Consider the following 255,011-nt stretch of genomic DNA (forward strand, 5'->3'; position numbering starts at 1 on the left):
GAGAAATAGACAAGGAATATACTTTCTTTGATTCTGGACAATCACAAGCAAAGTGACATTTTTTCATACAATTGTAGCATTTTAGTTTGAACAAGTTTTTTTTTCCACGTGTCCCCTTCTTAGCCTTCTTGCTCTTGCCATTTTGGGCCTGATGCCCTCGATCCTATCCTTGCCTTTCACATTTAGGCTTGAAGGCAAAATGTCATTTGCTTTTACCATAAAAGCTTTCACTTGATTTGCTTTAATGCGCTCCGGCTTAAGCTCCAAGTGACGAGAAATATCATCAAATGTTTTGATACTCAATGTATGTCATCATGAGCTTCATTTGGGACCATTCAAGGTCAGACAAGGATCTAATCACCCTTAGGAGTTGCTGCTCATCATTAAACGTTATTTCTGCGTTTTGAAAATTTCTAATAAGTGAACCCATTACTCTTAGATGTTCCTTGAGTTCTTGACATATCGTTGAAATTTCAATTATAAAATACAGAGTTTTGTAGCAGATATTTGACCAAAAGTGATATTTAGTTTTTGCTATATTCCCAAAATAGTCTGGCAAGGCTCAAACTAGCCCGTGAGGTCACTCCGCATGTTAACAAATATTGTAAGGCTCCGCATGTTAACAAATATCGTAAGGCGAACATGACAATCTTTCTCAAGCCATTTCTTATAGGTCCTCTATATCACCAAAGAAACATTTTTTCTTTGTGGCTTGGGATGAGAAGTCTTTAAAGTATCCCATACCTCTCATGTGAAGTAGTTCTACTCATTCAATTTGTCTGTTCTGATTTTAGCAATTGAACTGGTAGCCATGATTACTAAATTAAAGATAATAAAAAGACATTCAATATACATGTTTAAATTAAAACATTTAGCTATACTTCAAAGATCAGCAAATCGTTGAACTTCAAAGTTATCACCCATGATATATAACTAAAACACTTTTAACTCAATTGTTTATGTGAAATCAATCCAAACAATATCTAAGAATCAACACGATCGATACTAAATCGAAACTTGGTACAAACTAATTATGAATAAAAAAATAAAACTATATATTTGCATAAAACAAATACTTAATAAGGTAATTCTTTATTATTCAAAATATGTCATATCATATTTATCTTATATATGTTTTGAATTTCAATATAATTATTTGTAACTAAAGCAATTATTAGATAAAATTAAAATACATAATAAATGTTATAGATATAACATCACTAATTTTCAAAATTAGCATTTCAAAATAATGGATATATTAAAAAATAATTTTGAATTTTTTCTAACATCCTTTATTGGGTCACAGATCTGGATTGAATTAATGGTCCAAATCTACACACACAATGGGTTGGGTTGTAGATCTGCTGATAATAGGTTGGATTGACCCTGATCCAGATCCAGCTCATGGATCGAGTCAACCCATTTCTTTCCCTTTCATCACTTATGGTTTTAACCTCCAGTCCACCTTCTTCTTCCCCAACATTCGCCGCCGGCCGCCTCCCTCTTTCACACCCTTCACCACCAGCGGCTTTGGCCGCCGGCTTGCCGTCTTAAATGCTGATCACAAGTCACTATGAGATTTCCATGCTCATGTACAGAGAAAAATACCCAAGCTTATTTGCACTTGTATTTTGTAATTCGTGAATGCATTGAAAGCTCCACGAAATCAAGCCTTCCTATGGCACGCCATTTACATGATCCCAGCATAGGGATATTCATATCAATCTCCAGATAATTTTAAATTAGAAAGGCAAACACTACCTAACCAAACCCCCCCCCCCCCCCCCCCCCAAAAAAAAAAAAAAAAAAAAAAAAAAACAGAAGAACGAAGGAAACACTCAATGAAAGGATTTATACAGAGATAACAGAAGCTAAGTATTAGGACTATCAGTTATGGGGAAGGACTATTCTCTTTGACTCAATTTCTCTCACACTTCGAACTATGTCATCAATGTTCCTTGATAGGAGATTGGAGTGATCCTCCATTTCTTTCAAAACCGTATCAAGCTGTTCTTGGAGAGCTGCAGATTTCTTGCGCTCCCGGTGCAACTCTGCTGTCAATTCCCGAATTTTTACATCTTTCTCATCCTGCAAAGCACCAAAACAAATGAAAGAAAATGAAGAGAACGCAGAAAGAAAGGAAGGTAAGAGTAAGATAACAGCGATGTGAATTTCTAGTCATGTCACGTCTCGTCTCAATAATTTTCAGATCAAACAGAACACGCTCATATTTGCAACCACCATTGACTCTGAAAATCTGGGCAGAATAGATGTCCCAAGAACCACCCTACAGAAAATACATGTCAAATATGAGCGTGTTACTGTTTGATCTGAAAATTGTTAAGACGAGACGTGACATGACTAGAATTTTTACATCTTTCTCATCCTGCAAAGCACCAAAACAAATGAAAGAAAATGAAGAGAACGCAGAAAGAAAGGAAGGTAAGAGTAAGATAACAGCGATGTGAATTTCTAGTCATGTCACATCTCGTCTCAACAATTTTCAGATCAAACAGTAACACGCTCATATTTGACATGTATTTTCCGTAGGGTGGTTCTTGGGACATCTATTCTGCCCAGATTTTCAGAGTCAATGGTGGTTGCAAATATGAGCGTGTTACTGTTTGATCTGAAAATTGTTAAGACGAGACTTGACATGACTAGAATTTTTACATCTTTCTCATCCTGCAAAGCACCAAAACAAATGAAAGAAAATGAAGAGAACACAGAAAGAAAGGAAGGTAAGAGTAAGATAACAGCGATGTGAATTTCTAGTCATGTCACGTCTCGTCTCAACAATTTTCAGATCAAACAGTAACACGCTCATATTTGCAACCACCATTGAGTCTGAAAATCTGGGCAGAATAGATGTCCCAAGAACCACCCTACAGAAAATACATGTCTAATATCCGAAAATGAAACTAATACGAATTAATGACAACCTAAATAAATGACGTGTATAGAGGTTTCACATAATTATGAGATGGCAGTGAAGAGGAGCCATGGATTGTGCTTTCTTTACAGAATTCATCTGAAAAAGAAAAGAAAAGAAAAAAAAAAAAAGCGCATGAAAGATGAGGTAGAATGAAGAAGATGAAGCATGAATCAGAAGTTAAAAGGACTGTTAATTGTACAAGGACATTACTGCCATGGAAAGTAGTGATTCAGCATCTAAGTTCTCTCAATTTTTTAACCATAGAACCTCCTAAACCTATTCCTTTGATGAACTAACTGCTCATAACTATTTGTGAACGAAAGCAATCACATTATGGAGTTCAAATCAAAGAAGACACCTTAATCCTCTAAATTATATTGACCCACATTGGCGACAAATATAGCAACACCAGTTAAGAGCAGATATAAGCACACAACTTTGACATAAATAACTCTTACGAGGGGGGATAAAGCTATGCTAGATAAGACTCCTGAATTTTTTAAACTCATTAATGGCAATAGTAGAAAGCTTGGCTCTTCAACTCCAGCCTATAGAGCCTTTGGATGAAGAGACCTGATAACAAAAAAAAATCTTCAAACTTTTTGAGTTTTCACATCCAAGGTATATAAACCTCTTTACGTGAAATAACATGAAAATTACCACACCCCACTCCCCCACCCACCCACCCAAAACAAAAAAACAATGTTTATACCTTCCCGGGTAAAGGCAACATATGCAAATTGACCAGCAGAACATACATACAAATTAGTCTATCACGGAATAATTAATAGCATGCAGATTAAATAATTTTCAATCACATAATAATTCTTACCGGTGTCTGCGATAGGAGCACGCTACGGCGGCTGTTCGCTGGTGCCACAACCAGTGGATGACTATGCTCCTTGACGAATCTTGTAACAACCCATTTTCCTGTCTTCTCTTTCTTTACTACAATCATTGCCTTACAACCCTCCCTGGTGACTGCTCTGGGTTTCCTGCCTTCACTTCTACGGGGTCTACATTTACGAAAACCTTCTTTATTACACACCAATCGACGCCACACAACCTTCCCATCACGCATTGATCGTCGGAAGGCATCAACTCGCATAATGAAGCCTAAGCGTGTAGCATATGCATCGTAGAATACTTTTGCGGCCTCTTCAGATTCAAATTGCATACCCAGATAGGGTTCCATATCCGAATTTCCTTCACTAATAAGTAATTGTTCTTCATTAGAATTCTGTACCATTTCCCCTCCACTACCCGCAGATGGGTTTTCTTCCACTGCCATATAGAATTATGCACCTTCAATAAAATCCACGTTGAAAACAAAAGAAAGAAACCCTTCCTAACTAACCAAAATGTCATCCACAAATTATGTACTACTAATCTTAATAAGTTGCAGATGAGTTTAAACCCCCCGGATAATTTCCCTCATTTCCAGTTGAATGTAGTCCAGACAAGCAAAATAATATATCTACTTGGAATGGAAATAATTGAAAACTAAGGCAATGCGCTGTCTTAAACTTAAGACGACAGGCTGAGGCCTAGGCTAGGAAGCACCTACACGCCAGCAAGGACCCGAATGCAGTGTCGGACAGGGACACGGCGGCCGACACGCTCCGGCCGTGTCCCACACGGCATTTTAATTAAAAATATTCAAGAAATAAAACATAAAAATAGACACGCGTGTCACGTACATGTATGGAATCGCGAAAAAAGCTGGCCGTCCTGTCGCCGGTCGCCGGCCACCGTCCATGGCAGGTTTCGACGATCGGAACCGACCATCGGAATCGCCTTGGTCTTGTGACCCACATACTCAAAAATCAACACGATCCGACGGCTGAATCTTACCGGATCTGGAAGTTCATTTTTAGGAAAATATTTGGCCGTTTCTGTCGCCGGTCTCCGGCCGCCATCCATGGCAGATTCCGGCGGTCGGAACCGACCATCGGAATCTCCTTGGTCTTGTGACCCACATGCCCAAAAACCAAAACGTTCCGACTGTTGGATCTCACTAGATCTGAAAATTAATTTTTTTCTAAAAAAACTTCTAAGTGCTTACTTTAAATGGGAGAACTCCGGTCGCCGGCGTCTGGGACGGCAGTCAGTTGGCCGGAGAAGAGAGAAGGAACTTCCAGACGAGAAGAAGAGAGGGCGAGACGATGGACGGCTGCTGCTGGCCGGAGAAGAAGAGGAGACGGAGACGCAGGCGAGAGGAAGAGAGGAGCAGGCGAAGGCGGCTGCTAGGGTTTGCTTCATTCTCCGCCCGACCCCACCTGCATTTTATAGCCCGACCCGGTAATGTCGGTCCCGGGTCGGTTTGACCCGGCATCCTGGACATATATTTATATATATATATATATATATAAAGAGATTTTCTGTTGCCGGCAACATAAAATTTGTCTAACTTTGGCAAATTGAGAGGGGGCATGGCCTCATTGCGGGGGCACACACTCACCCCCCATCAGTCACATAACATCTCTCTCTATATATAATACTAGCTAGCATAATGTTGTGTGTGTATATATATATATATATATATATTGTCATGTGTTCTAATTTTTCATATTCTTTTGTGTTTTGTATTCATATATATTAAATCGACGTGTCCATTTTAGGTGATCTTTCAAGGCTTATATTTATTTTATAAATTGATACTGATTAATTTTATTTTAATTTTAAGGTTCAATTATTCATTTCGTTTCCTTTGGATAATAATAAATTAAATAAAATGTGATAAACTTAATTTACGCTCAAATTATAAGAATTACCTTTGGGATAATTATACAAAGAAAATATAGATAAAAAATATGATATTTATTACCTTCAGGAGATAGGTTGAGTGGTTGGATAAGTAATATATTGATGTCAATTTAATAGCTTTTGAGTTCGATTCTCATGCTACACAAAAATCAAAGGCCTAACTTGCAATTTACTCTACCTGACGTAATTAAGGACACGAATATCGGAGATCGCACAAAAACAATCATCATAAGAATATGATATTTATTGGATTGAAAAATGATCTTTTGCCAAGTTTTTTTTTTAAAATTTTGTGTTTTTTTTTTGTTAACGCATTATCACACCTAATTGTTTGGTCCTATGATATCAGAAAAAAATGTAAATTAGATAACTCAGCGGCCAGTTCAATTCCTAATCTCGTTGCAAACATGAGGGCAACAAGCGATTTTGAACTTTCAAGATCATTCTGACTACTAAATTTTCTTTTTCGATTAAAATTCAAACACTGAATCTAAGAATTCAAATAACATCACCCCAGAGTATAGTGTATTTTCTTGTGCTTTTTATTGAGGAGGAGACACTAGTGACAGGCAAACCTTAAAAAAATAAATCTTGTAATTTTATGACAGTTTGAATTAATTACAGTTGGCCCCGATCAGTTCTTAAAATTACGGTAACCACCTTCACATGACATCTCCCTGACTATCAAATTTCTCCACCAAAAACCCACAAAAAATGGCCGGCAATAATCTGTTCCATTCTCGTCTGCGGTGTTTCTCACTGGCCTAGCTTTAACCCGGGAGTTAAATTTATGATTCGGATGAACCGTTGGATCTGAGAAACGAACCGGAGCCTTTGGAATTTCTAGGGATGATGCAGAGCCCCAAATCAGGTTCGGTGTGTCGGCCCTCGCGTACCTGATCGGCTCCCTCTCGCCTCAGTTAGACGACTTGCCGGCGGCGAACTTCTTCTCGTCCTACGTCTTCCTGGCCATAATCAGTTAGTTCTTTATCTTTCTCTCACTCCCATATCTTTCTGTCTTAGTTCAGGTGAAGAGCTAGAAGTGTGGAAGTGTATGGTGTTTATTTGAGTTTCGAATTGGAAGTTGAGCTGGTAGGGTTTAATGCCTGATGCCTCTTCTTCACTGCGATGCGATTTTGGTTATGAATTTTGATCTTCTGAGACTTTTTGCGGAGTTATCGATGGGATTTATGGTAAACTGATTTTATTTTCAAAAGGTGCTAACAACTCTGCTGACTCATGCTCGACTACTGTGTTCAACTGTCCTTTCGCCGTGTGAGCTATTACTCAACGAATCTAGCAAAATCCTATACAGAAATCACAGGCAATGTTTGGTCACTAACCCGCTTTGTTTTTGTCATTCTCTCTCTCTCTCTCTCTCTCTCTCTCTCTCTCTCTCTCTAATAACCTAGCATAACTGATTCTATTATTTTCCATGACATTGACACACACATAAATGCCATTTGTGTTTGTTGGGCATGCAGCTTCACTAGTGTATACAGAGATAATTAAAGAGAAATATAGAAAGGGGAGATTGCTGTTAGCATGCCAGTGTATTTGTGTAAAATTACTGTGCATATGTTGAAGATGTTAGCGATATGCATGTGTCGGTGTTTGTGTATTATTATTAAGTGCATGCGCTTATGGGAGATGTATGTGTGTATCGTTGTGGTGAAGATAGTGACTCTAGCAAGTCTATTTCAATAAATATGGTGAAGATTCTATGTATTGGAAATACATAAAGATAAACATTATTCCAAAATGATATGGGACTTATGTATACATGTGTATGTAAATGTGCGTGTTTTCTTCATTCTATACTTTTGGTTTTCTCAATAAGAAAGTAATGCGAATGACAAAGCAAGGATAATTCATACCATCTAAAGTTCCTATTTTTTAGAATAAATTTGAAAAACTTAATTTTGTTTGATTCTGTCAAAAAACAAAAATATATTCAAAAACCCCGGAGGGGGGGGGGGGGGGGGGGGGGGGAATGCTAGAACAAGAAAGAGGGGGAGGGAGGGAGAATAGTATCTAATGACCATGTTCTGGGACATGGTTCTTTGGTTTTGTAGTTGAGTCCCAGAGAGTAGTTTGAGTTTAAAATCATTTTACATCAATGAAATTTTACAACTTTTTTACCATTTGTGAAGTGAGTATCTGTTTCCTAGACTAAAGAAACTGAGATTTTTTTCCTACAGCAGTTTTCCCCTACAACTACAGCAGGCCAGATTTGAAATTCGTAAAACATTAGTCAATTCTGACTGAAATAGTTTTCCCTTTTTCCCATTAGGAATGGTAGTTTCTATAATGAATCTAAACATAAGATTGATGCTACTATTAGTTGCTATAAAATATAACTCGTTCTTTCAACATTGATTAAAAAAAAACACTTATCATTTCAACAAAGAATGTGTCAGTAAAACCCACCGAAACTGAGACATGGTTCATTGGAAGCTTTACCTAATGCCCTGCCAGTCTTATTATCCTTATTTAAATAGTAACCCAATAAATTCAGCCTTCTGATTGCTTTTGAAAGGACAAGAATTCAGCATTAAGTTTTGGTACTTTGCGAACAAGGGGTTAATAAAATTTTGTGAATTATCATTAGCTTTTTTAAAATCTGACTCTGATTAATGTGAAGCAAAAAGTATTTATGGTTTTTAATAGGTACTGCCCTTGATGTCATGTATAGTGGATTTGGACAGGGGAGAAGGAGCGGCAGACAGCTCTGCTAAAGGAAATGTCAGTTCGTCTGAAGCGGGTGAAATTTTAGAACCATATATGGGGATGGAATTTGAATCTGAAGATGCTGCCAGGAAATTTTATGCTGACTATGCTAGAAGGGTAGGATTTTCTGTGCGTATTATGGGACGTCGTCGCTCAGGAATTGATGGGAGAACACTTGCACGTAGGCTTGGATGTAACAAGCAGGGCTTTTCTCGGAATCACGGCTCTATTGGACCAGATAAGAAACCACGACCTAGTGCACGAGAGGGTTGCAATGCAACATTCCTGGTGAAGTTTGAGGAGCCAGGAAAGTGGGTTGTGACAAGATTTACAAAGGAGCACAACCATCCTTTGGTTGTAACTGGGCTGGGGTTAAGAACTACGGTGAGTTTTTCCCATTCACATATTCTAATATTGCGTGGTATATTTTTGTTTATGAACTGCGATGATAGTTGTATAATGCATCTAGATGTATATACTGTAGCTTTTTGTATAGGATTGTGCTTGCTCATCAACACCTTCTCTTTATTATATAATTTTACTTGTCTGAAATATATTATCCACAGAAATTGTCTGTGTGGATGAGGTTCTTTCATATAACGTAAGTCAATGAAATTAATTATACACAATCAAATCTATGAATATCTGCGGGATTTTATACATCCAAATAATTGCATGCCCTTTAATTCTTTATTTTGTGATTGCAATTATCCAATAGAAATGAAGCTTAGGCATGTACACTACCAACAACAATCACAGGCCTTTATCTCACTAGGTGGGCTCGGCAGAGCTTAGGCATGTGAGAAAGGTCATACTGAGCATCCTGGAAAATATTTTTGCATATTGGCTTTACCGGGATGATAATGTCAGAAAATCTCCGCCGGACATGTCTAGATGGGGCCCTATTATTTTGAATGTGGTTTTCTTCGTAAGGCATAGTTAATGATGATCTTGAAGTGCATTTAAATTTGACCTTTGAAAGATTTTGTATTGAATAGTTTTTGTCTGACTGGCTCAGTTTTGTTCTCCTAACATGCTGATATGCGCTTCATCCATATCTTAGGGTGACAAGGATAAGAAAATTGAAGAACTTACTCTGGAGTTGCAACATCAGGACCGACTATGTGCAGAATATAGAGAAAAATTACTAAGATTTCTGGCAAGCGTCGAGGAGCAAGCTGAACAATTGTCTTCAAAAATTCAAGTTATTGTCGACAATGTGAAGAATGGTGAAGCTGAAGTGCAAAAACTCTCCCATCATAGATAGACATCTATTTTTGGTCTTGTATTCCCCCCCCCCCCTGAATTTAGTAGATAGTCTTTTGAATTTACTTGCTTGTATTTCAGCATTTCATGAGTTCTTCTGTTATGTACATAAGTTACTTGAATTGCTTCTTCTCAGTATGGTTAATAATAGCGAAACATGTATAATAATGTAGATGTTATTGGGTTAGAATTAAAATCCCACCTCTTTCTCCCTTCATCCATAAACGTTCCATTACATGAACTGTAAAGACAGAACGAGTAGATGATGTTGAAATGTTGTGCTTTTTTGTTGCCCTTTTTTGCTTATATGTTGAAGCTGCAAATTTTGCTCAGGTTCAGAACTTGAGATGATTTCTTAGTAATGGGCATGATTGAGGGGAACGGCATCTCTTAGCTTTTAAAATCTGTTTCTTTGGAACTTCTTGACTGTAAACTGCATTGACACACACACGTCATTGCTATTAAAATTGTTCATTTGTGATTGGTAAGGCATAGATTTTTGTAGAAATAGTGTCTTTACAAAGTATTAAGGGTAAAATTGAGTATAGATATAGCTCTTATAAAGTGAAATTTTCAATACGCTAGAAACACTTTTTATATACTATATTGTGGATGAATAAATGATTCGGTAAAGTGAAACTGAGCGATCAAAGTGGACTAAAAAGACTTTGTAACATCCATTGATGACTTCTTGAAAGGTTCTTGTGGGATGAGAAGGATTTGAAAACCATTTCTAGTGGACATATTCCCTAGTCATGAGAATTCAATCCGTTGACAAATTAATGTGAACTTGAAGATGGTGACGGTATAAATGTTATGTTAAACGACATCACTAACAATTAACACACCCAGAAAATGACTCACAGTTTACATCCTTCCAGTAGGAGGCATAAATCTGCACTAAAATTCTGTAAAATAACTGTCCTAGATAATATCAAGAAACTGAAGTTTTTTTCAATCATCCAGTGCAACCCATTATCGAATCTTCTTAACAAAATATATATGGTCGTTCACAATAAACAATAATTATTTAAACTGAGAAGAAATCATCCATTTGACATCATATACAAGACAATTATGTGAAGATGAGAAACCATAACCTCTGCAAAAGAAACAATATTTATCAGCATCAAGAAGGGAAAACACATACAAGAGGGCGAGAGAGATGACCAAGTTACAAAAACTAGGACTTAATTTTCTATACCAAAACACATAAAATGAAGTTTGACAAACATGAAATCTAATTAGCAATTAATGTGGGTGGGTGGGGTTATAGTCTTCCAAAACATGCATAATACAAGAGGTCTTCGTTCCTTTCAGACCAGAGCCCCTAGTCACTATCTTTTTTAAGTTTATGCAATCCCCTTCTATTTGTATATTTCAAAAGCTTTACAACATTATTCTTCCTTTTTACATCTCTCTTTCCTTCTTTTCCTTGTCATCATCATCATCATCTTCTTCTTCTTCTTCTATCAGCTTGAACTCAAGGCTGCAAAGCCTCCACCCTTCATCATCTGCTTGAACTCCTTGTAATTAACCATGCCATCTCCATCTACATCCACCTTCATTATCATCCTCTTGCAGTCTTCTAGGGTTCTTCCCTGCTTCAACCCTAGCGACTGCAACACCGACTTCAACTCCTCCACCGTGATGAACCCATCTCCATTCTGATCGAACACGTTGAACGCTTCCCTCATGTCCTCCTCCTCGTCTTTCTCCCCCATGATCGTCCCGTACAATTCTCCAAACTCCTCTATATCCACGAACCCATCCCCGTTCACGTCGATCTTCTCGATCATTTGGATGAGCTCGTTGTCGGGAATGTATATCCCCAGGTTGCCTAACGAGTCGCTCAGCTCCTTCTTCGTGATCTTGCCGTCCCCGTTTCGATCAAACATTTGGAAAACTCGACGAAGCTCAGCTGGGTCCATATGCTATATGTCGTATTGATTGCAAGCTAGCTAGCTAGGCTGTGAATTGGGATTAATTTGCAGATGGAATTAGAAAGAAGGAACAAGTTAAAATTAAGAGATATGATCAAACGGTGATATATGTAAATGCTAGCTAGCTAGCTAGCTAGCTAGTTAGTTCTGCACGGGATGGCCCAATTATATGTTAAAAGTCAAGAACAAAGGAGATGGATATACAATGAATATGAACTAGTGAATGAATGGAGAAAGAAGCCTAACTGGATGATCCATCGATCGATCGCCAAAGAGAAACTCGAGGTTGAGAGGGAATTAATGGCAGGCTGTGAGAGGGGAGGGGGGTGTTAATATATTTGTTAGAGCAAAAAGCGGAGAAAACGATGGGCCATTAGGGGACACCCACTAATTCCGTTGCTTCCTTCCTATATATATATATATATATATATATATTGTGCTGCTGCTTTCTTTTGCCGTCCTAAGCAGCAGCTTAATGATCCCAATTAATATAAATCGATATGCCAATTTGTAAAATATTATTTATTATGACCCATTCCTCTTCAAATATTGAGTTCAATCAATATTCACGGCCGGCTAATGTCTTCCCACATCCGTATATTATTACAAATGAACAAAAGACAGTTCGTTAGGATTCAGGAAAGTTGGAGAGAGAGACAGGGGGCGTGTTTACACGTGGCGTGCTTGAGATGGTTTAGAATTTGAAGAGCCGTTACATACAATACATTGTTATATGTATGCGTCACAATATGACGATTTAGAGTTGGCTAACGTTCAAAAGCTGGGACCTATCTATGAGTTGAAACAATCAAAGCCCAACATTTGATTAATCAAACGAGTCCAAAAGCATCGGTAACTTGAAACTGCAATATTGTTCTTCTTGGCCTGGCCATTGTCCACCCCACAGCTCGAGGAGAAGAAGCGAGACAGCAGCAATATTTGCTGGGGCCTTATATCTGGGCTCGTCAGTCCAAAACCAAACCCGATCCACGGCACAGCCCCACAAATTGGCCCCAACTTAGCTAGACCCCAGACCATTCACAGAAAGGTTAACGTTTTAATTGTCTCTCCAATTCAGCTATTATTTTTCTAATTAAATTCTCAACTTTAATTAATAGCCCCATCTAAAAAAAGAAAATAAAATCCCAACTTTGATAATGAATACAGGGAGAATTGTCTTATCAAGTAATATGTTTTTTTAACTAAACTAAGAAGTTATGGTGTTTGATAAAATGAATTTCATATTCATTATTTGATTACTTAATCCAACTCGATCTCTTTACTTTTATCACATCAAAGATTGAGACCGACTGTATCGGGTAGAAAAAAACAAATTTATCAAAATAAATGGCAATCGTTTTCGTTCTTTATCTTTATAAAAAGGAACAGAACAGATGACCTCTGTTTTGTTTTAATTTTAGCTCAACAAACCACTTGGAGAGACTTGGCAGTTACCTCCTCCATTATTTCCTCCTTTTCCTTTTCTTCCTTGGCTGTTATCTGTCTCTGGCAAAGAGACTGTTCCAATGCATAGATGTAAATAAAAGTTGGAAACCCTGCATCAAAAGTAATGAATAAGTTCCAATGCTCGCCAAAGAAAGAGTAGAGACCAAAGCTAAGCAAGCACCAATCTTTTCTTTCCGTGCATCCATAGTCCTTGCTTTTCCAATTAACCTTGCATCGAGTTTATGATTTTCTTCAAACACAAGCAATTTCATTTCCTGTAAATTGTCACTCAGACAGGCATCAATACAGAAGATAAGTAAAACCCACAAAATTAAAGAAAGGATCAGAAGAAGACAATTGATTATGGAACAAAGCCCAGGCCTTGAAAATCCTCTGAATGCTACCCACGACAAGGGCTGCGTTCATCCTAGTAATTCCACCAAAAAATGCATCATAAAGGGAGAAATAATTATAGAACAAAGCCCTGGAGAATCAGCTCCTGGGTCGGCAGCATCAATCCAGCTATATAGTTGCTCAAAAATAGATTCAAGTAAGTTTCACTGTTAGTAAATGACGCCAGTAAGCTATGCTACAGTCACCATTCCGAGTTTTCATTGTCATAGGTGATATAAGGATTCTAATTGCTGTCATTTCTTCCCTAATTGAACCAACAGACACTGGTAAAGGGCAGTTAAGCGGGATAGGAAAACTCAGAGATGGCAAGAGTAACAAGCGTTATGGGGTGAAAATCACAACATACAAGATAAAGTTCCATGTAGAGCCAACTTTCGGAGTCCCAGGAGCTTTTGTAATAAAAAACCAACACAAGCACAAGTTTTACCTTCAATCTGCAACCCTCAGAATTCCTGGAAATCATGTTGTTCATTTCGACTGCAACTCCTGGATCTATCCAATTCACCAAACAAAGACTGGCCGGGTTTTCTTCTCGAACACTGTAAGTCACATACTCAAATTGCTTCATATTTTCGAAATGCACTCGAACAAATCTTAAAGCATGCTGATGCACTCTAGAGCTATCTCCCAAACCAAACACCAAAAGCTTTGGTGGAACTGAGGAATGAGGAACTAAATAGCCTGAGAGGAGAAGGAACAAGGGAGAGGAAGGAATGGGAACGAAGTTATGGCTATGATTTTTATAACGATCTTGGAAATCCTGCTAAAGGACCAGAAGGCATAAGACCTGTCTTGGGTGGTTCTGCAAAGTACCCATATCCCCGCAGGGGAAGAACTGGTTGTCCTGGAAACAACCAAGGTATTCAAACTTCTTCAATGACATTTATATTTTGAATTTATACTTGGTATTTGAAAATTTACTGCAAACATATGATTGCCTAGATCATGCAACTGAGAGGAAGGAAGAAACCGTCAGGTTGGATGTGTATGTTCCCCCAGATGAGCGGCTCAGCCCCAAGAAACTATCAGCGTTGATATCAAAAGCAGTCAGGGCTGCTGTGCAATTCCTTCTACCTGAAATTAAATTGTTATCTGCAAAAGATATCAGCAGTTTTGAGTCGCTGACAAAATTGTTATTTGAAAAATATAACAATAACTTCAAATCCTTCCTTGAGTTCCATGACTTGTTCACCAGTAACAGAAAGCTAGTAGAGGGATGGTTTGCAGAGATGTTAAAGACAATAGAACCAAATGAGCAGTTCCGAAAGATTATACAAGCAAGCAACGGAGAAATGGAGTTTCCATTACCCCAAATTATAGCAGGTGGCATGCACTTGACCATATAGAATTTAGAGGGCATAAAATTTACAGAATAGAAGTTTGCCCATCTTCTTTTACATTTCTTTTCCTTCTAATTTTGTCCTTTTGTGAAATTTCCAGAAAATGAATTGGCATGGATGGATGATAAGGAATTTGCACGCCAGATGCTTGCAGGAACTAATCCAGCAGTAATTCAGATCTTGAAGGTATAATCACATACTTTGGCTGTGTCAAGAAGCCAATACAGCATAGACAGCTAGCTAAGTACTGAGCACTTCTGAAACATCACGAGTACTAGAACCCCATCAGTTAGTAAAAGAGAGGAAAAGAATCCCTCAAAAACCAAACTACAAACCCAAAAGAAGGCCAGAAAAGATAGCAGAACACAAGATTACAATAACGTTAAATCTTTTCTAAATTGGGTACCTGAGCCTTCTTATGTTCATCACATTCTCCACACTTCCAATCCCTAAATATATAGTTTCAAACTGACCTTAACCTCGCTGGCATTTTAATAGGTTTCAGAACACTACAATAGAATATATTTTTCAAACTGAAAAAACTATATTCATTATTGAATATTGTGGGTATATGAAGTCGCCACTTTGCCAGTATACAAATTGTGTAACCATGTTCAAACACAAGAACTAGAGGTATGGGGGACGAGAGATTAAATACAAAATAACAAGGTTATAAAGGTAGAGGGGCAGAGTAAAAATGTATCACTGCAACAAATGTTGGATTACAGTGACAATAATGTCCCTGATAGGGTTAGAGCACCCAATATAAGGCAATAATAGCTCATCTCAGATTTGGTTTCTACCACTTATAAGGATAATTTTCATTGCTTTGTACACCTTATTGCTTAGAATCCACTCTTAGTAACACTAAAACGAGAACTCCCTTTTCAGGTCAAGTTGGTCTTTTGGTACATAAATGACCAAGTAACTTGTCAAGGAAAAATAACTCCCTCAATCCACCAAGTCATATAAGCCCAAAGTTGACATATTCAGACCTTCTGGAAGATCACATGTTTACCACATAACACATAACCATGTCCCTACAAACACACAACTATTTTAGTTGATCAATAGGGAGTTTAATTAGTGTTAACTACTCACTTTATTTCACTTTGACTACACTATATCATTCGGTTATAGCAAACCGTCAGTTGGATGTTGGCATATATAATTTGCAGACTTGAAATGCATCATCTTGATCTAATGGTTTCCACAGAGAAATATCTTCATTTAAAACCAAATTCACCTTCCATCTACTCTTGTACATACATCATCTATTTCAAATAATTTGTTCTTTATTGAGATGATCAGTGGGTTGTTCCTAAATCTTGAGGGGAAATAACATTTATTAACTGGTAGGCTGCTCATGACCTATCACACCAGGTCATACACTCAAAGAGGCACAATCTATTCTTATGTTAGTTCCTAATGCACGAAGCTCCCCGCTTTGCAATAGTCAGGGAGGCTCATAGTCATATGCAGTCTTCCCCTTGCCCTTTTTTTTTTGTAAAAAGAAACACTTCTAAATGTTTTCTGCCACACTTCTACATGTTTTAATTTTTATTTAAGTTTAAAAAAAATAATTTGAATACTGAATTTTATAATGATCCAAATAATAAGTTTGACCAGGATGCCCAACAAAGCTCCACAACAGACTGCATGCAAATCGTAAATGTGATAAAGACAATTCTAGAAAGCAAAAGTGTAAGCAACAACTTCATGTTCAAATTCTGGATGTTGTACAGGTATTTCCCCCAAAGAGCAAAAATGGAACTTGGAGTTCTATCATGCAATCACACATAGAGCACAACCTTGACGGGGTGACTATTAGAAATGTAAACAAATATATATATATATGTGTGTGTGTGTGTGTGTCTATATACAAGTTCCAACCACATAAGCTAGCTACAACAGCAAGTTTCAATTCATGAAAACGCTGATGCTTCATCTTAATTCACATGAAGGCTATGTACCAACAGAGAATCTTTATCTTGGATCACCATGACTACCTGATGCCATTCTTAAGAAGAATAAACATGAAGGAAGGTGTATGTACTTATGCATCCAGAACACTTCTATTCTTAAGGGAAGATGGCACTTTAAAGCCAGTGGCAATAGAGCTGAGCCTGCCTGGGTCTCGAGTCTCTAGGTACAAGGAGATGCAGAGGGTGTTTCTTCCATCTAGATCTAATCAGGGCAGTGAAGTAGCCCTGTGGCAGTTTGCTAAAGCTCATGTTCTAGTCAATGACTCCTGTCACCACCACCTAATCAGCCATTGGCAAGTTCTTTCAGATTACCATAATCTACAGTGGCCAAATTTCTGAGATTGCCCCAATTGAATTGATTTTCTCAATTCCGCAGCTAATATCTTCTTATGATTCTTTGAAGAATATTGTAGGTTGAAAACTCATGCAGTGATTGAGCCATTCATCATAGCCACCAGAAGGCAGTTAAGTGCAATGCACCCGATTCACCGGCTTCTAAATCCTCATTTTAAAGACACCATGCACATAAATGCGCTGGCTAGGAGTGTTCTCATAGACTCTGGTGGAATTCTTGAGAAGATATTAGCTACTGGAGAAATCTCAATGGAGCTATCTTCAGCATTCTATAAGGACTGGAGATTTGATGAACAAGGCCTCCCTGCAGATCTACTCAAAAGGTATTTAAAATATTCTTCCTCAATGCAAGTACAGACAATTCCCTCTTTTCCCAATTTTTTATGGACATTTAGCTAGCTTAGGTTTACACCAGATCTACGTAGATTATGACACCTGACAACAGAAATGAGACATTAAAGCAGCAACTTCTAACAAGAAAAATTTATGCCATACTAATGGAAATGTAATGTAGAAAACATTATAGGTACATCATAGTTCTATTAAACTTAATAGCCATTGCCTTTTGGAGAAACAATTTCAGAAATATGGCCATACCTGACTCAAGTAAGCCTGCTGGGGTTCAGCTGCTCTTTGAAGACTATCCCTACGGTGCAGATGGACTTGATATATGGGTTGCCATCAAGAAATGGGTAACCAACTTTTGTCTCCTCTTCTATGCAAATAACTATTCAGTAAGGTCTGACAAAGAAATCCAAGCATGGTGGTCAGAAATTCGAAATGTGGGTCATGGGGATTTGCACCACAAAGAATGGTGGAAACCGATGGAAACTGTTGCTGACCTGACAGAGGCTCTCACAACTCTGATATGGACATCATCAGCTCTTCATGCTGCTGTCAACTTTGGGCAATATGGATATTCTGGTTACCCTCCAAATCGTCCTACACTCTGTAGAAAATTCATTCCTGAGGAAGGAATGCTAGACTTTGTAGAGTTCCTTAGGGATCCTGACAAATATTATCTTCAGATGTTGCCTGAAAGATGTGTGATGAGACTTAGTGTAGCATTGGTAGAGGTTCTCTCCCAGCACATCTCTGATGAAGTGTACTTGGGCCAACGGTCATCAGGAGGATGGACAGACAACAAACAGATTCACGAGATGTTTAAGCAGTTCGGTGAGGACCTTCAAGAGGTGGAGAAAAGAATCTTGAAAAGAAATAGAAATCCAAAGCTTAAGAACAGACAGGGTCCTGCCAAAATAGCATACCAACTTCTGTACCCTGACACATCAACTTTTGGATCTGGGGTGGGAATCACTGGAAAAGGAATACCTAATAGCATATCAATCTAGCGTGTATTTGATCATCCTGAACATACACCCAACAACAATGTAGTAAACATTGAAGAAAGCATTTCCTCACATGAATCATCTCTTTAATCTCATACAACTCATTATGTGATGCAAAATCTTCTATTCAACTGAAAAAATCAGCAATTAGCAGCATCTAAGGGCTCCAGTTAAACAATCTAAACTCATCTTTAGCAAGCATGCTCAAAATCAGAATGGGAGCAGGTAAAGTCCATTTGTCACTTTTGCCGTCATATATATTCCTTGCAACTGAGAATTATACAATGTTACTTATAGTGTTTAGTCATACAGGATAATCAAATTGGTATTGGCCTATCCATCCTTCACATTCGGTTATATTTATATTGTCTCTTATTATTATAAATAAGATCTGAACCTCGCTGATGCTACAACAATGTTGCTTTATTATAAAATGGAAAGAAAGTACTCTTTGGTAGATAGGGAAAGGTCAATGGAACGATAATAAGCTCAATTTAGTCCAATAGTACATAGGAATTGCAATAGTGAAGTAATTACCTTCAGGTATTAATTATATTCTATAGCTTTTCACTGTACTCAAATAGCTATCTGGGAAAAGAAAGAAATACAAAATTAGGACTACCATGACTCTTTCTCTAAGAAGAGCCATAAAATTCTTTCATATTGTTTTTCCCATTAACCAACGGCTATAGAAGTCCAATGCTTCACGTGGTTTGTACTCTGGGACAGTATGTCCAGAACCCTGCAACAAATTAAATGAAAAACTTACAACCGAGACCAAAAAGAGAGAAGACGACAAAGAAAGAAAGAAAAATATAGGGTTTGGTGAATGGTGTATTTGAGACAAACAGAGAATGCTCTGTACAAACCTTTATGGTGAGGAAGGTGAGATTGTTCTCATATCCCTGCAAGTACCTGTAAAAGATAATCAAAAGAACCGTCAAGTGACCTTTTTGCAGCCTGATTTAGAATGTGTACTTTGTACCATATTGTTTCGGACCATTAAAAATAGGAAGATACATTTTCCTTCATTAATTCAGTAAAGATAGCAATGAACTCAAAAAAGGATCTCCTGATTAACAATTATTTTCATTTAGTACTGACATACCCAGCAACTTGTCCATTGGAATTCCAAGGCCTCCATTCATCTACAATCTTATATCCAACTGACCTTGTCCATGCTTCACTCCCGGTATATGGAACACACATGTCATGGTCCCCACTGCCAGAATGCAAAATTTCCATGAAAAATGGCCAGATTATCTTAGATCAAGAATGAATAACAGACTTAGACTTGCTTGTTTTCCATCCACCACATGTAAACTGCAGTAGGAGCAAATGATGCATGATGAACTATAATTATCCAATGAAGAATATGGAACACTCTTGCACATAAACAAGCATTTTGGTGATCATTGACCAATTGTGGGCATTGTGGGAATTGTTTCCATGATCATGTTTATCTTTTTTGCAAGAATTAATTTCTTCTGGTGATATATGTCCAGGTGGTGCTCAAGAGGATAGAGAGACATATGCATTTTGACTTCAGAGTACACAGATACTATTAGTTTTATTTGCTATGTCCTCATATATCCATAAGAGATTGCTTTAAAAGTTTTAAGCCAATATTGTTGGTTGTAGAAGCAACTAATGAAACTACAGTAACACGTCTTGGAACTATAACTCCAGGAAAAGTGATATCGGCATGTTCCATTTTGCATGGATGCATTACCACAACAAACAAAAGGATAAGCCCGCCCCCTTTTTTTGCCATGTAAATAATCATGCCCCTGGGTTAAAATCAACAAGTAATACATTCAACAACAGGAAATTTGTTAAACCTTTTTATGATTTAGGCCCACATTTGCCACCTATTTGACTCCAGATAAAGGGGTTAATCATTAAATGCTATTCCTGTTAAGACATGAAATAGTATTTTCAAAACAGAAACATGTGCATTTGTTGCATACAAGTCAACCTTTTATAGGATTCTTGCTGTGTAGATTTGGCAGATTAAAACATTGCAGGTCCTTTCCAGTTTTTGTAGTCAGAAAAAACTCAACTTTGAGAAATCAATAACAACCTCCGACTTTTAGCAGGCAAAAAACTTTCCCCACCATGTGTACCAAGCAGTATTTGAAAACTCAAGATGGGGGTAACTGTATATTGCCCTTTCTGATGTATAATTAGGTGATAATAGTTTGCATCATTTGCAAGCAGATTACCAACATATATGAATCCTAGTTTGAATCTAATAGTTACAACAACAACAATAGAAAAAAAAACTCAAATATATAAATGAAATAACTCAGATTACAAACAAAATAAAAAATGAAAAAATTTGAAAATATTAAAAATATGTTTGAGTTAACAAAGTAACATGGATCATATTTGATAAGAACAAAAAATTGTTATAAAATCATATAAATTTGGTATTTGCTTGATGCTCTTAAAGTGATAACATATATAGGAGAGGTTATTAGCTGAACTTCAGAAGTTGATGTTGCAGATTAGAAAATATAAACAGGAAAGTACAGAAAATTAATTTAAGACCTCCTTAAAGATTTTTAGTTGAGGGATTTAGATCAACTTTATTGTAGCAAAGTATAAAAAGAAACAACATCAAGAACACATTACATTTATAGACAGCCAATTTGCTACCATTTAAAGGAAAATTGAAAAGAGATAAATTTTCTGATATTTAGAACCAATTTACTTAATTGGTTGCAGCTTTAGAAAATTGTTCCACTCGCCATCCTATGGATGGTTAACATTGACATTAAAGTGAAAATGATATAGGGCAGGACAGCAGTAATGAATTAGAAACAGTTGTTACCTACCTATATATAAGTGCCGGATATCCTCGAGAAGTGAGGTTCTTGTGATACTTTATCATGCTTCCAGCATCATGGTTAAATATGATTCTGTCTGTACACAACTCCCAAGTGCCCGCCGCACTTGCCTAATGTATAACCATAGGAGATAAAATAAATGCCTTGAAAGCTTGTTGAAATTAAAATGACTAGATCTTACTTGTTCAGCATGAATTGCTTGTCGAACTGCTTTGTTGTTGAGCCATGTACTTGCAACTTTATCATTCTGCAAGGTGAATTTCAATCATGATAGGATAGATATAATTAAGCCAAGAAGACATCAAGCATGATGGGGCAGAGAACTAAAAGAAGCCAACAGCTGTATAGCGGAATACCAAGGAAGAGATGTGTACTAACCCCCAACAGAATGGCCAGAGATATTTAGAAACAGGTTGATTACTTGCAATAGCATGACATGAGAAGAGTAACAGCATAATTTGTAAAGAACACTCGAAGCTATTAAAAAGCATCCACTAGTGGCCATTTTCTTGCCCTTGTAGAGCACCAAACCAAATGATTGCTCTATTAGATGCTACCAGTGAGTTCCAGTAGATGCCTTATTTTATTGAATCTTACGTCTATCGTTATCTAGTTTGTAACCATTTAAAACTTTCCAGCTACATCAATTGCATGCACTTGCTCACTGAATCAATCATATCTTAAAACTTCCAAGGCCCGATATGCTCACATTTTAAAGTTGATTCTCAGTTTGACCCCTGTGCAGCAAACCAATATGACACCCAAGAAGAACTGAAACTTGCAGGTCCTTAGAAACTAATATGACACAAAGATTGAGGGCAAATGGTCTGCAAAGATCTATGAAGGTAGATTAAACTTTTAAGCAATTCTGATGAAACAAATATTCTAATCAGGAAAAGCCTGCAGACATGTTACTTTTACTAAAAAGTGCTGATAACTTGAATGCCCATTTTCAAGAAAACCAAGCTACTGTAGATTAGCTAAATAAAAGGTCAGAAAGACAGGAACTTGAGTGACATACCATACATGGAACACTGTTACTGTCAAGAAGTTGTGGCCAAGTGGGAACAATTCCATCTTTTACTGGAGCTCTAAGAGGCCATGCGCGGCCAAACATTCTTTTCCTTACAGGAAGGGGCCTTTCAGTCTCACCTAGTTTCCTGAAGCTTGATGGCAACTTCACATTAGCAGTTGTTGTCTCTAAAGTTCCTTTGTCATGATAACATGGTTCTAAAATGTTGTATATGTTTAGATCTTCAATGTTCTGCATTTAGAGAAAATACAAAGTTAAAAGGAAAAACAACAAAATTATATAAAGTACTTCAAGAATCCATGTAAAAATAGTAGAAAGCAGCACATTACTCTATCAACTTGTGCAAGCTTGTTTTCACAATTGTCACTTGCTGGATTATAGTAGTTTCCTTGACACTCACTGGTAACTTCCTGCATATGCAGCATGGGTAATAAGAATCACGGTAATATATAAGGGATTGAAAGCATGCTTTAATTTTGATTTCACATGACCTAATATGGTGGCAAGTCTCACCGGACACAGTACTGACATGCAGGTTCAAGCAATGGTAACCATAGACACACAACCTCAATAGACAAACCGATAACCTGGTTATATCCTCTCTCAACTTACTGAAATGTGGTCACTCAACAACTATATTGAGAAGGCCTATTTATAGACAACTTATTCAATGGTATTGAGCTCCTATCCATATCCTTATCCCCATTCAAAATAAGACATTTACTGTCCCATCCAAAAGAATGCCCTGCCAAAATCTTTAAAATTCCTACCAATTTCCAAATCCCTTTGGTAGATGAAATTTGGAAGCATGTAGATCAAAGTAAAAAAGCTCCTTCACCTCATACAGTTTATCTGAAATGAGTCCCATTCCATGAGCAAATGGCACTAGAGCATTACCATCAATTTCATCATCAGTAACTCCATTTCCCACCATATATCCCTGTATGCGATGCATATAATTTGTGAGGAAGAACCTAACATTGACCAGTAGTTCAGCAAAGTTTTGGAAAAGGCTTACCTTGAAGTTGATTTTGGGGTTTACGCCGGCATCAATACCTGTGCAAGATCCAAAAATTGCACCTGAGACTCTGATTCCAAATTCACAACAGATGCACTTCAGAGATCGGAAGAAATACCTTTGACTACTTCATGGGACAAAGTGGGCACATATACTCCAGCATATGACTCTCCAGAAATAAAAAATGGATTGGAGAGGAATTCAGGGTACAGCTCGAACCACTAGTCAGCATTGATAATTTCCAGAAACATAAACATATTAAAATTTCAGTCTTAGCCACATATCTAGAGTAAATGTTAGAGAAATTTCTTCCCATTTTTAGTTTTGTTGTTGATATATTTCAAATGATACCTTGAGGAGAAAGGTATGTGAGTCAGAAGCAGTTTTCAGGTCTCCAGTGATGTAATCTGATTGATTTCCTGAGTAAGAAAATCCTACACCAGCAGGAGAGTCCAAATATATTGTGTTGGAAACCTGGCAGGAAAACATCATCTATTCAGGATCAGAATTAAGAAATATGAATAGCATAACAGCTGATCAACGAGAGCCAACGCTTAATGAATTCATGACCTTGGACCAGCTATATGGATTGAGATGCAGCATGGGCAGGCTTCCATTACTTCCCATTTCAAAATTGAAAGGTCCTGCATGATATTGTTGAAATTTTCAATTATAAATTCTGTGAATTGGAGAGGAGCTATCAATTTTTTGAGAGAGATCAAACTAGGAAGGATTTGATAGAACAGAACTGTTTCTCCTAAATTCCACATCTCAATAACAGAGGGGACATCCCAGTAAGGTAGCAGGAAATAAAAAGCTAAACCGGAATGGAGCTGTTCTCTTAATTCAGATTGCCAAGAATCTGAATCTGCCTTTCTTCTGAACCCAAAAGAACCGCAAGAATCATTGCAAAATATTCCAAGAGTCGGGCATCCAACAGTGAATTGACCATGGAAGCAAAATAAAATCACTCATACGTTCTCAAAGAAGTATAAAAGAGTTCCATATCCCTTGATCCCCAAAAAATGTGCTTTGACTGATATCCGTTGACCATTCGTACAATGAAAACTTTATTCAATCCAAAGAAGCCAACTAAGTTAAGCGATCACAATATCAAAACAGATTAATGGAAGCTTCAACCAAGTTTTTCCTAACCATCCCAAAAAAGGTACAGACAATTCGGACACCAGATAGCAACAAATTCATTTCCACAAATCTGAAATTGCATATAAAAAGTTACGGTTGAACTAATACCGTGTTCGTAGACAAATCCATCGAAGCTTGAGCAACCAGGGCCGCCATTGAGCCAGAGAACCACTGGATCTTTGGAGGGATTACTTTCAGAAAGCACAAAGTAATAGAACAGTTTCTTGCCGTGACTTTCATCTAAGGTCACGTACCTGCAAAAGTTGAGAATCCAGTTAGGAAATTCAGGGAGAAGTGTAAAAGCAGCACTAGAAAGAGCGAAAGGACTCACCCGGCATAGTGCTTGGAAAGAAAAGTGCCATCAAAACCGGGAAGCTGAGTGATCAGAGCTTCTTCAGGAGCTGATTCTGTTGACACAAAGCTTAAGATAATGTAAATTAAGAGTGTATAGAATAAACGAGGAATCTTAGGCTTGGCGGCCATGGATTTGGCAGAGGGAGGAGAGGAGGGAGGGAGGGAGGAGACAGTGGCTGAGAGACAAATAAGTAGGATTGGCAATGGGCTATATATAGAAGAAGATGCGAATTGTGGAGTGATGGCGATCAAGTTGTCTGGTTGGTTGGTTATGCTCCCACAGGCGAGTCAACGAGAGGTCGAAGAAGGTAACTTTTAATTAAAATTTGTTTATACATAATAATAACAATAATAATAGTAATTCCATCTCACAAATAAAGTATTAATAATTTAATTTTATCAAAAATAACCCTCCTAGCAGCATGACAGACAGGGAGAGACTAATAATTTTCACAAATAATTTCATTTCTCAGACAAATTATATTACGTTAAATTTATAAATACATTAAAATTAATTAAATAATAAAATTAACGAAACGACTAAAAAATAAAGAGTATCTATCATTTTTTACTTCAAATCTAAACTCTCAAATTTATTCCCAAATTATTTCAAATCTTAGAAAAAATCATATCCTATTTTCATAAGATTCGAATATCATTACGAAAAATTCAGTCTTTAACTATTCAAACTATATTGAATTCCAAGTATTATTCAAATATGTGATTGAACTCAAAACAATATTAAAATATAAACACCTTAAAATATCTATAATTAACATTAAAATATTCAAAAAGTAATATTATAAAATTATTAAAATTTAAAATCAAAATAATATTTTTTTAGATTTAATCATTCACAATCTTAACAAGTTGTTTCTTAGTCAAAATATAAATAATTTCCTAAAATATTAATCTATAAATAATATTATATATATACATATATATATATATCACTTTGGGTTTGGTTTTGATAAAACTTAAATTTAAATCAACCAAAAAAGTCCACTTTAATCGCAATAGATTTGAATAAAAATTCATGACCCAAATATAAATTGTCATCCTTATAATAAATTAATGACATGTAACACATGTATAATAATAAATACATTACTTTTCATTTACAACCTTATTTTATAAAATTTCTCGTATCATGGTCCACTAAATTTACTAATTTTTTTGCAATCTTTTCTAAGAACTTATTTGATTTTCTCAACTCTCAATTGGAAAAAAAAAAAAAAAACTTATATTACCATTCTTCTTGCATTTATAAATTATCTTAATTATGCGTCGCATATTTTATTTTATAATGCACTTATCTTGTTATTATTTTAAATAATTTTATCTTCTGTTATATACTACACATTAATTCATGGTAAAATCCTCATTCCTTTATACTTATATTTTGCATATATTAATACTTTTGCCTAATAACTCTATAACACATAGCAAAGTTGGTTTAATATTATCTTATCCATTTTCTTTTTAGTTGTAATAAATCTTCACTATCACATAAAATCAGTGTTCAAAAATCTAAACCTGGATTTGTGAATTAGGATGTTATTCTTCTTGTCAAATAAATAAAATTAAATTTGTCATAATTTAACATAATTAAGCCATTTTGATGTAATTCCTTGTTGAATAATGGACTATTCTATGACCAGGTTCAGTGTTTGTTCTTGCCCAACATAGTGCATAAAATGGCAGAAGCAATTTTTTTTATTTTAATTTAATTTAATATCTTCATTAATCTTCTTATTATTGCTCAATATATCTAAATTAAGATTACAATACATTACATTTTTATTCATACAATATTAAGACCATTATTTTGTTGCGTTTAATAATTCAAACAGTACACATAAAATTTATTTAGTACATAATGTTAAAAAATAATATTTGCGTGTCGTAAGAGAATGCAAATTAGTTGAATTGCGTAGGCATGTTCAAAGAATGATGTGACATGAACTAACAGTTAGAGAACGAGAACTTGTTAAAGTAATGATGACCTAACTTACTAGACTTCTTTAAAATAATAATAATATATAATTTGAGAACTGAAAATTGCTAAAACGACAAAACACAAGACCCAAGATGATGAAGAGATTGAAGGCAACAATGAAGATTGAAGCCGACAAAGCAACGAATGACAAGATATAAGATGATAAAAAGACGAAAGACAACGAAAAACGTGATCAAAAACAAAAAGCAAACCAAGACTCAGTCCGCATCAGCCTGTCAAATAAGTAGTCACAAAAAAAGGGCAGGGTCATAAGTTAAAAGTGTTGTTTTACAACTTTAAGAATTATGACACATTATATAGTATTTGATGGACTTGTCAAATAAGTAGTCGCAAAAAAGAGGTAGGGCCATAAGTTAAAGGTGTTGTTTTACAGTTTTAGGAATTAGGGCATATTACATAGTATTTGAAAGGCCCATCAAATAAGTAGTCAGAAAAAATGGGTAGAGTCATAGATTAAAGGTGTTGTTTTACATTTTAGAAATTAGAACATATTACACAATATTTGAAAAGCTCATCATATAAGTAGTTGCAAAAAAGGGGATAGGATCATAGATTAAAGGTGTTGTTTTACATGTTTATAAATTATGGCACATTACATAATATTTGAAAGGCTTGTGCAGAGACAAATGTGAAAATCAAGTTTTGACATTTTGAGAATGTTGTTTTTAGTGTTTAAAACAATTGTGTAGAATTGAGTAAAGTAGGCAATTTATCTAGTTTAAGTGAATAGGCTATTTTTCTTGTGTAGAATTGATATTTTGAAATAAAATTGATATTATAGAATTAGAATACCATTAAATAATATTAAGATGATATTTATTATAGTGGCTAATAAATTTAAAAGTACAATGAATTATATGGTTATGTTAAATTACGGTGGGCAATTTTGTTTTAATTTTAAAAATATAATAACTTATTTAACCTTTTTCAAAACAAAATAATTAAATTAATCTCGAAACTAAAATATAATAATTTATTTAATATAACTTATTTGTATATAAATTACTTATACACAGATTTTACGTGAAGGAATAATCTTGGCCAAGCGTCAGGGCGTTATTGGCTACTAAGGACAAAATTGGTCTCAGGCTCGTCACTCTCGCTCGGAACAAACTTTTAAGACGGAAAGAAGGCATCGGCGTGCCCTCCTCGTGGCTTATTACGGTCATGGAGTGATGGTCCCATTAACGCTCTTTTCTGCCTTTTGTGTCCTTTAAGTAAGGTTTGGGTGGACGAAAGTGGACAAAATAGTAATGTGTGCGTATACATATTAAAAATATAATTTTATTTTAATAATTATTAAAAAGTTAGACTTAATTTAATCTCACTTTAATAATTTATTAAGAAATTTTGAGTCATCGTGACATGGTCAATCCAAAAATCTCTCATGTCACTAAGCGATAACTTTGGTTAATTTTAATATAGTCTTATAATATTAAGACTTTTCACATAAAAATGCTAATTAAAAATAAATATTAAGTTAATTTATATACTCCATTATGACTTATATATGACCCAAAAAAATCTGAATTTCATTTCTTATTTTATTGTGAACTAAATTAAAAGAGAAAAATGTGGCTCTTAATTCATACATGCCATTGCTCATTAAAGTATGTATAAGTGCCGCTTCCACTACCACCCAGTTCACATAATGAGTAGTGATCACTACATTGATACTTGAGTGTGTAAAAATACATTGAGATGTTTGAGAAAATTTTAATTTAAATTTGACTCTTGGGTATAATTTTGATGTATTATTTGAATTTTGTACTACAAGAAAAAAAAGAGGGTTTTTTTGGGCAAAATTTTTAAGGTAATTTTCATAAATTACCGCTAAAAGAAACAACCTTTCAACTAGGTTAAAAATGGTTTAATTTTTACCTCTTGTCTATAAAAGTAAATCGTCAAGAAAAGATTTAACTAGTAGGTAAAGTGTCTATGAATAAAATTATTTACATTTTAATAAAAAAAAATTTACTTAGTTTAGCTTAGCTAGTGAGGTGCATAAATTTTTGTAAGAGGTAATGGGTTTGAATTAATTAAAATTCAAACTTATTCCCTCTTTAAAATAATGAGCAAGTAGCATGGCGTGCCACTAAAAAGGCCAACTAATAGATGGAAAGATATCTTCTAAAACACTTCTTTTTCATTTAAGCAATAATGAAAGGAAAATGATGCTTTAACTTTTTTATCACGTTTTACTCTTGTCATCTTTCGTTACTTTTTGTCTCTTTACACTAATAATGTATACTTTTTTTATACAAATAAGTATTTTTTTTTGTAATTTATATTTTTGAGTTAAAGGAATATTTTCTTTTTTAAATAAAATAAATTGATAATCAAAGACTTTTGAACTTTTTTTTTTTATGAAAGTTTATAGAATTAAAAAAAAAAGCCAAACGGGCCCAAATCATCTTGTTTTTGGGCCAAGAGCATGGAAACCGGCCCGATGTGATCTTATTTGGACCAAAAATTGGGCCCTTCATGGGAAATGTACAAATTAGATTGCCTAGAACCCGTCTTGAACTAAAAATTAAAAGAACTTGAACTAAAATAAAATGATAGAATTTAGAATGAAAATTCTTCAAATGAGATCATATGAAATCCATTTATTCAAATGCAACCCTATTTATATAAAAACTTTAAATTAAGAGTTATAAATGCATTATTTATTTCTGTTATTGCCAAAATACAATAATAAATTTATAATATAAAAAATATAATATTTGATAGTCTTGTCCACGGATGATCAGGTATCCTTGAGGCAAATAATCAAGAGACAAAAAATAATCAAGAGGTCTCTTGGCAAATAATTAGGAGTCCACAAATAATTATGTGGTCTCAAGAGATGATGACTTATTGGTGAACGAAAGATTTATAATAATCGAAAAATCTTAAAGAATTGAGAGGTATTTGAGGACCAAGTGGTCTTCTAGAACTGAATGATCTTCAAAAGCCAAATGATCTTCAAGAACCGAGTGCTCTTGAAGAACCGAGAGAGCTACCAAAACAAACAAACAGGGAGAGGTGTGGGAAGCTATTCCCACATAAATTCTCCGATATTAGTTTCAATACAGTTTTTATTATTTTCAGTATTTAACTTAAATATTAAAGAATTTGCATGGGGATCTCTCCACACCCTCTAATTGTTTTCTTATTTTTACATACTTAAGCAGGTTAACGACGACTTTTCATTTAAACAAATTTATTATTGTATCTTGACAACAATAATTTGTATTTTTGTTGAAAGCATTACCAAAAAATTCAAAGAAGATTCATCCAAGTAATTAATTTTCTATAAAAATAATAGTAAATTTAATGTTAAAATATAATGTTTTAAAGGAAATCTATACATTTAAGTTAGATTTTAGTTACAGCTTTTTTAAAAACTCTTTCTACTACTAAAATCAAATAAATAAAAGCCAACCGGCAACCGTTTCCAAGACTGTGTTTTAAATAATTAATATTCTTATTATTTTCTCATGAGTAATACCTAAAACATAAATAAAAATATTATTATTCCATTTAGGGGTGAGCAAAAGTTCAGTTAAACCGAACTAACCGAACCGAACCGAAAAGTTCGGTCGGTTCGGTTCAATTTTTCAAAAATAGCGATTCAGTTCGGTTATATTTTTTTTAAAAATCGGTTATTCGGTTCGGTTCAATTATTTTGATAAAAATATTCAAAAAATCGAACCGAACCAAACTTGTAGCAAATAGCCTCACTCACTTGAAACGAACCAACCACAACCCCCCCTCGTGCGAACCGAACTGCCTTCCTTCATGAGTCACGCACACGGGTGCAACATTTCATCTTCTCTGTTCTTCGTTCTTCTCTCTCTATCTCTCTCTCATGTCTCGATATTTCATCTTATCTTCAATTCGATTTCGAGTTCACAGATCTGGCAATGGTGAATACGAAGACGAAGGCAAAGGCGAAGGCGAAGGCGAATATGAAGGCTCTTCGATGGTGATGGCGAAGACGAAGGCTCTTCAATGCTTCGTAGATTAGGCACTGGCCGAAGGCTCTTCGACTTTATTGCTTCATCTGTTCTCTCTCCCTCCACCATCTGTCGCCATCACCGAGGCCGAAAAAGAAGACGAAAGTTGGAGACGAAGACAAAGTCGATGGTTTTTCGATAAGTTTGTACTCTATTTCTTTTTTATATTAAAATTTTGAAACCTAGATCTACTAAAATCCCACCATTAGATGCTTTTAATTTTTTGGTATGTGGGTCATTGTGGTGGGGGGAATCCGATGATCGGTTTCGATCATCGGAATCGCTGACTTGCTAGGTGGTCGACAACAACAGCAAAGCCGGTCTCTTGGTTAGTTTGTTTCCAATTCGATTTTCGGTTGCGATTTGGTTAGCACGGTTTAGGTTTTGGTTAGATCGGTTTCGGTTAGTTCGATTTATTGGAGTTGGTTCAATTCGGTTATTGCATTTGATTTGGTTCGGTTCATAATTTTTGGACAGTTCAGTTCGGTTATAACCGATTATACACCCCTAATTCCATTACCCAATTTATTCCCCCCCCCCCCCCCCCTCGCACGTGACATGTCCTCGTGTGATAAAAGTGCTTTGATCCATCATAAAAAAAAAAAAAAAATGGCCTAAAGTTTGTTCAAATCACACGCGATAGATGATTTATTAAGTGCCCAGAAAATGCCATTTATTAAACCCTATTTTGGTTTTTAGAGTGCAAACTCTTTTAAAATTTTAAATTAAATCATAATTTATTTAACCCCATTTGAAGCTACCACCACTAAAATAAATTGGAATTATAAAAGTGATATTACTAATTAATGGTGAGTTTAATTATTGTCATGCATTTTGTCTTTCAAAAATGTGCATTTATTATAGTTTATTTTTTAATATTTAAATAATTTTATTAGTTGGTGATAAAAAAAATTATAGTTTGAATTATTTAATAAATAAATAAAATTATTTAAATATATTTTATCAAAAAATAAAATACATTTATTAATTAATAAAAAATAAAATGCCATTATCCTCAATGACCATTTACTATATTGAATCGGGTCATAGATTAATCCGGTTTGCTAGGATCCGGCAGTCGCTATCATCCACCAATAATAGATTATTCTCCTGATCGATGCCCTTCTGTCGTCTTGCTGGCAACACTGTCGTCTTCTTCTACTACTCCACCTTCTTCGCTCAATCCAGACCCATTAAACCCGGCTCCCGTCTCTTTCTTTCAAAATCATAATACCAATCGCATGCTTTAGAACCAATCCGATCGCGGAAGACACCAAAAATGGCTGCCCAATTCATGGTACTGTTCGTGCTCTGTTTCTATGTGGTGGCCGCCGATGAGTTGTCCATATACGAAGCGCTCCGATCGAACGGCCTGCCGATGGGATTACTGCCCAAGGGCGCGAAGGACTTCCGGCTGGACGCCGGCGGCCGCTTCGAAGTCCATCTCGACCGCGAATGCAACGCCAAGTTCGAGAGCGAGCTCCACTACGACCGCAACGTCTCCGGCACCCTCTCCTACGGCCAGATCGCCGGCCTTTCCGGCATCTCCGCCCAGGATTTGTTCCTCTGGTTCCCGGTCAAGGAGATTCGGGTCGATATCCCCACCTCGGGGTTAATCTACTTCGACGTCGGCGTTGTTCACAAGGAATTCTCGCTCTCTTCGTTCGAAACCCCGAGGGATTGTGTGGCTGCGCAGAAGGCTGATTTCGCCGGAAAAACTGTTTTGTCTAGGGTTGCCGGAGATTCTCCACTTCTATTTCCTACGCGATCGATCGAATTCTCTGTTTTCAGATTGTAATTAATCGTGTATTTAGATGATTTAATTCATTTTGGCATCTGAATCGCTTAGTGGGGATTTCCATTCCCTGATTGTACATTTCTTCGGGTTCCCGTAAAATTCCTCCAAAATTTCATTGAAGTATTCATCCTCTCCGTTTGTTGTTGTATAGTTCACTCTGGAAATTAGTCATTTCAGGTGCGTTTGGAATGAGTGGAGGGTTTGGCAGAAGAAAATAAGAGAAGACGGCGGCGGGGTGCAAAGGTGGGATGAGACGGGAATAAAAAAATAGAACGGCGGGTTAGTCAGCCAAAAAGAGAAGAATAACGGATCCCTATCTGACTCTCTCTCTCTCTCTCTCTCTCTCGCCCAGAACCAAGAAAGAATTTTAGTTCGGGATCTATAATAATCTATATAAAAAATAAAAATAAATAAAAAAATCAGCTGGGGCTCCAGTTGGCCGAAACGTGGCTCCGCCACTGCCCTCGCCTCCCTGTCCAGAACATAGCTCATTTATGAACCTCTTCTTCATAGCTTTGTAGTTTGTTCATAAAGGCAGGCTCAAATCGCTTGTACTTTTCATTAATTTGTTATTTTGGCAATGACTTTCATCTGCAACTCCAAAGCTGGTGCACATATTCCACTTTTGGAAACATAAAATAAAATAAAATGATTTTATTGCTGATTAAATTTTATGGTTACGGGGGATTTGTATTGTGGGCCGTTAGCAGCATGTGAGTGGAACAGCCAACACCGCCCCCCCCCACCCCCCCTCCTCTTGTGTCTCGTCTCCGAAGGCGTTCATTGGCTTACAGTCAGCGATGAGAGAAGAGAGATCTCTGGGGGAATTAAAAAGAAAAAGAAACAGAACTAACTCTTTAGGTTTAGCACAGAATAATATCAAATCAAAGTCAGTGTCTACAAATCGACTAAAGATATAAAAATTACCAATCAAGTGATTGGATAAGTAATATATTAATGTCAATTTATGAATTTAAATTTTGTTTTATGTAAAACCCAATTTATAATTTATCTCTCCTAACATAATTAAGAACACGAACATCGAAGACTGTGTAAAGACGATCTTATCAAAATATAAAAATTACAAGCCTAAAACATAGTAAAAGATGAAATTTTTCTTAATTAGCCCCTAGAAGTAAAATATACCATACTTTTTTGCTCTTGAGAAATAAATTATTCATTCTTCAATTACACTTTTTCCTCAATTTCTTTTCTATTTTATTTTTTTCCATTAGTTTAAATTTTCAAATCTCAAAACAACCCTCATATAATACACATACACGCATTCTAAGAAAGACAAAAAAAAATTATACCATTTTTTTTTATTGTGGGCATAAGTATATATTACGAATAGACAAAAAGTTATGACATTTATTTTTTAAATTGATCTACGTGGTGTTATTTTATTTATTTAGAGAAGGATAATTTTAATTATATTTTATTAAACTTTAATGATAATTTTTTCTTTCTTACTCATTTCCATTACTATAATTGAGAAATAGACCGTATAAGCCCAATCACGACCCTCGGCCTTGACCCAATCTCAACTTGAATCTTGGCCCTACACTAGTCTGCAATAGCATTGTTATTGTCGCCCGCTTAAGATTTCATTCTTATTTATGGTAGATTCTATCATCATTAATGGTAGATTCCATCCACATTAATGGTAGTATTATCGGTACCATGCCACCCTCAAAGAGTTCTCTCGGCATTGAATATCTAATTCCACCACCTTACAAACGCAAGACACATGCATATAAGAGAACCTGTCTTCTTTTTATATAAACTAGTTCTCCTCAAAGTCAAAGTATGTTTTTTTTTAACTTATTGATACTTTATCATTTTTATCCTCTTATTTACTTAAACGTCAAAATACTTGCAAATATGAATCATTTGTTAGAGTCTATTTTCTATGGTTGCAAACCCACGTTTGACGAGCTCCTTTTGGGTTGAAAAAAACAAGAAGCATGCAAGCCTTGAAAGGAAACTTTTCAGAATTAAAAGAGTTAAAATTTCAGATTTTTGACTTCATAAGGTTTTCCAACTTACCAATAAACTACGACCTCCATCATTGATCACATGTTTTACGTACAGAGAAACCACTTTTGAAAATATCTTTCCAACTCATCTCTTTTTAACTGTATTTCTTTCTTCTTCTTTTTTGTAAAATTAAAAAAAAAAATTCAAATTGGCAAGTGAAGGGTGGGAAATGTTCTTCTTCACCCCAAATCTAAACTCTCAAACTCATCTCCAAGTTAGAATAAACTCATCTCCAAGTTAGAATGATGAGGAAAAATAAACTCCTGCCCCATCTTTCAAATTATCTATTTAAACATATTGAATTGACTCAAAATTTATTTTAAAACTGTCTCATAACTTATCCAAATATGTTATTAAAATTAAAATATGTTATTATTTTAATAGAGTTTTATTTTATTTATTTTAATAAATATTATCTAAATTAAAAAAATAAGATACAGTTAATGCATTTCTTACTAAGTGTGTTGACAAAGCTACACGGAGACTTCTTGGGAGAAGCAAAAATTTGCATCTTTCTAGAGTGGTCCTTGGTAAGTGGTAGTGAACGCAGATTCAAAAAAAAAAAAAAAAAAAATTGATCACTCAGGCACATCCCTGATTTACTTCCATCGTGATGGCTCTGGGGTGGATTCGACAGAAACGCGAATGATAGCGCGTAATCTTTAAAAAAAAAAAAAAAAAAAAAAGCTACACGAAGAGTTATCATGTAAAATAAAATATTTTGTGTATCACTTTTCTATTATTTTCCATAAATGGGCTTATGCTCGACTCAAATTTATATTTACACCAAATTACACCACTCAAATTCAATTACTATTCATCTATCTATTGTGACTAATTTGACAGCAATTAGAGGATTAAGGAGTGGTTTTGTATTCACTGGAAAGCACAGCGGGGGGGAAGCGTAATTAACAGTTTCTAAAAAATGTTAAATTAAGGGACCAAATTGCAGAATTCGAGCTAGTAGAAGGGCTCAGATGCAATTCTATGAAAGAAGGTAGAAATAATAATCGGCTACAACAGGGCCATGATGTTCCAACACTCCGAACCGTTAACTTCAATCTAATCATATCCAACTTGGTTTTCAAATTCGCTTCTGATTGGGAAAAAATAAGCTTCTTTTATCGCTTCATTTTTCTTTTCGTCTACGCCCCTGGTCCTCTTCTTCTCTCCGTCACACAGACCGCGCCGGCGAAACCAATCCTCCGGCGCAAGAAACCTGTATTCTTCGGAACCCTAGCTTCTCCGGGGAATCTCTCTCCAAAGTCCACAGCGGCAATCGAGTCGCCGTCTCGAGATGGCCTCGATACCATTCGTTTCCTTCACGGGGCCAATCACGTTGCCTCCAAACGCCTCCCTAGGGAAGCCGAATTCTCTTCATATGATCGTCCGGCGAAAGTGTCCTCTCGAGGCCAAGATCTTGAGGAGCTCCAATGGCCGCTCGCTGTCGGCATTCGCGTGCTCGACGTCGATGCCTTTCATCGGCAAAGTCGGATTGCAGAGAAGAGAAGGTAACTTCTCGGTGCTGTACTTCGGTGCAAACCCTAGCCACATGTCCTCTGTAACAGTGAAGACCGATACTTCGGAAATTCTATCCGCTATGCTTCCCTTTGTCGTCGCGCTTACAGCAGTTGCCGCGCTCGCTCAGCCTTCAACATTCACTTGGTGAGATAGTATCTTCAGTTGATTCAGCAATTTTATAGTTACTATTTTTATAAGATGTAATCAATATGGGTTCCAATTGTTTATACTCATACATAGTGTAAACTACTAAATTACTCGACTTTCTTTAATCTAGTTTTTTCCCTTTTTGTATTTTTTTTTTTATTCTCTACTTCCCTATCATCTTAGAATTAAGACTAATGTTCCAATAAAATATTTTTACACGGTTTTCTCTTTTAACTGTTTCTTAGTTAAATGCTCACTCATTTTTCTTGCCAAGGTTTTTCATCGTGTTTTAGAGATTAGGTCTATAATTTTTCTCCTTCTATGAAAACAGATTAAAATTTTTCTGGATTTTCTCGTGTTCAAAGCCTTCGTAGCGTTGCTATTGGTTTCACTTATTCAAGTTTTATAAGAGATTCTTTGTTCCTATATTTTAGCTTGAAAGGGTGTCTTTTTTTTTTCAGTTCCATAAGTGGTTTCTTGAGGATTTCACAATCCGTGGGTGTCTTCAATTTTGTTATCATCCAGCCGGAGGGCTCTTATTTTTTTGCCTTTCCTTTTCTAATCTTCAACAAAGCGATTCAGTCCATAGAATTTTTTTGGGTTATTTTTAATGATAAGAGGAACGCGCAGGGTGTCAAAGGAACTGTACGCCCCTGCCCTTGGAGGGATTATGTTGTCGATTGGAATAAGACTATCCGTTGACGATTTTGCTCTTGCATTTAGGAGGTCACATCTCTTCCTACCTCTGGAAATTTTATCTTCTTGTTGTTACTAATTCAATAACTGGTCATATTGACTTTTGACTTCGGTATTAAATTTCTTTAAATTTGATATATGCAGACCTCTACCTCTGTCTGTTGGGTTTATAGCTCAGTATATGCTGAAACCAGCCCTTGGGGTGCTGGTGGGAAGGGCATTCCGCATGCCTCCTATGTTTTATGCTGGTTTTGTCCTCATGTCTTGTGTTGCAGGGGCTCAGCTTTCCAGTTATGCCAGCTTCTTGAGCAAAGGAGATGTAGCCTTGAGCATTCTTTTGACAAGCTCATCCACTATCGCATCAGTTGTTGTTACCCCACTTTTAACAGGCCTTCTCATAGGGTCTGTTGTTCCTGTTGATCCGGTTGCTATGTCCAAATCAATTTTACAGGTTTGACCTCAAGAAACGAGCAAGTTAAATTAGATATGACGTTTTTGGATCGGTTTTGATATAAACATCTTCCCTTCCAGGTTGTTCTTCTTCCTGTCACTCTTGGTCTTGTTCTCAATTCATACGCAAAACCTGTGGTCAGCGTACTGCAACCTGTGATGCCATTTGTTGCTATGATATGCACTTCAGTCTGCATTGGCAGCCCTCTTGCAATTAACCGAAGCCAGATTCTTTCTGCTGAGGGTATGCGATTGGTTGCTCCAGTGTTGACATTTCATGTTGTGGCATTCATGTTGGGATACGTGATCTCCAAAATCCCACTTTTGAGGTAATTTTCTTCTTGTACATCCTGTTACACAGTTCCAGTGTAGGACTGATGTTGCGGTATGAAGCAGCTGTTCTTGTATGGATGTCTCAACATATTGACGACTTCTCAAGTATTTCCTTTAGTTGTTACATAATCTTAGACCAGTAATCTTGGAGAAGTGTGCTGGCGTAGAAGGGCGCTTACAAAAAGAATCTAACATATGATGCAGAAGCCAAAGCCCGTTCTATGCCCCAGGTTTAGATCTACCCTGGAAAATGGCTGGTTATTCATTGAGGCAGATACTTGAATGAGAGATTAGTCTAGAGGTTTCTATAAATTTTGGCTGAATATAATTGCATAAAAAATTAAATCATAGAGATTTATCTGACAACCAACTCATCTTCTAGGCAGAGCCTATATCCATGTGAGTTGACTCCAAACGATGTCCTGGCAAAGGTTTTCCCCAAGTTAACTGTTAGTCTTTTGAACTAGCTCAAGATGGATGGTGGGACACTTTGGTCTCAATTTGGAATGAATTGGTTGCATTTCTTTTGCCTTCTTTCTAACAGTTCACAAATTTGATTCTTATTCTTATTATTGTTATTATTATTTTTTTTCCAGTTTAGATCCTGTTTCCTGCAATATGTTCGGTTTATGGTTCTCCTTTAGCTATAAAATTGGCAATTTTGGCACAGGCAAGAAGGAGAAGAAGTTTGCAGAACAATTTCATTGTGCACGGGAATGCAGAGTTCCACATTAGCAGGGCTTCTCGCCACCCAGTTCCTTGGAAGCAGCAGCCAAGCCGTTCCTCCGGCATGCTCAGTGGTCTTCATGGCTATCATGGGCCTCTGTCTCGCGTCTTTCTGGGGCACTGGTGCTCGGATCCGGGACCTCGCTTCCTCTTTCATCCGGCCAGCCGGTTCGACGGCTGACGCTTCTTAGCGGCTTAATTCAGCACGCAGAGGCAGAGAGTAAACACTGGTAATTAGTTCGGACAAATTTAGTTTTAACTTTTCAGTGAAACGAACAAGTTTAATGCCAAATGCAGAGCTTGGAAGAGAAGAAGATATAAAGGGGGCAAAGGGCAAAGGGCAAAGGGATTGATTGTGCTGGGAAGCAGCATATGGTTGGTTGTACAGATTACCGAATCAATAGAGAAAAAAAAAGTTCAGCTGTTCCAGCGGCTGCATCAATACTTATTCATGTATAGTACCTCTTAGTTGCATGCGTTAGATATAAACAAGGTACTTATATAGTTTTGGAATGAAAGGCTTTAACTCATTCAGTCATGTTATTTTAGACGGATTCTATATGAATTTTTTGTTTAATCCAGAGCTGTAGATAACTTGTCAAATTCAAATTCAAAATTTGTTAAGAGACGAAATCTCTCAAAAAATTCAATCCTATTTCATAGAGGTAGGAGATTAAATCTTTTTAGATTTATTAATTGTTTATAAATAGTCCTTTTTCATTAGAGATTAAATGAGAGTGAACCACTTAATAATTACAAGTGATCAATTAAATTATTGAACAAGTAGTGATAATTATGAGGGTTTATAATATTTATTGTAAAGTAATTTTGTCGTAAGGGAGGGATTTTAATTTGTTCAAACAAAAACTAAATCCTCAATGAATGCATTTATTCTGTTGTTGTGGTAAGATGGACTCTGATCCATTGAAATAGAATTATATTAAAACTCTGTCTCCTTTTCTCTTTAAAGGTAGGGCATGACAACAAAGGTTGGCCCATAAAGGTGGTCCTATTTGGACTTCAACTACTAAAAGCCCAAAAACATGGCCATTAGAGAACTCCTTTCTTGTGCTTGGGGACTTGGGAGATTATAGAGGGATAACAAAAATGTTCTTCTATTTGTATTGAATTTGTGAGCATACAGGAGAAGGGGGGCACTTTGGGCCCATGTCCCATCTCTGATTTTGTCTATATCAGATAAACATTATATTACGCAGCATAAATAACATAATAATTTTGAGGGGATAAAAGTGAATAGATATTGCTCATTGGTATAATTGGTACTGACATAAATTTTTATGTAAAAGATATCTCCATAATAATGGAAATCCTAATTGACAAGTTTAGCTTTTAGTTACTAGCTATTTTCGTGACTGTTTTTCATCTTGACATGTAAAAATGTTTTTATTTCCACATCATTTCTTTTTTTAAAAATATTTAACTTCAAATATTTGCATTTTGATCAAATTGAGCTCTCCAAAGGATGAGCAAAATTTTGGTTTAATCAAAATAATCGAACCGAAAATATCAACATTGTTGGTTTGGTTCAAGCTAAGGGTCGATTCGATTATGTTAGGTTTTTAAGTTTGACAATTTTAATTATTTTAGTTCGATTTGATTTTCGTATAAAAAAAAAATTGGAATTACTGAACTGATCAAAATTGTCAAACGACATTATTTTTTACTAGAACTTCTACAGAATAGAAGAATTGAAGAAAAAAAAAATCGAACCAACCCTTTCACCTTCCTCTTCGGCCTTTCCTTTGCAATTTGATCTAAGTCTCTCGTCTTTGACTAATTTTGACCCTTTTTGGCATCCCCTTCCTATTTACTATGATAGATGACCAGCAATTGAACCATTATTCCCCTTCCTTTTCGCTCCGACTAACGATTCGCAATCGACCCACTCTTTTCTTTCTTTTTTACTTCGACGAGCAACTCGCACTACAACAAAATTGCACTTTTGCAATGGTTTTTTTTGGTCATTTTGCGGTGGTTTTAACCGTCACAAAGTGATTTTGCAATGGTTTTCAAAACTACAACAGATATAGCTGTTTGTAATGGTTTTCAAAACTACAGCAGATACAGCTGTCGTGAAGCATTTTTTGTGGTGGTTAGTAACATTTAGCAATGATTTTCAAACCGTTGCTAAATTTGAATGTTTGTTTGATTTTTTAATTAAGTATTTTATTTTTAGTAGCCGTATAACAAAATCGTAGCTAAATTTCAATCTAAATTAGTAGTGATTTTAGCCGGAAAAAAAAAAAATCATCACAAAATACTCCTTTTTTGTAGTGTAGCCACCAACTCTGACCCTTCCTCTTTTTCCTTGTTTCAATTGAGCTAGCTTGATGCTTTCCCTTCATCTTTTGCTCCGACCATTGTCTACGATTGCCATCGCCATCGTCGATCGTCATCTTCTTCATCTTCTTTTGTTTTTCATCCCTCTCCTTTGTCTTCATCCCTCTCATTTTGCAACTCAACACTGATGAACTCTCATCTGTAAATTGTCTTTTTCGTCTACGTTTGGCTTCAGGTTTCAAACAGAGGTGGGTTTGTATAATTCTTGTAGTTTCAATTTTTAATTATTTAAGTTAGAAATTTCAATTGTTTTAATATTGATTTCTGATGATATATATAGATTATGATTAAATCAATATATGAGCGCATTCTAACAGACTATCCCTCATATATATTTCAGCATTCAATCTCTTCATCCATGATTTGCTTCTTAGTTTGTATTGCTGATACCACCATAATTGCCATTATTTCTTACTTGGATGGGTAACAGCTTTCCTGCGAGAATGGGATATCTCCTCATATATAGTTTGGGTTCTTTTTTTTTTGCTTGGTTTTGCTGTTTTTTTGGTCAGTTTGTTTTTTTTTTATTATTATTTTGTTGGATTTCTTCAATATTTGATTTGTTCGGTTTGAATGTTTATTTGGCCGATTCGATTCGATTTGATTCGATTTTTTACACAATTTCAATTTATTCGGTTTCATGAGACCAAATACTCACCCCTTTTGCAACTTTTTTTTTTCCAGCTTTTCAGTTATCACACAAATATATGTTTCTCCCTAAAATTATAATAATAATGTTTTACACTTTTACTACAAAAGGTTAATTAGAGCATGCAAGGAGACACAAATATAAAATAATATACTACATATTTTTACGCCTTAACACGAAGCATATATTTTTTTGGTTTTCATAGATAAAGAAACTTGTTAAAATTTGATCATGATAAATAGTTAACACGGGATACAGTGTGTCAGTGAATTAATATGTTGTTAATTATATAATAATTTTAGTCATATCAAATAAGTTATTTTTTATATATAAGTTATCAACCTCACAAAGTAACTAAAGTAAGGCTGCTCTAAACGATTCATGCGGGTACGATTATATACCAACCCTACGTCTGTCTCAGCAAAACCCTAATGCATTTGTTACTATTTTTAACGGAAACAGAAACAGAAACCAATCTTCACTGAAGTTGTAGGTATAGAGTTGAAGGGCTGAATGTTGGGTTTTCAGCTGAAAGGAATGCTTTTCTCTCTCACTAACTTCATCTAACTTAAACGCATTGGACAGCATTTCGTTAAGTAATCCAACTCAAATTTAGGGAATCTCCTATTAAACTAATATGTTACTATTTCTAAATTGCATGCTTGATTATATATGCATCAAAGGTGTTTGATGAATACTATTTTTGCACAATTAATTTTAACTACCTAAAATTTTTACTAAACACTAATTATATATATGCATGAAAATAAGACCCGCAAAAAAGCAAATGTATTTTTAAAGTTTCATATGTGTTGGATTCTAATTAAAGCAGCAAAAAAGAAAACACAAAACAGATGGAATAATTTTTGTGTTTTAATATTCCACTGGACAGGAGGCAGGAAGTTGGAAACCCAACAAGGACTTTCACAACATTATTAATTCAAAACCTATATATACTCCATTCTTCATTATCCCAAATGTCCACCATTGTTATAGCTGTCAAATATCAGTTGCTAATATTTACTCATTTAAAATACGTAAATCACCTAACACTTCAATCTGTTCTCTGTTTCAAGCAAACAAAATCCCAGTACCTTCATTTTTGCATACCCTTACCTTTTTTGTCGTTATTCATATATACCCACAATTAAAAAATAATTAATTATATAAAAAACTTTGTATAAAATTTTTAACGAGAGTGTGATCATATGTTGTCGTGGATTATATTGAAATAAAAAAAAAATCATCAAATTAACTTGTATAGCTAAAAATACCAGTAGCCAGAAGAGTATATATATAGCATCTTCCTTCAAAGAAACTCAGCTTCACAATTGAGGATTTTTTTTTTTTCCTGCCAATATGCAGTAATTAACATCCCAAACTAATGCTTGCTTGCAAGTTTCCAAGTAGAATGAGCAACCATTGGTTGAAAAAGTTTTCCATGCTTGAAATGGAGAAGATGGGATCCAAATCCTGAAAGGAATCTAACTCTTGGTGGAATAATAGCATATATATGGCACTATCATTCTCTCCCAGCTAAAAATACGAAGCCCTTCTACACAACTTTTTGCACTTAATATGAGTTCTAGATTTCATTCAACTATTGACAATCTAACCATCGAGGATTTACTGTGAATACACTGAGTTGAATCTTGAGGTCATTAGTTTCTATGGTGGATTATGACAGTAAAACAAGAAGAATCAGTTCTCACATATTATACATGTTCTTTATATAGAATATGCACTGTATTTCTATTTTCATTACCAACCTACTGTTAACAATTTTTGTGTTTTCTTTTAGAATTTAAAGAAAGAAACAAAATTCTATACAAGTTTTTACCTCCAAAAAACCCCCAAAATCTGAGCATGTCAACAGGAGACAAATAGTTATAAGCATTAAATTTTGTATCTTATAAGAATTGTATAAAAGCGCCCATCTGATTTGCTGCATAAGTTTAGCATGTTGGTCTGGAGAAAAAAGAATAAAATTTTGACGTCAAACATGGAAATGTAGAATTGCAGACCAGTTCAAGTTTTGTTTTTTTTTTTTTAGAAAAGCTGAAATATTAAGTCAATCTTTCCAAAACTCACAGAAATTCTCATTAAAAAGAAAGTCACAGGAATTGTGGTACAGGAGAAAGTTGACAATGTTGTTTGATGGGAAAGTAAAGAATTGAATAATTTGGTAATGAGTGATTCCAGACAGTTGGATGCATGACAAAACCTCACAAAAGATGAATACAGTAGAAGCATGGTTTTGTCAGCACATTCCCACAAAACAGGAAGATATTAGTCTAATCCTTGGACCCATGCATTCACCGATCTATGACAACATTTTTTTCTTTCTTCTTCTTCTTCTTCTTCTTCTTCCTCTTTTGGTTCTTTTTCTTTTACATATTTGGTGATTGTACTTGAAGGAATAAATCATATTCTGATCTTCCAATTATTTATAGAACATAGATTATCTATAATTGCATATAGGTGTGTGTGTATATATATATATGTATCATTTCTGATATGCCTCCTATATATATATATATATATCTGCACCTGCAACACTTATATATATCAAAGTCAGCACAAGTCTTCTTTAATATTGGAAGATGAGGTCTCTTCATATTTGTGAAACAAATTAAAGGGGGAAAAAGGATCAAGAGAACTCTGATATAACTAACAGTACACATATGTATATATATATACACACACATAAATATTAATCTAGAACAAGATGTGTTAATTCACAGGGAATGTAACCCATCATCAGTTTCTTGCAACACACACCCACACATAAAGTCCAATATTCTGTCTACATGCTACTTCAAGACCCACCTTCTTCAACCTCTCCCTTTTTGCCAGAACTCCAACTTTTCAACCGCAGCTTTATCATCATCGAAAATCATAATTCCTCTCTCTCTCTCTGGACTGGATTTATTTGCATTGTTTCTATTTATGTAACATAGATTCAGGAGCAGAAATAGACAATACTTCTCATGACCTGTACCTGGGTGGTGAGACATTTTATGTAATGTGCAGTTTCATCCAACAAGCTGCAGAAATCCATGGTTTCACCGCCGGGGACCAGATTGCGAAGCTCATCAGTTTGGCCAAAACCCAACTCTTTTGATCCAACTTTATTTACCACTACTTCTCTTCTTCTCCTCATCACGAAGCGTCTTCTCCTCCCGCATCGAAGTTTTCTGAGCATTGCCCGGCTCCATGCTCTCCTCGACCCCACTGCAGAAGCCATTGATGCATCGGCTGCCATCTTCACGATACGGTAGCCATGAAAAATCCTTTTTGGGGACGATGATGAAATGGGCCTTCTTCGCTTGCTAAGTCTCTTTAGTGCTCTCAGAAACCCATAAGCAAACCTGGATCTGATGGAACCAGGCTTCATTGACAAGCCCTGAGGAGCCATGGAGACCAAAAGAAGAGTGTGCGTGTGTGTGTGTGTGTTAAGAACGAGAGAGAGAAGCAAAATTTAGGGTTTTGGAGAGAGTTGGAAGCAAACTGAAACTACCTGTGTATATATAGATACGGCTATATATATAAGCTAGGGCTTGGCTTCTTGGATTGAATGAAAGAAGAAAAAAACTGGTCGAGACCAAGAGTTTTTTTTTCTGACACAAAGGGTCCTCCTTGCTCAGAGGGACAAAAGGAAACTTGAGTTTTTCTGACTTCTCTCTGACACCAAATCTATTCTATTTTGTGCCAAACCAGAGAGAGAGAGAGAGAGAGAGAGAGAGAGAGGAATGGAAAGGAAAGGAAGAAGAATAAGGGATTGAAAATGGGAGGTGAGGAGAGAGTGAGAGAGGGGATGTTGGGGGAATCAATCCTTTTAATGTGTATTATTTGCATAATTGAATGAATAATGAGTTTGATGTTTCATTTTCAGCATTTTGGGATTTGGAGGTGAAAAAAGTGAGTTTTCTTTTTCTTTTCTTTTTTAAATTTATTTGTTTTTTTTTGGATTGTGGGGGCTTGAGAGGCCCAACCACCATATGATGGCACATGGTTCCCTTGCCCACTTGAGAGATTAGTGGGGCCCTCTTCTCTTCATAATTTTGGTTCCATTTTTTGTTCTTTCCTGTTTGGTAATTCCTGCTGCTGTTGTTATTATTATTATTATTTATGATTACAATTATCTCCTAATAGTATTCTCTCTTTCTCTATTTTTTTTTTTTTTTGTTCTTTTAGAAAGCGACACCTTAATACTAGTGGTTGTGGTGGTGACGGAAATAGTCTAAATTAAGTTGCTAGAAAGATTAAAGACTGGTTGGTTTATTATTACTTATATTAATTATCTTGTCTCAGATGATTGTGATAATAAAGTATTAATAGCATGGTGTTATATATGTATAATGATTTATAAATAAACATTTTATATGAAATTATATAGTCTATTAATAATAATTATATATGTATACTAATTATCAACTCTAAATTAATAGTTGATATGTATGATCATGATTATATGAAATCATATATAGTTTGCTTATAAAAAAATAGTGATTGTGGTGGGTTTATTGTCATCTCATCAATAATTAATTTAAAAATAAAAAAAGGAGAAATATATATCTAGCGGTACGTATCAATGGCACACAAACATATAGAAAACTGGATATATATGCTGTTCTTTGATCATTTTCTTTTTTTTTTTTTTTTACAAAAATACTGTAAATGGAGAACAAAATTGGTAATAGAAAGTAATGTTTACATAGAGAATAGCTGGCTCTTTGGTTATTTGCTGGTGCTGCAGCTGATGAAGAAGTTCAAATGTTTGGCCCATGGCCATGGCGTTTGCGTTTGGTATTTAGATTTCTTGTTTTTTCTGCTCAGTTCTTTGTTGGTTTTTTAGTTTCAGCGTTTAATTTATTTGTGCTTTTGTAGTCTTTTTGTTAGAACAACACCCCCCCCAACCACCCCCGCCGGGTCTTATGCCCATATGTGGTCTCTTGCTGTTGTATTGGGAGGTCTACATCTGGCTCGCTTGCTGCTTGCCTTTGCTTCGGTCTCCATTCTTTTAAGTTAGTTAGTCCCTTTGCCACGCGGAAGGCAGATTACAGTTGTTCGTCTGGGGCTTTTACGCTTTATTTTTTACTAGAAACAAAAATTAAGGCCGAAGCCTAGCTAGCTAGCTGAGAAAGAAACAATAAAGACTGACGAAACAAATTAAGACAAACCAGAAAACCTACTAAGCAAACCCCCGGGAGGCCAAGACAAACTAAAACTATAGCAATGACGCAAGCCAAAACTGGGGGGCTCTAATTAAGAATGACAGACAGACGATCGAGGGCATCGAGTCATCGTATGTATGGCTAGCTAGGCGACTAAACAAGTTAGCTTTTGCCATAAGCTTTGGCATTTGGTTGGCTAGAGACTTGGGTTTTTCATTGTGTATGTCTTAGCTAGGTTTCATCATTATTCCCCTTGCATTGCATGAATATATATAGGGTCTCTGCACATATATTCTTGTTTGTGCTTGCTTGGCTTAATTAGGCCTTCCTTGATGAATTATTTTCTAGACAAAAAAATGTTGATAAGAGTATAGAATTTTTAAGATTCTAATTCATTAATTAAGAATCAAATACCAGCTGGTTGAATTATATATTATTATAAACTGAAGATTGAATATTGAAAAAGAGTGGAAGAAAAATTAAATAATTAATTCTTACTTTGTTACGGGTGTTGGTCTTTGAATGATGACTTGCACATTAAGATTGAATCTAATTCTTGCTAATATATATGTATAGTAAAGAAAAATTGTGCATATATGTAGTGTTGGTTGAGTGGGTTATTTATGAACTAATTGTCAACAAAGCCTAATAAAGGCATAAAGAGATGTCAAGAATCTCTCCCTAGCTATCCCTATCCCTACACTTAAGCAAGCCACTTTACTTGCCACCTACTATTAATGATGCTGCAACTGTGTCATTAAAGAAAAAGAAGATGCTTAAACTTTGAACCAACACCAACAACCTAACGTATATATGTAATTAATCCATTTATATATAATAATCTTAATATTTATACAAAGAATAAGTTAATTTTCTATACAAAAATATTACTAAAATTAGTGATAATGTGAGTTTTTCCTTGTCCACCCAATATATTAGAAGTAAAAAAAAAAAATATTAAAATAGTTTATAATGCAATATATATATTGCATATTAATTACCTTTTTATATAGATAGTGTTGGATTTATTTTCATCGATCAAGAAAGATCATCTTCCACTAGCTAGAGGTCGTATGGTAAGCTCATAATTATGCTTAGGCATAGGAGTGCATGCCACTAAATAATAACCACATCCTTGAGGATATTGTCTGGCTCAGTGAGCTCTGTTGTATCTTGTTGGAGTTTGGATTATCTTAATTATGAAAAAAATTGGCCTCTTATAAAGCAAGCCTTTCATGAGAAGAAACAAAAAAAAAAAAAAGAAGAAGAAGACCTTTCTGGGCTATATAAAATAAATTTTATACTTTTAAGTCATTTTAATTTATGGTAATCTTTTAGGTTCCATTTTATAAAATGCAATTGTTGGGACGTGATATTCTTATATATATATTTTGAAAATTAACTAGGATGCATTCCTCTTTTACTCTCACCTAATCTTTATCACCTGAAATGCATAGAACTTACATTATCGCATTCATATAGACACGGCCACATATTCTTTCATTTGAATCATGCTACATGTACATCATTTTTGTACATTTTGGACTACACAAGGGGTATTATGACCAAAATACCTTGCGCCTCTCCATGCGCCTCACGTGCCTCTATGCGTCTCATAAGAGATATTTTTGTCATTGGTACAGCTTTGTGTAGCCCAATGTGTATACAAAGGTATACCAATAGCATTATTCCTTTTCTAAATATTTATTAGAAAGGTCTTTGAGAGGGTGTTTAATTAGGTTTAGTTTAAATTATAGGAGTTTTGATAGAAAAAATCAAATTTTTATTTAGTCAACAAGAGCTTTTTATAAATAATTTAATTATAAGCTCTTTAATAATGTTAGGCGAATACCACCTTTTGAAAAAGTTATTTACCAAATAATTAAAAAAATATATTAATTTGTTAAAAGAACTTATAAGTTCTCTTTGATAAAAAAAATAAGCTTAGTCAAACACCTTATGAGTATAGTATTTAATTGTATAAATTTATAAATCATTTTGAATTATTACTTTTTGAGTTTTGAGTGAACATATATGTGACATTTTTCAAATGAAAACAATGTTAGGTTATAACCCATTGAGAAGGTGGTCACAGAACTTAAATATGAATCTTTAATTAATCTCACAAGAATTTGCAGAATTAAAGAAGAAAAGTTTATCATAACCCAATTTTATGTTTGTAATTTATTACAAATGTGTACATAAATTATTTAGGCCAATGAAAGAGAAAAGGAAGAAAAGGAGAATCATCATCAAGCATATGTTGGTGGTGTATAGTATAGGACTCTTCTATGAGAATAATATGGAAACTATTTAGTCATGGGTGAAATTGAATAATATAATTAGCAAAAAAAAATAAAAATAATGTTATTCCATAATAAAATATTGGACTGTAATTTTAATATCGGCTAAATGGTTCTTTAATTTTAATTTCTCTTATAACAACTATTAAACTTTCAGTCTTGTTACGATTTAATCACTTTTTAAAAATTTCATCAGATTATCAAAAAATTATCATATTTTTGATATATAAAATATAAAAAATAAAAACTAAAAACAACTGTTCTTGATGCCTTTCATTTAACACTTCGAACATTTTGTACAAATATATATATAAAAAATTTCACATCTATTAAGTGAATAGGATAATCTTTTTAATTTTGACAAAAAAAATTTAAAAATTTAAAGGAAAGAGTTAAACCAAACGATTTTTGATGAGGAAGAAGAACAAACCCAACAATGGGTTCTTTTGTCACTAGGTCTGTAATCGACAATGACCATTGACAATTGTTACTTTTTTTTTTTTATTTTAAGTATCAATAATATCATAATTTTTTGACAAAAAATTTATCAGATTAAATTATAAGGAGGTTAAAAATTTAATAATTGTTATGAGATAATTTGTTATAAAATATAAAATTTAAAGACCAATAATATTATTTATTATTTGAATATCTATTGTGGATATATAAGTAATTGAGTAATTATTACTATTTCATTTTTACATTTAATTTATTGGGAAGGAAAAATCGTCTAGATGTGAAGAAAATGTTCCCTGTGGAAATAATTAAAGAGAAATCTTTCTGGGAAAGGATGAAACTGATGAGTCAGCGTTTTCCATCCACCATCCAGTAGTATCATCATCAACCTCTGGAGTGGAAAAATTAGATAAGAAGAAGCCCTGGGATTCAATTTCAAATCAAAATTGACACATGCATGCCTGATAGGAGCTAGTACTACTGTGGAAAGGGGTGTCTCTCAAATAGCAAAAGAGGAACATGGTAGGACCAGCCTGCCCATGGGTTGTTGATAAACACCAATGCCTTTAGAACTAAGACTCCTTAACTAATCTCATAACTTGGGTTTATCAAGATCTTTCACATGCTTGTATTTTCTGGCTAGGAGGACCACTAAACTGACTTTTTGTTGACTCCCCACTATTTTCCTATTTTACTATGCCTTGTATATATAAAGGAAGGAAGAAATTAACATTTTGCCTTAAATAAGGCAATAGTACCCTAATTGAGTATGTTAAAATTAAGATGACAAATAATTTATGACAAAATAGTTTAGAAAAATTCTGTGATATTAAAAGGCAATAGTATCTTTCACACCATAAAGAGTATTTTATATAATGTAAAAGATATGTTATATAATATAAATACTTAAATTCACATTATCTAATTCATCATTTATGTTATATAATACTCACCTTACGTGTAAGGTAGAAAAACACTCTTTATATTGTACATAATATTAGTGTCTCGAAAATTATAAAACAATATTTACATTAAGCCAATCAAGTTTGCATTAGTATCATCAAATTTTCATGTATAATTACGTGCTTTCAAACTTAGGGAAGAGAGAGAAGAAAAGCCAAAAATTAAACTAGTGAAACATTGACATAAAGAAACAAAAGCAGTCGGTTTACAAATAAATTGTAAGAACTATCACAAGATACATTGGCATAGGGAACCTAAAATTGAGTGGATGATCAGTTTCTATCTATTCAAATTGTCATCTGTCGATGACTCAGAAGCGGTGTCGTCTGTTGTTGTGCTTGAGGTTGTCTCTGATTGGCTTCCACTCTCGCTGTCTGAAGCTCCGCATGGCCTCTCTTCAACAGGTTGTTTCAAGAACCAAAACATGATACTTGCTGTCAACGTGAGAATCATCTTTTGATTTACCTGACAAAGATGTGCCATTATTTATCAAAAATCCCAAGTCTGAAGGTGCGCTAGACGATGAGATTGTTCATCTCACGTAGGTTTTTTATAGGTCCTTAGTCAAAATGGAAAGGGGTCATCTAGATTTAGAGGTTACTTGGTTCAATAGAAGATCTTTGACTTTCATCCAAAGCTCTTGGGGTCACTTGCAGTCACAGGGGAGTGACGAAAAATCCTAAATCCATACATTTTAATAAAGTCTACCGGGCAGCAAATTAATAGACTTTAATTTGTTCCTAATCAGTCTTTTTGAATATCTTGGAGGTTTCCCTTCTTTATTAAATTGATAAATAGACCAACCCAAATTCAGCTGCCTTAGATGGGCCCAGCTGATTCAGAGTCATGTCCCATTTCCCTCACATGGCACCAATATCTTTAGATAAGCAGAATCATGATCAAGACAATAACAACAAAAACCATGGGTTAAAATTTCAGGATTTCGGAAGTACCTCAGTTATGTCTTCAGGCAGCAAAAATATTGAACATCCAAGTTTCCTTGCTATACTGATTATGTAGATTGCATTCATCTTTTTCTCCTCCTCTATACAGCCAAAATTTGAAAAAATAAAACAATCATTTTCAAACATAGTAGCAGCAGTATGAACCTAAAAGCCGAATAAATAGATCAAAAGGAATATATTAATATTGCACAAAATTCCATCTTGAATAATCCCAATGCAGCCATAACTAACATATATCAAAGCTACCCACTTTCTGAGGGTTCGAAGAGGGTCGTATTTGTACCCATCCTTCCCCTTGTATTTTCTTCAAAGAGGCTATTTGCCCCTAACCTATTGCATTTCAGTCAGGGAAAAAAAAAAACCTTACTGTTGCTAAGATACCTTGCCCCTCCCATAACTAACACATATATACCATTCAAAATTTTGTGGTAGCCAACCTAGAGGGTGAATCAGCACACCATTGAATGAGGTAATTACATTAAATTCTTTGCCATATACAAAGATCATATTTCTCCATCCTGGACTAACATTACAGCAACACATTCAAATAAAAGTATTTAAGTGCCAAACCACTAAACTCAGAAACAGAAAATTCAGAATACGCCTACAGCCAATAACTGATTTAAGGTAAACCCAAACAAACATTTTGATTTAAAAAAAAAATGTTAAGAAGAAGACATACCATTTTCTCCTTTTGTTACGAGACTCCAGTTAACTGCTCGAGGCTCTACAGCGCTTAGTAACTCGAGGAAAAATTTTCCATCTGACAAACTCTTATCCTGTAAAATTGAGATAGTAATTTTTCTATTAACTAGAATTGCAGTTGTTGCAAACCTTAGAAGCAAATGTCACCATTCTCCATTGTGTTCAATTTCTGAAGAAATAGACTACAGAATTGATAATGTGACTTGGTATTTCTTACATAATCTAGAAGTCATGAACAAGGCAGCAAAAACTTTGATGTGCAGAAAACATATTGCTTCAGAATCAGGTTAAAATGATCTGAATGTTGTCCAGAAAACTACAATCCTGTTACTGCGTTCAGCTGCAATGGATCAGATTTATGACCCATGTTCAAATACAAATCCTGACTTGTCAAATACAAATACATCCAAATTTATCCACCAAGTTTAATCTGGTCAAATTTCATAACATTAGTTATTCACGTGAAGCACAACTGTGTTGGCTTGATAGTGCAAGACCCCCTTAAAAATATTTGCTTCGAAATATTATTTAGTACATGGGAATCATGATTTTAAAAAATAGTGGAAGGTTTTTGTCTAACAAAATAACCTATGTTTATTGTTTACCAACAATTATCTCTAGAAGATAGAGAAGGAGAGCAAGATACGTTACCTCCTCTCTAGAAGCAATCTTATTATCTAGGTAAGTCAAGGTCTCTTCTGTTAATTACAGTGCATAATCATGTTCTTAGATTAGAGATGAGGAAGTCTAGTGTTAGGAACTAAAGCTTTATGAATAGAACACATCTTCAGGACATTATTTGTAATTGTTTGAAGATTACATTGATATCAGGAATTATGGAGTAAGATTTAGTGATATTAGATTAAGAGATTAAGAAATCTAAACTTGAGAGGTTCTGTCTTCTTGGTTGAAAAATTCTATATCTTGTACTGCAACTATGTGAACTTAAGTATATCTTAACATATATAACTTTCAGAACCTAACTCTTTGGGCTTGGGAAATATTGTCGATCTAATTGAGTAAGGTCAGAATACATTAAAGTTTGACTTTCTTACAGTTAGTGTTTATTGAGTATAGAATTGAATTCCAAATTTTTAATATGTGTACACGGACTTATATCTCCGATACATTTTAACCACCTAAAAAGCAGTTTTCTACGGTTGTTAAGAATTTTGAAATATGATGTATGTTATCAGTGATATCAGGTTGCAATGACAAATTCATGAACTTTTATCTAATTATTTGCATACACAATTTTGACAAACCACTTAAAGTCTATAATGTTTATTGAGTATACCAAACAAATATCAATTTTATCTCCTCATCCTATAAAAATATTCTACACCATGGGACTCCTGAGGAAGAGCCAAATCAACTCCCTAAACAGGGCTAGTTGGTGCCTTGCAGTTTGGTGGTCAGCTAAGGCTTGTCACCATTGTTGCCCTTCCCACCTAGAGGCTTTGGCTCATTATAGTCTGACTAAAAGATTTTGGGGGTACTAAAGTGACTACCCTCACAATCATAGCATGCCAGTTGGCATTCGAGAATGTACACCTGTTGAGATAACTCCTCAAATTCTAATTTGATTAGGATTAAATCTCTCAGATAATCCTTTATCAGATGGTGATTTTGATTAAGGATTAATATAGGTTTAGGAGACCTAACCTCCTTATAACTGTGATTTGAAGCCTATAAACAGGCAGACTTGGTCCAGTGAATGATGGACCACTCCCAATTATTTGTGGAGTGATATACCTAGATTATTGTGTTGTGTGTCTTGTGTTCCATAGCTTGATGACCAAAGTCCTAGTGTGTAGTGTGACCAGTTATCTAAAGACATGAGGTATGCTTGTTTGGTTTTGGTTAGTGGATTATTTCTTTGTGGTGGGATTGTGGACATAGGTTGTTGAGTTAAATCACATTAATTTTCTGCATTGTTATCACTCTGTGTACTCTACATCCTCCAGATTGCTTTAGTATCTATCTGAACCTCTTGCCTTTGGCATCCTCACTCCAACGACTAGTAGCATACAGAGTGCCTTTTTCACTCCACAACAGGAACTTAACAAACAATTACTAGTTGAATTTAGTTCTAGAAGTTAAAATTTACAGCCTAACAACATTTGTGATCACATAACATGACTAGAGATAGACGTCAACACAATACCTTGAAACTAGCCATATAACTCTGGTGCCCTGAACTCCTTACTTTGGAGTTAGCCCACTTTAAAATGTCAACATCAGTAATTTCCTTCCCATGGGAATGGAATCTCAAATTCTTTAGAAGTTGAAGTATGTTGTATCGCATCAGTTGCCATAGATAAGCTGAAAGTTAAAAGTTCAACATTCTTTATTCAGAAATTCTTATCTTATAGCAGAAATATAAAATATTTCAATTTAATTTATACATGCTGAGCATTCATTAAATATGTCAATGGATTGCAAGAGATCATAGCAATACCAATGATAAATACAATTGAGCACATACCTAATATCAATTTCTTGTTTCCCTGAACTATGTCATTCCCAGCAATGTTTACAAGGGAAAATTTCAGTTGTTGCCCAATCTTCACTACTTGGTTGCAATTTTCTACTTTTCTGAATGGCATTTTAATTGGAGGCTTGTTAGCAATCTTCCAATTAACAATCCCTGGTGACACTTTGTCAAGGGTCTCTAAGAGCAACCACCTGTATAAGGACTAATTTCTTTAAGAGTGAAGATAACATGAAGCAAGACGCAACTAAGCAACATTCAGGGGCAAGGACATTCTTCAATTAGTATAAATAACATTTAGCCATCAACATGCTTCAATTTTTATGAGAACATATTCAGTTTCCAAGTTTTTGAAAATTCAGAACAGAGTCCAACTTTTTGACACCATAATTAGGTTTTTATCCTCAATTGAGATAACAGATGAGCACCCCAGTTCTCCCTTCTTTTACTTTCTTCAGGAAGTATGTTCAAAGTTCTAAATTTTAAGTTCATGATTAATAGGAGTAAAGTCTGCTCTGTCTTACAGTCAGTAAGATACTTACCCATTTCTAAGATCTTCAAAGACATTGTCAATGTATGTTGAATTTCCAAGACTGTTTATCCAAAACCCAAATGCTTTCTCCTCTCTAGAGATTAATGCATCATCAGGTAGGCTTTCAAGAAAAGATATCTGCTTCGATTGGGTTGAAAGCCCATTCCTACAGATCAAGAAATATAGTCAGCATATCCACGAACCACTACTTAATAGCTAAAATATGAGCAAAAAGAAATTTTCACCATGCCAGCAAAATTAGCTCCTATCCATAAATAAGCAAATCTAGAATGGTTGATTTAGACTATGACAGCCCAATCAATCCCCCCAAGAAATGCTGCTAATGACTTTGTTATCATTAACATCATTGCCAAGTCCAATCAATACTTTGCATTAGAGGCGCTTTGATCTAAGAAATACTTTTAAACTACATTGACATATTTATGCAATTATACGGGAACAATGATAGAAAATTAAACAAACACACCTAGAGTCAATATTTCCTAAGGTAGATAAAGGCAAATCTTTCCATGAAAGTCAAAAGGAGTTAAAGCCAATCATATTCATATGATTGATTTAGTAGCAAAAAGGTGAAGAGACAGGAATCCAGAACACTAACCTTTAGCACGAATTCAAAATTCTATTCAGTTTGCAAATGTTTTTTTTTTTTTTTTCCTGTAAATGGCAAATTTTCACGCCTCAAAAAATGCATATACTGTAAGCAGACATGTTGAAACATTTTGACAAACTGACATGAATGCTTAAGTTCGCAGCTTTATGAGAGAGACTAAGATACTTTAATAAAGGATCATATCCTTCACAAGATTCCTTCCATGAAAGAATCAACAGGTAAACATTTTAGATGAATTTCATTGCATGTGTGAAATAGGCTCATTCTTACCTGTGCTGGAAGACATGCGCCACAAAAGCAAGATTCAGATTTGGAGAACCTTCCACAATATCACTTGCAGTTAAGTATCTCTTACACCCCATCTTATCAGCATGTTCAAGAACTAACTTCGCTCTTTCTAGAGGACCTTTAACAGAAAATATAGATGGATTACAGTGCTCAGGTGCAAGAATATTTAACAGATGAGCATAAGCCTCGGCATCCTGCAGGGAAAGGATATTGGTTATTCAAAAACTACATCAGATAAAATTACCAGTATTTATATCTGAGGCATGTCTTGTTAAAATAATTGAAGAAATATATATATAGCCATGACTACAAGTTGACTTGCTTTACAATGTCTAGCCAGAAACAAAAACAATCACTCAACCCAGCAAGACTTTGCCCCACTTACATGGGGTCAGCTGCATGGATGTATTTTCTCCATTTGGCTTTCTTAAAAGATTAGTTAAGGATATTGTCTCCTCTATTATCACTCAAATGAAAAGTGATAATCAAATTAAATGGAAGACTTCTTCAAGCACGTCTTGGATAGTACCAATGATATACAGTTGGTTCATACTATGACATGGCAAATAAAAAGTACAATATTGAAAGAATAAATAAGAACAGGAAAACAAGATTGTCACGAACACGTGTGAACATAGAATAAAATTGGATCAATGAACTAATGAGAAGTGCAAGTGCAACCATGAGACCTTCAAGGAGATAGACCATGTTGGTAGAACCTGCTAATTATCATAGAGAAAGTTACACTAGGTGCTTGATGTTAAATGATTGAATCTTAAACAAAAGTATTGCTAGGGGTTTCAACAAGGAAATTACTTTCCCCAGGATACCAGACCCAAGATTTCAACTCCTGTTAAGACTTGAGTTGGGAATGAATAACCTGGCAGTTTATTAAATTGTTATTTTCATACCTTGTACAAGTGATATTTGACTTCCTAGCACTATTTCAGTATAAAATAGAACTTATATTATCAGGTTTTTCAGGTTTATTTGCTTTATTTTATTTATTTATTAAGATTTGAGAATTCTTTCAGTTATTTATAGCTAATTCTAATTTATCACAATGAAGTACAGAAAGCTAAGTAGAATCATCACAGGATGTTTCAATATTTTAGCTTCAAATTACAGCTCAAGTGATTCATATTTGTATATCCACATCCTTGATCTATTTAAATTAAAGAGATTCAACAGTCAAAAAGTAGTGAGTTGGAATAAAGATTTTAACCACTACATGAAGGAAAAAGGGGCAGAAACCAGCACATGTTTATGCTAACAAATCTTTTTATAAGAGAAGATAAACTACAAAACATAGTTGCTCAAAAGTAAAAAAATGTCAAGTGATGGAAATGGGCAGCCACAAAAAAACTATCGTGATTTATTCTCAACTCACTCTCAGTTACCTTTATATCAGAAGAGAAATTTGTGACCATTTTGTTGTATCCTGCTTTTTTCAGCTGAAAATTCATCCACCTTAGTAAAATCTTTTCCGGTGGTAAACTCATCAACTCCTCTACATCCTAATATAGGAACAAGCCTTCATATTAGATAAATTGCAATTGTAAAACCATGAACTAGTAATTGCAAAAAGCAAAAAAGTTCAGATGAAATAAGTTTTCTTCCACCTTACTATCATCAACCAACTGCACCAGCTGAGGTGTTTTCTTTAAATTGAGGTCTGCTAGTAGTTGTATCTGAAATAGCCCAAGTTTAATAAATAAATTTGTACCCACAGTAAGGTAAAAGCTAAAGAACCAAACACTTAAATTGGGTTAATGGATTTCAAGTCCACAAAGTTTCTTAGCTAACCATAGAAGAAGTTGCACTAATAAAAGCTTACAATCATGGTATTGAAATATCTGTGAAAGGTTTGGATACATAGCTGAAAGAATCTTACCTTAATGATTTGCGAGATCAATCCCAGCACTAGATGCCTCTGCCAAGAACAAAGTATGACATAATTCTCAAAGCTTGAACTACTAGAATGAAAAAAACATGATAAGACTTATAAACAAAGGTCCCGAAGAAGATTCCTAAAATATAGTGCTACATAAAATAGAAACTCTTGCTAGTAAGCATTGAGTTGATGTGTGTTGGTTTGGGCAAGACTACGAATTTTGGACACATTGAGTTAAACCTACTCCTTCTCCTATTAATTGGAAATTCTATAACAATCATTACCTAATTTAACCCCCAGTAGATGGGGATGATTCTTTACGTACATTATGCTCTGGTTTTGTTCAGTTTGGATGGTAGCACAAAGCATTGAGCCACTCAATCTAACCCACATAAAGCTCTAAAAATAAAACAAAAAATGCACCAACCTGGTGCAAATTGTTAGTTGAAAATGATTTATCATTTAACCAAAAGCATAAACATGAAGGTTACTAAAATGCAGTTCAAACCAGAAGACAATGTCAGGAACTTGGAAAAGCTGGGCAAATAATAAAAATCACAACATTAAAAAATAGCCATAAGTATGTGAGACAACAACATAAAACTAAAGAAACTCCAAGAAATAATCTATCTTGACATAAGAAGAAAATACTTTCTTTGCAGGCCTGTAATTTTGGAGGCAAGATTCTATCAAAGTGGAGTCTCTGATGCAACATTACTTTGCTTTGCAGCAAATAACATCATATATATTTGCTTGGGAAAAGGCTCTTAAGTGAAATTAAAATCAAGTTGCTGGAAAAGAGTATTCCAATGAACGCAGCATATAAGAAATTTTTATATATGTAAGGAAGCATCGATATAATTTGCATTGGAAGCATACCCTCCTCCAACAAAATCCTCTGTCCCTATATTGACTACAGTATATCCAATTGCCTTGGAAGAGTAAGGCAGAGAGTATGATTTCCAATACAATATTACTTGGCTTTGCAGAAAATCACATAATATATATTTGCTTGAGAAGAGGCTCTTAAGTGGAACCAAAATCAAGTTGCTGGAAATGGGTATCCCAATGAATGCAGCAGAAAATAAAATTTTACATATGTAAGGAAGCATCGTTATAATTTGCATTGGATGCATACCCTTCCTTCAACAAAGTCCTCTGTCCCTATATTGACTACAGTACATCCAATTGCCTTGGCAGAGTTAAGGCAGAGAGTATGATTTTCATTCCTTTCCCATGGATTGAGCATTCTCTTAGTATTGATTGCCCGCTCATCAATTGTTCCAGGAACTGCCACATTAATAAGCTTACTGCATCAGAAACAAAAAAGAAAGAAAGAAAAGTTCTAATTATTGAATTCAAGAAGACAAAACACAAACTAAGTTACATGTGTTTATATATAGGTATTCAACTTATTTAGTTAATACTAGATCATTATCTAAGATGATCACCAGAGAAGAACCCCATCTTTTGCAATTTCAAAGAGATCGTTGGTTGAAGGATCTATTGGAAGGTATTTCTTCAAGAACACATCGTCTGCGAGGTAGTTATTGATATGCGCAACATATGATGCCTTTTCGGATTCACTAATTGTATGAAGCAGTGTGGATGTTGGAGACTTAAGGAATGCAGATGAATTCTTCGCACCACTGCCCATCTTTGCTGTTGCATGGGCTTGGAATTTCAAATAAACCTGCCGACACCCAAAAAATTCACACTCTTTAATTGCATAATTCTAGAATGCCTGCAGTATACATATTGATTTCACAACTGGTAGGTCAGCAGGAAAATAAAAGGCCAGCACAAATTGCAAAAATCAACCTCAAATTTATGCCAAGAAAACTGCAAGAGTTGAATTGCAAATATCTGAAAACCTTTGCCCACATGGTCCCAACTCCCACTAAACTTAGGAAAGAAAGAGAACAAAATCTTGAAATCTCACCTTTCATGTTGCTTAATGCTATGCTTGCAATTGCTAACCAGGATTTGTCAAGACAAAGGAAAATTAAATTACATGCATATCTTCTTCAAATAATCAAACGAAATTAAAAAAAAAATGTTTTTGACGAATATCTGCATTGAGTTTCTTCCGTTTTCCTAAAACAACAATAACACACCACATGTGGGGTCAGCTAAATGGATTCTAGCTCTTTAATCATCTCCATAGTTTCATTTTCCTAATCCAACTTCAAAACAAAATTTGCTTTTTTTCTTTAGTTACTTTATATCCTTTTTCACTTCTAGAATCCTAGTTCCAAAAGTTGAGTAAAAAATCCACATCGACTCAGCCAAGTAATTATTATAAGGTTACTTATTAGACGAACTTCTCTTCATTAGATGTCCAGAAAATGGATATAAGATCCATAGTACTCAATTTATTTTCTTGGCAACCAAATGGATAACTGAATTAATTATCAGAATATGTACTTCTGATGAAAAGAATACAAGACAATTTGGATTTGTACTCCGTGAGATAATCATCTCCAAGCTCACCAGGAGAAAGAGTTCGAAATCAACATCGTTGTCCAAGCTTTGATATGAATCTCGAAGGAAAGAAGCCCTCTCTTGTTCCGTGAGATTCTCCCCGACGTGTTTCAGTCTGGACATCTTTGCCGGCAAGTCGGCGAGCGTGAGACGGCCACTCTCTCGCCTCATCGTCATGAACTGCGACAAACACAACCGCACTCAATCGTCATCCACAGTTTTTACTCCGAAATAGAAAAAAAAAAAAAAAAAAAGAGAGATCAAGAAATCGAAGATTGGCACAGAGTAGAATACGAGCAAGAAGTTTCCAGAGACTCACGTGAGATTTCAAGCTCCGAAGCTCCACCTGCGTGAACTGGTTCTGCAGCCATGGATCTGACATCAATATCCCAACGTAACCACCAGCCATGCCTAAGCTAAGCAATTGACTCAATCTTCCTCTCCTCCGTCTCGAATATCAGAAACACGAACAGACTCTCTCTGTCTCTCTCTCCCTCTCCCTCTCACACACACACACACACCGTGCGAACTGAACAGAGAGAAGCCTGGCAATGTGGACGAAGGGCGAAGCTGTCAGTTCAAAGTGGTTTACGATAATTCAAATTATGACCAAATTGTCCCCGTGACTGTAATCTATCTGTATATAACCGTTATCTAGCAAGTGGCAATGCGGCCTGCTCTCTTTTTATTTATTTATTTTATCAGGTAAGCCCACAACTTTCCTTTTATTGCATAACTTAACATAAGCTTTCAAATTAACATATATGAGATATTACACGTGGGTTCACATTAAAGTGTGTGTATCTAAACCAAATGATTAATTACGATACAAACCAAATGCCAGAGCCTTTTTTGCTTAAACATCTAAATAAATATTATATTTTTTTTAAAAAAAAAAAAAGAAGTTTACATTTTGTGTTACCTTTGTTAATTTTAAAAAATGATAAAACAATTCTCGTTGGAATAGTCTCACACTGCGAGGTGGTGAGTGAGGGTGCTATATATAGCATTGATTTGGTTAGGAAATATTTCAATCTAAGTCCCCTGATGAGTACTTTCATTTGATTTTTGATGATTCTAGCCATTGATTGATTCAATGGGTTGAAGAAAAAAGAAAAAAACATAATTAATGATGTTGTGACTGACGTATGAGTTAATAGGCGCAGCTGCAGCTAATAAATGAAAGAGCACAAAATATTGGGTTTGGTTGAGTCTGCTCTTTTAAAAGTTAAAAGAAAATTCTTTTTATCTTTGCCAATTTCTTTTTTTTTTATTTTTTTTTAAATAAAAGAAAATAAAAGGAGGGCAGGCAGGAGAGGGAATGGCCCATTCTTACCCTAATTATGAACTTCCAAAGGTCTAATCATTATGCACCAACTTGATTAGCGAGTAAAAGTAGGGGTATTTTTTGTAATCCTCAATTCAGCTTCTAGGGGGAATAATTTATTAATCTTAAAAATGAAATTTAGATTGTGGAGTGGAATGGCCTGCATTTGCAAAAATGCAATAAACTAGGAAGAGAAAAAGAAAAAGGCCCAAGTCACGTGCCATGGAGGCCTGAGTTTGTAATTTCAAAATTTGTGGGCCCCCACGCAGAGAAAAGGCCGGCCTGAGTCCGGACGATTGAATTGAAACGGCCCCTCCCTTTGACGTGTGCTACTACTCGTAGTGATTTGAAATTTCATGATTTCTTTTATTTATTAATTTTGTGTAGACCGTTTAGTTTCCAACAAACATTTTTGTTGTGAATTGAAAGCGAGACTTTTTTTTAGATATTATTATATATTATATTATACTACAAAGATTATTTATCAAATTGTTCATACAAGGCAATGTCTGTGTTGAATGATTAGGCTTTTATTGGGATTATTCGTGTTTTCGATTTTAACAAAAATAAATAAATAATAGATAGAAACTTTATTTTATTACGTAAGGTAAGGAATCGAATCCATAATCTATTAGTATAAATTTTATCTTATAATGACTTAATCACTTAATTTGTGCTCTAAAGACATTGTTAAACTTTTTTTTTTAGCTTTTATGTTTGACGGATTTGGATTGTTGATTATTATTTTATATGGTAATTGCACGTAGAAACAATTTATTTATGTATTTTTCTTATAAACATGGCATCCAAATTCCACAATGATCTCAGATTGGTAATTATTTTTTATTGGATGCTAAAGTAGTTTTATTTTTATTTTTATGCTCATCATCATTGATGCTGATTGGGCATGTGCTAAAAGATACTACAATTCCAAGTGTATAATATTTGAATTATATTTAATTGGCTCTACGCTTTGTGGTTGAGTAATTATAATAGTAACGTTAAGATTTAATTGGTTTAAGATGAATGATACGAACCTTACTTTATCTATCATCTATATTTATTATTAATTATATATTCTATTATTATGTTGGAAATCTGAAACGGAGGATCATGCCAATTTGGGCTGGATCTCCTATGGGTCATGCTCGTGGGCCATACCACACAGCCCAACCCACTTCGCCACTCTTTTTAAATAAAAACAATACAAAATTGAAAGTTAAAAATAAATTTACATATTTTAAAGATGTGAGGATCCAATCGAAAACGACAACTCAGCAGGGCAAAATAGTTCACGCCGTCTGTGGGAATCGAACCCACGACCACATGGTTAAAAGCCATGCGCTCTACCGGCTGAGCTAAGACGGCACGCGCGGCTGCTGTAAGATGGATTTAATTATTAATTCGAAAATGTCGTTGAGGCCTCACGCAGATTGTGACTCTCAGCTCAACCCGACATTTAGGCTGGCCAAGCCCGGTTGCCTGCTTGCCTGTTTGCCTCGCTTGGCCCATTTCAAATTTAAAAATAAAAAAATTATAAATCTAAAGCATAATTAATTGGTTATTTTCTTGCTTAAGAATTCAATATGTTGCAATGCAGCTGAAAACAGGGGCAGTCCAGTCGCCAAGATCTTTATTATTTATTTATTTATTTCTTTTAAAACAAGATTGATTGATTATTTTATTCAAAACAAATCAGATCTTTCCCCAATACCCATTTTTCAATTCAAATTTCTAACTCAAAAATTAAATTCAAAGCTTTTTTAGTCTTGATGTTATGCAACTCAATTTTATGAATACACTTAAATTTATATTTTAAAAAAAGAAAAACAAAAACTTCAGCCACTAGATGGACTTGTCATTTTAGAGTCTAGACGCGTATGGAAGCGCGCACCTCCAGTTGTTTAATAAGAGAATTTATTAAACTTTTACTCTCTTCTGGACTGATCCCTGCAATTCACAGTACCCTCTAAACCCGGCGATAACTGCGCCGGTGTTGACCTCTCGGTGCGACCATCACTTATCTCTTCACCAATAGAATTAAATTTTACTTTTTCTGATTGAGCTCTGGCCATGGCAGGGCAGGGGAGCTATTGTTATGGGGTTTAAAAAGGTATCGTCTCAGGCTTAATTTGCACAGAAGGAAGCTACCTTTTATCTGTGTAATTGAATGGAATATACACTGATCCGATCAGCCAGAGGCATTTCAGCCTCCTCATAAAGAAGAAAAGGGGGGTTGAAGCACAAACCCCATTGTAAATAAAGTCTGAAAGAAAAAGCTAATCTCTCTTTCTCTCTCTCGCCTTACCTCTCTGTCCCTCTGTCTGCTTCGTACTGTGAAGCTTGGATATCTGGGTTCCTCTTTTGCCTTTTCCTTTTCAGTAGAATTCTCTCTCTCTCTCTCTCTCTCTCCTCTTTAAAAACCCACCAATAAACAATGGGAAGCTCATAAAGAAGAAGACCCATTTAAACACGCCCTAATCTTTCTCCCTTAGCCTTTATATCCACCCACGGCCGATTGTAGAAAAGCCAGAACAAAAAAATAAAACGATTTTGAAGTCTCTGAGGCTGAGAGGTCAATTCTCTAATACCCTATCGACTCTTCTTCTTCGTTTGGCAGCCATGGATGTGAGTTTTTCTCTTCTTTTTTTTTTTTGTTTTATTCACAGCTCTTGTACAAATTAATCTGCTGGTGCATTTAAAAGAGTGTGGGAATTGTTGATGAATTCTGTGGATATTTTGGTGCATTATGATAGCAGATGAGGAGAAGCCATGTGCCAGCTTTCGGGAGCTGGGATTGCGTGGAGGCGCTTCCCTACACGCAGTGCTTCGAGTCAGCGAGGCAAGCCGGGCTGCTCCGGTGCAGTTACCCAGGAGATCGGGACTTGTACGTCGCCGGCGATTTCTATGAGACTGATGTTCTCTCTCCAGCCATGATTGTCGTCCCTCGCCGAAGAGTAAGGACTTGTAAATCATTTAAACTTAAAATCTCGAAACAGTTGCGCTTAAACAGACTCTGCTTCTCTTTTTTTTTTTTTTTTTGGTTTTATGGAGAGATTGCCTTTTGAATTATTAGCAATGACTTATTTATTCAAGCCATGAGCTGTGGTTAAAATATTTTAATTAAACTTGAGAACATAATTAATTTATAATTAGAGTCCGGCCTGCACTTGCTGCAAAGTAAAAGGATAAATATAGTTGAAGATTAGTATATTTTAGATAAAATTTAAATATAGTGATAATTTTTTTTTTTTTTTTGGCTTTTAAAACGGGTGTTTACTTAAATTATAAAATAAATGTTTGTAGTACTTTTTTAAACGGATAAACGTACTTTATTATTTAATTAAACATAAAAATATTTTGAATTAATTATGAGAAATGAGAATTCAATTTCCTAAACTAGATCCTTAATATTTTAAAATAAAATAAACGAAACCTAAAATCTTTTTGTATTTTTGCAGGGAAAGGTTCGTTACCAGAATGCGAAAGACGGAGGAGGAGGAGGAGGGCAGCAGGGTTGGGCGGTGAAGGAACCTCCGAGCCCACTTCCATCGCCGCCGGGAAAAGCTCCTAAGGCTGTTGACGAAGATCTCTACAAGATCTCGCCGGCGCTCCTCCACCCACACGTCGGAAAAGTCAGTTTCGCCGTCTCCTTACCCACTCCTCTCTTGCACCATTCATTTGACTGTAATTTGAAATTTGAAATACAACAAACAAACAAACAAAGGAAAAAAAAGAAAAGAAAAGAAAAGAAACACAAAACACAATAATAATAATAATAATAATAATAATAATAATAATATAGAAAATATATCTACAGTTATAACCTCTACTCTCTCTACGCATGACTTGTGTGTTAAAAACCTCAATGAAGTTAGTTCATTTATGCATATGTTTAATTTTTAATTAATAAGTTTCTTCTTTCTTTTTTTTTTTATCAGAAAAGAGGATGGAGCTTCTTTTCCAGTTGCCTGCTGCCTGGCTGCGCTTCATGAATCCTGATATATATGCACACGTATACACACATATATACACGTGTGTTTGTGTGTGGTGGTGTTAATGTGCTTTGTGTTGTAGTAGTGAAAGGCCAGAGAGCTGGCCGGGCGGAGAAGATAATCTGTCGTTGTCAATTTGTTATTATATTACTATTATTATTATTATATGATGATAATGGGAGAATTAATGGTCTGATCTTCAACTGTGCACTCAGATATCTGTTTGATAATTTCTAATTTTAATCCGTGCGTATTAGTCCATAATTAAGGATCTTTTAAGTTTTATTTTAACTTACCACCATTTTTTAAAAACATTTTTAATCATAATGTGGCTAAGTAAGAGAATCGTTGATCTAGTATTACTGTTCTCTATGAAGAATTATATATGCATCAGGGTGGGGAAGCATATATGTTGCTATTTTGATCAGATGATTAATATATCACAAGACTTTTTAACTATTAAATGTAACTTTTAATCCCTTAATTAAAATTTTGATATCTTATTTTAGTTGTTTTTCATCAATTTATATTTTTGACGTTACTCTTCATTAAAATATAAATTACACCGCGATTACAAGCATGTTTAAGGGACAAAAGATAGATAAATAAGCAAATTTTATAAACTTAATACATAAAAAGGTTCTTAAACTATTAAGAAAAATAACCTTTCACCACTTGGCCCGTTCAAGACCAATCTCGGCCCTTCCCTTAGGCCCAATCTCGGCCTTTCCCTCTAACCCAATCTCAGCCCCTCCTCAGGCCTGACCTTGGCCCAATCTGATCTCCTTTCTGGACCCAATTTTGGTCCAACATCGGCTTATCACGGCTTCATTGCAAATTCACTGGATATTCGCGCAGCCGTCTTAGATCCTATCTTCATTAATGACGGATCTCATCCACATTAATGAGCGTCCCATCATCACTATGCTACCACCTGGGAATCTTTATCGGCGCCGGATAGCCAGTCCCATCACCTACAAACGCACATCTTATGCATGTAGGAGGATATCTTCTCCTCCTATATCAACCAGCTCTGTTAAGAGGCAAGATATGATCTGACATTTGATCTACTGATACACTATCGTATCTTACTCTTTTACTCAATCGTCAGAGTACTTGTAGGTGCTAGCCGTCCTTCGGACGGATCCATCGTCGGAGTCCGCGCCCCGCCTTCGATCGTCCCCCTATTTGGTCAAGAAAGAACACCACTCAATTCAAATTTTGACATATTCTCTAGTTCAATTATTTTTTCATCACTTGAAGTCTTTCAATTAATTGAAAATTAATAATTCAATTAACAATGATAAATAAGACTACACATTAAACTAAATCTTTACACATAATTTCTTATATTAACCACAAAAACAAAATAAAATAAAAAAACTCAAATCTCTCAAATCCTTAACCCATTTTATTTCCACCCTTTCTTCTTTATTTTTTATTCTCTCTTATGTTCATCACTACCATCATCTTCATTTTTTTGTTTTTTGTGTGGCCAATACCACCATCACAACCACTCCTCTTTTCTCGTTGTCCGTCCACCACAATACTAGTCTCTTTTTTTTTTTTTTTGTTGTCTTTTGTTTCATCTTTCATTTTTGTCTCACTCTCAACCTTTCACCACCGTCACTATCTTCCTCTTCTTTTCATGTTGCAATTCACCATCACAACTACTCCTCTTCCTTTCCAAAAAAAAATAAAATGAAAAAAAAAAAAAAAAAACTTCTCTTACAACACAAATCCACTATATGTTTTTGTTTTGCCAGCCACCGCCATCACTAAAGTAAAATAATCCAGCTGATCACCACTGCCACAAATCGCTTCTGTGCAACCAAAAACATCTATCAAAAACTCCACCTACCACTCCATCACACTAAAACTCACTTAAGAGAACATCCAAGATTAAATAAATTCTGGATAAAACACAATTAAAAATTATAAAAATTCAAAATTGCATATTTTGCCTAAACTTCATTCATCAACGAAAACAATCTCGATAAGCACAAGAATTGTGATCTTAAAAAAATAAAGTAGACCTCAAAAAAAAAAAAAAAAAAGAGAAATCACATGCATAAAATAAAAATTGAATCAAGATCTTGACTTGTCCAAGACCTTAACTGATCCACTACACCTAATCACATAACTATTGCTCAAATAGATAGGTAGAGAGAAGGGGAGAGAGAGAGAGAGAAAGAAAGGGAGCTAGTTGTGGTGGTGGTTGTGGAGGTTTTGATTGTTTGAGATGAAACAACTAGTTATAGTGGTCATGGGTAGTGAGTATAGTGATTTTGGTGTTTGGGAGAGGGAGAGAGAGAGAGAGAGAGAGAATGGGGGGTGATAAAAAAAAAATTTATCTTCTTGATAAAATTTAGAGTTTTAGTTGTAGTGATGACAACAGGTAAGGATAGTCAATACTAATGAACAGTTCATAAAAGCAAGTAGGGCAAAATTTGATGGCAGGCTGGTAATAAGGTAGTAGTAGTGGTTGTAGCAAGTGGAAAGGCAATAGTGGATAGAGTCACAAGTTTGAAGTTTAGATTTTTTTTTTTTAATTTTTAATTCACGTTGACTCCAATTGACTTAATACATAATAGTATCTCTAAACTATTAAGAAATGTGGCAGCTATTCAACTAAAATTTTAACATATTTTATCCATCAATTTTTTTTTTTCATCAACTTAATTCTTTGGCATTAGTCCCCGTTACACAGACACGTGCCCGATATAAACATGTAAAGACAACTTAAAGTGACAAAAAAATAACTAACAAAGAAAATATGTTAAAATTTTTGTTTAAGATTAAAGGTTACATTTTCAGTAACCCTGTTAGTATTAAATCTTTTTCAAAAGCTTCTTTCTTTTCTTTTTTTTTTTTTTTTTCCTATTAACTTTGGTGGTTGTGTGATATAGAAATTAATTGATCCAACCAGGAGCCAACCAACTCGTATCAAAGAAGAGATCACTGTTGCTGATCTTATTCTCCATCTTCTCCCCACCTTCTTTTTTACTTGGGGTGACATCTTATACAGGAGTGGGGCTATGACACTCACTTCTTGTCTGGAGGGTATTGGATTATAATGGTGAAATTAGAAGGCATTGGCCAACGTAAGTGAGTTGCATACCCCACTTTTATACGAGACGAGACTTCATCCCAATTTCCATTCGGCAACTGAGGTGCTACTAAGACGGACCTCCAATTGGAGGTTTCGGAAAACTGTTTCAAATTGCAGTGCCGATAATCGGGAAAGTTGTTGGCTTGCATGTGCGCTCTCTCTCTCTCTCTCTCTCTCTCTCTCTCTGGGACACCAAGTAGGAGTGAGTGAGTTCATTTATTACTTCTATGAAATTTCTGTGTTTCTTTATTGTTGGCAAAAGGTTTTGTTAATGGGCTACTAATTAATGACAAATTATTAAATATCTTCTCGACTTATCCATTAAAATCATTTAATAAGCAACATGACTAGACGCAAAAGAACCTAAGCCCATTATTAGACTTATTATTACATACACATTCCCGATTTGTTAATGGGCCACTAATTAATCTTTGAGGTAATGCAATCAGTTAAAAGATTTCTTCTTCTATTACCTTGAAACTGATCATAACAATGAACATCTTACCCTCTGTGTGTGTGTGTGTTTTAGAAATTACAGTTACAAATTTAATTCTTGAATTTGAATTGAATTCTTATTGTTGTCGATAATTACTATTATAACTTAATTTACAATACTAAGTAATTCGATTATGATTCTAATTAATATAAATTAAAGTGAATATCTAAGAAGATGTGTGATATAAAAAAATCGCTGAGCCATCTATTTATCCAACTATTTGAGCTCGGGAGTTGTGACTGATGACAGGATATTAGTTACTGTATATTTAAATCTAAAATAATAATTTGTGCAACAATCCGTTGTCGTCCAGCGGTTAGGATATCTGGCTTTCACCCAGGAGACCCGGGTTCGATTCCCGGCAACGGAAGGGTTTGCTTTTTTTTGGACCTTTAAACATTTCGTACATCGGTGGATGAAGGTCCCATTTCCATCGAAAGTTCGAACAGAGCAATAGTCTGCTTTTCCTCAATGGTCGAAGCGTTTTTTTAGCTGCGTAATAGTTGACGCTGTTATGTATGTTTACACATTCAGTTATAACATCTTACCATAGCGATTGCGAGTTTCACGTTCTCTCAAGTACATTTGCTCTGCTTTGACAGAATCTGACGCCGCTCCGATCTCGGCAATCTTGACATTTATAGGGTCCAAATGTTCTGCAAATTGATGATTAAATTCAAAAACCATCCGGAAGAGAGGAGGAGTATATGCTTAGTTAATTAATTAAGAAGTATACTTCAACAAAAATGAGCCAAGAGTACAAATGACAATTCATTTTAAATGATCTGGAACATACCATTTCTGGCAAGATCTTGGTGGTTTGGGATATGTTCGGTGTGCATGTAGAAGGATACAGTGTCCGGAATGGAACACAGGTTGAGGAAACAGAATTTGAATATTCCAACTCTATATCTGCGGAGCCTTGAACTCGAATTTCTCTCCGGATGATCCCTTCGCCGAATGTACTTCAATGCCAGCAGGAGACCTCACCTTACCTGCTTGTAGTATTGTACTCGTAGAGTTTCCAAATCATTTCACGAGACACATTTTCTTGAATCTATTGGATTTAAGAAGTAGAAGACCGTTTTTAAAACCGAAATCATGGCCTAGCATTCAACGTCGAAAGAATCCAGAAAAGGAAGATCAAGATTTCAAAACTAATGACTAATAATGGACTGCAACGAGGAGCGGTGAAGAAGAATGTTACAGTGAAGTCGATGCCTGGCTGATGAGGCGAGTTCCAGAAGGCGTGGCGATCCACGAGAACGAAGTTTCCGGTTACGGTATCGCCTTCATACAATACGTTGTCAAAGATACTGTTAAGAATGTGTGTAGCTCAAGCATTTTTGGGTCTTTTATAAATAAAATGGGCCATGGGCCATTGGTGTCTACAGCCCAAGCCCAAGTCCAAGTCCGTTTAATGGAGCATTTCTATTCATTTCAGTTTTGTCCCTTGGCCCGCATATATATTCTGAAACTTCATTTTTTTGCAAAGAGATTGAAATTGCAAAAGAAGCATCGTGAAAACCTTAACTCGCTTTCCCTTTCTTGTTGTGTGATTCACTATAAATTTGAGAGTGAGATCAGTAGGAATTGAGAGATTGGGGTGATGCAAATATTATAGCCTATGCCTTAAATATAAGTGATTCAATTGAGTTGAGTGAACATGTAAGCTATAATGATACTTGCAATAGTAAGGACATGGTCATTTGGCTTAAGGCAATGCAAGAAGAGATGAATTCTCTTCATAAGAATAAAACATGGTCCCTGCTAAGGAGACCAAAAGATAAAATGGTAATAAGATATAAATGGATTTTCAACAGAAAATCATACATTCCGGGGGCTAAATCGACTAGATATAATGCAAGGTTAATTGCCAAAGACTATTCCCAAGTTGAGGGAATTGACTACCATGAGGTGTTCTCTCCAATAATTAAACACATCTCTATAAGACTAGTATTAGCTATAGTCGCTCTTTGGGATATAGAATTAGTGTAATTAGATGTCAAGACAACATTTTTACATGGAACCCTTGAAAAAAAAATTTATATAGATCAACCAGAGGGCTTTGTGAAAAAAAGAGAAGAATAGATGATTAGCTTATTGCAAAAGTTCTTATACGACCTTAAATAATCCTCAAGACAATGGTATAAGAAGTTTGATGAATTCATACTTAGAGAAAATTACAATAAGTGTAATTTTGACCATTGTGTATATTATAAGGAATTAAGAGAAAAGCACTATGACCTTGACAAAAGGAGATCCCTATCTAGTTATGTTTTAAAGTAAGTGGAAACTTAATAAGTTGAAAATTTAATCTACAGCATATAGTTGTTCTTTTCACAATCGAGACAAAATATGTGGCCCTAATTGAGGCCATAAAAGAAGCCATTTGGCTGCAAATGATTACCCAAGAGCTTGGGATGGCTGAGCAAATACCTATAGTTTATTGTGACTCACGAAATGCTATACACCTCTCTAAAAACAGTGCATTTTATGATAGGACTAAGCACATAGATGTAAGGCTTTATTTTGTAAGAGATATGATTGGCAAGGAGTAGGTGATGGGTGTCGAATTCAACAAATAATAAATTCTTGCTCTTAAAAATGTAAATTGTGATAGTGATGAGCAATGTTGTATCTATAGGGATTGGTTAGATCTATTTCTTTGAAAACTTAAAATAAATAGAAGAAACAATAGGGAGGTTTTGAATTTTGAAATTTAAACAATTAAAAATAAAATATTATTCTAAATTAATAAGACAAATCAGAATATAAAAAGATTAAAGTAATCAATAGAAACGCTTCCGGTAGAAGGGATTTTATCCACCAATGATTATGACATTGATCATTGATCCCAAAGTCACTAATTTTCTTTGAATACTTGGCCTTAGAAAGAACAACAACCTCTGTTCATTCAATGTTTCCCTTACTTTTTAGTTAATTAAAACAAACTTTTCAATTAACCCTTACCTTCAAACAATCCTAGAACAAGCTCTCCAGAATTTAATTCAAAAGCAACATTAAACTTTGTGGAAACAAGACCAAATCTGACTAATAAACACACAAGCTTGGTTTATTTAATTCATCACATGTACTCCCAAGGAATTGAACTAAAACTTGTCCATAATCATCAACCCTAGTTGCTACTTATGCAAGAAAGACCAAACAATTACGGATTTTGTATTCAAGCTAGCAATTGATCATGCGTCAAGAATTAAATAGCAGCCGTCTATGCAATCAAAACATACAATCATAAACATTAAAATCAGAAGATACATGAATATTCAAGAGAAAATTAGATTGCTGATTAGTGGTTAATTTTGTAAAAAATTTATTATAATTATACCCTTCTTTCGATCTTAAATATGGTTTAAATTAGATATTAATATATATTTTATGGTTATATGTAAATTTAAATTGAAAGATGAATGAAATGAAGTTCTAAAATAAATAATAATAATATATAAAATTATATATAATACATATATATCATTATATGCATGCATGTAATATATATATAATATAATCTAATATATATATGTGCCATGTGTAATACATAAATATAATATATAATTTATTAATAACATTAAATTATTTTTATTTTTTTTAGGCATGAAGAATTCAAGTCCATGAAGAAATCAAACCCATGAAAAATTAAAGCCCAATTTGAGTAACCCATGGAAAATATTATTTGGAGAAGGCCCAAGGATTATTTTTAATCCTAATGAAGATTAAAAACCAATTTATAGAAATCTATTTTTATTTTTTATGTGAGAGCTTTATTAGGTGTGTTTTTTAGCTAAAATCCATTTAACTATTAGGTGGATATTATAGCTAAAATCCATTTAACTTTATGAGTGCTTTATTAGGTATGTATTTTAGCTAAAATCCATTTAATATTAGGTGTGTATTATAGCTAAAATCCATTTAACTTTAAGTGTGTGAGTGCCCATTAGATATAATTATGTCTAATTGAATAATTGAAATTGTGTGGTTTGTATTGCATCTTGTGGCCTATAAATAGCTCACTTGATTGCATTTGTAAGTGTGATTATTATTCTTGAATAAAAGTTTAGTTGTTTCCTTATAATTCTCTCTTTGAGAATTGTTCTTGTTCTTTCTCATTTTCTTTAGTACTTTCTCTTATAATCTTACTTTTTTTTCTTTCTTCTTTTAAATTCTTATGTCATTTATTATTACTTTATTATTCACCGCCTAAATGGCCGGTTAATTTGTGCCTTTAAATTTCTGTAATTTTAATTCTTGTCATTTAATTATTCACCGCCTAAATGGCCGGTTAGTTTATGCCTTTAAATTTCTGCAATTTTAATTCTTGTCATTTAATTATCCACCGCCTAAATGGCCGGTTAGTTTATGCTTTTAAATTTCTTGTCATTTAAATTCTGTTATTTAAATTACGTCATTTAAATTTCTGTCAATTAACTTTCAAATAAAAATGAGTAGTTAAATCTAATCTTGGGTTAAGGCAAGGACAGTGTCCAATGCCAATGATTCCCAAAGAAAGCTGCGCTTTAAATAAGTAACATTAATTTAAATTTCAGTATGAGTGTGTATTAATTATTAAAAAATCACTAGGTTTGGATTGGAGCGTAAGCCTAACTTAGAGCTTTCATGCCATGTATGAGAGTTACTAGAACTGGAAACGCTATCATACCCAAACCCGGATGATTAATTTAGTTGTTTTGTATATTAATTGTAATTGGATTTATGGTAGTTGCTTAAATTAGAATCCCGCATATCATGTATGGGGATTGCTTAACCTAGAACTATCATCATCTCTAATTGCATTTAATAACAAACCCTCATATCTGAAATTAAATTAATGTTGCTAATCTTATATGCTAAAATTTGGGAATCAACGGGTTGGTACTGAAATTGTCTTAACTCAAGCACTATCCAAATTCATATTTTTACGTTTAATGTTTATTTCAATTTTTGCCTTACTTTATTTTCTAGTATCTGTTGTCTAAAAAACAAAACCATAAAAAATCTTGTTGTCAATTTGTCCAAATGCGTGTGCGTGTGTGTGACATTCTTTTTCTTTTGCCATAAATAAATCTCTCAGTGGACGATCTGGATTCATCCAGAAAATATAAATTTAAATTTGGACTACAACTGCACTCGTACACTGGCGAGTATAAACCTCTCACTAAAATAAAAAAAATATAAAAGTTTTATTATGATTTGTTTTTATTGTGTTTTAATTGCAGGGTGAGAGTGCAGTCAATTGCAAATAAACTCAAAAAAATCTCACAATGTTCTTCATCATGGCTTCAAAATATCTTTCTATTGAAAAATCAAAGTTTAGCCACACATAATGAGAGAAAGAATACAAAAAGAAGAGAAAATATGAAATATATACTTCTTTTTTCTCTTAGATGTGCTTCTTTGCCTTTTTTTCTTCCTGGACGTTCCCCCTTCTCGAGCTTGGATTAAGACCTTAAATAGCCCCCAACAAAGAATCCAAATCAGTCAAAGAATTAGGTTTCCTAGACTCCCGTAGCTTATGAGCCCGTTTTGGGTCAAATAAAAAGCTTTTTGGGCTTCGGCCTCTTCTTAAGAATTGTAGTTCAGAATGTGTAGATGAATTTATCCTTTCCTTTTGAATCACTTGATTTGGACATCATAAGCTCAAGTTATGCTCTTTTAAAGATTTAGTGTTCTTGTAGAATTCTAATCCAATTAGGATTTGACCCAGTTTTTCGGCTCTAATGTTGAAGCAATATTTGGAGGCCCAAACTAATTCGGATTTGGACAAATAATATCATTCTAGAAAGCCCAAGAAGTCATTTACAAAAGCTCTGAAGACCTCATTCATGTTCTTGAACTTCAACATGATCAAAAATCTATAAAAAGCCTAAAAGGTCAAAATATTAAAAAGCTGAAATTTTCTAAATAAAAGTCCAATTTATTCTAACTTATCCAAAATTGCCTTAACCATAAAAATAAGTATAAATTAGCACAATAAGGCATAAATCTCACCCAAAAGACTATATTTAAGAGAAATAAATATATGAAATTATGCACTCATCAATAGGTTAGAGTTGAGAAAATTTCAAATAAATCTAACTCTGCTAATATGCTTACTAAGCCTATTCCAACTAGTAAGTTTGAATAAGCATTAGAGTTGCTCAATGTCTTGCCAACTTAGCCAATGGGTAATACAGGTGTCTTAGTTTTTCCATTATTAAATGTTGAGTCAAGGTGGAATTTAGTAAGAATACGTGACTCAAGCATTTTTTATTCTTTTATAAATAAAATGGGCCATGGGCCGTTGGTGTCTGCAACCCCAAAATCCAAGCTCAAGTCCGTTTAATTGATCATTTCTATTAATTCTAGTTGTCCCTTGGCCCGCATATATATTCTGAAGAATTGGAAACATTATTTTTTCATTTTTTTTTGTAGAGAGATTGAAATCGCAAGAGAAGCATCGTGAAAACCTTAACTTGCTTTCCCTTTCTTCTTGTGTGATTCATTGTAAATTTGGGTGTAAGATTCGTGAGAATTGAGAGATTGAGGTGATGCTCTTGGATTGAAGAACTTGTATTTCATTGGTAAATTCTTAAAATTGTTGTATCTATATTTACGCAATATAATGGATCGATTAGGAGCTCTAACCCTTGCCATGAATAAGATTCAATTAGAATCCAAACGCGTAAGTTTTTGTGTTCTTTTAATTTTTATTGACTTTCGCACTTCCTTTTTGTTGAGTGTTATTTTGCTGAATTTGATTTGTGCTCTTGTTCACTATTATTATTTGTTCCTTATATTTTTTCTTCTTGTTGGTTTTGTTTACATATGTTGAGGCTAAGAACAACCATCAACAGATACATTCCAGATTTTCTATGGTGATTGATAGGGGCGATACCTCTTTAACAAAGCTCATCAGATCTAGACTACCTAATAATAATACAACTATCCACATCTTTTAAGCTTAATTTCTTGTGTAGCTTCCTCGTCTCTATTTAGATTACGCGCTATCACTTATGTTCTCGTCGAACTTGTTTCAAGGTCATTACGAGAGAAATAAATCAAGAATGTATCTGGGTGATCAGGATTTTTTTTTTTTTAAACTGTGTTTACTGGCACTTGTCAAAGACTACTCCTAGAAGAATACAAATTTTTTACATCCCTTAGAAATTGATCCCACATTAATAACCTTTAGCATGACTTTACAACCCCGTTCAAGTGAATTATATATCCATTTCCATTTATAAACCTTCCCCGTGTCACGGAACATACTATTCTTTCGTGTTATATTATATATATTTTACATTAAGAAATTATTCATTAAGGTGACCTATATTCAATACAAATTTTATAACCATAGTATTTTAATAACATTTTATATAAGACTTTGCCTTTTTTAATGATAGATTAGTTTGTTAAAATATTTTTCTAATCTTAATTTAAAGATTAGAAAAATATTTATCCACACATTAATTCCAATATCTTAAAATAAAACCTTGTCAAACTACGTTGGCGTGTAAGTATATATTAAATAAATAAAAATATATATATACTTCTCTGATCAGGGCACAGTCCATTATTGGAAGATCTAGTAAGCACTAGAACTATGTAGAATGTTCACTCATTGGGGGGAAAAAAACAAAAAGAAGAAGATAAGAGAATAGATTAATTTAATAAGTTGTTGGTTCTTTCTTTCATATTGCACTATAACATCTAGTAAATACAAGAACATTGTAGACTTTATTTTTCTATTATTTTCGTTATTTAATATTATTGTTTTCACGAGGGGATGTGGCACTTGTTATGGGAGTGTATCAAGGCTAGCTCTTGCCAATATTTTTTTATAAGGAAAAAGATATATATATGTTTTTTAATGTTAATTATTAAATAATGAAACGTACCCATAATTTCTTGTTTAAAATAAGTGCAACTAGCTAGCCAGGGAGTGTGTGGATAAGGTAGGGTGGGGGCTCAGTTCCAGAGACTCCACGACCACGCGTCCCATTGCATCTTTAAATTAATTTTTTTTTTAAAGATTCTTATCTGTTAACTTATTATATTATTTTTTTAGCTATTGATGAAAATTTACTGGAATTTATATATATATATATATATTGGATTAAGCTATTTGATAAGTGTACTGACAGCTGGTAAAGTATTTGAAGATTTTATTTTGACACACAAATTTGTTATTTAATTAATCTGTGTAAAAATTATTTACTTGTGAGTGAATTTTTCACTATTGATATATAATATTATATCAACTTTAATATAAATAAATATACTCTCGCACGGTTGTAAGATAGAATGTCAAATTTATGTATAAAAATAACATCTTCGTTACCTTTTTATAGCACCGTGATTATTATTTAATGGACGATTCAATTATTATTATTATAAAATAATAATAATAATAATAATAAAGTTAACCGACACAGACAGAGGGATTGTTTGCTTTTTTGCTCATAGATTTTTAACGTCACGTGTATGGGTTTTTCGCAAGTAGCGGATACTAGTGTTGGAAAAGTTTGGAGGAGAAATTAGCTGGTAGAAATTGATGATTGTCGAGGTTTGAAAGATGATTATCTATTTATCCTCTTATCCTTGGAATTTGTTTGCATTCAAAGAAGATGGGCACTGTCTGTTAGTGTTGGTTCATACCCGGAAGCATCCCAACGTACGTACAGATTTATTATGGGTAGGTAGTTCTCTGTTTCTGATTTTGTAATCCGAAACAAAATTAGACTCATCGTCTCCCCCACAATTTGATTTTGATCTGGTTGGTTTCTGGGATTGGGGAGCCGGTAATTGAACACTTAATTTGAATCAGGGCGTCATCCGGCTCAACCAATCGGAGTCCAAAAATCCACAAAACCGCTCTGCAAACCGAAAACCACTCTTTTATTGGCAATGGACAAATTAATGGTGGATCAAACTCCACGTCTCCACCATACCAACCTACCCTCCAAGTTCCAGAATGTTCCATTGAGCCGGCCCCCGCTCACCCCTCCTTGCCGAATGAAAAAAGGACACGCGCGCGCACACACATATAATGACAAGAAAAGAAAAGAAGATAAGTGGTTTTCCGAGAAAATATCTAGAACTTTCCTTGGTTATAATTTAAGAGGAACTGTACTATGTAAATTAGATACATTTATTTATATTATAGGCCCAATGAAGCACGCATGCCCCAGTGATTATTCTATGTCCGTGTGCCAGCAAGCCAAGCTCCGGCCGGCCAGTTGCATCAATATTCAACTAATTCCTTCCCCGAAAGGAAACCGTTTATATCGATTGGGCAGGTTCAAACCCCTTATGCTGCTCTGATGATTTCTTTTGAATTTTAGCGAAGCCCAGAAAGATTATTATTAATTCAAGCAGCAGAAGCAGAGTCTTGAAAATCGATCGTTGGAATCCACTCATATCGAGGAGATCAGAGTTCGCCGGAATCAGCGGCCGCGACCGATGACCCCGCCAGAGCAAGTGATCGAAGAGCCGGCGCCGTTTTGAAATGGCATCTCCTCCGCCAGAGCAAGAGTGATGGCAGAGCCGGCGCCGTTTGAGAATGGATTAGGCTGATGAGCAAGGTGATCTTTTTATTTAATTAATTAAAGCTGAATTAATGTAGTTCATCTTCATGGGTACTGTAATCCCATTTGATTTATTTGTAACATGAAATCGCGATTCTTCAATCCGAACACGCTGAGAGTTAAAAGAATATTTTATCTGTCAAAATGAATATTTTATTTTTGACAAAACGAAGCAAAATTATTGCATTGTTGGAAGATCTTGTAAGCGCTGGAACTATGTAGAACTTTCTTTTTTTTTTTTTTTTAATCATAGAACTTTCATTTATGGAAAAGAACAAAGAGAAGAGATTATTAAGATCTAGTAAATACTAGAACCTTGTAGAACATTATTATTATTTTATTATTATTATTATTTTATGGTGTCCAAATCCAAAGAAGGTGGCGGTCCTACGATCGTGGCAGTGGGACTGTCAAGTGTCTTCTCAATATTTCAAGGGAGGAAATATATTTTTTTAATGTTAATAATAATTAAATAATCAAGCTTGCGCATAATTAATTCTTCATTAACATAATTGCAACCGGAAGGTGGGGGCGGGGGATTTTTTTCCCGTGACGCATCTGCTTACATCACAAATTTAAATTTAACTTAGTGTCAACTACACTCCATATTTTAAAGAATACATTTTATATTCTCAAAATTTCACCGATAACAGCATATATCTTAATCTTCTAGATAGATAGTTCAGCGGCAGATAGTTGTTTTGATGGAGAAAATTCGTAAAGACGGCTGGATAGTTTTACTTCACGAGATTTGAAAGATGATTACTTACAGGGTGGGTACAAAAGCCAACTTAATCCTTGGAAGAATTCCACAGAACAGAAAAAGATGAATTGAGTGCTGCGGACCATTATGTTATGACCGTGTCAGTATTCAACTTGTGTAGATAAAGGATGTGTTACTTACAGATGTGGTTATTTATGTGTGTGAAAACTAAAGAAAAACTTATAAAGTAGTAATATTTACTAGTTATATAGTTTATTTTTCTTTCTTGCCAATTGCCATCGTGTGGCAAAGAGATAAAAGTTTGTTTAATTCATGGTTAGGTTTCTGTTACTCATCATCTCTCCCACAATTTGACTTTGGGTTCCTTCCTTCCTTCTTCTGGGATTGATGAGGAGGGAGGGAGGGGCATTTGAATCGTTATTAATAATAATAATAATCTTAATTTAGAGCGTCATCCGGCTCAGCCAATCAGATTCCAGAAAACCGCTGCACAAACCCAAAACCACTCTTTTTAGACAATGGTGGATCCACTCCACGCCTCCACCATACCCACCTCCAACTTCCAGAATGTTCTCAAGAACAGGAACCCCCCTCCTTCCCAAACGAAGAAAGGACATATATATATATATATATTATATTATGACAAAGAAAAGAAAAGAAAAGGTTTCCCCAGAAAATATCTACAAATTTTTTAGATTAAAATTTCCTGGAATTGTGTATATTTATTTGCAGGCCCCGTCATGCTTGCCCCAATGCTTCTGCGTCCATGTGTCAAGCACCACGCCAAGGCTCCGGCCACTGCCATCAACTTCCTTCCTCGAAGGGAAAGCGTTTTCGCTTGTCTTATTTCTACCAATTCATTAATCAGCAGCGGTCGAATCCATGCAGCTCTGATTTCTTGTGAATTCTTGGCGAAACCCGCAAAGACGCAGGCGGCACAAGCAGAGTGTTGAGAATGGACAGTTTGTACCCAGTGAAGGAGGAGTATCCCGGAGCGAGTTCGTCGGAATTGGGGGAGCAGCCATTAATGCCGCCGCCGCAACCGATGGAGGGGCTTCACGACGTGGGTCCGCCGCCTTTTCTGAGCAAGACGTTTGAGATGGTGGATGATCCAGCGTGCGATCGGATAGTTTCTTGGAGCAGAGGCGGCTACAGCTTTGTTGTGGGGGATCCTCACGCTTTCTCCACCAATCTCCTCCCCAGATACTTCAAACACAATAACTTTTCCAGCTTTGTCAGGCAGCTCAACACTTACGTAAGTAATATCGAAAAGAATTCCCTATATTGTAGGCTTTTAATCTGGTTTTACTTCAATATGAAAATAAAAACCCCAAAAAAAAAAAAAAAAAAAAAATCTTCCTAATGGGTGAGTATTCAAGTGAAGAATTAGCGATTGTTGTGTGAATTCTTGGTACGTTGGGTGTTAAGAGGAACTGTGAGAATTTTCTCAGTTCCCTGAGAATGAAAATTTTGATTGACTGTTTGTTGATTTATTTTCAGCATCGATGATCTTCATCTGGGTTCTTGGTGTCTAACTTCTCAGTTTCAAGACGCACTTCGAAATGGTCACCTTCTAGCTACTACCCTTTAATATGGATGGATGAATTATCTGGAGCTTCTTAATATTGGTCTCACTTTCAGAGACCTTTAAATCTCTTCCCCCATCGATTTTGTTTCGTCTTTAAAAGAACAAGAAGAAGAAACGCAAGAATTCTTTCTGAACATGGCTCTTTGCTCAATTTTTATCGGATGTAAAAGCGAGAATTATAATCCTTTCTCAACTTAGTCTAGCAAGTTAGTGTGTTCCAGAGCTTATTAACTCATGGAGTTTGACTCGAAATGAGGAACTGGGTAATGCAGGGCTTCAGGAAGATCGATCCAGACAGATGGGAATTTGCCAATGAAGCATTCTTGAGGGGTCAGAAGCATCTCCTGAGAAACATCAGAAGAAGAAAGACACCTTCCCAGCAGCAGCAGCAGCAGCAGCAGCTTCCTTCCCAACAAGCCATAGGCCCATGTGTCGAAGTAGGAAGATTCGGCTTAGACGGCGAAGTACATCGCCTGAGGCGTGACAAGCACGTGCTAATGATGGAGCTGGTGAAACTGAGGCAGCAGCAGCAGAACACCAGGGCTCACCTCCAAGCCATGGAGGTGAGGCTCCAAGGAACAGAGAGGAAGCAGCAACAGATGACGAGTTTTCTGGCCCGAGCCATGCAAAACCCGGCATTTATCCAGCAAGTAGCCCAGCAGAAAGAGAAAAGAAAGGAGCTGGAAGAAGCCATTAGCAAGAAGAGACGGCGGCGGATCGATCATGGCCCCGGCGGCTGCTGGGGAGAGTCGAGCTGGGCCCGGGGAGGGGACGAGTTGAGTCCCATTAAAGCTGAGCCTCTGGAATTCGAAGATCTTTATGGGTTCCAGGTGACGGAGCTGGAGGCGCTGGCCATGGAAATACAGGGATTTGGGAGGGCAGGAAGGGAGCTTGAAGAAGAAGAAGAAGAAGTGGAGGAATTGGAGAGTGCAGATAGGGAAATTGACGAGGGATTCTGGGAAGAACTATTGAATGAGAAATTCGAGGAAGAGGAGGAGGAGGAAGAAGAAGACTTGAATGTGTTGGCAAATCAGTTTGGTCACTTGGATTCAAGTTCCAAATAAAATTAATTAATGTGGGCATCAATCGGGGGATTCGATCAAATGCATGCCATTTGATTTTCTGCTCGGTAGTAGTGTTATCTGTTGATTAATGTCTGGTTTTGTGTAGTTTAGGTGCTCAGGCGAAGGGGAAGAAGACAATCAGACTTGGCTAATCCTAATCCCAATCCACTCGGTTACTGGCAATCACGCCCACGTATGCTAGTTTTCAAGTACCTTATCTGTCCCGAATGTTTCTTTTACCGTTGTCTAGTAGTAACTTTCTTCTGATTTTTCTGGGTGTTTATTTCACAGGAATAACCAACAAAAAGCCTCTGTAACCATGGAAAATATGTCTTGGGGGGGGGGGGCTTTGTTCTTTCTAACTCTGTAATCCTTTTCCATTTTTGCTGTTACTGCTTCTGCACATCATTGTCTTTGCCTCTCATCTCTCTCTCTCTCTCTCTCTCTCTCTCTCTCTCTCAGACTCGAAGACAATTGCATTGCTTCGCCAGATATACGATTTGATTGCTCCCAAAGGTTACTTGCGATGATTCATACCCACTCATTCACGCTTAATTTTCCTTGTTTCTGGAAATTAAATTCACTTTTGGCCTCCATTAATGTAGATTGCCCAGCAGCTGTCGAAAAGGAGATTGTCTGGCTTGACTTGATCATCGCCTTCCTAAAACTTCAGTTAAGTGACCCTCTTCCAATGGTTGGATTTTTCATCATGAACTGCCCTGTTCTTTTATTGTTTGATTAATTGAGACACAGACGCAGGCAAATAGTGGGCAATGAATTTGGTGGTGCAACATCTATACCGTGTAAGATATTCTCAGATGCAGCAGCAAGGTCGAATTGAAACTAAAACAACACAGATGCACAGATAGAACATCCCTCCTTGTAATTCTCTTTGCTCCTGTATAATCAACTCTTGATTGTTGTTTGGTGATAGGCACATGTGAATGGTGAATGGACTCAATTAATTTTGTCCTAATAATTTTTTGGTTAAAATTTACTATCCTTTAATTTGAAGCTTACAATTTAAGACTCTTATTCTTATAATCTTATTTTTTATTGAGAATATCTTTTGACATTATTTTTTGACTAAAATTATATTTATATATCTGAAAAATAAAATAACCACAATGACCCAATTAATCTTAAATAATTATACACAGTTCTATTTTTATAAATCAATTAAAAATTAAAATATCAAGTTTACCTTTAAGCAAATGAAAGTAGCTTTCATTGATGATTTGGGGGGGGGGGGGGGGAAATAAAGAAAAAAGTGAGAAAATGTGATCATTGATCTTAATTAATTAGTTTTTAAACTTAAACAAAACTTTAATTTACTTTCAAAGAAATGAAAAAAAAAATCAATCAATTCATACAAAATTTAAATCATTTTTGAAACACAAAAATAAAATAATTTTTAATTTATCTTTGATCACAGAAACAAAAACTTTTAAAATTAGAAGTACAAAATCAACCAATAAAAAATATTTAGACGTAAACACAAAGTATAGTAAATATGTAATAACAACTGCCCATTTTTAAATAAAATGCATTTAATTCATCTTAACAATTGCCTAGCATTACCCAATTTTTTTTAAAAAAAAAATCTTATAATCATATCCTCTATTTTTATACTTATTTTAACATTAACTAAAATTAATTGAAATCCATTTACATGCCCATTTGCCCGATTTCGTTTGTTTAGGTGTCGTTTATGAGTCTCTTGTTTTTGAGTTAAAACAATAATAGTAAATCGGATAAAAAAGCTGTCCGACTCTCGATTGGGTTCGATTCCAATAATTAATTAGGGTCGAAGTTGACAAACTTTTTGGACCCATCATGGTTTAGCTCGACGCATATGTTATGATCTATCGTAAAGTATGAGACTTATCTCATATTAGAAGTTTTTATCTTTGATCACAAAAACAAAAACTTTTAAAATTAAAAGTACAAAATCAACCAATAAAAAATATTTAGACATAAACACAAAGTATAGTAAATATGTAGTAACAACTGCCCATTTTTAAATAAAATGCATTTAATTCATCTTAACAATTGCCTAGCATTACCCAATTTTTTTTTTAAAAAAAATCTTATAATCATATCCTCTATTTTTAAACTTTTTTTAACATTAACTAAAATTAATTGAAATCCATTTACATGCCCATTTGACCGATTTCATTTGTTTAGGTATCATTTATGGGTCTCCTGTTTTTGAGTTAAAACAATAACAATGAATTAGATAAAAAAGTCGTCCGGCTCTTGATTGAGTTCGATTCCAATAATTAATTAGGGTCAGAGTTGACAAACTTTTTGAACCCGTCATGGTTTAGTTCAACCTATATGTTATGGTCTACTGTAAGGTATGAGACTTGTCCCATATTAGAATCTCAAGATTCTAGTGTGGGGTTTATAATTTCTTGGGCATCCTTCCCTTAATAAGCTAACTTTTGAGGGTGAGTTCTATTTGAGGGTTGTAACAGTGGTATTAGAACCAGTCTCATGGCTCCCAGTGCAAGCGAGCGACGACAGAGGTGACATCAGCATTACAGTGTTTGCCCGAGACTAGCAGTGGCTAGTGCACAGCTTACTGTCATAGGCACCGGACTGCAGAGCGTGGTGATATATTATGGTCTACTGTAAGGTATGAGACTTGTCCCATATTGGAAGTTCAGCCTTGGTGTGGGGTTTATAATCTCTTAAGTACCTTCCCCTTAACAGCTAGGTTTTGATGGTGAGTTTTACTCGAAGATTGTAACACTATATACTTTCTCGTTTTCTTGATAAATAAAGATTAGAATAAGTAATTAAGCGGTTCGTTCTCTAAAAATCAAACATTAAGAAATGAAAATTGTTCTGGGAGCTGGACCTATATATAATATGATACTTATTATGTGGGTTAATTATACCAATAATCACTCAATTTTGCATTCTGTTACTGTTTGATCACTGAACTTTAAAATGTTATATGTTAGTTACTGATATTTTAAAACTATTACTGTTTAGTCATTAAATTTTAAAATATTATTTATTAGTCATTAATATTTTAAAATTATTTTTCACTCATCACTCGTTAGTAATTGAACTTTAAGTTCAAGAGTGACAGATGAGAAATAATTTTGAAATATTAGTAACTAACACGTAACATTTTAAACTTCAGTGACTAAATAATAACAATTTTAAAATATCAGTAACTAATAAATAACACGTCAAAGTTCAGTTATCAAACAGTAACAAAATGTAAAGTTGAGTGATTATTGATGTAATTAACTCCTCATTATGTATATAGAGAGATTACTTTAATTATTTAATTTTTTTTAACTTGATAAAAGACAATTTTGGCTTACCAATGATATAACATATTGTCTTTTAACCTAACAGCTAGGATCAACATATATTAATTACACAATTTTAATCCCAACGTTCAGAAAATTTATTGGTAAACGCTTTATATTATTTTCTGTGAAGCTAAATTCTTAGTGAGTAGTGCCAACCAAATGAGTAAATTTGCACCTAAACCCCATTGATTTATTTAATTCGCATAAGATCATTTAAAGTGCTTAGAAAACATTTTTGAAGGCTTTTTGTATTTCTTTTTCTTGCTCAGATATTCCTTTATTAGTTTAATTTCTTTTTAAATAGGGTGACATCCGAGTGTTAAGAAGTAAATTATATAGACATTTCAAAAATATTTAATTATAAAAAATATGGGTGCAATTAGTTAAATTAAAATGTGAATACAAGTGGTACAGTGATAAAATCTGTAGTTCTCCTGGTTGTACCTAGATCTATGTATCCTGAGTTTTATAACTCAGGCCTGTTTGATTGGCCACATTTTCATAAAAAATGACTATTTTTTACTTAAATTCTAACTTTTGTGGTGTTTGATTGTCTAATTTTTTAGATAAATTAAATTCTCACTTAAAAGTCATGTGACCCTCTTTTCTTGGAAAATGAATTCTTAGGGGAGGGAAGAAAAATTGTTTTCTAGGCTAGAACCATCGATTTGCAACACGATGTTAGCCCTCATTGCTCGGTAGCTGATGTATTTCTACCTCTCCTCCATGAACCGTCGTGCCGCCACCGAGTCCAACATCAACTCCTCCTTGTCATCAATGCAGTCGCCGACTTGCCCGTTGCACACCGAGACGTCGCAAGCACGCAGAGAGTCCACGTCGAAACACGCCATGGTGATGAAGGCTGCAATGCCATAGTCGGAGTCATCAGCGCAAAACACAGTCACCATTCCAAAGTAAACGAGAAGGAGGATGAGCAAGAATCTAGCTCAGAAAACCATTTTGGGAGATCCAGATAAGTGGGTTTGGGAGGGAGGGAAGAGAGAGAAGAAGTGGGTTTGGGAGAAGAAATAGGTTAGGGAGAAGAACTGGGTTTGGGAGAGAAGGGGGAGAAAGAGAGAGATGGGTAGCGAAGATGGCAACGTCAGGCCACCCCCCTGCCCTTCGCTCTTGACCTTGTTTTCGCTGATCTCACTCTCTCTCACCGTCTTGGCCTCGCCTTTGATCTAGCTCTCGCTACTGCTTCTCTGACTGTGTATGTACATGTATTCTGTGTATATGGATAAAACAAGAAGTCAGTGGGATGTTGATGAAACTTGATGACATGACAGGCTTTGAGCACTGTAATGAGGTCAGGTGTGCTCCAATATGAAGTAGGAGCTCCCTCAATGGCTTCGGTGGTGGCTCCCATGATTTTGGATAAGTGGTGATGGCTTCTTTTGTTGCTATATGTTGACGATTATTTGTGTTTGTTTTTGATTTATAAAAGTTGCTTCGATGATTAGTAGTGGGGATGAATTCCAAAATTCTTTGTGATGCTCTATTCCTCTAAAATAGAGCAATGGCTACTGCAACCAACAATGGCGGCGGTGATGAGTGCTGCAATCGACAATGGCGCGACAATGGGCGTTGCAACCGGCGATGGGTGCTGCAACTTGCTAGGTGTGTGTATGTATGGTAGTGATGGGATCAGCAACCTATTTGCTGGGATCTGCAACCGGTTAGGGAGAAGAAGTGGTTTTTTGAATATTTTGTATAGTATATTTGATTTATTTGTAGGTAATTTTTAAGTAAAAAATTAAACTAATCAAAGCATTCAATTGATATTTTTCTTAGAATTTAATTCTAAGTAATTTAATACCTTAAATTTTTTTTTTTTTTCATTCAAATTTTACCTTGCAATCAAACCAACCCTTATTTCTTTTCAAAAAAAACTCTAAATTAATGCATTTGTCACACCTGTCTTTCTCTCCTTATTCTGTCATTGTAATCATCACATCCCCGTACACCCATCTCTAGCCACTGATAATGTATCTTTGCTCATAATATAAAGCTTCATGGATAGCTACACGAGGGGGGGAATTATTGGGCAGTGGATCCAGAGCCTTGAAGAGAGACCATCAGCTTATTGTCTCTTCTCCCATCCGCTCTGACTTGCGCATGGTGGGCTTGAGAGAGAGAGAGAGAGAGAGGGAGATGCTGCAAATTTGGAGAGATTTCTGTAATATTTTGTTGCAGAGTTCCCTCAGAGACAGATAGAGACTGCAAATTAAGAAAATTTTCTGAAATTTTCTTTCAGGCTAATTTGTTCTCTTCTGCACTACTTGTTGTTTTCTCTTTAAAAGGGCTCAAGTGGTTTGTTGCAAGAGATAAAAAATTGTTCTCTTTCTCTCTGTGTTGTCTTGTTCTAGATTATTAGCTAATTAGCTAGCGATTCACATGCATGTGCAGGAAAAATAATTAATGTTTGTTTGTTTGTTGTAGTAGTAGTGAGATGTCTAAAGCAATTACTATCTGTGAGGAATTAGCTAGTACTCGTTCTTCTTCTGGTACTAGATTCCAGGATTTTGGCGCCTTAAATCCAATGGTTTCTTCCAGCTCCACCATCTCTCCTAATAAGCTGCAGCCACAGAAGATCAAGAAGAAGAGAAACCTACCTGGACACCCAGGTGATCAGTTTCATCCTTAATTTGTTTTTACTCAAAATCCGAAAATATTGGTAACTTTATATATATATATATGTAATTCTCATTCCACAAAACAACAATTAAAGCACTTATTTGTAAAGTCAGGAAAATGAATTCTAAGTATTGGGTCATTATCTCTGTCGTTTAATTAGCTAGAGATAATAATTCATGATCACCTTAATTAGCTAGTGCTGAGCTACAAATATATGTATGTATATGTATGATGATGACGCAGACCCAGATGCAGAAGTGATTGCATTATCCCCAAAGAGCCTTCTGGCGACCACCAGATACGTGTGTGAGATCTGCAACAAGGGCTTCCAGAGAGAACAGAACCTTGAGCTTCACAAGAGAGGCCACAACCTTCCATGGAAGCTCAAGCAAAGAAGAGGCAGCGGCAGCAAAGAGACTAATGGTAAGAATAATAGTAGCGGGAAGAGAGCGTACGTTTGTCCAGAGCCCACTTGCGTTCACCACCACCCTTCGAGGGCCCTCGGTGACCTCACCGGAATCAAGAAACACTTCTCCAGAAAACACGGCGAGAAGAAATGGAAGTGTGACAAATGCTCCAAGATCTATGCCGTCCTCTCCGATTGGAAGGCTCACTCCAAAGCCTGTGGTTCCAGGAAGTACACATGCCGCTGTGGAACCCTCTTCTTTAGGTTACGAAACCGTGAACCCGTTTGAAGTTTGATTTTTGGTTGTTTAATTAATGCATCGATTAGTATATATTGATGACGCCAGGTATAAGGGGGCTATGACTTATGAGCGCCTCCTTTGCAATAATCACGTTTCAAAATATCTAATTGTATAGTTTAGCCAAATACGTGAGTTTATTCAAATGTTTTATATATATGAAGTCTCATCCTATGGGCCTATTATGTATACATCTAATTGTAACTGCAGGAAGGATAGCTTCATCACTCACAAAGCATTCTGTGAAGCCTTAGCTGAAGAAAGCGCCAGGCTCTCATCAGCAGCAAACCAACAGCAACCCATCAGCTTCCATCTCCACCCCTCTCCTCCTCCTCCCCTCTTCCAACCACTTGCACTTCAAGTTCAAAACCCTAACCCTACCACCGACCACCGCCACAACCCATTCCTCATCATGAAGCCTGAAACCTTATTAACGCCGCCAAGCACCATCCACGGCAACCCTGTCGCCGAGCACGGCGGGGCATGCAGCGCCACCTTGTCATCAGCTCACCTCTCGGCCACGGCGGCTACAGTCGGAGCACAGCCGGTTGGCCACGTGGGTTCCACCATGCCTACTGTCATGGGGATGGGCGCCGGCGCCGGAGTGTTGCCGGAGTACCGGCTGGGTCTAACCAGGGACCTCTTGGGATTGACAAGAGAAGAGTGTGGGAATAACAAGGTGAGGGGGAGGAATGCCCTATCATTCACGGGGCGGTAGGACTAGATTCCCCATATATGACGACGACCCGACGCTGTTGAAGCTGAAACGCACCCCAGGGCTTGGGGTTTGGTGGTCAGACATCGCCAAGGTACTACTACTGTTAGAGAAATATTTCATTTGAATGTAAATAACTGTGTTTTATGCTTAGTTTGGCCATGCCAGTTTTTTTCAGAGCTTTCAAGGTGAGTAGTGTTTAAGTTATTAATAGCATTTAAATTAAGTAATCTTTAAGTTGATAAGATATTTAGTAAAATATACTTTTAAACTATTAATTAATAGTTAGAATTAATTACATCAATAATCACTCAATTTTATATTCTATTACTATTTAGTTACTGAATTTTTAAATGTTATCTATTATTTATTAATATTTCAAAATTGTTACTACTTAGTCACTGAATTTTAAAATATTACCTATTAGTCACTAATATTTTAAAATTATTTTTTATCCGTCACTCGTGAAGGGTGAGAAACGATTTTGAAATATTAATGATTAACAGGTAACATTTTAAAATTCAGTAACTAAGCAATAACAGTTATGAAATATTAATAACTAACAAGTAATATTTTAAAGTTTAGTAACCAAATAGTAACAGAATATAAAATTGAATGATTATTAGTGTAATTAACCCTTAATAGTTATATATTTAGTTTGAAATACTTGATAAGTTATCAGAATATAATAAAAAGACGAAAATAAACATGTTATTGAACAAAAATATATATGAAATATTTATTTTTAATAAAATTAATTATAAATTACTATTATATAAATATATATGTTAAAATTATTGTATATATATATATATAGAAATAGTGATGAGAAGATGAATGAACGGCGGACGGCGAGGGCGCAGTGATGACCAAAAAAGTTGGTGGTGAAAGGGTGGCAAAGGGTTGAAAAAGAAGGAAATAAAATGGCTAGAAATTGTTTAAAAGATTGAGAGTAAAATGATCATTTACTTGATCAACTCAGCTTTTTTAATAGCAACTTTTCTTAAAAACTGGTGGGTGATAACTTTTGTAAAAACCTGATGCATGAGTGTTTAAGTTACATAGCTTAAACGCTTTTTGTTAAAACGAAACATTTATAATAAATAAGTTGAATAACTTAAAATTACTATACCGACTTATAAGCGGTCAAACCCTTCAGCCTAACGAGTGGATAGTTTATCTCAAATTAAAGTTACTTTTAAGTTGTAACATTTTCAATTTTTCATCACTTTTATTATACTCAACTCATATTATTATTAGCCATGCATATATACTAATTAAGTTACTTCATAGTTTATACATATATATACATATTTATATATTATGCTTAATTAAAATTTTAGTTTAATTTTAAGCATCTATGATCAGTGTATAAATAATTTCTTACTTACGTGCATGGCATGGTGATGGCATTGTGAATAATGAAATAGCCACGTTATTTTATTTTTTTCCTAAAATAAGAAGAGGATAGTTAAAAAAAAAAAAAAAAAGAATGTCGTGGAAACCCAAAATCAGGTCATTGACTTGAGAGAATTATTCGCCCTTCATTAGCACTGCAAGAGAGAGAACAACATTTTTCGGACAGAGACGGGAGAAGAGATGAGACAAAGATAATGCTATTTGTATAGAAATAGTTTCACGTTTGAGTTTACAGAATGATATTTTCACGATAAATTGAGGATTTATTATGAGAAATTCGCGACTTCTCTTCTAATCTCTCATCTCATCTCTATCTCTTTCTCCCCTTTCCCCTTCAGCGGCTGCCTCTGCCTCACCGCCCACCATCCGTCGTTGCCTTGCACTCATCGCTCGACACCCACCGCTACCTCGCCTGGTCGATTGTCGACGGTCGTCACTCGCCTCTCACCTGGCTGAGAGTCGAGGCGATAGTCGGCCAGGCGAGAGGCGAGCGAAGGTCGTCGACAGTCGGTCAAGCGAGGCAACGGTGGGCGGTGCTGAAAAGGGAAGAGAGGAGAAAGGAGGATGGAGAGAGATGATAGAAATTGATAAAATGGTCATTGAGATAAGAAAGAGGAAGACAAAATAGGCTTTTCATCTTACCTATAAATCCACCTATAAATGAGCTTGTGTATAAATAGCATGATCCATGAAACAAATTAAAGGGATGCAGTTTATACTCTCTCTCTCTCTCTTGTGATTTTATAACTCTTACTATATTTTTATCTCTCATAAAAATGACTGTTATTTTTTAAATATTAAATATACTTCTACATTTTTGCTAAATTTTAAGAATATATATATATATATAGTATATGATTTACACCATAAAACTACTCATATATAGATGAACCATCACTTCTTGGTTCTTTCAAAAAATGGCAAGTTAAAGAGAGACTCAAATCAATAAATATATTTAATTTTTATATAAAAATACATTTGTTGCACCGCGTCTACGGTAATTAAATAATTTTATTAGTTAATTAAATATTTTAAAATATGATACATTAATTATCAATATTTGAAAAATGAGAATAAAGTGTGCTTAATTATTGCAATCGTTAGTGTTATCTCTTAAAAATAATTTCAAATTAGAGTATTTTAATAATTTTTAAATGGTATTATATATATGAAGAAATCCTCATCCTTCCTCAATGCTAATAACTAATATATGAGTACTTTTTTTTTTCTTTTCTTTTGGGCTTTTCTTGGCAGTCTTAGAGGTGGAATGAAAAATAAAATAAAATGAAAATAAGTAACATAAACTGCGCAATATTTTTTTCCTTATTTGAAAGGGTAGATGATTAAAAGTAGTAATTGGGAGTAAAATGGAAAATAAATGGAATGGAAATTATATTAATTAAATGGCCATTATACCCTCTTAATAAAAAGATGGTGTCATAAAATAATGATAAACAAGAACTTTTAAAAAATATTTTTTTTTATTGTAGGTTACAAATAAAATTATCCTTTCTTATTATATTATTTTCTCATAACTGTAAAAAAATGTACAATTTGTTAATTGTTATTTTTGTAAAAGTGATCACTATCACATTATTTTTATTATAATTTTTTTTTTGCTAAAATACGTACACAAGTACCATCATTTTACTCATTACAAATGCATTGGGAGACTTGATGCAATCAATTCCAATATGGCTCCTGCTTGAAATGGATTAAAAATGATAAGATTTTTCGAATTATCGCTCTTGCGCGGTCTCTTGTTGTTTGTATTTTCAATTTCAACAGAGAAGATAAATCGTAAATGAAGGTTTTGTTTCAATGTATAGAATAAGAAATCGAACCCATAACTTACTAATATAAATCTCAATTTATTGTAATCTAATTACTTGTTATGTGTCCTAAAAATAACTAAAAAAAGAAAAGAAAAGAATACAAGATTGTTTGTCATCTCTCTTGTGTATCAACATAGAAATAATTCACAAGTTGACGTTATGGTTATTGGTTCCCTCTATCTACTTTTATTAACTAAAACTGCTATTATTCATATTGTTTGAAAAAAATATTTCATAAAATTGCTATGTTTATATGATTACATATGATTTGTAAATTATTTTACTTGTTTAGTAAATTTACTTTAGCACACGTTTAAGAAGTGACAACTATAAATTCACATTGCAAAAAATGAGAAATTAAAAGGGAAACATACCATACATATCAAGGCATAAACCAAAGTTCAGGAGATTGGCGTATTAAATCAAGATGTAGTAAGACATAGTATACAAGAATACAAGAGGAAGGGATATGGATAGCGAACCTAAAACCTAATAAATTCAAGATTTCTTACAACTACAACTGTAATACCAAGAAGTTACGTACCTGTTGCTACTTCAAAAGTTTCAACTATCAAATAAAATTTGATGCCGCGTTAGCAAATTTTAATAATTTTTCTTTTCTTTTCTTTTTCTCAACCCAAAAAAAAGAATGGTAAAAGTTGGGAAAATAAATATAAGCCTTTCGCAAAGAGGGAGTAAGGAGGCTGTGGAAAATTAATTTGTTGTAGGCGTGAGCCATAAAGGCATCTAAGTTGCAAGCATTGGTGGTGGTCCCGCATTTAGTGGTAAAATTCCCAAAGAAAAGAGAAGGAAAGGAAGAAAGGAAAAGAAAAGAAAAGAAGGGAAAGGAAAGTTAGTTGGATGAGAAAACAAAAGGGGGGAAATGTCAACGGTTAAGAAAAAAGATACTCATGCAAACTTTTGAAGGTTTTAATTTCCACTTGGTTTTTGGTAAATTGAAACTATCACCTTTCTCAAACTCCGAGCATCACAGCCTTGGCCCTTGGCGTGGCAGCCATCCGCTCACAAATTTGACTTCTCAGTGCGTAGTCTCCTACCTGTCTACCCACTGCTCAATATCCAAATCGTCCAATTGTGCATAAGCCTCTATACATCTAAGATATTGTACATTGTGGTAATCTAACACTGGTAACCTACTAAAAATATTTTGAATATATTACTTAACCCATGAACTTAATAATAATCACATTTAACTAACACTTTTGAGCAAAAGACTCTTGATATTATACGAGGCATAGGGGAGTTTGGGTGCCATGGTAGATCCGAGCTTTTAGCAACAGGTTTGCAGGGCAGAGGTACAAGCTACAACCCATTTGTCTAGTGAAAAAAGACTGCAGCTTTTTATCCTTCTCTGCTCCACAACCAGACAAACCAAAAGGTACTCTTCCATTCCTTCTTTACTCATCTTCCTCTCTAACAGACTTTTTTTCTGCATATATCATCTTTCATCAGGGAATCTCATATCAGCACACAACTGCCTTCTCTTTCTTTTTCTTTTTTCTTTCATCCTTCTTCCAATGCTAATAATTGCCTAGCCCTTCTTTTGTGCATTTTCTCTCACTTTTCCCCTTCGCATATTCCCATGCAACACCCTCTTTTCCACAATCATCTTCAGAATCGCAGCATTTAATAGAATAAACTGCAAGACACCTTCTGCCCCTTTTCCTTTTGGTATCTGCGACTCACCTTCGATGTCCTCCTAGTTTAATGCATATAACAGTTTTGCTTTCAGCCTGCCACTAACTGCCAATGCTCTTGTTAGCTTGTACAACAATATATCAGATCTTAACTCCCTATTTTGCAAGGATCAAGGAAAGGAAAGGTCATACTTGCATAAGCGAACAAATAAAAAACAATAGGTTACTATCTCTGACCAGTGACCCGGACAAAGTTAACTTGCAAAAATATGTAATCTTCATGCCATAAAGGATTCTGCATGATAGGTGGTTTAAACTTATCCTTCCTCCTCTCTTCCATCAATAGCAAAAATTTGAGCTCCCTGGAAAAATTCCCATCTCAAGCTAATCTAGTCCTCATACCATTTTACTCTTTAACACTCCAAAGAAAATGAAATTACATGTGCATATGCATTTTTTTATTTACATGACAACATTTTATATTTCTCTCTGCCTTTCCTAACATAAACCCTACTCCAAAACATGGGGTCAAAGACTATATGGAACTTCTGTTATAAAATAAAGCAACAAACTCGCCATAAATAGGTATCATTACAAGAAACAGAGCCTTTGCACTTAATACGCGTATCAATATGCACCTTCAACATTGTTAGCTGGACAAATTGTCTTTACAAAGTCCATGTCAGTAGACGACTCGTCAAACTGATGGTTTTGGACCATCAAACCTAATCCCCAAGTATTGATGCAACACGTTCTTGAATGCCTGCCACATTAAACATTGGACGCGGAAATCTAGGATTCAGCTCTTCATATAAAACATACAAAGAAGAGAAAGAGCACCAAGTTAATCGAAACTTTTATCAACCAAAGGGACCATTATGATGTTCCGTAGGAACCCGCTATATGGTTTCCAATCTCTTAGACAAAAAAACACACACATATATATGTCTTTAGGCATGACAAGAAATATAATGGCTTTACAAAAGATATAATCATGGATAGAGATAATTGGAGAACAAGAGTTCATATAACTAAGCCCATCTAGTAGGATTAAGGCTTCTAACAATGATGATGACGATGATATGTCACCCCAAACTGAATTTATCAGTAAAAGTTATCAAAGTTGTTCATAAATTTAGTCCTTTGAAATGAAAGACCAATCATGGTCAGAGAAATCTACGCAATCAGATTAGCAATCAAGGAGACCAAATCTTTATGGTTTTTGAAACTTTGATAGCCCAACAGTTCAAATTTAAATGGTTACAAACTTGCACACTAGCCATTATATCTTAGAAACTTCAAGAAAACCAACTTGCATTAAACCCCACAGAAAGTTTAAAACATGAGGACAGGCATTACCTGACATGCAAAGGACTCTTTCCCCCTTAAAATTGCATCCATTGCAGCAAATTGGTCATCAAATGCACCATAAAAAACTTGGTAGAATTTATTACTGAAGATTTGGAAAATACACAAAAAGGTAAAGCAGAGTCCACTTCTTTAAAAAAACAAAAACAATGATTGATGTTAACATGTACCGATCTTCTTCAGCAGTCAGTTGATCCATCTGATCAAATTTCCCCGTGAGGACTTCTGCTCCCACTGGTGACAACAAGTGCAGAATCAAAGCCTCAAGAGTTCTTGGGAATTTTTGCTGAAAAAGAGCAAAAATGATGAAAAAACTATTAGTTCTCTTCAGATATTAGTTTGCTCTATATCATGTACTGGTTCACATGAAAAAAGAATTCACCGGGGCAACATTTACTAATGCGATAAGTGGAAATGCCCAATATGATAGAATTGGCACTTGAAGAAAGTGAAGTGGCCTTTCAGAATATAAGAAAAAAAAAGAAAGAAAAAATAAGAAGAAGAAGAAACACAGTGGTCTCAGGCCGAAAGGAAGGGAAGGATAAAACAAAACAAGAATAAAGCAAAGAACATCTCAGCATATAACTTCATTCAGATTCAAAACAAAGGAATTCAATTGAGCAGATGAGAATTGAAAGGGGCTTGTTCTTCATAAAGATGGGGAACCATCAACAAATAAGAGCCTAAACCAGCAACAACAACAATCACAAGCCTTAATCCCACTACATGGGGTTGGCTACATGAATTGCACACCTTCAACCATCTCTATCCATGGCCATACATAAGGCCATTATATCCCATATCATGCTAATGCAACCCTGAACTAGAAAAAGAACAAAACTGTAGGAATATTATCCATGCACAGAAGTGGCACCTGAATATCAAAAATAGGTATGACCAGAAGGGTTATGAATTATGAATCAAACACTTCCTAGAAAGAGCTGCCACCCATTAGGTGGCTGACACTGTACTAGCACGCCAATCCAATAAATTTATTGAAATAAACCCTAAAGTCGGAAACAAGCAAACAACACAATTTTCAAGATTTGAAAACATGTCAAGTATGCAGTGAGAATATATATAATTGAAATAAGGCAGTGGAGCTAGTAGTTATCCATACAATTCTTCTTCAGCTTTGTTCACTGAGCTAACAAATTGTTGTCAACATATGGACGGATGAACTTTGGCTTTGTTCTGGCAAACTGTTTTCTTTCTTGAGAGCAGATAACAAAATCAGTATGTTTCTGGAAAGTTTTCTGATAACACCCCATTTCTTTGAATTATTTCAAATTGTTTTATAATTCTTCCATTTTTATAAGTAAAATTTGGTATAAGATCCACAGAAGTCAGACAGGCTTGATAGGATGGGTTTGGTAACAAGAAAGTGCAAAAGCTGTTCCTGTCCCCGTTGAGCAGGAAAGCAACCATTTCTCTTCTCATGAATATGTTTTATGACAAATCAAAAAATGAAAATAAAAAAGTAAAACAGGGTGCTAGACTTCTCACTATTTTTGCATCTGGGAACACAAAAGCAAATATTGACAATCCCTACTTTCTAATTTTCCATCCCTTGGGGTTCACGTACATACATCTATATTTAACATATATTAGCCATATGGCCCAGATTCATGTACCGCTACTTTATGATTTCCACACTAATAGGTTTGTGCCATGTTCAGCCAAAATTTGTGTCCATAGTCACAGGACAGAAAGTTTTCAACTACAAATGCAAAGAAATGAAGTCCTTTGAAAAATAGAAACCCCTTTTAAGCCTGGGAATCCATTTCCCATACTTGAATTGCAATAATACACCAATAAGAACAGTAACCACACATCTCCAAGTAGCATACTACTGCTATTTTATTGCAAGCGTAAATGAGTCGACAAAAGAGAGCACTCCATTAAACATAAATCTAACATGGTCCAAACAAAATCAGAGGCAAGCTTTGAAGAACATCATAAACTCACCGCCATGGCAAGAAAGACATTTTGAAGGGCGAGTGGATGGAGTGTCCAAATAATAGAAGCAACTGGATCATCTTCAAGGCGAAGGAAATTCACTTTCACAGAGGTCATATGTTCATCTTTCTCTCTATTTGAGCCACCAGATGAGGTAGAATCCACTGGCTCACTTAGGTCAGCAGTATTAATACGGTCATGGACTATAGAAACAAGTTCATGAAGAGCCTTTAGTGTAAGAGGTTTCAGTTCATGCAACATAAGTTTCTCTTTTGGCCTTTTCCCTTTTGAATCCTTGCCTCCACAGTTCTGATCGCAATTACTATAACTCGCATCTGGCAATTAAGTAATCAAAAATATCATTGGCATAACATAATAAAAGGCAACTAGAATTTTTTGTTCCCACCAGGTCCAAACCGATAGGAGGTAATAATAAATCAGTTTGTCTTATACACATAATCTCATCTCAGGAACCCTGGCCCAGAACCAAATATTCCAACAAAATAAATGATAAACTTAATCTGACCTGGTTGTCCATCATTCAGTCTCTCAATCGTATTACTTAATGGTGCTGGTGCAGCAAGATCCTTATGCAGCAGTTCGTTCTGTCCTGGTTTTAAGAAAGTAGTCAAAATACCATGCTTATCATGCTTAAATTTAAACTGCAACCTGGAAAAGAAAGATGTAACTTGTAGCCTACTGCAAGTGGACGAAGAATTAAAGCTGATTCCTAATTTCCATAACTAATTCATGACGAGATCAAAGTTATCCCATAGTAAGTTCAGCTTTTGGTCATACTAAAAGAAAAAAAGAAAAGGGGAAGGTTAAAATATGATAGATGGGACTAAAAAAATACCATTTCATATTCTTTCTTTCTTATGCAACACTTATGTTTTTTGAAGAGCACTTAATCCACTCTCTCCAAACAATAAATTTGGAGGAAAAATGCTTGAGATTATATAACCACCCAAAAAATCAAGTTGACAGATTATTGGGGGCAACAATATATATAATGCCTTTTGATAATCAAAAAGCAGCAAGCCTAGAAAGGGAGGGAGAGAAGAGCATGCTAGTGGTATAGTTCATTATTGTGCCCCTCCATTGTGGCTAATGCCCTTCATATAAAGGTCAATAATCCAATTTTTTGGTCAATCAAAGAACAAGCCAAATATATTTGAACCATATCTAAAATGAGCTAAAACTCAAATGGGGTTAAACTATGCAACAAATAAGCCTTATCCCTTGGAGCTTATTCACATTGGACTACAAAGGGTTCCCACTCCAAGTCAAGTTCACCTCCCCCAAGTTATAACTGTCTTAATCCCCAATTTAAACCACAAAGATAATGATAATCCAATGAACTTAGGTTTGGTATCAAAGATAAGCCTATATATATTTGAGCCTTATCAAAATGAGCCATAACCTAAATCAGGTTAAACTACCATACAAGGAGCCTTATCCCTCAGATTTTATTGCTGGTCTTTGCATGTGTCCCACTTTTAGGTTGGCAGTTGACACAAACAACCATATCTGGAGGCGCCATGTTAAACACATCATAATCTGTACATGTTCCTATACACACCACTAATTTTCACATTACAAAATAACTAAAACACAATGTTCAAATTTCTTATTAATCACCAAAACTTCAAATAAATAGCACGTGAGGAGAAGAAAAAAAAAAACACGACACAGCACTGGCATAAAACTACTTTATAGGAAAGCCTTAGTATTCAAAACAGCTGTCACCTATCAGTGAGAGAGAAAGCAATATTGTTTTCTATGAAAGTGGGGCAGATGGATACAATAAACTATTTCTTGCGACAAATGATTGAGAAAGAAACATACCATGTGTTTGTCAATTAGCCTGCTTCAGGAAATTTGATGGGTCGATGAAAAACAGAAAGGAAGACGGAAATAATCAGTTTGAATTATCATAATAAATACCTAAACAGAAGGATGAGGGAAAAAAAATCAAATTATAAGATGTGACAATTACCTTCTCAGTATAATTCGCAAATAATATGCATCCATGTGTTCTAACATGCCAGAAATCACATTGGACCGCCACCAAAAGTTAACAGCAATGGTCAAGTCATCACTATCCACTTGATGAAACCTACAGTAATCAGGGATGGTAATGATACTTAGAAAACTTAAACGTGAGCAAAATGAAGTCCATGTCGAAGCATTTTTCATGTAGAATGAATTTTATTTAATTTGAGCAATGTATAGAATAAAACAATTCACTATATTAACAAATTTCCAAACCCATGCTTTATTTCTCCTGATTCGTTTCTCTCCTTTTTTTTTTTTTGGGGGGGGGGGGGGGGGGGGGGGGGAGTAGGTAAGAATCCAATCAATTCAACTAATACAAACATTAAACCCGTAGGTGTTGCATAGAGAGGAAGTGATATAAAGATGAAGAAGTAAGAATTTCATAGTCCCAGTTATTTTAATTTTCATTTAGAAATTGATGATTGGGAATGTTTTAACAGTTTCCTACCAGCCTTCAGGAATGAAGAGAGCATCGCCTGCATGAAGAACAACCCTCTGTGAATACTGCATTGACTGTTTTGCTCTTGGATGAACTGAAAGATCAGGGTTTTCTAAAGCAACAGCACTGAAACAAAAAACCGAGAACTCGAGATTACTATATAAAGAAAACCATCTATGAAACTGAGCTTAAATTATGAACATTGATTTTCTGCTCTCAAAAGAATGCACAGAAATAGGAAATAACATACCTATGGTTTGAGGCCTCCCCATATAAAGGCATTGGATACAAGGAGGAACTTGCAGAAGGGGGCCATAAAACAACTGGAAAGCACAGAAGTTGATCAATATATATATATATAAAAGAAAACTAGGTTACTATACTAACATCTTGAGAAGATTCCGAAGAGTAATTGGAGTGAAAGATTTAGCAGGCATTCAGCATCTGACAAAGTTTTTGCACTTCCATTTTCCCACAAAGTAAAAGATGAAGGATCTGTTTCACATCTTTAACTTTTTTACCCGCAAAGAAAATTGCACTCTTTATCAGAAAGACAAGGGATATTTTTTCCGCACTATAAAAAATGAAGTTGTCCTAATACCAAGGTTATAAAATCTGTTCCATTCTAGTCTGTACCGTACCTGAGATTCCACTCAAAAAGTAGAAAATTCAATTTCAGTCAGGGTAAAGTTGGTACCTGCTGATAATTGCATTTGGTTGGTAACTTAAAATTTTCCCATTTTTTTCTTCATTTTCAGGTCTCAATATCTGACAGCTTCACAACTCAAATTCTCAAACCCATGGATCTAATTTTGAATCTCAAAATCTCATATTACAACTCCGTATAGTTGCCTCCTTGTGTTTACATGTGTATGATTTGTGTACATTCATGGCACCAAGTGAAGTAAACTACACCCTCTAACTCTAAATGCTTTTTTTATAGGATATTTTGTTACCCAAAAGGCTACAGGTCTTATCATCTTCCAACATATAAGTATAATATGCCTGTAATGTCCCACTTTTTAAAACTCAATCTTATTTCCTCCCAAAAACTCCTAATTAAGAGGAGATTTAGACAATAGGAAACTCCTTCAGACATGTTAAAGGTCTTTTCTACGTTTAAGTTTACATAAGATACCTACAATTTTGAAGAACCCACACATTGATTACCATTGTGACTTTGTCTAATATTTGATAGCAGTCTACAACTCAAGAGATAACTCTACCTATCACACCTTATTTTTCTCTAGACCAATTTAAGTTTGCATCATTTCATCTTTATAATTATAAGAGAAAGAAAGGGAGGAAAAGGTAAGACACTAAACATGAGCAATATAATGCTCTTTTTTTCAATAAGTCCATCTTCCAAGGCTTTACCAAATTTCTAAAACCAAGAGAAAGCATATGTATCATAAAGCATATCACATGAAACAATCAAAAGGCTATAAGGACCAATTGTTTATCCACTTTATCACATCTATTAACAGAATGCTAACATCAGAAGTTCATTGAAAGAGAGAAATCGTCAAAAAGAAGATGTCTTTAATGAGAACTTGGGTGGAGCAAAAGAAGACTCAAACATCCAAGGGACAGTCTGATTAGATTATGAGATAGCAAACCTTGTTTGCAGCCAGCAACAACACACAGAAGGTTATGATGTGGATCATAATGAGTACTGGATCTGGATTGAGCACTATTCATCCACAAATTAATAGAAGCCAGTTCTTTTCTGGCCAAAAATGCAGGCTGTTGAAATTTATAAAAGTTAATAAGAAACACTCCAAAATGTCAAATTATAAACTCGAGTAGAGCGGTGAAAAACAAAATGATGAGAAGGGAACTACAGACCATTTGAATGTCTTCTCTCAATATTTCCAGTTGAACCCTTTCTTCCTTTTCAGTATTCATAATTGGCACCTGAATTACAAATAACCAATTATGAGTCTAAAATTAGTAGGCATAATTACTCCTAGCAAAACATGATAAGAATTTCCCATTTTCCCTAGGAAAGAAGATCTCCCACAAGGAGACCCTTTGGGCTCTGTCCCAAATTGAGTGAGAATTAAATTAGGGCGCATCATCCTTTTTCTAGTTGGAAATAGCATAGATAGTTTAGTTTAATGGGGGAATGGAGGAGGGCAACTACGTAACCAGTCTTCTTAGTCCCTCTCACTAGAAATTTCCCTTTTATCTTTACCAAATAAGATATCCAATGAACAGACCACATTGACCAAATAAAAGTGCAGGGTGGTTCATAGAACCTCCATTGATATGTGGTTGCATGCCTCTACAAACTCAATGCGTCTATCTTAAATCCCTCCATTGATATGGCAAAAAAGCTCAAATAGACATCCTTTATCTTAAATCCCTCTAAGTTGGGACCTGTGCTAGATACATTTGTTGAGGACCATCTCCAAAGAGAGCACAAACTTCCGTTGTAGCAGACCCTGCCAGCTCATGCCTTTCTGGTTTGGAAGTGACACTACCATCCTTGCCCAAGTTCTGAACATGTTCTTTACAATAAGAAATGAACATAGAGAACAGCAATGGAACCTACAGATTAGATTAGAAATACATAGATCAGGCAGGATCATCCACCAGAGCAATGAAAGGCTCCATATGCAGAACAAGCTTTAGAATAAACAAAATTACCCTCTCATGGCTTCTAATATCACCATAAAAGACTGGTGCAGATCTGGATCGCATGGCTTCCACAATTGAAGAACCTACTCGTTCCTAAATTCCAATGCATGAATAAGTAAGCATGAACAAAATTGACCCAGAAAATAAAAGCCAAGTTGATCGGTTATATAATTAGTTGGCCTATTGTATCTTCATCCGAGAGAATAATATGCAAATGAACATTTGTAAAGGCCCAGAAGCTAACTGGACAAGACAAGTGCACAACAAATGTCAGCCTCAAAGATGAATTCAATCAGGTCAAATGCAAACTACACATACTAAACAGTACTGTAAATCATACTGCAGTGGAAATTGTTTGTTTGGTTACACTTTGAAGTTTTAACACTACCATCTGAACACCAATCAATTATTTGCTTTCAATATGTACAGCCCAGAGGAGAGAAAATGCAGAATCTTGTCTTGTGTAAATCACAAAAAGAAGCCTCCAATAAACCATTATAACAAATAAGTACTTGTGTAAAAATTCACGTACAAACTTCAACAAAGGAATAATAAACATTGAGATACCACGTATCATATTAAATTAACCCATTACACTGTTATTTATAGTTAAAGAAATTGATAAGGCTTAAGCATGGCTCCACATGTGTAAATCTTAATTGATTCACCGTTTCCAACTTATAAGAGTTACACAAAGCCAAATTCTTCAAAGAAAAATGCACGTAAGTCAAGCTTGGAATTAGAACGAAGGCCAAGGAACATTCTCCATTCCTATTTACCAACAGCATAAAATCGCAATAAATCGGAGGTGAGAATTCAAGAAGAGAGAAAAGGATATTCCTGATTTCTCAAATCAATTATATTATACACTTAGAAAGTAATACGCTTACGCACTGATGTATGTATATACCTGCAAATAGTCAAGACCGCCATTGGAGGGGTTCCACGACGAGAAAGCTTTCCAAGTCTTTATGCAGCCAGTGAACACCTTTGGGGAAAAGATAAGTAAGAAATAGGTTATGGCTTGTTGCGAGCACTGCAAATATCAATAGAAAGAGAATAGGCGGTGAGTTGAATTTTAACTTACAGCGGGAACGTTTTTGGGCTCGATGTGTGAGGAAAACTCTTCGGCGTATGGGATTTCTTCAAATCTGCGAATTCGGAGAGACTCTTCCGCCATTCTTCTATTCTCCTTGGGAAGACGAAGAAAGGGCCGTACATTACTTCCTCAAAAACTTTTAAGAGAAATTTTCCACGTCAACTTTTGATATTTACTCTAGGCAGCAACACTTAATTATTTTCGATAGTTATTATTTTTCTAAAATATCCTCTCATTGCCGCACAGCTTGGTCAATTTTTTTCTCAAACCCTAATAACCCAATCGAATCCCCTGCTGTCCCATCATTGTCATTGAACTCGTCAATTGCCTTTTATCGGAGTCGAGATTGCAACTCTTTTATTTCATCTTGCCATTCGAATTGTCGATGACTACTATCGAGCTACTTATCTTGCTCTTCCATCGATGCTTTGTGAGAACGATGAAGACCCATTTCAAAATTGCAAACAAAATGTAAGCTTAGAGCTACGTTGCTTCAAAAAGGTAGGCATTCATCATTTTCAATTATGCATAAAACACTCAACATATTTGAATTTTTCACAACAATCGAATCCCAAGATTCGGAGACGGTCATAGCATCTGAATCCTAGGATCAAAGGCAAAACCACATAAGGCCAAGTGCCCTCATGGGGCTAGAATTTTTTTTTTTTAATTTTTTAGTATGCAATTTCAAATGAATTATTCAAGTCATTATAAAGGAAATATCAAGATATTGTAAATGCCATTACTTTACTGAAAATATACAAACAAAAACTCCAAATGATGAGACGTGTGAGATTTGTTTTTAAAAGAAGTTGTTCCTTTTAGTAAAAAAGCAAAATATTAATGTTCTCAATTTGGATAATGTTTTTTATACACTAAGGTCACTCATGGCGTAACATTGAAAAAATGACAAATTTGCATCACTTTCGCGTGGACTTGTTCTATACTATCATTGATATGCAACTTTAAGAATTGAATGATCGTTCTTATGAGATTAGCACTGAGTTACTTCTTTGTATGGTATGTTTATGCCCAAATGATTCATTCTCTATTTTTGACTCAAAAAAAAAAAACATTAATTTGTCTTGTTGAAAATTATCCTAAAGATTTTTCAAGAGTAGAGCTCATGGCACTTGATGATCAGTTTCAAACTTACATTTTTCATATTGGTTCCAACAAAGAGTTTGAAGAATTATGAAAACTCAATAAATTTGCACAGAAATTGGTTGTGACGAAAAAAATATAGTGTACCCATTAGTTTATAAATTTATGACCTTGACATTAACTCTTCCGATTACTACTGCTTCAGTTAAAAGAATATTTTATGCAATGAATACTGTGAAGAATCGATTGTATAATAGGATTGGAGACCAATTGATGAATGATAGCTTAGTTATGTATGTTAAAAATGATGTATTTAATAAAATTAATAACGAGATCATTATACACGTTATCAAAGTATGAAAAGTCATAAATAATAATTATAAAATATTTTTTATATTTTAATATTATTATTATTTTATTTTTGAAATTATATTTTTTGTATTTAAATTCGCCTCAATTGAATCAAAATCCTGGCTCCACCCCTGCCTAGGATTCGGAGACGTTGGACGCGTCCTAACCCTAGGATTCAGACTCCAATGAACGCATCTGAACCTTGGGATTCAAACGCATTCATAACATCGAAAAGTGGAACGCGTTCAAAGCTTTTGGATGTGCTCATTGCAGAGTCGGTCCTAGGTTTTCTAAGGCTTATGACAAATTTTTTCAAGTGTGCCCCTTTATACAAATTAAATAAAAAAAATAAAAATTATCATCTAATTAATTTTATTAAAATTATAAAAATTTACAAAAAATAAGGAATAATACTTTGGGGCCTCGTTAAAACCTTGTTTGGAAAAAACCCAATGGGACAAAATCCCAAACGAAAGAAAAAGAGTACTCTGAATTGTAAACATTACATTAAAAAACGAAAACTACATATTTGAGTCTACATGCTTCCTCCTGAATTTCCGTAAGCATTTCTTGATTTGATCAATTTTCCTTTCATCCTCCACAATTAATCGAAGCAAAAATAATCATCACATGTACCTAGAAAATAAAAATAGCAATGAAATCTCAACCACAAAACATAATTTAAAATGTTTTCTTGATGCACTTTTATATGCAAAATCATCAATTATACTATCATATTTAATGTTTTCTAACATATCATTTTCAGTGCATAATATCGCTAATCCATTTAGCCTATCTTGAGTCATGGTGGTCCGCAAATAAGATTTTAATAATTTTAATTTAGAAAAACTTCTTTCAGCAGATGCTACAGTCACAGGTATAGTCAATAATACCCTATAAGCAACCATTATATTAGGAAACATATCCATACTCTTTACAAACTCAAGAATTTTAATGGATGTCCATGGTTTATCTGTTTTATATGCTTCTTTTGGTAACATCACTTGGAACACCTGCAATTCTAAAAATAAGTCTCTTGCATCAACATCAGAAAACATCACCATGTTTTAAAGTACTTTCAAGATTCACACAAAAACTTTTCAATTCATCATCATGAAACGAAGTCAACTTTCCAGCATCAAATAAGAACCCAAAAATATATTCAAAACAATGCAATTGTTCAAACTTACTCTTCAATTCACCAAGAGAAATATCCATTATAACAAAAAAATAATCAGTTTTGATTATTGTTCCCTATCACTATTGGAAACATCATCAAAATTCCTTTTTTTACAAACTTGACATTTTTTTGGAAATACAGGCTCAATACCCATATCAAGGAAAATTTCTTTAACATCAATCATCGCAGAAATAAACTCATTTATTCTATAGTTTTCAAAAAATAAAACACGTCCTTCTAATTGTCTTCCAGCAGCATCAAGACGCATGTCTTCAGATTGTAACATTTTACTAAGTAAGTTAATCTTATGCAAAATGTCATGCCAAATAACCAAACTTAATATAAATTCAAAACTTGAAAGCTCTTATGATGCTAAACTTTGAGCATCCCTACTCAATTTGGCATCTTCACTATTTTTTGTTAATTTAAATAAAGCTTATCTGATTTGGGAAGCTTAAGATTTTATTGTTTTGACACTTTCAATGTGACTTTCCCAACGTGTAGTTGACAATGATTTCAAAGTCAAACAATCTATGTAATCAATTAACACATTCCATCGCTTTATTGAATTAGAGAATACCGTATATATGCATTTACATGCTCCAAAAAAAAGATTTTATTACTTTAACATGTGAGTTGGCCATATTACAAACTATTAACTTGAGACAATGAGAACCACATGGCATGTAAAATGCTCTAGGATTTATATCAAGTAATATTTTTTGTACACCTAGATTTTTTTTCTTTTATATTAGAGCCATTATCATAACTTTGTCCCCTCACATCATCAATATTAAATGTAAGAGACTCAATTACATTTTGCAATTCATTAAAAATTTCTAATCCAGATGTATCTTCCACATTTAAAAACTCTAAAAAGTACTCTTCTATATTTATTGGAGTACTTGAAACATCGATACACCTCAATATTAAAGTCATTTGTTCTTTGTGACTTGTATCAAGAGTACAATCAAGAATGACTGAAAAATATTTAGTTGTTTTTATTTTTTCAATGATTGCATGTTTAACATTTGATGCTAAAATAGCTATCAACTCATTTTGAATTTTATGACTAAGATAATGATAATGAATCTTCTTATATTGAATGAGTCGAAAATGGTGTTGCATTACTGGATCAAACTATGCAATCATTTCAAGTCGGCCTAAAAAGTTACCATTACCATCTTCATAATTTTTTTCATTTGTTCCACGAAAAGCCAAATTATGTATAGCAAGACATTTCACAACAGCGATGATTCTGACAATAACATTTTTTCAGTGTAATGTATCTTTCTTGATTAACTCTTGTAATTCTATATCAATTGTTTGATTTGTTTTCAATCTAATTTGCAATTCAATATAAGACCTCAAGTTAGTGAGGTGTTCAATACTATGTTGTTTAAGCTTCTCACCAAGATGTTTCCAATCTCTAGTTCCTTCACTAGTTAACTGACTTATAGAATTCATTGTTTTAAACAATTTACAACATAAACAAAACATTTTATCCAACTCTTTTGAGTACACTAGCCATTTTCAATCCTTAGTTTCCCCATTTGGTAACATACGAAGATAATAATTTGAAGAAAAATGTCTATTGTGTTCATCCATGGGGAATTTGAGATTAGTTTCTCTTATGGGACTTTTTTCTACAAGTAAATCTCTCATTTTTGCATCAAGATTATCCCAAACTCGTGGATCATAAATGTTCAAATCAAATCTTGTTTCGGGACATTCATTTTCATGGCAAGGTTCATCAATATTTTCATTTTTCTCAAGAAAAGGTTCATCAATATTTTCATTTTCATCTAGATCACCAATTTCTTCATTCACTTCATTCTCATTTTCTACTAATTCTTCCAATTGAATTGGTTGTTCACATTCATTTGGTAAATCTTCATCTAAATTTTCAAGTGAAGCATTGATTTGTTTAACAAAATATTTATTCAAAGATCCTCTTAAACTTTGAGCAATTTCTTCTTCTTTTTTCTTTCTTTGTCTCTTGAGATTTCTGGAAAGTTGTTTCTTAGGAAATATTTTTTAATTTTTATAATAAACACAACACAATAAAAAAAATAAAAAACTAATTAACAAAGAACAATAAAACCTAGATTTTGAGCATATTTTCTTCCACTTAAAACTTCCAATTATAAAGAACAAGAATCCCAATCAAGTTTTCTATTGAATCAAATAATAAAGAAGAAAAAGCAAATAATAAAGAAGAAAATGTTTATACAAAATAATTCAAATATAATACAAAAAAAATATAAACAATAAACATAAGTTCAATAGTGCATTCAAACAAATATAAACATAAATTTCACTATGCATTCAAATAAACCTATGAATTAAATTAATAAATCTATAAGTAAATAAAAGAATAACTAGTGTTCATAATTTATAATTTTCAAGTCAAAGCCAAAATTCCAAATTAGTTATTAACTTTAAGATGTTCACAGGCTTTAATGCAATATGCTATATTATTGATATGAATAATTTTGCAAGCACCAGTTTTGATATTGGTAGACTAAATAAAAGAAAATTTCAAAGACTATTTCCTTATATGCTTGAGGTTAATAACACTTAAAGAAACCAAATTCAAACAAAAACCCAACAAATCGAGCGTTGGGCAGTAGAGGAGAAATAACAGAATAAGGACAATTTTCTAATATAAAACACTATGTAATAGTAATGAACACACACATACAGTAATGAATAAATATATATAGAGAGAGAGAGAACAGAACATACACATAGAACACACACACACAGTCACATACAATAATGAATATATATATATATAGAAAGAGAGAGAGAGAGAGAACAGAACACGCACACAAAACACACACACACACACATACAGTAATGAATATATATAGAGAGAGAGAGAGAGAAAGAGCGGCAGCAATCTGAAAATGAGTGAGCGACGGCAACAATCATTGAAGAAACGACGGTGAGGCTAGCACCAAGAGCAGCAACTTAACCGAGCGTTGGGCAGTGGAGCAAAAACAACTAGAAAAACGAAGAAGAATAAGAAGAGAGAAAAGAGGGAAAATGGGCATTGGGCAGAGGTCCTTTCGGGATGCGTGCGACGACAGCCATTGGAAGCAATTTCTTTTGTTAATTTTTTTTTTTAAGTTTTTATACACATATATACATAGGCTTAAAAAAAATTTTGCCCCCCCCCTCAGTTGTGGGCCCCGTGTAGCCCTGGCCCAAGGCCGGCTCTGGCTCATTGTTTTCTGCTTCTTGTATCAACTCTTGTTTCTCTGTATTTCAGAATGAGTCCTTCATACCTATGGGAAGTTCTCCTGGTTAGTCATTTTAGTTTGGAATGATTTAATAATTTGTCTTCATGGTTTTATTTTATCTATGATTGTTGATTATCCTATTCTCTTTGTAGAACCTAAATTTGTAATTAATTATCTTCAAAGCTTGAAATCTACTAAGGATTCATTGAGATAGTAGGTTCGTTCTATTTTAAATCTTTTCTTAGGCTGGATAAGAAATTAGATAAATCAAATAAAACTTCATACTCTATTTCCTCGCTTTCTATCAAGTAGAAAAAGCAAAAAAGAAGGAAGCTGGATTCATTGTAACTTTTGCAAAGCAGGAGCATGAGATAGTTGAATTGAATGTGAGCGACTTGTTTTGCCCTTCAAATTTTATTATTGTTTTTTCTTTGCATGAATGTAACTTAATGTTCTATATTGTAGTAATGTAATTAGTTTTTTGATTGGCATGTGTTCTGTTGAACATGCATCGAGTATGGTTTGACCATCGACAATGGTTCGACTACCTCCAGCACCAGTTACAGATCCACCACATGTCAGTTTAGATCCACATCCTCAGGTTCTAGCTACCCAATGAGAGACAAGGAAAATGAAGAATGCGTAGTAATTTTTTGTTGTAAGATGGAAGACTTATATATATTTGGAATACTTACACATTTGGTTTTAATCATCAAATTTGAGTTTCATAAAGAATCCATGTTAGTAGCAACATTGTCAAAATGCATTATTTTATTTGTCCACGTTATAACAATTTTTTTCTTATAATTATTCAACCATATCTTTCTCACATAATCAAATGCATTCTCATATGCATGGACTTACGTTTTAATTCTCCTATTGCTTCTTCTCTCTTTTTTGATAGTCTATATTTCCCACTCTATTCACAAGCAAGACGAACTCTAGGTTTCCTTCTGGAACACTCACATTTAGAGCTCTTTATCACAATAACAATTATATTTTCTTTTCTAACTTTCTTAACCCATCCAATAAGTGATTTTCTACGGCTAAAAAGCTAAGAAAGAAAAACTAAATTAATATATGAATTGATACATTTGTCTCAAGTCAAAATAATAATTAAATCAAAGTTTAACACTGATGGTTCATACCTCATTAGTAGTAAAAGGTTGAATAACATCAAATGACTTCTCAGATGCCAAAGCGATTTCATTCTCTAAATTTTCTTGATCATTCTCATATTATAAAAAAAAAGAAACAAGAGAGGAAAACAAAAAATAGAAAGAACTAGAGTTCAGGAGAAAGCAAAACTCCGAAACTCTAGAGTGTGGGAGATATACTTTCTCCCTAACTCATTTCTCCCGAATTCTAAGGTTCGGGAGGAAGCATATCTCCTGAACCTAGGGTTCGGGAGGGAGAAGCAAACCTCTCAAACCCTCTAGTTTGGGAGAAAAAAAATCTCCCGAACTCTCCAACTCGGTAAGATAATAAAAGAATGCTTGCGAAATGGCGTACCTCAACCAACGACAAGAGTGCATTTTCAACCGATTTCCACTGTTGTTCTTCCAAATCGTTCTCTTCCTCATCCGACTCCTCCCATGTCATCACCATTTGAGTGTAATCATCTATGGCACAAGTCACTCTAGCATGAAAGAAAAAATGAATAGAGGAAAAATAATGGAGAAAGTGACTGTGATTGTAGGTGAGTTGTAGTTGCATATTTAGAAGAATAGAGGGTAAAACGGGTTTTCATTTGAAATCATTTTAGTCATATTAAATTTTACTAAAAAGTGGGTGTGAAAAACAAAAGAAATGTTTGCAAATACAATTTTTCAAAACTTAATTCACTACCTCGACGAGTAGAGTAGGGTAAATTACACATTCACCCTTTACTTTCTCAATTTTACTTGCCAATTCGTGCCATGTTAACAAAATTTACAGCAAGAAACAAAGAACGAAGTCTTCGTGTTTTTCACGATATTTATTATTATTAATTAAAAATTTATTAATGATTATTAATAATTTTTTAATTATTAATATTAAAAGTCACACAAAACGTAAAATCTTAGGTGGTGTTCTCTTTGTGTTTTAGTTTTGTGTTTTGAGTTTTGAATTTATTTTGAGTTTTGTATTTTGAGTGTGTTTTGAAATTTTTGAAAATGCATTCTTTTTATCATTCTGAAAAATTATTTCTCAAAACAGAAAACTAGAAAACGCGTTTGCTTTGAAATTTCAAAAACGGTTTTTTTTTGTTATCATGATATTTTATTTAATAAATTATTAATTTGATTCAAAAATTTTAAACTATAAAATAAAATTCAAATAAAATAAAAAAAATCAACAACCTTAGAAATATCATTTAAAAAAATTAATACAAACAAAATATATCACATATTCAGTTTAATAAATAAATAAAATTAAATAACACAAAAAAAAAATCAAATCAGCCGCAACCCATCTTCTTCGTCTAGTGTTTTCTGTGGGGGGAGGGATGCTGGTCGCGGTGGCAATGGCAATGAGGGGCGTTGGTCGTGGTACTGTCACGATGGCGATAGGGGGCGTTGGTCGCGGTGGCAGTGGCTGTGGGGTTGAAAGTGGCAGAAGGAGGTGCTGGTAGCGGTGGCTGTGGGGTTGAAGGTCGATAACGGTGGTTGCGGTACTGGTCGCGGTGGCGTTGAGGGGTGCTGGTCGCGATGGCGTTGAGGTGTGCTGGTCGCGGTGGTGGTGGAGTTAATGGTCAACGACAGTGGCGGTGGTGATGGCTGTCGATGGCCAGAAGAGGAGAGGAGAACAGAGAGAATATAAGGGGAGAGAGAGAGGGGGGAAGTGGGTCTACGTGTGCCTGCGGGGGTGGGGGGCCTGTTTTCCACGTTTTCATTTGTTTTGTATTTTCAGTGTATTTTCACTGAAAACGCCCAAAACAACAAAATGTTGTTTTGAGTTTCCTTAACAAAATTTTTAGTTGTTTTTGAAAACGCATTTTGAAAAATAACAAAGAGAACGCGTTTTCAATGTTTTCAAAAACAGAAAACGGCCTGAAAACGGGAAAGAGAACAGGCCCTTAATGACTAAATAACATCTCAGATATGTGATATCCCAAATTTGGCAATCTAAGAATTGGAAGAATGGAAGGTCGATACTCAAGTTATAGAAAGACAATTTGTAAGGATAATCGCAAGCCCTAATAGGCTTTTTGGTTCTAAGGCCATCTCCAACGGACAACTATTTTGCTTGCCAAAGTGTGGAATAGGGAGCCAAACTCCAAAATTGAGCTCCAATAGAGCTCGTCAAAGCTATTTTGCCTTACCAAAAAATTGGCAAGTTGGAAATCCCTTGTAACATCTCGTTAATGGCTTTAATGTAGGTTAATGGTAGCATTTCTTTTGTTGTGTGGATATGTCTAAGGAGGAAAAGAGTGTAAATGGCAAGGAAGTAAGAAGAGAATGAATGAAATAGGCCAAAAGCAACATTTGTCGACTAGCCAGGGGCAACTGTCAATCATTTTGGCTCAAAGGCCACTCTCAATGGACATCCCTCCCTACATGTGGTGATGAAAATCTCCTCGCCATCTCTCCCTCACCCCCCAAAAGCCATCAACGCTAGAAGAAAAAGAGCCATTGCGGGCGAAGGTGAAATCGGTTGGCAAAGAGACATTAAAGTGGTAGCGAAAGTATATCCGGCGAAGATAGTAAGAGAAAATGAGTTGCAGGCACAAAACAGGGACCAGCGGAGGCGAAGGCGAATGCGGTGGAATGGTTGTGATGTGAGGAGTAAATTAAGCAACAAATAGGTTTGTTAGATTTTGGGGAATTTTTTTATTTATTTTTGTGTTGAATGATTGATATTGTATATTTGGTTATTGATTTTTATATTTAATTATTAATTTTGTATATGTATGTATTTGATTATTTTTGTATATTTAATTATCAATTTTGTTTATGTGTATATTTAATTATTTTGTGTATTTGATTATTGATTTTGTATATGTGTGAAAATTATAGAAAAGATAAAATAAATAGAATTAAAGTTCATTAAAATAAATAAATAAAATATAAAGTGAAATAGAGAAGAGAATAAGGAGTGTGGTTGAAGCACGCATAGTTTTCGAGCCAAAATAAAAATAAGGAGTGAATTATTTATAATATAATAGGGAGTGAAATAAGGAGAAGAGTTAGAGATGGCCTAAGAAATTAAACTATTATCCTATTTTTAGGTAGTGTCGGCTCAAGGCATAGGATACTAAGGTCTATGCTTAGGGCCCAAAAAAAAGAGAAGAATAAGAGACCCAAGATGGGAAGAGACACTAGAGAAAGAGAGAGGAAAGCCAAAGGAGACCAGCAGATTTTAGAGGAGGCACCGAAGACTAAGATTGTTAAACTTGAGATTTTACAGTAGAATCGAAAGAGAGTCCATAAAATCGAATTGTAAATTCATATCGTAAAATTTTATAGACAAATAAAAATATCATTTATTGTATGTAAATATATATTCATAATAACATAATTTTATAAAAAAATATATTAATATTACTTAATAACATAATTATTACAATTTACAACATAATGTGGATTCAAGTAATATGCTACATCATGTAATGGCCTATGCAATTAAAGTTCTCATCTTTCGTAACAATTTTCAAAATTAACTCAAAACTACATCAAACAATCATAAAACTCAATAAATAGGTGTATGTAAAAAAAAAAAAATACTGTAAAATGGTAAAATAAAACCATATATTTAGTAACTTACTTTTTATTTGCGTTGTCAAAATTAGCTTTAATTTTCTCTCTAGCATGATCCATCTCCTCATAAAGTGTTGAGTTTGCCTAGAGTTTATGCAGTAGAAGATACGTCAAGTGTTGAAGATTATTGGTTGAAAGATTAGAACAATTAGGACTAAAATACCAAGTGTAATTACTTAATAAATTATAATATTTAGTTACATTAGGATGTTCGCCCTTTCTATAAATAAGAGGGTATGGGAGGTAGTCGATTTTCATTCTGAGAGAGCTTTTAATATTGTCTATGATTGAGTGTTGGGTTTCCATTCTTGAGAAGAGACAGACGGGTTTTAGTCCTATGTATTCTTGGGAGAATGTGTGCATGTACTTGAGGATATAGATGAGAGTTTAAAGACTTGATGTACTGATCGGTTTCATCCTAATAAAAGACTGCTCTATGTGAGTGTTGACTACTAGATGTACGTTTGTCAAAGACATTTCGAATCAGAATAATTCTTGACTCTTGTTGGTTTGTTTTATCTTCCTGTATTTCTATTTTATTTCTATTTTGTCTATTTTCTTAATCAATTTCTAAGTTATGTGAGTGTGTAAGAATTTTAGGCCCTATTTGGTAGCCTTTTTTTTCTTGGGAAAACACATTTTTTCCACCCAATTTTTCATTTGTGTAGTGTTTAACAGCCAAGTTTTTTCAGGGAATTCATTTTCCAATTTCTTGTCATGTGATGGCATTTTCCTTCAAATCATGGAAACCAAATTCCTTGGGGAGAGGAGCTCCAATTTTCCAGGCAATTGAAGGAGCAACCCATTGTGCTGCTCCCGTCTTCATCTTCTTCAACTTCAAATTTGCAACGAGAGATGGACAGAAAGCCAACGAGAGGGAGAGCGAGAGAGAAAATATATATGTATATTTGTATCAAGCGAACGAGAAGGACAGAAAGCAAATTTGCAGCAACTCACTGTGCTTTTCGTTTTCATTATATGTATGTATATGTGCGTATATATATGTATCTGTGTGTGTATATATATATATATATTTATGTATATATATGTTGTGTGCGGGGATGCTGTGTGCGAGTATATATGTGTATGTGTGATTGTGTATGAATATATATGTACGTATATATGTGTATTGTGTGTGTGTATATATATATATTTATGTATATATATGTTGTGTGCGGGTATATATGTGTATGTGTGATTGTGTGTATGAATATATATGTGTGTGTATATATATATGTGTCTTTGTATATGTCTCATTCAGTATTTTTCAATACATTTTCACTATTGAATTCCATGAAAAATGTGTCATTTTTTATAAAAAAATAATGCCTTTCAAACACAAAATGTCAGGAAAATGATCAAATTCTATAAAAAATATTACTAATCAAACATCAAAAGATGGAAAATAACATCATTTTCCAGGTAGAAAATTATACCAATCAAACAGTTTAAACTTCTAATTTTTAGAAATTCATTTTCTTTCCACCAAAATTCCATCATTGCAATCAAACGCACCCTAGTTGAAAGATTAGAACAATTAGGGCTAAAATATCAAGTGTAATTACTTAGTAAATTAGAGGGCTTAATTGTAATATCTCAATAATATTTAGTTACATTGGGATGTCCACCCTTTCTATAAATAAGAAAGCAAGGGGAGGCAGTCAATTTTTATTCTGAGAGTGCTTCTAATATTGCCTATGATTGAGTGATGGGTTTCCATTCTTGAGAAGAGAAAGACGGGTTTTAGTCCTGTGTATTTTTTGGAGAATGTATGCGTGTACTCGAGGATATAGATGAGGGTTTAAAGACTTGATGTACTGATCGATTTCATCCTAATAAAAGACTGCTCTATCTGAGTGTTGACTACTAGATGTAGGTTTGTCAAAGACATTCCGAATCAAGATAATTCTTGGCTCTTGTTGGTTTGTTTTATCTTCCCGTATTTCTATTTCTATTTCATTTCTATTTTGTCTGTTTTCTTAATCAATTTCTAAGTTATGTGAGTGTGCAAGAATTTTAGTGGAATTCTCTTTGGATTTGATTTTCGATTGACAGTTTTAAATAACAACATAAAGAAAGTTTATAGCTGATTTATCATCTGAATCGAAGAAGTTTTATCAAAGAAATGCTGCTTAACTGCTTCATGCCAAGAGCTTGCTTGCAATCAAATCGTGAAACTCAGAAGAAGTACAAATTATGGTGAGATTGACATTTGACTGGAAAGGAGAAGAAGAAAAGAGGAGATTGGCAGGAATTTGCAAAGCTTCTTTCTCGCCCGCCGTTGCTAGAATGCAGATCTAATATCAATCCATAAATTTTGAATAGAATAATAATAATAATCCAATTCAAATAATGGAAGAGATTAGAGATGGCATTTTTACACTTAATCCAAATTTTAGTAGGTTAGGTCCTGGATTTGTCTTAATGTTATTCTATTTACAAATAGCTCATCTCTAATTATATAATTTTTATGATTTATCATTTATGTGATTGGATTATTACCATTAAAATAATATTATTTTGAGATAAATTAATATAATCAATTTTTTTTTTTAAAAATAGATCAAATTCATAATATTTTATAATAATTTATTCTCTTAAAATTAAATCAACATGCACAATAACATATTTCACATTATCTAAATCCTCTGCGTAATTAGAGCATATAGTTACCACAAATTTGGTTACTCTCTTCTGTACTCTTTTGGCAAAACTTCATAGGGATGTACGCTTTTTTTCGTTTTTTATCTAGGACAAGCATAAAACAGTATTTGGTTGATTTTTTCGTTTTCAAAAAAAATAATAAATAAATTTAGACATTGGTTACCATCCAATAATAGGCTGTCATGCTTCCACATCTTAAATATCATTTGTGAAAAATAAACTTTATTTTAAAATTTAAAATCACCAACTGCAATGGATATTTAAAATAGGGATACATAGCAACGTATTATTGGATAGTGATAGTGACAGTGATAGAAGGTGATATCACCCTTTATCCCTAACAAATCAGAGCCAACACATTCATATGAAAAATGTGTATATATTATATACTGTATCTAAGGTCAAATACACACTTTTACTGTAGCAATATCATCTATGCCTATGTTCACTCTAGCTAAGTTAGGGGCACCAAAACAAAAACAAAAACAAAAACAAAAACGAATACGAGGTTCAATATCTTATGCCAAAGGATTTACACTAGACTACACAAGTTCCTCTTTATGTCAAAATTCCAGCTGATATAATTTCTTAGCGGTAAGTTCACGAGAAGATGGTAATTGCGGTAGAACCAAAGCATACCACCCCAAAGTTCTGGAATCTGGATTAAAAGCAATACTTCAAATTCTCCAGCAGCTGCTCCGATGTGTAACCCATATTGCAGCAGTCCCCCCTTGGACGGTTCCCTCATGCTCATCCCAGGAAAAATCTGCTTTAGAACCTCAAACATCACGGCAAAAATAATTTTATGATTGAATAAATGGTCGTATTAAAGTAGGACAGTCTCCTATATTAGTTAGTACAGAAAATAAACACCTTTGCCACATACAAGTGAGAATGCCTGACAAGTGGCATAAAACTGCAGCATTCCACCATCTCATCCTTGGGGCTGGAAATACGGATGTTGTAAAGCCTCGTCAACACTTAACCGATCATCCTAGAAATTTTGAAGCAATTAGACCACCATTATATACAAATATAAGTGTATGCAGCACAACTGGCATTCATTTGGCTAGAAGGGCCAAATTGAAGCCAGCAAATATAAAATTTATTTGAGTTACTGCCAGGTATTGAAACACCACGAGGAGGTAACAGAAGACATAGCAAATATTGAATAATGACAACTAATGGCATCCAACATCTAATCATTGTTACCACAACTTACAGGATCCCAAACTAATAATTGGCGCACTAGTCGCAGAGCCCAAACATTAGGAAACCTGCATAAATTGAAACAAGCGTGTGATAAAGCAAAATTAGCACCATCTAAAAGGTGTATTTATCATAAATTAAAAAAAAAAAAAAGTGTGTTGGAGGCCAACCCTATTTTGAGAGGATCTCGATTCTTTATTTGTTGAGAGAAATACTCTTCAGAGCATTTCCAAGAAGCGGGTGAAACTGCATCCTGATTTTAATCAATAAACTTGTGTTAGTACGTGTGAAAAACAATATCTCCATAAGAATACCTCATCCTTTCTTAGCAACAGGAACAAACTGCCAGAAAATATTTTAAAATCACGTGATCATAATTATTATATTTCTGCTCTGTTTTGAATGCTGCTTTATAAAATTTTTGCGTTGTTAGAAATTTTTTCATTCATTCAAATGCTCCTATTAAGATACTTGTCATTCTATGATACCATCAGCAAACCCCAGAATAAATGAATAATCATCTTTCTTGAAGATACTGAATCCTGTAATATTCTCCTGAAGTTCTCAAACTGATTAGATGTAATATATAAAGAGTCTAATTTTGACCTTAGTATAAACAAAGTTTATGCTAGCAGGCCACCAGAATGTGACCACGTGTAGCCATTTTACAGGAGAAAGAGAGAGATGATTGAAAAGAAAATGGCATTTCCAAGTTTCCTTGTTTCCTAAGGTTACCAAAGAATATGTATATAGTATAAATAACAATAGATTATAAAAAGTACAGAATCCCCTTGTATAAATTTGATTTAATCTTTTTTAAGTTTTACTTGAATATCTCAAGATGAAAATCTTATTTGATAATGGTGCATATTCAGGTTTCATACTAGAATAAAAAAAAAAAAAGAAAGGAACAGACTGGTAATAAAAGTGACATTCCTGTCTTGCAGTTCTTCCAACGAACAAAAAAATGCTTGTACTAATAAGAAGAAGGGACCACGAAGGGTTCTAATAGATAATCAGGCTTTATGAAGTAAATAAATATGATTTGTAGGATATGAGTCCCCTTTTCTTGTCTTGGAGAAATTTTGACGGCTTAAATTCATAGATTACTTAAGTTATAGCTACATTTTCATTTTTGACCTTTTTTTGTTACTATAATCATTGGTAATTTGTTCCTGTTTTTCATCACTGTTACAGTCACTCTTTTGGTACTTTTTGATACTATCATTGTTTAATAATACTATCATTACATATAAATTACAGTTAAATTTTCATTCTTTACCCCTTTTTTTGTTATTATAGTCATGGTTGTTGCTTTTTTTTTTTTTTCCATCACTGTTATAGTTACTTTTTTGGTACCAAATAATTTTTGATGCTATGGTCGTTTAATAATACTCTAATTATATACTCATTTTATCAACTTATCATCAAGATTTAAGATAGATGAATTAAACATAGCAAACTCATCTAGAGGTATGTGTTATGAATGTTCTATCAATTTGACTTGCCCTGGCTTGCCCCTAAGAACCATCTTTTGGCTGTCCCTGATTTGCTCTCCATTTGATACATGTTGACTTTGTGAAACACATTCTAAAGCAGAAATGAAATTCTAGGGAAGCAGATTCTAAAATAGAAATAAAATTCTATAGAAGATGGTTAACTCACCCCACCCTTCATACGCAAACTGCGATGGTTTTTTGAGGAACTTCCAGGAATCAGGATGCACAATTCCATAAGCGATCGAAGTCTGGCACCAAAAGACAGCATCAAAAGTCAACCAAAAGAAGGATGGCATTTGATATTAGGTGTAGTTGAGCCACGAGGTCATATATCCTTATGAGACTCCATCTCTAATCAATGTGGGACGTGGCATAAATTATTTCCCAAACCTTTACTGAGGAGAAGAAAAAGCATACTAAACCATAATTAGAGATGTTCCAAAATTTTTGTCAGTACTCACTTATGGGCAAGCTCCTTCAATCCTTCATTCCAACCTTCAAGATGCTGGTCCAAAAGAGCACGTGCCAAAGTGCTTATCTGAAACACATCTGGGGATCCTAAAATCAATTCTAGGAAAACAACACCTGTGCTCCACATATCATACCTATCAAACAAAGCAAGTAGTGCCCGCAGAAAATCAGACAGCCAAATATAAAAGAGAAGTACACTACTTCGAAAGTAGAGAAGCATCCATTCTTTCCTTAATTTGAAATTCTCCCTTAAAATTTCAGGGTTTGTAGCTAAAGTGCTGAATAAGAACCAATATAGCTAAATCTTTAGGTTAAGAACTTGACTGACTTCATGGTTCTTTCCATTGGTCCCTGGTACCAACTAACATTCAGAAGAGCTTCTGGAGGAGTATATTCGTAAGTCTGTTCAGCTCTGAAAAAAATAAAAAAAGTAGACGGAAATCAATTAATTAAACAAAGCAAGCAAAGAACCCTTGTTTCATGACTTCTAGATATGATGGTAGACAAAGTTGTTGATTGCAAATTCTCATTTGATGGGTTCAATGGAAACTTTGGAGACAAAGTAGGGAAATCAAGCATGACCTAGCCCCATTCTTCCTCACAGCATGTGAAAAAAATGATTAAGCTTTCCCTTAAGATAAGGGTCTCATTACTCAAGTTGGTGGAGCTACAAAAGGCTAAGGATCTAAAACAAGTAAAAGCAGGCATTTTCTTATAGAAGATATTGCACTGCACTCCTAATAATTCTTCAGATGGCAACAGCTTACACACATGCAAATTCTCAACAAATGGTGAAATGCAGAAAGACAACCTAACGCAACTTGCAATTGAAAAGGGAAATCTACAGAGCAGTAAGTTCTATCGTAAATTGAGATTATGGAGACAAATCAAATTGTAAAATAGGATTTCATACTTGGATATGATAGGGGTCTTTAATTTGGAGAACACAATTGGGTGAAAGCTTAGCTGCATTCAAGTTCTAATGGAATAAACTACAGCAAATTAAGCAAATTTATCATCAGTTAATAAATGAAACTCATCAGTTCAGTCATCGCCGAGCTGTCCATACTCGGGGGCAGCTTTAACTTTTTGAGGTAACACATTATAAATGCAAAACTTGTGCCAAGATAAACATAGAACAGAAGTAGGAAATTTTCCTCATGAGAAAATAAAGTACCTAGAAGGTCCAAATAAACCATACAAATGCTTCACCGTGAAGACATCCATCGCGCTACCAAAGTCAATAATGCGCCTGCAGAAGTTACGAGGGAAAGACATAAATAATCATATTCTAGAAAAGGAATAACAAAAACACCTAACTTTGCAATGAAAATTCAATGCATCAGACAAATGTGAAGGTAAATAAATTGCTAAGGGTTGAAGCTCTATGATTCCTAAGGGGTTGAGGTTGCTATTACAAAATCAAGAACAACTTTTCTTTTATACAGTTACTTCTTGGCTGGAGTAGATCTACTACAAATCAAATTTGAATTTCATCAATTTTTTGAGTAACTAGATGATAGGAATAGGTTATTGATATACAATTCTGACGTACATGGTGACAACCCCCATAACACCTTTTAATTTCAGATGTATCTTGATTTATCAAAACCAAAAAAGGGAAAAAAAATAAATTTCTAATGGTTGAGATGATATCTAGCAACTAATAAGTGACAGAACATAAAAAAGATGCACAATAACTACACTGTGGTCGCTACAAATCAGACCTAGGATCTCCAATGTTGAAGTAAAATAAGGAATAGAATTTAATACAGCTACAAATTGTATTGCATTGCTGAAAAAGTTCATTCCATAATATTTTATGCATCAGCAAGATATGATTTATGAGCTTCAGCATGCACCAAAAAACAAGTATATTATTGAAGGCAACCAAGCTTCAAAATAGAAATTTGCATTGAGTGTGTATTTGCTATGCCAAGGTGAAAATAATACAAAAGGGTTAGTTCATGAATGACTTGGAGGAAGCAAGCAATACGAGTAGATAAACAGACACATTCTGTCCCAACACTTTAGGATCAGCCATGAATCATGTAGTATCATTCTGCTCAAACACACTAGATTGAATTAACAAAGCTGACACCAATACTCAGAAATTTAACTAGACTAAATGCCAGACTTCTAATTAGAGATATGGATCTTTCATCTCCATGTTGATTAGTAGATTAGCCCTCTCAAACTTGATTGTTAATCAAAAAGAATACAATGGTGAGGCGCGGTTTTACTAGCTACAATAACACCAATAGATTAGCCCTCTCAAACTTGATTGTTAATCAAAAAGAATACAATGGTGAGGCGCGGTTTTACTAGCTACAATAACACCAATAAATAAATCACTCAGCAGTTGACCAGTAAGTGTCTGCAACCTTTAGCAACAGTGCCCTACAAAAAAAAAATAATGGAAGTCAAATATAATAAAAACAGAAAGAACAGAATGTGAAGTACATTTGTGTTGCAAATTTCTTGTCTCCACTTGGAACTCCTCTCAAGCATCTCCCAGTGTCCTGATCCTTAAAGCAAATGACCATGTTCTCTTCCAAGAAGAAACCCAAACCATTATCAGTTAGCAAATTACAAATGGATTAAAAAAAGTAACAATTTCCATCTGGTAATCTAAAAAGAAAAATCTATGGAATGGCTTCAAGTACACAGATCATAGTGGAGGAACAGGCCTGTAAATAAGGCAAAGATATGGGGGAAAAACGCCAACAGGTCTAGAGCTTATCAATATAATTGATCAAAGATTGCATCTAACAAACATGAAAAGTTACAAATGGCAATGAGGAGATAAACCAAAAGACTTATATGTCTCTAAAGGTTTAGCATGTAAATATTTAAAATGATGTGAACAGAATCAGGAATCTTTACCGACATAACCACACCAGCATATAAAATTCCACAAGCCTTTATTGGCATAACCAGACCAGCATATAAAATTTCATAATAGCTTCTCTAGACTATTATAGGCACTAGGGATAACCTACGTTTGGAACAATGGGTGCTTAATCAATATCTTACAAAGAAAATATTGTCACGACCCAGGGGGTAAGACCGTAATTGCATTTTATTTGTATTTTTGCTGCAGCATTTGATTGTACCTTTCAGTTACAATACAACTGAAAGATTAGAAAGCCTATAAATAGGCTAACAGTTAAAGGATGGGGATTCATTGTGCAATAATACAAGAATCTTTTCCCTCTCAATTCTCTCTATCTCCTCTGTTCTCTCCCTCTTTCTGTTCTAATTCTCCCTCCAATTCTCTTTGTTCTCGGTTTTTACCTAAAAAACCCTAGCTCAGATCTAAGGATCTGACAAATATCAACTTCTTTTTTCTTTTTTATCTAATTTTACATAATGATAATACAACATTTAAAAGTCACATGTCCTCACCTGGTTTAATATCCCTGTGGGTGATATTGCGATCATGGCAGGATTTGAGAGCCATCAACTGAGCAAAGGGAGTGAAAGTATATCACTAGTAATATTGAAGGGTGAGTTATGAAAATAAGTCAAGGAATAGACAACTTGCTAGCTTATCCATGCATGAAGCACAAAGAACTTTGTCGTATTTAAAATGAAGAAATGTCCATAGGACAAACTAAAGGATTCTGACCAGTTAAATTTAACACTTCATTCAAAGTCATATTTTCACCATGTTAAAGCCTTATGCGTGATCTTCTGAAGTTTAACCACTTAAAAACAGGGTGATCAACAATCTTTGGAAGACTATTGCACACAGATGACATGGCATCAATAAGGAAGCAAATGATAGAACTCGTTGATATGAACCATAGAAAGTGTAAAGGCTCATTACAGGACTTATTAAAACCATTGAGTTCGGATAATAGGATGCCAAGCTACATATAACTATAACAGAAATATGAAACACATAATGAATACATACCATTGAGTTCGGATAATAGGATGTCAAGCTACATATAACTATAACAGAAATACGAAACACGTAATGAATACATACCAATTGCCATATAAGATTGCGCATTTCCTCTTGTCCTGTCTCCGTTGTCTTCAACCAGTGCCACCATTTTGATGGACGCAACATCTGGACATGTTTAGCATGTTTATTCTGGTCGTCATCAGCATTGTTTTCAACTTCTTCTGCTGTATATAAAAGCTTTGACAAGGACAAGCCTTCATGGCGAAATACAAGCCAAATTTCATTAGATCGAGACTCAAAAGACTCCACATATCTTGCTATATGATTTAAACCTTCTTCATCAGCAACTCGGTGCAGTCTTTTTCCACTTTTGGATGTACTACCCAAATTCGATGTGCCTCCAATCTCATGAGCAGCAGATTCATTTGTTTGCAAATACTCATACAGATCTGACTGTGATTCTTTGAGGACTGTTTCTGGCATTCCTGATGACAAAAAACCTCCGAGACCAGAAGAGGCATTTAAGAAAACTTCACCAAAATATTTCTCCCGTAGGCCACTTAAGTAGACACCGGTCCCTCTCTCAACCTATTTTAAGAAAAAATAATCTATAAAGACTACTGAATAACAAGAGGCTAATGGGAACTTCTCTAGCTTATTCAGATGTCCTCAACTAAGATAATACAGAGGATTAATATGTGCTAGATTCTCAAAGGTGCAGGAAAGTACTCGTGCATCTCATTGTGAAAATATACAAGATTAGCAGGCAAAATCCATGAATAACAATTAGCGCATTGTATCTCTTTGATCTGGCTAAGTTCTTATTACGTTGAGAAACAAGTACATCAGTTCAAGGCTGGTCAATTTTGGGTTTTCAAAACAGGGTAAGCTGCAATATACACCGACTAACAAGACTGAAGGACAGTGTAATCACCAGCCAGCAGCATGTATTTCATGCACAACCTTTAAAGGAAGCAAACATATTGCTTTTCCAGTGCCACACTTTCTTTGAGAAGGCATACACAATTAACCTTGACGCTTTCGCCTTAACTGATCTTCAATTGAGAGTTTTTTTTCTTTTGGGCAAAGGAACAAGATGATTGCCCATCCAGTAATGACCAGGGTAAAGTTTCTGAAGGCTCAATTTCACTTTTCTTATGCGTGAACAATAATCTAATAACTTATTAGGATAACACATGATTCAAAAAGGCAATACAACCAGACTAATTCAGAAAGATAATAGAACCAAACCAATTCAGAAAGACAATAAACGAGATCCCAGTATCAACTTAGGCAACCATAGAATAGTGAACAAATGCCAAAAAATGAAAGAGGGTATTCCACATTGATACTGACATCTAATGTTTCTGATAGACTGAAGAGAGAGAGAGTACGGGTGTCTAAAAATATCCGAAAACCAGTGAACCGAACCAAACTAAACCGAACCGAACCAAACCGTGCCTTTTGGATTGGTTCTATGGTTCGACGGTTAGGTTCTGGTTCTAAAAATTAAGAACCGATATATTTGGTTTGGTTACTGGTTTTTCTTTTTAAACTGTGGTTCGAACCGAATCGGAACCGATATTATACTTGTATATATATTATAATTTTTTGGGTATATATATACATACGCATAAATATATTATTACTTGCAATTTTAATCTGCTAGTTTTTTTTTTTTTTTTTTTTTTGTTGTTGGTTATTGTTATTCATGAACTCTTTTATTTCTAGATTTTTATGCACTATTGCTATACTAAATGGTCGATGTAATCTAATTTGATGAGGTAATCTATGAATGATTTTGTTCTACTTTTACTTTAAGATTTGAAGCATTAATGAAGTTATGGGTTTATTTTAATTAAAAAATTTGTTTGTAATTTCATATTTTGCGAAAATATTTAGAAGCTAAATGTTAATTGAATAGAACTAAAACCAAACCAAAACTAGTCCGATGCGACGGATTGGTCATGATTTGGTTTTATATATATAATGATTCGGTTACGATTCTTATTTTTTCGGAACCATTAAAAATGGTTCAGTTATTGGATTCTTATAGAACCGGACCAATCTAAACCGTTGACAACCCTAAGGGAGAGTATTGCAGAGTGAAAAGATTAACACCCACAAGCACAAAATACCTTTCGCACAACCAGATAGCCATTCGCCATATCATTAGTCAATAGAAACTAAGATGAGAAGATGTAACATGAGTATCTGAAAGCTTAGGGTCTGGTCACACAGTCTTAATACGTTATGGAAAGAATAAATAAAATAAATCAATGAGAAGTCCAATACACTGCTCAGAGGTGGTTGCATCAAAATTTGAAGTCAAGGGGGAAATTTTCAAGTTAAAATAAGAAAAGTAGCAAATAATGTATGTAGACATTGTATAATTCCAAGTATAAAGGTAGTGTCAACTATGAGATTTCATTCCTCTGGCACAGCCAGATGAAAAATATAAATAAAGAACCATAACATAGCAATTGTGCAAGCATAAAACCTAGAGATCAGTGGATCAAGTGTGCACTATCAGCAGTATCTAAACTATCAAAGGATGGAATATTTTTCTCTTTTTTCCATGTACCATATTATATTTACCTTGATTCTCATTCCATGCACAAAAGTTGTATTAGTTAACAAACATAATTTTATAAATAAATAATAAATGAGTATTTAAAATTTTAAAATTTAGCCATACAGCCCATACCCTTGTGCCCTTAGACGTGATAATTAAATTGGCTCAACATTTGACATATAAACACACCTAAATCCCATACCCAAGCCCATGCAGTTTAGCGTTTATTAAGCTCCATTAGTGTTGCTTTTACCAATTGTCAAGTATCCTGTGAGTTTGGAATAATCTAGCCTTAAATTCATCATTCAACCATAAAATGTTAAGAGATATTATATAAACAAGAGAAATTAACGCAAATTTTTACTGATAATTAATGCTTCATTCAGAACCTGTGCTTTCAAGTACAGCATTGTGTCAGCTCCTCAGGTGCTGACAATGATTCTCGACCAAATAGAAAGATCGAGAGAGAAGGAGGGGAGATATTGTGAGAATTGGAAGAAGAAAAATGCAGAATTAAGGGGGAGAGAATAGAGAGAGTAACAGCAGAATATTCTTAGATTTTTCATATATCCGTGGAAGGGAAATTCAACACTATATATAGCTGATTTCCTAACCTCCCATGTGCGGTAACCACATATATGTGCATGGGAATGTACCAATGGCTGATGCAACAACTAATTAGGTACAACCCATTACAGCTAGCTTACAAATTATACTGTTTTCACCCCCTTACTATCTATAATTACAGTAAACTCCCCCTTACAAGTTAATACATGAAAAATACCCCCCCCCCCCCAAAATCAAATTTTCTTGTCCTGAAGAAATGTTGAGAAGGCTTGCCACGCGAGGGAATTGGTTGAGTAAATCTAGGAGGTATACCCAGGTATTATTGTCTGGATGAAGGCCCGACCATTGTACTAGTACTTGAGTGATGAGAGCCCCATGCTTGTATATCACCCTTTTTATCGAGAATAGTCGTAGGTTCCTTAGGCTTGTCTCCACCTTGTAGAGAAGTAGGCAGCATTGGACTTACTTGTTGTGTTCCTACTGATTTCTTAAGAAGAGAAACATGGAACACCAGATGGATGCTTGAGCTCTTCGGGAGTTGCAACTTGAAAGCCACACTTCCCACCTTGGCAGTTATGAGAAATGGACCATAGAACTTTGGTTTTTGAGTTAAGGCTCTTAAGTGTCTCAGCTACAGCTTCAGATATACCATTTCCCCCTCCTGAAACTCCCTTTCACTCCTCTTTTTATCTGCGAATTGCTTCATTTTGTTCTTTGAGTTGGCCAACTCAGTTTTGATTACCTGCAGAGCTTGTTGCCTTTGTAGGAGGTAGGTGTCTAGACCTGCTACTGATGAAGAATCTCCAAATGCCAGAAGTAAGGGTGGCTTGTAGCCATAAAGGGCTTCAAAAGGAGACCTTTTAATGGCACTATGGTGGCTGGAATTGTACCACCATTGTGCTGTAATCAACCATTTGTGCTAGGACTTGGGTTGTAAGAAACACAAACACCTCAAGAACATCTCTAGACTTTGATTAACCCTTTATGTCTAGACTTTGATTAACCCTTTATGTCTGCCCGTCAGATTCATGATGGTAGGCAATAGACATATTGAGCTTGACTCTAAATAACTGCATTAATTCCTTCCATAGTAGGCTAGTAAAGATGTTATCTCTATCCGATACTATAGCCTTAGGTACCCCATGTAATTTTACTATATGATCTACGAAGACCTTGGCAATTTCCTAAATAGTGTAAGGATGAGAAAGCCCAACGAAGTGGCTATATTTGGTGAATCTATCCACAATCACCATAATACAATCATTTCCTTCCGACTTTGGGAGTCCTTCAATAAAATCCATGGATATGCTCTTCCAAGGTCCCCCTGGAATGTCTAATGGCTGTAGTAGCCCCGGATAGGCCACATTTTCTATTTTACACCTCTTGCAAGTGTCACACTCCATTACAAATTCCATGACATCCTTCTTTAATCCTAACCATTGGAAAAGTTGTCTTACTTTATGATAGGTATTGATAATACTAGAATGTCCTCCAATGGGTGAATTGTGCAAAGCTTCAATCACCTTCTATCTAAGCCTTCCATCATTCCCAAAACCAACCTTCCTTTGGTACCTTATGATGCCATTAGCCAATGTACACCCCAGTTTAGCAATTGGATTGACCACTAACTGTTGAAGGAGCTCCTTAGTTGTTCCATCTATTTCATAACTTGAACAAATTTCTTGGCACCAATTCGGAATCACCATAAGAACCCGTCCTTCTTTAACAATTCAATTAATGGTCGGCTGATAATTCCATAGTTTTTGACAAACCTATGGTAGTAGCCACTTAACCCCAAAAATCCCCCAAGTCCCTTCACATTAGTAGGCCAAGGCCATTCTAACATTGTCACCACTTTGCTAGGGTCTGTACTTACCCCTGCTTTAGATATGACGTGGCCCAAGTACTCACTTTCTCTATAGCAAAGGCACACTTTGACTCTTTAACATACAAATGATTGAACCTAAAGACCTCAAAAGTGGTTTTTAGATGGTCAATGTGTTGAACAAAGGAAGGGTTGTAGATTAAAAGATCGTCAAAATACCAAAATAAATTGTTGTAGGTATGGTTCAAAAATCCGGTTCATCAAGGACTGGAAAGTAGCTAGGGCGTTGGTAAGGCCGAAGGGTATTACAAGAAACTTATAGTGTCCTTGATGGGTTTTGAATGTTGTTTTATGGACATGTTAAAATACATTTGTACTAGATTAGGGCTTGTCATGTAAGAAAGGTGTCATGTTTTATTTTCTGTTTTAGTTCTTCTAGAAGGGTATGTTTCTAGTAGGCTGACTGGGTTAGTTTTAAACTACCATCTTGGGGTAGTCGGTCAAGCTGTAACTTCTGCCCCTATAGCTTATAAATAGGGGCCGGGAGGTAGGCTTTTAGAGAGAGCTTTCAATTGTCTTTTACAAATCTATCTTGTGCGAGTATGTGTTGTGCGAAAGAGGGGATATCTTTCGAGTTTACAACTCTATATAACTTTCAAGTTTATGGGCTGGGAGAGAGTTGGGTTTTGTGGCACATGTAATCGTGTATTGATATTCAAAGATAGTGGAGAAAGCTAAGGGCAAAGCCAATCTGGATGTAGGTCTCATTCGAGACTGAACCAGGATAAATTTTCTTGTGTTGTTTTCTGTTCTTGATTATTTCTTGTTTGTTTTCTGCTCTATTGTTGTGTTGCAGATAAGAGAGATTGTCAAGGAGTGTTTGGGTGATTGAGAGATCATAGTGAGAGGTGAGATCTAGGTTAAGAACTTGGTATCAGAGCCGGTCACCTCTGGAATTGATCAAGAATTCAAGAACCTCAAGACAAGGAAGACGATCTCAGGGAAACAAGAATGGCGCCAATTACTTCTCGATCAGACATTGACAAGTTTGATGGGAGCAACGATTTCAGACTATGGAGGATCAAGATGGAAGCACTCCTCTGTAGGCTCGGTTTGGAGGAGGCGCTAGAACAAGAAGATATGACCAAAGGGAAATCAACCAGGAAAGAACTTCAAGTTCTAACCGCATAACAGAATGAGGCACGGGTGCAAATCAAGAAGGCGGCCTACAACCTTCTTATTCTAAGCCTTGGAGACAAAGTGCTCAAGGAAGTGTCAAGATTGAAGTCTGCGGCAGAAATTTGGAAGATTTGTATCTCAAGAAGAGTCTCTCCAGCAAGTTATTCCTCAAGGCTAGATTTTTTAATTTTAAGATGCACGATAATCAGAAACTCTAGGACCATTTAGATGATTTTAACAAACTATGTTTAGACCTATAAAACATAAACGTTAAATATGAGGAAGAAGACAAAGCCCTAGTTCTCCTATATTCATTACCTAAAACCTATGAGAACTTTGTAGATATTCTCCAGCATGGTAGGGATAAACTCTCTTTAGAAAATGTAATAAGGGCATTAAACTCTAAAGATTTGAGAATCAAAAGGGATAGTAAATCCTCACCAGTTGATGCTTTAACAGCAAGGTCAAGAAGTTCTAAGAAAGATTCTAAGAACAGAGGCAAATCAAGGTCTAAATCTAGAAATGGAAAAGGGCCAATAAAATGTTTTTATTGTCAACAAAAGGGTCACATTAAACGGCACTGTCCTAAGAGGAAAAAGGACTATGCCGATAAAGAGAAATCTGATAGGAGGGTAAATATATGTGACACCAGGTATGATAGTGTAGATGCACCAACAGTAAGTGACAATATAGACAGCCAAGAATGGGTCACAAACTCAGGCTGTTCTTTTCACATGACTCCTAGGAAGCAATGGATCCAAAACTTTAAGGAAATTAATGGGGGAAAGGTCTTATTAGGAAACGATTATGAATGTAAGGTTCAAGGGGTGGGAGATGTTAGATTAAAGATGCATGATGGAACCTTTAGAACCCTCACAACCGTGAGATATGTCCCTGAACTCAAGAGAAACTTGATTTCACTTGGGGAATCGGATAGGAGCGGATATAAATTCAAGGGTGAGGGTGGAGTGCTAAAAATAAATAAAGGCTCCCTAGTATGCATGAAAGTTGTGTTAAGGAATGGAATTTATTTCCTACAAGCAACCACCTTATGTGGTGAAGCTGCAAGTGTAAGTTCAAACTCCCATGATAAGGCAAGATTGTGGTATCTAAGAATGTCACACATTAGTGAGCAAGGGCTCAAGGAACTTGCTAAACAAAGGGATGTTGGAGTTTGGTTTGTCCCTAGATCTAAGCAAGTGTGAATCTTGCATTTATGGGAAGGCAGCTAAGATTAAATTTAACAAAACTACTATCCATTCATCAAAAGCACCCCTAGACTACATCCATTCAGATCTGTGGAGCCCAGCCCAAACCATGGCTGATGGGGGCTCTCAGTACTTTCTATCCATAATAGATGATTTCTCAAGAATGCTATGGGTATACGTTCTAAAGACTAAGGATAACACCTTTGAAACTTTTAGGACTTGGAAGAAAATGGTAGAAAATCAAATAGGCAGATCAGTGAAGGTTATTAGGACTGATAATGGGTTAAAGTTTTGCAATAGAGATTTTAATCAAATGTGTAAGGAGAGCAGCATAGTTAAACACTTAACAGCCCCCATAAACGCTAAGCAAAACAGGTTGGCTAAGAGGATGAACCAGACTCTTTTGGAGAGGGTAAGATGCATGCTTTTTCATGCAAACTTGTCCAAATCCTTTTGGGGGGAGGCTGTTTCCATATAATTAACAGGTCACCCTTTGCAGCAATTCATTTTCAGACTCTATATGAAAAGTGGACAGGGCACAAACCGAGCTTAACACACCTTAGAATATTTGGATGTCTAACCTATGCTCATGTGAAGCAAGAAAAATTAGAGCCTAGAGCCAAGAAATACCTATTTATAGGTTACCCTTCAGGTGTTAAAGGTTATAAGTTTTGGAACCTGGAATCAGATGGACCTAGGACTATAGTCACAAGAGATGTGACATTTGATGAGTCCTCTACCATAAAATTAGACAGCCTTCAAACCCAGCATAGCTTAGGAAAGGAAAAAGAATCTATCCAAGTAGAAATCTCAAAATTTAACCCATCTAATACCTCAGAACTGCCTGAACCTGCATATGAGTTTCAGGGTAGTGATCATGAAAGTGATCAGGCCCAAGAAGTTTCTCATCATGAAGAAGATGAAGTAGATAGCGATGTAGACTCCAACCTAGGTGATCATCCAAATCTGGACAGATATAGTGTTGCAAGGGATAGACAACCTAGGGTCCGCAAACCACCTAAGAGATTCGGTTATTCTGATTTGGTAGCCTATGCCTTCTCTAGTGCAACCAAAATAAGAGGGGAAGAACCACTTACCTATGAAGAGGCAATGTCTTTGAAGGATGTTGGAAAATGGCAAGAAGCCATGAAGTTTGAAATAGAGTCCTTAAAGAAAAATCAAACTTGGGAATTGGTTAAAAGGCCAAAGGGGCAGCACATAGTAGGCTGCAAGTGGTTGTTTAAGATCAAGAAAGGGGTAGGAATTAACCCTAAGCCTAGGTATAAGGCTAGGCTGGTTGCTAGGGGGTTCACCCAAGTTCAAGGCATTGATTTCAATGAAGTATTCTCCCCAGTAGTGAGACATACATCTATAAGGGTTCTATTGGCCATAACAACCCACTTAGATCTAAAACTAGAGTAGATGGATGTTACAACTACTTTCCTCCATGGGGACTTAGAGGAGAAAATTCTAATGGATCAACCAAGGGATTTTGAAGCTAAGGGAGAGGTGGGGAAGGTATGCCTGCCTAAGAAGTCTTTATATGGACTTAAGCAGTCCCTAAGGCAATGGTACCTTAAATTTGATACGGTAATGGTAAGCCAAGGGTATTCTAGAAGTTCCTATGACAGTTGTGTGTATTACAAGCATGTTACACCTAGCATTTCGGTGTATTTACTATTATATGTAGATGACATGTTTATTGCAAATCAATCCTATCAAGAAATTCAGCTTCTCAAACAAATGTTGAAAGCTAAATTTGAAATGAAAGAGTTAGGTGAAGCTAGGAAAATTCTAGGAATAGAAATTTCTAGAGATACACAACATAGGAGGATATACCTATCTCAAAAGTCCTATTTAGCCAAGGTTTTATCCAAGTTTAGAATGTCAAATGCAAAGGCAGTTAGTGTACCTTTTGCACCACACTTTAAGCTGTCCTCTGTCCAATCCCCTAAGAATGAGGAAGAAAGAAAGGAAATGAGTCATATCCCATACTCAAGTGCGGTAGGAAGTATAATGTATAGTATGGTATGCACTCAACCAGATCTAGCTCATCCTATGAGTGTTGTGAGCCGTTTTATGGCCAATCTAGGGAAAGATCACTGAACAACAGTTAAATGGATGTTTAAATATTTAACTGGAATCCTGAGTCATGTCTTAACATATGGTGGTGCTAAGATAGGAGTCCAACCTAGTATTCTAGGGTCTTCGGATGCAGACTATGCTACTGATATAAACAAAAGGAGGTCCACAACCGGATGGATATTTAGGTAATGGAACTCCACAATTAGTTGGAAATCAAGTCTCCAACATGTAGTAGCTCTATCTACAACCGAGGCAGAATACATAGCTCTTTCGGAAGCTTTTAAAGAGGCTATGTGTAACACCCCAATTCTCGGGAGCGTTAACGTAACGTAAGATTCCGGGGATAAATTTTTTTTTTCAAACAAAAATCCAACACAAAAACCATTCCCCGAAGATCCCGTTACACCTTCTCAGTATATCAACTATGAACCATTAATAAACCAAGACAGGTTCACCAACACAAATGCGGAAGCTAGATCGAAACCTCAACAGGTCATAACCAAAACCACTTTATTTATATATAAAGTTGCACCAACGTTTACATGACGTTTTCATAAGTAAATAACATAACTGAAAAGACATAATGTAAACTATCCGCTAATCGCCGTCACTCCTCGACGATTCCTTTCCCTTTTGCACCGCTGCCTTCACCTGGAACGTTTGAATATTCCAGGGACAAAGTCCAAATTAGATGATGAATCATCTAAGTGAGAGTTCAAAACACATTTTTCATGAATAATGCAAGACATGAAATAAACCAATATACCCGGTAAGCCCTAGCTCAAGAGAATTCCCACGCGCTTAACCCTACCATGGGGAAAGAGCAATCTCTCTAAAAGCTATGCCACCACACCAACTCGACGACACGACGACGCGACGCGATTCTAGCTTAAATGGGGCTGCCAACGCATCTCACCAGAATACGTTCCCACCTTAAGCATCCAGGAACCACCATACAATCCCAACTCCAAAATTTCACATGGACCACCTAGTCGTCCTAGTGCAACTTCCCTGGCCAAACGGCCTGGCACGGAAATCAAGGCGGCTATCCTGACATGCACACCCAGCATCAGATACCCCTATTATTCCGTCACGCCCTTGGAGAATTACGGCTACACTATCCAGACAACATCCTAGGCTGACATCCCACATGAACAACACAGTATGGATCACCTAGTCGTCCTAGTGCAACTTCCCTGACCAAACGGTCTGGCACGGAAACCAAGGCGGCTATCCTGACATGCACACTAGCATCAGATACCCCTATTATTCCGTCACGCCCTTGGAGAATTATGGCTACACTATCTAGACAACATCCGAGGCTAACATTCCATACGTACACATAAAACTCAAGACAATGCCACAATTCACAATTCAATGCATCGTATAAACAACATTTATAAAATGCAATGCACAGTTCAAAACGTTTAGGGACAAACCTCCCTCATAAATCCAACCGTCACCGGTTACCATTTTAATGCACAAAACCATTTTGCATGAAATCACCATATGTTCAGATAGAACAAGCACAATAAATCAAGTTTTGGAGGAGAACCACTCATAAGAAAGCCAAATTTTGGTAGCGAACAACTCACCTTGAACGAAACTCAGAACACCTCGAATCTTGTGCCCAACCTCAATTTTCGTGCAACTCCTCAAGTCTTTTAACCAAACCACCTCCTTACAGGTCCTCACGCGCTGCCTAAGTGCTCTACGCGTGTGATGCCTCGCGTATGCTTTAAAAACCCTCTATCCACTAAACCCGAAGCACTCTCGTCTAGCACAAATGTATCACAACTTCGAATGAGAGAATCCTTAGCCTTGAGCCCCTATTTATATGTTTAGGAAACTTAGCCACCAAGAAATATATATTCTGCAATCATTTCAAATCTTTCAAAATCTTTTCCAATCATTCCAAATCTTCTAATATTTTCTATAATCATTCCAAATCTTTTGATATCTTTTGCAAATCATTCCAAAATCTTCTAAGATTCTCTGCAATCATTGTAAATATTCTATAATCATTCAAAATCTTCTAATATCTTTTGTAATCATTCCAAAATCTTCTAAGATTCTCTGCAATCATTGTAAATCTTCTATAATCATTGCTATCCAAATCAAATCTTTTCTTATCCAATCAAATCTTATACAAATCTTATCCTTAAAGTCATCATGAGCCTTCATCTTATCTCTAACGTCATCATGAGACTTCATCCTTATCTCTAAAGTCATTTATGAAGCTTTTTTCCTGAATCTCCCAAATGCCCCTAGTAAAAAGATTTCAAGAATTACACTTTGGCCCGAACTTTTGGATAGTTGCACTTAGACCCTTTTCAACATGGTCCCCGGGCTAATTTTTAATTGCATTTTAGTCCCTGAAAAATGGACTAATTGTGCTAATGCCCCTAATTTTTCGGTAAATTACACTTTTACCCCCAACCTCAAAATTACGATTTTGCCCCCGGCTCAAAAACTGAACTTCTCTTTAAAGACCTTTATAACCCTTTGAAATATCCCAAAACACTCTCTTTAAAATTCCGAAAAAATATCGTTTCGATCTCCCTCCGTCAATTTCGAAAAAACTGCACTTAGGCCCGAATCTTCGTTTTAGCTACAAACCCTTTTGTTTCTTCCAAAAACTACTGAAGGGTTACTCTATATGCCAAATATGAACTTCCTTGGGGTTCCATTGACTTCCCGGATGCCCCGTACGATAATTCGGTATTTCAGCCTAAATCACAATTGCCTTTTTTTAGCTGTACCGGGAACCGTTCCCGATCCAACTTCTTTTGATGCCTAAAATCATAACTCGTATTACTTGTCGATACTATACCATTTTCCTTGGCTATCTAGGGTCCAGGGTACTCCCTCTGACTAATTCGATCGTCCAAAGTTGCGTTAGTGTACCCTATAGTCTTATTTTCCACAAAGTCCATTTATGCCCTTCATCAAATATTATTTATGACCTCAAATCATTCTCGGGTATTACACTATGTGGCTTAAGGGATTAGTGAGTGAACTCCTAGGTTTAGAAGTTAAGGCTACCTTGTTATGTGACAATCAAAGTGCCACACATCTATCTAAGAATCAGGCACACCATAAAAGGACAAAACATATAGATGTAATGATTGAAAATAAATCTGTTTTCTTGTCAAAAATGGAAGGTGAAAATAATGCAGCAAACATTTTTACAAAAGCAATTCCATCAACCAAGCTTCAGCATTGTTTGAAGATCCTACAGTTGGGACAAGCAGTTAACTAAAGATTGCAGGAACTGGGAGAAGCCTAATCAAGTCAAATGGGTGGAGAATTTGTTAAAATACATTCGTACTAGATTAGGGCTTGTAATGTAAGAAAGGTGTCATGTTTTATTTGTTGTTCTAGTTCTTCTAGAAGGGTATGTTTCTAGAAGGCTGACCGGGTTAGTTTTAAACTACCATCTTAGGGTAGTCGGTTAGGCTGTAACTTCCGCCCCTATAGCTTATAAATAGGGGCTAGGAGGTAGGCTTTTAGAGAGAGCTTTCAATTGTCTTTTACAAATCTATCTTGTGCGAGTATGTGCTGTGTGAAAGAGGGGATATCTTTCGGGTTTACAACTCTGTATAGCTTTCAAGTTTATGGGCTGGGAGAGAGTTGGGTTTTGTGGCACATGTAATCATGTATTGATATTCAAAGATAGTGGAGAAAGCTAAGGGCAAAGTCAATCTGGATGTAGATCTCATTCGAGACTGAACCAGGATAAATTTTCTTGTGTTGTTTGTTGTTCTTAATTATTTCTTGTTTGTTTTTTGCTCTATTGTTGTGTTGCAGATCAAAGAGATTGTCAGGGAGTGTTTGGGTGATTGAGAGATCATAGTGAGAGGTGAGATCTAGGTTAACAGGACATCTTCAAGTTTCATCCAAATTTGATGATAACCTAATCTAAGATCTAATTTGGTAAAAACAGTGGCATACTTAAGCTCATCAAGTAGGTCTTCTACAATAGGTATTGGGAACTTGTCTTTGATGGTTATGGAGTTTAGGTGACAATAGTCAACACAAAATCTCCATGAACCATCTTTCTTTTTAACAAATAAAACGGCTAAAGCAAAATGACTGTTGCTGGGATGGATAAAAACGGGTGAAGCAAAAGGACTGTTGTTGGGATGGATAAGTGATTTGTTTAACATGTCCTTGATGAATCTTTCAATTTCAGTTTTCTGTTTGGAGGGATATCGGTATGATCTTAGATTAACAAGGTCAGCATGGGGTTTCAAGTCAATAGAGTGATCAAAGGGTCTTTTGTGGAAAGGAATGGGATTCTGCAAAGAGGTCCTTATATTCAATCAAAAGTAGATTAAGAGAGTCAATTTCTTGTACCTTTCTTTGGATGTGTGGTTGGTTGCCAACGACCACCTGTAATTCCCCTTCTTGTCCTATTCTCTCCCCGGTATGTTCCACTGCTTGGATAGAGAAAAGTTAAGCCACTTTGGGAAATCTACTTTTGAACATTTGTTACAGCCTCTTACTCGAAATTATCTTGCATACTCCCACCTCTTGATTGCCTGTTAGGGTCTTCTTACTACAATCTTTCTCAAAAGTCACCTCCATTTTATTGAAATTAAAACTGATTGGGCTGACTCCCTTCATCCAATCCACTCTTGATGCCAAGCATCTCCCATATCATTTAGATAAGCAGAAGCCATGGTGATCTTCTGCTATTCCAGAATTTGATATAGGGAGAAAGAATACTCTTTCACATTTCCTCGTCCACCACCTTTGATTCTCACCTTAAAACAATGGAATCTCGAGTTTTGGCATAGAATAGCTCGATTGGTTGTGGTTAACCAGAGCTCCTAGCCTCCTTTCTCTTATATTTTCCCCCACCGTTTCCATATCGAACTCAAACTTTGATGTCCCCATCGGCCGATGTTCTACTCCCACTCCGGGAAAAATGGGCTCCGTTTTTCTCGAAGAGGAAAATCGAGTGACAGTCTTACCGGATGTTGATTGGCGAACATTCACGCAATCAGTTGCATCTACTCCATTTGTTCCCGAAGCAAAGTGCTCCACTAGCGACTCTCCACCCTCCAACGTTCCATTGCTTGATCAATCCGGGAATCGACTTCAGCTCCAATAAAAAGTTCCAAGTGTCCCCATCCAATTTTGCATCTCCGCCATTGTTCTAGTCACTTGCTATAGTTGGGATTCCATTTGTTTCATCCTTGTTCCGTTGGCCATGGTTATGATTCTTTGGCTAACGATCGAAGCCCAAGAGCATTGCTCTGATACCAGAATTGTCAGCTCCTCAGGTGCTGACAATGGTTCTTGACCAAATAGGAAGATCACAAGAGAAGGAGAGGAGATATTGACAGAATTGGAAGAAGAAGAATGCAGAATTAAGGGAGAGAGAATAGAGAGAGTAAGAACAAAATATTCTTAGATTTTTCATATATCTGTAGAAGGGAAATTCAGCACTATATAGAGCTGATTTCCTAACCTCCCATGTGCGGTAACTGCATACACGTGCATGGGAATGTACCGGCGGCTGATGTAGCAACTAACTAGGTACAACCCATTACAGCTAGCTTACAAATTATATTGTTTTCACCCTCTTACTATCTATAATTACAGTAAACTCCCCCTTACAAGTTAATACATGACACATTGTCCTCTTTTTTCATCCCCTTCATATACTATTTCATCTTCCTCCTATTCATTCAATGTGTTTTCAGTAACAAATTTGATTTTTGGTTAACCACTTTTCAACTTAAAGAATCACTCAATTACACACAAAAAAAAGCAGATTACAATAGTGGTAATGGCAAAAATATAAAACCCCCAGCTCTAACCACCCCCCCCCCCCCCCCAACCCAACAAAAAATAAAAAACCATCTTTTATCAAATACAGCATTCCCGAATCCCAACAAACTCTGTAATGATCACAAGACCTAACTCTTCATTACAATACTGCATTTAAATGAGACCACCAAAAACTATTGAGATGATTGTCTGGCTTTAGACACCAGCTCACTTGCTGGATTGTACAAACAAGGTTCCTATTTTCTTCCTTCTTTATCAATACACCTCCTTAAACTAAGAGCCAACCTAGTGCAGGAACAGATATGGGGTGGCAGCCTGTAGCTCAAAGGATTAGAGCATGCGGCTATGAACTAGTGCCAGGGGTTCAAATCCCTCCTTGCCCACAACTAGCCCAAAAGGGAAGGACCTTTCCCTCTAGAGGTAGGAAAATCATGATCAGGATAGTGGACCAAGATCATTTGAGTCATTTTTTTTTTTTTTTTTTTTGTTATTGGGATAGGTGAATTATTATAGATCCATCCCCCAAAGGAACTGGACATGATAATTTTTCATCATCCGGATTGAACAAGAATCAAAAGAACCAAATGAAAAACATGTACGAGCCCGTTCTAATGGAAAAATAAAACTCAATGAAAATATGGTTCGTCCGTAAACATCATGGACATCCTGCTTTTCTATGTTCTAAAAATTTGTATGTAACTATTGAGAGTGAAGATATTATATATAATATGAATATTAAAGTACCACCGAAAGTTAAATCCTTAAAATGATGAGAAAATGCTAGAAGGAGATGCTGCAAGAACAAGTAATAAGGATTCAGTATGAGCTAACTAAATGGCTTACCATTATACGCTTTAGTATGAACATACCATCCCCTAGGGAAGATGAGCTTGTTTCTGAATTACTACCATCGTAGGGATCACGGTCAATAGAATAAAAAGAAAACTTTCCATCTTCCAGATCCCAATTTGAAGAGTTGTTGGCTTTGGTACAATTCCAATAAAATGCCAGCCAAACTTCTCCGAATGCTCCACGATCAAACCGCCTCTTTAAAACATACCTAATAAGAAATCATTTTGAGTTGCATTAAAGCCCTCCAAATAAGATGGAGGGGGGGGGGGGGGGGGGGGGGGGGGGGGGGGGCACTAAATTCTTCATGCGAGCAAAACAACCAAGATCAAATGTTCATAATACAAGAAAGAAAAAACACAACAATTTATTCTATGTTTGGGATTAGGGACACTCTCAAACTCTTTGCATTGTCGTGTACCTAGGAGTATAGGAGGGTCAATGCTGTAATAGGAATATAATAAAGGGGGTAATCTTGTAATAGGTTTATAATAACTGTTAGGATATATTGTTAGCAAGTGGTTAGGCTGTTAGAAGGCAATGACGCCTATATAAGGCTGCTGTTAGTTAGGAGTTTGTTGGTATGCTTAAATTGAAGAATGAATTTCAAACTCTATTCTCTCTCTCAGTTCTTCTTCTCTTTCCTCCCCATTTCTCTTTGTTTCAGTTCTAAATCTCCCTCCCTTTCTGCTTTCTCTTTCCTAAATCCCTCCAAATTCCTATCACAACCCTAGCCAAACCCTAGGGCTGTGACATGCATTCCTTTATTTGACCCATACCCATTAATAAACCTACTGGAGGAATCCTAGAAGTATTGCCTGCATATGCCACATTTTACTGGTAATGTCTTGTAAAAAGAAAACAGCTGTCAATGAAGAGCATAAAATTGAATAGAAGGACCAAAAGTACAAGCTAGCACTCAGTCTAGTATATTGATTGTTGTACCAAAGGTCTGCAATTGAATCTCGTCTTTATGTTACGTGGAGGAGTGCTAGTCAAGAAGGGAGATCCACAGCCCAATTCTGTAGCATATCACCAATGTAATTCCCCCACTAACTCCCTAGAAAAATAACTACCTGCTAATGGATGAGGATCCAAACCCCACAGTGTGCCAAAATTCAAATGAATAAGCTGGTAAAGAAGTGAATATCTTTTCAAATGATTCAAAGTAGCACCAGAACCAGAAGGGACACATAAGCTAGGAGTCTATCCAAAAATAGATGAAATTTACCTCGAGTCAGGCATAGCATGCTCAGCTGATTCATCTTCTGAACCAAAATTGGGAATGGGAATTGATTCAAGAAAACCAAGAAAACCAGCAAAGCCTTCAGGATTTATACATTTACCACTATCCCCATTGACAGTCATTCCAAAGTGCATGCACACGTTCTGGTCGTTGTACAAATTTAAAGGGCCATCTACAAGAAGGCAAAGAAAAAGTGCCCATATGTAGAAGCTGAAAATAAGCATATAATTGGAAGTTATTAAGGGCACAATATTAAATATTAATCTTTACTGCATTTTTCTATCATTTTTGGATAAATTACATTTACCATCAGGCATCCCAATGGTATGACCAAAATATATAAGGCACCCTCCAATTTTGGAAAAATATACAAGCCTCCCTTACATATGAACTTCAGTTACACCTTTACTACTACGCCCATTTAGACAAACTTTAGTAAGACATCACAAGCTCTTGTAAAGCACAGTAAGCTAATTATCGGTGATTAACTTGGTCAAAGTAGAATTATTTTAAATCTAATAATTTACTGTTCATGACATAATTTAAAACATAACATTTAGTTAATAACAAGCCCTGGATACTGAATAACTGTCTTCCCATCTAGCCCCACCCCACCATATCAACCTAATAGGTCAGCGTTCAGTCTCAAAACCCACCCTGCCAATGATAACCACCTTCCATCAACATGCCTACCACTCCCAATCAATGTTACCAAAACAGCATCACCAGCTCACATACAGGGCTATGTACTTTCTTTATTCTTTCCAACCTTCAGCAACCAATACTCCACCATAACTACACAAACCAGCAGCCAAGCACCTACTCCAGTCCTCCACAACCACAAAATCCATCCACCTACTCAAAATGTAAGACTATGAATACATTGAAGCCAATAGCCAGTTCCATCATCCATGATGCTGGCAATTGGGCCGGCAAACAGGAGCAACCTCCAGCCACCACAAGGTGATGTACAACCAAATAAAGACGATAAAGAAAGAGAAAGATAAGAGAAGAAAAGAAGAATTGTAGAGAGATTGTGGAAAAAGAATAAGATAGTGAAGAAAGCAGAGAAGAAAGTAAGGGTGAGAGAAAACAGTAGCCAAGAAAGAACAATCCAAAATTCCAAATTTACATCCCGTAATCAATAATCCAAATCTGAATAGTCCATAGACTTATAAGGTATTTATAAGAGGAGGTTAATTTTACACCAAGAGAGTAGCCAAATTAGTCCAACTTGCAAGAGCGGAGCAAATTTGGGTGAGCGGAGCGAATTCGGGTGGGAGCATGTTTCGAGAATCCCATGTCAAATGAGAGAGAAGAGATCTTAGGCTATATGAGAGAGAGTACGCAATAACAGCAAAATGCTTGGTCTTTAAGGTTATATAACAAGGACCTGTCATGTTCTTAGGGTTTAGCCTATGATTGGAATGACAATCGGAAGGAGCTGATGGAATAGAATCGAGAACAAAACATTGGAAAGGAAGAAATGGACAGAAATGGGGGAAAGAATGTAGAGAGAAATGAGGGAGAGAAGTAGAGAGAAAATGAGAGGGAGATTGTAGAGAATTGTAGAGAGAGAATTAGAATTCATTCAATCAATTTAAGCATGAAAATCCCATCCGTTTACATAGCCTTATATAGACATATTTGCTCTTTACTAACTGCATAATAGCACCCATGTGCTTCTAACCAAATGCTAAAATATCTAAAATATCTTTTAACAACTATTATCAACCTATTACTATATTGCCCTTCTATGGATCCTTGGGTCATGACAATTCTCCCCTGCTTGAGAGAGTTCTTGTCCCTAAGAACTTGCAACAAGTAGCCATGATTCTTCATCTAATTCAAGCCTTCTCTATCGGGTTCATCCTTCTTTCCTTCCTCTTCCTTCTTAAGTGTCCAAAATCAATCTCTAGAACAACCTGATAGAGTTCAAGTTCAGTACCAGCAGCAGTTGTTCCTGCACCTGCATGGTGCGCCACAACTGCATACTGAAAGAATAACCAGTGATGAGGGCAATTATCCACCAAATATATAAAGTCTTTTAGTTTTCCAAGTTCCCCAGGCTTCCCTGGCCTTTGCTAACAATGCCCCTTTGATCAGTTATTTCGGGAGCTTGGGCAATTGTTTGGGTCATTTCGTCAAGTTCCAAAATAGGAAGGCTGCCAAAGCCAATATAGATAGGCTTTCTACCACCTTTAATCCATTTCACAAGTGAGTCTGCCAGCACATAATTTGAGGCAAGATCTAGAAAACAAAACCCAACCACATCAGTATTGTGTTCCCAATCTTCTACAATAGCTAACAAATCAAGATTGGTCTCCACTTTAAAAGCACAATCAGCCATTGGTTCATCCCACCCGGCAATAGACAGCAATTTGGATTTTCCAGTAGGAGCAAAAACCAACACAGAAGCGATAGTTTTGTTTTCTTCACCAAACCCTTCAACTCCTTCAGCTATATCCCTTAGTTTTCCCCCAGTTAGTGCTGTCCTCACATTCTCGTTGCCTATTTTAACCCAAGTTAAAGCCATATTTTGTTCCAAATTTGATTGTTCCTCATATTTCGATAAGTCCAAAATTTGAGGAAAGGCTTCAGCACCATCATCCACACTAATGGTTGGTCCTTTAGTCGAATTTGCCTAGAATAAAATCTAGGGCTCGCGGCTTGCCCATGGCCGCAAGCTGGCCCTCGCGACCATTTATTGGTCGCGCATTGCCTCGCGGCAAGCTGCCGCGAGGCTAGCGCTTGCGGCTTGCCCATGGCCGCGAGCTGGCCCTCACAACAATCTATTGGTCGCGCACTGCCTCGTGGCAAGATTGCCGTAAGGCTGGGGCTCGCAGCATTCCCCCAGCTGCAAGCCTTGCGGCCAACCTTCCTTTTTTTCCAAAAGATTTTTATTTTTTATTTTCCCTCCATTTTTTATGGCACCACAATTGCCCCCCACTCTTCTGTTTTGTCTTCGACAAAATTGAAGAAAAAAAATATTAGCCAAGAAGTCGGGTCTAGCACCTTGACTCAATCAAGTGTTCTAGAATGCCCAAAAGATCATACTCCAGCCAAGGGCTTAGGTACCAAATTATCCTCTGGGCAACCAGGCCCTTGAGAGATAGGTTCCTTTGCGGAATTCTTGCCGAGAGTCCGAGCTTGCCAGGAGGCCTAGGCGTTGGATCAGCCAAAGAGTCAGGTCTAGCTTGGAGCATAGTACCAGACTCAGTCAAGGGGTCCAAGCGAGCCTACGGGCACAGCCTTCAAAGCATCCGGTGATCCCAGGATGGATCATAGCGCATTGGTTATTGTGTTCTCCATGTCTGTCTTTTAAGGTTAGTTTACCTTAGGGAATCTGGGTTTGGCCAGTGGTCAAGTGTGGGATTCCTACCAGACATCCGAGTTTGCCGGGAGACCTAGGCGCCAGATCAACCAAGGAGTTGGATCTAGCCAAAAATGCATAGCACCCAACCCGAATGAGAGATCCGGGTGAGTTTGCGGGCATAAGCATTAGATGTTCTGGTGATCCCAGGCCAACCCATGGTCATCAGCACCAGATTGCAACTGGGAGACTCAACTCTGATAAGCAGGATCATGACAAAACTTGTCATAGGGTTATTGTCTTTCCATGCCTTCCTTGGGCCAGTCTACCTCAAGGAAACTGGGTTTGGCCAGTGGTCCGACGCAAGATTCCTACTAGGCATCCGAGTTTGCCGGGAGACCTAGGCACCAAATCAACCAAGGAGTTGGGTCTAGCCAAAAAGGCATAGCACCCAACTCGAACAAGGGATCTGGGTGAGTCTGCGGGCATAGGCATCAAATCATCTGGTGATCCCGGGCCAGCTCGTGGTCATCGGTACCAAATTGCCACTAGGCGACTTGACCTTCGGGAGCAGTCTTACGCTAGAGCTATCAGATGATCACTTCACTTCTTCCTAGGACCAGTCTACCTCAGGGAATCTGGGCTTGGCTCATGGTCTGGTACGAGATTCCTACCAGACATCCGAGTTTGCCGAGAGACCTAAGCGCCAGATCAACCAAGGAGTTGGGTCTAGCCAAAGAGGCACAGCACCGAACTCAAGCGAGAGATCTGGGTGAGTCTGCGGGCATAAGCATCGAATGTTCTAGTAATCCCGGACCGACCCGTGGTCATCAGCACCAGATTGTCGCTAGGCGACTTGACCATTGGAAGTAAGATGTGCTTGAGCCGCCATACCTGCATGACACATACAAATAATCTGGGCTCATGGAGATTTTACGTGGTTCGACTTATAATTTTGCCTACTCCATGAGAATACAGGGGATATATTCTTTTATTTATCAAGGGATGTTATTACAATGGAAAATTAAAGACAATTCCGGCCTCCAGCCGGGTCAAGTAACGCTTCTGATGATAGGCTGGACTCTACGTCTCGCGTTTCGTCCCTTCCCCTGGGGTTAAAACTGGGAAGTACCTCTCAAGGTGCACGGTGCTCCAAGCTTTTCCCGTCACCACGCCTTGTGGTGTTGGCAGTGTGCACATGTTGGGGCTTAACACCTTCTGAATTTTGTAAGGTCTTTCGCACTTCGAGTTGGGTTTCCCTTCCTCTTCTATTACCTTCCCCCATGTCCAAAATTTCCATTTGAATGATAAACTGTTCTGCTCGATCGAACAATTCAGTCACAAAATTTGGCTCGGAAAATGCTAAAAATCTTCTAAGCGGGGCGTAGGTAGTTTCGTTTAGCAGGGCTAATGCTGCCAATCTAACTGGGAGATCCCTTACTTCCTGCGTTACAGCTCTAAACCGCTCGATGTATTGCTTTAGGGATTCATTCGACTTCTGCTGTAAACTCATTAGATATATTACACTTTTCTTCTTTGGGAGATGGACGGAAAATGTATCTAGAAATTCTTTCTCCAACTGTTCAAATGATTGTATATGTCCTGCTGGTAATTCAATGAACCACTGCTGAGCTTGTCCTGCCAGGGAGAATGGGAAAGCTCTACACCTAGTGACCTCATTCCATCCATGTAACACAGCCACTGCGACAAAATGTTGTAAGTGTTTCTCGGGATCCTCCCTTCCTAAGTATACCGAAAGTTGTGGTAGTTCAAACCCTGGTTGCACTGGTTGCCTCTGGACTTCCTCCGATAGAGGGAACCCTTTTGGGAGAGTTATCTTTGGCACCATCATTACCTGCTTTTGTTCTAACACCTCTTCTATGAGACGTTTGATGTTAGACACGCTGAGTGATTCTTGTTTCGCTTCATTTCGGCAAAGAGACAGGTCATAAGGGACTCTTGAGTGAGGGCTTTCTGTTGCCTCTTTGTACATGGGAGGTTTTCTTGCCCTTCTGCCGTATTTCCTTCTCGAGTTTGTGACTTCCAGGACTTGACTATTCAGCCCTGGAGTTCTGATTTTTATTCCTTGCCGAGGGGCCCTTGGAGGGTTGCCTTGGGATCTCCGATGTTCTGTTATCGTATCGATTTGTCCCATGTAGGGAATGTGAATATCCGGCATTAGTTCACATAACAAAGTAGTGACTCCCTATAGTCTTCTCATATTCTCCTCATTGTTCATCATAAGTTCATCATTCTATTTCTTCAGCTCTTCAAAATTCTTCCGCAATAGTTCATAATCTGAGAGTAAGATCGTGGGTAAAGCTATTCTTGAAGTCCCCACAAGGTTTTGATGTGGAATTGAAGACTGTCCAGATGAGTGTTGTTCCTGACTAGCGGGCGCTGCATGGGGGACTTGTTCCCCTCGCCCTGTCGCATATCCCCTCAATCCAGCTATGTGTGCTTCTCCTTGCTCTGAATGCTCCATGCCCCCCAGTCCGGTGGTACGGTTGCATTTGAGCACGGGAAAGTTCTCAGAACGCACTTCGTTGCTAGGGTGATCTACCGAAAATTCTGCTACTATAGAGTGCACCGGGTGGGGGCCTTTCGTGGCTCCTGCCCTGGTACGAGCGCTCCTTCGAGTGGGGTCAAGCGGGCTCGCCCAACCGGTTGATATTGTCCCTCTCGGCATCTTGTGCTAAAATTGACTTTTTGTTGCGTTTCCCACAGACGGCGCCAAATTGTTGTTGCCAAAATACAACAATTAAAATTTGTGATGTGGGGGTCCACTCGAGCTCGGTGTCAGGTGTAGTTAGGTTGTCGTAAGAGAAGTTGCCTCAAGAGAGTTAGCCGCTTAGATGCTCGCCATAAGGATTCGCCACAAGCTTTTACCACAAGACTTCGCCACAAGGTTTTGCCACAAGCTTCGCCACTAGATTCGCCACAAGCCTCGCCACAAGGTTTTACCACAAGGCTTCGCCACTAGCTTTGCCACAAGGTTTCGCCACAAGCTTTTACCACAAGGCTTCGCCACAAGGTTTTGCCACAAGCTTCGCCACTAGATTCGCCACAAGCCTCGCCACAAGGTTTTGCCACTAGTTTCGCCGCTAGGTTCGCCGCAAGACTTTACCTTCGCCGCTAGGTTCGCCGCAAGACTTTACCTTCGCCGCTAGGTTCGCCGCAAGACTTTACCTTCGCCGCTAGATTCGCCACAAGACTTTACCTTCGCCGCTAAGCTCGCTGCAAGACTTTACCTTCGCCACTAGGCTCGCCGCAAGGATTCGACCCTGTTAATACTAAGAAAATGGGTTAAAAGGCTTGCGGGAATCTTCCTCGCGAAGACCCTCCAATGCCAAAGCTAGTCCTGAATCCCAATGACTATTCACGAAAATAGCAAAAGTGCATTCAAAGTGCCTAGAGTTTACCGAAGTTGGAAGTCCCTATAAATGTCCTGTGGCTGGGTATTTATGGGGCACGATTCTCAAGGGTGGCCGATGTCGACACGTGGCGGTTGCCGAATGGAGCTTAGGTGTCATCGAGACGAGGCGCTTATCTTGACGATGCCTCCAAATTGCTCGCGGCAAAGTTGTTGCGTGGCTGGCACTTGCTGCCAGCCACTAGCAGCGAGTTGCCTTGCAGCCCTTGGCCGCAAGGCTGGAGCTCGCGGCAAGCTGCCGCAAGCTCGCCCTCGCGTCTAGAACTTGGCCACGAGGCTGGGGCTCGCGGCAAGTTGCTGAGAGGCTAGCGCTCACGGCTTGCCCATGGCCGCGAGCTGGCCCTCGCGGCCATTTATTGGTCGTGCATTGCCTCGCGGCAAGTTGCTGCGAGCTGCTTGCCGCGAGGCTAGCGCTTGCGGCTTGCCCATGGCCGCGAGCTAGCCCTCGCGGCCATCTATTGGTCGCGCACTGCCTCGCAGCAAGACTGCCGCGAGGCTGGGGCTGGCAGCAATCCCCCAGCTGCGAGCCTTGCGGCCAACCTTCCTTTTTTCCAAAAGATTTTTATTTTTTATTTTCCCTCCATTTTTCATGGCACCACAAGTAGGTGCATCTTGGGGTATTATTTCTTCTTCTAACTTCTCAATCATTACAGCTGAATCCCTCTTCAATTCCAGAAATTCCTTGGTGTCTCTTGTCATTCCTGTCAACTGATTGAACACCTCAAGCATCTCTTGTTTTGGACTTCCGAGATTATCCTCTGGATCATCCTCATCAACAACCTCATTTCCAAAGGAATCAGAGTGTTCCTCTAACTCCCTTTTTGCCTTTGTTGCCATATCAATCTGTTCATTATAGATTCCCTTTGAATAATGTCATTCACCTTTAATATCATTTCTGATGTTGCACTTCTCCCCCGGTTTCTCCATTTTTTAAGAATTCTTCTTTATTAAAACTCTTGCGATAATCATCGAGGTATTCAACGGGGAAGTTGTAATGATACTTCTTGATCAATATCATCACAAACTCCTGTAGCTTCTTGCGGAACATACGGCCAAATTCCTCACACTCTTCATAAATCCCACTGTTTGCTTCCTTGCACCTTAGATTGAACTGATTATCCATTTTATTTTCCCATGTTTGATTCTTCAGGTTACACTACTCCTTATCCCCGTTGCTGCCACCTGAAAATGCAGCCTTTCTTAGCTGCCATTGAGGCTCCATTCCAATTGAAAATGAAGCATTCTTCTGCTACAATTGAGGCTCCAATGGTCTCCTACGTGCACTGCTCCCCTTAGCCGATTTTTCACAATCAGCATACTTTGAAGACCAAGGAGGTATATACATACTGCTCTTCTTCGCCTCTCCAATTCAAACAAAGTTAACCAGAATTCAAAGTCGAAATTACCTTTTGTTTACCTTACTAGCAGCCACCTCCTGTTACACCTACAAAAATTCAAACACTGACTACCAGCTTCACCACTGGAATTGATTGGCTCGAATCTGCTTTTCCTTCCACGTTCGGCCTCAGCTATCAGCCCAAGCTCAATCTCCATAACCTTAGGAAAGTGATCAGTGGGTAGTTATCGAAACTTCCAATTCGGTTGACTCACTGGACTCTAGAATTCGCTACTTAATCAATTCACTGGAGTTGCTGAAAACACCATCAGAATCGCCAGGCCAAGTCGCCTTCAAGCCTTCTGTAATACCCGGTATTACATGGTATTGGAAAATAAATAAATTTTGATTATTTTGTTAGGACCTCGGGTGGTCCAGGAAGGCCAAAAATAAATTTCGAGCAATTAATTAATAAAATTGCCAAATTGACGGCTGGGAGTGCCTCGGGACTTGGATGTCCAGGGAAGAGGGCAAGAGAGTAGTGAGTGTCTCGAGATGAGATTAATGACGCTAGAAGCGGTCCGACCGAGAATAATTTTCGGAATAAATTTTGTATAAACCCGAGTGGGTGCCAATACCGAATAGTCGGAGGGGACCTCCTGGAAGCTGAGGGGACCCTAGGGGTGGTTCGGTTTTCTAAGTAAAGCAACCCTTAAGTGTTTTCGGGTCGAATAAGGGTCCCGTACAGGCACAGGGACGAGGTCGGTATTCCCAAGTAGCGGTCGGCTATTAATTTTTGATAAATCGAGATGTGGTGTGGCTTGATGATAATTTAATTAAGCCTTGGAGGGTCAAAGTGTTATTATTAAAAGTCTCAAGCATAATTAAAATTCCTTAAGTGGGATTAATGATAAAATTGGGGGATTAAAAGTGTAATTAAATTATATATATATGTATATATATGTATTTAGGCGTGAGTTGCTTGCTGCCTCCATTTTGAAATTCAAATCTTGAATTTAAGATCAGAGAGAGGGAGAAGAGAGTTGCGAGAGTGAGAGATCGCGAGAATGTGAGAGTGAGCTCGTGAGAGAGAAAGCGAGACCGAGAGAGGGAGACGGCAGAGCTTGGCCATGGAGTAGGAGCCTCGAGCTGTTATTGTAATGGCCGAAAGAAGCGAGGCAGTTGAAGGCGACGGTGGCAGCGAGCAGAGGCTGCCATGGCGGATGTGGCTTCGGGCAATGCTTCGATTAGCAAGGAAGGTGACCGGTGGCAGCAGCAACGCCGAGTAGCGGCCATGGCCGCACGGCAAAGGAGGTCAAGCGGCTGTGGAGCAGCAGGGTGGAGCGTCCAGCGATCGCGAGGAGGCTAGTAGCGGCCATGGCTGTGGTCGGCGAGCTCGGTAGAGGCCGACGTGGCTGCTGGCTAGCTCGAGGGCGACCCGGGATAACCGAACTACAAGCTCCCAGGGTCGGCAATGGCAGCCGATAGTTACAGCGAGGCAGAGGGAGCGTCGGAGGACTGTGCGCGCGGCTGCGGTGGCTGATGCCTGAAGCGGCGGTGGCGGGCGGTCGTGTGACAGCAAGGAGTGGCCGACGGAGGCGAGCGGACCGGCGGCAGCAAGCGCAGCCAGCAGCCATGCACGGTGAATAGGAGAGGAAGGAGCCGCACGGGAAGAAGGTGGAGAAGAAGAACAGAGGAAATGAAGAAAAAAAAGAAAAAGAAAAAAAAAATAATAAGGAAATTCTGAAAAATAAAGGAAAAAGAGAGAAAAATGCCATACAATTCCAGAAAAATGGGGGAAGAGTCTGGAAATTATTTTGGGGCTTGAGGAGCTTGTCAGAAGCTCGAAAATGAGATTTTGGGCGCAAATGGCAGCTCGGGAGGCAACGTCAATGTGGGCATTCTCGAAATTCTCTCCAAATGAGTCGAGGTAATTAAATAAATTCTCTTCAGAATATTTCCTTTATGTGAGATATTAAATGGTGTAGTATTGGTTGGATTAAACCCTATGTTGGGGTTGTTAGAAAAGCTGTTGGTGGCTGGTTTTTGCCGTGGTTATTGTTGATGGATGTTTTGATGGTGTTGTGGCGAAGTTGAGGGCATTGGTTTAATGCCGGATGTTGACAGAGTTGGGTTTGTGTGTATTTGCATCTAGGTTTGACCGAGGAGGCGGTGATCCTAGAGGAACTAGAGGTTCGGGCTGGAGTTCGTGCCGAGGCGGAGTTGAGGCTTCGAGCCAGGTAAGGGACGGCCCCATGTGGAGGTGGCCTTGCAAGTTGGTAAATGTGTCTGATAATGTTTTTATGTTGCATTGGCATGTAGTGGTTATGTCTTGTGTGATGCAAGCTCTAGTGGACCTGTGGCCATACGGAGGACTAGTGGTGGGGGCTGATAGGTTGATGCCTCAAACCTTGGAGGGTTGTGAGGATGTGTGAGCCTAGCCTCATTTGCATGCATTTGGCATACATAAACATGATTATATTCATATTTACATGCATTGCACCCTTACTGAGTCTTTATGACTCATGAGGTTTACCTCATGTGTAGATGATGCAAGTCCAGATGCAAGCAGGGATGGTGCCGGGAGACTGTTGTGGCGATTAGCTTGTTGCCTGAGATGTGTTGTAGTGTACTCTCCGTTATTTTCATTCATGTAATTATGTGATTGATTGTAAGCGCTTTTGAGCACTAGATGTGTTTAATTATTGTAATCATTATTCTCTGATAAATGATTGTGAGATTATTCATTGAATATGGCTTAGTTGGAGAAGCCGAGTTTCCGAACGAGTAAAGTTCAGCGAGGTACGTTCTTATAAACCCCCAATACTCAGCGAAGCGTTTGTATGCTAGCTTTGTGCCTGGGTCACCTCTGGCTTGCTATGGGGCGAGCTGAAGAGAGGTGAAGCTCGCTCGGGTTTCGGGTCTCAGTCCGCTGTGTCTTCTTGATTGAGTTAGGACCGATTCCTGAGTGGAGCGAAGGGAAGGACGAAGCCTAGTTCCCACCTAGGGCGTTTCTCTTGAAACATAGTCCAACCCTTCAGTTGTGATTTGATAGGTGAGTAATCTGGTCGATTATTTACCAGTGGCACCCGTAAGTGGGAGCGGGTCGTTACACCTTCTCAACCTGGACCTTAACTATGGAAACTGATTTCCCTGCCTTCAACTCAAATCAAAATCGCAACCAAAGAACAACTACTGCCCAATCACCGTCCAAGACTTCCAGCACAATTTGCAATCGCTTCTGATTCCAAAATCACTAGAATTCACTGCCAGTTCAATCGCTACACCCACTCTCGAGTCCAAATTGCAACACCCACTATATCGAGACACTCCAGAGTCCAACCCACTGCATTGCGATTAGCGTCGACACCTACCATGGATTAGTGTCTGTCGCGATGCTCCAAAAATCGAACAAGCTTCCAGATCGTTGGAATTTTGCCTGATCCCTGGAATTCTCCACTGGAATCGTCTGGGCAACTCGCCTTTCTTAAGCGATTCTAATGCAACCAATGAAATTCTCCAAAATTGAGAATCGATGGCTGCAGCTTCTTCAAAATTCTCTCGCAAACAACTCCAAGAATGGGAAGGCTTTGCTCGTCTGGGAGTTTCGATCAACTGGAACTCCCCTAGGAGTCGCTTGAATTTGCTTTCAATGACTGATTTTCTCTACTTCGAATCTAGCTTGCTTACTTCAAATCTGATCGAACACAATTGATTTTCCGAACTCACAGTCGAAGAATGACTGCTCTGATACCATTTGTCATGTTCCTAGGGTTTAGCCTAGGATTGGAATGACAATCGAAAGGAGCTGATGGAATAGAATCAAGAACAGAACATTGGAGAGGAAGAAATGGACAGAAACGGGGGAAAGAATGTAGAGAGAAATGAGAGAGAGAAGTAGAGAGAAAATGAGAGGGAGATTGTAGAGAATTATAGAGAGAGAATTAGAATTCATTCAATCAATTCAAGCATGAAAATCCCATCCGTTTACATAGCCTTATATAGGCATATTTGCTCCTAACTAACTGCATAATAGCACCCATGTGTTTCTAACCAAATGCTAAAATATCTAAAGTATCTTCTAACAACTATTATCAACCTGCCCTTCTATGGATCCTTGGGTCATGACAGCACCCAACTAAGAATCAAGACATTATGCTAGAGAGAGAGAGAGAGAGACCATGATGAAAAGTAGAGGGATTTCATTTGTAGGTTCTTTCATCTATTAATCACAGATAGAATTTTATAACTGAAAGATATTAAGAAAAGGATAAAACAATTCATAAACAAGTTCACGATATCCTATTAGAGATAAATTCTGCTAGGATAAATGGTATAATTCTCAAAATCAGAAGGCAACCTAAGCATTTTAACTATATCTTAAGTGTGGTTAGTGTAATTTACCCTTTTTGTTCTCGCGCACACACAGAGTAGAGCAGGGAAGCATAACCATTGCCATCAAATTTTCTCAAGAAGTGTTAGCACGCATGCAAGGGTTACCTAAACCAATTTTTGATAAGCAATCATAGCACCAACTTTACTCACCACAATGCTTATTAAGTGCCTCAGGTATAGACTGTGGTTGGTCAAACATATCTTGCTGGTCAACCTTTTTAACTGAGAAGGTATAATCCACATCCTCATTAAGGTTCTCGGACAGATAAAAACAGCCAGCCATACCGTGCTTTCCTTCAATCTACATATGAGTGAAATTCAACATCATCCAACAATTTCACCCAAAGCAAAAATAATGAAGAAGAGACTATTCATCAAAGGGCCATGGCTAGAATAAGTAATGAAAATAAATGAATTCAACCACTTAGTTATTTCTTAAAGGAATAAAGTAAATGACACATAGCTAAAATAATGCCTTCACGAAGAAATGGAATATATTCCCCTCAGAAAATGCAGGCAATTGGATCGTAGAAAATACTTAAATGAGCCACTATGCAATAAGGATCTGTTTGGATGGATAAGGGAGCCCAAAAAAAAATGTGAACACATAATTCCAGAATGATTGGCACCAATATCATGAGGAAATTCATATTATCTTGGAAAAAAATCAAAAGTAGAAAGCCACTCTAACATTAAACATGAGAACAAAAACCTATTACTTATATTATTGATTATAAGTTTCTCTCTATGATATTCAATGAGAAAAAGAACTGAAAATAAACATTTCCACTAATACAATTTTCTTGTTTATTTTTTGGCTTGGCTACAGTGATACAATTTTCATTGTAATAGAAGGATAGACAATATGCACACCTATCTGTGAGGGCAATAGACTACATTTGCAAATATTATGTATCAGACCTAGTTTTCTCTGTCATTAATAAATTTATATAACAGTTCTTACATAAGATCTAATAATTAATATCATTAGAGAATTTTTCAAAAATAAATATCAGAAAACAGAGAGAATTTTTCAACAATTTATCAGTTAAGCCACAGAGCCTCTGCTTCAGGTTCACACAATTTTAAAATCTTAGTCAGGATAGTTAAGGCTCCACCCCCACCCCACATATATATTGGGGAGGGGAAGAAAAGGCCCTGGTCCAGATGTGAAAAAGAAGAGTCAATGGCACTTCCCAAAAAAAAACATTTAACAAAAAGGAAAAAGTAAAATTGCAAATCATGCTTTACAATATAAGGAATCTTGTAGTCTAAACTAAAACTTTCTCATAGAAAACACCAATTTGACAAAAAGAAAATGATGTGATGTCAAATCATACTTTGTCGATATAAAGAATCTCAAAGTCTAAATTACAATCTCTCTTTCTATGCATGCATGTGTGTGCATGATATAGCAGGGAACCCAACTATAAGATGGACAATTGAATAACTACCAGGTGCACACAAGGAGCTAGATCATACAAAAGGCCCTTAGACATTGTCAGTTTGGGGAATCAGACCCAAGGTTTGAGCAAAGAAAACAAGCATGATTAAAACTTCCGTTAACATCAAATTTTATAATTAACTCAAAAGGGATGTGAGAGCCAGAAGGCAATAAAAGAAAAGCAGCTGTTTTCCTATAACCCTTACCAATAACCTGTCAAACTTGGCAGCAACAGGATGAGCATGCTTCGCTTCTGCTACAATGACATAGGCTTGTCAGAAAGAGAAGAGCAGAAAAGTGCAGATAAAATTAAGAAACAGAAACTCTTCAAAACAAAAGTACTTTTTAAGTATGCACGTGGAATAGCTAAAAGGAATATCAAACAGTGCAACAGTACAAGTAGAGTAGTATATTTCATAATTGATTTATTTTCTAGAATCACCAACACGCCATAAAAAAGAATAGCAAGTACATTGCAAAGACAAGCTTGGTCACATAAACAAGAAAAAATAGTTGAAGCATAGAGACATAAGAACAAAATGTACTCATTTCCAACACACCCACACAAACAAGAACTGAACATGCCTCATATTTCTGAGATAATACGTTGAGATTGAAACAATTAAAAAGTCGATTTCTGGTCATAAACCAAGGGGATAACCAGAGAGTGGCACAATTTATAGGAAAACATCAACCGATATCATGATAGATGTTGGTGAAATTAAATTTGAAAGGCTTAATCCTTAGACATGGCATAAACCTCTTATTCACTAGAATCTCCCTTTTTGACACATATTTTTTCAAAGTAGAAAAGGTTAGGACAAAAGGCTAAGTATTGCCATTGCCCAGAAATATTTAGGTATTTGGTATCTAGTAAAGTAATCTCTAAATAAATCTGATTCCTTGTTTCTGTACATCAAAATTGAACCTTAGTAATTGAAAATTGTTATTGATCCAAAGCATCCATTCATCTTTTATTTGAGGGGAACAGAAAGTTGTTCAAATTAGGCAATAATGATGTACAAGGACTGAATTTTTGTCTGTTTAACATTTATGAAATTTGTCAATTTGGCTCCTCATCTCCATATCCATGAAACATGTGGCTATTTATGGAATCTAAGAGTAGAGAAAGTTACCTGACTCTTCCTTGATGAATTTTTGCACTCCAAAAGCTGACTGATCAATATTCCCGACTCTATCTGGGCTTTCTTCCAGCAACATTGGCGAAGAACCAGTTGATCTAAGTGGAACTATAACAGCTGCCATGTTATCTACAGTACCTTTTTCTAGTGCAATATCCACTATGCAATCAGCTAAAGAGTAAGAGCAAGGTGTAGGAAGTTCTGATCTCACAATTGCGTCAGATTGTGATTCCCATAATAGATCACAAACATCCTGTGGGCTCAGCTGTTCAAAAATTCCATCAGATGCAGCTACCAGGTAGCTATCATTGGAACTCAAAGGTTGCCAATCAGTCACCTCAGGTGCAGATATAACACCATAACTAACATCATCCAAAGAGAGACTGAATGAGAAGTTCAATCTCTAGTTCCACTTTCAATAGATATATGAAATATTATGAATCAGTATAAAATGCAAATAAGGCTCTAAATTCATGAATGTTGAAGAAGCAAAATAACTGCTTAATATGCCTCCATTGCTATCTCTTTTGCAACTCAACAAGGAATCATTTAGGATGAGAAATAACCAAGCTTCAAATTAGCCCTCTTATTATGAACCTCACCTTTTAAAGGAGATGTCACCAATAGCTCGTGAAACTGCCAACTGACCATTAACTCTTGATACCCCAGCCCACTCAAGAACATAACCCCCAGCTGATTCTACTCGGGATTTCTCTTCATCTCTGTCTGGGTGATGATCTCTTGTTAGTTCCTTTACAGAAAAGTGAACTACACCATTGGAATCTCCCAATTTGACTAGATCATTATATTTAATGGGTGGAATAGCATGATTATCTCTTCTCCGCTTGTACAGCCTTAAAAAAGTGGCTGTCATTCAATGAAAATATAAAATAGTCAATATTTATCCATATAAATATAAATGAAGTGAAATGAAAACATGTTGTCATAATCACACTACACATTGGAGCACGAAATGACATGATAGGGTAAACAAACAAAAATATATTTGTTAGGCAATGCATTAATACTATGCTATAAAGAATTTAATAATTCAATTTGTGGTGAAATCTTCAGACCTTTAGCCTCTGATAAAGACTGAAATTCTTCCGAGCACAAAAGAGCCTTCGAGTCTCCAACATTAGCAACTAAGAATTGATCGTCCGCTATAAGTATAATTGTTGCTGTAGAACCTGAATCCAAATTATATCTAGATGCTTCCTTCAATAGCGATTTAAGTTGATGTCAAGATAGAAATAAAAAACAAAGTTAATGATGAAGTATGCAAACAATCAAAATGCAAAATAAAATAATGGGTAAGAGCTATAACTCACCTTAGTGAATGTTGAGTCAATATCATGAATTGCCCTTAGCAGTGATTCCTTCAAAATTTCCAAGTAAAAAGATCCACTAGATACTGTTGATGATGTAAGCCTAAACCTGTCAATTATAAACTTCGTTTACATTCCAACGATGAGCTCAAAAGATATTCATAAGTTTAGGCACTGTCAAGTAACAACATGTTCTAGAAGCCAACCAAGCTGAGATTCTATGACAGATCAGCAATCCCAAGATAGTAAATCATTATCATAATACTGATGGGAGGTTTGTGGAAAACAAATGAAACAACTAAGCATAAATCATGATAGTATAACCAAAAACTCAACAAAACGGATCTTCGGTACAAGTATGCACACTAGGTGTGACACACACACCAAAAGACAATGGATAGAAAAGAAGGAGCACCTTATTCGATCCAACACGTGCCCATCGAGTGCATCATCCCAATTGGGCGCTTGAAAAGTAAAATCCTGGTCTCTGATATCTGGCAACTTCCCCAAGTGTTTATTAGCAGATGGAAAAAATGTCATGTCCAGAAGGAAATATGTATGCAACATAAAATACTCCAGCAACAGCTTTGATGCCATCTCACTAGCTTCAGCACCATTATGACCATCAAAAACAGCCATTATACCCACTTTAACCTCTCTAATCCCAGTAGGCCCTGCTCCAGTATAAAATTCCACGTATTAAAGCTAACATTCTGATTACAACCCATAAAAGACAAATTATATTCTCTTTTGAAATTCTAGGAACTTCATGAAAGCATCAAGGGTTATGATTACATCAGATTTTTTCACTGAGCTGGTGGAAATCAATAACAAATGTAATCCAACTTGTTCTTTATCAACCAATAGACTATAAATTAACAATAGAGAAACAACTAGTAGTCCAAAGGCACATGGTGAAAAAAGTTTGTTAATCGATTTTTTAGCTGACCAGTGGCCACCCTCGTCCCCATTAGGTTCAAGATTTTTGAGTTACAATTCAAAAATATTTTTGGCTCATTGTGTAGTCAAGTTAACAGAGGCACCAGCATGAGCACGAAGTCAAGCTAATACTTCCTCCTTTTGTCCCCCCCCTAAAAGATCCTGTAGGAACTCTGTCAAGGAAATCTTTGTAATATCTAGTTCGTGCTTGTATATTATGGAATCCTAAAATTTATAGTTAAGATGAAGCAATGTGGTAAAGTAGCAGTAGAAGAAGACCCTCTGAAAGCCCATGGCTTGTCCTTGCGACAGCGTACCTTTTCCTTAAGAGCGAAAATTATAGTTTTACGAACGCCATTGTTGTCCATCTTGAACTACAATTTTGAATTACCCTTTAACTGGTGATGAAGAACACTAATTTGTTTGTAATTTATTTAGCAAATAATTCAGAAAGAAAGCCCGCCCAAACCGACGTTACCGGGAAAGGGAATGGGAATATCGAGAATGCAGAAAGTACGATCCTCCTGATAGTTCCGTTGCCCCTGATGCATCGCCGATTCGCACCTCGACGCCCACGGCCGTCGCTTGGCGAAACTCGATAGCTTCCATCGGGGGCACTTTGGGGACCGAAACACCGCCGGAGCACCGCCTTCTCTGTACACCATCAAGCACGTTGACGACTCTCCATGTGCGTGAATTGTTAAACCGACAATCAACCCTAACACCGCCAGATGAAATTTGCTTAGCTTCTTCATCTTTTTGGAATCGAAGCGTCGAACTCCCAAAGATGAAGGCAGAAGGATTATAGTGAATCCGTGAGATTGACATAAGAAATGAGATTGGCGGGATTGCTTGAGATCGAAGGTTTTCGGGTCGGTTTTCTGGGAACGAGCAACTCTTTCCGCGCGAGTAAAACCCAAACCCGACGCCCCACTCCCCGCATTAAACAGCAAACACCAAGTTCGCCCTCCCATTCACACCGATTGCAAATTTCCTGTTACTGAAATGTAAATCGATATTAAATTAAATTATTAATCCACATTTTTTTATATAGAATATCATTGTTAAATTAATAACGTGGTGATAGTTTAGTAATTATTAATTTTGACATTTTACTGACAATGTTAAAGTTATTGATTATTTTTTTAACTTCAAATTTGTCACCCATCTTGTCTTTTATTCATCGTACAAACTAATAATTTTACCTTTCTTAAAAAATTATTTTATTTCTTAAACCCATCACCAATCATCTTTTTCTGTCTCTAGTGGGCTTTGGGCAACAAATTTCTCTCAATCTGTGTCCCTTATTTTTTTCTACATTTCTCTCTTTTAATAGAACTTAGAAAATTTATTAGCCAAAACCTACTTTCCAATTTTTTATTTTTTAAATATAGAGTATAGAAAGAAAATAGGGTATTTTGGGAAAAAAAATTAAAATTGTCAACAAATATGTTACGGAACGTTGACACACATTTTTATAACACCCCGCATCAAGCGATAGGAAGATCCGAGGCAACTTACTCTGATGAGCCTAGGCGACCTTCTCAGGGGGTCACACATATTTGGATTACCCCAAGTCAAGTATGCTTAACTTATGATTTATTTGTCTACATTCAACCCAAAATGTATCTAGTTGGTGTTATTTCTTTCCTTACTTATTCTCGATATATACTACCATTTTCTAGGATCTTGGGGTATTACACACATCGTGTCATCATTATGGGACCCACAGTTGCAGGTCAGCTCTCAACTATCGCTTTTCAACGACCAAGAGCCCCACTACACTTATGAGCCTCTCAGTGGTTGCCTTCTAGATAATTTGATGTGGGATCGAGAACCGATACTTACAGCATCACCTCCAACCCTCCTTCCCAAAGTGTGGGCACTCGTGAGCGCGGGCCATCTCAGGGGTGATAGAGGGTGGTTAGGGTTAGGGCCCAGTGTTTCCCACAAACGGTGCCAAATGTTGACACATATTTTTGTAACATCCCGCATCGAGCGATAGGAAAGTTCGGGACAACTTACCCCGATAGGTCTACGCGAACTTTCTAGGGAGATCACCCTTCCTTGGTTACCCCAGATCAAGCACACTTGGGAGTTCTTTGCCTATATTCAGCCCAAAATGTATCTAGTTGGTATTATTTTATTCCTTACTTATTCTCGATATATACTACCATTCTCTGGGCTATTTGCGTATTACACACATAGTGTCATCATCATGAGGCCCATAGCTGCGGGTCAACTCTCAACCATCACTTTTCAACGACCAAGAGCCCCACCATATTATGAGCCCCTCAGTGATTGTCCTTTGTGCAACTTGATGTGGGATCGAGAACCGATGCTTACAGCACCACCTCCAACCCTCCCCCTATGGCAACCCCCCTGGGAAGTTCGCGTAAACCCATCAAGGTAAGTTATCCCGAACCTTCCTATCGCTCGATGCGGGGTGTTACAAAAATGTGTGTTAACATTTGACGTTGTTTGTGGGAAAACCCTGGACCTTGCGGGCCTTGGCCCTAAAAACCACCATCTATCACTCCTGAGATGGTTCGCGCCCACGAGCACCACCACACTTAAGGGGAGGGTTGGAGATGGTGCTATAAGCATTGGTTCTCAATCTCACATCAAGTTACCCATAAAACAACCCACTGAGAGGCTCATAAGTGCGGTGAGGCTTCTGGTATTTGAAGAGCGATAGCTGAGAGCTGACCCACAGTTGTGGGTTCCGTGATGATGACACGATATGTGTAATACCCCAAAAGTCCAGAAAAATAGTAGTATATAACGAAAATAAGTAAGAAATAAAACAATACCAACTGAATATCTTTTGGTCTAAATGTAGGTAAAGAACTCCCAAGTTAAGCGTATTTGACCTAGGGTAACCTAAGGATGGGTGATCCTCCTTCCCGAATCTTCTTATCACTCGATGCGGAGTGTTACAAAAATATTTGTCAACACGGAGTAATTAACTTTGATAAAAATTAGTGATATTTTTAAAAATACATAAATAGTTTATTATGTATTTTATCAAAACATTTAGTGAAATTTATCGTTTTTTGTATTTATTATAAAAGTTACAAATTTATTAAGAGTATATTGTTAAAAACACCCGTGAGGTTTAGTAAAATTTCAAGAAACTCCTCAATGTTTCAGAAATAACAACCATCTCCACCATTCAAAAAAATAAAAGACTCAAATGATCATTTTATCTTCTTTTTTTTTGTTCTCTTATCTCTTTTAATTTAAAAAAAAAATAAAAATAAAAACAAATAACAATTGATGAGACTACTTGAAATGAGAAAAAGAGAAAAATTATAAACCCATATTTATTGTACAAAGAGAAAAATATAAGAAAAAATAAAAATATAAGAAAAAATATGAATTTATCACAATAAACCCAAACGACGCTCGGGTTTATTTGCGATAAACATAGATTAATTGTGCCAAAAAAAAAGAAATAGGTGATAATGATGAATCCAACCACCTGGGTGGTCTGTGCATACAGAGATAGATGAAGAAGAAATCAAATAAAAAATAAATGAACCTTAATGTTAAACCGGGTTCAAATATGAAAAATAAAATGAATAAGAAGAAAAAATCAATAGGAAGATACAAATTGTTTATATGTGTAAAACACTTTATTCCAAGTTTATATTTTGGTTTAAATAAAAAATAGAGACGAATAAGAGGATATCAAAAAAGAAAAATGATGCAAAAATTGTCATTGTCTCTTATGTCATTATCTCCGTGGGTAACTTTTGATATTGTCACGTGTGACTAGACAATCCGTTATTGCGCTACCACTGTGATCAGCCATGAATAAATGCCCTTTCAACTATTGTCACTATTCATCATTGATGACATCCTCCCTCATTCGTCGTTATCATTAGTTAAGTATAAGAATATTTTGTTGAGTTAAACATCGAACCATTAATAAATGACTCGACTTATTTGTGACTCAATTGATTAGGGATGAGCAAAAGTTCGGTTAAACCGAATTAATCGAATCGAATAGACAAATTTGATCGATTTGGTTCGATTTTTCAAAAGAAACGATTCGATTCAGTTATTTTTATCCTTAAAAATCGATTATTCGATTCGGTGTGATTATTTTCGTAAAAATAATCGAAAAATCGAACCGAACTGAATAGCAATAACCCCCATCTATCGAACCGAACCGCCCCCTCCCTCACGTAGGTGTGACACCCCTTCCCTGCCAAACAGAACCGCCCCCCTCCCTCACGCGGGCGCAACACCTCTCCCTTGCCGAATCGAATCAAATTGCCCCTCCCCCTCACACGGGCGCAATACCCCATGTCTGCTATTGTTTTCTCTTCTCTTCGGCATTCTCTCTTTAAGATTCTATCCCTCTCTCACCATTTCGTCTCTCTTCTCTATGAGATTTGGCCGGCCGCAGCACTACCTCATCTCATCTCTTCATAGATCTCAGATCTGATCGCGCGACAACACTGCCTCATGGTCATATTTTCGTCCATTCTCTCTTCCTCCACCATCCCTTGCTGTCGTCGATGGCGAAGATGAAGGCTCTTCAAGGCTTCATAGATCAAGCCGTCTCATCTATTTATCTCATCTCTCTTCCTCCACCATCCCTCGTCGTCGCCGATGGCGAAGATGAAGGCGAAGGCGAAGGTTAGAGAAGAATATGACGCCGATACGAGCTGCTGCCGATGGCCAGAGACGAAGATGACGCCGATGCGAGCTGCTTCTGATGGCCAGAGACGAAGATGACGCCGATAGTTTTTAAGTAAGTTTTATGGGTACAACTTCTCTTTTACATTGAAAGTTTGAAATCTAAATCTACTAAAATCTAACCATTAGATGCTTTTAATTTTTGGGTATGTGGGTCATCGTGGTTGGGGGAATTCGATGATCGGAATCACCAGCCGACTATGTGGCCGGCGACAACAGCAAGACAGTCAGTTGGTTAGTTTTGTGTTCCAGTTCGTTTACGGTTCATTTTCGGTTCAATTCGGTTAGTATGGTTTAGGTTTCGGTTTGTTCGGTTTCGGTTAGTTGGGGTGGGTTGGTCAGTTTGGTTCGGTTATTACATATAGTTCGGTTTGGTTCAATTCATAATTTTTGATCAATTCAGTTCGGTTATAACCGATTGCACATCCCTACCATTGATAAAGGGATAAAATAACAAAATAGATAGTAATTAGAGATAAATAATAATAAAAAATATAAAAATTAATTTAAATATACAAATATTTTAATCATCATATAAATTTTAACAATTATTATCTAATAATATAAAAAAATACAATATAACATGAAATTTTGGTAATACTATTCGAATACATTTTACAGTTACCCTTCAAATTAAGGTATGCATGAAATTTCCTTTTATTCATTCACCCGATCATCTTTGAAAATTGTGATGCTAACATTCAATCATTTTGAAGACAAAATTTGATGATATGTTTGATTCGTTAAGATGGGATTAGAAATATATAGGTATAATAATAAAATTGAATGACAGTTTAACTATTCTCATATGCCTTTAAGCATATTTTTTTTTAAACACTCATGAAAGAGAGAATAATAAAATGAGAGTAATGTTAGGCCTGTTTGATAGCCTAATTTTTTCATTTTCCCACCAAATTTCCATCTATGCAGTGTTTGACAGCTAAAATTTTCTTGAAAATTCATTTTCTCGTTTCTTGTCACGTGATAGCTTTTTCCTTCAAATCAAGGAAATCAAATTCTCTAGGGGGAGGAGCTCCGATTTTTCAGGCAATTGAGAGAGCAACCCACTGTGCTCCCATCTTCATATTTTTCAACTTCCATAGAGATCTGCAGTGAGAGAGACAGAGAGCGAATGAGAGGGAGAGCGGGCGAGCGAGAGAAAAAGGCAGTGAGAGAGAGGGCTAGCAAGCGAGTGGGTCAGCAACGGTGAACGGCAATGAGTGGGTGAGACAACAGATATGTATGTATGTGTGTGTAAATATATATATGTGTGTGATGGAGAGGGAGGGCAAGCGAATGAGAGAGTAAGGCAGCGATGAAGATGAAGAATTTTCTGTGTGTGTATATATATATATATTTATGTATATATATGTTTGTGTATGCAAGGATGAAGATGAAGAATTTTCTGTGTTGATATATATGTATGTATTAGTGTGCGTATATGTATATATATGTGTATATATATATGTCTGTATAGGAATTCAGTATTTTTTAATACATTTTCACCAATGAATTATATGGAAAATGTGTTATTTTTTATAGAAAATAATGCATATCAAACGCAAAATGTTAGGAAAAGGACCAAATTATATGAAAAATATTATCAATCAAATATCAAAAGATGGAAATTAACATAATTTTCCAGATACAAAATTATATCAATCAAACAGTTTAAATTTTCAATTTACAGGAATTCAATTCCCTGGAATTTATTTTCTTTCCAATCAAATTCTACCCTTGCAATCAAACGCACCCTTAGTTATTATCTATTATAAGTGTATTTTATTTTTAGATACTATGTAATAAATAAATATTATTTTTAAATTTTAAATAATTATATTAGTTAATTAAATATATTGAAATAAAATACATTTATTATCATTTAATATATATTTATTAAAATAAAAATATATTTTATCTAAAAATAATATATTCTTATGATAATTAAGATAATAATTAATATTATATAAAAGAAATGTTACTAGTTTTTCTCTAATATTATTTTGTGTGAATCTTTACAAAATTGCCGTCCACGGGTGGAATAATCGCGAAGTTTCTAAATCCAACAACCCTTAGCCAATTACGCCCACGCCGCTCTGCTTCCCTCACCGTAACCTCTTCGCGGGAGACGATCAAAACCCGAGCGCTCTCTCTTCGTCTTCCAAAACGACTCTGCATTTCTCTCAGTCCCGGTAAAGAATCAACAATTATTAGCCTACGTTTCTGCAACTTGTTTCGTGAACTTTGTTGGTTTTTTGTGAATTTTTTCGCGGCCGAGTTTGATATTGGGGAAGATGTGGCAAGCACAGTACCGGAAACATGACGCGGAGTCGGGGTCGACGCCATTATACCCGATGATGCTGGAGAGCCCGGAGCTCCGGTGGGCCTTTATCCGCAAGATTTACTCCATTCTGACCTTGCAGTTGCTTTGCACCATCGCCGTCGCGGCGGTGGTCGTCGCCGTCCGCCCAATCTCCGTCTTCTTTACCACCACCGGGGCCGGTTTGGCCCTTTATATCCTGCTCATCATAACGCCTTTCATTGGTACCCTTTCTATTCCATCAATCAATCATTTCTTAATTTTCCCCCTTTTATCGGTACTTATAATTGACTTTTTTGATGTTTCAGTGCTGTGCCCACTGTATTACTATCATCAGAAGCACCCTGTCAACTTCGTTCTGCTTGGGATTTTCACTGTTAGTATTTCTTTTGCGGTGGGACTGACTTGTGCTTTCACCAGCGGTAAAGTCTTTCTATGCCAATTTTTGCTCTCTTTTGAAGTTGGAAATTTTACTTCTTTGATGAAACACCTTGAATTCAGATGAAACCCTAATTTGGTCTTGCAGTATTTGTACTCCCCCGGATCACAGAGGGGTAAATTATGGACTAATAATTTGGCGTTCAATCACAGAGGATAACCTGATGTATGGACATGTATATGAGGTCTGTGTGGCTTATAGCGCAGCATTCTGTACGGTGGGCTCGGGCCTGAATTGATCAACTATAACTTTTTTGGGAATTGAGGAAAGGAAAACTGCAATTCCTTTTGTTTTGGCTTGTCATATTCAATTCCCAAATAGAGACCAAGTGTCATGAACTGCACAAATTGACACCAATCTTGGCTACTCTGATGGAGATCACTCTGTCACTGTAGGAAATTCTCGAAGTGGGTTAAATTCTTTAGAGATGCCTAGAGAATAGATGATCCCCGAGTATTTATATCATTTTATAACTTTTGAGAGTTTTCTTGATCATTCTAGAATATTGTAGAATTCTTGAAATTACTTGGGAGTGTTGAAGGTTCTAGAGAAATATAGAGGTACTGGTACATATTTCTAGATTTCTGTGACTGTGTAAATATTTTAGATACTTGTACTACCGATTCATTTACATATGACATAATCCTAGCCACATATGATTTTCTTGGGCACTTCTAAGTAAAGGAGGACCTCATTTGTAAAGGGTAAGCGGGGGGTTCTGGAGTGTAGCGGGAAAAGCCCTTTCCAAAATGTTATTTTATTGTTCTCTTTGCTATTCAATTCATTGTTTTCTTAGCCTACCATTAGGTTTTGAGTTAGTAAGCCAGAACTTGGGTTTTTCAAGTAAGACGGGAAGCTTAAGTACTGCAAAGTTGCTTGGAAAATAATCCCCATGCACCAAGAATATGAAGTATGTATCAGATAATTATCATCTTGGCTCATTCCTGGCTGAGGCCTTCAGATACAAAAGGCTGGTACCATGACTTAGTACATAAACATGCTGTACAATTTGATATTGCCTTCCATTGAAGTCTTGTTAGTTCCCATCCGCAAATTTTCAAAAAGAGGCGATGTGAACTTTTACCATTGATACATTCAACAATTTTCATTTTTGAACGTTGAAGTCTTATTAGTTCCTATCAACAAACCCTTGAAAAGGGATGTGAACATAGTTACCGGGTTCACTTTTTCCCCCTAGAACTGCAATTCAGATCATAGTTCTTTTGTCCCCGAATTGCAAGAAACACAATCTGAATCCCTGAGAATGAGGATCCTAAATGGTGCATGAATGAATTCAGTTAAAACAACTGAACGCCAGGGAAGGAACTTAAAAGTCAAAATAATTTCAAAGAAAATGAAAGAAAAGAAAGCTTGCCTACCTCAATCTCTTGTATATTTTACTGCATTTTGAACTATATTTAAACTTGACTTTGTTTGCTTAGGACTTGACTTTGTTTGCTTAGGATTCTCCATTGCGTAAGTTGTACAAGTACATAGAACTTAGAAAAGGATTCAAAACAAAATCAAATAAACCAACTTCTATAACAGCATGGTGTCAACTCAACTAATTTTGAATCGAGTACAACTATAAAATGTATAACAACCTGAAATAATGAATCAATTAAGCCTACTCCTTCCATACCACAAAATTAGCATGCTAACTGTCACGAAACAAGAGGAAGACTGAAAGTTGGATAAATTTTGCTACAGAAATTAAGTAGATTTGGCTATTTTCTTCCCATTATTAATTATAGTCTTTACAATTTCCACATGAATCCCAGAAATTAAGTAAATTTTGCTGCAGAAATTAAGTAGATTTGGCTATTTTCATTCCTGGCTGAGGCCTATGGTGAAGATGATCAGGCCAAGAACGGTTGAGCAGGCAGCCGAGAGTGCCAAGTTGCAAGAGATGGTGGTGGAGGCGCTGCTAAAGAAGCAGAAGGTGCAGCAGCAAAGGGCGATACACACGGGAAATTGGCAACAAGGAGGGAACAACAAGGGGGTCAACAAGGAGCTGGTGAGAGGTAATGTCGGGGGAAGGAATTTTGATGCTACCAACTTTGGTGGGAGACCTAATGATCCTAGAAGGCAACCTGGTGCCTGTTATAGATGTGGGGACAAGTACTTCTCGGGGCACCAATGCAAACGTCAATTGTTGCTATTAGAAGGCCGAGGAGAAAAAGAAGTAGAAGACGAAGAAGGAGAGGAAGTGGAAGGAACCGATGAAGGAGGAGTAGAGGATAATGGAGAGATATCCCTCCATGCACTCAAGGGAATCACCAATAACAAGATAATTAAGGTTGAGGGCAAGGTGAAGGGGGGCAGTTTGTCAATCCTAATTGACAGTGGAGCACACACAGCTTCCTCGATGATAGCACTGCCAAGAAACTAAAGTGTCAGCTCACTAGTACATTGCCTTTGAGTGTCACTGTGGCTAACGGAAACTAAGTAGTGAGTAACTCGGCCTGTCTGGGATTCATGTGGGAAATGCAAGAGGAGAAATTCGAGGCATACCTCATGCTGCTGCAACTAGGAGGGTGTGATGTCGTTTTAGGGGTGGACTGGATGAAGGGGGTGAGCCCCATATGCTTTGATTTCAACCGTATGGAGGTGTCCTTTGAAAAAGAAGGAAGAAGAATGACACTCACCAGTGGGAGGGAGACTGCTACCTGCAAGATGATTATAGGTAGGAGGTTGCAAAGGGTCCTCAAGAGCAAGTGGAGTCAACTCACACAGCTATTTTCCATTGTGGAAGTGGAAGGGAGTTCTAAGGGAGAGGAGTTGGGGGAGCTACAGCTAACTGTCAGTCACCAACGAGGGGGAACTGACCAGGTATGCACGTTACCACTTATTGATGAATTGTTGGAAGAATTCAAGGACCTCTTTTTGGAACCAAACACCCTTCCTCCTAACCGAACTTTTGACCATGCCATTAACCTAAAACCGAATGTTAAGCCTGTTAATATCAGATCCTACCGTTATACCCCTGTCCAGAAAAACGAAATTGAGAGAATGTTGAAAGAAATGAGCCAAACCTTCATTAGACCGAGCCACAGTCTCTTTGCCTCCCCAATTCTGTTAGTTAAGAAAAAAGATGGTTCTTGGCCTTTTTGTGTAGATTATCGCCAACTTAACACCCTAACCATCAAAGTTAAGTTTCCCATACCCCTTATTGAAGACCTAATGGACGAGCTTCACCAGGCCAAATTCTTTTCCAAACTTGACTTGCGCTCGGGCTACCACCAAATCAGGATGAAGCCCGAGGATATCCACAAGACTGCATTCCGAACTCACCATGGCCATTTTGAGTTCTTGGTGATGCCCTTTGGGCTCACCAATGCCCCGACCACTTTCCAATCCCTAATGAACCAAGTATTTGCACCCTATCTAAGGAAATTCATACTTGTGTTTTTTGATGACATCATTGTCTATAGCCTAAGCTTGGACCAACATCTTAACCACCTAAGAACCATTTTTGAGGTCCTTAGAAACAACCAATTATTCATCAAAAAGTCCAAGTGTGCATTCGGTCAGGACCAAGTGGAATACTTGGGGCTCTTAATCTCGGGCATGGGGTCAGTACCGATCCAAGGAAGGTGGAGGCTATGCTCGATTGGCTAGGCCTACTACCATAAGGGCTCTTAGGGGTTTCCTAGGACTCACCGGGTACTACCGAAGATTTGTGAAGGGATATGGAGTGATTAGCAAGCCCCTTACAAACTTATTGAAGAAAGGAAACTTCCAGTGGGGGCAGGAAGCAGAAGACGCTTTTGAAAAATTGAAGGTGGTAATGAGCAAGGTTCCCACATTAGGGTTGCTAGATTTCAGCAAGCCTTTTGTGCTTGAGACGGATGCATGTGGAGTGGGGATTGGGGTTGTTTTGATGCAGGATGGCAGACCATTGGCTTTTTTAAGTCAAGCCGTCAGTCCAAGACACTTAGGCTTGAGTATATATGAAAAGGAGTTTTTGGCTGCTCTTATGGTTGTTGAGAAATGGCGGCACTACTTGGAGGTAGGGAGGTTTGTGATCAAAATTGATCACGAGTCTTTGAAGTTTTTGCTACAACAAAAGCTCCAAACTCAATTGCAAAAGAAGGAAATGGCAAAGTTAATGGGGCTAAATTACTCCATACAATATAAGAAGTGGAAGGAAAACTTGGTTGCTGATGCCCTGTCGAAATGTCAAGAAGAAGGTAGTGCAGCTACCATAACTGTTGTAATCCCTGAGTGGTACAAGGAAGTGGTGGACAACCATGAGGGAGATGAACACATAAAGGGTCTGCTGGAGAAATTAGCTTTGGGAAACGAGGAGGCAGAAGGTTACACCATGGTGGATGGGCTGCTGAGGTATAAAGGAAGAATTGTAGTGGGCCACGATGAGGAACTCAAGAGGAAAATCCTACAATCCCTGCACGACTCCCCTTTAGGGGGGCATTCAGGTATCCAAAACACTTGTCTGAGGGTGAAGCAGTTGTTCAATTGGCCGCAACTCCGTAGGGCAGTAGGATTTCGTGATGGAATGTGATACATGTAAGAGGTGCAAACAGGAAAACGTGGCATATCTAGGGTTGCTACAACCCCTGCCAATACCGGAATAGTCATGGACAAGTGTGTCCATGGACTTCATCGAAGGTCTGTCGAAATCCGAGGGGAAGGATTGTATAATGGTGGTGGTAGACCGACTTACTAAATATGCACACTTTATAGGATTGGCTCATACATACACCACCCAAGAAGTAGCCAGGACATTCATGGATAGAGTGGTAGCTATGCATGGGGTTCCTAAATCCATTATATATGATCGAGACAAGGTGTTTATAAGCCATTTTTGGAGGGAGTTGATGAAGAACATGGGCATGGAACTCAACCTTTCAACTGCCTATCATCCCAATCCGATGGGCAAACAGAAAGGGTTAATCAAAGCCTAGAAACCTATCTTCGATGCATGTGTTTGTTGCAGCCCAAGAGTTGGCATAGGTGACTGGCTTTAGCACTGGTGGTACAATTCCAGCCACCATGCTTTTATAAGGAGAACACCATTTGAGGTGGTGTTTGGGTATAGCCCACCTACCCTACCAGCCATTGGAGGGCATACCTCTGCACTAGCAGTGGAAGAGTACTTGCAGCAGAGAAGGGAGGTATTGCAGCAACTCAAGTAGGAGTTGGCATCGGCCCAAAACCGGATGAAACAATACGCCGATAGGCGGAGAAGTGATCGTGAGTTTGAGGTTGGGGAAAGTGTCTACCTAAGACTCAGGCATCTACACCTAAAACTCCCAAGGGCCAGTTTCCAAACTCAGCCCTAAGTACTTTGGACCGTTCCCATAACCGCTAAAATTGGCAAGGTGGCTTACCAATTGTAGCTACCGGAAGGATCCAAAATCCATCTGGTCTTTCATGTGTCCTTGTTAAAATGGACCACAGGCAAGGAGAGGGTTAACCTTGAGCTACCAATGCTACCGAAGGAGAAAGAAGGAACAAAGGAGCTCGAGGCTATACTGGAAAGAAGAGTGGTTTATCACCAATGAGCCCCTCTCATCCAAGTGCTGGTTGGGTGGTAAGGAGAGTCGTCAATAAAGGCTACCTGGGAATATCTTCCCCAATTATTACAATAGTTTCCAAGGGCAGCCAGCCTCTTGAACATTTCTTGAGGACAAGAAATTGCTGAAGAAAGGGGTATTGTCGCTAAACAAGAGGAAGACCGAAAGTTGGATAAATTTTGCTGCAGAGATTAAGTAGATTTGGCTATTTTCTTCCCATTATTAGTTATAGTCTTTACAATTTTCAGCTGGTAGTTTGTTAGGCTGTTGTGCCAGGTGTAAAGGTGTGTTGGAATAGGACAAAATAATCTGTTAGAGGAGAGATGATCTGCTGTGGCAGCACCTATGGGTTCCTTAAATAAACTGTGTCAGCCTCCTGCAACAATATCAATCAAATTATCCAAATTCAGATTCCTATTCTCTTTATTCTCTCCCTCTTCCTCCTTACTCTCTACTCTCTCACTCTCCCTTCCCTTCCAATCCCTTCTCTTTTCTTCTTACGGTTCTCTAGCGACTCCTAATTCACACCAAATTAGGAGGATGGAAGTTGTCACAGCACAACTGTGACACTAACATACCTCAAACCTGTTTCCATACCATGACCTGAAACATGTCATGTTCCTGGTACCGATGTGAACTTTCAATATTGATTCGTGCAATAACTTTCACTTTTGAACCTCCATGCCTCTTTATAGTTATGATCATAAAGTTTTTTTAGGCAAGTGTCCTAAGTAGTGACAACTAGGAAGAAATATTTATTATATTGGGCACAACTGTCTTTGTGGAAAAAAGCATTGTTAAGAACATATATGGTAGGGAAAAAGATGGAAATGCTATTTGGACACAATTTTGACACCCTTGTCTTACGCTCAGTTAACCCGCATGAGGGTTCCTGTGAGTGTACTTCTCATCATTGATGTGTTGTCACATCGGCATTAGTGTGTGTAACCTTCACATGGGTTTACCTCAGCATAATACAAAGTGCCAAAGTTGTGTGTCCAAATAACATTTTTGGGAAAAAAACATGGTTAAGAACATCAAATAATTTTTAGAGAGAGATTATTAGTTGAAAGAGAAAAACTGTTTTCCCTTTTGGATGAGAGAGAGAGAGAGAGAGAGAGAGAGAGTTTACTAGTTGCTTTTGATTAGAACTATCTTTTCTTTTCTACTGAAAATGTGTAGTTGCTTTTCACAAATGTTCTCCCTTTGTGTAATTCAACATCAACTATTTCAGATACATTCTCCCTTGTGCCATCAACTTCTTTATGTTGTGACAAAACCATGTAACAGAGTAACCTTTTTTCAGTCTGCTATACTTGGATCTTGCTATGATTGTTTTGATTATATGGATCTTGCCTCTGATGCATTGTGAACATTGATTTGCCATAGATGAACACCTTGAATGAAGTAACAAATATGAGGGTTTTCTCGTGATATTTTGGTTGCCTTATGGTTGAAATTGTTGAAAGTTTCATTTGTTCACAGGGAAGGTAATATTGGAAGCAGTAATCTTAACAGCTGCTGTGGTTGTAAGCCTCACTTTATACACATTCTGGGCTGTGAAAAGAGGCCAGGATTTCAACTTCCTCGGGCCCTTCTTGTTTGGTGCTATTGTTGTGCTTATTCTCTTTTCACTGATTCAGGTATTATATTAATGACCCCATCTTTGATTTGTCAATCTATGGATTCATTAAGTTTCTTCAAGGTTGGAATTTTTCTTGTGCCGATTTGACTATCTCTTGCTTTCCGTTTTTGCAGGTGCTCTTCCCTCTGGGTAAGATCTCTGTCATGATATACGGGTGCCTGGCTTCAATTGTATTCTGTGGGTACATCATATACGACACGGACAACCTGATCAAGCGTTATTCCTACGACGAGTACATTTGGGCATCTGTATCGTTGTATCTGGACGTCATCAATCTCTTCCTTTCGTTGTTGACTGTCTTCAGAGCCGCAGATAGCTAAAGAGACCCCCTTCTGCTCTTTGCACGCCCTTCTTCACCATCTATCCCCATCTTTTATGTTTCTTCCCAGAAACATAAGGACACGATACGTTCAAATTCTGTCTGTAATAATATATAGTAAATGGCTGGTTGAAGTGTATTTCCCAGTCTAGTAATGCTCCCAGTTCCCAGTTGGATTCTTTTTTTTTTTCTCTTCTTTTCCCTTTCGTCAGGTCATTTTTCTGGGTATATTGTGATTTTTTTTTTTTGAATTTGTAAGCACCACTCATGACCCAACTGTAATTTATTTACAATCTAAATGCATGATGGTACATATGATGTGGTATTATTGTTACATTCAATATTATCGGCTTATCCTGAAAACAAAAGCAACAATATAGGGGCAGCCCATCCAACTGTAAGCCAGTTGTGTCTTTCCATTTACAGAAATACAACCGCCCCCCTATTTATTCCCCAAACCGCCATCTAGTTCCATTCGGAAACATAAATAACTGCCAATTCCCTGGCCCGCCCTCGACATTCAATTCTTCCTCATCTTTCAGAACCCATAAGCTAATTCCTGCGAATTTTCATTTGGGTTCTGAATATTTATGGTCCTTGAGGACAAAAACTACATCAAGAACCCATAGATTTTTTTTGCCGGGCGTGATTTGGGATTTAAAGATGTGGCAACCAGGGAAAGGCGACCTGGAAACAGGAAACAGCAACGCATTGTACCCGGGAATGGTAGAGAATGCAGAGCTTCGGTGGGCATTCATCCGCAAGATTTATTCCATCGTCGCAATCCAGTTGCTGCTCACGGCGATGGTTGCCGCCGTCATCGTTTTTGTTCGTCCGATTGCCATTTTCTTTGCCAAAACTCCGGCTGGCTTTCTCCTCTACATTGTCATCCTCATCATACCCTTCATTGGTACCGCTTTTCCATCAAACATCTCGGTGTTCAACTTTCCTGATTCTTTAATCTGTAATCTGTGTTCCCTCAATTGGATTTCTTCTTTGTAAATTGCAGTTCTGTGCCCGTTGTATCACTATCACGATCGGCATCCGCTGAATCTTTTTCTGCTGGGGTTGTTTACCGTTACACTTTCTTTTGGGGTCGGAATGTCGTGTGCGTTTACCAAAGGTGCGCAATTCTCTCATTTTTTATGTCTTCTTTCCGGTGTATTCACAAACAATTTGTTTGCAATATGGAATGGTGAATAAGTAGCAAATCGAACCACATTGAAACACCATTGGATTGGTATTGGAGAATCAATGCAGTAGTCATGGTTTGTTCAAGGATATAACACAAGAAGTTGCCTCCAACGGGTCGTTTCTCAAGGAAACCCTTATTCCACAAGGAATGTGATACGCATATGCTAATGTGAAATTTGCACTTCAGATTTTATATGTGTTTTCAATTTGAAGAAGTTCTTCATATCAAATGCTGGATACATGAAATGTGGTTTTGCACCTTCTGGGATATCATTTTTGTTAATACAGTTTCTTGAGGTCAATGTAATGTCCAAGCAGGCAAGAATCTTCTAATTGTAATTGTTCTTTCACAATGTGGATGCTTGAAAATATGACAAAAGAATAGTCCTCAGTTTACCATAAAACTTCATGAAAAAACACTCAAGAACACCTATATCATTCATACCTCAGCGGAAACTGAGACATTTTCCAAAATTGATGCGCCGAAAATAGTGTGTCAATGGGTTGAAAAACAAATTTAAACCCTTCAAGTGGTGAAATTTGTATGTCACTGGTCAGCACACCATTTCGGCCCCAATTTTGGGGAAAAAAATCATTTCCCCTTCCTTTCGCTTTTTCTAAAGCAATTAGTTAGGAGCGGTAATCTTTGTCAGTTATTTTGTAACCAGCCGAAGTGAAATAATAGATAACTGCTTCATTTGGCCTCCACCTTGCCATAAAATATTTTGTCAGCATCAATTTTGATCCTTTAGACCATCTCCAACCCAACCCCAAATTTGGGGTAAAATCCCAAATTTGGGGTAAAACCCTCTCCAACCCACCCCCAAATCCTACCCCAAATTTGGGGTTATGAATATTATTACCTCAAATTTGGGGTTATGAATATTATTACCCCAAATTTGAGGTTGCACTATTTCTTGACCCCAAATTTGGGGTAGTAAATTTATCCCTATTTTGCCCCCTTCATTTTAACTATAACAAAATTTAATTTCTTTTGTATCCCACCTTTATATATTTTTACAATTTTTTTACTTATTATTAGTATTAATAATATTTAAATAATATTAATAAATTATAATCAATTAATGAATAATAATTAATAAATTTTGTTGTGTTTAATATAATATTTTATTAATTGAAATAGTAAATGTAATGTTTTTCTTTTTTAATATTATTGATAATTAATTTTTTTAGTTAATTATGTAATTTTTAGGTAATAATTTAAATTGATATATAATAAATAAGTAAATAATTTACATTATAAAAAAATGTTTAGAATCAAAAAATAAAGAAAAAAAGAATAAACTATTTCTTTACCCCAAATTTGGGGTTAAGGGTTGGAGAGGAATTAGGTCTTACCCCAAATTTGGGGTAAGTTTTACCCTAAATTTGAGGTAAGTTTGAGGTGATGGGTTAGAGATGCTCTTAGATATCTTATTTTAGAAAATAGCCGTGGCTTATATCCATGAATTTTGCCTATCAAATACGCTGGCCTTTTCTTTTCTGAAAACCATTACTTTGAATTGAGGCTGCAGGTAAGATCATCTTGGAAGCCGCCATTCTAACAGCGGTGGTGGTAGTGAGTCTCACTCAGTACACATTCTGGGCTGCAAAGAGAGGCCATGATTTCAGTTTCCTCGGCCCTTTCTTGTTTGCTGCCACTATACTGCTTATGGTCTTTGGCCTGATTCAGGTACAGAAGCTACCATCTAGCTCTGTTTCGCCTAATCCTCCATTAATCCATCTGCCTTCTCCTTTCAGATGCTCTTCCCGCTGGGTAGGACTGGGGTAATGATCTATGCGTTGCTGGGAGCATTAATATTCTCTGCATATATCGTATACGACACAGACAACATCATCAAGCGCTTCTCCTACGATGAATACATCATCGCATCTGTGTCGCTTTATCTTGACATCATTAACCTTTTCTTGAATCTACTCACTATCCTCAGAGAGCTGGATGGCTAGGGAAAGGAAACATTTGTCAACTGTACAAAATTCTTTGGATTTCTGTTTCAGTTCTCCGGAAAACATGTTTCTGTCGAGGCCAGGAAAGTATTTTAAAACTCACAAATAGAATATGTATATAGAAAAGAAAATGGAGACTCTATTGTGTTATGGTGAATTATAATAGCAAAACTATGCAAAATTATTTAGTATCATGGCAGTGGCTTCTGTGTTCTCTAAAACTATGCAAAATTCTTTGGATCTCTGTTCCAGTTCAGTTTTCCGGCAAACCAGTTTCATCAAAACCAGGAAAGTATTCTAAAACTCCCCTGAGGACACAGATATAATCTGTAGATAGAAAAGAAAATGGAGACTCTTTTGCATACAGTGAATTGTAATAGTAAAACTGTCACTTTAGTAGTAGTATTATTGCAGTGGCTTTTACGACTTCTATGATAATGTCATTTTCTTTGTCCTGTTTTGTAGCAACTAAACAAGGATAAGGATCCATAGAGGAGCATTTGCATTTGGTTAAAATAGGTGGATATGCTAATAATTTTTTTTTTTTTTGGTTGCCCAAGTAAGTGGGTGTTCATTTTATATGGAGTTATTATTGTTCCACTTCTGTGAAACTTAGTATAATATTAATTATGCAAAGTGGGATTCATTTTGTTGGAGCTTTTCAAGTGTTGCCCACTTCCAGGAAACTACACACGTTTATATATTCTTATGATCATTGCATTTGGATTTGGTTTTGTTTGCTCAAACAAGTGGGAGACTTGGCTGAAGACACAGAAAAAGTTGCCAAAGAGGAAATAGATGAAAGCTGAGGAATGAACCAAGGCAGATTTGTACATTTTTTAAAGGACGACGCTATTTGTACAAAAGGGGCTTACATAAATCCTTTTATAGATGCGATAAATCGTGATATATCGCTATTTGTTCACCCCCTTCTCTCTCTCCCCTCTTCTCGCCCTTGCCTACAACCTCACCGCCGTCTCGCCTCCTCTCGCAGCTGCAATCCACCGCCTCTCGTCTCCTCTTGTCGCTTCATCTCTGTGCCTCGCCTTTTCGTCGCCTCTCTTCTGCGCCTTGCTACCTCGTCTCTTCACTTCTGCAATCTCCAGCAACCGACAACCATCAAACAAACCAAGATGCAGCGGGCGGCGGCAGTTGGCAAGCAACGAGAGTGAAGGCGAGGCGAGAGAGAGACAGAAAAGAGGAGAGGAGAGGCGAGGCGAGGCGAGAGAGAGAGGGGCAAAGGAGAGAGAGAGAGTGTTTTGGGTTGAACAAATGAGGGGTAATTTAGTCATTTCATTATTCTATAAAGTTTCTGTACACCCCCTTCTATAGAAATAGCTTTATCCTTTTTTAAAACGTTGTATTTGCATCAGATTTTTTATTTATTATTCTGTTATTGAGGAGAATTGTAATTACTATATGTTATTTTTAGTGTGTATTAGGTAAATTTTGTTCTTTAAACACTATTAACTTATACATCACAGCTCACAGGTATTTTATATGTGAATAAAAATTTATTGGTAAGTTTATTCTTAAAAGAGTTTAAACTCTTACCGTAATAGAGAATGGTATGATCTTTTACCACTCCAGTATATATATATATGTATATGTATATGTAGGTTATGACATGGCATTAGCCCCGTTCATATGTCATCTAATGACACTCTTGTTACGCGGAATGCTATTTTCATTTCTATGCTAATGGTTGTCGTTGTCGACATCTTTTGCTTAGTCATGTTCCATGTGGATAGACATCTACAGTGAAAAGTGCCAGCGTCTAAATTATACACATACATGCCTGAAAGTTGAAACACACTCCAGTTTCCACCATGCCCACCCCTACCTTGCTAAAATATCTATGACCTAAGCTTTCACATTCTTCTTCATGATGACAAGATGGGCAATTGGTCTTCACTTTATGGATTTTTAACTCGTTGCCAGCACTGAATTCAAACACAAATTAAAATCAAATCATATCTACTCAAGTGTTCTGGTAGAATAAGAGCAGTCAATTTTTACTGGGGATTTGCCAGTGGGTGGCCAACTCAAGCTTCAACTTTTGGTACAATTCTCTCTAAAGCCCCATTTTAAAATTAAAATCAGAAATTATGTGTTGTAAATAAATATACAAAAATTATGTATTAAATTTATTTTTATATAGAGGTCTGAACATTCATTGATTTTAATAAAAAAATGACTTGAATTAAAATAATTATTATTTTATAAGAATACCACCCATATTTTTATATATTTAGTATATCCAAACATTATTGCACACATGCTGTATTATTTGCAAGTAGTGAGATTTGAGAGGTACCTTTTTTTTTTTTTAATTATTTATTTGATAGCTACTTGCTAGTGGAGAGAAAGAAAAAAGAGAAGAATTAATTGAATCTACCACTCAATCAAATAACCAAACCAAATGCCAAATTAATCTTCCACATTATAGATCTAAGTATGAATTATGAAGTTGAACCAAATTGAGTCACGTGCATTTTTAAGATTTGGCTTTCCAAGCACGTGAGCTCCACCCCACCCAAGAAATGTTAAAAGTTCACCAAATAGCATTAATGTTTATTGGCACAAAACCAAAAAAGAAAAAAAAAATCTCATGAAAGACCAATAAATATGACCAGCTTGACCTATTAGAATTTGTTCCAAATAATTGAAAGCACAGATCAATGAAGAATGTGAACAAAATCAAATTATGAAATAAGTGGTCAGAGAATGCCTATATATATATAATTAATTAATACTTTCTTTAAGATAGGGATGAACAAATAATATTCCATAAATTTCAGTAGACATCCCTTCATTCATTCATATAATTCCAATCTAACACACACAATTGTCCCAAAAATGACAACCACAACTGATAAACCAAATTTAGCAAATTAATTACCATTTTTAACGTCTGATCATATATACATTTATATATATCAACATTTATATTGCAAGTATTAATTACTTCTCTATTTTTCTAGCTTCAATCCAAAGCTCTAATAACTTTATAATAATTCCGGGAAAATCGTTCTCCAAAGGCCCAAATTGTGGGCAGCTGTTGCAAATTTTTAGTAACATTAATTTAATTATCAAGGAATTACATTAAGAAATAAAAGTAAGTAAAACTTTCATTATAGATTTTCAAATATATATATATATATATATATTAATTTGTGAAATTCTTATATAGCAATATATAGCGCATTGGTCATTTTGACTTGGTGCGTGGTGGGACCTGTCTCTTTCTTCCCCACCATTATATAAACATTTTAAAATGTTATTTTGAAAAGAATCGTACATTTTCTGTGATTCTTATATAACAATTTCATGTATAAGAGATTACTATTTATAATTCATAATCTTAATTAAGGTTATTCCAATCAAAATAATTTTTTTTTACGTGAGTTATTGCAGTGTTGTTGAAAAGCAAGAAGATGAAATTGAATGTAAAGAATTTGAAGAGAACCTATGGCGAAAATATTTTCACTGAATTGTATTTTTCTTTACAATTGATCACCTATATATACTAGGGGTTCTAGACTAATTAGCTTAAATATCATCTTTTATAATAAACCAAGAATATTTATCGAGCTGAAAATTATAAGAAAACTATGTTACAACATAAGGAAAGAAATATATCAAGAAAAAGGAATGAAATATTAATACCCCTCAAGTTAGAGAGTGAACATTGTCAAGTCCCAACGTAATGTGTGAAATTGATCTTTTCCCAACGCCTTGGTGAACACATCTGCCAACTATAAGCAAGTAGGCATGTAAGAGGGGGTGATATTAGGCTTGCTTGCATCTTTTCTCGAATAATGTGACAATCAATCTCAATGTATTTTTTTCGTTTGTAAAATACTGGATTGGCTACGATGTATAATGCTACTTGATTGTCACAAAACACAGGTGTGAGAGAAGATTGAGTCACTTTCAAGTCTTGTAAGATGTATTGTAACCAGGCCAATTCCAAGCACGTGTTTGTCATGGCCTGATACTTTGCCTCTATAGATAATCTTGAGGTATTTGTCTGTTTCTTGGATTTCCATAAAATGAGAGAATCCTCAAGGAAAATGTAATATCTTGTAACTAATCTCCTTGTGGCATTACAACCTATCTAATTTGAATCATAGAAGGCCTTGAGAGCAAGATTGTTTGTGGAAGGAAATAATAAACCTTGACCTAGTGTACCTTTAACATATCTAAGAACCCGCAAAGTAGCATCCCAATGTGGCTTTCTAGGCTCATGCATGAATTGGCTTAATGTATGAATAGAATACACTATGTCTAGTTTTGTGATAGTGAGGTAATATCAATCTTTCTGCCAATCTTTTGTATTTGGTCAAATTATTCGATAATAGACCATCTGTAGGAGTAAGCTTAAAAAATTTTGCTCCATTGGAAAATGATTTGGTCGTGCACTGAGAAGTCTTATATCTTCCAATATATCCAGTGCATATTTATTTTAAGACATGAAAATTCATTTCTAGGACCAGGAGAATTCAATGCTAAGGAAATATTTCAAGTTGCTAAGGTCTTTCATGTGAAAGTGTTTGAGGAGAAATTGTTTGAGAGGCTCCATCTCTTGGAGATTATTTCCTGTGAGGAGTATATCATCAACATAAATAAGGACTGTAGTGAAACAAGTCCCTCAAACTTTGGTAAAAAGTGAGTAGTCAGCCTTTGATTGTAGATATCCAACTTTTTGAATGGCGTTTGAAAAGGTGGAGAACTAGTTCTACTAGTTTCTTGAAGCTTGTTTGAGTCCATATAAAGATTTATTGAGCCGACATACCAAATTCTCCCTCTGTCGAGGAAGACCAGGAGGAGGTTCCATATACACTTCCTTATGTAAATCCCTATGGAAGAAGGCATTTTGGACATCAAGTTGATGAATAAACCAATTTTGAGTAGCTGCAACAGTGAGCAAACAATAGAGAGTAGTAAGCTTAGCAGTGGGCGAGAATGTCTTATGATAGTCAATCCTCTCAATTTGAGTAGTCCTCAGCAACAAGACGAACCTTGTAACGTTCAATTGTACCATCGGAATGGTATTTGATATTGTAGATCCATTTCCAACCAATGGACTAGGTGGTAGAGAAACAGAGTCCATGTCTTGTTGTTTTCCAATGCCTATAATTCAAGTGCCATAGCCTTTTGCCAATTTGGATCAAGGTTAGCTTGAGCATAGGATTGAGGTTCTTTTTGACTAGAAATATGGCTAAGAAAGAATAGAGTGCTGAAGAAAAACGTAAATATGAAATGAAATTAGATAGATGATAGTAGGTACTTGTCACTAAACATGGTGATGAGGTGGACTGATTGGCATGAGTAGACAAAATGTAGTCTTTACACTATGCTGGAGGTTGTCGAATTCGAGTGGAGTGGTGGTGGGTTGTGCATCAGAAGGTTCGTATATGGAGATATCTAAAGTAGATGTAGTGCGTGGAGGTTTTGAGGTTTTGGTGTTAGTGGATTGTGGTGTGGTGTTTGTGTCATCATTTGGAGATGCAACAGTAGTATCATGATAGTTAAGATCAGGTAATGTGTCCAGAAAGTATGGTTGGTTAATTTGCAGGGTAGGCGACCGTGAGTGAGCATTACATTGTGGAGTTGTATTAGAGGAAAAAGGAAATATTGTTTCACGGAATTGGACATCTTAGCTAGTGAAAAAGGTGTGTGCTTCAAGATCATAAAGCTTGTACCTTTTTTTACCAGTTGGACAACCCATAAAAACACACCGTTTGGCACGAAACTCAAATTTGGAACTGGGGTGCACATTTGTGGCATGACACAAGCAACCGAAGACCTTTAAATGACTAAGAGATGGAGGTTAGTGATAAAGTATTTCAAAAAAGAGATTGGTTGGATAATAGTGGTGATAGAAGGCGATTGATGAGATAGATAACGGTAGAGACACTCACCCCAAAAGTGAAGTGGTACTTGAGATTGGAAACAAAGTGCCTGCACAACTATGAATATATATATGGCGATGCTTTCATTCAACAACTCCATTTTGTTGGAGTGTATGAACACAAGTTCGTTGAAGTTCTATGCCATGGGATTGAAAATATTCGAGCATTGAGAATTCTAGGCTATTATCTACTTAGATTGTTTTGACAGAAGCATGGAAATGTGTTTTTGCAAATTTTATGAAAGATTGCAGTATTGTTTGTCTTCAATTTGTATTACATGAGGAAAACCCATATGCATCTACTAAAATTGTCAACAATTGTAAGAAAAAATCACGCTCCAGAATGAATTGGAACTTTATGTGGACCCCAAATATCACAATGCAATAAATCGAAAATAGAGTTTGATGTTATTGAACTTGAAGGAAAAGGTAAACAAGTTTGTTTAGCTATAGGACAAACCATATAATTATTGTCAAAAGATATTGAATTTGAGGGTAATAAAGAGAAGACCAATTTGAGCCGGTGTAGTGATGGATGTCCATGCCACATGTGCCATAGGTTTGGGAATTGAGAAACTTGGTATGAAATAGGTGATTGTTGTGTTGGAGACATATAAAGAGCTTTATTTTTTGTTTACTCGAGCCAATCATTTTTCCCGAAGCAAAATCCTGCAAGACATAGAAGTTAGGAAAGAAAACAACACAACATTTCAATGCATTGGTAAGCTTGCTAATAGACATTAAGTTTAGATGGAAAAAGCTTACACATAAGACATTGTTAAGGGTGACACTACAAAAAAATTGAAATTTAGCGATGGTTTTTTTGGTCATTTGTGATGGTTTTGAAAATCGCCGCAGATACAGCTGTCGCAAAACATTTAACAGCGATTTTCAGCAACTGCTGGAGTAATCGCTGTAAAGTTATATTTTTTTGCAGTGGTTTAAGAATTGCTGCAAAATAATAGATTTTGCGGCAATTTATAACATTTAGCGACGATTTTAGAATTGTCACTAAAATCCGCTAAATCATTGAACTTTAGTGGCTGTTTTGAAATCGCTGTTGTTTCCGACGTGCTCGCGCATGGCTTTCGGTTGCGCCCTTCCGCGCCACGTGGCGGCATGTCTACTTCTCATGTGGCAATGCTGGAATTTTATTAATTCTAGTTGTTGTCTTCCCCAATTTCGATCCTAGGACTTCCCGTACTTGCATGCGCGGATGAAGTTAGTTAATTTGCAAAGCTCCCTTGTTATATATCCACGCATATTAATTATATATTAATTCAACCACTATTTTTTAGAATTACATTTTATATTTTTTAATATAAATTAAAAAAATAATTAATTTATTAAATTTAAAATATATTTTTTAAAAGAATAATGAAATAAATTAAAATAAATCAATTGAATTAAATAAAATAAATTAATTGATTAAAAAATAAAAATAAGAGTTACCATATTTTTTTAAATTATCAAAATTTTATATAGTTTTAATATAAATATTAGATTATTTTCTAAAATTTTGTGGCGATTCTTTAAAACCGCTTCAAATGTTAATTTAATTTAATTTTTTAATTATTAAATTAATAAATTTTGCAGTAGTTCTTTAAAATCACCGCAAAGGTTAATTTAATTTAATTTTTAATTATTAAATTATTTTCTAAATTTTGTGACGATTTTTTAAAAATTGTTGCAAATATTAATTTAATTTTTAATTATTAAATTATTTTCTAAATTTTGTAACAATTTTTTAAAAATCATTGCAAAATTTAATTTTAAAATTTAAAATTATTAAATTTTGTGACTTTTTTTTAAAATCGCAGCAACAAAATATCGATTTTTTTGTAGTGTGATATCAGAATTAAACAGGATGTTTCCAGTGCATGTAACTGGGGCTGAAGAGCTTGTAGGTAAGTTAACAGATGGTGTGGAAAGTGCTTCTAATTGTGAAAAAAGTGTGGAGTCTGAATTGATGTGGTTTGTTGCTTTCGCTATTCAAAATCTAAGGCTTAGAGACTACAAAATTAATTGAGGTAGTAGAAAAGTTGGACAGACCTGTAGCATTTGCAAAAGCATTGTTTTTACCAATTATGTTGTTTGGTGTTATCTTGGATAACGTACGCATGGGCAATCTGTTGAAGTTGCCCTGTAGAAAGTCCATGTGAGGGATAAGTGGAACTAGTAGCTTGTGAGTTGCTTGCTTGTTTGTTTTGTGAGGAGTCTGCTACATTAGCTGCCGAAGGGATGTAAGAGCCCCACGAGATGAGTTATTATGGTTTCCTTGTCCTCCTGATGTATTGGACGTCCATGTACCATTCTTGAATCTGCACCTATCTTTTGTGTATCCTTTCCTATCACAAAATGTGCAATGAAACTTTAGAGGGCGACAATTCTCAATGTTGTGACCATTCCTATTGCAATCTTCACAATGCTTGCCCTTTGATTAATTTGTTGTTGTAGGTGTTATGACGGCTTTGGAATAATGTTGCTACAGTGGAAAAGTTTTCTGATGTCATTTGTCTCTGAGTCTCCTCCTAAATAATGAGAAAGTAGGCTTGAGGAACATTGGGTAACCGTGTCATCATGAGAATGTTGCTGCGAACAGTGCTAAAAGTGTCGTTGAGGCCCATAAGAAACCGTATCATGCGATCTTTTTCTCTTTCTTCTAGGTGTGCCTTGTACTGATCACAAATAGGAATCGTCCTAAGGCATCCAACTCATCCCACAAGCCCTTGAGTTTAGTATAATATTTCGAGATGGTCATGGTTCTTTGAGATAGTGATGCCAAAGACTTTTGAATCTAGTATATTGCAGGGGCATTCTTTTGAGAAAATTGATCTTTAAAATCCTCCCAAACTTGAAAAATTGTTTTGGCATGAATAACACCCTTTGCCAAATCTGGTTCCACAAATGTGTAAGCCACGATAAAATCATACTGTTGCATTGATTCCACAAGGCAAACTCGACGAGTTGCTTTGTATATATATGAAGGGGGTTTGATGGAGCCGTTGATGAACCCTATGTTGTTTTTGGCAGTAAGAGCATGTATCATGGATTTGTTCCATGATTGATAATTGGCTCCGTTTAATTAACTTTGTTGGAACAAGCATGATTTCGGGATGATTAGAGTGATGAAGAAAATATGGACTTGAAGATCCATATTGGTTTTTGAGGATGTTTCTGGAGATTGAGTAGTTTTGGTGATTTGATCTTCATGCTTTAATACCATGTTAAAAAGCAAGAAGATGAACTTGAATGTAAAGTTATGAAAAAAATATTTTCTGTTAATTGTGAAGCTCCAAACGGTGTCGTTACTCTATGCTGACTGGAAGGCCACGTGCAGCAACCGTGTGCTGCCATTTGGCAGCCGCTGGATGGCTGCACGCGGCAACCATCAGCTGACCCTCAGCTGGCGCCTGATTATGCTCCCTCAACCATTGCCCGATCATCTCCTGCTCCTCTGCCGTTTTCTGTTGGGATTATAATCGTGCTTGCACGATTTGATCTGGTCCATTCATCCACACTTTTTGAGGCGCAATCCCAGCCGCTCTTGATCGCTTTTAATTGCTGCCTCGAGATGTGAACGTAGAGAGGCAGAAAAGACGAAAGAAAAATCAGAAAGGGGTTTTCTATCGGGTTTGGTTCTTGCGGGTTGAAGACTCTCGCCTTTGGCTAGGGTTCTCTCTGGTTTGTTCCCTAATTCTTTTCTGTACATGTCTGTATAGCTTTTGTGGTTCGATAGGTTTGCCTTTAATCTGTATTAAGTGATTGATCGGCAGTTTTGTGTTCTCGAACCATTGATTGTTAGAGGGCTTTGTTTGTGAGGGTTTATGAGCGTGTAATCCGATTTTCATCTCATAGTGCAATGAGCTCTTCTCTCTCGAGCTCAACGTGGATGTAGCCTCAGTTTGAGGTGAACCACGGTAAAAACTTTTGTGTCTCTGTTCTTATTTTTGTTTCTCTGCGTTTATATTTTTTGATTCCAGCACTGTGAATGTTTGTTTCCATTCAGACCATCAAATATTTTGTGATTGCTTAAGCAAAACCCTAAGTTTTCTGTCGAGTCTCAACAGTGGTATCAGAGCCACTTTAAGTTCGGCTTCTAGGGTTTTCTGTAAGGCCAATCGTTCTTCAATATCTAGGGTTCTCTGATAGAGTCCGTGTCAGCGGGTGTTTGTTGTATTGATTCATTTCAGTGAATAGAGCCCTTTTAGGTTACCTTCGTGCAATACGAAGATGAACTCTACCCGATTTGAGATCGGTATATTTGATGGAAAAGGAGACTTTGGAAGCTGGAAGAAAAAGATGAGAGTATTACTCTCTCATCATAAAGTGCTTATAGCACTTGAGACAGACGATCGCAAATGGTCAGCAGACTAGCTTGCAAGAACAGAGGAAATCAGGGAGGAAGCCTTTAATCTGATCTTCCTCTATCTAGGTGACAGCGTGATCCGCAAAGTGGATGGTATGACTACTTCCTTAGAGCTATGGAATAAATTAGATGCTTTATTTTTTGTCATTACTGCACCTAACTTAGTATATCTGAAAGGCATGTTATTTAATTATAAAATGAGTACATCTAAGACAATGGATGAGAATATAGATGAATTCACTAAACTTGCATTGCTACTTAGGGGTACTGATCAAGCTTTAGGAGACTCGAGTGAAGCTATGATTTTATTAAATGCATTGCCTGATGATTATGATGTTGTTAAACATGCATTAAGATATACTGGCATAGTACCTACATTAAACCTTGTTATTTCAGGCATTAAGGCTAGAGAACTAGAATTGGGAACATCTAAGAAATCTGGAAATAACCTATTTGTAAAGAGTAAGAATGAGAAAAAACACTTTGCAAATAATAATGATCAAACCATTGGGTCAGGGCAAAAGGGTAAGAAGAAAGATAAAAGAGGTAAGCAAAAATGGAAATGCTATCACTGTGGGAAAGAAGGACACATAAAAAAATACTGCTATGACTTTATTAAGAAACAAAAGCAAGGGGGAATCATAAATGCTACTCCAAATAATTCAAATTGCTTAGCTGAGGTACTTACTGTTTCAAATGTTTCTATTGATAATGAATGGATCATGGATTTCGGTTGTTCTTTTCATATGTGCCCTAACATTGATTGGTTTCAAAAATTTGATAAAAGAGAATCAGGAACAGTGTTTATGGGTAATAACTAATCTTGTAGGATTAGAGGTATAGGAAACATATCTCTCAGATTGCATGACAACAAAATTAGAACATTAACTGAGGTAAGATATGTTCCTGATCTAAAAAGGAATCTAATATCTCTTGGCACATTAGATGAACTAGGGTTCTCCTATAAGGCAGAAAATGGATCCATGCATGTGTTTAAGGGAGATGATCTAATTCTAACTGGAGCTAAGAAAAATGGATTATATGTGTTGGATGGCTGTTATTTCCCTTCTGATATTATTAATTCTGCATGCATAGTAAAATCTGATAAGACAGAATTATGGCACTTGAGACTTGGCCATATGAGCCTAAAAGGTCTTAAGGCACTGTTTAACCAAGGCTACCTTGGTTCAGTGCCAGTGGGGTCCCTCGACTTTTGTGAGCTATGTGTCCTAGGCAAGCAACACAGGCTGGGTTTCCATAAGGGAACCCACCTGGCGAAGGTATGCCTAGAGTATATACATGCTGATTTATGGGGGCCTTCTCAGGTCCCTACTCATGGTGGTAACAGATACTTTCTCTTTATTATTGATGATTTCACCAGGAAGGTTTGGGTTTTTCTTTTAAAATCTAAAGACCAGACCCTAGAGAAGTTTAAGACTTGGAAGAACTTAATTGAAAATCAAATAGATAAAAAGATTAAAACCTTAAAGACAGACAATGGTCTAGAATTCTGTAACAAAGAGTTTGATGAATTCTGTAATACCCAAGGTATTCTTAGGCATAGGACTGTGAGGTATACACCCCAACAAAATGGGGTAGCTGAGAGGATGAACCGAACTCTTCTTGAAAAAGTTAGATGCCTCTTGTTCACCTCTAATATGCCAAAGTTTTTTTGGGGGGAGGCCTTGTCTACAGCAGCCTATTTGGTAAATAGAAGCCCTTCCACTGCCTTAAATCTAAAATGTCTTGAAGAAAAATGGACCTATAGAAAAATAAATCTAGATTACCTAAGGGTGTTTGGCTGTGAAGCATATGCTCACAAATCAGAAGGTAAGTTAGATGCTAGGTCCATTAAGTGTGTGTTTGTTGGTTACCAAGAGGGGACCAAAGGCTTTAGATTATGGGAAAGACAATCTGGTGGGATAAAAATTATTATCAGCAGAGATGTCATATTTAATGAAGCCATTTTCCCTTGTAAAATCATAAATCCTGAAGAAACCAACAATAATAGTAACCCAGATGATTTTATTATTCTAGGAGGGTCTCAAATTGAGGTGGAGCAAGCAGAAGGTTCTCTTCCAGCTGCTCCAACAGAATCCAACCTAGAAGATGTTCAAAACCCTCATGAAAACCAAACCTTTGATCATGTTGATGATCAAGAGGAACAAGAAAGAGAATTTGAGATTGAGGTGGAGCATTTTAGCCCCACCCAAGATCTCAGTGATTATCATCTAGCCCGAGATAGAAGCAAGAGGGTTTCAAGACCCCCTGCCAGGTATGCCTATTCGGATCTAGTGTTTTGTGCCCTTGTGGCAGGTCTAGAATTAAGGAGCAGTGAGCCTTCTACATATGAGGAGGCCGTCAACTCTAAGGAAAGTGTTAAGTGGCAGCAGGCCATGGATGAGGAAATGGCCTCACTTAAAATTAATGGCACCTGGGAGTTAGTGTCTAGACCTCAAAAACAGAAGTTAATCCAGTGTAAATGGTTGTATAAACTAAAGGAAGGCATAACTTTCACTGACCCTATTAGGTATAAAGCAAGATTAGTGGCAAAGGGGTTTACTCAGAGAGAAGGAATAGACTATACTGAAATTTTCTCCCCTGTAGTAAAATTCAAAACCATTCGCATGATGCTGTCTGTGGTTGTTCAATTTGATCTTGAATTAGAACAATTAGATGTTAAAACAACTTTTTTACATGGAGATTTATAGGAGAAAATTTACATGATACAACCTGCTGGATATATTGACTCAAACAAACCTGAGCATGTTTGTTTACTAAAGAAATCCCTTTATGGCTTAAAACAATCCCCAAGACAATGGTATAAAAAGTTTGATAATTTTGTTTTAGGAATTGGGTTTGTAAGGAGTAAATATGATAACTGTTTCTATTTTATTCTCTCAAATGATCCCATTTATCTACTGTTATATGTTGATGACATTCTGTTAATTAGCAAGTCTAAGTCAAAGATAAATAAATTAAAACAGATGCTCAACACAAGTTTTGACATGAAAGACTTAGGTTCAGCTAAGAAAATTCTAGGAATGACAATAGAAAGGGATAGAAAAAATTTCATCTTAAAGGTTCATAAAAATGACTACTTAATGAAATCTGTGAAAAGGTTTGGTATGCAAAATTGCAAGCCAGTGAGTGTCCCATTAGCTGGACATTTTGTTTTAACTAAATCTCAATGCCCTACGTCCAACTCTGAAATCATTAAAATGGAAAGTGTTCCATATGCTAATGCTATTGGAACCATTATGTATGCTATGATTAGCACAAGGCCTGATTTAGCCTATGCTATTTCAACCCTCAGCAGATTCATGTCCAACCCGGGTAAACCTCACTGGGATGCTCTTAAATATTTATTGAGATATATACATGGATCAGTTAATGTTGGATTAAGTTACAAGAAAAGATTTAATTCTCTTGATCTTGTTAGGTATGTAGATTCTGACTTTGCAGGGGATAAAGACTCTCGTAAGTCCACTACTGCTTTATATTTCACCTTAGGTGGAAATTGCATAAGCTGGAAATCACAGCTGCAGCCTCTGGTTGCTCTGTCTTCCACTGAGGCTGAATATGTAGCAGTAACTGATGCTGTTAAAGAGGCAGTGTGGCTTCAAGGTATTCTCCAGGAAATCCAACTGCTCCAAGGTAAGGCTGTGGTATACTCAGATAGTCAAAGTGTGATTCACTTGACCAAAAATCCAGTCTATCATGAACGCACCAAGCACGTGGATGTCAGGTATCATTATATTAGAGATTTGGTTGCTAATGGCACTATATCTATACTTAAAGTGCCTACAGAAAATAACCCTGCTGATATGGGTACAAAGTTACTAAATGTAACAAAGTTCAAGCATTGCTTGGACCTGTTGCATGTGGGTGTTGGTTGATCTCATCAACCAGAGCCATGAAAGAGAGAATTGTAGCATGCTGCATTTGTTATGATGTTTGGATTTCACTTTTCTATTTGGTGCTTCAAGGTGAAGATTGTTAATTGTGAAGCTCCAAACGGTGTCGTTACTCTATGCTGACTGGAAAGCCACGTGCAGCAACCGCGTGCTGCCATTTGGCAGCCGCTGGATGGCTGCACGTGGCAACCATCAGCTGACCCTCAGCTGGCGCCTGATTATGCTCCCTCAACCATTGCCCGATCATCTCCTGCTCTCCTGCTCCTCTGCCGTTTTCTGTTGGGATTATAATCGTGCTTGCACGATTTGATCTGGTCCATTCATCCACACTTTTTGAGGTGCAATCCCAGCCGCTCTTGATCGCTTTTAATTGCTGCCTCGAGATGTGAACGTAGAGAGGCAGAAAAGACGAAAGAAAAATCAGAAAGGGGTTTTCTATCGGGTTGAAGGCTCTCGCCTTTGGCTAGGGTTCTCTTTGGTTTGTTCCATAATTCTTTTCTGTACATGTCTATATAGCTTTTGTGGTTCGATAGGTTTGCCTTTAATCTGTATTAAGTGATTGATCGGCAGTTTTGTGTTCTCGAACCATTGATTGTTAGAGGGCTTTGTTTGTGAGGGTTTATGAGCGTGTAATCCGATTTTCATCTCATAGTGCAGTGAGCTCTTCTCTCTCGAGCTCAACGTGGATGTAGCCTCAGTTTGAGGTGAATCACGGTAAAAACTCTTGTGTCTCTGTTCTTATTTTTGTTTCTCTGCGTTTATATTTTTTGATTCCAACACTGTGAATGTTTGTTTCCATTCAGACCATCAAATATTTTGTGATTGCTTAAGCAAAACCCTAAGTTTTCTGTCGAGTCTCAACATTTTCACTGTATTGTATTTTTCTTTACAATTGATCACGTACCTAAATACCCAAGAGGTTCTAGACTCATCAGCTTAAATCTCGTCTTTTACAATAAATCAAGAATATTTATCGGGCTGAAAATAGAAAAAATATATTGCAACATAAGGAAAGAAATATATTAAGAAAAATGAAAGAAATATTAATAAGTGTCAAATGGAATCTAATAATTTCGCCTCCCAATAACAAAACCACTATATAAACCATGCACCCACAACAATATATGGCATGCCCACCCGATTCCAAAGCTCCACCGGCGAACTTTTCCGCCGCCTCCTTCTCCTCCTCATTAGTCATTGGCCACCACTATACCAACCCAAAAACATTGTACAAGTGCAGATGGGCAACGGGGACTGTGAATATCCATCCATCGATGGTGACTGTGGCCAGCCCCACCGGCGGGTCTCAGTGCCGCCGGCGCAGACATTTCTGAACTCTTTCCAGTCCTCTCTGAAAGAGATCTTCTTTCCCGACGACCCGCTCCGGCAGTTCAGGAACCAGCCACCGTCGGCCAAATTCAGATTGTGTCTTCAAAACTTGCTGCCTGCTCTCCAATGGGCTCCGAGCTACAGTCTCCAGTTCTTCAAAGCCGACCTTGTCGCCGGCATCACCATAGCCAGCCTTGCAATCCCGCAGGGGATTAGCTATGCGAAGCTAGCCAACTTGCCGCCCATTCTCGGCTTATGTAAGTACTGTTCAAAAATGGAATGACGAGAATTAATTAAAAATAGTCATGCAGTACTTATAACGTGTGTCCATCATGGTGTATATTATAATTTTATGAAAATATCTTCATCACGGGATTATATATGTAAATTGTAAATGGATATCATTTTCTCTTATCCCCTATGATTAGCACAAAAATTAACCTGAGATGAAATGAAGATGTGAATATTTAATGGGTTAATTTGTGGGAATACATGCAGATTCGAGCTTCGTTCCACCGCTGGTATATGCAATGATGGGGAGTTCGAGAGATGTGGCAGTGGGGACGGTTGCAATTGCGTCGCTGCTCACAGCTTCAATGCTGGGGAAGGAAGTCAATGCCAATGAGAATCCGACGCTCTATCTTCATCTCTCTTTCACTGCAACCTTCTTCGCTGGACTCTTTCAAGCTTCTTTGGGTCTCTTAAGGTACTTATACGTATATATATAATTGCTATCCATCCATCACATAATATAATACAATTACTATTAATGCAAAATGATCTCTCTCTCTCTCTCTCACACACACACACACACACACACACACACACATTTAAATTCGGTTTATGTGTTAATTAGTCAGTATGTTTTTGGTGGGATTAATGCATGCAGGTTAGGGTTCATAGTGGATTTTCTATCACATGCGACAATAGTGGGGTTCATGGCGGGAGCAGCCACTATTGTTTGCCTGCAACAGCTTAAAGGGATTCTTGGGCTAGACCATTTCACCCATGCCACCGATCTTATCTCTGTCATGCGATCTGTTTTCGCCCAAACCCATAAGGTCTCTCTCTCTCTCTCTCTCTCTCTCTCACTCATAAGACAGAACTCCATTAATTTTTCAATGCTATACATATATAGGGTCGGATTTCATCTGAAAATTATATTTCTGCTTTTGATATATGTGGTGGGTTTGATTGCAGTGGAGATGGGAGAGTGCTGTCTTGGGATGTTGTTTCCTTTTCTACCTTCTCGTCACTAGACACTTGGCAAGGAGCTCTCTTTCTCTCTCTCTCTGCGTGTAAATATATATATATAATTATTATTGACTATTTTATATAATTATGCTATATATATTTACAATGATAAATTAATTAAGAGGGTTCATGTTTGAACGGGAGTTTGCAGAGCAAGAGACGACCAAAGCTCTTCTGGGTATCAGCCATGGCTCCGCTGACGGCAGTCATCCTGGGAAGCCTTCTTGTCTATCTCACCCAAGCTGAGAAGCACGGCGTCCAAGTGGTAATTTTTCGATATATATATATATATGGACCCGAGGCGGAGCCGAGGCCCGGATCTTTTTTTTTATATTATTTTTAATTCCTAAAATTAATTTAAAATTATTATATTAAAACTTAGGGTAAATAGGTGAAATGGTCTAAATCCACTAACAGTTGATCTATTTAATTTCCAAATTTATCCTATTTCTTGCTTTTTTATCTTTTTTCAACACCCATCTAATTTTCTTTCTTTCGATTGTTACTGCAACAATCATTTGAAAGAGTATTTTTTACAATAAATATTATAAAAAATTGATTATATATAAGATTAAAAATTAATAAATAAATGATAGTTTAGTTGTGTATGTTAAAAATAATATATTTAATAAAATTAATAATGAAGTCATTATACCATATTATCAAAGTGTAAAAAGTCATAGAGAATAATTGTAAATTTTTTTTATATTTTAATATTATTATAATTATTATCTTACTTTTAAAATTATAATTTTTGTATTCAAATTCGTAATCAAAATTCTTGCTTTGTTTGTATGAGTGCAATTTTGTTCACCTCCTTTAACGGGGTGACCATCCTCATTGATTTTGTGAAGGTGAAAAATAACGGAATGGTAAAAGGGTAAAATTTAATTATCGTCTCATTATTTTTCACCCTCACAAAATCAGTGAAGGTAATGGTCATCCCGTTAAAAGGGGTAAACAAAATCGCACTCTTTGTATGCACCCCCATAATCTCCCTTTTTTTTCGTGCTCATAGCCTCATACATAAACGTTTATTATAAATTTATATGCATGGATTAATTTCAGATAGGAGAGTTGAAGAGGGGGCTGAATCCTCCCTCAATTACAAATCTGGAATTTGGATCAACCTATGTCTCCGTAGCCATGAAAACCGGCATTGTCACCGGTGTCATCGCTCTCGCTGTAAGTATTTATTATATATATTTATATATATAGCTCTTCTTCTTCTTCATCCCCTAGCTAGCTCCTTGATGATCTACTACTTAATTTCTGCCCGTTAATTCCACCATTATTTATAATCAAATTCTTATCCCCTCATATACGTACGTACCCTCTGGTTTTCTAGTTTCTAAATTTCTTCATTAATTTACACATTCTTTGTCTTGTCAAATTAAAGGTCCCCAATTTTATTACAAAATTCTTAACTAATTAGGGCCTGAATTAATTATTATTATTGTTTCCACCCACTAATCCTACCTAGCTAAGGCAAGTAAGTCTGTTTTAATTTTCTTTTATATTTTTATTAAGAAAGGGTATATATAGATGAATTTTTAAGGGATTTCATTTCATTAATAATTAATAACAAAAGACCACAGATATATACTTGATCTAAAAGAAAACATTTTAAATTTACGAGCTAAAACTTAAGATACCAAATTCAATAAAACTTATATACAACCTGTGCCACTAAGCTACACTAAGCTACGTAGTACCATCAATCTCGATCGGTGGTATAGTAGGGCTACAGTTTCATCGATCGGTATCTATCAGTTACACCTAGCTACACCATTAATTTAATGCAATATCGTCGATGTGCCTTGTTGTTGAGGGTGCAGGAAGGCATTGCAGTGGGGAGAAGCTTCTCCATGTTCAAGAACTACCACATCGACGGCAATAGAGAGATGATAGCCTTCGGGATGATGAACATTGCCGGCTCATGCACTTCCTGTTACCTCACCACTGGTAATTAATATATTAATCATTAATTAATTTACTCATACCTATTAATCCATATATGCATACATCTCTATCTCTCTGTAACATATATAATCATGCACGATGTTTCAGGGATCTTCTCCCGATCAGCCGTGAACTACAACGCGGGGTGCAAAACAGCAGTGTCGAACATTGTGATGGCGGTGGCCGTGATGATAACGCTGCTCTTCCTAATGCCACTGTTCCACTACACTCCGCTGGTCGTATTATCTTCCATCATCGTCTCCGCCATGCTCGGCCTTCTTGACTACGACGCAGCCATCCATCTGTGGCGGGTCGACAAGTTTGACTTCCTCGTCTGCATCGGTGCATACGCCGGCGTCGTCTTCGGCAACATCGAAGTCGGCTTACTTATGGCTGTGGGGTTGTCTTTGCTCAGGGTAGTGATGTTCGTGGCCCGGCCGAGGATGAGGGTCCTGGGAAACATCCCGGGTTCTATGATCTACCGAAGCCTTGATCAATACCCAAATGCAAACAGTGTTCCGGGGCTTCTCATGCTTCGGATTGATGCTCCCATTTACTTTGCCAATTCAAGCTACCTCAGGGAAAGGTTAATTAATTAATTAGCAGAAATTAAGAAATATATATACATATATGTATTATGTTATAAATTGTAAGCTGACCTTTAATTATATTAAATATTTTTTTGACTTGCTTGTAATTTTGCAGGATATCGAGATGGATAGATGAGGAAGAAGACAAGGTGAAATCCTCAGCTGGAGGAACCAGTTTGCAGTTTGTCATATTTGATATGGGTGGTGAGTCTATATATATATATATATATATATACTCAGACGCTTCTATATATATCCCAAATGGAATGAATTAATTTAAAATTAAATGCTTAATTATTTCAATTACAAAACGTAATAAAAATATATCTGTGGTTAATAATTATTTGCAGGTGTGGGTAACATGGATACAAGTGGAATTAGCATGTTGGAGGAGGTCAACAAGCGTATGGAGAGAAGGGACCTAAAGGTGGTCCAAATTAAACTGTACAATTTTTTGTTTTTTCTATTTGTTATTAAAATAAAATAAAATAAAAAGTAGTAGTACGTAATTAATTAATAATCATAAAATATATATATATATATATATATATACAATTGCAGCTGGTGCTGGCGAATCCAGGAGGGGAGGTGATGAAGAAGCTGAACAAATCGAAATTGATGCAAGTATTAGGGCAAGAATGGATCCATCTTAGTGTGGAAGAAGCTGTTGCAGCATGCATCCTCCTGCTCCACACTTGCAAGCCTAAACCTACTCCTCATTCGTCTCTTGCATTTGCGGCTGCAGCTGAGGCTGAGGCTGATGATAATATTGTCTAATTGGTCAGTCCAGGAGTATATATAGAATTATTATATAGTCAAACCAATATCAAAAAATATATTGGTATGCAAAAGGAGTTGATAGAGTTGGCTTTGATCATGAGTGTTGTGTTTGAAGATTGAACGACTAATTAGTAGCACAGTTACTTCAATATTGGAACAAGATCCAGGATATATCTTCTTTGGCTTTTAACTTTTCTTTTAATTTGATTAATTAATGTTATTATTATTTGAAGTAGATCGAGTAGTGCACAATTAATTGGGTTTGGTATAAATATTTATACTTCCATACCAAACCATCTTTAGTAATCAAATCAAATCATATAATTATGATTTGTTTTCGTTTAAACCATAATGCACATATTTTACTTTTTTTTTTTGCTAAGTTAAAAATTTTACTTTTCACTGCAGGTTTTTTAAGCCATACAAAATATGGTTAGTATATTCCATACAAAATATTTAAACAAAAAAATATGAGCAACTTACCATTGAAGTATTTTAGATAAATTATGCTTGGCACCGGCCCCTGTGATTTGGTATAAATACATGAAATACCCAACAAAAAAGAAAACAAATGTTATATGAGGTTAGGTTATCCAAGTTGGGTTTACTTCACATAGCTAGGGTACCCTGAAGTTTACAGAATAACACAAATTTCTTAAGAAATATTTGATCAATGGGAGATTAATATAATTTTTAAAATGTGGGGAGACACTCTGTAATTTAGTAAAGTTTCATATGTGTCAGTGTAATTTTCTCGAAACACTTTTTGGTAAATGATATATTTTTCAAGCAACACCTATGCAATATCACAATTTACGAATTGATTTTAATTTTCATAAGATAGACTGAAAACCCAAATCATTGATCACGAACCATATTTTTGAAAATTTACAAGCCACATCATATTAAAAAAATTAAACTGAACTAAACCAAATTAAATAATTATTAATTTAACTTAAAAAAATATTATTAGTATATCATTGTGTATATCTTGAGCTACACAATGATGTTAAAGTGTCTAAAATATCTCTAACTAAAGATGATGAGATGCAGTGAGATACGATGAATATTTTTATTATTTATATATATTATATAATTTAAAATATACATAAATAATATACTCAGTCCCAAAGTTAATCATACTAAGACAACAACAACTTTTATTATTTTTCTTTTTGTGGGCAGCCCAAACGGATACTTAGAACTGGAGTTGGACTTGATAGCCCACAGGCCCAGCCCAGTCCCTCCTTCAGTTTCTTTGCATTTTCTCTCCATTTTTCTCAGAACCTCTCTACGGTGTCAAAAACATTTTCCTTCCTTTGTCCTTCGTATAATTGGTCCACCGAACAGACAGCTGACGATCGTGGGATTGCCCACACTATGCCTCCTCTCATCAAGAAAAAAAAGAAATCGATGCGCGAATCGAAGAAGTTAAAGAAGAGGACAAAGCTAACTGTAGTTCGGCCGGATTGTAAAGCCACCGACTCCGATTGGTGGGACAGTTTCCGGCACAACAACTCTCCGACCTCAGGTCTTCCTTTTCTCTCAATCTTTCCGTATTTTTACTAATTTTTTTCACGGTATAAGAAGGTTGAGAATCAGTTGGAATTTAACTGAATATATGCCGGTATTTTCAGTTCTAGTGTGTGATTCTTAGTGGTTCTCTTTCTGGTGAGTTTGATTTGCGCAAATACTGGTAATGCAAGTGCTAATTTTAGTTTTAGCATAGATTCGTAACTAATAATCGTAATTTCTATTACGGCAGTGAATTTGATTTAGAAGCTTCACAGTAGAAGTTGAGATCAAGAAACACTCTGATTTTACTGCTGAGAAACCCTAATGCAGATTCCTTATTATGATTACAAGATACCCTTATTTCTGAAGAACTGACGGTTTGCATTTTATTTTTCCTGCAAGGTTATCCTCCTGAAATTTGACTAAATTGGAACGACAACCCTTATTTTTTGAAAATTACAATGACCTCCCCTCCGTTAGACGGAGATTAAGAAATAAGGCTGATTTAACTATGTTACCTCTAGTATTTAAATTCAAAATAAGAAAAATTCTTGCCCAAAATACCTCTTTTCTTTCTTTAATTTGAACAGTAGTTGTCTAACGGCCCCGCTGCGGGACCTCAGGGGTGTTGGCTGTACTTTCTAAAAAATGAGAGATAATCCCTATATTAATATCGAACCGCAGGGGGAGTATGGTGTATGTAGATGCCAGGCCAAAATCATGATTGTCTTTTTTCCATGTCTTCATCTCGTAGTAAGTACTACTTTGATTTCTCCCTGAATCTCCATTTCAGTTTGTGTGGTATGCCTTTCCTCCTGAGTGCTTCATTAATTTGTGCACAGAATCAGAATGTATAATTTTTTTTTTTTTTTTTTACTAGAGTTAACTCATACTTGCAGGGTCGACAATACCTTCTGACGAGGAAGAAGGATTCAAATATTTCTTTCGGGTATCAATGAAAACATTTGATTACATATGCTCGCTTGTCAGAGAGGATCTTGTTTCAAGACCGCCTTCTGGTCTCATAAACATCGAGGGAAGGCTTCTTAGTGTTGAGAAACAGGTTGCAATTGCCTTGAGAAGGTTGGCATCTGGAGAATCCCAAGTTTCAGTGGGAGCTTCTTTTGGAGTTGGGCAGTCCACAGTGTCTCAGGTAACTTGGCGATTCATTGAAGCACTGGAAGAACGTGCCAAGCACCACCTCAGGTGGCCCGATTCAAATAGGATGGAGGAAATCAAGGCAAAATTTGAGGCATCTTTTGGATTGCCCAATTGTTGTGGAGCCATAGATGCAACCCACGTTGTCATGACCCTTCCAGCAGTTGAAACTTCAGATGATTGGTGTGACCAGGAGAATAACTACAGCATGTTTTTACAGGGGATTGTCGATGATGAATTAAGATTTCTTGATATTGTCACAGGTTGGCCTGGGGGTATGCCAATTTATAGGTTATTGAAGTGTTCGGGATTCTACAAACTCTGTGATGGTGGTCATCGCTTGAATGGAGATGCAAGAACAAATGCTGAAGGAGCAAGGATCAGAGAATTTATTGTGGGTGGAGCTGGTTACTCTCTTCTTCCATGGCTGATAACACCTTATGAAAGTGATGAAATCTCAGCTGCAGCATCTGATTTCAACATGGCACATGAAGCTGCTAGGGCTCTTGCAGTGAAAGCATTTTCTCAGTTGAAGGGCAGTTGGAGAATCCTTAATAAGGTTATGTGGAGGCCAGATAAACAGAAATTGCCGAGTATTATCTTGGTCTGCTGTTTACTTCACAACATAATTGTTGATAATGGAGATAATTTGCGGCCAGATGTTGCTTTGTCTGGCTATCATGACTTGGGCTATCTTCAGCAGTGCTGTAAGCATACTGATCCACTGGGAAGAACCATGAGGGACAACTTGGCTAAACACTTGCAGCTTACTAAACAGAAAGTTCTGCCCAATTACTTGATGTCTGCCCAACTCCAAAGCTAATTTTTGTTGTAATGATGCAGCTCCGTTTTAACTTGAAGCATCCTTCATCAGGTGTGATATTTGTCACATTTTATGAATCCAAGTATATCAATTTTGGTTTCCAGTAAGTTTTTTTTTGGTTTGCTCTCTGTTCAACAAGATCTTGCCAATAAATTCTGGTGACTCTTTTGGGGGATTCATGCATGAAATGAAAGCAGAATGGCCTGAGAGATCTCTCCATTCAAAAGTATGGTTTTGTGAGAGTAGTTAAATATCATAAAAACTGAAATCTCCCGTCAACTTTCTTTAAGAACACAGGTACTAGAGGCTTAACACCCGATTTGATCTTTTGTGGAATTCTCTACAATGAGATCTTATTTTATCTTCAATGCCAAGACCTCAATCTCACATTCAAAATAAGTGAGAAAAATCTTGCATGTATTAACACTTTCGACTGAAGCTCATGGTATTACAAGTGGTTAATGCATGTTTGGTGACATACATACATACATACATACATACATATGTATATATATATATATATATATCCTTGTAGATTTGTTTACGAACTGCCACAGCATAGATTTTAACACCCAGCAAGCTTTGTATCGTGAAAAAGAACAAGCAGGGAAGTTGCCAAAGAATAGCTCATAACATGGAAAACAGTTTCCTTAAACCAAAGAAAGACGGAAAATACTCTAATCGAACCAAGGGAACACAAAGAGATCTGTAGAGGGAAAATTATATAGACAGAGAAGAAGAAAGATGTATCAGGGGCACGAACTCTACACTGATATTGGCATCTACAACTACAACTCAGTCTCCCTTTGTTGGAGGCTGCACACAAGCACAAAAGGCTGATTTCTTTTTCCGATAGGTAGCTCTTACACCGCCATAGAGATAGTCACGCAGCAGCACTCTCCTTTTTGTGTCTGTGACTGTACCTTTTCCTTTGCTTTCTTTTTGATTTTCTTCGTCGAGTTTTAGCAACACAAACTGTAACTTCTGAACTTCCAACTGCAACCGCCCAATTCTTTCAGAAGCTCTTCGTGCTTGTTCCGAAATTCTCCTCTTTGTGCTGCTGTTCTCTTCCGAGTCTGTTGCAGGTTTGCTGTCAGCAGAATAGTAGCCATTGCCAACACTTTTTGTTAATCTACTGTTGAGATCAAACAGCTTCAGGATGGCTTCCTCAGCTTCTTGGAGCTGCACCTTCACAGTATCACTTTCAAAAATAGCTTTACTCCTATTGCTCTTCTCACTGGTCTCCACTTTTCTCTTCAAATCCTGCACTGTAATTTGAAGGTTTGTCAATTTTTGGACTTCAGAATTGAGCCTTTCCAAGATTTTGCTTTTGTTCACTTCTCGAGAGGACTCAGAAAATGTCCGGGAAATCTCTAGCTTGTCCACCCCCAACTCTTTTTCAACCATTATTTCTGAGTTATGATATTTATTCTCCTGTTTCTTCACTGCCTCAAATTTAGGATTCTCGGTACCATTTTCAGCAGGTGCAGTGACAATTTGCTTTCCCTTATCTACCGTAAGATCCACGCTTCGGTCCCCATCAGCAGTATCCCATGATTCAAGCATATCAGCATCTATGCAGTCTCTCCTGGCTATCCCATAGGATGAACATTCAGATATCTGGTCAAGCATAATGTCTTTTGTCAGTCCATTCTCCAATTCGTGGATCTCAGATGTTGGCTTAGCATTCTCTTCTTTTGAGGCACCTCTGAGTTTTAACTCTTCAATCTGTCTCATTGCAGCCTCTAGCTTGGTATTAGCATCGAGGTTTTCCTTTGACAAAAGCTTTTCCATTTCAATCACTGCATCCTCAACACCTTTAACCCTTGTTTGCAAATCATGTAAATCTGAAAACTCATCTGGCAACTTTAGATCTGGACTCATTTCTTCTTGGTTTTCAACATGATGACGATGACTCACCAATTCAGCATCCTGGAAACAAGAAACAGCAAAAAACTAATTATAAAACTTGTTTGTACCACTGCTGATATATTAGAGAACTTCTGCACTACCTTAGTCAACATGCATGTTTAAAAGAAATATCTACCCAACTAATCAGGGAATACCAAGCAGCTTCCTCATCTAAAAGTTCATGCAACAGGGAAGAAAGATCATGGTATTTGTCGAAGGTAGTGTCAACCATGCAAGGAACTGAGATTAATCAGTTATTGACTGACAGCTTTTGATGTGCGTAGCCCCTAGACACTATTTATCTCACAACCTACCTAGTCAAATATGAACTTAGTAACTTCCAGAACAAACCGCCAAATTTCTTCCTTTTTTTTCAACTTTCAGTTAGTGTTGGTGGAAAAAGATAATTGGAGAGATAGAATCCATGCAACCAAAGATTAGCATTTGTTATCATAATGATGATTTGTGTTATTCAGAAAATGTGAGGGTAACTTGAAGGAGATTCAAGGCCAAAGACCGAGGCTAAGAAAAGAAGGTGGATATACTTTGATTTGATTAAAGAAGCAAAAGACAGTAGATTATATAGTGGGGAATGATTCGGATAATTGAAAGCAGCTAGCAGTTAGTATTCATTTTCAACAATTGTGAGAAAACTTGGTATCTTATTTCTCTTCCACATGATTACAATATATATAGGAGAAAGAAATCAATCAAATCCCTACAGCTAACGAAAAAAGAAGGAATCCTAATTAAATCAATTAATCAATCCCAACAATTAAGTTGATTATAATTAATTCATAAATTGTGGGATAATTGATATTCAATCCAAGATTGCGGGATTGATTTTGCAACAAACTTTACATGAAAGAATTCCAACACTCCCTCCCAAGTTGGATTGTAAATATTTATCATACACAGTTTGTAACACAGATCTTCAAAATGTGCCATTAGAAGTGCTTTAGTTAGGATATCGAGAAGGAATGTAAACAAGTTTGATTATATTCACTTCTATTTTTTCTTTGATGAAATGTCGATCTATTTCCACATGCTTTGCCCGGTTGTGATGAATTAAATTTTTGGCAATACTAATGGTAGATTGACTATCACACAATAGCTGGATTGATCTCTCAGAAGATGTCTTCAACTCAGGTAATACTCCTTCACCCAAATTCTTTCACAAATACCGTGAGTCATAGCTCGGAATTCTGCTTCTACGCTACTTCTAATTACCACAACTTGCTTTTTACTTCTCCATGTTGTCAGATTTCCCCATAGGTACAATATCTAGAAGTTGATTGTCTATCTAAGATTGAGTCTACCCCATTTGTATTAGAATACAATGCCACTTTCCTAATTGAGTTATTTCTGAATAACAGTCCCTTTCTTGGAGTCATTTTCAAGTATCTCAAGATTCTATACATTGTTGTCATATGTTCTTCAGTAGGGTTGTTCATGAACTGGCTAACAACATTTACTAAGAATGCTATGTCAGACCTAGTATGTGAGAGATAAATCAACTTCACTACAAGTCTTTGATATCTTCCCTTCTCTACAAGAACACTGTCTTTATTTAAACCAAGTTTGGTAGTATAGTCCATAGGCGTCTCTACAGGTTTACATTCAAGCATACTTGTTTTTTAAAGAAGATTTAGTACATACTTTATGTGAAAAACTGTAATGCTCTGCTTAGACTTAGCCACTTCCATTCCCAATAAGTATGTGAGTCTCCCTAGATCTTTGATCTCAAACTCTCTAGCCAAAAATTCTTTGACTCTTGGAAAGTCCTCAACATAATCCCCTATTAGAACTATATCATCAACATAGGCAATTAACACGAAAATCAATCCATCTGAAGAATGTTTTACAAACATTGTGTGATCAGACTATCCCTATATATACCCATTATTCTTCATAATATTGGTAAATCTCTCAAACCAAGCTCGAGGTGATTGTTTTAGACCATAAAGTGACTTCTTTAGTCGACACACTTTGTTCATGTTTGATGAGTTTTGTAGTCCCTAGGGAATGTCCATATAGACCTCCTCTTCTAAATTCCTATTCAAGAATGCATTCTTGACATCTAGTTGATGGAGGGGCCAATCTAGATTTGTTGCAAGAGATAGGAGTATCCGAATAGTGTTGAGTTTTGCAACTAGAGCAAAGGTCTCCTCATAATCTATGCCATAGGTTTGAGTAAACCCTTTAACTACCAACTGAGCCTTGTATCTCTCAATACTACCATCTGCCTTTGTTTTTACCATGAAGATCCACTTGCACCCGATCATGTTCTTTCCATGAGGCAAATAAGTAATTTCCCAAGTACCATTCTTCACCAAAGCATTAACTACCTTCTTCCATTCTGGGATAGCCATGGCATCTTGGATTGAATTAGGGATGGAGATAGAATTGATTTTGCTGGTGAATGCTTGGTAAGATGAAGATAGACCCTCATAACTCACATAATTGCCAATAGGGTACAATGGCCTACTTTTACATTCTCTCACCTCTTTCTTGAGTTGAATGGGTAGGTTCTCATCGAAATTATCATGATCACTTAAACTAGCACCTACAGAATTTTTCACCATAGTCTGTAAGTCAGATGTACGGATTTTTACCTCGAGGTTCAGTTGCCGACAATAATGGTGAACCTGCTAAAGTCTTTGATTCTTTTGGTTTTCCCCTTTTTCTGTGATAGGAAGTTTGAAATTGATTTTTGATCATTGTTTTGAAATTCTTAAATATTTGAGGAATTTCTTATTTATTTTTTATGAAAAAAATCTATGTGAGTAGTGTGTGATCATCTATGAAAGAGATAAACCACCAAACTCCTATGATATTTGGAACTTGAGATGAGCCTCAAACATCCCTGCGGATCATAAAAATAAGTTTTGGTGATTTGTATGGATGAATTGGGTATGAACTGCGAGAGTGTTTTGCAAATTGACAAATTTCACATTGAAAAGAAATAGCACTTTTATTTTTGAATAAACTTGGGAAAAGTTTGGATAAGTATAGAAAACTTGGATGGCCTAATCTGTAATGCCACATCATGACCAGCCTCTCAGTCTTATTTTTCAACTCACTAACATACACACAATAATTAGTTTGATAAGAAATAGGTTCACTCCCTCCTAAATGAGATTGTCTCACAGAATCTAGTTGAACCTTAAGATGATGGAGCACAACATGGCTCCTAGCTTTGCCAATCATCCTCCCCGAAGTCAAATCCTGAAATTCACATACATGAGGAGAAAAATTAGCTATACAGTTAAGTTCTTAGATGATTTTATTTATGGAGAGTAGGCTGCAATCTAGATTAGGAGCATATAATACAAATTTGAGTGTTGTCCCTGAAAAGCACAATTGAACTAGTTCCTTCAACTTTTGCCAAAGAACCATATGCAATTCTGACTGTGAGAGCTTCATTACAAGGAGAATATGTGTTGAAAACTCGCCTATCTCCAGTCATGTGATTAGAAGCACCGAAGTCGACAATCCAGGGCTTATAGTGGTCTTCTTTCATAGTTAAAGCCTTAAGAAAATTACCTTTTTGAGCTATGGAACCTGATCCAACAACTAGTAGGTTTTGTTGTGCTTGTAGCAGCCTTCTCAGTCCATCAAGTTCTATTTGCTAAAGTTTGCAAGTTGCTCTGAACTGCCAGCCATGTTGCCTTAACTTTCCTTTTGTGATGTTGTCTTTGGCTTCCAATCAGCAAGTTTTCCATAGAGTTGCCAGCAGATTTCTTTTGTATGACCAGGGCGGCAACAATGTTCACACCATGGCCTTCCCCCTTTTTGTGGCTATTGCTGGATTCGAACAAGCAAGGCTGATGATTCACCACCAGTTAATTTTTCTATCCCTAGCATCAACTAGCATCTACTCTTTTCCCTTCGGACCTCAAAGAAAGCCTACCGTAAGCTTGGCAGTGGTTTTGTGCTAGATATCCTTCCTCTTACTGCATCAAGACTTGAATTTAGGCCTAAACAAAATTTGTAGACCCTCTTATTCTCTATAATCTTCTTGTAGAGTTTGAGATCAGTGGTGGTTTCCTAGGAATATTTTTCAAAAGCATCCAGTTGCTGCCAGTTATGAAGGAGTTTGTTATAATATTCGGTCACAGATAAATCACCTTGTTGGAGATCGTGCAACACGCCCTCAATTGTCACTAGTTCAAGGGTGTTGTCTTTGTGTGAATAAGTGTCTTTTGCATCCTCCTAAACCTCTACAGCAGTTTCATATAGGAGAAAATTTTCTCCTATGCATGGCTCCATGGAATTTACTAGCTAGAACATAACCTAGCTATTATCTCTTTTTCAAATCCGATAATCAGTGCTTTTTTTCATCTGGTTTGATGATATTTCCAGTAAGATAATCTTCTTTCTCCTTATTGCGGACGTGAAATATGAAGGATTGAGACCATTGGATATAGTTTCGCCCATTCAATTTGTAGATAGTGATGGGTGCGGATGAGTAGTTTGACAAGTCACCCCATTGTAGTTGTACATAACAATTTCGACATTTGAAGAGGAGGATTTTGGAGTTTCAATTGAGGATTCGTTGGTGTTTGACATGTTTGCAATCTAATGTTGCTGTCAAGAATGAAATAAAGACTAGGACAGTTGATGAATACTGTCGAAATAAGCAGTGTAAAATGTTGTCGGAAAAAGCAATAGATAAAAACTGACCTAGGGCGGCTGTGAGAAGAAAATGAGGCGTCTAGGGTTGCTCTAATACCATGAACAATTGTGAGAAAACTTGGTATCTTATTTCTCTTCCACATGATTACAATATATATAAGAGAATGAAATCAATCAAATCCCTATAACTAAGGAAAAAAGAATAAATCCTAATTATATCAATCAATTAATCGTAACAATTAAGATTGATTATAATTAATCCCATAGATTGTGGGATTGATTATCCAACAAACTTTACATCATAGAATTCCAACACATTTTATATATAGTAACATTTTAATAAGGTCTCAATTTAATTTCAGAACAACTTGCCTCAAAATCCGACATTTATTTTAATATAAATTCATGCAAGTTAAAGTTACCTTCATTCCCTCATTGTCGCTTTTTTGAAGCTTCCCGTGCAAATATGTCCGACTCTCCAGGGAAAATACACAATCCTTTAAAGAATTGATGGCTGGGACATATGCAGCCAACTGGAATTTGAGTCCTCCATTTTCACCTTCCAAAGCATCAATTCTTTCCTTCAGCAGTTGAATGTCCGTATCTTTGGAAGCAGTTGCATCTTCAAGGCTTTTACAAGCTTCAGAAAGCTCATGAACCTTCTCCTCAAACAAGGTCTGAAAGACAGTGGAGATCTGCAGTTCACCAAAAACAGTTGTTGCCTTGCTCTCCCACATATCAATATCACCGTTTCCTTTTTGCACCTGATGCAACAAAGTTTCCTCCCTCTTTTTAGTTTCATCATGTTCTTTACGCAATTGATGTAGTTCTACCTCAATTTTATGGTTTGATTCATGTAGGCACCCATTCTCTGCATGCAGATGATCATTGTCTCCACATAGTTTGAGAATCTGACTTTCTTGGTCATTCCTAACTGTCTTAACCTCATCAAGTTCCATCTTCTGACCTTGTACTATTTTTTGCAACTCTGATCTCTCCTTCTCTGCAGCATTAAGCTTGCACTCCACCTCGAACAGTTGAGTTTCCTTACGACCCAAAAGATCCTTGCCTTGTGAAATTTCATAATTCAACTGATGATTGACTAGAGTAGCAGTTTTCAACTGATCCTCCGAATTCTTCAAAGTTTCCTTTAGATGCAAATTTTCAAGTTGTACCTCTTCCAATTTCCCCAGGATCATTTTTAACTTGTCCTCAAGAGCACCATTAACACCATTAAGTTTGCCTAGATCTCCATGGAGCTCTTTCAGTTCCAAAGATTTCTCATTGATGATGTTCCCAAAAATCAGACAGAGGTTACTCAGAGATAAAATTTCACCTAGACTAAAGAAGTTTTCCCCTTCAAGAGTACGGTTTTTTTCCTCCAAGTTTGCAAAATCCTCTGTCATGGATCTTTTCTCTTCAAGCATCTGTGTTTTCTCTTTTTGTAAAATTTGGAAAGCCTCTTGCACATTCAAAAATTTCCCACTAAGATTCTCTATCTCATTTTTTAGTACTTCCTCTTTTTGGTTGTTTTCCCTCACTTTCATTTGCAGTTCTTCATTCATCTCCAGAAGTTTTTTTGCCTCAATCTGCAGCGCAGCAAACTGTTCATTCTTCATCTGAAATTGCTGTTCAAGAATGTTCCGCTCCATCCCGACCTTCGTTGCTTCTAATCTCAAATACTCAAGTACTGTGACAAGAACTGACATCTCAACTACCAGCTCCTTATTTTCATCCTGAACTTGAATAAGAGATCTTTTTATGCCTTCAAGTTTGCTTAGCATCAGATTGAAATATGTCTGGTCTTGCCCAATCTTATCTTCACAGTTATGGTCTAGATTTATGTCAAAACCTTTCAGTAATTTGTGCAACCCCCTTCTAAATCCACTGGTCTCATCAGACAATGATTTCAGTTCCTCTTGTTGCTCAAGATTTTCATGCTCTAACTCATAAATCAGTTGTTCTGACAATTTGGATGCCTCCAGGAGGCTCTGAAACTGATTTAACAAGGAGCGGCTCTTTTCTCCCAAATCTTGCAAACATCCCTGCAGGATGAAAATTTCAAGTTGATACTTAGTGCATTTATCTTCCTTTTCTTCAAACTCTCTCCTTCTATGGCAAGCTTCTTCCTGTAGGAGATGGATCTGGTTTTCCATACAAGCCAGCTGTGTCCCACTCATTTGTGTAAAACTGGCATGTTTTTGCTTTTCCATATCCAAGGAAACATGTAGTTCCTCTACTTCATGTAGAGCGGACGCTTTCTCTTCCTCCAGAGCAGAGTGCTTCTCCTCTAATTCTTTATATCTTTTCTCAAGTTCTTCCAAGCTTTTTTGAATAATTTCCAGCTGAGAAACTAATGCATCTTTCTCATGGATAAGATCAGATTTCTCATTTCCAAGTAACTGGCACGATTCTTCTGAGATTTTCAATGTTACCTTCAACCCTTCAAGTTCATCATGTGCATCAGAAATGGAATTCTCCAAGAAGTTATTTTTCTCTGAGAGTTTCTCCAAATTCTCAGCAGCCTCACGTAACTGAGTTATTAGATTGTCCTTCTCCGCATCAAGCAAACGTTTCTCATCCAGGAGTGCTTTGAAGGTCTCTTCCAGTGCATTCATCTTCCCTTTGCCCCCTTCTAACTCTGCGCTCATATCTGAAATGGACTTCTCCAAAAGGGCGTTTTTCTCGAGAAGCTGTTGCATGATTTCCAACTTCTCCAAAAGAGCTACTTTCTCACTTTTTTCTGTGTCACAATTTTGCTTTAGATTCAAATTATCATCCTGCAATTCTTTTACTGATGATTCAAAGCACTCTGGGTTAAAGCCCGTTGCCTCAACTTGGTCCAAAATGCCCTTGTGTTTTAAGTTCAGTTCATTCAGCTCCTCTTTCAGACAGTAAATTTCTTGCTGCAAAGCATTCCTCTGGTCAACTCGGAATTCAACTTCCTCCTCAAGTTTCCCTCTAGCTTCCCTTAAGCTAAATATCTCACTTTGCATATCTTTTATTGACAAGGTCGAAGATAAGTTAAGCTCCTTCAGGTTCTTGTTTTCCTCCGTAACCTTCAGGACTTCATCCTGTAAACTCTGATTATGATTTTCAACATCCCTAAATAGTTGGGCCCTGTTTTGCAGCTCCAAAGCCAGAGATCTGAGTTCTTCCTGGGTCTGAGCATGCAGGTGCTGCAAAGTTTGGAAAGCTGTTTCAGCCTCCATATATCTCATTTGCTCTTCTTGTAGGGAAGTCCATAGTCTCCCCAACTCCTGTTGCTTCTCTGTAAGCTCTTCACTTTGAGCACCAATCTTTAGCATCAAAGATTCTAATTCTGAGTGAAGAGATTGATTTGATCTTTCCAAAAGAATACATCGTTCTTCAGCACCTTTCAACTTTGCAACTCCATTATCTAGTTCCCCACTAAGCCTTTCAGCCTCTTCTTGGGCGGAAGAGAGTTTATGCTCTAGGCTTGAAATAGTCTTCAAGCATTCCTGGTACTGAAGAGCAGCAGTTTCCTTCTCTTCAGTCAATTTTGCAAGATCTTGCTTTAGACTTTCAACTTCCCTTTCAACTTTCTCAGCTCGGACTGCAAGCTTTCTAGCATCCTCTTCAGCAAGCAGTAACTTGTTCTCCATTGCTGAAAGCATCTCCGAAGATTGTTTGTATTGATCAAGAGCAGAAATTTTTTCTAATTTCACAGTAGCAAGCTCTTGGTTTAAGGCTTGAACTCCAGTTTCAGCTTTCTGGGCTCGATTGTTGAGTTCCCCAACCTCCTCTTTGGCATGAGAGATAATGTTTTCTAAATTAGCTATCCTTTCCAAACATTGCTGGTACTGGGTAAGGCTAGCTTCATTTTCAGCTTCTAATTCAGCGAGAGCTCCCCGCAAAGTTTGAACTTCCCTATCACCTTCTTTTGCTCGTTCATGAAGCTCTCTGGAATCCTCTCGTGCGCGAGAAAATTCCAACTCCAGCATAGACAACCTCTCTAGAGTCTGTTGGTACTGAACATGGCCAGCCTCCTTTTCAGCTTCTAATTTGGCTAGGGATTCCTTTAATGTTTGAATTTCTTTCTCAAACTTTTGCACCACTTCAGACTCAGAGAAGGCATGATCCCGGGTAATAATATGATTCTCCTTGGTTTGCCCTTTTTCTGCTGCATCATGAAAATTTAGGCCTTTTCTCACCCTAACTTCTGTCAGTTTTGCGCTCTCTCCAGAACCAAACAAATCGTTGAATTGTTTCAAACCCTTTTTATTTGTTACATGATCTAACTCTTCAGTATAAGCCCCATTCCTCTTTACAGCATGAGAATGAGTTGGAGTAGGACCTGAAGAATCACTTTCTAGATCGTCAGAGTCAAAGAACGCCCGACTAGGAACTGATACCTCAGGTGTACGGGGATCCATTTCAGAAGCAGAACTTGCTGGTGATTCATCAGTCAGGGCGAAGGGGACTTGATTGGGAAAAGCTTGTGACATAGTCTGGTGGGCCTGCCTAAGCACACCGGTTGCATGATCATACCTTTCAGCCAATGCACGATATGCTCGATAGAATTCTTCAACCAATTTCATAAGCTCCGGACGTTTCTTATAGTACATCTCTGCCCTCCTTGCAAAGGAATCAGCATCCTCTTCAATAAGTTTGATCATTGCTTTGACTTTGGCATCCATATCTGTATGACATAGATAGTAATGGCGAAATGAGGACAACACAAAATCCAAAAGAACCTTTTATATGGATCACACATCCATAATTCACAGCAAACAGGAACTGGCATAAAAGGACGTGTAAAAAGAACAAAAAAAAAAAGAATTAAACAGTGCATAACATTACAATATTATGACTATTACCCCAAAATACACCTAGGTGAAAAACAGCCTGTCAACCACCCATAGAAACTAAAAATTGGTGCATCTCGAGATATATGTCATGAACCAGACAAATTTAACTCTCACATTGGGCAAATTGATATTCAGGGTAGAAAATTCACCACAACTTTGTTAATCACAACAACCATTCACTTGAATTATGTCAACCAGTCGACTAGAAATGCAGAAAGTATGAAACCTGAATCAGTTCACATGTCAACCAGTCGACCAGAAATAAACTGAATTGTGGGATAGCTGTACCTGTAAGATTTTCCTGAAGCCATTTTGAATTTTTGGGGCTTATGTGGCTATCCCACCACCAAGAGTACATTCGCCTAGATTCTGCGTGTGAGAGGGTTGCCATGACTTAAACTTCTGAAGCCTTGCAAATGCTCGATTTATGGAGGAATAAACAGCCGGCGTCGATTCAAAGCAGATATAGACGAGTTTATTTCGGCCCCGGGGGGGAAGGAATAGAACTCAATTCAATCTAATACAGGAATTGGATTTTCGGGTTCTAACTCCTTGTACCTAGTAAAAAAAAATAATAAAAGTCAATAAAATTCACTTCCGGACAATAATAAAAAATTGAGAGACCGAAATAGAGATCAGATTCTCAAAATCTGGATTAAAAGATCAGAGTTGCTATACAAGGACAAGAACCAAGGCGAGAAATCGTGTATAAAACAACTGTTGACTTCACAGATAGCTTTGGAGTAAGATAATCATATTCTACTAAAATCGCTCACAGCTGAGAAATCCATCTGCTCTGCTGTCAGAGGATCAGATTATTTTCAAAGGTTTCCAGTTTTCAGCAAACGATCGAATGATCATTTTAAAAGAGTAGACAACAAGAAGTAAAAGAAAAGGCAAGAAAAATTACAAAACTCATAAGATCAAAACTGTTCGAACTAGGAACCGGAAAATCGATGAGAAACACAGAGATAGCCGTGAATAAAGCCAGATTAGAGAGGAAGAACGTGTAACACTGACGATTGGAAAAGCAGGAACTCACCAGAACAAATCAGAACTTGGACGAGATTTGATTTTGCAGCTGCCAGAAACCTCCAGCTGCTCTGCCTTTCCTCTCACCCCATTCTTGTTAGATCTCTCTCTCTCTCTCTCTCAAAAAGTTTCTCTCCCTTTCAGGCTGTATAATCTCTTTCGGGTTTTATGCCGAACTGTTGCTGAACTGTTGAAGCGTAACGCCTTTCAGAACTGTCAAATGGAAATTAATATTTAATTACAGCCCCAATTTTAATATTTATTCATCCTGCAAAATATTTTTATTTGATTTATAATTATTTTATAATAGTAATTAAAACTATATACAAATATAACTCCCCTAATCGTGGGATAAAATTTGAAAAATTTATTGAGTTCTCATATTAATATTTTATTAGTTAAATTTAATATTTAACTTTTAATAGGTAATAGACCAATTAAAATTTGATATTTCACCTAAATTTAAAAATCCACTTATTCACAATTACTATTCCATATAATCGTAATAACACTCAAGTCAGTATAAAAATACTTCTTCTTGGCAACTATTCCTAGCTTTAATTATTTTATTACAATTATTATATTTATGAGTGTTTATTGGGTTTTACTGACTAGTAGTAGTCTTATGATGTATTTATTTTTAATATTTTTCAAATATTTTATTAATTAATAAAAATATTTGAAATGAATATCCTAAAGAAATTCATTGACAAAAATCATACTTAATTATTTTTTTATTAATTAATGTGATTATTGGGGAATTGTTTAATGTCAAAGTTAAAGTCAATGGTGGATGCCTGCTTGATACCGATCTAACATGCAGATGAGATGATATCGTTGTGTACGATAGGAAATTGATAGAGCTCCTAACCCAGTTTTTATAATTATGGCGATGCAATTAATGTGATATAAATATGACAAAGGATAATGGTAACTATTATTTTTTTAAAGTAATAATAAAATACTAATAAATATATCTTATTTTTAAATAATGTGTATATTTTGTCTTATTTTTATCATTTAAATAAATTTATTAATTAATCAAATAGTTCAAAATATTATCAATTAATAAAATTATTTGAATATTAAAAATAAATTATATTTCTTGATATTTAACCATATGGATTAATATAACCCATACGAAAATTATAAAAAAAAATCTAATAAAATTATAGTTAAGGTGAAGTAATATTATTTTCATTTAAAATGTATTTTTTTAAGTATCAAAATAATTTTTTAATTTATAAAATATTATAAAACATGATACATTTATTATTAACTAATAATAATATTTTTAAATTAAAAATAATATATAATAAATTTTTATTATCTAAAAATAAAAAATAAAACAAAATATATATTTATTGTATCGTAACTTGACCATGAGAAAAAAGTTGTTATAGTTATAAATAGTAACAGGGCGGTGTTAAATGCGTTTGTTTTTAATTTTAAACAATGTAATTAATTGATGATAAATACATAATATTTTATTAATTAATAAAATTATTTTAAAACTGAAAATACTATATTTTATTTGAAAATAATATACATTTATTGAAACATAACCATTATTTTGTTTAAAATTATGAAAATAATTTTATATTTAATACATTTTGTTTTCAGTATCCAAACACACTTGTAAATTAATAAAATATATTTATTATTGTTATGCGTGAAGATACTGAAGAGCAATGCAAGCCTGGCAGCCTGAAAAAGTGCCATGTGGCGACCTGAGGAAGCGCCACGTGGCGGCCTGAGGAAGCGCCACGTGGCGGCTTGAGGAAGCGCCACGCGGCAGAAGGAGGCCACCCAGGGGCGCGGGCGCGCCTAGCGCGGCCCCCCGCGCTCGCCCGGCCAAGCAGCGCGCGGCGCGGGCGCAGCCGGGCGGGCGCACGGCCGCGCGCGCGGCGCGGGCGCAGCCGGGCGGGCGCACGGCCGCGCGCGCGTAGCCGCGCGCGCCCCTGCACAAGGGCGGCCGCGCGCATTTGCGCGCGGCCCTCCCCCCGAGTGAGGGTCACTCGGGGGTAAGGTACCCCCGAGTGCCCCCACCCGGGGGCGCCCAGCTGCGCGCGCCCCCGCACAAGGGCGGCCGCGCGCATTTGCGCGCGGTCCTCCCCCCCGAGAGAGGGTCACTCGGGGGTAAGGTACCCCCGAGTGCCCCCACCCGGGGGCGCCCAGCGGCGCGGGCGCAGCTGGGCGCGCGCGCAGCCGCGCGCGCGCAGCCACGCGCGCCCCTGCACAAGGGCGGCCGTGGGCGCAGCCGCTCGCACGGACAGCCTCTCGCACGCCCCCCTTTCGCACCCGGTTCCGTGCACTTGCGCGCGCGAACCCACGTGCTCTCCTTGCCTGCACTCATGCAAACCCCCGGGTGAGGGTCACCCAAGGCGCCGCACTGACAGCCACATGCCACGTGCCCCCTATCCTTGCACCACCGCCTCCAAGAAAGTCGGCCTAAGGCTATTCCCGTGAAACCCGGTCAAAGCCCCTCCGAGATTCTTGCCACAAAACTCGGAGTAAGCGACACATGGATGCCCATCTTGTTGCTATAAATAGGAGGTCACTTTCTCTCATTCGGTATGCAATCTCTGGCTCTCGCATTTACTCTCTTACTTTCGAATACTCAATTTCTACGGTGATCTAACTTAAGCATCGGAGGGTCCGCGCGGGGATTTTCGCCCGCGCTCCTAACCGATTTTTTCTCTAATAGGTCATCCATTGCTCGGAAACACCTCCGGAGACTCATCCATCGCTCAGAAACGCCCTACGAGACTCACCCATCGCTGCCACATTACCCCGGGAAACTCATCCATCGCTCAGATAAGCCATACGAGGGTCATCCATCGGTGGTTTCCCATTTTATAAATTTTATTGTTGTAATCGTGTAACAACAATTGGCGCCGTCTGTGGGAAACGCAAACAAAAAGCTGCAACACTCTTCCCTCATCATGGCTCAAACTCGAAGCAATCGCCAGACCCTCTCCCGTGGGGCCCAATCGCCTCGACGAGAAACCCTCCCTCGAGCGGAAGATCAGCATCAGTCTACTCGCGATGGCCCGTTACCCCTCATCCATGGGGGCCATCCGCCCCTCACCCATGAGGGACAGCCCCCCCTCACCCATGGTGGCCAACCGTCCCTCACCCATCAATCCCCTCGTGAGGGTCACCCGTCCCTCACACACCAGCAGCCGCCCCTTCCAGAGCCCTCTCACCCACTGGGGGCCCAACTTCAGGTGCCTCCTCTTACCGCCCCACATATTCACTCGGGACCCTACTCAGGTATGCAGATCCCATCCGTCGTGCCTTGGGCTGAGTACGAAGCCCTACGACAGCAACACGCTGAAGGAATACAAGCTCTGAGGGAAATGGCTGGTATTTTGCAAAGTCTGGTCCCCCACGGGACAATCCCAGCTGCATTGAGAAAGTTCATCCCGGGGATAGTTCCATCTCACAGGGCTCGTCAAGAGGTACCAGGGAACGACTCCTATCGAGACGCAAGCCCTGAAACCCACGTCCAACCTGTCCAAACTCGAAACAATCAACCAAGGTCTCCTTTAAGGGAAGATCACAGCCAAACATCTCCTCTTCGAGGAAATCAAGGAGGAACTGACCGTCGAAAGACGGAAAGACGAAGCCCACAACGAGGAAGATATTCGGAAACAGTAGCCAGCACTCCGATGGAAAGAGGCCGGGAGGCAAAACCCATAACCAAGCAAAATGATGGGCCTGAGGATAACCTTACTGCATTTAGTGCGCGAGAGGCCGCCGATATGAAAAAGATGATTGAGCGGGTCCTACAACAGAATAAGTTATTACCTACCTCGGAGGAACAATCCAGAGGAAAGTTACCATTCGTGGCCGAGGTAATGGAGAAACCTTTGCCGAGGAAGTTCAAGATGCCTCAAATAAATCCTTATTCAGGAAAGGACGACCCGTACGATCACGTGCAAAATTATGAATCTTTAATGATGCTTCATGGATGGGACGACGAGATAATGTGCAGGGCATTTCCTTTAACCCTAACTGGGCATGCTCGAGCCTGGTTTAACGGCTTACCCGAGGCATCTATCTCCTCATTCGGGCAGCTAAAAACAGAATTTATCAAAGCATTCATTATTAACAGTCAGAGAAAGAAGGATGCGACATATCTGCTTAGCATTCGACAAGGGAATAAAGAGACCCTACGGCACTACGTGGACAGATTTCGAAATGCCACACTTGAGATCTGTAATTTACCGATTGAAATGGCGGTGTCTGCCATGTTCCAAGGGACACGACTAACCTCTTTGCAAGAATCATTATCCCTAGACCCTCCGAAATCTCTGGCAGACCTGTTCGTCCGGGCTAACAGGTACATACTCCATGCGGAAATGATGAGAACGATAGGGGGAAGTGAAGACGGAGAAAGAAAGAGGAAAGAACGAGACATTGAAGAAGGATCAAACCAGCGAAAAGAACGGACCAGGAGGTCGGATACCGTGGGGCCACAATTTCATCATTACACTAGGCTCAATCAACCCCGATCAGCTATATTGGCGACAGTAGAGGGGTCTGGTCTCCTCCAGCTTCCGAAAAAGGCAGATCGCCCCATGGGGAGAAATCAAGAAGAGTACTGCAGGTATCACCGAACTCGGGGACACTCTACCGATCAGTGTAGGGAGCTAAAAAATCAGATAGAAGCACTCATTCGTGAAGGGCACTTGCAAAGATACGTAAGGACTGAAGGTAGAAATGACAGAGACCGTCAAAGAAGGGAAGAAAGGCCCGAAGGTCAAGATAGACAAAATTTACGGCAGAATGAAGGGATAAGGGATGACAGAATGGTGGCCCCCCCTGACAATGAGCCGACTCATCAAGCTATTCATGTTATCTCTGGGGGCGAGACCTTAGCTGGGAATACTTCTTCTTCTCGAAAGGCCTATGCCCGTCAGGCCTACCAAGTCAACTCTGTGATGGAGGTGAGAGAGGACGAGGAGCCAATCACGTTCACCCCTGCTGATAGAGGTGATATAATGCTTCCACATGATGATCCAATGGTAATTTCTGCAGTTATCGCCAAACACCCCATCAGTAGAATTTTGGTGGATAGCGGCAGCTCTGTTAATCTAATCTATTGGAATTGTTTCGAACAAATGAACATATCCCAAGACCGGTTGAGAAAAGTGTCCTCTCCCCTGTACAGCTTCACTGGAGAACCTGTCTCGGTAGCAGGATCTGTTCAACTACCTGTCACATTAGGCGCCGACCCACAAAGTGTGACTCGACAGGCGAATTTCATGGTGGTCAAAGCCCCTTCTGCAGCATACAACATGATTTTAGGCCGACCGCTCCTCAATGATATGAGGGCTGTAGTGTCCTCTTGCTACTTATTAATGAAATTCCCCACACTCTCAGGAGTAGGGCAAGTTCGTGGAGATCAGAGGAAGGCTAGATCCTGTTATGTATCGTCCACAAAAGGAAAAAAGGCAGAAGAGACTTTATCTATCGCTGAAAAAGCCATACACAAATCCCTGGAAGAAGAGACTGCTCGCAAGCCCCAACCAGTGGAAGAGTTAGAAGCAGTGCGATTAAGTGACACAGATCCCGAGAAGTTAGTGTATGTGGGCATGAAGCTTCCGAAACCAGTAAAAGATGAAATCATGGGGTGCCTTAGAGAAAATTTGGATGTCTTTGCTTGGACACCAAGGGATATGCCAGGGATTAGTCCCGACGTGATATGTCACCATTTGAACGTGGATCCTCAGTTCAAGCCTGTTCGACAAAAAAAAAGGAATATCGCCCCTGATAGGCTACCGGCGTTAGAAGAAGAAATTGATAAGCTACTAAAGGCAGGTTTCATTCGAGAGGTGTTATATCCAGAGTGGTTGGCCAATGTGGTTATGATTAAAAAACCCAACGGAAAATGGCGCGTGTGTATAGACTTCACTGGCCTCAACAAGGCGTGTCCTAAAGATTCCTACCCATTACCTCGGATTGATCGTCTGGTGGATGAAACATCTGGGTATCATCTAATGAGCTTCTTAGATGCTTTCTCAGGGTATCATCAGATAATGATGTATCCTCCAGATCAGGAGAAAACATCATTCATTACAGAAAAAGGGACATATTGTTACCGAGTTATGCCATTCGGGCTCAAGAACGCGGGGGCCACTTATCAACGCATGGTGAATAAAGTTTTTAAGGAATTATTGGGCGATACAATGGAAGCATATGTCGATGATATGATCGTGAAAAGTCGGGAGAAGGAATCGCATGTTAAAAAGCTGGCACGAGTGCTTGAAGTCTTTAGGCAATACAAAATGCGCCTAAACCCAGCAAAATGTGCATTTGGCGTTCAGTCTGGAAAATTCTTAGGATATATGATCACACAAAGGGGCATCGAGGCGAACCCCGAAAAGATACAAGCGATACTGGATATGGAACCCCCAACATCAATTAAGGAAGTGCAGCGGCTGACAGGTCGAATGGCGGCTCTTGGGCGTTTCCTCTCCAAATCGGCCGAAAGGGAACTCCCGTTTCTTCAGACGTTAAGGACAGGAAAAAAGTTTGAGTGGACGGAGCAATGCCAAAAGTCATTTGAGGCATTAAAAGAGTACTTGAAGGAAGTCCCTTTATTGACTCGACCTGAAACTGGGGAAATGTTATATTTGTACTTGGGTGTAAGTGACAAAGCAGTAAGTGCAGTACTGATTAAAAAAGAAGGGCGGGTGGATCGACCAGTGTACTACGTCAGTAAGGTTCTACAAGGGCCGGAAACGCGTTATCCCTTCACAGAAAAGGTGGCACTGGCCCTATTGAACGCCTCCAGAAAGTTGAGGCCATATTTCCAAGCTCACTCCATTAGCGTACTAACAGACCAACCATTACGGAGCATTTTACAAAAGCCTGAGTGTTCCGGTCGTCTCACCAAATGGTCCATTGAGTTGAGTGAATATGACATACAATATCATCCTAGGCAGGCTATAAAAGGGCAAGCATTGGCAGACTTTATTGTCGAATGTACACCCTCCAAGGAAGCCAAGGAAAAGAGCATAACAGAGTGGTTACTGTTTGTTGATGGGGCTGCCAGTTCCCAAGGGAGTGGAGCGGGAATAGTGCTTATCCCACCAGAAGGAGAATCCCTTGAATACTCTCTAAGATTCGCTTTTCCAAGTTCGAATAATGTGGCCGAGTATGAGGCACTAATCGCTGGTTTGAGGTTAGCCCGAAAACTTGAGGTAGCACAATTGATAGCCCACAGTGATTCTCAACTGATCGTTCAGCAATACTACGGGCAGTACGAGACTAGAGAGCCGGCCATGGGACAGTATCTCCAGAAAGTCAAGGCACTCGCACAGTTGTTCGAAAGTTTCCGGCTAGTACAGATCAACAGATCCCTTAATGGCCATGCAGACGCTTTATCCAAATTAGCATCCACTAAAGAAACTACTGGGAGAACAGTATATGTGGAAGTCCTTCAACAACCAAGTATAGAAGAATCTGAAGTAGCATGTATTGAGAATAGTAGCGACTGGAGAACCCCGTTCTACAAATATTTGACCTCGGGAGAATTACCGGCAGACCCAAAAGAGGCTAAGAAAATTAAGTTCAGAGGAGCTCGTTTCACAATAATAGATGGGATGCTATACAAGCGAGCGCACACTATGCCACTCCTCAAATGCTTAGGCCCTCGGGAAACCAATTATGCTTTGACTGAGGTTCACAGTGGAATATGCGGTGAGCATCTCGGAGGAAGGGCCCTTGCGGCCAAAATCCTAAGAGCAGGCTTTTTCTGGCCCACATTACAACATGATGCTCAAGCAAAGGTCAAAGAGTGTGATAAATGTCAGAGGCACGCCCCGATTCATTCTGCTCCGATATCGCAACTACAACCCACATTCCAGCCCATTCCATTCGCTCAATGGGGCTTGGATATTCTCGGCCCATTTCCGCAAGCTACAGGGCAAAGGAAATTCCTTTTAGTGGCAACGGATTATTTTACCAAGTGGATTGAAGCCGAAGCCCTAGCCACCATCAGTGCGAGGAAAGTAGAGGCCATGGTATGGAAAGACATTGTATGTCGATTTGGAATCCCACGAGTCATTAACACCGATCATGGAAAGCAGTTTGACTGTGATTCTTTCCGAAATTTTTGCAAAGGCTTGGACATTCAGCTAAGGATTTCTTCAGTAGCATATCCCCAAGCTAACGGACAAGCAGAAGTCAGCAACAGAACAATTTTACACGGCTTGAAAACTCGGCTAGAAGGCGCAAAGGGAGCATGGGTGGATGAATTGCCTACCGTCTTGTGGGCCTACCGAACAACCAGTCGGGTCTCAACAGGTGAAACGCCTTTTAACCTGGTGTACGGAACAGAAGCTTTGATTCCTGTGGAAATCTCGTGCAGATCGCCCCGATTGGATGCTTTTGATAAATGTGACGGTTCGAAAAACTCTGATTCATTAAAAGAGAGTCTTGATCTCATCGAGGAACAGAGAGACAGGGCGGCGGTACGAATCGCTGCCTATCATAAAAGGGTTGCCAACTATTACAACTCTCGTGTAAGGAGCCGACCTCTCAAGAAGGGAGATTTGATCCTCAGAAAATCAGCCATCACCAATGCACACCGAGAGGATGGAAAATTTCGAGCAAATTGGGAAGGGCCGTACCGCATTCAAGAAATGATAGGTCCTAGTACCTGTATCCTCCAAACGCTCCAGGGTGAAACCATGGATAAAACTTGGAGCACCAACCACCTGAAATTATATTCCCCTTCGGACATGTAACGCAATAATAATATGAACCCGAAGAGGGACCGTGGACGTAGGCACATTTTGCCGAACCACGTAAAATGCTTGTGTTTTCCCCTTCTTTATTATTCAAGGCAAAGGAAAGAGAACGACCCGCTATGGGTCCCTTCTCGCAAAAAAAAAAAAAAAAAAAAATAATAATAATAATAAATAAAATAAAGCCCTTTTTTATTGCTTCCCCGCAGAATAATAAGGCAAGTCTTGCCCGGAGGTGAAAAAATCAAATGGCATTAGCAAGCAAATTAATGTCCCGCTAGTAAGATATTCTACTAAGCCCGATAATAATGCAAAAGGCCCTGCCGCATAATACGCTATGAGAAAAGCACGGCTCAATAGGCCCGACGACTACGATAGCCGTCCTGCCTCAAAGCCAAGCGGCCCGGTCTAGCGAAGTGACAAATATGTCCACAGCACCCCCTCAACATTGAAATCAAAAAGGTTATCCCGCTAGCCTACTCAACTGGCCTGGCTCGATAACAGGAACAAGGAATGGCCAAAGGACCACTATGGACTGAAACGCCCATAGTCCACCTTATGGCATGAAGAGTCTAAAACCCTAAGGTCGGAACCAGACTTTCGATAGGAGATAATAGTAAAAATCAGCAAGCTGTAACCACTGTTTAAGAAAAAAAGACGAATCTTATTCATACAAAAGATACTTCACTCAACAGAGAAAAAGCTACTACACCTAAAAAAAAAAAAAAAAAAAAAAAAAAAAAAAAAAAAAAGGGAAGAAGAAGAAGAAGAAAAGGAGGGGTCTATTCTAAGTCCGCTTCCTCCTGCCAGAACTGGGAGCACTGCTACTCGGAGCAGATGGGACCTCCCCTTCTCCTTGGCCCAAGGATGCAATAACTGTGTCATCAGCTGTGGGTAGGGCATCTGTCATCTCCACTTCCTCTGAGGCAAAGGCATACGGCTCCCACGGCCCCGACAAGTTCTCCAGATTATCAACTAAACGAGCATTCAAATAAGCCCTGGGACTAGTGGGATCAGGATCATTATATCTTCGCCAGTCAGGAACATCAGACTCCTCAACCTCATCAGTATAGACCAATTCAGGGAACTGTTCTCCTGGGCGTTTTAATTCCAGGTACGAGCGTGCGAGATAGAATCCATACTTCGTGAAGCAGCCCCCATAACTGATCTTTCTCTCCTGACAGTCCGTTGAAAGGCGATAGTCCTTCACAACCTTCTCCTGTGCTGCTGAAATCTCTTCCTTCCTGCGGTCCTTGAGCGACCTATATTGCTTCTTCTGACGAGCAAGCTCGTCTACCCTCAAAGAATGCTCTTGCAAAAGGTTTTCATGAGTTTCCTTAACTCCTAAAAGCTCTCTCGTCAGCGATTCTTTGCTATTCCGGAGATCCACTATCTCCCCCTTTATGCTTGACGATTCACCATCAGCTTCCGCCAGCTTGGAACGCATGTCTTCTACCTCTCGGTTCAGCTTTCTGATATCGGCTTGATAGCAACGCTCGTGATCCCTCCACTTTATCGCGTTTTCTCTTGCCTCCGCTTTCTCTTGTTCTGCTCGATGATGATAAGCTCTCCCGATGGCGTTGGATATCACCAACCCCTGAACCCCCTGGGTGCAAGCAATGCATTAGAAGACCAACAACCAAGTCAGATGGCAAATACAACATATAGGCACAATAAAGGCATCCTACCTCAATAATCTTTTGCTCAGGAGAGTTGGCGACGCTAGGCCAATTGCCAAAAAAATTCTGCTCATCTTGAGGGAGCACGGTAGCATACATCATCCTGGCACCCACCCCCGGGTCCCTTATAGAGTCTGAATCAATCAGCCCGGGCTGCACCTGGAAGTGGTCACCCCTCACTCTAGTGCTGTTAGGAATTGGCACGGAATTCCGTCTAGGTTCAGCAATGGGAGGAAGAATAGGCCTAAAGTCAGGGAGCTCAGCCTTTAGCTTTCGTCGTTCCCTACGAAAAGGAACAAAAGGTTGGCGACTCTCCTCCCTGATTCTATCAAGCTCGCTGCCAAAAGAAGAGCGAGAGCTGCCGGTCCCCTTCCTTCGTGAGCCAGAAGCATCGGTTAGACGTGGTTCCCCGAGGGCGACTTCGGGGACAGAAAGGTCTGACATGGAAAGGCCTGAAGTAGGAACCGAGGGTTCAGGACAAGAAAGGCTGGGCAAGACACTCACCTCGGACCTCTTCACTTTTAGACGCCTTCGAGACGAGCTAGGAACTAGCGGAGGAAGAAGGCTAGGATCGGGAATGTCAGACGGAGGCCCCTGCGACAAGTCATGGAGCGCTTGAGGAGGAGGTTGTTGATCTTGCTCACCAGCCTGTTGAGAATTCCTACCACGTCGTCTGAGCGTCTGTTCCTTGAATATGTTCATATCGTCTACAAAACAAGAGATAAAAGTCAACCACTTGCATGGATAATCTCTACAATTTCGGGGGTCTACCCTCAGAAGAAGAATAACCAAGAAAGACCATACTCCCTAGAGATCTTCCCTCTTCCTCGGGGCCCTCGTCCTCTTCCTCGCCGCCCTCTTCCTCCTCAACTTGTAAGGCGTCCTCGGGCATAGCCAGTGGTGGCACAAAGGCGAGAGTGGAGGTCCCGGGCATGTCTTCAAGCCGAACACCCCACCCTGCGGCAGCAATATTTTCTGAGGAAAGCAGGTCGGGTAGATTACAAGTGCCAAGGGCACATAATCTCTCAATTACTCGGCGATAGACAGCCCGGGAAATCCCGATGTCATCAAGCTTCTCCGACCAAAAGTCCCGCTCGTTATCCCAACACCAACGAAGCGGTGCTTTCCAGCTAGGAGGAGGCTCGACCACAATCCATCGGGACTCGAAGTCCACCTTATTTTGGAGCTTTTGAAATAGAGGAGATAAACCCACAATCCTTTGAAGTGTGAAAAAGACGCCCCTCCGTTCGACCCTCCTCAACCTATAGAAGCAACCGAACAACTCTACGGAAGGAGGCACTTGAATCATATGGCAAAGGATGGTGAATCCTACTAACTGACCCCAACCGTTAGGATGAAGTTGAGCAGGGACAATGCAATGATAATCGAGCCACTCCATGCCAAAGCTAGACAAGGGGAAACGAAGACCTGCTCTTAAAGAAGCTAAATATACCCCGAAGCCATGTCCCCCTACCATAGCAGTACTTGTCTCCTCAGGCGTAGGAAGTCTAATGTGATGATCAATTGGGATATGGAAACGAGACTGTATCCCAGCTAATTCTCTCCCCTTCACCGAGGACCGTCGTCCCAAAGATATATATACATTGGGAGCAGGAGGTGGAGGTGGTAAAGCATTCTTAAAACGGCCCATGTTGAGTGCTTAAATCCTAAGGCGCGACTGCGAAAAGCAAATTTTTCAAGCGAGTTATGACTCCTGGGGGTCACAAAAGACTAAGGGCAGGACCCATGGGTGAGGGTCACGCCCAGATGGTAAAGAGACCCATGAGAAGACTCGCGCATGGTTAAGGCCAATAATTAAATCTATGGGTGAGGTCACGAAAGACTAAGGGCAAGACCCATGGGTGAGGTTATGAAAGACTAAGGGCAGGACCCATGGGTGAGGGTCACGCCCAGATGGTAAAGAGACCCATGAGAAGACTCGCGCATGGTTAAGGCCAATAATTAAACCTATGGGTGAGGTCACGAAAGACTAAGACCCATGGGTGAGGTTACGAAAGACTAAGGGCAAGACCCATGGGTGAGGGTCACGCTTAGATAATGAAGAAAACCACGAGTAGACTCACGCATGGATGAGGTAAATAACAAGACCCATGGATGAGGGTTACGAGAAGCTACGACCAGCAATTGGACCCATGGATGAAGAAGTATACCGTGGAGAAGCTTGGGACGCTGAGAGGATCCTTACAAGACAGTAGTTGAACAATGAAAAAAGTGAAAGACCAAGTCATCCTTTTATAGTGGTCCTGAGAAGGCATTGTAGAAAGAATAAAGCCGAAAGACTTAGAAGAGGCGGACACGGAAGAGAACCTTCTCCTCAAGATGAAAAGAAAGTGGTCTCTTGTAAGAAGAGTTGCAGCATAAGCAAAATACTCTTTCTCCTGAGATTTTCTACAGAAAGAGTAGGGAGCAATTGTTATGCGTGAAGATACTGAAGAGCAATGCAAGCCTGGCAGCCTGAAAAAGTGCCATGTGGCGACCTGAGGAAGCGCCACGTGGCGGCCTGAGGAAGCGCCACGTGGCGGCTTGAGGAAGCGCCACGCGGCAGAAGGAGGCCACCCAGGGGCGCGGGCGCGCCTAGCGCGGCCCCCCGCGCTCGCCCGGCCAAGCAGCGCGCGGCGCGGGCGCAGCCGGGCGGGCGCACGGCCGCGCGCGCGCAGCCGCGCGCGCCCCTGCACAAGGGCGGCCGCGCGCATTTGCGCGCGGCCCTCCCCCCGAGTGAGGGTCACTCGGGGGTAAGGTACCCCCGAGTGCCCCCACCCGGGGGCGCCCAGCTGCGCGCGCCCCCGCACAAGGGCGGCCGCGCGCATTTGCGCGCGGTCCTCCCCCCCGAGAGAGGGTCACTCGGGGGTAAGGTACCCCCGAGTGCCCCCACCCGGGGGCGCCCAGCGGCGCGGGCGCAGCTGGGCGCGCGCGCAGCCACGCGCGCCCCTGCACAAGGGCGGCCGTGGGCGCAGCCGCTCGCACGGACAGCCTCTCGCACGCCCCCCTTTCGCACCCGGTTCCGTGCACTTGCGCGCGCGAACCCACGTGCTCTCCTTGCCTGCACTCATGCAAACCCCCGGGTGAGGGTCACCCAAGGCGCCGCACTGACAGCCACGTGCCACGTGCCCCCTATCCTTGCACCACCGCCTCCAAGAAAGTCGGCCTAAGGCTATTCCCGTGAAACCCGGTCAAAGCCCCTCCGAGATTCTTGCCACAAAACTCGGAGTAAGCGACACATGGATGCCCATCTTGTTGCTATAAATAGGAGGTCACTTTCTCTCATTCGGTATGCAATCTCTGGCTCTCGCATTTACTCTCTTACTTTCGAATACTCAATTTCTACGGTGATCTAACTTAAGCATCGGAGGGTCCGCGCGGGGATTTTCGCCCGCGCTCCTAACCGATTCTTTCTCTAATAGGTCATCCATTGCTCGGAAACACCTCCGGAGACTCATCCATCGCTCAGAAACGCCCTACGAGACTCACCCATCGCTGCCACATTACCCCGGGAAACTCATCCATCGCTCAGATAAGCCATACGAGGGTCATCCATCGGTGGTTTCCCATTTTATAAATTTTATTGTTGTAATCGTGTAACAACAATTATCAATTAATATAATATTTACATATTAAAAATAAGAGATATTAAATATATCTTAATAAATAGCGTAAAAACACTCGATACCAGAACTCTTGTGACAATTAGAGAATGTCATATTCGTAAATAACGAAGGGAGCCCTCCCCTTGATGACAAATTTTGCCTTCAACACAACTGCCCGGACAGAGCCTCGTTTATCATGTTCGGGTGTCTGCGCCCTGTGTCTACCAACCATGGACCCCAGACACAACAACCAGCCACGTGCCACGCACGGCTAAACTAATTCCCATCACTTTATAGCGAGTATTTGATTTTGACAATTTTATTAATTCCCATCACTTTCGAATTTGGCCTCCCTGCTGCCTGCCTCGTGTTTGGACTTTTAAGCTGGTAGAGAAAGGAAGTAATTCTGAATGGATGAATAGAAAAAATAAAAAATAAATAAAACTAATTCTAAAAATACGCGAATGGTATTTTGTATGAATACTACAAGTGAAGCGTATGGAATGGGTTGGCTTATGGGTAATTTTAGGGGATAAGGAGGGGGGAGATTGTCCTTCTCCTTCAAGTCATGGCGATAGTGATAATCGGTGAGAGTGATGGAACGGCATTTAACGAATGATCCAAATTCAGGGCCAATACGACACGCCGCCGTGGCAGGCAGCCTTTTAAAAAAAGCAGCAGCGTGAGGGAGGCCATGGACGGTGCCGAACTTCTAATAAAATATCGCCACGTGGATCAGCATCACTCGGTTTGAAAATTCGGATCTTTACTTCAATAATAATGACATAGAAAACTCAGTAGCAATACGTGGCTAATGCCCTTTTCTAACTTTATGGGCGTTAGAAAATAATATTCTTCTTATAAATTTGCGCATGAAATGAAACTAAATTATTAAGTGCATATCGTGGCTTTGTGCTTCTAACCTCTATCTGCTTTTTAGTGTCCATCGTAAGATCAGTTACAGTTTTATAAAATGCTTTTTTATTTTATTTTTTAACTTATTTTTATTATTAAAAATCCAAAAATGACATTTTCTAATTCATAATATAAAGTTAAAAAATATTTTTAAATTTGAAAATTGGAAATTGGATTAAACCTTATATTTGGTGAAGAAAAAAAGCCATGGAGGAAGGTGGGTGTTGTTCTGCTATGTCCATAATTAATAATAATAATAATAATAACAATAATAATGAAAAGCTTGATGGACGGTTGAGATGGTCCAATCATCATCACATTGGGTGGCATCTGAAAAGGTAGCCCCACTAGATAACCATTATGATTCTCCCATCCCATCCCATCGCATGTGCCTCAATTATACTTTCTCTGCATGACTGACCCCCACCTTCTCCTTAATTCCTTCCAACAAACCAAAATTTTTCTTACAGCTTTTATTAATTCTTTCCCAACAAATCACTTATTTATTATTTCCATAATCAGTATATACAGATACAAAATGGCTAAATTTTGAGAATCTTTTAATTTTGGATAATTATATAAAAATTATCTTGATCATATTTTGATTAGAATTATTTAAACATAAATTAAAGAAAATAGAGTGATTCAATAACAAGGGTGGGGTGGGTGGGTTGGTTGGATGCATATGCATGGGTTATTCTTTCAAGTATTATTATTATTATGTATATTAAATAGTAAGGAAGTGTTGTCTCTTGGACTCTTGCTATTGAAAAAAGGGTCCAAATTAATTATTGAAGAAGAACAGGTAAAATTATGATGAAATTTTGGATTTGTCTAGTGAAAATATGGCAACAAATCGCATCGATTGACAAGAGTTTGGAGTTTGGTGTTCACTCGTCAGCCTTGCGGATAAGAACCACGGCATTGCTTGGCCCTCGCCCTGTTGTTTATAATAATTATTATTATTATTGTTATCTATAAATAGGACTTGTACTATTCTAATAATAAAAAAAACTCGCTTAAAATAGGGAAATGCTATGGCCGTGTAACATGCTCCAAAGACCATAACAGTCTCCCATAAAAAACCTCGCTGCTTCTTTGGCATTTTTGTAGATTTAGTTCCTTATTTTACTATTTATAAGAAACAAATTCTAATGTGTCGACGTTTGATTTTGGCCGACCGTGATTCGTTTTAGGCCACGGTGAGTCAATCCAAAAATACCGAGAAAGAAGGAAGAACTCCCCCCACTCCCAAAGTTCCAAGCGTGTACACCAGAATCTTTTACGTGGTTCGGCCAGAACGATGCCTAATCCACGGCCGCCATCTGATTATTCTCCCAGAGTGGCGGTATCTCATTATTCTTTTTTTTGTCCCTGCCCCTCATGGTCTCTTTGATTCCCATTTATATTGAGGGGCTTTTACAATTTAGATAATATATAAAAATACAGTGATTGTGTAATGGGGGACAAACAGTTCTTATCGCCTTCAGTGGGATTCTCATTACGAGGGGCATGGGCTGTTACAGATAAAGTGATCGGACCCTACCTCTGACTTCTCAGCAACTTTGCCACTCATGTGAGCTGGAGGTTTTAGGCCAGCGACCTGGATGGGCCAGCGATCTGGAGGATATTTCAGGAGCTCGTTAGTCGATTGTTGGGAGCTCGTTGGGGGATTACCGGGAGCTCGCCATATGCTCGCTTTACGAGTTCCGGATCTTTGGTGGAGGCTGGACTTTCCTTGACGAGGTCGTCCGGGCCTTCTTGGCCTTGGGTGACTGGGCCGGTCTATCGGACCGAGTCTGGCCCATGCGGAGTGATGCGGGAAATACATATAACATAAGCCCCCCAGTTCGCGGCGCGATCTTCGCGCTGGGAACTGACGCGTGCCAGCTGTTCTTCCATCCCTCCGACTTCTGCCCAATCACTTTAAGTCTCGTCGTTCCACGCAGCACGCTTTGTCGGCAGCGCATTTAATGCGCGCCCCCTTCCCATTTCTGCGCATGATTACGCCCGTGGGACCCACGAGCTGTTGTGCGGCCGCTGGATGCGGAGCATGTAATAAGTCGTCATTTGATCCGACGGTTGGGATGGACCAGGCCGTCAGTATAAATAGTGGGGAGTGTCCGCCCGCTTCTTCTTTCACGCTATTTTGAAAACTCCCTCAAACCTTTGCCTCCCTGCTTTCTCTTTTCTCTCTCGAGGCCTCCATTACCATCGTGCTTTCAGACGTCTGCCGTTTTCGTCCGGTGCTTGGCACAAGTCTCCATTCAGACGTCAGGTGCAGCTTTTAGGTAAGTTTGTCGTGACTTTCTTTTTCTTCTTGTGAGGCCGTCCACCGTCGGTGGTTTCTCTGGCTTCGTCGATCGATGTCGTTCTCATTTCTGGAGAAACGACACGATTCAGTTTGGCGTTTGCTGGGCCTTTGGGTCCAATGACCTTAGGATTAGCTTTTCATAGAACACCAGGCTTGCGGCTGCAACCCCTCCGCCCTAGGCGGTACCCCTTTTGCGAAGCGCTCGGCCTGGAAGACCTAGGGGACGTTTTAGGGTTTTTCTTCTAGTTTCTTGAGGTCTGGTTCGCGACTTGCGACCTGACTGTTCTCTCTTTTCTTTTGTAGATGTCCGACCAACACCGTGGAAATTCAGGTCAAAAGCGCTGCAATTATATCGTAGGAGAAAACGACACTTCGAGCTCCGAAGATTGTCTCATTATGGAAGGCCAAAATCTTGGGGGTGCGAGCTCGGGGTGCAGGGAGGTCGCTGTCCCGACCTCTCGGGAAACCGAGTTGAAGGTTCAAGATCAGATCGCTGGTGGGACTGCTGATCTTGCGGTCTTCAAGAGATTCTCATCCAAGGCCAAGCCTCACGAGGTGATGACTTGTGCTCAGGAGTTTCGTCTCCCCAGGACCTGCCGAATATACATCCCTGCTTCGAGCTCCCATGCAGCCTACCCGCCAGCCAATTTCATAGCCATTAGCCCCCAACACCTCGAGTCTGGCTTTAGGTTCCCAGTAGCCCCGTACCTTATTGCCCTCTTAAACGACGTCAAGCTCGCCCCCTTCCAACTAACACCGAATTCGTATGCCCAACTCACTTCTTTGGCCGTCTTATTCCTTATAAACAAACTTCCTCTCCCTTCGCCAAAACTGATAAGATTTTTATTTTCTTTCAAAAATGCCAAGGACGGGCTGTATTACTTGGCAGCTCGTCCTTCCCCGTACAAGGCCGCCCTTCCTCAGGGTAAAGCAAAGGGGAAGTCCAACGTGGGCGATTACAAGTTCAGTTGGTTCTTCGTGTCTTGCCCTTCCCTTTCTTTACTTAGGAATTGTAGCTTCGCACTGACCCCTAGTAAGAGAATATGAGCTCTCATAAATCTTTCCTTTGTTTCGAGAGTGCTTGTTTTAACTTGCTCGTGCTTTGATGCAGATTTTGGGGGGAAGAAACCGATTTTATCGGCTGAGGAGACTGATATCCTTGGCAAACTTGTGGTTGCGGAGTCGAGCTCGGAAATTCTTGAACTTTCGGACGAGCTACTTCGCGAATACGAGCTCGCCCCTCCTCTTGGCATCAAGACTATCGAGAGGGATCATTTCAGGGACTTGGGTGCGGAGATTCTCCCTTTCGGCTTGCAGCTCGCTGAGACGAACAGTTCAAGAGGGGAAGCCGACCAAGACGATAATATGGTTGATCTCGAGCTCCTCCAACCGAAGCGTCATAGGGCGAGGTCGAGCACTACGTCCTCCATGACCCCGAGCTATAGCTCGCGGGATGGCAAGTCGGAGCAGCCGCAGCCGCAATCACGCCCTCAGCAGCAGCAAACCCAACAGTCACGGGGGGGGGGGGCAGCAGGAGCAGCGGCAAAGAACACTGCCCCGTCAGCCCCAACAGCCAAAGCAAGCTCATCTGCAGCTGGGGCATCGGCCCCCTGCCTCCCGAGACCATGGTTCGAGTGGAGCCCGTGGGAAGGAGGTCGCAGTGGAGGTTCGAGACGCTCCTGCCGCCAGCTCGAAACGGAGATCGGACCAGCTGCAACAGGGGGAGGATATCAGGGCCAAACGGGTCAGGGTCCGTGAGAAGGAGCTGGCCGTGGAGGCCCTGCCATGAGGGGTCTTTGTTGGTCCCCTCCTGGATTCCGTGCCCGACTTCCTGGGTCCGAACTCGAAGCCCCTCGACGACCCGAAGTTAAAGGGAATCCCCCTTTGTGATTTTGTCGCCCGTCACAGCCTGGTGGTAAGTAGGAATTCTTCGTACCTTGGTTTCTTAGCCTACTTTTTTAATGAGCTAACATTTCTTCTTTTGCAGACTTCTCTTGCTGCCGTGAAGCTCCGAGCTCAGTACAAAGATTTTGAGGAGCAGCTTCAGTCGGTGAGCATGTCCCGTCAGGCCGAAATAGCGAAGATTGAGGACGAGAAGAATGCCCAAAAGGCCGAAATAACGAAGCTCTCGGACGAGAAGAAAGATCTCCAGGTCGAGCTCCTTGCCACTCAAAAGGAGGTGGAGGGTTGCTTGACGCGTCTGAGGATGGAGATCCAGAAGAATAAAGATCTCGACGAGGAGCTTCGCAGGTCGAAGAACATGTGGGAGCAAGCCAACTCCGAGCTCACCGGCGAGCTAAATGGAGCGAAGGCGGAGTTGCGGAGGGCTGAGGAGCGACTCAAATCAACCGAGGCAGAGCTTAGGGCGGCGAAGAAGGAGCGGACACGGGCGGATGATCGTGCCGTCCGATGCAAGGAGCTTGCCAAGAGGACCATTGACGATATAAGGGCGGAGGTCGGAGAGCGGATGGACGCGGCGCGTAGGGAGACCAGATCCGACACCTGCTCGGCATTTCTGTACACCATTTGGGTGAACCATCCTGAGATGAATTTTTTCTTATTTGGTGCGCAGGCTGTCGAGGAGGTGGCTCGGTATGCTGCCGAGGCCGCGGAGGATGCTGATGATGCCAGTCCCCTTGACTCATTTTTGGTCGCAACGCAAGCTCCTCAGGTCGGGGCCGAGCTATCCGGGATTGCTGCGGCTCAGCCTGGTGAGACTGCCAAGGAGCCTCCTGTGGAGGTTGCCGAGGTTTGCCCAGCCGGGGCTATCGAGGTCGATCTCTAGCCGACCCTATCTACTGAAGCTCGCCCTGTCGAGGTTGATCCTGTAGAACCGAACGCCCCTCTTAGCTAAGATTCCCACATGTATTATTTATTTTTTTTTTTGTAACGCGAGCTTCATCTAATAATAAAAATTGGCATTTTGTGCACGTTGCCTCAGATTTCTTCGCGAATTCAAGTTAACTCTGACGAGGTTTTGGCATGACGATTCTTGAATCAATTTCGATGAGGTGACTTGAAAGTAACTTCTTCATGGTATAACTTGAAAATCATTTCAACAAAGCTCCCGTATTTTTGAAAGATTCACTGATAAGAAACTTTTGAGTATGTAACTTGATAACGAACTGTTCGAACATAGGTCCAGGTAGATCCGGAGTTTTATCAACTCGTAGACTAACGCTCTTTAACTAGCTCGTTGATGATAGTTGTAATAATCAGCGCGAACACTCATACTTAGGCAATTTCCAGGAAACCCCGTTCAGCATATTTTGACGAAATAACGAGAGCCTTCCCGAGATATATGTAAAGTCGGATGACCTTGTGATCTTGTCTAACATGTAGTGGCTGAGAAGCTCGTTATAGGGCGTGTTCCTGGTAGGTCGCGAATGCTCTATTTTTAGCCAAGTTAAGACGGACCTCAGCTAATAGGGTCCAATACGCAAAGTTTGCTAGAATATGAGATTATGCCATGGCCTCGGCCGGCATGTTGAGGCTTTAATAAGTTTTCAATAAATTGGGAGCGAACACTCAGGTAGGTCGCAGACCATGGCTTTAAGCCAAGATAGGAGGACCCCAACTAGTGAAAGCGCAGCCTGTACCACCAAGTTATATGTTCAGGCGGGTCATAGAGTGACCCCAGCTAACACACCATGGCTTGTTATCTCGTTTGACTTGTACGGCCGGGATATGTGTCCAGATAGGTCGCGTTACGGCCTCAGCTAACACCCAGTGGCTTCTACAAGTTTTATTTGAACTGAGAGGGAACACCCAGGTAGGTTGCAGACCATGGCTTTAAGCCAAGATAAAAGGACCTTGGCTCGCGAACCCAAGCTCTGGGTTACTTGTGGAAGCGGTTGCTCAGTAGGTTCCAAACCATGACATAAAGTCAAGATGATTGGTTCTCAGCTCGCAAACCACGACCTGAGGGAGGGACCAAGGTGAATGCTCGGTTAAGCCGTTGACCGTAGCGCCGCGGCTAGATTATTTAGGCCTCAGCTCGCAAACCATGGCTTCTCGACCCCTCGTTATGGGGGTATTCAATCGAATACCAATAAGAATAAAGTGCAATGAAAGTTCATAAATTCTGACCAGAATCATGAAAGTCATTCGTAATGAAAAAGACGGAGCATAGGCAAGAACGATTACATTTATCTGAAGTAAGGACGAAGGTGTTCTGCGTTCCAAGCTCGTGGGAGAGGGAGACCGTCCATGTTTGCCAGATGATATGCTCCGTTATTCAAATTTTCTTTGATGATAAATGGACCTTCCCAGTTAGGACCTAAGGTGCCATCGCTTGCCGCCCGTGCTCCTAGCAGTACTAGGCGTAGTACCGGATCTCCGACGTTGTAACGTCGGATTCGGACCTTCCTGTTATAGTATCGTGCCACCCTTTGTTGATAAATGGCGATCCTCACGCGAGCTACATCTCTTGATTCCTCGAGCAGGTCCAGATTAGCCGCCAGTAGCTCGTTATTGCGATCTAAGCTGAAAGTGGCCCTTCGGTGGCTGGCCACTTTATTCTCAGCGGGGATCATAGCCTCCGACCCATACGCCATTGAGAATGGGGTTTCTCCAGTGCTGCTTCGAGCTGTTGTCCGATAGGTCCATAGCACTGTTTGCAGTTCATCCACCCAGGCCCCATTTCTAGCCTCAAGCTTTGTCTTCAGGGTCTGCTTGATTATTTTATTGACTGCTTCGACCTGCCCATTGGCCTGGGGGTGATCAACGGCGGTGAAACTCTTTTGAATCCCCATTGACTCGCAGAATTGGATGAATTGGGTTCCGTTGTCCGTTACTATTTACTGTGGCACTCCGAATCTGCAGATTATGTTATCCCATGTAACAGCTTGTGTCTTTGCACTGGTGATCTGTGCGAGCTCTTTGGCCTCTGCCCATTTGGTGAAGTAGTCAACTGCCACTATGGCATGTTTGCATCCTCCGCGAGCCGTGGGCAGCGGCCCGATTAGATCCATGCCCCAAATGGCAAAGGGCCAAGGGCTGCTCATCTGCTGCAGGTAAGCCGGCGGAGCTCGCGGAACCTTGGCGAACCTTTGGCACTTCTCGCATTTCTTGACCGTCTCTATGGCATCTTGCTTCACGGTGGGCCAATAAAACCCTTGTCGGAGGGCCTTTTGTGCCAGAGAGAGTGCCCCTGCATGATTACCGCAGTGGCCTGCCTGAATTTCTTCTAGCACAGCCTGGCAATCGGTGCCGTCAATGCACCTCAGGAGCGGGGCTGAGAACCCCCTCTTGTAGAGTCTTTCATCGTAGATGCAATATCGGGCGGCTTGAGCTCGCAGGCGACGTGCTTCCAGCTTGTCTTCCGGTAGTTTCCCGTCTTGCAGATACTCCAAGATGGGGGTCATCCATGAGTTTTGGGGCGCCGTGATCAGTAGCGCTTCATCTCGTTGTTCCGTGCTCGGGGTGGCCAAAAAATCGACAGGTATGTCCCCCAAGAATTCTGCGTCCCGGGCAGTTGCTAGGCGAGCCAGAGCGTCCGCATGAGAGTTCTGGGAACGAGGGATTTGATGCATTTCATATTTTTCGAAAGTGGCTAAAAGTTCGCGTACCTTCTGTAAGTATGCTGCCATCTTCGTGTCTCTGGCCTGGTATTCTCCCCGCACCTGGTTGACAACTAGTTGAGAGTCGCTGAAGATCTCCAAGAATTCAGCTCGTATTTCCTTTGCCAGGCGGAGTCCTACTAATAAGGCTTCATACTCAGATTCATTATTGGTGGCCAAAAAACCGAACCTCAGGGCGCAGAGGATTTTGTGACCTTCGGGGCTTATTAGCATAACCCCGGCTCCCGCTCCTTGTTCGTTCGATGATCCGTCGACGTATAGTTCCCAGGACGGTCCTTTCAGGTTTTCTGGCTCCTCGTCAATTGGCCCAGTAAACTCGGCAATGAAGTCTGCCAACGCTTGACCCTTTATCGCCGTCCTTGGTTTGTACTTTATGTCAAACTGAGCGAGCTCAATAGACCATTTTAGTAAGCGGCTCGAGGTATCTGGTTTTTGGAGAATTTGTTTCAATGGGTATTTGGTCAGGACTTCGATCTCATGAGCTTGAAAATAGGGTCGCAGCTTCCTTGATGCCACTATTAGACAGTAAGCCAATTTTTCGATTGGTGCGTACCTTGTTTCTGCATCGATTAGGCTTTTGGAGACGTAATAAATGGGGTGCTGCACCCCTTCTTCCCCCCGAATGAGGGCCGCGCTGAGATCCTGTTGGGATACTCCTAAGTACAAGGTCAACCTCTCTCCCTCCTTAGGTTTGGCGAGCAACGGGGCCCGTCCCATGTACTCCTTTAGTTGTTGGAATGCGAACTCGCATTCTTCTGTCCATCTGAAGTCTTTCTCCTTCCTTAGAAGCTCGAAGAACGGGGCACACTTGTCAATTGCCTTTGAAATGAAACGGCTCAGAGCCGCGACCTGACCATTGAGGCTTTGCACCTCCTTCTTTCTTATGGGTGACCTCATGTCGAGCAGAGCCTTAATTTTGTCTGGGTTGGCTTCAATGCCTCTGTTGTTTAGCATAAACCCAAGAAATTTTCCAGAGGCTACACCGAAGGCGCACTTGAGCGGGTTGAGCTTCATCTGATATTTCCTGAGGACTCCAAACGTTTCTCTTAGATTGGAAACGTGGTCCGTCACTTGCTCGGATTTTACCAGCATGTCGTCAACGTATACTTCCATGGTTTTTCCGATCAGTGTTTCGAACATCGTATTGACCAGCCTCTGGTAGGTCGCGCCAGCATTCTTCAATCCAAAGGGCATGACCTTGTAACAATAGAGCCCCCGATCGGTTATGAACGAGGTGTGCTCTTGGTCCGTGGGGTTCATGGGGATCTGGTTGTAGCCTGAATAGGCATCCATGAAACTGAGGAGGCGGTGACCAGCCGTTGCATCCACGAGCTGATCGATTCTGGGGAGAGGAAAGCTGTCTTTAGGACAGGCCTTGTTCAGGTCGGTGAAGTCGATGCAGGTCCTCCACTTCCCGTTTTTCTTTTTTACTAGGACCGGGTTGGCCACCCAGACCGGATAGTGGGCTTCTTTGATGAAATTATTTGCCAAGAGTTTGTCCACTTCTTCTTTAAGAGCGGTATAACGCTCCGGAGTCATTGGCCTCCTCTTCTGGCGCACTGGCCTGTAGCTTGGATCTACGTTGAGCCTGTGTGACATGACTTCTGGGGCGATTCCCACCATATCTTCGTGGTTCCATGTGAATACATCAAGGTTAGCTTTAAGGAAATCTGTAAGTTGGGATTTTACCTCGGGGGCTAAACTCTTGCCTAGCTTGAGGTGCCTTTCCTCGTCTGCCTTGCCGACTGAGATATCTTCGAGCTCTTCCATGGGACCGGTGGGCTTTTCGCAGTCGACCTCGCGTGGATCCAGGTCCTCCCATCGGCCGGTTGATCGCGGGCCGACTTTTGCGATGATATTTACTTTCTTTCCCTTTGCTCCCATTTTCAGGGCGTCCTCATAGCAACGTCTTGCGAGGTGCTGCTCGCCTCGTACACACCCTACACCGTCGGGGGTCGGGAATTTCACCGTAAGCGACCTGGTTGAAGTGACTAGATCCAGGTCGTTCATCGCCGGCCTTCCGAGTACGACGTTGTATGCTGAGGGGTAGTCAATTATTAGGAATTCTGCCAAAGTAGTGGCTCGGCGGTTCGCATCCCCGATGGTGAGGGGAAGGCTGATCCGACCGACGGGAATCACTGCGTCTCCCGTGAACCCATAGAGTGGCTCTGGGGACGAGCTCAACTGTTCCGGTCCCAAACCCATCTGATCGAAGCATGCTCTGTACATTACATTTACCGAGCTGCCCGTGTCCACCATTATCCTTCGCACTTCGGAGTTGCCGACCTGGGCTCGTATAACGAGTGCGTCGTTGTGCGGCCAATGGACGTCTCTGGCGTCTTCTTCCGAGAAAAACATCTTCTCTGGGGTTGGGTTACCCCTAGGCCACTTCGCGGGAACCGGCTGTTCGCCCGATCTTGCTAGCAAGACATGGTTGGCCTCTCGTATGTATTTGTCGCGGGATTTGTGGGAGGATCCAGCGAGGTGGGGCCCGCCATGGATCGTGTAGATGGTTCGTACAGCCGGTGATTGGTCATCATCGGTGGGAGGCTGCTGCTGTGCCGGCGGCTGGCTTGGTTGATTAGTCGGCCGCACCACGTAATCTTTCAAGCGACCTCTTCTTATCAGATCTTCGATGGCGTCCCTTAGGGCCCAGCATTCCGAGGTGTTGTGACCTGCCTCGTTGTGGTATGCGCAAAATCTTTCTTTGTTTCGGAATTTGTTTGGGGTTCTTAACGGGTTGGACTTCCCGAATTCCTCTTTGTTCCTTTCGATGGCGAAGATCCTTTCTTGGGGGTCTGACAGGGCACAGTAGCTGTCAAAGCGCTGTGATCTACGGGGTCGCTCATCTCCATCTGCCTTCCGAGCTCGCTTGAACACTTCATTGCTCGAGCGCTCCCCCCGAGCTTCTCTTCCGGCGTCTCCGTTGTGCCTTCTCTTATTCTGGCTGGAGCCCCCAGCTTCTTCTTTCGACCCGACAGGTTTCTTTGTCCCGAAGGCGTCTTCCCATCGGATTTCCTTGGAAGCTCGTTCATAAAATTCCCCCAGGTCTTTGATCGGGGTTCGGTAGATGCTCTCGTAGAGCTTTCCGTCTTTTCGGAGGCCGGCGGAGATCGCCGTTAGGATACTTTCATCCGAGGGATCCTCGACGTTGCTCACCTCGCGCCTGAACCTGGCGATGTAATCCCTTAGTGGCTCGTTTGCTTTCTGGAATACGGTGGCGAGGTGGCGCGAGCTGCCTCCTTAGAGCCCTGTATTGGTTAAGGAACCTCTGTTGGCACTCTTCCCAGCTGTTGATGCTACGAGGCGGAAGGCTCCTGAACCAAGCTCGGGGGATGTCTCCTAAGATTGCTGGGAAGGCGCGACATTTAGCCAGCGAGCTGGTTGTCTGTAGATCCATTTGCACGTTGTACGCATCCAGGTAATCATAGGGGTCGTTGTCCCCATTATATTGTGGCATGCTCGGGACCTTAAACCTCCAGGGCAGGGGTTCGAGCTCAATCTCTCTGGTGAACGGCGTCCTATCCCCACGGCCATTATTCTGGCTGCGGACCCCTTGTCGTTCTTCCAGCTATCACACCCTTTGATATAGCTCTTCCACAGTTGAGTCCGGTTCTCCTGATTGCTGGGCTTGCGATCGCCTGCTTCTTTCTCGGACTGGGGAGCGGTGAATTGGGGACGGATAGTTATCCCCGATATCCTCTTCCGCGGGTGGGTGTCTCTCCTCCCGCGGTTGGTGGACCCTGCGAGGCGACGCCGGTGGGTCGTGGACAGCCCGTGCTTGAGCTTGGGCCAGAATTCCGACCGCGTCAGCGAGTTGCATTACCGTATTCTCCAATGCTTCCTGGCGCTGCTGCTAGTCCCGGATCGTCCCTGTCCTAGTGATTTGGATAGTAGGCTGGACAGGGACCCGTGGTGGTATACCGGGAGCGTCTCCGGCGGGCGGCGGCAAAGGAGTATCGGCTGCCGGGGCCACGGGTCCTCCATTTGGTGGTAAGTCTCGTGGTCGGTCGTGGTGATTTTCAGGTGGGTCGACTGTCGCCTCGGAACTTCGAGTATTCCTTCCCCTAGCCATGGCTATTGATCAGAGCGGCCCCTTCCTCTAACGCCAAAATGTCGACGTTTGATTTCGGCCGACCGTGATTCGTTTTGGGCCACGGTGAGTCAATCCAAAAATACCGAGAAGGAAGGAAGAACTCCCCCCACCCCCAAAGTTCCAAGCGTGTACACCAGAATCTTTTACGTGGTTCAGCCAGAACGATGCCTAGTCCACGGCCGCCATCTGATTATTCTCCCAGAGTGGCGGTATCTCATTATTCTTTTTTTTGTCCCTGCCCCTCATGGTCTCTTTGATTCCCATTTATATTGAGGGGCTTTTACAATTTAGATAATATATAAAAATACAGTGATTGTGTAATGGGGGACAAACAGTTCTTATCGCCTTCAGTGGGATTCTCATTACGAGGGGCATGGGCTGTTACAGATAAAGTGATCGGACCCTACCTCTGACTTCTCAGCAGCTTTGCCACTCATGCGAGCTGGAGGTTTTAGGCCAGCGACCTGGATGGGCCAGCGATCTGGAGGATATTTCAGGAGCTCGTTAGTCGATTGCTGGGAGCTCGTTGGGGGATTACCAGGAGCTCGCCATATGCTCACTTTACGAGTTCCAGATCTTTGGTGGAGGCTGGACTTTCCTTGACGAGGTCGTCCGGGCCTTCTTGGCCTTGGGTGACTGGGCCGGTCTATCGGATCGAGTCTGACCCATGCGGAATGATGCGAGAAATACATATAACATAATGCATATATTTTTGCATAAGATTTTCTCGTCACATTTTCTTAGTAATCATGGTGATAATGCCGGAATAATTTATCTTCTTTTTTTTTCAAAAATAAAAAGAAAATAAGAACTAGCTTGAATGGTAGTTGATTGAATTTTATTTATCCATCGCTCTGGGCTTCATTTTCTTTTTTCTTTTTTTTTGTTGCTATTTTTGGAATAAAAAATAATATAAATATTAAAAAAAATATTATTTCATGTATTTTCATCTCATATTAATTAAAAAGAATGTATTTTCATGGCATACAAATGCGATCGCAATTATCTTTTTACATCGTAACCTCAATGCTTCGTGGTCGTGGGCAGGGTTGGGCTGCCCAATTGCAACTGGGTTTCAGAAATAAAGAGAACAATAATAGGCACGGTCGGTCTCTTCCGTCAGCCCAACTAAATCAGCGTTCTCATTTTATGCATTATTTTATAAAATGATTTTGTTTGGGTTGGGGCCACATTTTCTTAGTAAGTATTAACTAGTATGCTATGTTTGATACAATTCTTAGAATGTATCTCTCAAAGTCAAGGCCTGCCTTTTTGCTATTTTCAAAGTAAAAATAAATATAGCCTTTGAAAATACTTTAATAATCTCATAGATATTATTATTATAATAATAATGGAAAAACACTAGTTTATCACTCTCACTCTCGCGGTCGCGGGCTATAATAATTGACGTAAAAAATATTATTTTTATTCTATCTATAAACAAATGAATAAATCGGATGTCACCATCCTATGTGACCCAAACCACTTCCCCCTGCATCATTGAAAAGTTGAGAAATCGGTCACCGACCCACGTGGCCTTAAAAACCAGGGAAAGTTCCACCATGTACAAAAGAAAGAAGCATATTTTAAACATTTTTTTTTTTGGGGGGGGGGGGGGGGGGGGGGGGGAGACGGCGGGGGGTTTGTAGTTTTTCACTATTTTTATAACCAAATGCCTAATCCTTTCAACATTTATGAATCATATTTTATATAGAAATGACTAATTGTGGGCTTGATAAATGCCTAAGACTTATTTTAACTAGTATAATTAAAATTTCATAATATATTATTTAGAATTACGTCTAATAGGTAAACTTAAAATGAGACTAATCAGAAAATATACAAAAAATTATACAAATGTACTAATAAATATGAAAGCAAGTAATAGAAAGATTATAATTTTTTTTAATTATCTTAAAGAAGAAAGCCCTTAAAAGTATAATTAATTTAATAAGGTATCTTAATTAAGTTTTGATTTAAGTTATCATCTAAGATATTAAACTTAATAAGGTATATCATATATAAAAAAACTGCAACATAATATTATACCTTAAAATACTAGTTATATTTTTTTAAAAGTTAAAAAATAATTTTTATAAGTTTTTGGGTTTATTTTTGGCCGGGGTCTGTACCTCTATTTCTGTGTGAAACCTGCCAGCCGGCCATGCCAACAGTACTCTGTGTCATCATTCTCCTCCTCAGAAGTCTCAGTCTTTGCTTTGAATCAATCGACTCAGCTCGTGCGCTTGTTGACGATGATGTCTTCCCCTCAGTCATGTCCAAGAAAATCAAATCAAAAGCCATCGCAGTCGCAAGCCCGAAACCAGTTCGATTCCGACAAGGAAAACAATAATTTTGTGGCTTTGATGTTGCTCTTCTCTGCCCTTCAAGTCGTTATTTCACCTCCAAAATACTGTGTCGAAGCTTGACGCACCCAGACATTTATGTGAATTCTTGATTTCTTCTTCCACGTTTGATCAGGTGCCAAAAATGGATTTGAAGAGTGGTAATGGAGCGGCAGGAGGCATTGAAACTTCCAAGATCGCTCAAACCGTGGAAGTAGAGGCGAAGGACGTGGGAAGTGTTAGCGCCAGCAGCAAAGATGCGTTTCTGAGAGCGGATAAGATTGATTTCAAGAGTTGGGATTTACAATTAGACAAGCATTTGAGTAGGGTTTGGTCCAGGGATGGGTATGCTGGAGCTCACTCCAAGAAGACGGAAGAGTGGGAAATTGATCTAGGCAAGTTAGACATAAGGAATGTTATAGCTCATGGGACTTATGGCACAGTCTACCGAGGTGTTTATGATGGCCAAGACGTTGCAGGTGATTGGTTCTCCAATTCCATATCCCTACACTACTTTCTTCTCGACAAAAATATGCTGCTTTTCCAAATTATTTTTTTCTGGTCATGGTTAGTTGATTTTGTAAGCTGTTTCACTGCATTTTCTGTTCCTTTCTCTTTTAATGGTTGATCCTGACAAATTCTCGACTTAGAAGGCCAACCTGATATACGTTGGGGGGTGGGGGGCAATCTTTTGAATATTAAAGTTGGAATACCCATTAGAGAATTCGTAGCAAGAGTATTTGAGAGAAGTGATAGATTTTTCTCATGCCCTCATCATTACATATCACACATGTATTATATGTGGAGAGACAGATTGTGGGATCTATGAAATTATAAATGACCTTGTAGTGGTCATCAAAGCCACTTATGTTTGCTGAACGCATAGTGGTTATCAATGGTAACTGGCATTAGGTGATTTGACCTTACAGATCTCCTTGACTCTGGGAATTATATAAATTGTCTCCCTAGTGGCATAGCGATGGTTGGAGGTTTAGAATTATACCCCAAATAATGGGATTAAAGTTTGTGATTGTTGTTACATGTTGTGGCCTTGCTTGGCCTACCATTAATTTTATATATATACCTTCTTACATGAAACAAAATCACTAAAATAATTATTAGAAGTATTAAAAACATTTTAATAAAATAAAATATTCGGACTGAATGGGAAAGCTTGAAATTTCCCTTTTTGTAGGCAGGCTTTGGAATTTTTTGTTTGAAAGCCAAATTTTTTGTTTTGGCGAGTCCTTAAGTTCTAACATTTATGCACACACATATTAGTCCTGCCTTGCACTTGGACAGGCCAGCCCTCAATGTCCATTCGTACGATATTAAGCATCATCCATTGATAGTATCAACCGGATCAGCATAACAAATGATTCTTTCAAATGATAATGTTAAGTTATTAGAGTTGTTTCTTGGCCATCTAATGTAGTACCAAGATAGAACTTGTCGGGAAAAGCAGCTTTGGCCCATTTCGGGAAAATGGTCATAATTTCTCAAGGAAGGTCCAAATTATATTCTGTTTGATGCGTTGGAAAGTAGACTCACATAGTCCTTTCCAACCATACCTCATTTATCTGTCTTCTGAAGGAAATATTTAGAGCATTGCTCTTTCTCTTCAATCTCATCTCTCCAGTGTGCTTCTAATTTCTTGTTCTTCATGATTTACCTTTCTGTGTACGCATTATTTGGTATCGAAGTCTGTGTATCACTCTTGGTATGGCTCCCTACCCTCTTTTGTGATGACAAGGAGAGGTAGAGGATGATGTGGCAATCCAATTATGGTTAGTGCAACAGATGACTGAGAAGCTGAAGTGCAGGCGCTTTTGAGACAAGTTTAGCAAGTTACCCTGGCCTTGAGTGGCAAGAAGCCTGTAGTGAACACCCCTCAACTCAAGCAACGGTTATTCTAGTGATGATTCCAATAGCGTGAATATTTTTACCCATGCCAAGATTGCAATAAAATGGTGGTGGTAAGGCATCTTCTTGCTTCAAATGCTATAAAGTTGATCTTTCAGTTTCCGAATTTCATGGACATCTTCAGACTGAGGAGTTTCTTGAATGTCTTAGTGCCAGTGAGAAATTCTTTGACCACAAAGAGAATCCAGCAAACCAACAAGTGAAGTTAGTGGCAGCCGCTTGCATGGCTATGGATATACTGTTGTCTATTTGTTATTTTGTTGTCGTCTTCATATTGTGAGGCCACTACAACATTAATTATCAGCCCCACAGAATATAACATCAAATAATTCGTTTGCTCCATTCAACTCTTGCAGCATACTTGGAACTTCAATTAACTATTTGGTGTCAGAGCTGTCGTTTGTTTTTTTTTTTTTTTTTTTTTATGGTTTTAGTATTCTCACTTCTATATATGTTCCTCATATTGTAGTGAAATTGTTGGATTGGGGGGAGGATGATATTACTACAGCTGCTGAAACTGCTGCTCTTCGTGCATCATTTTGGCAAGAGGTTGCTGTTTGGCATAAGCTTGACCATCCAAATGTCACAAAGGTAAATATTTTTCTTTTTCTCTCCCCTCCCTTTTCAGCATGCATGGAAAGTCTGGTGGTGCTTATATGCTATTTAACACTGTCTATCAAGTTTTATTCTAATAATATCCTGCATTTTTTTTTCTTTGACTGGGCGTATGTGCTTTCAGCACTCGGACGCTTTTGACAATTGGTACATCATTATTATGTAAACAGCTTTCCCTACTAATTACTAGTCTTCATTCAAGTTGATTTGCTTAGTTATATCTTGACTTTCCATGTTCCCTAGCATTTATGGATTACAATGTATTTCTAACTTCTACAAAAGGTCGTGGTGGGATACTTTATCTTCTTCTCCTATATTTTTCAATTCTTGGTGGTCATATTTTCTGTTGTAGTTTGTTGGAGCTTCTATGGGAACATCAAATCTGAAGATTCCTTCCAACAGCATTTCGAGTGATGCTCACAATTCTGTTCCTCCAAGAGCTTGTTGTTGTGTTATTGTTGAGTACCTCCCAGGCGGAACTCTAAAAAAGTACTTAATCAGGAATTCAAGAAAGAAACTCGCCTTTAAGGTTGTGATTCAACTTGCTTTGGACCTTTCTAGAGGGTGAGAATAGTTCTGATTAACCAAATACATCTGACTTATTTATATATATTTTGACTGTTCTTTTTTTTTTTTTAATTTTTTTTTTTTTTTTGGCAGTTTGAGCTATCTTCATTCTAAGAAGGTTGTACATCGTGATGTTAAAACAGAAAATATGTTGCTAGATTCTCATAGAACCCTGAAAATTGCTGATTTCGGTGTTGCTCGAGTTGAGGCTCAAAATCCAAGGGACATGACTGGGGAAACTGGTACCCTTGGATACATGGCCCCAGAGGTACTCATTCCTTGTTACCCTTCAGTACTTAGTCAAGTTTACAAGAGAAAATAATGATTTGAGAGGACGGACAGTCTCATTTATATTCAAAAGTTGTTTTGGTAATTCTGCAGTTTTTGTTTCGAAGGACCACCACAGTTAGATAATGAATCTAACGGGATGTTTTTGTAGGTCCTTGATGGTAAGCCTTACAATAGGAAATGCGATGTCTACAGTTTTAGCATATGCTTATGGGAAATATATTGCTGTGACATGCCTTATCCTGATCTTAGTTTTGCTGAAGTGTCTTCGGCTGTTGTTCGACAGGTTTGTATGTTACACACGGAAATGGGATTCTGGGTTTGCTAATCAAGAGAGAATAATATTCGAGCATTTTATCACGTTCATAAGATGATCTGGACATGTATGTGCATCTGAATCATCCATCAGGAGCTGAGATTAATGACCAAAAAAAGCACGAAAACGATAAATAGACTCCACTTCCTGTGTACCTCTGCTAGTATTGATGACCATAGATTCTTTTTATCAGCTTATGAGTCTGAATTTTATTAGATTAGCTGACTTTTGGAGGAATGCCAGGAGTATCTTAAAAATGAAATAATTGAAGAAAAAGCTCAATGACACGTCTGTCAATAGATTTGCTCTCCAAAAAACGAATGGAAGTTTCAAAACCTGTTGACTGACTGACTGCTCCCTGGTTCCCCAATTCCCATCTCAGATAGGAAAATAAAAACCTTTATTCAGTAATCCTGCGATGTTGTCACTTTTTTTTAGCTTGATTGGACCACCCTACCTTTTTATTGAAGGGTGGTGCTCAGATTGAGAGGACCAACTGGAGCCCTGCACCCGCTGGCCCTTTCAAATCTTTCTATATTATATATTGACAATGTAGTAATTTGGATTTGCTTTTTTTTTTTTTTTTTTTTTTTTGTAGAACCTACGCCCAGAAATCCCTAGATGTTGCCCGAATTCATTGGGAAGCATCATGAGGAAATGCTGGGATGCAGACCCTGAGAAGCGCCCAGAGATGGATGAGGTAGTGAGGTTGTTGGAAGCAGTAGACACAAGCAAAGGAGGTGGAATGATACCCGAAGGCCAGTCACATGGCTGCTTCTGTTTTGGGACACCGCGCGGTCCATGACAGTTTCTTTCTCCGCCTTCTCCCCCATTGTGTAATCAATTCAATTTTCGACCTCCTCCTCCTCCTCCTTCATATGCCTTGACAATCAAATGGATGTCTTGAAGCTGCAGCAGTCATCGTTAGACTGCAGCCAGATGTTTTGACATGGATCATGGATGCTGAAGATTTTTCAATGTAGGGAAGGAATGCCATCTCAGAATAATCAAGTTTTCCTGTTCCTTTCACCATTCCCTAAGCTTGCTTTATAGCATTTTTCATTGACTGCCTGAAGTTCCAGGTTAAATGAGGGGAATTGCAGTTGCAGTCAGCCATTTCCCCCCATTTTCTTTTCCTGTGCAATGTACTTTTTCTTGCAGTATTTTCCTTACTCTTTATATTTTCACAACTTAAATGTACATTTTTTTTTTTTTAATTTCAACTAGGCTTGCGTTCAGGTGATGGAATGGACTCCTCATTTGAGCATATCAATAAAAGGTAAAATGTAAAAAAAAACAAACAAACAAACTTTTAGTATTTATTTTTAATTTTGTTTTATTGTTGAATTATTTTTTATTTTTATCAATAGTAACATCTAATTTCAATTTTGTTTTAATTCTAAGTTGCTTTTCTTAAGTTTATAAAAATTGTAAATGTTGACACGGCATGGTAAAGTTAGATAAGCTGGCTAGTGGCTGCCATCTTAAAAATATTTTTATATAATCTAAATATATACAAAGATAAATTTTCAAAACAAAAGAACATAAACTGAATGCATATAACTATAAACTAAAATTTAAACTAAATATAAACAAATCAAATATATATATATATATATATATAAAAGCACCTTTTCTAAAAAATATATAAACCAAATATGTAAATATTTGTATTTATGCAAATTGAATAAATATGCAAAATTTAATTAAAAATTAATAAATACATCAGAGGTGCCCGGGCAAGGTCCGACTCATGGAACCCAACCTAATCCTCGATGGAGGTTGCAAAATAAAATGAAAATGGAAGTTAAAAATAAAATAAAATAAAATTTGAATGTTAAACATTAAAAAAGGTTGGGAGCAGTGGACCTTTCCCTACTGTTGGGGAAGTAAAGGGCTGCCCAGAACCAAGAGTATGATCATGAATCCTCTTTTTGGTTCAAAATCTCTCCTCTCTTAAACTAGATAGAGCACAACCTAATGTAATGTTCACATAAACCGGGAAGTACATTACAGCTTATCCTAAGAATGCAAGGAACCTAAACCTACATAACATAACAGAGTTCAGCTTTTACACTGTATATAATTAACATTACTAAATAAGATGAAATAACAACAGGTGACAACGTACATGTCGGATCAGGAATCAAAACCTGAATAGATGCCACTCTCCCTCAGCAGCCTCTTCTCTTCTTCAACATAGCTCTTCCCCCTACTGGCCTGACCAAGATCTCTTTTCCTCTTCTCTTTCTGGGCAAATGAGAGGAGGTTCTTTCTCTCTTTCTGAGTTTGTGCATCTGTTAGCCTCTCTGCTTCGATAACAGCTGCTCTAGTTCTCTGCCGCTCATCATAAGTTTCTTCAGTCTCCTTCGCGGGATGACCTTCCTTGCCAGTCGACCAAGACCAATCTTGCTTTTGGTCATTCCCGTCTTGTGGAAGAGGCACACTCAAAACTGATAGACCACCTTTATAGCCATGTCGACTCAAAGCTTCAAAATCAATAGCCCTGTTCTTCCGCTTTCCAGAATCACCTGCACACAACCAGACACACACAAATAAAAAGGAGTTTCCATCATATGTAAGACATAAGCGAGTAGTTAGGTCAAAATGATCTAAAGCAAGCACTCAAATGAACATGGATGCAAATCTCATGCCCTCGTAGATTTCCAATAAGACTTTTTCTTAGTCCAGCATTGATATTTTTATAGTTTTAACTTTTATTTAGCAGAAAAATGACAAAAAAAGACAGCTCAATAGTTTAGAATCCAAAACAACAATAGAAAAATACCAAGTCTTTATCATACTATGTGGGGTGAGCTACACAAATTCTAACTTTCTATTCACTTCTATCTATGACCTTATGTTCTATAAGGCCCATAGTTTAGAATCCAACTAGGAAAAAAAAAAAACATCTTAAAACAAACAAAACAAGGACACAAAACTGACACATCAAATCTTCTTCAAAATGGACTTGAGCAAATATAAGATAACAGCACCTTAATTGCTAATTACAAAATGTCGTCATAATAGATCAATGTTGGGAAGTGTCCAACAAGTATGCCTCATCCTCTGTGCCCAATGTAGACACAACATCAGTAAGCAGTGTCCAAGCCTCTTCCTTCATAATCATAACTAGTGCCTATGTCTTCTCCTCGATCTTGACTTGATAAATTGACCTTATAAAGTTTGAAAAAGTTGACTAGTTCTATCTTCAGCAGACATCCATCTATATCTATTTATCCATAAATAAATGCCAAACAAATGGCATAGACAGGCCAAAATCAGCTAAAATTTATCAAATTCATGTTTCAAGAAGCTACTCCACCCATGTTTTTAGGTTTTATCTTGATAGTATACAACCAATCCAAAGCTTAGATAAAGGAGGGATGTGTTGGGTAGTTGAATGACGAGACAAAGCTGTCAGTTTCATTATGAACATGAAACCTAATGATATCTTAAGCAATGATGTCGCATTTATCCTTGCAGCAGTAAGAAATCACAAGGATGCTGCACTTGCATGCATATAGCGTTATAAATGAACCAGGATTCCAGTATTCTAGACGAGCTTAGATTAAAAAGTAAGTCCATAATACTAAATTAGGTTAGCAATTTCAAACATAGGAACACTTGTATTCTTAGTAAAGGACGTGACTTAAGAGGCATTTTGATTAGAAGGAGACTGAATGAGGCATGCATATTAGAAATAAATAAGTTTGACCAATAGCTGATCCCACCTAGTGGGATAAAAGCTTGTGATTGTTGTTGAGTCTGACCGCCAGTTATAAGCTTCTGTTATGCAGGAAAAATAAACACAGGAAGGGCATAAACATAATATGTAATAAAAGATACTTTAATGATCAGCAGAAAGGGGGACTCAGTAACAATATTAGAACTTGTTGGCAAAGTGGTCCAACCGTTCAAGGCCTGACAATACAACCATCTCCACTTAGATGTTCAAATCTTATTCCTTGCATCTATTGGGGTGATTTGGGCCGTTAGATTCACTAACACTTGTGACCTTGGGGATTAGGTCATGGCCCAAACTCATTGAAGTCCCCATATGCCTCCTGATTCCCAATGTGAAATAGGTAGAGGCTATTATAGTCACATCCAAGCAGGGTTGCTAGCACCAGTCACCCCCTCCTAGATACATTCAATACAAGGTATTGGTAGTAAGAAAATAATAGATACCTGGGGAAACTTATCAATAGATTTTCTATCCTCTCTTTTTCCAATTACAATTAATTTAATTGGTCTATGTTCATACTTCATAGCACAAAAAGAGAGTTAGAAATCTTTTATTTTTTCAATCCAATCACCCCTGAATTTAGAAAAAAAAATATATATCTTTATCAATATGCTGCTTCTTCTACACATCCACCTCCCCTTTTTACTCGGGGAAAAAAAAAACTTGGATCATAATTGAATATAATATAATTAGTTTTTATGCCCCTCTAACTTGGATTACATAATAGGAAATTGTGGGAGGATATAGGCACAGTAATTTGGGGAATGCCTCTAAAAGGAACTTTGATGGTCTAAGAAGAGATCATTGAGGATATGAGAAGATGTACGACAGAAAGACTTGCAGTTCGGAATGATGATGGACAGGTTATATGTATATACACATGTATATTACATTTGGTTACATACACTTGTAATTACAAATAGTTGTTCTAGAACAAGAGATGCACATCTAATAATTTTTTGAAGCACATGAAATGGTGGTGTTGTAGATGAAATGTGTGGCATGTAGAAAGTTTCTTAACTAAAAGAGTAGATAAGCTGTGAAAAGACTGTAAGGGTATATTAGGATAGAGCAAAAGAAGAAATTATGAATAATTTTGACCTTTTTGGGGGGGTTGACTATTTGCTATTTTTGTTGACCTTTTATCATTTTATTTTTACCTTCTGATGTAATATAAGTTTATTAACCAAAATACAATTCTTAAAGATACTAAATACCAATACAGTCTTAAGTCAATCTCGATTAAATTATTCAACCTATTAATTCTAACAAGTCAGTATAATTTTTGAAATTATGGGGTGCCTTGTTTAATTTGGGTATACCTCAAGGGTGTTCTGTATAATTTATCTAAATCAAAAACAAAAGAAGAACCCAATAATAATATTGCTAATTCTAACTATTGAACTTAGGTTTCTAGATGATAAAAAAGCATTTCTTTTTTTAAGTAGCCCAAACTACACCTTTAGTTGAAGAATAATATCAATTAGTGCCAATCAACACAAATCTTTTTCTCTAAGCCATTTGACAAAAAAAAATTATGTAAACAAAAATCAACTTGAAGTAAACTACTGTTGATACACATCACAAAATCCCTCCACAGATTTTTAAAATTTTGTTCTTATCTTAATGTATAATTTTTCAAAGCAAGAAATAAGGCATGCAAACATAAATTTCTAATAATATTTGAAGGTGGGATTATTACTTACATTGAGATGGATTACAAACTGCCTTCTTTGAGTTAAGCTTCATGATTGTATGATGTAATCTTCTTTATCAATTTTGTTTCAGGATAATTATAAAAGCCTACACCTAAGGATTGTCACAATATTCAGTTTCCAATAAACTTATTGTTAATGTTATAGAAACCTACTTAAATTATTAGAAACCTACCTAAAGTCTAAATCTTCATGGAGGAAAATTTCGCAACATGGGAAACACACCCCAAATGTAGAGAGTGTCGGCGAAGTTGCAAGTTCAAAATGAAAAAAAGAAAAGAAAATCATTTGAGGGGTTTTAGGTATTTAAAACTCTCTCAAAATTGATGTTTTGATACCTAAAACCCTTATTTTTTTATTTAACTTGCAACTTTACGAACGTGTTTATCTACCATTGAGAAGTATATAGACTATTTTTGTAGAATTTTCCTCTGTAAAGATCTAGACCTTAAGTAAATCTCTATTAGGTTAAAAACCGCTTAAAGTATGTTTCAGTAATGTTCACAGTAAATTTAATGGAAAGTGAATATTAGGTAGCCCTTTTGTTTTTCATCAGCCTTCCTAACTATAGATATTGCTTTTATAACATTTTGTATTGACATACATGTTGCATAAAGAATTTCACTAGAGTTCTTTTACAGTATAGCTTTGCTTGTTTTATAATCATTTAAAATATTAATTTTATGGATGTATTCTCCATAAAGCCTCTAAGCATCTAAGATATCATTTCCAAATATAAATGAATTTAAGAATTTAAAGTAAGAGGCCTCCCCCCCAGTGGATTAAAGCTTGTAATTGTTGTTGGTCGTAAGTTTCAAGAAAGAAAATGGTTAAATTTACAGCAACAACATATCAAGCCTTTATCTCCCTATGTGACAATGTTGGGTTGGCCATATGAATTTAAGAAAGAAGATGGTTAGATTTATTTAAATAAAAGAAGAAATATAATGCATTTAAAAACAAAAAGAAAAAAAGATGATGATAACCAACTTCATTTGAGCAAGACAAACTATTATTGTCACAATCATCAATGTCGATATCATCAATAAGAAAACTTTTAGGCTTGTTATCCAAGAACTTGTTCAGAAATATCGAATGAAAGGAACATAAAAGAGTTCCAGTCCATAAAAGGTCCTATTAGAACCAAAAGATATCTTCATTCTTAAATCAAGCATGCGGAGGGGCCCCTGCTCAGCCTCAGTATATAGGGAACCAAGTCGGTTATGTTTGTCAATGATTTTAGTTTGTTATAAAGATTGATAAATTCCAAATGAAGATTGACAGAAGGCAATGTGTAAACTCTGGGAAAACAAACCAGATAGGAAATAGATTACCTTCAGATGCCTTTTCTTTGGATGGTCTTCTAGATGTTACGCTAACATCTACCTTGTTCTTGTTAGACCCATCATTAGACTCTGCGTCAGTATCTAGGGTTGAAGATTCATCAGACGAGGAATCATCATCGTCTCCGTCACTCCAGGGCTTTGCCCTTTTCATGTTACAGTAAGCACAACTCTGTGAACCAAAATACAAACGACAAAGCGGCAAAATAAATTGCAATCCAAACTCAATATCTAGCAAAAAGAACACCAAAACTCTGCGATTGAGCTGAATGCCGTGTATAATAAATGGTAATTCTTTCCATTGCCTTCTGCTAGAAAAACCTAATTAAGCACGTCTTCCATAAATCAACCGAAGAAAAGTATATACAGTCCACGGATATATACACGACCACATATGCATAGGGTAAAGAGGCTGTGCAAGGGAAAAACGACTGCTTTATGCAAATTTGTAGGATTGTAAATCGAAAAGAAATTAATTAAAGATGAGAAAAGTTGAAGGAAGAAACGGGGAGAGAAGACTCACCGAGGGTTTGAGAATCTTGGTGGTGTCCCGCTCGTCTCGTCTGCCCAAATTCCGTACCAGTATCGCTGATTGGCACGACGATGCAGTGGGTACTAAAACGTTGTCGTTTGATCGGGTAAGCTCTTTTTTTTTACAACTTATAGATGAGCTGCGCATCGAAACGGTGTCGTTTTAGTGGGACACGGCATAACCAGGCGGGGAAGGTTGAATTTACAGTTAATTTAGTTCGTTATGAAATAGTTTTTAGTAATCGAATCGAATTGATGTGATTTAGATATAATAAAATCGTTTGAGTCAAAAAAATTAAAGAATCAATTGAAAATAACAGAGAAAAAATAAGGTTAATAAAAGTATTCAAATATTAAGTAACGTTTATAAATGGGTGAAAACATAAATGCACCCTTATATTTTAATAAAAAAAAATTATGCTATCTTAAACTTTTAAAATATCCCATTAAACATCTCTATTTTAGAAAAGTAAGACTATTAAACTTGTTTTAATTTGTATTAAATTAAATATATTCATGTACTTTACCCAAAAAAAATCATGACTACTTGAACTGTTTTTAAAAAAAATTAAGAAATAAAATTATTAAATATTTTTTATGCAAATTAGGGTGTCACGAAACATTTTGGTAAAGTATAAGAATGAATTTAATTGCCCCTAAAGTATAAGTCAAGCAATTGTACGAGCAATATACCAATATCAATCTAATGAGTTGCGAGTTCGATTCTCATCTTACGCAAGAGTTAAAGACTCAATTTGTAATTTACTTTCATTAGCGTAATCGAGGGCACGAGTATCGGGGGCCGCGCAAGAGCGATCATCTCAATAATGAATTTAATTTAATTCAAATTAAAAATATTTTAATAATTTTATTTTTTTGAAGTAAATATATCTAATAAGACGTTTTGAAAGTTTAGGATGTCATAAGACTTTTTTACTAAAATATAAAGGTGTATTTATGACTTCACCCTTTATAAATTGAAGAGAAGCATAAATTTGTCTTTAAGGCATAGGTCGAGCAGTTGAGTAAGCAATATATCAGATTCGTATTGGTGGGTTGTGAGATTTATTCTCGCATTGTGCAATGAGACAAAATCTCACACTTACGATTTATCTTTTTTGTCAAAATTGAAGG

The 255,011-nt window shown here is 37.7% G+C and overlaps 21 protein-coding genes, 1 long non-coding RNA gene and 2 other non-coding genes across 52 annotated transcripts; 13 read left to right on the plus strand and 11 right to left on the minus strand.

Moving 5' to 3' along the window:
* Positions 1-1,766: 1,766 nt before the first annotated feature.
* On the minus strand, positions 1,767-5,397 carry LOC127797075 (protein FAR1-RELATED SEQUENCE 5). Of its 5 annotated transcripts, none has more exons than XM_052329580.1 (4): positions 5,001-5,148; positions 4,636-4,902; positions 3,768-4,219; positions 1,767-2,088 (listed from the first exon to the last, which is right to left on the minus strand). In XM_052329580.1, exons 2-4 carry the CDS (start codon positions 4,856-4,858, stop codon positions 1,888-1,890), a joined length of 876 nt encoding a protein of 291 aa, XP_052185540.1. In that variant the 5' UTR covers positions 4,859-4,902; positions 5,001-5,148; the 3' UTR covers positions 1,767-1,887. The 5 variants fall into 5 exon arrangements, with proteins under 5 accessions (XP_052185540.1, XP_052185541.1, XP_052185545.1 ...); XM_052329582.1 differs by adding an exon at positions 2,943-3,031 and having other exon boundaries at positions 1,947-2,088; positions 4,636-5,143; XM_052329581.1 differs by lacking the exon at positions 4,636-4,902 and having other exon boundaries at positions 3,768-4,146; positions 5,001-5,397.
* An 898-nt stretch (positions 5,398-6,295) lies between these two features.
* LOC127797076 (protein FAR1-RELATED SEQUENCE 5) lies at positions 6,296-9,914 on the plus strand. Of its 3 annotated transcripts, none has more exons than XM_052329586.1 (3): positions 6,296-6,679; positions 8,372-8,815; positions 9,495-9,914. In XM_052329586.1, the coding sequence occupies exons 2-3, from the start codon at positions 8,384-8,386 to the stop codon at positions 9,696-9,698; spliced, it is 636 nt and encodes a 211-aa protein (XP_052185546.1). In that variant the 5' UTR covers positions 6,296-6,679; positions 8,372-8,383; the 3' UTR covers positions 9,699-9,914. The 3 variants fall into 3 exon arrangements, with proteins under 3 accessions (XP_052185546.1, XP_052185547.1, XP_052185548.1); XM_052329587.1 differs by having other exon boundaries at positions 6,312-6,679; positions 8,397-8,815; XM_052329588.1 differs by having other exon boundaries at positions 6,316-6,679; positions 8,410-8,815.
* An 891-nt stretch (positions 9,915-10,805) lies between these two features.
* On the minus strand, positions 10,806-13,413 carry LOC127797444 (calmodulin-like protein 3). 2 transcript variants are annotated; one of them, XM_052330352.1, is made up of 3 exons: positions 13,268-13,413; positions 13,096-13,196; positions 10,806-11,667 (listed from the first exon to the last, which is right to left on the minus strand). In XM_052330352.1, exon 3 carries the CDS (start codon positions 11,626-11,628, stop codon positions 11,170-11,172), a length of 459 nt encoding a protein of 152 aa, XP_052186312.1. In that variant the 5' UTR covers positions 11,629-11,667; positions 13,096-13,196; positions 13,268-13,413; the 3' UTR covers positions 10,806-11,169. The 2 variants fall into 2 exon arrangements, with proteins under 2 accessions (XP_052186312.1, XP_052186311.1); XM_052330351.1 differs by having other exon boundaries at positions 11,887-13,196.
* Positions 13,414-13,449: 36 nt separating this feature from the next.
* Positions 13,450-18,531, plus strand: LOC127797440 (linoleate 9S-lipoxygenase-like). 2 transcript variants are annotated; one of them, XM_052330347.1, is made up of 9 exons: positions 13,450-13,636; positions 13,761-14,041; positions 14,119-14,359; positions 14,443-14,823; positions 14,941-15,026; positions 16,586-16,675; positions 16,805-17,118; positions 17,239-17,502; positions 17,763-18,531. In XM_052330347.1, exons 1-9 carry the CDS (start codon positions 13,450-13,452, stop codon positions 18,529-18,531), a joined length of 2,613 nt encoding a protein of 870 aa, XP_052186307.1. The 2 variants fall into 2 exon arrangements, with proteins under 2 accessions (XP_052186307.1, XP_052186308.1); XM_052330348.1 differs by lacking the exon at positions 16,586-16,675.
* A 447-nt stretch (positions 18,532-18,978) lies between these two features.
* LOC127797441 (serine carboxypeptidase-like 20) lies at positions 18,979-25,199 on the minus strand. Its single transcript, XM_052330349.1, has 14 exons — positions 24,909-25,199; positions 24,686-24,831; positions 24,002-24,075; positions 23,783-23,905; positions 23,550-23,652; positions 23,432-23,469; positions 23,252-23,353; positions 22,743-22,823; positions 22,402-22,644; positions 21,562-21,627; positions 21,369-21,490; positions 19,637-19,750; positions 19,398-19,443; positions 18,979-19,270 (listed from the first exon to the last, which is right to left on the minus strand). The coding sequence occupies exons 1-14, from the start codon at positions 25,058-25,060 to the stop codon at positions 19,187-19,189; spliced, it is 1,494 nt and encodes a 497-aa protein (XP_052186309.1). The 5' UTR covers positions 25,061-25,199; the 3' UTR covers positions 18,979-19,186.
* A 6,907-nt stretch (positions 25,200-32,106) lies between these two features.
* Positions 32,107-32,870, plus strand: LOC127797442 (uncharacterized). The gene has a single exon (XM_052330350.1). It carries the CDS (start codon positions 32,232-32,234, stop codon positions 32,748-32,750), a length of 519 nt encoding a protein of 172 aa, XP_052186310.1. The 5' UTR covers positions 32,107-32,231; the 3' UTR covers positions 32,751-32,870.
* A 2,979-nt stretch (positions 32,871-35,849) lies between these two features.
* Positions 35,850-39,206, plus strand: LOC127796309 (probable sodium/metabolite cotransporter BASS3, chloroplastic). The gene is made up of 5 exons (XM_052328392.1): positions 35,850-36,455; positions 37,089-37,184; positions 37,299-37,605; positions 37,686-37,933; positions 38,608-39,206. The coding sequence occupies exons 1-5, from the start codon at positions 36,088-36,090 to the stop codon at positions 38,852-38,854; spliced, it is 1,266 nt and encodes a 421-aa protein (XP_052184352.1). The 5' UTR covers positions 35,850-36,087; the 3' UTR covers positions 38,855-39,206.
* Positions 39,207-44,259: 5,053 nt separating this feature from the next.
* On the minus strand, positions 44,260-45,482 carry LOC127797683 (transcription factor IBH1-like). Its single transcript, XM_052330786.1, has one exon. The coding sequence runs from the start codon at positions 45,089-45,091 to the stop codon at positions 44,636-44,638; it is 456 nt and encodes a 151-aa protein (XP_052186746.1). The 5' UTR covers positions 45,092-45,482; the 3' UTR covers positions 44,260-44,635.
* Positions 45,483-50,653: 5,171 nt separating this feature from the next.
* On the minus strand, positions 50,654-61,159 carry LOC127796276 (fimbrin-2-like). Its single transcript, XM_052328343.1, has 14 exons — positions 60,885-61,159; positions 60,575-60,745; positions 59,533-59,774; positions 59,220-59,391; positions 58,082-58,120; positions 57,810-57,878; positions 57,588-57,704; positions 56,170-56,381; positions 55,279-55,434; positions 54,731-54,930; positions 54,410-54,567; positions 52,220-52,316; positions 51,526-51,617; positions 50,654-51,037 (listed from the first exon to the last, which is right to left on the minus strand). Exons 1-14 carry the CDS (start codon positions 60,972-60,974, stop codon positions 50,852-50,854), a joined length of 2,001 nt encoding a protein of 666 aa, XP_052184303.1. The 5' UTR covers positions 60,975-61,159; the 3' UTR covers positions 50,654-50,851.
* A 2,028-nt stretch (positions 61,160-63,187) lies between these two features.
* On the minus strand, positions 63,188-63,260 carry TRNAK-UUU (transfer RNA lysine (anticodon UUU)). Its single transcript has one exon. It is a non-coding gene; the product is annotated as a tRNA-Lys (tRNA).
* A 572-nt stretch (positions 63,261-63,832) lies between these two features.
* On the plus strand, positions 63,833-66,099 carry LOC127797741 (uncharacterized). 2 transcript variants are annotated; one of them, XM_052330879.1, is made up of 4 exons: positions 63,833-64,520; positions 64,649-64,849; positions 65,354-65,527; positions 65,834-66,099. In XM_052330879.1, the coding sequence occupies exons 1-4, from the start codon at positions 64,515-64,517 to the stop codon at positions 65,885-65,887; spliced, it is 435 nt and encodes a 144-aa protein (XP_052186839.1). In that variant the 5' UTR covers positions 63,833-64,514; the 3' UTR covers positions 65,888-66,099. The 2 variants fall into 2 exon arrangements, with proteins under 2 accessions (XP_052186839.1, XP_052186840.1); XM_052330880.1 differs by having other exon boundaries at positions 63,842-64,520; positions 64,652-64,849; positions 65,834-66,097.
* A 3,587-nt stretch (positions 66,100-69,686) lies between these two features.
* LOC127798174 (uncharacterized) lies at positions 69,687-70,809 on the minus strand. The gene is made up of 3 exons (XR_008022347.1): positions 70,703-70,809; positions 70,292-70,552; positions 69,687-70,151 (listed from the first exon to the last, which is right to left on the minus strand). It is a non-coding gene; the product is annotated as an uncharacterized LOC127798174 (long non-coding RNA).
* TRNAE-UUC (transfer RNA glutamic acid (anticodon UUC)) lies at positions 69,794-69,865 on the plus strand. The gene has a single exon. It is a non-coding gene; the product is annotated as a tRNA-Glu (tRNA).
* Positions 70,810-78,648: 7,839 nt separating the features above from the next.
* On the plus strand, positions 78,649-83,701 carry LOC127797072 (heat stress transcription factor A-6b-like). Of its 7 annotated transcripts, none has more exons than XR_008022122.1 (6): positions 78,649-79,076; positions 80,536-81,058; positions 81,664-82,821; positions 82,918-82,971; positions 83,061-83,127; positions 83,274-83,701. XR_008022122.1 is itself a non-coding variant. In XM_052329576.1 (3 exons), the coding sequence occupies exons 2-3, from the start codon at positions 80,759-80,761 to the stop codon at positions 82,453-82,455; spliced, it is 1,092 nt and encodes a 363-aa protein (XP_052185536.1). In that variant the 5' UTR covers positions 78,649-79,076; positions 80,536-80,758; the 3' UTR covers positions 82,456-82,877. The 7 variants fall into 7 exon arrangements, 1 of the variants encoding a protein (XP_052185536.1); XR_008022123.1 differs by having other exon boundaries at positions 81,664-82,664; positions 82,747-82,821; positions 83,061-83,701; XR_008022126.1 differs by having other exon boundaries at positions 81,664-82,664.
* Positions 83,702-87,309: 3,608 nt separating this feature from the next.
* Positions 87,310-90,060, plus strand: LOC127796947 (protein indeterminate-domain 12-like). Its single transcript, XM_052329348.1, has 4 exons — positions 87,310-87,410; positions 88,347-88,417; positions 88,671-89,097; positions 89,342-90,060. Exons 1-4 carry the CDS (start codon positions 87,310-87,312, stop codon positions 89,847-89,849), a joined length of 1,107 nt encoding a protein of 368 aa, XP_052185308.1. The 3' UTR covers positions 89,850-90,060.
* A 5,077-nt stretch (positions 90,061-95,137) lies between these two features.
* LOC127798516 (lysine-specific demethylase JMJ31) lies at positions 95,138-104,478 on the minus strand. 2 transcript variants are annotated; one of them, XM_052332131.1, is made up of 15 exons: positions 104,313-104,478; positions 104,136-104,213; positions 103,235-103,318; positions 102,965-103,135; positions 102,431-102,499; positions 102,202-102,328; positions 100,833-100,905; positions 100,592-100,708; positions 100,085-100,204; positions 99,934-99,955; positions 98,612-98,690; positions 98,095-98,420; positions 96,297-96,412; positions 96,118-96,211; positions 95,138-95,521 (listed from the first exon to the last, which is right to left on the minus strand). In XM_052332131.1, exons 1-15 carry the CDS (start codon positions 104,403-104,405, stop codon positions 95,456-95,458), a joined length of 1,635 nt encoding a protein of 544 aa, XP_052188091.1. In that variant the 5' UTR covers positions 104,406-104,478; the 3' UTR covers positions 95,138-95,455. The 2 variants fall into 2 exon arrangements, with proteins under 2 accessions (XP_052188091.1, XP_052188092.1); XM_052332132.1 differs by having other exon boundaries at positions 99,934-99,952; positions 104,313-104,476.
* A 13,495-nt stretch (positions 104,479-117,973) lies between these two features.
* On the minus strand, positions 117,974-160,332 carry LOC127797256 (uncharacterized). Of its 9 annotated transcripts, none has more exons than XR_008022160.1 (21): positions 159,850-160,332; positions 158,848-159,106; positions 158,436-158,541; positions 158,181-158,322; positions 157,707-157,971; positions 157,099-157,466; positions 156,169-156,218; positions 154,669-154,819; positions 142,027-142,213; positions 140,790-141,006; positions 124,787-125,293; positions 124,198-124,255; positions 123,253-123,340; positions 121,967-122,041; positions 121,118-121,201; positions 120,780-120,923; positions 120,485-120,566; positions 118,990-119,072; positions 118,833-118,887; positions 118,484-118,604; positions 117,974-118,376 (listed from the first exon to the last, which is right to left on the minus strand). XR_008022160.1 is itself a non-coding variant. In XM_052329980.1 (21 exons), the coding sequence occupies exons 1-20, from the start codon at positions 160,124-160,126 to the stop codon at positions 118,545-118,547; spliced, it is 3,258 nt and encodes a 1,085-aa protein (XP_052185940.1). In that variant the 5' UTR covers positions 160,127-160,332; the 3' UTR covers positions 117,974-118,376; positions 118,497-118,544. The 9 variants fall into 9 exon arrangements, 6 of the variants coding, with proteins under 6 accessions (XP_052185940.1, XP_052185938.1, XP_052185939.1 ...); XR_008022161.1 differs by having other exon boundaries at positions 117,974-118,379; XR_008022162.1 differs by having other exon boundaries at positions 117,974-118,388.
* Positions 160,333-166,130: 5,798 nt separating this feature from the next.
* LOC127797482 (protein LIFEGUARD 2) lies at positions 166,131-174,655 on the plus strand. 2 transcript variants are annotated; one of them, XM_052330419.1, is made up of 5 exons: positions 166,131-166,273; positions 166,391-166,625; positions 166,710-166,823; positions 173,866-174,023; positions 174,139-174,655. In XM_052330419.1, exons 2-5 carry the CDS (start codon positions 166,436-166,438, stop codon positions 174,343-174,345), a joined length of 669 nt encoding a protein of 222 aa, XP_052186379.1. In that variant the 5' UTR covers positions 166,131-166,273; positions 166,391-166,435; the 3' UTR covers positions 174,346-174,655. The 2 variants fall into 2 exon arrangements, with proteins under 2 accessions (XP_052186379.1, XP_052186378.1); XM_052330418.1 differs by having other exon boundaries at positions 166,134-166,625.
* A 135-nt stretch (positions 174,656-174,790) lies between these two features.
* Positions 174,791-178,732, plus strand: LOC127797483 (protein LIFEGUARD 4-like). The gene is made up of 4 exons (XM_052330420.1): positions 174,791-175,254; positions 175,354-175,467; positions 177,074-177,231; positions 177,300-178,732. Exons 1-4 carry the CDS (start codon positions 175,008-175,010, stop codon positions 177,504-177,506), a joined length of 726 nt encoding a protein of 241 aa, XP_052186380.1. The 5' UTR covers positions 174,791-175,007; the 3' UTR covers positions 177,507-178,732.
* A 14,127-nt stretch (positions 178,733-192,859) lies between these two features.
* On the plus strand, positions 192,860-197,786 carry LOC127797894 (sulfate transporter 3.1-like). 2 transcript variants are annotated; one of them, XM_052331088.1, is made up of 11 exons: positions 192,860-193,295; positions 193,537-193,744; positions 193,928-194,099; positions 194,239-194,304; positions 194,444-194,557; positions 195,361-195,477; positions 196,131-196,257; positions 196,363-196,840; positions 196,960-197,048; positions 197,195-197,271; positions 197,406-197,786. In XM_052331088.1, exons 1-11 carry the CDS (start codon positions 192,950-192,952, stop codon positions 197,619-197,621), a joined length of 2,010 nt encoding a protein of 669 aa, XP_052187048.1. In that variant the 5' UTR covers positions 192,860-192,949; the 3' UTR covers positions 197,622-197,786. The 2 variants fall into 2 exon arrangements, with proteins under 2 accessions (XP_052187048.1, XP_052187049.1); XM_052331089.1 differs by having other exon boundaries at positions 197,195-197,288; positions 197,406-197,583.
* Positions 197,787-198,914: 1,128 nt separating this feature from the next.
* Positions 198,915-201,223, plus strand: LOC127798433 (protein ANTAGONIST OF LIKE HETEROCHROMATIN PROTEIN 1). Of its 2 annotated transcripts, XM_052331993.1 has the most exons (3): positions 199,007-199,155; positions 199,824-199,892; positions 200,039-201,223. In XM_052331993.1, the coding sequence occupies exons 2-3, from the start codon at positions 199,844-199,846 to the stop codon at positions 201,118-201,120; spliced, it is 1,131 nt and encodes a 376-aa protein (XP_052187953.1). In that variant the 5' UTR covers positions 199,007-199,155; positions 199,824-199,843; the 3' UTR covers positions 201,121-201,223. The 2 variants fall into 2 exon arrangements, with proteins under 2 accessions (XP_052187952.1, XP_052187953.1); XM_052331992.1 differs by lacking the exon at positions 199,824-199,892 and having other exon boundaries at positions 198,915-199,155.
* A 527-nt stretch (positions 201,224-201,750) lies between these two features.
* On the minus strand, positions 201,751-213,659 carry LOC127798431 (protein NETWORKED 1D-like). The gene is made up of 4 exons (XM_052331990.1): positions 213,544-213,659; positions 212,790-213,059; positions 208,092-212,332; positions 201,751-203,052 (listed from the first exon to the last, which is right to left on the minus strand). Exons 2-4 carry the CDS (start codon positions 212,890-212,892, stop codon positions 201,916-201,918), a joined length of 5,481 nt encoding a protein of 1,826 aa, XP_052187950.1. The 5' UTR covers positions 212,893-213,059; positions 213,544-213,659; the 3' UTR covers positions 201,751-201,915.
* A 28,979-nt stretch (positions 213,660-242,638) lies between these two features.
* LOC127798434 (serine/threonine-protein kinase STY13-like) lies at positions 242,639-247,730 on the plus strand. Of its 2 annotated transcripts, XM_052331994.1 has the most exons (6): positions 242,641-243,310; positions 245,224-245,345; positions 245,722-245,933; positions 246,030-246,204; positions 246,376-246,510; positions 247,139-247,730. In XM_052331994.1, the coding sequence occupies exons 1-6, from the start codon at positions 242,977-242,979 to the stop codon at positions 247,343-247,345; spliced, it is 1,185 nt and encodes a 394-aa protein (XP_052187954.1). In that variant the 5' UTR covers positions 242,641-242,976; the 3' UTR covers positions 247,346-247,730. The 2 variants fall into 2 exon arrangements, with proteins under 2 accessions (XP_052187955.1, XP_052187954.1); XM_052331995.1 differs by lacking the exon at positions 246,376-246,510 and having other exon boundaries at positions 242,639-243,310.
* Positions 247,731-248,361: 631 nt separating this feature from the next.
* Positions 248,362-253,972, minus strand: LOC127798438 (uncharacterized). The gene is made up of 3 exons (XM_052332001.1): positions 253,870-253,972; positions 253,338-253,518; positions 248,362-249,071 (listed from the first exon to the last, which is right to left on the minus strand). The coding sequence occupies exons 2-3, from the start codon at positions 253,498-253,500 to the stop codon at positions 248,680-248,682; spliced, it is 555 nt and encodes a 184-aa protein (XP_052187961.1). The 5' UTR covers positions 253,501-253,518; positions 253,870-253,972; the 3' UTR covers positions 248,362-248,679.
* Positions 253,973-255,011: the final 1,039 nt, after the last annotated feature.

Source organism: Diospyros lotus, chromosome 3, assembly GCF_014633365.1.
Source record: "Diospyros lotus cultivar Yz01 chromosome 3, ASM1463336v1, whole genome shotgun sequence".
NCBI classification, from domain to species: Eukaryota; Viridiplantae; Streptophyta; class Magnoliopsida; order Ericales; family Ebenaceae; genus Diospyros; species Diospyros lotus.

Coding starts and splice junctions, on each gene's coding strand:
- LOC127797075 (XM_052329580.1), bottom strand. CDS start 4,858: ATGGATGGCGGCCGGAGACCGGCGACAGAAACGGCCAAATATTTTCCT. Junction 4,220..4,635: donor TTTTTCGCGATTCCATACAT/GTACGTGACACG, acceptor TCTATATGGCAG/TGGAAGAAAACCCATCTGCG. Junction 2,089..3,767: donor TGCTCCTATCGCAGACACCG/GTAAGAATTATT, acceptor GGTGCTTTGCAG/GATGAGAAAGATGTAAAAAT.
- LOC127797076 (XM_052329586.1), top strand. CDS start 8,384: ATGTCATGTATAGTGGATTTGGACAGGGGAGAAGGAGCGGCAGACAGC. Junction 8,816..9,494: donor GGCTGGGGTTAAGAACTACG/GTGAGTTTTTCC, acceptor TCCATATCTTAG/GGTGACAAGGATAAGAAAAT.
- LOC127797444 (XM_052330352.1), bottom strand. CDS start 11,628: ATGGACCCAGCTGAGCTTCGTCGAGTTTTCCAAATGTTTGATCGAAAC.
- LOC127797440 (XM_052330347.1), top strand. CDS start 13,450: ATGGAACAAAGCCCAGGCCTTGAAAATCCTCTGAATGCTACCCACGAC. Junction 14,042..14,118: donor GGGTTTTCTTCTCGAACACT/GTAAGTCACATA, acceptor GATGCACTCTAG/AGCTATCTCCCAAACCAAAC. Junction 15,027..16,585: donor CAGTAATTCAGATCTTGAAG/GTATAATCACAT, acceptor GATGTTGTACAG/GTATTTCCCCCAAAGAGCAA.
- LOC127797441 (XM_052330349.1), bottom strand. CDS start 25,060: ATGGCCGCCAAGCCTAAGATTCCTCGTTTATTCTATACACTCTTAATT. Junction 19,751..21,368: donor TATCCGGCACTTATATATAG/GTAGGTAACAAC, acceptor GCATTCTGGCAG/TGGGGACCATGACATGTGTG. Junction 19,444..19,636: donor TCCAATGGACAAGTTGCTGG/GTATGTCAGTAC, acceptor TATCTTTTACAG/GTACTTGCAGGGATATGAGA.
- LOC127797442 (XM_052330350.1), top strand. CDS start 32,232: ATGGCTGCCCAATTCATGGTACTGTTCGTGCTCTGTTTCTATGTGGTG.
- LOC127796309 (XM_052328392.1), top strand. CDS start 36,088: ATGGCCTCGATACCATTCGTTTCCTTCACGGGGCCAATCACGTTGCCT. Junction 37,185..37,298: donor TTTGCTCTTGCATTTAGGAG/GTCACATCTCTT, acceptor TGATATATGCAG/ACCTCTACCTCTGTCTGTTG. Junction 37,606..37,685: donor TGTCCAAATCAATTTTACAG/GTTTGACCTCAA, acceptor CTTCCCTTCCAG/GTTGTTCTTCTTCCTGTCAC.
- LOC127797683 (XM_052330786.1), bottom strand. CDS start 45,091: ATGGCTCCTCAGGGCTTGTCAATGAAGCCTGGTTCCATCAGATCCAGG.
- LOC127796276 (XM_052328343.1), bottom strand. CDS start 60,974: ATGGCTGGTGGTTACGTTGGGATATTGATGTCAGATCCATGGCTGCAG. Junction 57,705..57,809: donor AGTTGGTTGATGATAGTAAG/GTGGAAGAAAAC, acceptor TTCCTATATTAG/GATGTAGAGGAGTTGATGAG. Junction 56,382..57,587: donor ATTTCTCTTCTGATATAAAG/GTAACTGAGAGT, acceptor CTTTCCCTGCAG/GATGCCGAGGCTTATGCTCA.
- LOC127797741 (XM_052330879.1), top strand. Junction 64,850..65,353: donor TTGTCGTCCCTCGCCGAAGA/GTAAGGACTTGT, acceptor GTATTTTTGCAG/GGAAAGGTTCGTTACCAGAA. Junction 65,528..65,833: donor TCCACCCACACGTCGGAAAA/GTCAGTTTCGCC, acceptor TTTTTTTATCAG/AAAAGAGGATGGAGCTTCTT.
- LOC127797072 (XM_052329576.1), top strand. CDS start 80,759: ATGGACAGTTTGTACCCAGTGAAGGAGGAGTATCCCGGAGCGAGTTCG. Junction 81,059..81,663: donor TCAGGCAGCTCAACACTTAC/GTAAGTAATATC, acceptor TGGGTAATGCAG/GGCTTCAGGAAGATCGATCC.
- LOC127796947 (XM_052329348.1), top strand. CDS start 87,310: ATGGCTACTGCAACCAACAATGGCGGCGGTGATGAGTGCTGCAATCGA. Junction 88,418..88,670: donor AAACCTACCTGGACACCCAG/GTGATCAGTTTC, acceptor ATGATGACGCAG/ACCCAGATGCAGAAGTGATT. Junction 89,098..89,341: donor TGTGGAACCCTCTTCTTTAG/GTTACGAAACCG, acceptor TTGTAACTGCAG/GAAGGATAGCTTCATCACTC.
- LOC127798516 (XM_052332131.1), bottom strand. CDS start 104,405: ATGGCGGAAGAGTCTCTCCGAATTCGCAGATTTGAAGAAATCCCATAC. Junction 102,329..102,430: donor TGAGAGAAGACATTCAAATG/GTCTGTAGTTCC, acceptor AAATTTCAACAG/CCTGCATTTTTGGCCAGAAA. Junction 98,421..98,611: donor ACTGAATGATGGACAACCAG/GTCAGATTAAGT, acceptor CTTAATTGCCAG/ATGCGAGTTATAGTAATTGC.
- LOC127797256 (XM_052329980.1), bottom strand. CDS start 160,126: ATGAAGAAGCTAAGCAAATTTCATCTGGCGGTGTTAGGGTTGATTGTC. Junction 158,323..158,435: donor TTGACTCAACATTCACTAAG/GTGAGTTATAGC, acceptor TCGCTATTGAAG/GAAGCATCTAGATATAATTT. Junction 154,820..156,168: donor CCAAGTTTGACAGGTTATTG/GTAAGGGTTATA, acceptor ACTCATATGTAG/ATTGAAGGAAAGCACGGTAT.
- LOC127797482 (XM_052330418.1), top strand. CDS start 166,376: ATGTGGCAAGCACAGTACCGGAAACATGACGCGGAGTCGGGGTCGACG. Junction 166,626..166,709: donor CATCATAACGCCTTTCATTG/GTACCCTTTCTA, acceptor TTGATGTTTCAG/TGCTGTGCCCACTGTATTAC. Junction 166,824..173,865: donor GACTTGTGCTTTCACCAGCG/GTAAAGTCTTTC, acceptor ATTTGTTCACAG/GGAAGGTAATATTGGAAGCA.
- LOC127797483 (XM_052330420.1), top strand. CDS start 175,008: ATGTGGCAACCAGGGAAAGGCGACCTGGAAACAGGAAACAGCAACGCA. Junction 175,255..175,353: donor CCTCATCATACCCTTCATTG/GTACCGCTTTTC, acceptor TGTAAATTGCAG/TTCTGTGCCCGTTGTATCAC. Junction 177,232..177,299: donor TGGTCTTTGGCCTGATTCAG/GTACAGAAGCTA, acceptor TTCTCCTTTCAG/ATGCTCTTCCCGCTGGGTAG.
- LOC127797894 (XM_052331088.1), top strand. CDS start 192,950: ATGGGCAACGGGGACTGTGAATATCCATCCATCGATGGTGACTGTGGC. Junction 193,296..193,536: donor GCCGCCCATTCTCGGCTTAT/GTAAGTACTGTT, acceptor GAATACATGCAG/ATTCGAGCTTCGTTCCACCG. Junction 194,558..195,360: donor AGAAGCACGGCGTCCAAGTG/GTAATTTTTCGA, acceptor GATTAATTTCAG/ATAGGAGAGTTGAAGAGGGG.
- LOC127798433 (XM_052331992.1), top strand. CDS start 199,005: ATGCCTCCTCTCATCAAGAAAAAAAAGAAATCGATGCGCGAATCGAAG. Junction 199,156..200,038: donor CAACAACTCTCCGACCTCAG/GTCTTCCTTTTC, acceptor TCATACTTGCAG/GGTCGACAATACCTTCTGAC.
- LOC127798431 (XM_052331990.1), bottom strand. CDS start 212,892: ATGGCAACCCTCTCACACGCAGAATCTAGGCGAATGTACTCTTGGTGG. Junction 212,333..212,789: donor GCTTCAGGAAAATCTTACAG/GTACAGCTATCC, acceptor TATGTCATACAG/ATATGGATGCCAAAGTCAAA. Junction 203,053..208,091: donor GCGACAATGAGGGAATGAAG/GTAACTTTAACT, acceptor TCTTGTTTCCAG/GATGCTGAATTGGTGAGTCA.
- LOC127798434 (XM_052331994.1), top strand. CDS start 242,977: ATGGATTTGAAGAGTGGTAATGGAGCGGCAGGAGGCATTGAAACTTCC. Junction 243,311..245,223: donor TGATGGCCAAGACGTTGCAG/GTGATTGGTTCT, acceptor CTCATATTGTAG/TGAAATTGTTGGATTGGGGG. Junction 246,511..247,138: donor CTTCGGCTGTTGTTCGACAG/GTTTGTATGTTA, acceptor TTTTTTTTGTAG/AACCTACGCCCAGAAATCCC.
- LOC127798438 (XM_052332001.1), bottom strand. CDS start 253,500: ATGAAAAGGGCAAAGCCCTGGAGTGACGGAGACGATGATGATTCCTCG. Junction 249,072..253,337: donor CAAAGAAAAGGCATCTGAAG/GTAATCTATTTC, acceptor GGTTGTGTGCAG/GTGATTCTGGAAAGCGGAAG.